The sequence below is a fragment of the Chanodichthys erythropterus genome, chromosome 10 (assembly GCF_024489055.1).
Source record: "Chanodichthys erythropterus isolate Z2021 chromosome 10, ASM2448905v1, whole genome shotgun sequence".
NCBI classification, from domain to species: Eukaryota; Metazoa; Chordata; class Actinopteri; order Cypriniformes; family Xenocyprididae; genus Chanodichthys; species Chanodichthys erythropterus.
In genome coordinates, this window is record NC_090230.1 from 47,142,496 (window position 1) to 47,430,853 (window position 288,358).

The following is a 288,358-nucleotide window of genomic DNA, read 5'->3' on the forward strand; positions in this document are numbered from 1 at the left end:
CGTCTCGACCGACTTTGACATCTTTCATAAAAGGTTTATTTATTGAAATCTTAGTTACTTTTCCTATAACTATTCTGTCACTACCAGATGTGGTGCTCAAGGAGGATATTCATAAATGTATTATTTATTTTCGTCTCGCCTCCTTTATTTTTCATTGAAGGATTGATTATCTTACTTCCCCTTTTATAACTATAATCGTGAGGATAAAGATGCATTTATCCAGATATTAGCAATAATACCTCCTTTCACAAAACCTTCCAATCAGCATAGCCTACATGATGTGAGATAGTGACTTTAGGAGTACATAGTCCACCCCCTCTAAGAATGTCGCGTCATTAGGACTTTAATACAAATATACTCTAACTTCCATTTGCTCCTAAATTTTATTGATATGGAACCGGTTAAGGAAGATGAAATGGGTTGCGTAAGGATTTTTAAATCAGTCTTTTCTTAGTAATGTGATGTGTGTATGGATGTATGTGCGTTTGAAGTTCTCAGTGTTTCTTGTTTTCGCGTGAGGGACATCCAACATGTAACTAAAATGGAGGTTTACACCCTTGTGTTTCTTTCAGCCAATGCTCAGGACCCATGATGTGCAGTAAGATCGTCACACCTAAATTCACTCTGACAGAGTTAAATTACTCCCATAGAATTATAACAAATTCTTAGGAAGTGAATGCAGGTAAACATCTTTAAAGTCTTAATAATACAACCACCGATGCACCAGAACTGTGTTGGTCCTGAGTCTAATCAAAGTGATGTATGGATGTATGTATTGAATTGTATATAGTATATAAATAAATGTAGATGAACACATAAATATATATAAATATAAACTATATAAATATAGTTCAGACTATCCTGCCAGGCTATCAGCACATCCTTCCATCAACCCAACCAACCAGAGTAATTATATCTAGCGGTTTAGTAATGGCTGGGTGTTATCTGTGGGTGAAGTTACTGTTTTCTGGTGTGACTTTATCTAATCTATCTTCTGAGATACATTTGAACAAAGTGTGGCGTTTTACGGTGGTTTAGGGAATTAAAAACTATTTTTAACAGATCCTTCAGATAACTCCGCCCATCACTTTCGCTGGCTCCACCCCTCGTTGCTCCACTTTGGCAGGATGGTGTCTAAATATGTTTTCATTCATTGATTGTTGTTGTATTTTTGCTGTGAGCTGTAGAAATCTCTCAAAATCTTTCAAATTCCTTTCAATGCTTACACTGTGAACGAAGCCACGTTTATGACCTTTGTGCTTGAGAAAAGGCCCTTTCGGGGGGTTTTGGACTTGGTTGCCATTCTTCTCTCAAAAGACTCGATTGAAACTTGATCAGTCCAAGTTGGTGTTTGAATGACAGGTGGCTTATAAAAGGGAACTATCCACATGAACTGATCATCAACAGTTTGTTACCATTATGTGAGGCAGATTGTGGTAAACAGGACTTTCTCATAGATATGTTGTTGTTAGATTTCACAATTTGTTGTCGAAATTAAAACCCAATGAATCTAGAAATACAAAAAACAAAATGTTTTATTATGAATTTGTTTTCTTTTACCTCACCCTGTCATGCCATCTGTTTTTTTTATTATTATTATTATTATTATTATTTCTTTTACTGTGAATTTGTGCCTTTTGTCATTTTATCTTCCAATAAAACTACATTGGAGATGTGAAAAAAATAAATAAACTTTTAAAAAGAAGTGTTTTGCTGGTTTACATGTATTTCAGTTTTAAAAATATTCTCAGATAATGGGTTCTCTGTAGATTTGTACGGCAATTATTTTTTTTCCAGCTGTTACCCTGCTTAGTGCACATGTTCTGAGCTGTGGTGCTCAGGTAGTTGGCATGAGTTTGAGTCTGGCTCGCAACATTTTCCAGTCTTTCCCCCTTTATTTATTGTTCTCTATACATTATGCAAATAAAACCAATTCATAATTTCCCCAGTAAACATGTCTAATTATTGTAACCTAACCTATTCAGTGACCTCACTCAGGACAAACACATACATAAACAAGCACAAATCATTAAGAATTAAGAAAGAAAGGACGGGGGTCACTGCAAACCCTCCCTTCATTCAGTGAAACTTCATTCAGCCTAATCAGGATTTGAACAGATGAAGCCAGATTAAACTAACCCCTGCTTATGAGGCCTTCAGAAAGAGGAATGTGTTTGATTCAGATATTTGGATTGCATTTCCACAGTTATGTGCCATGTTTAATTTTTTATTATGCACTGATTAAGTACTTGATACTGGTAAAAAACAACAAGGTAAATTGATTCGTTCAGCTCCAAGATCTTCAAAGAAAGCAATCTCTGGTCCCTATAAGGAGTCCTCATTAGATCAGCTGACTCAAAGGCTGTTTATGACAAAGAAATCTTTATAGTAAAGATTATTCTTTCTTTACCCTGGCTACAGACAAATAGAGGGTATAAAACTTACGTATCCCTTACTATAGTCATTGTGGCTGTATAAACCATTATTTTATAACGTCCAAAAGCAAGTTCATGGATTTTAAATGGTATAATTTTGTGTTAATATTGTTGTATCTCTTTCTGTGAAGTTTAACAGCTCATAAGTCAAATTTCGTGTTGTTTATAAAATGTAGGCCTATAGCCTACAGAAAGGGCAAAGATTTTACATTAATGTTTCATTAATTGTCAACACAGAACCCTCTGTTTTCACCTAATCAAAAGGATTGCGATATACAACGCATAGTTTAGACACAGTCGAGTCTTTCATAACTCAGCTAAACCTTTTAGGCTTTTATATGATGAAACAATAAGTAGGCTACTGTGGCTTTAAGAGGTTTCTTTGAATTGGTAGGGCTGTTGGGAAGTGAAGGGGTGTAAACACAACCTCAAACTCTCACACTGTATCCTATAGCACCTTTTAAGCACGGAATAGATCATTCAAGACACCTGCTGAATCTGCACAAGACCGAGGCTGAAAGGTATGTTTTTGTTTTTTTCTTCTGTGCGCGAGGATGACTGCGATTTGCTTTGGCTTATTCTTTAGAGATAGCCTACTTAGTGATGACTTTGATTAGAGAAGTCTTTAATTCTGGAGTGAGTTTAATTTTGCTTTCGTTACGGCATAGCCTAGAGGAGCTTAGTTTAGTTTTCGTATTCGTAATATTTTAATATGAATATCCCTAAATATTTGAAGTTTATTCGATGGCCGTTTGAATCCTACTAGCCCACTTTTTCATTGTGACAAACTGTATGACAAACATTCGTTGTTACAAAGAATAGATAAATGTGATCAAATAAACAAAAGGGAAAAATTAAATTAGTCTTTAAGAATGACCCTGTTACGCTTGACTTTTTTTTTTTTGTTGTTGTTGAAAAACGACGTTTATGCCATTTACAACACCCATTCAAGTATTATTAATAATATTAATAATATTAGCCTAATAAAATCCTTTCATTTATATTATGCGCATTTCACGACACTGAAGGACACCGTAGCATGAAGAGACAACTCAATAAAGTACAAAGCAAAATATTGAACGCGAGTCAAACATCTTTGCGCTATAACACTTCAGTAATCTTAAAAGTTATATTAGCCTACAGCTAGTTAGGCTAAGTTACTGGCTATGATAAATCGTGAACACAAGTTACTTTCGCCTGAGGTAACCATAGCAACTGTACGGCGCTCAGATCATGCGTTTTCCGTTTATGATCAGGCTGTACATTGACAAAACATAGCTGTCATTATTTATCGCTTTATCATTGGTTTTCATATCACAAATATATTTTCAACATTTTTGTTTGTTTGAAAAGTGGTTAAGTGCTGGGAACAAGATTTTCAGCCTTTTAAGATAGGCCTACCTGGAGATTTATTTATTTTTACTTTAAAGGATTAGTTCACTTTCAAATTAATATTTCCTGATAATTTACTCACCCCCATGTCATCCAAGATGTTCATGTCTTTCTTTCTTCAGTCAAAAAGAAATTAAGGTTTTTGATGAAAACATTCCAGGATTTTTCTCCAGATAGTGGACTTCAATTGGCCCCAAACGTTCTACACGATCCCAGACGAAGAATAAGGGTCTTATCTAGAGAAACCATCGCTCATTTTCTAAAAAATATATATATATATATATATATATATATATATATATATATATATTGAACTAGCTCTCTTCTTCTTCTCTATTTGAATTCCAGCAGTGTAGACACTACTAAGTGTAGTACTGCCCTCCACAGGTCAAAGTTTGAACTAATTGTTATATACTTGCACTAGAATATTGTATATGACAATTTAGTTTTAACTTTGACCTGTGGAGGGCAGTAATACACTTAGTAGTGTCTACACTGCCAGAATTCAAAAAGAGAAGAAGAAGAGAGCTAGTTCAAGATGAGGATTTATGGTTAAAACATATAAAAAAAAATAAATAAAAAAAAATTAGAAAATGAGCAATGGTTTCTCTAGATAAGACCCTTATTTCTCGTCTGGGATCGCTGTAAACTGCAATTTTGACCTTCAACCGTTTGGGCTCCATTGAAGTCCACTATATGGAGAAAAATCCTGGAATGTTTTCATCAAAAACCTTAATTTCTTTTTGACCTTAGAAAGAAAGACATAAACATCTTGGATGACAAATTATCAGGAAATTTTAATCTGAAGGTGAACTAATCTTTTAAGAGCCCACAAAAACAACAAAATGGGTTATTTCATTTCATTTATAAAAACATAGTCATCATAGAAAAGGTGTATTTAAGTTATTTCGTATGAACTGCATTTGTTTTTAATGGGTAAGATGAGCATCACATCACTGATCCATATAGTAATCAGTTAACCTCCAGATTTTTATTTCATCATTTTAAAAAGCTTTTCAGCTTGAATGAGACAGGATTAACTCTTTTAGATTAGACTAATGGTTGAATTTCTATGCATGTGTGTTTATATGGTTTTTGTGTGTACAGATCTGAGTATGAGCGCTCAAAATGTTGGAACCAGAGGTGGACATCAGGCTTTCAGGTAATACCATCGTTGATCAATGAAATGAACCCCTCTTCAAAGTTTCACGATTGGTCACAAGACCAGTTCCTTTGTCCTTATGTGCCTGCTCTCTTTATACTGCTGAATGCTTCCTTGCCCCTAAGACTTTGCATGTGACTGTACTGCAACAAGGTGGTTAGCCTGAATTTGAGAATTATATTGTTGCTTTATACTAATTTGGTGCTTAGATGAGCACAATTTGGCAAAGATATTTAATAAATTTTTATTCATATTTAATTTCTAATATTAACCAAGAGCACCAATACTATGAATCAGAAATAGTTTGCTTTTGGTATTACAGAGATAACCACATTTTAAAAGCAGTGGACTGTGTTTATCAGATAATATGGAATGCAATCTCTCAGGTGATTTGTTAAAAAGAGGCAAGAAGGTTCATTCAACTCCAACAGAGTTAAAATAATACTGAGGAAGTCAAATGTAACTCTTCCAGAGTTAAAATTACAAATTTGACCATAAGCTTTATGTTCTCACATTTTTAACCCTTGCCCCATATCTTTAGGAAAATTAGTTATCTTAGTTTTTTTCTGGTAGGGTCCAAGAAATATTCACAGCGTTGAGGCCAGTGCTTAAAAAAACAGGATTAGCATCTGTCGACATTCACTTGCGTCGCTCAAGACTTGCAACAATACACACAGTGATTTGGAGATCAGGCCTGCTAGTCATTTATGCATTTCGTATTTCTGGCCTCATTCACGTGGCTCTCCACTGCTCCAGATTACAGTTCCTAATCCCAAACACTCTCCAAAACGCATGCTTTCACTCACACTCGTCCATTCAGGCAAAGGGATGCAATGAGAACATTTAGCAAAAAGGGTTGCACTTACTGCAATCGCTAACTACTTGGTTTCTAAAGGATTTCTGAGGGAAAAGAAGAATGATGAACTGTTTCTGAGAAGATATGAGAAATTTAAGTCTTGGAACTACAGTACGTGGACTCTGCATCTGCTGAACCTAAACCAGCTCTTGGGCACCTGGAGTTTCTTGGACATCTGAAGCAAAGAAAAAGCAACTAATAGGATAGAGAATCAAAGGATAAATCACCTCACTTCAGATGAACTTTTGGTTTGCATAGAGCAGGCCTCAGACTATCAGTTGTATTGGAAGAACAGCAAAAAGATGTCGGACACGTCTGACGTCCCACGTGTGCGCTCTGACAGTACGTCCTTCATGACATCTCAGTCTACTTCAGCACGGCTGATGCTTCGCCAGCGGCTCGCTCAGTTGCTCACCTGCTTGGAGGATCTCAGCTCAGATGATGAGGCAAATGAGGAAGTGTCCCGTACGCTGGACGAAGCCTTTCACCTATGTGGAAGATACACCAACAGAGAGTCTTTCAGGTGTACTGAGTCATTGACTTATAGAGTCAGAGTTGTAGATAGACTTCTGCTGGAGGGATAGAAGGTGGATTTTGTAATTGTTTGTTTGTTGTTTGCTAGCAAGTTCTCTGCATTTTTATCTTATTTATTTGACCCTTTTTGTCTTAGATATGCACTTCAGAGTTGATTTGAACTTGATTCATTCATTGATTCATTCCTAGGCTGTGTTCAGTTCCACTTTTAGACATACACACGCAAAATTTCCTTAACATTTAGAATCCCTGCCGCCATTTTGAAGAGCGTTCAACTTCGTCAAGTGGGTGAGGGAAGTTTACTTGACCCCTTGATTTTGATCAAGGGAGCGCATCTACTCAGTATGTACACTTCAGGCAGATCCATACACCACAATGAAACAAGATTGTGACGTCACAGCAGATTGCACTTAATTTACCCCCACCCCACACAACTCTAGTGTATGATATCAGAGTTATTTTGACATTTAACTGCATAATACTGTCTTGTAGCTGCCTTAATCTGACTGTTACAGTTCGTTGTATTGTTATCATTTTTGTTTGTGTATTTTATATATTTTTTTATATTTCTTCTAACAGCCCAAGAATACATACAGGCCTATAGAATGGCACATAAATATTAAATCAGCTCTATTGTGTGGCTTAGGGCATTCAATTTAAACCCATTGCAGGGGATCCGCCAGCACTTGTGCTACATAAGCAAAGACGTACATCCGAGGAAAGGATATAAAAAAAATTGGGCTGCGTTTTATTCCACTTTTAGACATACACTTGCAAACTTACTTAAGCACTTCCCCTTAGAGGAATCCCTACTGCTATTCTGAAGTACGTTCAACTTCATCAAGTGGGTGAGGAAAGTTTATTTAGACAGACCCTTGGCCCCTCCGATTTTGACTGAGGGAGCGAGTCTACTCAATATTTACACTTCAGGCAGATCCATAGACCACAATGCAACAAGATTGTAACGTCACAGCAGATTGCGCTTAATTTACCCCCACCCCACACAACTCTAGTGTATGATACTGGAGTTATTTTGACATTTAACTGCATTTAATACTTGTAGCTGCCTTAATCTGTCTTTTTTTTTTTTTTTTTTTTACACAGTTATAGTGTATGGTATTGTTAACATTTTCATTGTGTGTGTTTTTTTTTTAATATCTTATTGATAACATATATTAATATTTAATTTTTGTTTATATTTAATATTATTACAGGCCTATAGAATGGTGCATAAACAAATTTATAATGACAAAAATATATAAATAATCAATCAGCTCCATATTGGATTCCAAGTGATCTAGGGATTATTTAAACACATTGCAAGGGTTCCGCCAGTGGTGGGCACTCATGTAACGTAATCAGTGATGTACATCTGAGTGAACAAGACAGAGGAAAGTTATCAAGGGAAGGGCATAAAAAATTGGACTTAAACAGCCCAGCACTTAAACACAGACCTTTTCTGTTTCTGTCTTCTTCTCTTGTTCAGGCTGCACATGGTCACATGGAATGTTAGCACAGCAGAGCCACCAGCTGATGTGAGGTCATTACTGCAGCTTGACTCACAGCCGGCCACTGACCTCTATGTGATTGGGTGAGTTAATGTTAACTTACTCATATATATATATAAACTACCATTCAAAAAAAAAAAAAAAAAAAAAAAAAAAAAAAAAAATATATATATATATATATATATATATATATATATATATATATATATATATATATATATATATATATATATATATATATATATATATAAGCATAATAACATAGGCAATTGTGTTTGTGTTTCAGTTTACAGGAAGTCAATGCCACTCCAGTGCGGTATATCTCTGATCTCATTGCTGAGGATTCATGGAGCCACCTCTTCATGGATACTCTGGCACCAATGGGCTATATCAAGGTACAGCATAAATAAATAACTGTGTGTGTGTGTCTTAGCATTGCAAGCTCAGTTTAGAGAGTGTGGAAGACCGAGAGGTGTTTGAGTGTCCTTACATATGTTTTTATGCAGTCGCAACTGTTACAATAGAACAGAGAGACAGAATCAGGATGAGCCGTCTCCTCATTAAGCTTGTTAAGCTCCATTGTTCTCTGCAGACCATGAAAACACTAGAGGCATTGTTTCACACCAGCACATATTTGTGTAATATAACCAAAGATTTGATGTGAGCCCGCCCCGTTCTGCCTTCCATGCCTAATTAGCTGTGATTTTGAAAACTGAATTCCACTTCACCAAAAACATCCCAGGAATTTCCAGTACCAATCTCCTTATTTTCTTTATGCAATTCATCAAGGACTTCATTCACTCCATCATAAGCTTAAATACACGTTTTGTGGAGGTCGAAGCAGCGTGTGACGTTTGCGTTGAGAAATGCTCTGACATATGAAAAAAGCTGTTTTTTTTTTTGCTGTCCTCAGGTGACGTCAATGAGAATGCAGGGTTTGCTGCTGATATTGTTTGCAAAGCAGGTCCACCTGCCTTTCATCAGAGACATCCAAAGTACATATACCCGCACTGGCCTTTTTGGATACTGGGTATGGTACAGCCTTTACATCCTGACATTTCACAAACACTTTCTGTTATACACTGATTTCCTATTGATTCCTATGATTTTTCTTTAAAACTGACATATCAAATTTTTTGAGATTTGTAAGATTTATTTTTTTTGTGTGTTTTGAAAGAAGCTCTAATGCTCAGTATAAAAACATTAATATTATAAAATATTATTACAATTTTCAAATAATGGTTTTAACTATTTTAATATATTTATTCCTGTGATGCAAAGCTGAATTTTCAGCATAATTTCTCCAGTCTTTAGTGTCACATGATCTTTCAGAAATCATTCTAATATGCTGATTTGCTGCTCATGTATTATTACCAGTGTTAAAAACAGCTTAATATTTTTGTGGAAACCATTTTTTCCAGGATTCTTTGATGAATAGAATGTTTAACCAGCATTTATTAGAAACAAAAATCTTTTGTAACATTATAAATTACTGTCACTTTGGATCAATTTAATGCTGAATAAAAGTATTAATAAAAAAAAAAATAAAAAAAATAAAAATTACTGATCCCGAACTGTTAAAAGGAAGTATATAAATGTGATCTGTAATCTTTTGTGTAAAATTTGGGGGGGAAAAAAACAAACAAAAAAAACCCCAAATCAAAACACCTAAACCTATATCCTTTTAACGGTAACGGATATGCGAAAGTATAACAATGTGTAGCTGGACTAATGTAGTATTATTGATTCTTGCAGGGAAATAAGGGTGGTGTTTCTGTGCGTTTCTCATTTTATGGTCACATGCTGTGTTTTCTGAACTGTCATCTGGCGGCTCATATGAACTACGCCCTGCAACGCATGGATGAGTTTGAATATATACTGGACACGCAAGATTTCGATATGTACAACACACCGAATGTGCTTGACCACAAGTCAGTGCTAACTTTTAAAAGTTGTTCACGTTCATGTATCAGAAGATACAACATGGTTCTTATATTGCTGTTTTTCCTTCTCCAAGGGTGGTCTTCTGGTTTGGTGATCTGAACTTCCGTATCGCTGACCATGGGATGCACTTTCTTCGCTCTTCGATCAACAATGGCCGTTTTAACCTGCTGTGGGACAAAGATCAGGTCAGGCAAACACACAAACAAACAGATAAATACACGTAAATACACAGTTCATGGCTCTCTAACAAAACCCAGTGAGCTGCCTACATAGCATTTTAAGGCTCCATAGACTCACTAGATGAGTCCTAAACAGTTGGCCCAAGTTTAACACAATTTGCTTTTAGCATTTCATATCACTTTTTTTTTTTTATGTAAACATGCACTATATAGGCGTGTTTGACTGTTGCATTTGCATCGCATCATGTCTTGTGCATGACAGTGTCGACACTCAAGTTAAAAGGAGTTTGCATCTATAGACCTTTGCATGTTTTCACTGCCCTCCGTCTCACATGTTTAACCCTCTGGTCCTCTTCATTTAGGGGTCACACTTGCCTCCTTCACAGTCAAAAGTGACCTAAGCCTTTGTTCAATAATTTTTTTGATTATTATTTAAAATTTTGAGGGTATTTTATGATGCTATGCAATATTTATGCTATTTTTATTAGCTATTTTTCCCCATTGAAAATAATAAACAATTTCTTTTCTAACACTGTATATTTAGCAGTATTCCATGTTAAAATAGAGACAATTAGAAACCTCCAATTTTTTGAAGGTAGATTAGTGCCATCTGGTTGGAGTAAAAAAGAAACTTATGTAATGCCATTGTGTAACCACTAGATTCCTATATAGTTCTATATAAAGTGGCTTATAAATTCTCTAGTGGTTTTTAGACATAAATACTTATTTTTATTAAGTTGTGGATTTGGATTTGTACTTAAACATTCTTAAACAAGACTACTTTTTGTCAAGGTTTAGATTTTTCTTTTTGAAATGTTGATTTGAAATGTCATTTTTTGCATTAATTTTGCTACAGTCAAACCTGATCACAGAAGAGGACATTTTGTTACACATAACATCAAAATTCAATAAAAATGAGCCATTGCGTTTTATCACAGCCTAATAAATCTGGGTCTGATCTGATTTCAATCTCTTATTTGAGTGTTTTGGCTAATTTTTTTGTTACAGCCACACCAGTTCATTTGTGTGTGATGTGTGTGTCTTTGTGTGTGTTTGAGTGGGTGTGTCTGATTTGTACTATTGTGTAACCACTCCTTGTTGTTTGTTACTGCTTTGTGCCTGATTTGTTGATTTTTTTAATTTCACACATTTTCAAAAACTTGCTGTGTTATAGTCGTGCTACTTCATATATATATATGTGATATGTGTGTGCGTGTGTGTGTGTGGGGGGGTCATTTTAGTGTCACCCCTTCATTACTGTGCACTTTTTTCTGCATAATGGCTGAATTGTAGTTTGTACCACCAAAAGATTCTCAGAGTATTTCCCATTCATTTCCTTTGTCGTTGTGACTATTTTTTTCCCCGACCCTTTAACATATCATGTCCATGATTTTTTTTGTGTTTGTGTTTACATAGCTAATGCGACAAAAATCACCAAGTGTCATCCAATTCTGATGAAGCAAAAAATGTCAAATTTCAAAATGTCAAATTTTTTGCACAGAGGAGCAGAACAAAGTGGTGTTCTGTGTGAATCACATGCATAGAAAATGCAATTACAGAACCCACGGCTTTGAATTTGGCAGACAAAGTCAAGGGAAATGCTGATTTTAAATATATTTTTTCGAAAATATATTTGCTTCGCAACTTGCAACTTAAAACTCATTGTATTGAATAGAGACAGACAAGTATTAAAAACTGTTAATTTAATATGCATTTTTTTCTATTCTATTGACTTCTATTTCTTAGTTGACCATGATGAAGAAGAAAGAACCTATTCTTCAGGAGTTTGAAGAGGGACCGTTGCGCTTTAAACCCACATATAAATTTGACCGTTTCTCTGAGACTTACGATACAAGGTAACACTTGCACACTACACATTATTAACACAATACAAACACACTAGTTTCAGTGCTTAAAAGTATAAACCGTATCAGATCTCCATTTCCTGAGAGTCTAACATCTTTTCTTGGAAGAAAATCATGATCGTTCTTTCTCCACACAGAGCACCGAAGACATGGTTTGGCTTTACGTAAGATTTGATAAGCAAAATGTGTGTTTGTTGCATGGCCTCTATGTCTACCTTAACCTCTATAACCCAGAATTCCTCTCACAGAGGACTCACCATCACATCCGTGTAAAACACTGCACTCCTCTTACTCAACATTCACTCCTCACATACTCTCCCCTCAGATGCTTCAGTAAGCATTTCATGTCTGTGTAATGTGTTTTATGGTGTTTTTCTGTCCCAACTGCCACTAGCCAGCTTTGAAAACATATGTATGTTGTAGTATGTCAAGTTCGAAGATGAGATGGATATGTAGGATGTTGTAAGAAGGGAATTTGTATTTCCCATCAAACATAAATGGCTGTGTTTAGGAGGTCTTCCGCACCATAGAGCATTTGAACAGGTAGTGAATCTGTGTGTACATACAAAAGTGCCCTTTCAGCACAGATATTTCTCATTTCCCTGTCATCTGTTTGCTAAAATGTTATATGGATAGTGAAATATGTTTGGGAAATTGTTTTGCTTTGTCTGTAATGGTAGCAGAGGTCTCCAATGGGAGGTAGTGAATCTCCAACGGGAAGAAAGGTCAGCTCGACCTTTGAATTTTTTTCAAGATTACTAGTCAAGGTGAAAGAAGTGAAATGTAGGAAATCATATACACCTGACTCTATCCATCCATCCATCCATCCATCCATCCATCCATCCATCCATCCATCCATCCATCCATCCATCCATCCATCCATCCATCCATCCATCCATCCAGCCAGCCCTTCCCTTAGACTCAGCTCATTTAACACATGACCACATATCCATGTCAATATGTCATTGGGCTTCCAAAAGCTGTCTTGGAGAACTGTTTTGCACTTGTCATATAAGCACCTCAATCACTGTGCGTAGAATGCATGTTTCACTCTGATATGCTGGTGTTTGATGCATTTGCATGTTTCATATTGTAGAATTAGATCACAACATATCAGTCAATGTCTGTGCATGGAAATAGAATTTCACATTAAATTCTCAGGACACAACTGCAGCACACTGCAGGGACACACTATATCTCACTCACAACCAGTGTTGAGGAAAGTTACTTTTAAAAGTAATGCGTTACTCCCTTAAAAATGACTAATTGTGTTACTTAGTTACTTTTTATAGAAAGTAATGCATTATGTTACTTTATTTTTCTCACTTGGGCTAGGCTTGCTTGTTTGTTTTTTAATTAAAAAAAAAACTAAAGTTCTACTTTTGGTAAATGTAAAGGCCCTTTTACACACTAAAGTGAAATGAATAAGCCTTGGGCTGGACCGAAATGCAAATTCACTCCTGTACAGTAGAGGGTGCAGCTCAAACAAACATTTTAGCCTGTGCTGCCATTCTGGATTGCAGAAGAAGAAAGTTTAACACTCTTACTTCGGTAATAAAAAAAAAAAAAGAAAAAAAAGAAACACAAATGTGATGTTTATCTATAGTCATTTTTGCTGTATGGTTGAATTGGGTCATGGGTCATGATCGAATGTTAGCAAAGACATTGGTTAATAAAGGGAGATTAATATGTAGATTAAAATGTATACTTATTAAAATAACATTTACTTATTGAAGGTCTAATATGTAATATTCTGAGTTAACATTTCACTATTTTATTCATTTTGAGGGTTAGTGAATCTGTTTTTGTGCAAGTGAGGAGTAAATGCATGTTCACATTTACTCTACAACTACAGTAAATATCACATTTACACAGCACACAGTGCATTTAAGGCTGATTTATACTTCTGCATCAGACCTATGCCTCTGCGCAGTCGCTCTTCATTTATACTTCTGCATCATTGTCTGCATCGACGTGCGATTAAAAATGCAGGGACAGGTTCTAGTACACCAATCGCAGCGCTTGTGGTATGCATAAAATTGACGCATGGAGAGGTGCCGTAAGCTACACATGCTACAGTTTCGACGCAGCTCTTGATTTCTTTCAACTTGGGAACATAGGTGTCCGTCAGTAAATAGGAAAACAAAGTAACTTGAGTTACTTTTTTGAAAAAGTAACTCTGATATTTTGTTGTAAATTTAAAAGTAATCTGATTACCTAACTCATGTTAATTGTAGTGCGTTACCCCAACACTTCTCACAACTATCTTTACTTTGACTCTATATATGACTCAAAATTGAATTAAAAATGAAAAACAACTAAGTAACACTTTGAAAAGTTTGTGGTTGGTACATTATTTAAAAGAAATAATTACTTTTATCCAGCAAGAATGCACTTAATTGGTCAAAAGTAAAGCCATTTATATTGTGACAAGATTTATATTTCAAATAAGTGCTGTTCTTTTGAACTTTCTATTCATCAAAGACTGAAAATTGTATCAATCAATCATAATATTAATTGTTAGAGAATCATAATTTCTTGAGCACAAAATCAGCATATTAGAATCTTTTCTGAAGGATAATGTGACACTTATGATTGGAGTAATGGCTGCTGAAAATTCCGCTTTGCATCACAGGAATAAAATATTGTATATAAAATATACATTTTTAAATATAAACCGGTATTTTAAATTCCAATAATATTTCAAAATATTACCTTATAATGTATTTTTTATCAAAATATAATATAATAAAGTTAAGTTCTCCAAGACTACAACCTCACTCTGCATTTACACTCTGCATTTTTTTTTTTTAAATAATAGTAGTGTTTACATTCCCTCTCTTTTTTCTTTTGCATGTGTCAATGATTAGTGGTAAAAAGCGGAAGCCTGCCTGGACGGATCGTATCTTGTGGAGGATAAAACCCAAAGCTATAGAGACTGAGGATGAGAATAGTTCCACAACATCATCAGTTGACGATGATGAGTATCCTGTTAAGGTGATGCAGGAAATGTACACCTGTGATGTCTCATACGGGGTCAGTGACCACAAACCCGTCATCGGGACCTTTAATCTGGAGGTATGAATTATGTATTCCATGAATATTTAATAAAAATGTGCTTATAGTAATCAATAATATCTATCTAACTTTCAGTGCATATGACATTTAGTGCAAAAATATAATCTATCTCTCTTGGATTGCTTCATTCAGATGAGAAAAAAGGTGGAGACGCCTCTAGTCACACTGACAGTGGAGGAACACTGGAGTGCAGATGAAAATGCCACATTCACCTACACCATCCTGGAAAACTTTGAGTCCTCAACTTGGGACTGGATCGGACTGTACAAGGTGAGAGGGAGAGAGAGAAAAAAAATAGGTTGATGGATGAACAAAAACAAAGAAAGAGACAAAAAGGAGATCTGTATCACAAAGCGGGTCACTAACTAGAGGTGATTTATATCTCTGCGTGCAGATTGGCTTCAAAAGTGCCTCTGATTACTCCACCTTCGCCTGGGTCAAAGATGATGAAGTGGCTGCCATTGGCGAAGTTGTGACGGTATGGCAGAATAAAAGTTCTTTGTGTTGAGAACAGGTCTTGGATTTGGAAAATGGATTTTTAATTACTTTTACAGTCGCATTTAAAATGTATATTTTGAAACTACATTAAAACTGCATGATGGGACTAACTTGTGTGTTGCACTTCCTGTTTAAGGTCCAGATTAAAAATGAGCTCCCCCTGCTGGCAGGGGATTATGTTCTGGGCTATTACAGCACCAACATGCAAACCCTCGTTGCCTTTAGTCCAACTTTCCAGGTGAGTTTCCGCAAACACACACACACACACGTTTGATTCAATGCTATCTCATGACCGTATTCGTACGTATTTTACGAGGTGGCTAATTTATACGAATTTGTACGGCCTCATTCAAAACATACTAATTCATACGAGTGAGATCGTACTAATTCATACAAATTAGTCACCTCATAAAATACGTACGAATTGTCGTGAGATTGGGTTGGTTTGATTTGCTATCTTAAGCCCCGTTCACACCGCCAGCGACTTTTTCGCTGCATGTCGCTAGTCTCCTACTGTGAAGTCGCTTGTGGGGCGTTCCTAGTGCTGTCGCTCTAATGTCATTGGTAGACTGCACATCTGATCATATCTATAGAAAATGCAGTCACAAATGATATATAAAACTAAGAAATCATTCTAATTGGACAAGGAATTAGGTTTAAAATAATTAAAAGTAACATTCTGCTGTTGTAGAGTGTTGTGACTGCAGAGCTCGGTGCATTAAATAATTAACTAGATTAACGATCGGTCTATCAACAAATTAAACTCACTCATACTGTCAAAAATACTACAATGTCATTCGAATTTGACAAATAATCAATTTTCTTGTCCCTAATAATAAACACAGTGCAGGGGAAACTGTAATATGAACAGCAGTGCTAAATTGCTCACAGCATCATGTGTGAGCAATTTAGCACACAATTAATAACAACACAAAATATATGAATCAAACTCACAAGACTGTCGACCGTTTCTTTTCCACGCATCATTTTATTATATCCATGTATGTACAGTTAAATCATATAAAACAGTGAAATCGCTCTGGAACTATTCATGTCTGTCTTGCCTGCACTCGAGACGGTGGCGTGAGCTCCAGAGAGCTTCATTCCTATTGGCTGTCGCTCGCGAAATTCGCTCCTGATTTGCATAAAGTTGAAATATCTGAACTTTTGTCGCTTGTCTCTCGTCGCTTGCCACGCCTACATTCCGTCGCCAACGGTCACTGTCGCTCTTGTCGCCGGAAGTCGCCAGCGCTCCATTGAAATGAATGGGATCCTGTCGCTTTGTCGCTGCTTGTCGGTGGCGGTGTGAACGGGGCGGACATTGCATAGACTTCCATTGATTTTGTATCAGGTCAATAATATTTTCTATCACCTAACCCAACCCGTACTCCTAAACCTACCTATCACAGAAACATGTGCAAAACACTAGATTTAAATAAAAACATCATTTGGCTGATTTATAACAAAGACTATAGAATAACACAAGACGTGTCACTCGTATTGTTTTGAATGGGAGAAAGTGTAACGCGCAATATGGCGGAATAAGTCCCGTCTTCAAAATAAGCGTCGCGTCACTTCAGAATCACCAGTTTCTATAGAAACAGTCAGACGCGCGCCTCCGAAGAGACGAGCATTTAGGTCTGCGCATGTGCATTATCTTGATCCAGCCTGAAAAATACAGTTTTTTGTCATGACTCAAGCGTTTAGAAACTAAATTTATGAGCCGGTTGTTGTTAGATTTCATTGGTGATTTCAAATATGAAATTTAATCGTAAGGTTGGCGAACAGTTTTGGAGAATTTGATGTTTCCCCATTCAAAGAGATTGCATGATGCCCAGGATGCCCGAGAGGCGTTTCAAAGATGGCCGCCGAGTGAAATGACTTGTCTTAAAGGGACTTTGTTTATAAGCCCTTTTAACTGAGGACCAGTCAAATGTCCTCAATAGTGGGTTGTCAAAGTATTTCACAATATAAGTGAAGACATTTGGTGCTCACAAGTATAGCCAAAACTAGTATGCACGCACACCTTTGTGTTAACTTTAGGCTATACCTCTTTACTCACCTGCTTTGTGTCTGGGTTCAGATTCTAGAGTCTAAACGAGCTGTAATGGAGGGTCTGGTTCCTGAGAACATCAACGGACATGAGAAATAACTGGATTATCTTCTAATATGTGGGCCATATGTACAAATTACAGCAGGAAATCTGATTTTGGATGAGCTTTCTCCTTTTGTAAACAGACTTTGTTCATATTGGTTTTTAAAAGGTAGAACAGATTCTGAAACAATCTGATATGAGTGTGGTTTAAACTGAAGGCTTTAAAATTTCCCAAACACCAGTTTAGGCACTGAACACACTGCTCTTTTCCTTCCTGTGTTTACCTATGGCTCTCCTTCAATTTGCTGAATCTGTCATAAGATCTTGCAAACACGCACACATATTGTGCACTTAGTTTTATAGTACATGTACCTGCCACTAGAGGTCAATAAAGTCAATTACAGAGGCGATCATGGAATCCGTGCCTGCAAACTCATTAAAAAGCTCTCGATCTCTGCAGAATTGGACCACGCAAAGGTTTACACATATGACATTTCCCAGACCTTGTATGTTTTTATTATACCTTTTTTCTTTCTCTCTTTTTGCTAATTTGAAACTAATAAAATTTTAGAACTAGTAAGAGTTTAGAACTCTCAGAATTTCCCACAGCCTATATTTCATGCCAAAATCAGCAGATAAATTATGAAAAAGTCCTTAGTATTATTTTACAGTAATTAAGTTCTACAAAATATGAATTTACTATTATATCATACATTAAATGCATGATGTTGCATTAATTTCGCCCAAATCTGAAAGTGATTTCAGTACATTAGTTTTACTGTACATTGGTGAAGTGTGCAGCTCTTTATACAGTGTTTCATTGATTGTCTTATATGTCTCAATGTCAGTGCCTGTATATGTTAGTGTGTGGATTTTCAGTACCGATATAACAACAATTCACCATCTGACTTTTAAAATGCCTTCATGTTTAAGCTCTGTCCCTCTTATGACTCTTATTAGAGCTAAATTTGTCTGTATGTGTCTTTTATGTGAGCAAGAGGCAGTTTAACTTCTTGTCTACATTTTTCCATGATATGCCTGACCTATCTTTTACTTTAAATAGGCTGTATCATTTTGTCCTCTATCTTAGTTCAGTTAGTGTAACTGACTGTATTTATGGAAGTGGAACGAGTTGATTGGACCTTTTATGATTTGTTAAAAATGCTATGTTTTTATAATCAAGCAGTTGAACACAGCTGTGTTATTGGGATTGTAAGCAATTTCATTAAAATGTGAATGTCTGATTATCTGCTTGTCTCTAAGACTAACTCTGTAAATGCATGTCTAACTGTGAGATGAGTCGACGTAATATTTTGAGGTAACTTGTAATTAACCTGGAATATTTCTTTAAGGTCTGCAACACATCTTTGAGCCTTAATTACATAGCTGACATTAATCAGCGTGATTTTGTGTCAGCCAACAAAGAGTGACAAGTGACAATCATCTACCTCACCATCAGTATTATTTCCATCCCCTGGCTAATGTAAAATTGTTGATTATGATTGATTCAATATAATAAAAAAAAAATAAAGTATTATTTCCCCTTTGTGATGTAGATTTTTGTAGTTCACTCCAGGGGGCGCTGTTTACTTACGGTGTTTTTTTTTATAACTCACTGCATTTGTGAAATTCACGCATGCATGCATATGCCATGCAGTATATGCGCACACTCACTCACAGAATATTACATCACCCAGTTAGGCACAGTACTCAGAACTGGAAATAATGTGTGGTGTTACCTCCAGGAGCATTTTCGTGGATAATTACAGCTATAAATCTGCCTGAGGCAACTGCACAGCTCTTCGAGGAAGAGGTCGTCAGCACGTCAGAGAGAGAACAAAGAAGTCGCTAAAAACACGCTGTGAGTCAGCCTGTGATCATGAGCAAAGAGACAATGGCACTGAACAATTCTTTCCTGTGCAGACAGTAAATCTATATTTGGAATAGTAAACCCAAAAAAAAAAAACATCTGGCTTTTTTTAAAGACACAACTAAGGTGACCAGATTTCTGTTAGCCTACTCTTGTTCCGTTGTAGGGATAGTTTGTTTCAGAAGTATCCAGTGTATATCTGCCCTATTGATGAGGATTGATTATGATTCTAAAGATAATGTACGGAGAAAGTGTAAAACTTGCAGTGCAAAACGTTTATGCTACGTCCAATGCCTTCCTTATTCAACTTACAGAAAAAGTGTAAATGACGCGACGCCAGTTTACACTTTCTTCGTAAGTTGAATAGGGAAGGCGGTCTGGCAGAAGCTTGATATTTTACTTAATAACTTGTTAAATATGGATATTTTTTACACAAACACATGCTTCGCTTCAGAAGGCCTTTATTACCCCCTGGAGCCATGTGAAGTACGTTATGATGGATGGATGTGGATGGAGGCACTTTCTTCAGGTCATACTTGTGAACCTGTTCACTGCCATTATAAAGCTCAGATGCGTCAGAATATTTATTAATTTTTCTCAGATTGTGTTTATCATCAAAGAAGAAAGTCATATACATCTAGGATGGCTTGAGAGTGAGTAAAGCTTGGGGTAATTTTCATTTAAAAGTGAACTAATCCTTTAACTCTAAGTTTCATACTCCAGGTTGACTGAACTTACTCCAGACCTACATACCTTGAACAAGCAAGGTTTGAGAGTTCAGGGTAGGCTATATGTGATGGCAAGTTAAACTTTCTTCTTTCTGGAATACACCCAGGCTTTTTTTTTTTTTTCAGTGTGCTTGCAGGTTGTTTTGAACGTTATGTAAAACAAAGACATTTCCGGGGACAGCTGCAGTCCAGGACATGACACCAAAACTGGGACTGTCTCCAGAAAACATTACACACAAAGAAGGAACGTATCAATTCCAAGTACTGATATACATTTATGTAGCCTATATTATGTGATAATAAACAAGAAGTTAATATTATGTAACCTTTCAGACAATGTTACCTTGTTTATTTCCAAGCCACCAAAGAAGCAAAAAAGACAGCAAATTAAACTGTTGTGTGTCTCTTAGGAACACACAATAGATGCCTTCTGAAACAGTGTTGTGAACGAATCAACTGAGTGAATGATTTAATGACTTGTTCAATAAAGAGTCACTTGATTCATTTCTAAATTAATTAATGTTAGAATCAGCTCAGTTAATGAATCAAATGACTCACTCATAAAGGCAATTACTTGTGTCGTTCCAAACTGTTTTTGCAATGTTTTTAGAATGAAAGATGGCTGACGTACATAAAAATGGACTTTAATCAAATTTTGTTTTATTTTTGAAGGAAAAACAGGAGATATACATAAAATGAAACCTAGTAAACCTTCATAGCATACAATATGACCCCCACACAACTTAGTGTACATGCACTCACACAGTTGTTTTAATGTTTATTTGACCACCCTGGCTGCTGTTTGTGGAAGCAATCCACTATACTATAACTCCACTATAAGGACAAGAATGTCTTAAATATTGATATACCGTCTTATTAGTGTTTAAAAGCTTGGGCTGAGAGCTCTGGCAAAATTAAAGTGCTGCAATAGATTAAACCGAAGCAATTTAATTAAATGCATTAAGGGAAAAAAAGTGTTAATTAGAGTAATTACTAGGTGGGAATTTTGTCTCCTGTTGTGTCAGAACAGCTGCTGAGACCTCACACCCAAGGGATCTGTTACAAGGGAATTCTTCTTCCCTGGAGAGGACACTAGATTCTCCGCGAGGCCCAGGAGATTCATATTCGCTAACACATCCGACTGGCCCATGATGTCAGCTGGTGCTGTAAAACTTTTTAATGGCCCACTAAATCAGAATCATGGATTGGAGGCATTTAAGGCTAAGTGAAGACAGGATAAGGTTATGGGGAGAAAGAGGGAAAGCAGGATGAATAGAGACATGGAGAGAAAGAGAGCAAGCTGACCTTGCTGATGTCATAACACAAGCAATATCCATTCAGAATGCATCTAGAATGAATGTTCACAACAGCACATTAAAATCTCAGTGTTTTCGTAGTGCATTAAAGAGTGGTGTCCAATCCTGTTTCTGAAGGGACACTGCAGAGTTTAGCTAACACACCTGAACAGCTAATCAAGGGCTGCGTCTGAAATAACATACTTCCCTACTATTTAGTAGATGGAAAACAGTATATGACAAAGGAAATATGTCCGAATTCACAGTATTTATAAAAGAGTAGGCCAAAAGTATCCGGATGACCTACTTCTTCTGGTGAGATTCTGAAGTAAGCATATCATCACTTTACTATCCCATGAGGCCATGGGAGAGGATTTCTGATGAGACACAACTGATCCTGGTAGGTCACATGATAATGACAGCATAGCAAATGTACAGTAGTACGTCCAAATTACATTCATATTAACACACATGAATACTATAAAGAACATACTTTTTTAGTGGTCATGAAGTAAATACTTATTCAAAATAAGTAACTACTCAAGAGAAGTATGCAATTTCAGACACACCCAAGGATCTACTAGGCATACTATCATCCAGGCATGGTGTGTTGAGGAAAGATGGAGCTAATCTCTGCAGGACAGTGGTCCTCCAGAACCGAGTTTGGTATGGCATGGAGTAGAGCAGCTTGGACATTTTATTAGTCATCTTCTTTTGTGCACACAGAGCAAAATACCGGACCTATAAACTATGGGACAATAACAATTTTCGCTTTATGAACATATGCAGATGTAGGGTTGCACAGCATTCTGGGATATGATGCAAGTTCCAGCTCCATTCATTCGCATACTCCTCATTGTCTGAAATCAATGTCCTCCTTTGCCAGAATCAGAGCAGTTCTGCAAGGAATGTAGATCTAGAAAGAAAAATGTACATGTACATTTTAGCACAATGGTAGCATACATAAACTATTTTCCAATGTGGTTGATTGTAACAAGATATTTTGGATTTCAGGTTTCAGGCCGTATATGAAACAGTCTATATTAAGTCTAAGAGTAACGCATCTCAATGTGTAGAAGATAATGACTGCACTGATAAAGTTATATATATATATATATATATATATATATATATATATATATATATATATATATGAACAATTCACATGACTGTATACCAACCAAGCTGAAAAAAGGCAAAAGAATACTTTTCTTGGGAGAAAAGCTTGAAAGCAAGTTATTGCACTGTTAAAAGGAGCTCTAATCGCAGTGTGAAAACAATTCTTTATGTAACCTGGGAGCAGCTCGCAATACAGTTTTTATTAGTGAAATCACTGTTCTTTGACCTCACTTTATACAGCAGGACATGAGACTACAGGTCTGGAATCAGTCCAGCGGGATCTGAGAAGTGATTGGGTCTGGGCGTCAACATACCAAAAAGAAAGACTTGTTTCTCTCAGAGGAAAAAAGGAAAGCAGAGAATATATCTAGCAAAAGTTCTCATGAATAAAACATTGTGTGTAGGGAGAGGAAACAGAGTCATTCTTGTAGGTCAGGTTCTGGTTGATTTCCACAGGGAGCAGACATGCAGTTTATTAACTGGGCCTGCACTCACCTGCTGGAACTGGACCTGAGCTCCCAGCATGAGCGCCAAGAAAATACAAACAGAAAATCACTGTTTTAACACCAGAAGCTTTATATGTTCCTATTGAAGCCTATGGAAATTAGATGTCAGAGTCTGTGTGTGGTCTCGCAAGAGTGGTTTGTCTATTGGGAGAGTTTTCAGTGGGTTCAGTTTATCATTTAAGGAATAATAAGACTAAAGGGTTAGTTCACCCAAAAATGAAAATTCTGTCATTTATTACTTACCCTCATGCCGTTCCACACTCGTAAGACCTTCGTTAATCTTCAGAACTCAAATTAAGATATTTTTGTTTAAATCTGATGGCTCCGTGAGGCACATGGATTTATAGGGAGCAATGACATTTCCTCTCAAGATCCATAAAGGTACTAAAAACATATTTAAATCAGTTCATGCGAGTACGGTGGTTCAATATTAATATTATAAAGCGACGAGAATATTTTTGGTGCGCCAAAAAAAACCCAAAATATCGACTTATTTAGTGATGGCCGATTTCAAAACACTGATTCATTAGTGCTCCAAATCTTCCTGAAGCAGTGTATTAAATCACGATTCAGATCGCGTGTCAAACTGCCAACGGCTGAAATCACGCGACTTTGGCACTCCGAACAGCAGATTCGATACACTGATTCATTTGTGCTCCGATGATTCCTGAAGAAGTGTTTTGAAATCGTCCGTCACTAAATAAGTCATTATTTTGTTTTTTTTGGTGCTCCAAAAATATTCTCGTCGCTTTATAATATTAATATTGAACCACTGTACTCAATTTAAATATGTTTTTAGTACCTTTATGGATCTTGAGAGAGGAAGTGTCATTGCTCCCTATGGAGGTCTCAATGAGCCATCAGATTTCAACTAAAATATCTTAGTTTGTGTTCCGAAGATTAACGAAGGTCTTACGGGTGTGGAACGGCATGAGGATGAGTAATAAATGACAGAATTTTCATTTTTGGGTGAACTAACCCTTTAAGCTTGTTGAGCATCACTGACAGCACCTAGCTCATAAACTTTGTTTATACTTAGAACTTAATTTATACCAGAAGTTTTCAACCTTTACTGACCATGGGACCTCAGCCCAGGTACCTTTCTCTATATAATTTAATGTCTCCTAAAAATACAATATTTAATAAAGCCTGCAACATTAAAAAAATATATAAATGATAAAATATCATTAGTTAAATAATAAACGTTGGGTTCAACCAATAACAAATACAAACCCGATTCCAAAAAAGTTGTGAATAAAAATTGTGAATAAAAACCGAATGCAGTGATGTGGAAGTTTCAAATTTCAATATTTTATTCAGAATACAACATAGATGACATATAAAATGTTTAAACTGAGAAAATGTATCATTTTAAGGGAAAAAATAAGTTGATTTTAAATTTAATGACATCAACACATCTCAAAAAAGTTGTGTGGCATCCCCTCTTCTTTTTATAATAGCCTGCAAACGTCTGGGGACTGAGGAGACAAGTTGCTCAAGTTTAGGAATAGGAATGTTGTCCCATTCTTGTCTAATACAGGCTTCTAGTTGCTCAACTGTCTTAGGTCTTCTTCGTCGCATCTTCCTCTTTATGATGCGCCAAATGTTTTCTATGGGTGAAAGATCTGGACTGCAGGCTGGCCATTTCAGTATCCATGGTCTGGCATTGTCATGTTGGAAAATGCAAGGTCTTCCCTGAAAGAGACGACGTCTGGATGGGAGCATATGTTGTTCTAGAACTTGGATATACCTTTCAGCATTGATGGTGCCTTTCCAGATGTGTAAGCTGCCCATGCCACACGCACTCATGCAACCGCATACCATCAGAGATGCAGGCTTCTGAACTGAGCGCTGATAACAACTTTGGTTGTCCTTGTACTCTTTAGTCCGGATGACATGGCGTCCCAGTTTTCCAAAAAGAAGTTCAAATTTTGATTTGTCTGACCACAGAACAGTTTTCCACTTTGCCACAGTCAATTTTAAATGAGCCTTGGTCCAGAGAAAACGCCTGCACTTCTGGATCATGTTTAGATATGGCTTCTTTTTTGAACTACAGAGATTTAGCCGGCAACGGCGAATGGCATGGTGGATTGTGTTCACCGACACTGTTTTCTGGAAGTATTGCTGAGCCCATGTTGTGATTTCCATTACAGGAAATTTTTCCGGCCTCTTATTGCTACCTGTCCCAACTTTTTTGGAATGTGTAGCTCTCATGAAATCCAAAATGAGCCAATATTTGGCATGACATTACAAAATGTCTCACTTTCAACATTTGATATGTTATCTATATTCTATTGTGAATAAAATGTAAGTTTATGAGATTTGTAAATTATTGCATTCCTTTTTTATTCACAATTTGTACAGTGTCCCAACTTTTTTGGAATCAGGTTTGTAAATAAATAAATATTAACTTCAACAAATACAATAATAACAAATAAAATTCGGCAATAAAACAAGAATATAAATATAAAATAAATAATTAAACAACAAAAGTTAAGTTCAACCAATAATAAAATAAATTTCAGCCAAAAATAAAATTAACAATAACAAATAAGAATGTAATAATAAAAGTTAGGTTCAACCAATAACAATAAAAATCAATAATAATAAATAATAATTCACATCAACAAATTGTTATTATAGGTCAAACTTAACTTCAGTGACTCATGAATCAATAGTTACTGCTGTGTCTTTTTCATAATGAAATCTGATGTAATTCTCATAAGATTTTAGATGCCTCTTAATATAATCCATTACAGCAGGCTTTTACAGTAATATAAATCTAGGGTTTTTAACCCCTGGGGGTCCCATTATGGTGCTGAAGGGGGTCAGTAAAGATTTTATTTTTTTCAGAATTTTCTAACTATTTGAATGAGCACAGTAATAAATAATGTAGTAATGTTATATACTAAAGCAGCAGTCTTCAACCTTGATGGATGGAGAAATGGAGCAGGGACCCCCTATTGTTGAGTTTTATGCTGCCTTCATGTGCTCTCGAAATTATTGTAAATACGAGTTTCTCGGGTAAAAATTGCACATGAATGCCCTCCCATTTCAAAACTTGAATGCGATGAGCTCATAATCATGACTTCAGAAGAGGGAATTATCACATTTCCGACAGCACATGAAGACAGATTTAATCTCAGAGCGCAAGCCCTGTACATGTGCAGTTCTCCACCTGACCACTAGATGTCACTGCTGCAGTTTGGAAACAGGAAACAATATCTCAAAGGAATGGAATCTGCAGGTACTGTAGCTTGAGCTGTTGTTCTGATTAACACCAATCTCTTATATACAGATTTTTGAATAACGTTTACTATAATGTGATGGGGAAAAACATTAAATCATTATCTAATGTAAGTTGCAAGATGATCTGACTAAGGAAGTTTCAGTATATGTGAGTGTGGGAAGGAGAATGAGTAAAAAAGAATCTAATATCATTTCTTTTTATATTCAGAGTTGATGTTAGCAGAACACCTACCTCAATACAGACACTGCAGATCTACTCCAAGAGGAGAACTGAACTAAGATTTCACCCTTTAGAAAGCTTTAGACATGAGAGAGAAGAAGAGAAAGAGATAAAATCTCACTTTCTGGCCAGAGTCACGGACAAACCAGCAGGGTTGACTGCTTTTGAATTAATGTTTTTTTTTCAGAGCACTGTCTGAGGTACACCGCCGTTAATATCTTGCTCAATTAAAATGCCTGCTGCGATTAGCCGGATCTCTTAAAAGGCACTTTGAGCCAAAACAGTATTAACAGGCTCATTGATTCCTGGCATAACCATCTTTCAGTCGGCTCATCAGCACCAGTAATCACGCAACTCAGGCCATTACAAACTACATGGCCGCCAGTGACCCCTGACCAGCTAGGTAATCCATCTCTGACATTTAAAACAAAAATGCTATATTCAGGTACAGCGGTCCAGGAAGAAGCAGGGCAAGAAGTGACTGGCCCGGCTCCAGCAACATGAAGACAAAGAGAAATCTAAGCAGATAACAAGAACCATAACTGCTCATTCTGGTGTGTTTTGTTGTCCTCAAAGTTTCACCCAAAAATTACAATTCTGTCATTATTACTCCCCCTCATGTCATTCTAAACCTGTATGAGGGTCAATGACATGGTGTGCATATTTTTGTGTCAAAGTGCATTATTTTCTTTTAAAATAATTTGATAAATTCATGACATATATCACTTTATTCTATAAAGCCTATTTAGTTTGAATTCATTTTTAGTACATTTAAATAATACATATTATTTTGTTTTCTTATCCTAAACCCCCAAAATGTCAGGTGGTGCAACTGTCCAAACAAATGAACAGGCGAGAAAACTATTTAAATTGGTGTCTTAATAATAAAAAGTTAAAAACTAAAGACTATGGCATCATTTAAGGTTTGAAACCTTTCATATAAACAAATTGTATAAATATAAGTAGTTTTAAAGTTGTTGAGATAATTGAAAAATATTTGTCCAGCAATTTGAATGTCAGGGTGGTACAACTGCGAACATGGCTCTTTTATTATGAATTGACAAAGTAATAACAGTAAATATGATAATGCATCATAGAAGACCTTGTGGCAGAGTGAAAAGGTTTGTAGATCTCTCTCAAATACTGGTAAAAATAGATAATTTCAAGTATGTGTAGGTTGGTACACTTCCCATGTCAGGTGGTACAACTACAGTATATTCATTATATGGAATGACATAAGCATGAGTAAATGTTGACAGCATCTTTATTTTAGCCTTTTTATGTTCCTTTCTTCTCCCTATAAGTAATGTTAACCTAATTCATTGATTATAATTTGTGTAGAAAAGGCAGGAATTCTGCTTTATTTAATGGCTAATCTGATTAATAATTACTTTTTTACATTTAAGAGCAAAATAATGTTTATAATTTTTTTTATTCACTTCCTACATCTAAAGCATTTTTTAAATACTAGATCAATGTATGTTTTATTCAAATCTTGGTTTGTGCCTGAGGCTAGAATGCAGAGCGAGCCAACGTTAACACTGGAAATGTAAAAGCAGTGATGTGATTCATTGAAGTCTATCTATCTATCTATCTATCTATCTATCTATCTATCTATCTATCTATCTATCTATCTATCTATCTATCTATCTATCTATCTATCTATCTATCTATCTATCTATCTATCTATCTATCTATCTATCTATCTATCTCAGTTTAAAATACATTTTGGCAGAAATATTTTAATTAGCACAATAATATCATGCTGTTAGACAATGAGCACATGAAACCGCTCTCAGGTAAAAGTACAACCTTAAAAAAAAAGAAACGTTTTCTTACCCACCTTAAAACCAATCAGTTGGCCAGTCATTCAGGTAACTCAAAAATATATTCTTAGTCTTAGTGCTAGTATGCTAAATGTAAGAAGTAAAGTTTTTCAAGAGGAATGATCAAGACTTAACAGGCTTAACAGCCTGGTGAGGACAAAACAGTGGCTTGATTGAAGCCACCTCTCTGAGAACGAGACTGTGTAGATGTAGCAGCAGGAACTTTGGGCTCAGTAGGAAAGGATGAACTCCCTGCCACTAACATGCACAGTCTCGACTTCACAGAAATTAGTGCTCTACACTAGACCGTGCTTAATGGTAATTGCAAGCAGACAAGAGTTGCGGGAGTTTTAATGTGTTACTTTAAGCTTCATTGTTGATCCATGTTTAAAAGATGGTGCTCACATTTAGCCATTAGCCATCAGACTAATTTACAATCTACTTAAAATTTAACATTTTTGCTTATTTTGATTAAAACCACCTCTTCAGCTGATAGTAACTCACTTCAGTGGCAAGACTGTTAGCCTACTATTTCTCATGCTAATGGTTGTTACTGTTATGACAATGGCAAGTCTACTATTTCTCATGATAAGGGCTAGCCTACAGTTTTTCAGCCTACTATTTCTCATCCCAAAGGGTAGCCTAATATTACTCATTTGGGGTTAGTCAACTTTTCCCTCATGCTAACATTTAGCTTAAACAGCAAACACTAGTCTTGAACAGGATTACTTTGTCCTGTACTGTTAAGTGTTACTGACATGAAAGAGGTATGCTATAACATTAAGTGTTTTTTGTCTGGTGGACTACTTAGAGCACCTGAGCAATGTCACTGCATAGACCTGGAAGCCGCCTGCAATAGCGTAACACTGAGACAGCAAGTTTTGAGGTGTGAGGCATGCTAGGGTCCTAGCAATGCCCTAGAAACCATTTTGAATAACATAATTACTGCATAGTAATTAGGGCTGCCCCCAGCCTAACAGTCGACTAAATGTTAGTTGTTATCTGCGGCACGTGTCCCAGACCTAAAATATGGCTTATCATTTAAAAACATAAGTAGTAGCAACTTTATTTGGCCGCTCACGTTAACCTAGATAAATTTGCACTATTATTAGGCACATATCCAAGTGTTTGTGAGGAGTGTGAAAAGTATTAGCATGCTTACTGCATGACATGGAGGCGCCAGTGCAAATGGAAAGTTAATGAGAGAGACTGGACTGAGGGCTCGTGCTGTGGCTGCCTGTTTGAGCTTGCGCGAGTTTTGTTTCTGTTTCATTTTTGTAAATAATAAAAAGAATGAGCCTCGGTAAGCCGACTCTGCCTTCTTCCTTCCTCACTTTGAACTTGATAACGCTGGTGCCGAAACTCATGAAGGAAAAAGCCGCCACCACCATTCAAACCCAGCCTAGTTCGCCATTTGCAGATGTCATCCAATCATTCGCGAGACTCGACCAAGAACATCATCAGGCGCTGATGGACATGAGGGATGATCATAAATGCCAGTTCCAAGGCCTTGTTGACACGCAACAGGAGGACAGCGAGCTGTTCTGGAGCTGGATGGACCAGGAGGTTCAGGCTGCGGGGACTTCTGCCCCTGCCACATCCACTCATGTGCCATTATCAAAGATGGGACCTCAGGGCAATCCTGAGGCCTTCATCGATCTCTTCGAAAAGACTGTGGAGGTATGTGAGTGGCCACAATGGCTGGTGCGCCTAATCCCACTGTTCTCGGGAGAGGCACAAGTGGCAGCTCAGGAGCTGGCCGTCCAGAACCTCCTAGTCTATGAAGACCTGAAAAGAGTCATCCTGCAGCAGGTCGGCCTCAGCCCAGAAAAACAGCGGCAGAGTTTCCGATAGCTAGACCTGAGCTAGATTGGCCGGCCCTTCGTGATGGATCTGCAGCTCTGGGACACGTGCCGCAGATAACTGTTGACTGGGGAAGGCACTGTCAAGCAGATCAGACAGAGTGGTACTGGAGCAATTCATTTGTGTCTCCCAAAGAAGACAGCGCAGGGTCAAGTGTCACCACTGGATGTCACTGGACCTGGCCATTCAACTGGCAAAGGACCAGATGGTGGCGTGCCCTGAGGTTGGCGAATGCTTGCCATATGTCTCTCTCACCCCTCCCCTGTGATTTCCTTCTCTCTTCCTTCCTCTCGACCTGTCTCTTTCCCTAGGTCCCGTTTGAATGTCCTTTCTTCAGGTTAGGCTCCTGAACCTCCCACTGAACAGAAAGTACCACCCAGGGGGCAGGGTTGGCCAGTGCTAGCGCAGTGCCAGCTGCCGTTCCTCCACTCTCCACGTCAATTCCTTGTCCTACTTCCTGCCACTAAGGTGGTAGGGAGGTGTGGACCGGCCTGTTGGTGTTGCAGAGACCTGGGACATTTTATTGACAGGTGTCCAGTAATGGAGGTGGGGACACTGATTCAGGTTCTGGATGCACCACAGGCTGCCCCTGATCATGCTGGATTGTACCTAATACTGGGTTGTACAATTAAGGGGGGTACTTATTGTGCTTTGATGGATTCAGGATGATTTAACCTGACGCATTAGATAAGAGCAGCATGGTTCAGCTGTGGTGTGTTCACAGGGATGTTGTAAAATATCCAATAATGTATGCTGTTATTCAATTTAAGGGTCACAGTTAACCTCCCTGCTGAAAAATCCAGCGGTCAGGCTGGTTTTCGCTGGTCTCCCAGCCTGGTCATAGCTGGTTTTAGAGGGGTTTTGGTTAGCTAGGAGACTGGGAAGCTGGGAGACCAGCTTAAACCAGCTGAACACCAGCTAACCCAGGCTGGGAGACCAGCTTGACCAGCTAAACCAGGCTGGGAGACCAGCTAAAACAAGCTACTTCCAGCTTGAACCAGCTTAGGCTGGTTTTAGCTGGATTTTTCAGCTCGCCCTAGCCAGGTTGCCAGCAGAATTTACAGATGTGCTCTCGCCCCTGCTTTGTCGAAGGAACCTCATTCAGCACCATACTGAGACTGAGCTGGGCGATATGGTACGCAGATGGTCATATCGTAGACATAGAAGTGATAGAAGAGTGCCTAAAACCATCAGCTCTGTACGATTCTGTGTGGATTATCGCAAGGTGAATGCGTTGTTGAAATATGACGGACATCCAATGCCGCTGGTTGATGAATTGCTTGATCGGCTTGGTACAGCTCGTTTTTATTCAGCACTGGGTTTAACTGAATGATGTTTTATTAACAAAGTTCGGGAGGAACAGGTGCAGATAATTAACATAATCAGCTCAGGTGGAGAGCATTCAGTTAATCAATGCAAAGCAATGACAAGAGGTATAAATACAACAGACTTACCTCTGTTCATCTGACAGTTCATCAGCATCCCTCCTCCACCCCATCTCCTCACTTCAGTTCTATCTACTTTTACCAAAACTGGGTACTTTGGGTTCGGGCCAAAATTTCCAAGCTCTGAGCCCCCCGGACAGCATGCCAAATACGCATAACTATTACTGTATTTAATTATATGTAAATGTGAACGCGTGAAAGGGTATTGACAGATTTATTGCCTATATCCAAAGAAAAAAACAGCCTTCACAACGACGTTTGGATTGCACCAATTTGTTATGCTTCCTTTCGGGTTGTTTCAGGGCACTGACCACTTTCCAGTGTCTCATGGACAGAATTCTCTGGCCGCATGCTGCATATGCTGCTGCCTATCTAGATGACATCATCATCTACAATAATGACTGGCAGCATTATATGGAGCACCTGTGTGCTGTTGTGAGAACGCTGAGAGTGTGCGGTTGGGCGCGTGGAGGTCAAGTATGTCGGCTTTCACTTGGGTCACGGGCAGGTGCGAGACCCAAGACCAAAAGTGAGGTGAGGCAGTTCCTGGGGCTGGCGGGATGCTGGCTACATAAGGTTTGGTCCAGTGGACAGAGCTGTGTCAGCAGGTTTTCACCCAAGTAAAGGCTGCTCTGTGTGGCAGACTGCTATTACACTCTCCTTACATGTTGGACAGGGGGCTTGGAGTGGTCCTGTCGCAGGAGATAGAGGAAGAGGAGCGGCCGGTGCTGTACATCAGTCGCAAGCTATCACCATCAAAAAAGAATGTTTAGCTATTAGATGGGTTGTTCTCACCTCGGCCTCCGCTATCATCTCCTGGGATGGGAATTCACACTCTGTTCGGACTACGCACCCCTGCAGTGGCTCCACCACATGAAGGATACCAATGCGCAAATCACCTGTTGGTATCTGGCATTACAGCCCTTTAAATTCAAGGTGGTCCACAGGCCAGGGGCACAGATGGCTGTGGCTGACTTCCTCTCCAGGAATATTTAAGTAATTAAATTAACATAAATGTGCAATTAGTTGACTTACCGTATGGCTTAAATGACAGACCACTAGTAGACTAGAAAAATCTTTAGTCGGAGGCAGCCCGTAATGCTCAGAAAGTACTCAGAATGCTTTCGCAACCACACAGCATAGAACTGGAAATCGCCCACAACAACCTGACACTGAGGCAGCAGGTTTTGAGCTGTGAGGTATGCTAAGGGTTTTAACAACAACCTAGAAACTATTTAGAACACCACTACTCAATGCCCTTACAACCATCCACAACACCTCAGCACTGAAGCAGTATGTTTTGTACAGACACCCCTGAAACTTTAACTTGTTTTTACAATGCCCTGATCTGGAGTGTTGGTGGTTTGAAACTTAGGTAAGACCCCAAGGGATGCGGACACAATGCTGGAGGGCTGCAGGTTTAAAGGTCCCTAGACTTCTTTTGATTACGACAGTGCCTTACTTACCCCACAATGCTCCGGGGTAGCCTGCAGTGACCTACTGTGGCTGTGTGCAAATATGAACTTGCTCTTAATGCAAAACCAGAACTACAGAGATTCTTGCAGTGAGAAAAACTTTTTCAATTCATGCTCTTGCAAAGTAGAGGAACAAAGCTGTCAAATGACTGCAAACCATCAGGCATTCCATTCACGTTCAACACTCGCATCACCCACAGTGAAGGTTTGTGGCTTGCTGTGTCTCTCTTTCAAAAGGTGAGCAATGCCTTTGGGTAGATTATATATTTAAACACTCTGATCAACATTTTATAAGGGTACAAAGCAGACAGAAGGGGGAGCTCTGTCTTTCCCCTTGAGTATCCCAGTCTCCTCCAAGAATCCTGAGCAGTTTTTCCTCTTTCTCTTCACCTTGTTCTGCTCACCGCTCGATATATATCTTACCCCAAAGTCGGTCCTCCTGCTAATGAAGGCCATTTTCTCATGTGGAATGAGAGGTTACTAAGTCAGCGGACCCATAAAACTGTGATGATCTGTAGAGTGATGTCCAATAGCAAGGTGTCCTTCCAAAGGCTGTCACTCACTCAACCTGTTCACTGGGACCCAATGAATGTGGGTCAGGGGAAAGGTTACAAATTAGTGTGATAACTCCCACTGTTTTTCCCAACCTCCATCACAGTCTGCTTCCTTATTATCCATACAGTGTGGCTGAACATGGAGGATTCATATTGCTTGAGATAGAGAGTGAAATGAAAGGGAGCTTTTTTGTTCCTTTGATCACAGAGCTTCACTCTTCTGTATCCTTCCTCTGTTCTTTTCTTCAGGAATCATCAGAAGAGCTGCGTGGCCCATCATGAGCTGCAAGGATCTCATCAAGAAAACATCTAAGGGCTGTAATTATTCAATCCTGCTTCTCATTAAGAAACCTTCTATTGCGCATTCTTCAGAGATAGAGAGACAAAAGACGAAGAGAGAGAGAGAGAAAGAAGGAAAGAGGAATAACTGTTGCCCTGTGCTTTTCACATGAACTCATGAAAAATGACAAAAATTTAGGACTGAAACTTTCAAGCCTCTGTTTGCTCTGCAAACAAACAATGCAAATAAGATGGAAGTAAAGTAGTTCATAATTAAGCAACACGTCCAGTTGTGTTTGCCAAATTAGAGGCATAAAATTCTTAAAAGATATTTTGAATTTTGAGTCACAAACTAGACATCTACAAGCGATATTTGCTATATAAAACAATATATTATTCTTTATTTCTTTTTTTTTTTTTTAGTAGTACAGTAATTATTTATTCTGGATGGATAGACATTTTGATCACAATCGATTTGTCTATGAAAATTCTTTTATACAAATTTGTTCTTGGTTTTTAGTAATAAAATGTAATCTTTTAGAAATTTTGTAATCACACGATTTTTTACGATTTTTATTTTTATAATATTTATTATTTTAGTTTGGGGTCAATTTGGGTAAGTTTAAAAAAATACTTTATTCAGCAAGGATACATTAAATGGATCAAAAGTAACAGTAAAGACATTTATTTACATGAATTAATTAACATTTATAATGCTCCAAAAGATCTGTATTTAAAAAACATAATATTCTGAATATATATATATATATATATATAAATAAGAACTTCAAAACTTCAAAGAATCCTAAAAACTTTCTATCAGATTTTACAAAATTATAAGCAGCACAACTGTTTTCAACATTGATAATAAGAAATGTTTCGTAAACACCAAATCAGCATATTAGAATGATTTCTAAAATAGAAAACAATTATTTTGAATTGCAATATTAATATTACTGTTTTTGCTGTGTAAAATAAATGTAGCCTTGGTTAGCATAAAAGTCTTACAGTATACTTACAATAAACAACAAATGAAATGTCTTCTGTTTCATCACAGATCTTCCATTAGAAGGAATTGCATATAAAAGTTTATCAAATTTTACACATACAATAGAGGGTTAAATCTGAAAACAAGAATAACAGAGGAGATATGCACATTATGAGTGGAACACTAACAAAATGCCTGATTCAGCACTGAATGTGTCCTAAAATTGTGAGAAACTGTTTTGAAATAAAACAAGCTCACCTGCTATCAAGCCCAAATTGGAGCGGAGCAAAAACCTTTTTCCTGATCTGTCAAATTGGAGCTTTTTGGAACAAGCACTGCTGTGTATAAAGTAGCACTTCTTGTCCTAAAATGAAAGCTGCTAGGGATAAAGTGAGTAATTCATGCAGAACGCCTGTGGAAGGGCTGTTCAGGGTAACGGGTGATGCTTCCAACAAGCGGGCCTGATCGAAGCCAGCATGATGTTTATTTATGTCCGAATGCTGAGGGTAACTTGTGAAAGCTGCAATATCGAACAAACACCTTAGCCATCCAGCATGGCTCATCTTTTTAAACTGCGATAGCTCTGAGGACAGAAGTGCAAATTCAGAGTGCAAACAATAGCTCGTTTCTGAGAAAGAGAATAGAATGAGTGAGAGAGCAACAGAACAAGAGCGAGATAAGGCAGAGAGAAGGGGGAAATGGTGATTGAGATGATGGGTCCTGTTAAAGAGAAATGGCGAGAAAAGACAAACTTTAAACTGACTTTGAAGCAACAGTCCTTTAAATAAATCATGTTGTGAGTCTCCCAAAATGGAGGCTGTATCCGGCACCTGAGTCTCGTTTTAATAATTCATTTCCTGTCACAATCAGACATTCCTCTAAAGTGTGTGTGAGAGGGAAGGAGTGTTTATCTTTTTTATCAGGTCTTTAAAACCCAAACATTAAATAACAGAGAGAAAAAGACTAATGCTTGCAAGATTCGCCTAGGACAGATAGCTTGCAGAAACACTGAAGAGTTTGGATTCTGTCATTTAAAGTAATAAAAGAGGAATTAAGAACTGGGAACATATTTAATTTCATTGGTTTAAAAAATACCAAGGTTTCTTAGCAACAGAAATTTATCACAAGTATAAAGGTCAGTCTCTACAGGGGAGACCAGGGCCAATTGTAACACCAAAATTATTTTAAAAGCTGCCAAATAAGATAGACTGATTACATTTATTCTGTACGCACTCAGTAGAGTTCTCTCTGTCTGTCTGAGCAAATAATCATGATTATTCCACTTTGTGAAAAATTTGACAAAAACTTGATTTAATTTTTTTTTTTTTTTTGGATCCCAAGTATTTTTCTTCTGTTGTTAAAAGTTATGATGCCTTTGAAATTAAACCTGTATCTGTTTTATCTCGGATCTAAGGTCATGGGCAACTCAACCTTTGTTAAGCTCCGTCCCCCTTGTTTACAGATGCTCACTCATACAAGCTTTACATAACATCCCATAGCAATGAATGTGAGATTACACTGCATAGTACAAATTTCAGTAATTTTTTTAAAAAAGTGATTAGGTATTCTTTCAAGGTATTTTATATTCCATTCTCATTTAAATTCTTTTACACTTGCTGCAGCTCTGATAATGTTGCAGACAGCAACAGATGTTAAACTTTCCCTATTAAGCCATGTTAAAGGGTTCTAATCTCCTACAACAGTTTTACATGCATCCAAGGTCAAAAACACTTTCATTTTCTCATAATATGTATTTAATATCACTTAATTTCTCAAAGATTCTCAAATGATTCGTTCGAAACAGTTTGAAGAATCAGTCTCTCTCCTTTCTGTTAGTCTACTATGCTCTGATTTGTCTGTTGTGCTGAAAAGATGCTGAATCATTAGTGCATGCCTTTATTACATCACGCCTCAACTACTGTAATGCTCTCTTTGCCGGATTACCATCGCACTCTATTTCTCGTTTACAATACATTCAAAACTCTGCTGCACAAATATTAACCCACACTAAACGTTCTGCTCATATTACCCTTATCTTATTTAAACTTCATTGGCTCCCTGTGTCCTCTCGCATTACTTACAAAATCCTTCTACTTACCTTTAAATCAATCAATGGCCTTGCTCCTCCTTATCTCTCTGATCTACTGTCTCCCTACATTCCGCCTCGATCCCTTCGATCTTCAGGGTGCGCACTTCTTACATTACCTAGATTCTGTCTATCTTCAATGGGCGGCAGGTCATTTTTTTGTCATTGTTCCAAAACTATGGAACTCGATACCACAAGCACTCAGGACAATAACCTCATTCTCTGTATTTAAATCACAACTCAAAACCTACTTGTTCACCCAATATTTCCAGTCATTACATGATCTTTAGCCACTCTCCTCTTCTGTACAACCAGCTGTAATTCTCTGTGAGTATTTTTGTCTGTGTATTTATGAATCTATTATTCTTTGTTTTTCATTTATTACCACAATCCTTTTCTGCTGTCACTTTTACTATGTCACGTATCTCTGTTTTATGTATGGAATTGTACAATGATCTGCAACTGCGTTCATCTCTATCCTAGGACTGGACAACTGTCTACTGTCCACTTGATTGTAATATGATTGTTTTGTTAATGTGAATCAACTGTCTCTGTAAAGCGCCCTTGAGCTTGGGAAAGGCGCTATATAAATTAAACATATTATTATTAAACAAATGGTTAATTGTAACAGTAGTTATGAAATAAAATGCAGTTGTTTGTGGAGAAAACTGTTCAGTAATAATAATAAATATTAACATAATGCTTTCTAATGGAATTAAATTAATTATAATCAAATCAGTTTTTTAACATTATCTAATGCTTAACAATGAACAGTATATTTTTGGCAGCATTTAACTTTTGTTATTGTGTAAAAAAAAAAAAAAAAAAATGCTCATTGTTGTAATGGTCTTGTTTTGTTTAGGTTTCGTTTTTGTTCCTGGTTCTACTTTGCATGAGTTCTGTTTGATAGTTAATTTCTATGGTTTCTGATTGGATTACTGTAACGCAGTTCCTAAATACGGGAAGAAGGAGGCGGGAACCGGCGAACATTCAACAAAACTTTAATACCAAAATAAACAAAGAACAAAATGAAAGTAATGCCACACAAACATAATAAAACTAAATAATATCCTGGCCTGGTCCTCTCTAGTCCTTCACTGTCGTCGCTCCTCCTTTTATGCTCCCGGAGCTCCTCCATAAGAGACTCAAGGCCGGTGCGCCTCCGAGGTGAAGCTCATTAACACTCGCGCCACCGGCCTCGCGCCATTCCCTCACGGCTCTCACCCACCCTGGTCGCCACATACCCCCATTGCCCCTCGCAGGCCGGGGGGACTCCCGCGACTGTGCTTACTCCCCCTCCCCGGGAGCCTGTCTTGGTGGCCGCAGCAGGACCCACGAGACGAGAGAAAGGAGACGGAAGCAAGGGGAGCAACAAGACGAGAGAAGGGAGAGAGGAAAAATATAAAAAAAATAAAAAATTCTGGGTCTGGTTCCCAGACACACTGTCGCTCGGTCCTCAGCCTGCCGGGAGGCTCTTCCTCGCCGTGCCATGCGATGCCACTGGACGCTCGGTGGATGACCCGATCCTCGACCGCCTCCTGGCAGCCAGCGATGGCTCCTCCTTTTATGCTCCTGGAGCTCCTCCGTGAGAGACTCAAGGCCGGTGCGCCTCCCAGGTGAAGCTCATTAACACTTGCGCTACCGGCTTTGCTCCGTTCCCTCACGGCTCTCGCCCACCCTGCTCATCACAATTACGTTCACCTGTTTTACATGTAGTTACCTTGTTAACTCTGGGTATTTAAGCCTTTAGTTTCCTCAGTTCATCATACAGTCTTGTTTATGTGGTCATGTTATATTAGTTTGATTCCCATATTCTCCTGCATGTTTCCAAGTAAAGACGTTGTTATTGAATTTCCTGCATCGTGCAATTATTACAGCCACCAGCAACTTGTAACAGAAGACTGAACCCGGAAAGGATTATTACGACAATTAAATATGGACTTACCTGCTGTCCAGTTGCTCTATCTAGAACAAGAAGAGCTAAACCTTAAGGACCACATAAGGAAATTTTTAGACCTGGTGTGCCTTACCAACTTCCCCAAAAGCTCACTGTGTGTTTTTTTTTCACCAGCCTGAATGAGCAGTCCAAGGCACGCCTGCCCGTGGATGGTCCTTGGGGGAATTTCACAGCTTTCGTGGAGTGGGTGCTGGTGAACAATTGATTGTCATTCACAAAGACATCACCAGCCCCACTCTGGATCCAGAGCCCAGCCAGCCGCCTCCCATACACTGAAAGGAGCAAACGCCAGAGCCCACCACAGATAGAGAGCCAGAGCCTGCTGTCATGCAAGAGCCAGAGATAAAAACTGAGCCCACCGTTGTCCCAGAGCCCGAGCCCAAGGAAGAGTATGACCAGGTGTGTGAGCTGGCAACAGTGTGTTCTAGTGGGCATGCCAGTGGAGTTTGAGGGCATGGAGTAGAGCCATGCCCACACTCCCACCACAGAAAGGTGTGTTGCTGCTAGCCTCTGCAGAATACGATGAGGAGTTGGAAGAGGATATTTCCATATTTCTGTCAGGACCACTGTCATCAAAGATGACTGACATTTAGCATTCAGTTTGGATTGGTGGTGTGGTTCATCTTTCAGACCCTTTGACTCCGGCAGTTATCTTCAGCGTGGAAAAGCAACACCAATGTTAATTCTGGTTTTAGCTCTTTTCTGATCCACACTTTTTTTCTTTCTTTTTTTTTATATTTATGGGCTTTTTTGTGCCTTTATTCAGATAGGACAGTAGAGAGCAGACAGGAAGGCATTGGGCAGAGAGAGGGGGGCAGGATCGGCAAGAGACCTCGAGACGGGAATCGAACTCGGGTCGCCGTGAACACATTTACGCCATATGTTGGCGCACTAACAACTAGGCTATCGGCGCCGACTTTCATCTTAGCCTTTTCTAAGACTGTCTTTCTTTTCGTAGATCCTTTGCCAGTGACACTTGTTGTCGGTTCAGAAGGAAAGTTAGGTCATTCTCGCTCTGTCTGCACAGCGTACAAGAAACGCGCTGATGACATATGCTGTCTGAGTGAACAGGCTGCGCAGTGGTATGCAAACACACATTGACCGACTGGAACACATGCTATCATTTCATTCTGACTGAATGCAATGAGTAAATGTTTTATTGTCCTACACCTTCCACAAGCGATATATTTATAAAAAATACATTAGACCGCTTAACATAGTGATTGCTACCAGGATATAAGGAGACTTTCAACCAGCTTAACAAAAATATTTCTGTAGAGAATCACCTATTGCACCTTTAACTAATGTAGTTAACTAATGTTAACAAATGAAACCTTACTGTAAAGGTAAAATTATTTTATATACATATAAATGTTTTATACCAAAGATTAGCAGTTATATCTGTAGCATTTTGAAAGTTATGATAAAAATTTGAAGTATTTGCAGGTTACAATTGCTCGCGGTCTCTCCTACATTGGATGAACCATGTTTAATTCACTCTTCCATCTATACTTGGTATAGATAGGAGTTTTATCAGGATCTAATATGGCTAAGAATGTGTGATTACACTGAAAATGTTTGTTTTACCATCCAACCATTCATCCATCTTTTTTATTCATCTGTATACCCTTAATAAGCTGCCTAGCCAGCCGACCATGAAAAGGAAGGGGAGGTAGACCATAAAGGATAAATATGAGGAAGACTTTGAGAAACTAATAGGCTGAGTTTCCTTTCTACAGCAAAGAAAACAAATGATACATTTATCAGTCTATAAATAAGGGGCAGCCAAAGATCAATAGCAATATTAAACCAAGGGGGTGTGTTTATAGACCTGCCCCAAGAGAGAGTGAGAGAGAAGGAGAGCTAAACAGAAAGCTTATTCCACAAACAGAAAGTTACCCAGGCTTTCACAGGCTAACTGATTGGAGACGGCTCTTCAACTGTTCGTTACAGGCCTACCTTATTCTCTGGCCCCAGCGCTCCATCAGAAAACAGCCTGGGGAAATGACTGAATGGGCAGTTACTGGCAATGGAGAAAAGGTAGAGAAAGAGGGAAAGATAGAGACAGATTGAGAACTCTGAAAATAAATCAGGTATGGGGAACATATTGAAGTTCAGCCTAAAACCTCCCCCAGGGTTCATTTCCTTCTCCAGAGTTGTGTTTGGAGTCATCTGCTGTATCCAGGCATGCGCTGCACGCTCAAATATACACACCTTTGGATCATTAAATCAGCAAAAATGGAAATACACTACGCATGTAATACATTTACATTGTTTAAAAAAGCTTTACACTGTATGAACAACCTTTATACTACTTTAGGACAGTTTTAAAAAGTACGAAAATCTACACTGCTTAAGGAAACCTCCCACAGCATAAAGATACATTGAAATGCACAAAGAAACTTCACACTGTATAAATAAACTTTTACACTTTTACACACCATGACACACCTTCTAACTGCACAAAGAGCATTCATATGAGTACTCCAAGATCATTTACACTAAGAGAAAACTTAATGAACTCTGAAAAGAAACTTTACACTGCACAAAGAATTCAAACTCTCCAAGAACCTTTGCATAAGACGAAGAATCTTCACACTGCATAAAGATACACTGGATGGAAAACCTTTACAGAAAGAACCATTACACTGTCCAATAAACTTAATGAACTCTGCAAAGAAACTACACTGCACAAAAAATTCAAACTCTCAAAAAAACCTTAACACACCAAAAACCTTTACATTGTATGAACAACATTTATAATACTTTAGGACAGATTTAAAAAGCACAAAAACTACACTGCATAAGAAAACCTCACACTGCATAAAGATCCACTAGATGCAGAACCTTTACACTCCACAAAGAACCTTTGAACCTTCAGACTGCACTAAGAACATGTATACACTGAACGCGACAAAGCGATCATTGCAAATCCGTTTGTTCTTCATGTGAGAAACAGCGCGAGCACTCGAAGTACGTCAGAAATACAACAGGGCATTAGTTTACTGTCAGGAATTTGTTGTGTCACGTTGAACCGTGCCGCATCCAGTGTAGACAGCATTACTGATTACTGATGATGGATTCTACTTGCTTTTGTTGGTGTTACACTGCACAATAAACTTGTAGAACTCTGCAAATAAACTTTACTCTGCCCTCAATACTAAACAAAAACAACACATAAAAAAAAAAAAAAACAACAACAAAAAACTAGTAACACAAAGAACCTTCACACTGCATAAAGATTCTGTTCACTGTATGCAGAAACTTTACACTCCACAAAGGAACTTTGACAATTATACTTTACACTGGACTTGTACTTTATACGGAATGAAGAATTCTTTACACTGCTTTACATTAAGAGAAATCTTTTTAGCTTGTGTAGAACCTTTACACTACACGATAGACAAACAGTGCAATCTTTACATGCACATTTTGTTAAACATTTACACAGAAGAAAAAACACACTGGATGCAAAAATCTTTACACTACACAAAGAAACTTTACATTACACAACACACTTTGGAACTCAGCAAAGAAAACTTTACATTGCATAAAGGAAGTATACATAGAAGGAACTTTGCATGGCATGGAGACAAAATATTACACAGCATGACATACAGTTACACTGCACAAAGAACTCAAACTCTCCAAAACAACCTTAAATGGATAGTTCACCCAAAAATGAAAATTATCCCATAATTTACTCATCCTCAAGCCATCCTATGTGTATGACTTTCTTCTTTCAGCCGAACACAATCGGGGTTGTATTCAAAAATATCCTGGCTCTTCCCAGCTATGTAATGGGATTGAATGGTGCCCGAGTTTTTGAAGTTCCAAAAAGCGCATCCATTCATCATAAACGTAATCCTCCCGACTCCAGTGGGTTAATAAATGCCTTCTGAAGTGAAGCGATGGGTTTTTGTAAGAAAAATATCCATATTTCAAACGTATGCAAGTCGAGTTACGGCGTAAGAGTGACCACTGAACCGACGTATGATGTATGATGAAGGAGTAGTGTAAGCTTAGGTGAGAGTGGACACTTCTTACGGTTCAAACAAATAGGGCTGTGCAACAAACTCAAGCTACTCTTCTCTTATGTCGAAATCCTCCAACATTTCTCTTTAAAAAATTGTCATTTTAGACTTCTAATTCATGACCGGTGTTTTGTTTTGCTCTATCCTCTGTGCCTCTGTGTTCGTCAATCTGTCACGCGTCAGGTCAGAGATCACTCTTCTGCTGGAACTAGACTCACATACGGCCAGTGCCAGAAGCCAGTGATTATAGTTTATTAAGTTTTAAATATGGATATTTTTCTGACAAAAACCCATCACTTCACTTTAAAAGGCATTTAATAATCTACTGGATTACGTTTATGATGGATTGATGCACTTTTTGGAACTTTAAAAATGTGTACACCATTCAATTCCATTACAAAGCTGGGAAGAGCCAGGGTATTTTTAATAAATCTTCAATTGTATTTGGCCGAAAGAAGAAAGTTATACACACCTAGGATGGCTTGAGTAAATTATGGGGAAATTTTTGGATGAACCAACCCTTTAACATAGCAAGAATAACATTTGCATAACATGAAGAACCTTCTGCATACAGAGCCTATATACCTCAAACCAGCATCAGTTTGGGCTGCTCTACAAAAAATCACCAGCTGATTTATGGGGAGGGCAGCAGAGCTCACCTTCAGAGTTCACACTTCATAGACAATATAAAGTGGATTGTCATAAAATTCAACTAGCTGTAATGAGGCCGAAATGAGATCATGATTTATTCAATCTCTTGCTCTTACCTTAAAGCTGTATTTTTCAATAAATGCCATACTCTCTGAAGATTGCTATTGCGTAATGAACTACCACTAGTGTACTCACCTCTTTTGAACCACTGCTGTTTTGAGCTAGTTTTTATACAGTAAACTGTAGCATTTCACTAGGGTCTGAACATAGACTCTGTTTACAACACATCCAGTGTGTGCTTTAATTCAGAGCTATAGACACAAGAGACAACAAGGATCCATTTTTAAACAGCAAGTATATAAAAAACAAGACTTTTATGGCTCATTGCTCATTCCAGCACATGAGGAGAAGATAAAATGGATACTGTAAAAGCCTAAATCTTTCACACAACTGCTCAAAAAAGCCAGTGTTCCTTAAAAAAAAAGTTCATGAGAACAGTGTATTAAGTTGACAAACATCTTCATAACAGGGTGATTTAAGGTAGCAATCCATCTTGTTGACCAATTCAAATGCATGGATATTTAATTTGTATAACTTAATTTATACATCTGCCACTATTTGCTTTGGGCTTTTGTGGCTTAGAGGATAAATGCATCGATCCACAACTGCACATTTAATTATTTGTCCAGTAAATCTTTGCTTTGAGTTCTGGGTTTAGAATGGAAACATTTGTTTGCATTTTGTTTTGTGGTTTAACAAGACTGTGGGTCTGACATAAATTCCAGTGTCAGATCGCCACTCATAATAACACAAACAAAATGACTCCTCCTTGACCAATGGAGATGCTTCATCTGTATTAGATACATCTCTGACACAAGTAATTTCATAAAGTGGTGGGGACAAAATAGGCCAAGGAAAAATATAGTCAATGACATCTATGGATTGAGTTCTTTGGACAAACTTGATGACATGTACCTGCCCAGATTGTTATTCACTACATTACACAACATTTTTGTCAATGGTTTAAGAGTGGAAAGGTGTAGTTGAGATGAAACTCACCAGAAATGATTGGGCTCTGCCATTGAAAGGCGTGGGCTCTGTGAAGAACTCTGTGTCCTGCACAAGCCTCCCGTGACCCCCATATTGCAGCTCGTCCGAGTTCAGTTTGATCTTATATCTGATACGAAACATGATCAAGGAACTGTAAGGAGACTCTAGTGAAACGCTCTTTGGTCTTGTGACATTTATCTCTCTCTTATTCTTTCCCTCTCTCTTGTCAAGAGTAGCCCAGGGACAGATGGTTGGTTGGATAATAATAAACGCATGAAATGTGATGGATGTCTGTGCTGTTGAGTAACAGCTCAAAACGAGAGGGAAGCCACTAGACAAACGACACACAAGACATGGATCTCTATCTGCATCTCTGAGGTTAGACACATGCATATTTGCAGTCACGAGAGACCTCTAATCAATGAGGAAATGCATAGATAAAATTATGCATTTTTACTAGTGTAGTCAAGACCGCCTAATCCGAGACCAAGACGGATGTATGTTGAGACCAAGACAAGACCAAGACTTTGAGGGGTTGAGACCAAGTGAAGACAACCTAATCTGAGACCAAGACCAATGTATGTTGAGACCAAGACAAGACCAAGACTTTGAGGGGTTGAGACCAAGTCAAGACAACCTAATCCGAGACCAAGACCAATGTATGTTGAGACCAAGACAAGACCAAGAGTTTGAGGGTATATGTTACACTGAAGACTAAAGTAATGGCTGCTGAAAATTCACAGGAATAAATTACTTTTTTAAAATATATTCAAATAGAAAAAAGTCATATTTTACAGTATTACTTTTTACTGTATTTTTGCTATCAATCATAAGATAAAACAACTTGCCATTTATTGTTGCCTTTTTTTGATTTATGATGAATAAAATGAATGCTAAATAAATAATACCAGAAGTATATTAGTCATGGAGTGTTTTGCAGCAGTTTTGATGATAAATCCCAGCTAAGTTTTAATTTGTGACCTTGAAATCCTGTTACAAATAATTGAATCATCAGTGGCCCAATGTTTAGTGGCTCAAGGCCCTTGCTAGTGCCTGAATTCATGTATACCACATACTGATTCATGTCACAGGGAATTGGCAGGGAGCATTGAAGCGATGATTGTCAGCAAGTATGTTACGTGTCACAAGGACATTAATTATTATGGCTAATCTTTAGTCAAGAGTTTGTGTCTAAGGAACATATCTCACCCTTCTCTTCCCATGGAGACCCTCAGGCAATCCTCCAAGCCTCCCGCTAGCTAACGTAATCATTAGATACAGCATAATTTACCCCCTATCGAAGCTGTGTTGGTGTGCATGTGTGTGTGTTCACAGTCAGACAGTGTGTGAACAGGCTCCACACGAAGCAAGTGAGACCACTCTCTCTAAAATATTGCATTATGGGAAGGGGAAATCTAATTAAAATACTACAGGTTAGTGCATTCTTATTATCAAATGTCCCAAATGTAAAAGTCACATAAAGTGCAGTTAAAATACGGCATTGTGCAAATGAAATAACACTTCAGCTTAGTAAGTGTGAACTGTTACCTTTTTTGGTGTGAACAAATTATATTTAATCGTGTTGAAAATGAATGCGTAGATCTGAATTGAAAAGTCCTGAAGGGCAAAGTAGAAAAAAGTGCCTTTTCTTATATTAATAATATATATTTTATGCTGGGTCAAACATTATAATAAAACTGAAAAAAATAAATAAATAAAAAAATTCTGCATAATTTCTGCATATATCTTCAATGCCTGAAAGGGCAACACATATTTAAAACATATTATTACAGCTGTTTAGCATACTTTGTCAACTTTTTCTTTTCTTTTGGTCAAAAGAAGCCCTGAAGGTCAGTGTCAAAATAATTAAATAATTTAAAAAAATAAATAAATAAAAATAAAATTGGCAGAAGCTAACTGTCTAACAATTAGCATGAATAAATTAATCAGAATCAATACTTCCAATTTGTGAGTCATTTCACCGCTTCCTGTTAAATGCTACAACTGAAAAATTATTTCTGATATTTGACCGCTGCTGAAGAGGTGAAACATTTTAAACAATGGAAAATAACTTGTAAAGAATGCAATAAAGGATGTTTTACGATGACTAGATGAATATATTCTGTGCCTTCACAGGCTTACAACACAATACATTTTAAATCAGCGGTTCTCGACTGGTGAGTTTTATGGCGATGCTCGTAAAAGCTGCCAGCTGCTGTAGAGATTAGACGAAGTCAAACACGTTTTTTTAATTGTGAGCTGGATAAGAAGGGCAGGTGGCAAACTTATTCTCATTAAACCAGGAAATCTGTACTTCAAAAAATTATGGATCTGATTCAGATCCGACTTCCTTACTCCCAAGAGGTGAATCCCACTCCTCCTCCAACCAACAAACAAACAAAAATCTCACGGAGGAGGGAAAAAAGCATCAGGTCCAGGAATTGGCAAGCACATCATTTTGGAGAGAGATTATATCCACCGACTTGCCATGATAGTTTTAAAATCGGCAATAAAAACGCAACGGCTCTGTGTAAAATTGGGGATTTGAGAGGGATTGTAGTTGAATCCAGTAAACAGACCACAATGCCATGTGCGTGAGCAGAACCGCACCTTCCCAAGCAACCCCGCGGCTTGATTTTCAGAGAATTTTTGGCTCTTAGGGGAGGTTGGTGGGAAAGCAATCTCTTTACTTTCTTGATTTTAGTTTTTTTTTTCTTGCATGCTGGCATGCATTTCCAAATCTTCTCCTGCTCGTTCTGTTTTTTCCTCTTTCCTACTCTTCCCCCAGTTGTTTGGAAGGGAGCTGATTTCTCTCTACAACCCACTAGCTCCAAACGGAGGATGATAGTTTCCACCAGGCTCCACCACTGTCCACGGGAAGGATTGAGAGATTTTTGGTGAAGGTATCGGGGCTTCGCACCACAGGAAGCACTCTGGGAATCAACACAGCCGTGGGCCATTCACCTAAATTCCTTGAACTGTAGAAAATCTAATATTCTAAATCTAAAATCTATACCCACATAACCTTCTCTCACTCTCTCCCTCTTTATCTGTTTGAAAGTTTTCTCCACCACGCCGACTCTCTCATTTCAAACACAGCTTATCGTTTCACTCTCTAGCCAATTTGCCCTTTTTTTTTTTTTTGCTTCTAAAGGCTTTTTTCCAATACTTTAATTCTGCCCTTAAATCGTCTCTGTTGAAATGTTGGAAAATGTCCAGACTATAACTTTAACAGCCCTGGAAGCTCTTGTTTCATAAGATTCATGTCTGCTTTCATCTCAGTGTAGATAAACAATTTAGTTACTTTCATTCTATGGCTATGCAAATGTCAATGTGCCAACTCTGGGTTCACTGTGTGAATGAGAGTAATGTTTGAGTCTTATGATAGCATCTACAGCTTTAATTAATCATCATTAAATCAACATTAGACAATCCAATCAATCGCTCTCATCTGTTTTGTGTCCAATTGTTTTTTTGTTTGTTTTTTAAAGGCTATGTTTAGAATGGAATACTAGCATACTGCTACACTCAGTGTACTGATTACTATTTGTTATAATTGTGAATGTGAATGATGTACGTTTCAAACTGCCATATATTACAGAGCTCCTAAGGGGCATGGTGATGGAGAAAAAAAAAAAAAAAAAAATGAAATGAAATGGGAGGAAAAATTATATTTCAATGCTTTTGCATTCACTCACAAACTTTTGCATTCTCTCGCAAAAGTATTGCGTTCCCCCAAGATAATAATAATGATAGTTTTTTTTAAACTATAATTTCACTTTAGGGGCTCTGTAGTACATTGCTGTCACATGACCATTTTAAAAATGTTTTAAAAAATAAATAAATGGTTCCTTTGCAGTTTTAGCTGTTGCAATACTTTTAAGCAGGAGCCTCCAAACTCAATCCTGGGGGGCCACTGTCCTGCAGAGTTTAGCTCCGACCACAATTAAACACACTTGAACCAGCTAATCAAGGTCAAACACTAGAAACTTCTAGGAAGGTGTGTTGAGGCAAGTTGGAGCTAAACTCTGCAGGACAGTGACACTCCAGGACCCAGTTTGGAGACCCCTGCTTTTAAGCAATTTTTGACCAAATATGGGCATAAAAGCAGTACACACTCTAAAACAGGGGTCTCCAAAGTCCTGGAGGGCCACTGTCCTGCAGAGTTTAGCTTCAACTTGCCTCAACACACCTGCCTGAAGTTTCTAGTATGCCTAATTAGACCTTGATTAGCTGGTTGTGGTGTGTTTAATTGGGGTTGGAGCTCAAATCTGCAAGGCAGTGGCCCCCCAGGACAGCATTTGGAGACCCCTGCCTTAAAATGTCTCATAGCAACAAGTTTAATGGAAAATATTGATATACATATTTATATTCATATATTTATTTGAATCTCCCAGCATGCCAGAGTCAAGCAACATGGGCACTGCCTACTGACACTATTATTAACTATTTTGAATAAAATCTTCCAAATACTGTAACTATGTATTCCACATACATATTTTACAGTTCTCAACATTTTAAGGGATAGAAAATTAATTTCAGCAACATACATAAACTTCTGTAAATATGATAAATTTTTCTGAATGTTGCATAAATGCAAAAGTGGGTGTTGGTGGTCAAGTATGTTTAAAGGCCCACTGAAGAGGGTCGGCACGCGCAGCATTATTTAATGTGTTGATTTAATTTAAACTGAAACAGGAAGACAGGGCGATATATCGAAGAGCCCCGGCCATTTTTTTAAAATAGCCAATAGCGTTTCATTTACGTTATAGCTCGGCCAGAGCCGTTAGACTCTGTAAAACATCAGTCTCCTTCTAATCTCTACCCGTTTCTCCTCGTAATGTCCTTTATATCATTTATATACAGCAATTCAAATGGGTCCGATACCTTTTGTGGTCTGCACCGACTCGCGCATATGATCTGCTCTAGAGAGCATTTGATTGGATAGAAGATTTGACAAGGAACTGAAGTGTGATGTGATGTCATGAAAATCCGTGATCCATTTTAACGGAAGTGAGAGACTATAAGTTGTGAATGCTTATATCTCTTAAATGTGAATTTTGTCATTGTTTTGAAAACACCAGCTTATTCATAACCTTAAAGGGTTAATTCTGTCATTTATTACTAACCCTCATGTCGTTCCACACCCGTAAGACCTTCATTGATCTTCGGAACACAAATTAAGATATTTTAGTTGAAATCCGATGAATCAGTGAGGCCTTCATAGGGAGTAATGACATTTCCTCTCTCAAGATCCATTAATGTACAAAAAACATATTTAAATCAGTTCATGTGAGTACAGTGGTTCAATAATATTATAAAGTGACGAGAATATTTTTGGTGCACCAAAAAAACAAAATAATGACTTATTAGTGATGGCCGATTTCAAAACACTGCTTCATGAAACATCGGAGCATAAATGAATCAGTGTATCGAATCATGATTCAGATCGCGTGTCAAACTGCCAACGGCTGAAATCACGTGACTTTGGTGCTCCGAACAGAAGATTCAATACACTGATTCATTTATGATCCGATGCTTCATGAAGCAGTGTTTTGAAATCGGCCATCACTAAATAAGTTGTTATTTTGTTTTTTTTGGCGCACCAAAACCATTCTCTTTGCTAAATAATATTAATATTGAACCCCTGTACTCACATGAACTGATTTAAATGTTTTTAGTACCTTTATGGATCTTGAGAGAGGAAGTGTCATTGCTCTCTATGAAGGCCTCACGGAGCCATGGCATTTCAACTAAAATATCTTAATTTGTGTTCCGAAGATCAATGAAGGTTAACTAACGAAGATTAACGTCTTAAGGGTGTGGAAGGGCATGAGGGTAAGTAATAAATTACAGAATTTTCATTTTTGGGTGTACTAACCCTTTAAAATGTATCAGTTGGGGGGGGAGGACAATGCAAATGCTTGGCTCTCACAGCCAGGGTTCATGTGTAAATATATCTATATAACTAAATATAAATATAACTTTATAATAATGAGTCAAAAATGAGATACAAGAGTAGCGGTGGTATATGATTTCAAACACAGCCAGAGAATGAGACTGAGCCCAAGGCACTAAAAAGCAGAGATTACAGCATGTATTTGTCAAAGTAATTAATGGCATTGTTTCAGCTTACTGCCTGTAAACTGGTTTGAGTGGCAGTCATTGAAAATCCCTCATGCGTGCCCCTACGAATATGTAACATTATACAATCTGTAGCCTTTAACCTCAACTTGGTGCATTAGTCTTCATGAATAATGCAGAGAAAAGTTTTCCAAGTGTGAACTAAGTCCTGCCATCCTGTATACAGCTCTCTGAAACTGAATGGAAGATGGTCCTTTGTCTCAGTATCCCAATCGATCTGTAGATAACTTGCCCCCGGACACGTTTTAACTGGGGAACCCTTAAGTCTGCTGTAGACCTGACTGCACTCTACACTTCTCTCTATAGGGACAGAGTCTGGAGGACTTATTTCCTTTTATGCTTCTCTGCAGAGTGTGGTTACACTTGGTAAATGCGACTTACAAAATCAAACAAAGTTTACTGAGAAATCAAGAACAAAGTGTGTATGGAAACCCAATAAAAGAAACACTGTAAAAAGGTATTATTAATAATCTTAAAATCAAATAATAAAAATATATTATTATCTTCATTATCAGTCATTTTACTTAATTAACCATATTTTTTCTTAGAGTCCTGTATATAACAAAATAAAATAACTAAAAACTAACTAAATAAAAACAAAACAATCAAACAAAAAAATAAATATTGAAGAGAAGCCATTTCATTTAGTTATAGTTTTAGGGTTTTATTCATAAACAAAATCTATATACCTATTTATCCACCCAGCCAACTAAATAATAATTTTTTTTTTTTTTACAATTATGCTTAAAATAATAATAAAAAAATAATTAGCTAATGGGATTAAAAAAAAAAAAAAAAACGCAGTTATATAGCACATGAGCTCATCCAAAAAAAAAAAAAAAAAAAAAACTTATTATCTATTAAAACAATTTATGGATTATCTGTCAAAACAATGGAGGGCACTCTCTGCTTTTGGAAACAAACATCATTTTTGCAGTTCTTTTTGGTGTCACCAGTGGAGCAAAACTATGAACATGCTTTTTTTTTTTTAGGTCTTTCTACAAGGCTTTGTTGATTTTAGGCAATTCATTCAATATGTCCTATGGGAAAATCACCATTCTGTACAAACCCTGTTTTGTGACTGTCCCTACCCATCCAGCAGAAAGCATGGCTGTGATCACCTATCAGAAGCCGGCTTGAGCCAGCCACGTTCTTATTGACCTGTTCGATTGGCTGAACGTCCCCTCCGCACTTCATGGCCCTGGAGACCGGAAGGATCGATATTCTCCCACGAGGTGAAATGATTGATCGTCCTCCAAGACCTCATCCCTGCTTTCCCCAAAACAAAACACTCCAGCAGAGGAGAAATCTGGCATAATGATCAGGTTTAAGCGATTAGTAACGGCTCCAGTCGGTCAGCAGCACAGCAATGGGAACGAGGGACAGCAGATAGGAAACATTACTAGACCTCCATATCAGGGGTGTGTGTCACTGTATTACGCAAGAGATATAATGAGGATGTGACTCAAAGCATTTCAAAGACAGATCAAGCTGACATCCTGGTGGGATTCACACTTCAACATCTACAGTATCAGTGCTGAGAGTCAGAGACACAGGACAGACCGTCGAGAGAATCTACTGGCAGGTCAAAAAAAGCATAACGCCACTTGAATATCAATTTCATTTCAAACTCTACATTTAGGTTTATAGCTTCAGGGTGGAAATGGAGGAATTTTTTTTTTTTTTTTTTCACAAAGCCCACATGGACTCTGGTTAAAGGCAAGGTTTTAATGAGAAGAATACACTGGCAAACACAAAACGATTAGGAGTTCAGGGAGGTGCACATGGGCCATATTTACTGTTCTTTCCACCGGTCGTGCACTTCTAACACCCTCGTCTCTCATCTTCAAAGCTCAACGGCTGGTGGCATAGAAAGAGGGCTCCCCCCTCATGCGCAAGACACAGAAAGGGCAGCGGCAGGGGCTGGAGGAAGCCTAAGTGGCCCTGGCTAAAGGGTGTCTTTATTCCCCGCCAAGCGGGCTCGCTGCCTGGGCCATGATTAAATAGAGGCCCTGGTGGGAGGCCTTCAGCTGGTGGAGCTCATCTCCGGCAGCTCCCCGCAGCCCTTGTTCTCTGAAGAGGAGACCAGGGGGTATGAATGGAGCTGCTGGGTGGGAGAGGGCCTCTGCTCTGGGTTTGCAATAATGAAGGGTTGCTTGCTCGAGTCTGGAACTGCTGGAGAGTGCATTAGCAACACGGTTCAAACTAGCCATTCAGCACGAGTAGCTCTGTGCCTTGCAGAGGTGTTTATTACTTGACAGTGGGGGCATTTATAATTGAGCTTGAAAATTGTATGTAAGGTTAGGGCAAGGCTGAGTTTCCAGAGATGACAAAGCTTGTACTGCAAAAAAAGAAAGAAAGAATTTTTTTTTCTCAATTTCTCATGTTTTTTTTTTTTTTTAAGAAGTCTCAGTCACCAAGGCTGCATTCATTTGATAAAAAAAAACATTATCACAACTTAAAAGTTTTCAATTTTAATATATTTAAAATAGGGCTGTCAAACGATTAATCGTGATTAATCGCATACAAAATAAAGGTTTGAGTTTGCATAATATATGTGTGAGTAATGTGTGTAAATGATATGTATATATAAATACACACAAATTAATGTATATATTTAAGAGAAATGTTATTTATGTACAAAAAAAGATGTATTTATATATAATATAAATTACATAAAAATATAAATAAATACATATACTTGTAAATATTTCTCAAATATATACATGGATGTGTTTGTATTTATATATACATAATTACACACAGTACACCCACATATATTAGGCAAACTCAAACTTTTATTTTGTATGCGACTAATCGTGATTAATCGTTTGACAGCCCTAATTTTAAAATGTAATTTATTCCTGTGATAGCAAAACAGCATTGTATCATGCGCTATTGTTCTATTATACCAGTGCCTCATTTCCTGTGAGTTTAAGTTGCTCTGTTCCTGTTATCCATCAATCAATCATAACTTTATGGAATTTATCTATAACCATTCATCAAATTCTAACATAACGGAGTGATTCTGAAAAGAAAGAAATTATGTTAAATATTGAAACCGCCAGTAGGTGGCAGCAATTCAACGTTTTAAGGAGTGAGCTACTTAAATCGTTCATTCAAGCCAATTCGTTTAAAATTCAGATTAATTAAGGAAGAAAACAAACACTGATGTGAATACTTTTGTCATTGATAACTATTGAAAAATGAAGTAACAAAACAGACGGCTGTTTTGGTAACTGCATACAGTTACACTGATAGTTATGGCTAAATTGCAATGGATTAGATAGCTAAAATATATGTGGAGTGTTACAGCAAACTATGCCCCTGCATGTCTGTGTTCAACTGCGGTGTGCGTGAACTCGCTGTCGGAGAGAAGAGAGAGAAAGTGCTGCCGGTGTATGGATACCTATGATGAATACTGTAGAAAAGCAATATTAAACTGTTTAACATATTTTAATAGAGAGATACTTTTAGAAAAATTCTATTTTGGGAGCACTGTTAAGAAACCTCAAACCTGAAAGATTCAGGGCTTTTGGGAAAACATTCGGGGCTCCAGCCCCCTTAGCCCACCCCTAGCGCCGCCCCTGGTGTTTGTTATGTTGAGACCAGCCTCACCAGTCTTTTGGTAAATCGCTCTTGTGATTTTCTTTGGATCTGACTTTTGCATTTTGTTGTCCTTTGGAAGTTTTTGGTAGTTTTACCTTTTTGGGAAACATCATTTACCCTTTGATGTTTCTAGACCCTCTTTTGGATTTTTTGTATTGACTCCTTGGAACAATTTTTGGAGATTCTGTTTGAAATTACTTTATCATTTTTTGCATCGACTTTTTAGAACTATTTGGACTTCTGTTTTGGAATTACTTTCTGGACTAATTAAAGAGACATTAAGTTTATTCCCTGACTGAGTTCTCATTTCTGCAACTGGGTTCTCAACCTTCTCCTACATTCAGCCCTCACAGCCTTGTTCTAACCTTGGTCTTTACATACAGTCTAGAGTGTCAAATGATCCTTCAAAAAACGTTATAATATGCTTGGCTACAACTTGGCAACTACCAATGTTAAAAACTGCTTAATGGTTTTTAAAGGGTTGTGTGTGTGTATGTGTAATATATATGTTTACAAAGAAAAAACAAAGACAAAAATATTGATAGTTGAAGTGAAAAAGTCTTTCCCAAACATAACCACAACACGTACAGTGAACCTGGAGAGAAACAACTTTGTATCAACTGATACAATTCCAAACTTTTCCATTTTGTAAGAAAAAGTCTAGTATTTCATGATGTATAAAACAAAAATAATATTGTCTTTTTCAAATGATCTCACTTGGCATCAAGCAACAATATTCTCTTAGTATCAGCTGCGACCTTGCAATGTACACGTACAAGGTTGTCTTTTTACTTATTTATCAAAACGTTACCTGGCAAAATATGCCTCTTAAGCAATCGTTGACTATCACAGAGTAGTATCCCTGTCCACTTCCCTTGACTGTGAAAGAGGCAAACTAAGAGCAAAAACACATTGAATGAAACATAAAAGTGGAAAGAGGTGCAGGGAAAGCTCTGGATATACCCCTACAATGCATTATCGATCATGTTCACTTTTCCTGAAGCATCAAGACTGCAGAAAACCCCTTGCAGGAAGTCAAGCCTCCCCCAACACAGAGCTCTGTTCTTGGGGGCAAAATAAACAGATATATATATATATATAAAACTACACTGATTACATGAGCCACAGTGATAGTTACCTTCTCAAATTGATGTTAATGTAGTTTGTGTTGTTACAGGTTGAGGAGTCAAGACTGATCTCACTAGATAGTCTCTCAAATTACATTCATGTTTAAACAACGTGAGAGGGGGATCCTGGACAAGTTCAAGTCTTTCATCAGATTGAAAAAATATGCCAGTGTTGGTTAATTATCTTTTTGATTTTTTTTCTCTGCATGTTTAGTATATTTAGTAATCAAAATAACAATCTTTTTTTTTTTTTTTTTTTTACTTTTTTTTAAATAAATCTAAACGAGACTGATCATCAATTTTTTTGTTCTGCAAATTGTTATATTTGTTTATAAAAAGTTATTATTATTATTATTTTTTTTAAATCAATAAGATTCTTACTAAAATCATCTGGTCTACTACACATTCTTTTTAACCAACACTTTTGGTTGTAAGGAAGACTGTTCTTTAAGGGATAAGAGTCAGCTCCTCAAAGCGTATTGTGAGTGGTAGATTTCTTAAAATCCAAGAAACTAATTTTGTCAATGGCGTGCATGGTGTGTACCACAAGATATTTATTTCAGCCTTTGTTCAGTATCTCGGATGCTTTTCTGCCTTAAAGGTGCAGTAAGTGTTTTTTTTTTGTAAAATGCTGTTGATATTTGAAATCACCAAAACAAACAAGTCCCTACCCAATAGGATCACACCCCTATCTTGATGTCTCCACCCTCACAATCACGTAGACTCTATGCAACACTGGCAATGTCTATGACAGAATCTGCTGTGCTTGCCGCAGATGGTGTGATGTCTCTTTATCATAGCTGAAGTGAAGAAAATAAATGGAAATTAACAGACAAGGGAAGATGACATGCAAGTTTATTCAAGCAAAAGACAGCATATCTTAGTTCTGTGAAACACAGCAAAAACAATGTTACTCATTTATAAAGAAGAAATAAAGTAACCTCAGCATCTGTTTTCAGGCCTTCCCACTCCTTAAAGGGGTAGTTCACCCAAAAACGAATTTCTTCTGCTGATATTTTAAAGAATGTTGGTAATCAAACAGTTAGCGGTAGCCATTGACTTCCATAGTTGGAAAAAAAAAATACAACGGATGTCAATGGCTACTGTCAATATTCTGATTTCCAACATATTTTATAATATCCTCTTTTGTGTTCAGCAGAAGAAAGAAACTCATACAGGTTTTAAACTTGAGGGTGATTAAGTGATGACAAAATTTTCATTTTTGGGTGAACTATCTCTTTAACATCTCTCAAACTCTGGGAAGCTTCTCCGATATTAATGCAGGTCGTACCTGATTGAAACCTTTTTAAAGTTATTTTCCCCTGGCCTTTTCCTCTTTTGTATTTTCTCTGCAATCTCTCTCTTATTATAGTCGTTCTTCTAATGGCTGTCTTGTGCACTGAGCTCTCTCTCCTCCCCCATCATGAGTGTATACACCCCTTACTGCCGACTGGCTACAAGTGTGTCATGGTGCTCGGTCCGATACACTTTTCAACAGCGTTTTTCAAAAATCGCTTACTGCACCTTTAAGTGATGTCTCAGAGGATGTTTATGTTACCTACCTGAGGATTCTTATTATGGTCTGTTATTTACCTTGTGCCTAAGCTGTTACCAGAGACTAAAAGACTCTACGAGGGAAGTGTTTACCTGTAAAACTTACTTCTTGCTACTTGCCTGGATAGTGATGTCACTAACCCGGAAGAAGCTTTTTGTAGTCCCTACCAGACATTTGTTGTAGTCCTTAAAGTGTCATGAAACCCCAAAACACTTTTTTTGAGATGTAAACAGATATGTATAGGCTGCACATCATTGAAAACACTAAAGGTACTCATTAATGTTATTCATATGTGAAAAATAGTTATTTTTGCATTTTTTCAGAGCGATTTCTGTCTTCCGGTTTGAAAAGCTGAGTCGGAGCAACGTCACAAAATCTGACGTAATCATGTACGTTCGGACCAAGTATGGGCAAGGTCAAACATGCTGACGTAGACCGTTTCGAGCGATTCTCAACATATATTCATGACATAAAGCTCATTTAATCAAAATAACTGAGCTGTAGTATGCATAAGAATATAATTGCGGTATTATGCATGAGGAAGTATCACTTCTCTCACCTCTGTCTCTTGTCATTCAGAGACGTATCGTTGCTGTTCGTTTCCTCAGTGCTTCAACACAATGTGTTTTCCTGAGACGTGACCAGAGCAGAGGTTTGTGTGCATGTGGATTGTTTTGCTGTAATCTACCAGCAAAAATGGAAAGTATGTTTGCGTGAGATCGCATTACAGCAGAGAATTCAAATGTCACAAAAGTGCGGCTCATTCAGCTCTGCCTGCTCTAGCTGCGTTCACACATTCTCCTGCACCAAACATTAACCAGCACGGTGTAGTTATGCACACATATTTCATCAAGTCTTCTTCAAATGAATTAAATGAATATGAATTATATAAAATGAATTATACTTTATTAAATAATAAACTGGACACTGATACATCAGCCTGTCTGAACACGACGACACGATTATTCTAATAGACAAATTAGCCCTATTCAATATTCTTTCACATTTCTCCCTTGTGCTTGGGAGTTTGTTGTCATATTTTCCATGCTCATATATTAATATTCATTATTCTGTATAATGAGTGTGTTCTATGTCTGTGCTTCATTGGTTGTTCTCTCCCCTCTTCTCCCCCTCTACACTCCCACTTTTCCAGAGCTTTACACGCCCATTTTAACAGACTTTTCTGAACTTTGAGGTGTGAATGACCAGGGTAAAACAGGGGGGTTTCATGACCCTTTAAACAGAGAATTCTCTAAAAGAAAATATCTCCCTTTGCATTGAACTTGTTTGAGCATCATAACTTTGCAAACATTGTTTATACTCTAACAGCAACATTACACACTACAGTTAAAAAGTGAAATCATAATCAACCACCCCTTTAATAATAATAATAATAATAATAATAATAGTAATATAATAATAATAATAATAATACAAACATGTGTTTTACATTTTTAAAAATCCTTCACTTTAAATTTAGATTAAGTTTAAATTACATTTTGAATCTCAGATTTTCAGTGTGCTCTCAGACTTTTAGACCCAACTGTACGTTCAATTAATTACACATGAAACATTTTCTGGAGTTCTTTGGAAGTTTTAACAAACACTGTGCCTTTAATTGCCCCGATTTCTGGCTTAAAGTAATTTTGTTTTCTGCTACATGCTAAAAGCCCTTTCTAGCAAAAACAACAATGATATTGGTTTCATCTTTGTGGATTTTAACCAGGCTAAGGCCTTCTCTTCGGCGCGTGTTGATGAGTGAGGGTATTTGTGTGAGCAAATACGTGCGAGTGGGAGATGTTTGATGAGCCATAGTTTCTCTCGTTGTAGGGTGTCTCGTTTTCTCATACTAATTGGATTCTCCGTACAAACACAAACTCCCATTGGTGCAACCTGAATGCCCCAAAACAGCATCACATGTGCACACCCACGCACATACAAAGCCATGAACAGCTCATTTTGTGTGATGAAAGTAACCTATAGCATCTCTGCAGCCAATTAAATGTGTTTTCAAGACTTGTCAGATTGTTCTCCCCTCCCCTTCCTCCCTAGCGTACAAGCTCATCTTTAAGCATCAATGGGAATGTGTCACAACCAATGGCAGGCCAGCCTCTAAAGAGCCATGAAGGGTTGAAAGACACACACACACACACACACACACACACACACACGCGCGCACACGCACACACACGCACGCACACACGCACACACACACACACACACACACACACACACACACACACACACACACACACACACACACACACACACACACACACACGCACACACACACACACACACACACAGAGGTCTTACATTGTAAAACATTGAAAACACACACTCTCAGTCTCATCATGCATATACTATATGTGGCTAATGAATTTCTAATAAGTGCCTTAACCTCTCTCCCACATGCTTCCTATATATTTCACAGCTCATATGCACACACATATAATCTCACTCCCACACGCATATAAACACACTCCATTACTAAGATGTGCTAGTCTTCTGGAGCTCCCTTGTGAAAGGATACTTCCCAGCATGCTCCACTGCCACCCTGTAGTTAATGTAGCTGTTGCAGGGATGGAAGTTGAAAATAAACAGCAGGTTTGCGCGTTCAAATACGATCACCTTATCAGCTTGATTCAAAGTCGTGACTGCCGCCTGATAGAAACAAAAACAAGATGCAAATGATGTAAATGACTGTCAAACACAATGCAAAATTATCATGAAATAATCTCAGGGGAAGATTTTATTGCTCAGATGTTGTTCCTAGATCATAAGTTCTCAGATGTTTCTTCTAAAAACCCTTAGGAGAAATAACAATTTAAACAAATTAGACAATTGCTGATGTGAGTACAGAGGTACTCTGCTGAAAAACAATCTGCTCTTAGCTGATTTGTTGGTTTTCGAGGGTTTGGGGCACTTGTCTGATAGTCAAGCTAGGAAATCCGCACCTCTTTTTCTTTTTTTTTTTTAAGGACAATATGAGTCTCTGATTGCATTGATGCATACATTGGATACAAACTGTGAACCCCTGTGGATAGAAAGGGTTTTATACAGTTTTATACAGTGGAAATCTTATTTCTGCTGTCTTCAGTACAAGGTGTGTGTGTGAAATGGGCTTCCCGCTATGGAGAGTCATGCCTGGTTGGCTGTATTATGCAATTTCATTATCATATGGGCCATGCATCTCATATCTCATTTAATATGGCAGATAAATAGCTCCCCACAGTTTAACAGATGGCAAGGACAGATCCAGCAAGGAGATTTACACTGGGTTTCTTCTGTAGGTTAAAACCAGTGTGAGACGTGCACATTTAGCAATGTGTGTATGTGCATCTCACCTGACCGGCAGCCAGCCAGCCGTATTTGTCTTCTGTAAGATTCATGTCACGGTCGAAAGCGTATAGTTGTCGGTATCGCAGATGCTCAATATCCACAAGGTTGAACTGGCGACGGGCATAATAGTAGCTCTCGTTGTTTCCTTTCCTAGGAAAGTCAAGCCATTCCGGATGGCCGAACTCGTTACCTGGAGAAAGAAAAGTTTGAAAAATGAAGATGGTAAAAGTTGGTGAAAGCTTTTATCACAAACAAGACAACATGCCCCAGAGCATTTTAAGGTAATTTAGCATGTTATAAAAATATTAAAACTTACATACACTACAAGCCCATGTCACATGAGATTTTCTTACACTGCACAATGTTTTTTACTAAATAAGATTTATTTATTTATCTATTTATATTTTACCAGCAATTTTTAACAGCATTATTATGAATGCTTGGCCATGAACAGGTAGAATCAGTCTTTTTGAAAGATCTTTAAGGAAAATGTAATATTTTAATCTTGTTTGTTGTCTAGGATTTTTAGTTTTGACACAACTTTGATATAAGTGACAGGAACAAGTCTTGTTGAAGTTTTATTTAACAATACGTGAATTTATATGAAGGAACATGTAATAAAAATAAATACATTACTACTAAAACAATATATAATATTTAATAACATTATTTGAAATAAATCATAGTATTTAATACTTAAATGGTTTAAATTACACTTTCTAAATATAATAAGAACAATAATTCTATATTATACACCAATTTATAATATTATATTAATATAAATAAAATATTAAAATAAATAAATGAATCAGTAAAATTGTATCAAAACTAACTACAGAATTAGGGATGTCCCGATCACGTTTTTTTGCCCTCGAGTCTGAGTCCGAGTCATTTGATTTTGAGTATCTGCCGATACCGAGTCCCGATCCGATACTTAATAGCCTACATAAAAAAGAATAAAGAAGAGCGAAAAAACAGATCCAGGAACAGTGCTTTTCAGGTTTTTCAGGTATTCAGTTTTCAAATAGTTATCAAATATAAAATATCACTGCATATTATCTTTACTGTATAAAATAAATAAAGATTAATCATTATTGAAGTTACAAAAACTATTCAGTCAAGAGCAGTGAGTAATTTCTTTGTTTTTTGTTGTTTGATTTAACATTAAATACAGGCAGCAGGAATAGTTGATTTCCCTTTAAGACATGCACGATCCAGTACATATACTGTTCCACATGCGCTGTCTTTCTCGACTAATATACGTTCACTTAAGACATAACCGACTATGTTTGCTAGGATACTCGCTAGGACGGGCATGTTGACATAATTTTTGTATGAATGTGGCCGCCGAAGCGCAAGACTTGAAAGAGAACTCAGTATTTGCGCGCTGACTGGAATAAGCGTGTGCGCGCTTCGGATGAGCGCACACAAATCTTCTCACAGCGCGTGCGAGTTCTCTTTCGCGTCTTGTTCTTGAAGGTTTAAATCAGCAAGGCTTAAATGGGTTTAGTTTAAATACAGACAGCAACGTGTGCTGTTCAGGTCTCACCTGCGCTCGCACGCTATCAACACCCGGGTGATGGCGGCGTAAATGACTGGACATTACAGCAGACGGCACTCGCAGTTAACAGTTTACAAAGAGTGACTGTTTTGTCCACGCTTTCTGATTATCGTTGTTGTAACGTTTTGTGCATCCATCGACTGAAACATACATTATCTGAACTCTGTCTGTTTTCCACGTTGCTATTTTAAACAAACCATATTAACCAATAGATGCGTCGTCTTTCGAAATGGACCGCAGTGCAAGTGCGGTCCGTAAGTGGAGAACCGTATGGTTCGATTTTTTACCGAGAACCGTTGCACCCCTAATACATATATATCCGAGTCCTGATCGGGAGGTAATGTCCGATTCCGATCGAGTCTGAAACCACATGATCGGGCCCGATTTCCGATCATGTGATCGGATCTGGACATCCCTATACAGAATAGTACTTTATATTACGTAAAAATAAAAACAACATTATAAATACTAAGAATATATATTATAAATAAAATGACAATAAATTAATAAACTACTTATAGTATATAATACTTTAAATTATGTAAATACTACTACTAACAATAACATTAGTTTGAAATAAAATTAAAATTATTTAAATTATGCTACTACATATTATTATTATTATTATTATAAAAACAATAACATTATACATAATTATCATATAATATTAATCTGAATAAACATTAAAAATAAATACATAAATAAATAAAGAAATGTAATTTTATCTAACTACTGTATAGAATAGTACTTTATATTATGTGAAAATAACAACATTATAAATACTAATAATATAGTAATAATAATATTATAAATAAAATTATAATGAATGAATGAAAATAGAATGAATGAATGAGAAATAGATGGGTTAATGCGATTTGAGGATCTTTCTTTTCTTCCCAATTCAAACTTACTTTCTCAATTAAACCATCAAGGTAACTTTAAAGTTGAAACGAATGAGTCCTTAAACACATTCACTGATAAATAGGAAAAAAAAGCAGCAGCAAAAAAGGACATTGAGACATTGAAGGATCCATGGCAGGAAGAAGAAATAAAAAGGGGGGAAAGAAAGAGAGAGAGTATATCAGAGCGATCAAATCCCTCAGCTTCCACTTGAACTTTACTTAATGTGCACGGGGACCTTCTGCGGCAAATAATTCTGATAGAGTCATATCATGTGTCAACCGGAGAGAGAGACAGAGCATAGGCTAGCAGTGCAAAAAGTGGCAAACGCTCGCACAAAGAACCATGACAGCTCAGACTCCATAATTAAACGAAGAGAGTGAAGATGACAAGACACTTTGTCTCTCTCACGGCCCCTGTCACCTCCGTCATGCGCCTTATCCTACCGCCCCATGCGCTGAATACAGACACAACGATAAGGGACGTCCACTGCTCTCCACCTGCACATATATTAAGATAATCTTAAATTATTCACTCCTCGCACTGACGCTGTAGCCCTGAAAGTTATGGGAGAGCTTTGAAAAGAGCATTTTGAGCAAACACAACTGCTGATGGTAGGTGGAATGGATCTCCTGAGTGAAAGTTTAGCCTGAATGAAATAAGCCCAATGTGAAGGTTCTATAGATTCACTGCCTATGTTGTGCATAATTCTGCAGTTGTCTTTTTGAGAGATATATGAAGCTCACTTCAACCCACCAGTTGACTGACAGGTAAAAGGAGTCGAACTGTATGTTTTCCGAAGGTTAGATCAATATGGGAGCTACGTATAACTTGGCAACATACAAGGGAGATGGATTTCATCAAGGCCAGAAGGACAGCTGCTGTCCAGGTGCAGGTTAACAGCTACCGCCCAGCTAGGAGCAAAAGCTACAACCTAGAGACTGAAAAAGTTATAGAAGCACAAGAAGAATTTTAAATTTTCTGAAGAAAATGCCCACACAAAACTCACCCATGCAACAGCCAGGATATTGATACTGTATGTGGCTGCTAAGATGTTCTTCTGAGTAGTTTTGCTAAGTGTGTTGCTTGCTGTCAAGTAGTTTTAATAATTGAACTGAAAATTCCTTTTAAATTTTAAGTGAACAGCGTAAGCCAGAGGGCCAATCCACACACGTCACTCACAAGGAACGTCACGGCAGTGATTGACAAGCCGATCATCGCGTAAACGATTGGCTGATGTTTTTAAGGCCCTACCTCGTGCACAGATGATGTATATTAATATTATTCCTTTCAGTGCACCTAATAAATAGTATTTTATCAGTTAGTAAAGACAGTTTCAAGTAATATTGCAAAAATGTATAAAACAAAACATCCTCTTTAGCACCTTTAATGCATCCTTGCTGATTAAGAGCATTCATTAAAAAAAAAAATTAAAAAAATCTTACTGACTTTACTGATATCTTACCGAACTTTTAACCGTCTAATGTTTACTTCTTATGTCTCTTTTTTGATTGTTTGATTGAAAATTGTTAAGTATGACCATTGAGTAAAGAAATGACATACTGTACTTCTTACAAAATTCACACAATTTCAGGCATCATTCATGTCTATTGCACAAATGGTGCAAAAAGTCAAAATCCTGTAAGAATGAGAAGCAAAAATAGTGTTTGCCTTAGCAAGCACCACTAAATATGCTAATTTTGCCACTTTACAAAATACTGATACATACAAAACGTCACATTTTCACATTTCACAAGAGTGCATTAAGACAACAAAACACCACGATCAAAAACATCAGGCCACGACCATGCGGTTTCCCCACCGAAACCTTCTGAATAGGACAGAGTCAGATTTGTCAATTAGCGTAAGCATACCATTTTCATTTTTGATTAGGCAGTCTGGCCTCAAATAACCACACAAAAAGTGTGCATATACACACACACACTTCCCTTTTAAGATTCCACTAAGCCCATAATCTGATCTGACGTGTAGTGATGTTTGAAGTCAAGTTTCTCTTTGGTTACTATAGAGTGAGGCCAAAGATCCTGGTGAGCTGCAATGGGATTTAAACAGTTTGCATGAAAAGCCCTCCAAATGAACCCATAAATAAGAAATGGACTTCTTCTTAGCTCTCCATCTCTTTCATGTGTAACAAGCTGCAAGGTGGAGATTAGATGGTCTTTGAGTTCGGTGTCAATTTGAAGTCAAAGAAAGAAGCTCTTGCCTTCACTGTTAAAGATAATGTGACTTGTATGCAGCCCCTGCAGAGGTGGGACTAAAAGATGAGGCTCAATATGGATTTTGGTCTGAGAATTAAAGGAAAAAAAAAACAAAAAAAAAAAACAGACATGTAGAACTCAAACAGTACAATGTGTGTTCTTTGAATGACAGTCATTTTTCAATGCATGTTAGATGAGGAATATTTAAAGTATGTTATGATAAATGAAGTGTGACTTCATTTTCAACCAGCTTTAATTAACCTAATTCAAAGCTACCTGTTATATTTGAATTACCTCTCTAAACAACTCTCCACATATCTAATTGGCTCTGTAGGATACTATGATCAGTCAAGTGTATCTGGAAACCAAATTCAGTTGAATATAAAAACCATTTAAATTTTATTTATTCCAAAAAAAAAAAAAAAAAAAAAAAAGTGTGAGTCACACCAATTTCTAACTCTGAGTTGATTTTTTTTTTTTTTTAAATGCTAATGTCTTAGAGGGGTTGTTTACAAGTGGAAAATGAATACAGATTTTCTTTCATTGCATCATCAAGAAAAAAAAAAAAAAAAAAGATTATGTCACATCATACTACAAAAGAGTTCACCCGGGATCTCTTCTTCTGGTTTTTATGAGATTTTTATGGCAATTTTATCATCCACCAGGCGAAAATCTTAAGTCCAGTTGCTTATAAATGCCATAGCACGCACACTTATGTCTGTAGCACTCACTTAAATCTGTAAGAATAAGGAATAATAATAGCGTTTGGCTTGGCAAGTGCCTCTGAATATGCTAATTTTATACCTTTATACAAAAATGCTTATACATACAAAAAGTTACTTTTTGCATTATGTTTGTGAAAGTTACAAGAGGGGCATTCAGACAACAAAACAGCAAGATCAAGACTCTTTTGCATCACAAAGGCGACGACCTTGTGGTTTCCCTGTTAAGAATGCTTGGTAAGACCTCTGCCAAAATAACACTCCAAACTTCTGTCTTAATAACCCGGAGACAACTTTAGCTGGATGCTTTTAAATATATAGTCTGTGTGTCTGGCTGCTTTTGTTTAGAATGCAATTTTGCTAGCCGTCTGCCTCTTCCTGTCTTAATTAGGAGGGTAGGAGTCTGTCTAATAGGTGGAATAACTTCCTCTCTATTCCAGTAGGAGCAGACATACTGTATGCCTTTACTTCACCACAAATCTAATAACACTCATACACTGGCCCTAAAATGTATTTGGATACTTAAGCCACCCTTAAAATGCACAAATGCCATTGCAGTAAATAACAAAATATCACAAAAGGTGCCATTTATTTTAAGGAAAGACTGCAAAGCACACTTTTCAAGCCAAATATTTCTCAAAAGCAGGTTTGTTTGAACAGTTTATTGTCAATAATTAATGTCCAGTTCAGGATCAGCTTCAAGTTCATGAATAATGCAAATTGTTTTCAAGTGTAGTCACATTTACTTCAATGATACACAGAAATAAAAGCCCCGTAAACTGGTCTTTTATCAAATCAAACCTGTCTTTTATACTCTTCCCACGATCAATAAAAGATTAATTGATCCTCCAGGTCTACCAATTGTGGCAGACTAATTCCCTTTTATCTCCTTTTTCTCAGTATGTTGACTTTTTTATTAAACCATTTGTACATTCATTACCATCTAACATTAGGGATTCTACTGATTTCATTAATAAGATTTCTGAGTTACATGATTTACCTGATATGTCTTTATTATTAACTTTGGATATAACGAGTCTATATACTAACATCTCACATGAGAGAGGGCTTAATGCCTTAGACATTACCTCTCTGCACGGGGCGATATCATACCACCTTCAGAGTTTCTGATTGAGATGGCTTCATATGTTTTGAAATATAATTATTTCAGTTTTGATAAAGATTTTTTTCCCCCTTCAGATTAGTGGTATGGCAATGGGTTCAATTTTTGCCCCTAATTATGCCAATTTATTTTTTTATTTTTTTATTATTATTTTTTTTTAGCATTGTTATGTATTTATTTCTGAAAAAAAATCCTTTCTGTTCACGCATTATTAAATGGTATAGGTACATTAATGATATATTCTGTATTTTTTTTTTTAGGAGATTACAATGAGGATCGGGAATTTGTGTCCATCTGACCTTTCTAAAAAAGGCTCTGCCAAAGAGGATTTGTTATTCTGACTCAGATTTTATTTAAAGTTATAAATGATAAATTTTTACAAAGAGGCTATCCTTCTGAATGGATTGACAAAGCATTCAGCACAACTTTTCAAAAGACATGTTCTGAACTGTTAAAAAAGACGACAAAAAAAGTTAAAAAAGATTGATTTTAATAAGATCAATTTTTAAAAAAATACTGGTATTTGTTGTCCTCTGATCCTGAGTTGAGTACAATTTTCCAGCATCCTCCGCTGATTGTGTATAAATGGGCCAAGAACTTAAAAGACAATTTAGTACATGCCCGTTTTCAGAGTTGCATTCCTAGTCCATCTCAGAGATTAATCAGCCCATGTCATTGTGGTAATTGTGCTCAGTGCAATAATACAACTAAAACATCCTTTTTTTGTCATCCAAGAACTGGGAAAAAATTTAGCATTAATTCTGTGATCACTTGTGTCTCTACAGATGTTGTATATTCTACCCGATGTCCTTGTGGTTTGGGTTATGTTGGAAAAACTTAATGTCAACTAAAACAAAGAATTAGTGAGCATAAGAGTTCTATCAGAAGAAAAGATGTTAATTATCCTGTCGCTGCACATTTTCGCGGCCGATGTTTCCTCCTTACGATTTTGCGGCATTGAAAAAGTTAGTGTGCCACCTAGAGGAGGCGATATTGAATTGTTCTTACAGAGACGTGAGTTGTTTGATTCACTGTGATTGGTCATGTTGTTATTTTAAATGCAATTGAGTTTGAATAGTATGTTGATGCCTGATGAAGGTTATGTGACTGAAACATTGCTGATGAAATATTTTTGACACGGTTTTGCAAGTATTGTTAGTGTGCGGGATTGTTTTTGTTTTCTATCAAATCAAACTACAAAAGTTCTTGCATGCGAACCAGCAGGGACAGGGCATAATGTTCTGTTCAAACTAATGAGATATTCGAAACAAACAGAAGAGGGGAAAAGCAAGTTTTGTTCCCCGTTTCTGAGTTCTCAACCTATCCTATTCCATCTGAAAATACTGAAGAGGTACTTAAAACAGAGAGTAAATAAATAAATGCAGGCCAACGCTTCCCGCCCACAAATGAAACTCTTTCGCTGTGCGAAGAAAATGGCACCCCTTTCAAATTCAATTAAAGCCTCTTCAGGCACATTGCCTTCCTGTGTGCTTCTCAGGCCTTGTCTGGCAGCCTCCGCGCTGTCAGGCTAATGCTTCTCTGATCTCCTGCTGAAATTTCTATTAATCAGGACTGGTGTTTTCCTGCTTTCACTTCCACATACACCAGCGACAGGATGATTTGTTCTTGTTTTTATTTAACCTCCTTTTAACTTGAAACTTTCATTCTTTTTCATCTTATTTCTCCCACGCTAACCCTGAATCCTTGGATGTGCGCAGATAGCAGGTTTAAATTGGTGGATTATTTGCTCTGCTGGCATGTTGGGAAAAGAAATGAGCCATTTAAAAGAGAAAATATTGTAGTGTTGTATGCTTCTGAAAACATACTTTATATTTGATATGTAATGATAAACATTAGCTGTCAACAAGCTAATATAAACCTAAATATCTAAAAATGACTGTTTAAAACTATGTTTATTATGCTACTGTATCCATCCATACATCCATGTATGTACATGCACATCCTAAATAACAGTGATAGTTGTAATAACAAACAGCAGAGGCAGACAGGCGTAACGATTTCTGATCAGTTCTCTAGTTCCTAGGAGAGGAGCCAAAGTCAATGAGAGAGAACTACTAATCAGAGGAGGAACACTGCTAACATCAATGTCCAATAGCACAATGATCCGGAGAGAAAGAGGGCAGGGAGGAATGGACGTGCACCACAACCATCTCATGAACCAACGGATGTTAATCTGCCAAGCCTGAAGCAGCTCTCACAGTTCAAACAGCGACCTCAAAAAACGGGCTGGAATATTTACAGAGCTGTACTAGCGTGTCGGCTGGTGCAGGAGATGATGTAGCCGCAGCATGCTAATTAACAGTGTAAGCGGGGAGAGAGATCGATGTGTTTGTGTGGATGGATCTGAGCAAAACTGAGCATTGATTTGAGAAGGAGTGCAGTACAGTCTTTCACCTGCACCGCCAGGACAAACTCGCTCTGTTCCACCAAGTGCTTCTTTACGTAGTTTTCACTAGTTCATAATTCAGTTACTAAAAAAGCTAGTGAAAAAAAGAACGGACTATGTTCTGCTTTAAAATCTACTCAATACAACTGAGGGAAATCAGTTTGGGAGTCACATTTTATTGGGGCAAGTTGTCCTATATGTTTTAAATGTTATAAATATACAAATTACTTTGAGCATTTTTTGTTTCATAATTGTTTTACGGTCTTAAATTTTTCTGAAAAGCATATAATAGACTGTTTAAGGCTTATTGTGACAACTTACCCCATATAGTTTGACAGCATGCCCACAAAAGGGTGACCTGTGTTCAGTGAATCCTTTTTTCCTGGGAAATATAGATCTGTTGAATAGCTTTTTTGAAGCCAAATCTCTCAGGTTTGTTCCTTTTCTCTTGAAATGCAGGTATGTCCTCTTCCATGTTCACCAAATGTTTCTTCTTTATTTTGTTCTGGCCTTTCTCTCACTTTGAGTTAAGAGGAATTTTCGAGGATGATGAGCTTTAGCTTGACATGTCAGATTGATTCTTTTGCTTGAACAATTTGTTCTCGCTCAACACGGGCTAAACGACTGCCTCGCCATCGATCTGATGGCGCTGCTGTTTGCTGTCTGGCCTTGACTGTTTCAAGTGTCAGGCATATTTTCCTTTTTTTCCTTTTTGAATGTGCTCTGCCACTCGCCTTTGTATGCAATTATACTGAAGTGCCTTTACTTACTATTTGCAGATGGAGAGATACAAAGATGGTGACCTTTGGACATATTACTGTTTTTAGTACTGTCGCACAGACATGGATGAGCAGACAAAGTGAAATGCTTTTATGTGTTTGATAGAAGAGGAGTGCGCTTGTAATGAAAGACATCTTTACTCATCTAGACAGCAATCTTTTACTGCCTCAAGCCCATGAGTGTAGTTTCTTTTCCTGCGTTGTGATGTGTGTACACACTTACTTAGCTTTCTTTTTGGCCACTAGTCTGATAGCAACACTGACATGGTTTGCAGATGGGTTCTGTGCCTGTCACAATTTTTTTTTCAACCGTTCAACGCATTTCCACTGCATCTGGGCCAAAACAATCAGTTCAACTCCAGTCCTAAATATTTGCTTGTCTTGAACAGAGCCGGGGGGTGGATAAATGATCACACTGTCTATGGTGGTCCTCTGTATGTCTAAATATTAAAATCACTCTCGGTACTGTGAAATTACAATATGCCAGTTCCTCATACCTAGACAAACACTGAGATACTGAGATACGTAATGTTAGTTTTTAGTCAGGTAAACAACACGTAGCAGCATTACGTCACTGTTCTGTGGAAGTCTGTGGAAACACGCAGCCAGTCTGCGACAGGCTCAGAACGGTCTCTGGCTCCAGAATGAGACACATTATGGTGGAAAAGAGGTATGGATCATCATAAGGATCATCTCATTTTATAAACTGATATCACAAAATGTATAAATATCTGTTTTTTAATTGTAATGCCAATTGCAACCACACCAATATCTGGAACTAACCATTTGAAATCTATTCCGTAAAATTCTTAGAACAAACCCTTAGACTAACTCAATATGCCTAACCACTACAAAACTTGTTTATGTTTGCCAAAAACACTAACAAACCCACTTCCTCTTCCTCGGTGGAGGCACATTACAGCAAAGCACCAAGTATCTAGCAAAAGTGGTTTCCAAGGAGACTCACCCATGAAGTTGAGGTAGCCCTCCCCTCCCAGACTGTGAGTGAGGAGACGAATGAGTTTATGCAGCTGGATGCCACGGTCTATAACAGGCGTCATAGCAATGAGAGCACTCATGTTGGTGTACATCTCTTTGTCCATCAGCCAAAATGCCAGTGACTTGTCCCCAACCAACGCCTAGCAACAAGCGAGATTTAAGTGTGTAAAACCTTGTATAATGCAAAGGAAACATCAAGTTACACTAAAGTGTTTGTGCAGCTGGTCGAGAAAGGAAGGTTCTACTAAATCTTTTATTAAATTTACAAATTACTAACCTGGTCATGGCTCTCAGCATAAGTGACAGATGCCTCCCCTCTCCTTCTGTTGGTCAGTGTGTAAACAATGTTCCCCAAATCCCAGTCCTCATCCCGAATTTCCTTCAGGACCTTTTATGAAGAATTAAGCAAACAAAAAGACACAAAACATACTATTCAGTTATTATTTTCTACAACATTAACAATATTTGGATGAAAAGACCAAAATTAGAATCTACAGAATTAGAATGCAGTATTATGTGAGTAGTCCTAAGCTGAATTTGAACCCACACAGTTTGATCACAGCACTTGCGTGCTAAATCCTCTGCACTTGCATGAAAGGATGTAAACTGAATCAGTTGGGGTAGGATACATGAGTTTTTGAATAGGAAATGACAGGCAGACCCCTTAGGTGGCTCGTTTTTTTGTTGCAGTGTCATGTTGAGGTCAGAGCTGCATCTGAGTGTCAACTCGGGACAAAACTCAATGTACCAAGCTCAATAGCCTGAGAGTCCTCTACAGACCAGGTGTGGGATCCTTCATGTGTGAAATCCCAAACTGGCAACCTGCATTCAGATGCCCATCCCCTGGCCTCTGTCTTTCCCATATCCCTTGTTTTGGAACAGCCATCTTGAAGCAGAATCTGTATTTAGTGGAAGACTGGCTCATTGACCACATTAATGGTCAGAGCTGGTGAATCCCATTGACTTTGCCAATACCGACTGTAGTTCTGGGTCGGTGATTTGGTGTGCTTTGCGGGAGTGGATCGATGGCTATGTTTGGACTCAGTGGAGCAGTGTTCAGGTCATTGACTGGATCAGTGCTGCATGTTGTCCTCCAATGACTTATTTGAGAATGAGCTCAAAATTCGAAAAAGTCGAACCGAAGGATGAAAGTTCTGTTCTCTAAAGGTGACCTACCAAACTGTTTCTAGCTTGCAAGTGCTCTGTGTTGATCGGACACGATTTGAGTGGCCAAGGGTCAATGAGCACAGCTGGATAGTAGAGTGAGTCTGGCACCCTGTGTCAGAACACAGGATAAAAGTCTTTGTACTGCTCGAACTCTCTCTAACGAACACAAACACCTGCTTGCGGCGAGACACCTGTTTCTGATTATGAGTATTTACCTCGGGATGTTTTTTCCCCAGATGAGCATATTCATTTGGCACATCATTTTATTTTATAAACATTTCAGAGCATACTGATATCAAGTCGGGAGGCTGATGTTTGTTTGGAAGTATAAGGTGAGGGGGTGAGGACAAACCAAATTTCTTGGATTAACCTTGTGGGGGAAAAAAACCCTGCTATAAACCAGCCTAAAGAGGTTAGCTGGTCTCCTAGCTTCGCCAAACTTGTTAGGCTGGTATGTTTTGTCAGTTTTAAGGGAAGTTTTGACCATTTGTCTGCTGGTCACCCACTGGTCTCTTGGAGACCAGTTAGACCATATGAAGACCAGCTTCCCTGCAAGGCCAAACTGGCTAGGCTGGTCTGATATGCCAGTTTTAAAGGGGTTTTGGCCATTTGTCTGCTGGTCAGCCATTGGTCTCTTGGAAACTAGCGTTGTAGTCAAGACCACCTAAACCGAGACCAAGTCAAGGCAAAGACCAGTGTGTGTCGACTCGAGGCCAAGACTAGACCAAGGCCAAGGCAAGTCGAGACAGAGTCAAGACCAAGACCGGACTAACACTCTTCAAATTCATCTGAAAGATCCAAATTTACTGCCTGAGAAATGTCTTATTTTTAATCAATAATTACAATTAGAATAATAAAAGACACTATATAGAGCTGTTGAAACAACAATTAAAACAACAAAATTCATCTTTATGCTGCAGAGGTGGAACAGAAGTTGCATCTGAATTGGTACAATTACAAATGCATAAATAATGTTGAAATTAATGTTTGTTTTTTTTTAAATAAAATTTAGTGAACATTTGTAAAAAAAAAAAAAAAAAAATCACGTTTGCCTCTTACTTGTGATATTGCTTAGTTATATCATATGTTATAATATAAATATCAAGATCACAAGTACTTTTTTGCAATCATATCTTGAATTTTGTAGGCATTTGTACTAATTTTGGGGACATTTTTTACAAAATCCCTTGTTGATTTCTGACCCGGCACAACAGTAAGAAAATAAATGAAATTAGAAATAAGTCAATGATTGCACTTAAAGCAGTAAGTTTTACATCTAATCAAACTAATGATGTTAACAAAAAAATCAGACAATGCAATGGCAATTTAGCGATATCTCGCAGTTGTGGTCTTGAAATAAAATCCAGAGTCCTTTTAAGGTGTACTCACACTAGGCGCTCTGAACCATGCCCGAGTGCGTTTGACCCCCAAAGCCTGGGTTCGTTTGACAAGTGTGAATGCTCTGTTCCGTGCCCAGGCGTGGTTTGTTTAGCCGTCCCTGGCCTGCTTGGAAGAGGTGGCTGTCTTTGTAATAATTTTCTGATACGTGCAAGTTAAAATCGCTGCACGGCATAAATTATAAATATATTAGGCAGTATCTTAGCGAAAGTGCTTTTCTTCCTGTTTTCTTCCATTCAAAAAGTTGCATTGTATATGATGTAAGCGTGCTCCGGCCTGGAACGTTAGTGCAATATGAGTGCGGACCAGAGGCAGGGGGGGAGGGGGGACAATTATGCTCAGGCCCGGTTCAAGGCTACCGTGCCTAGTTTGAGTACACCATTAGTCTGAAGCCAAGACAAGATCAAGACCAAATGCGGCTGAGACCAAGACAAGATGAAGACTTTCAAAAAATGGTCTTAAGACCATTCCATAGCAAACAGGCTGAACTAATAAACCAGGTGAAAAGTTTGCCATGTCAGTCACAAGACTGGTTTATCCAAGCCCTGGTTTAAATGTTCTGCACATACAGCATGTTTTAGTGCTTTCCTCATCCATTGATGGAATGTTGTCCCGGTGGCCCTTTAAGACAGTTGTTCCCAAACTTTTTTCCAAGAGACCCCTATTTTAAGATTTAAAATCCTTAAAGCAGAACTAAGTAACTTTTTTTACCTTCATAAATAGTTTTCTAAGTCCTTACGATGGTTAATTGACTTGTAATGGTATGCCAGAAAACAGCACTTGCAAGTTGAGCTGCACAGACCCGAAACAAACTCGCCTCATGTTCACGCGAGAGTGACAAAATGCTTTACGGTAATTCAAAAACAATGTGTATATATATATATATATATATATATATATATATATATATATATATATATATATATATATATATATATATATATATAAAATTACCACCCCTCCATCGAGATTTCTTGTACTGTATTTGCAAAACTACTGCGCTGGTGAGCGTTGTAGTCGTAGTCCAGGGCTGCGTTTCCCAAAAGCATCGTAAGTTGACACTTAAGTTGATCGTAGCTCCATTGAAACCAATGGAGCTACGATCAACTTAGGCTTATGATGCTTTTGGGAAACGCAGCCCTGAGCTGCACTTGGAGTACTTACGACAGTGTGCTTCACTGAAGGAACCTGTAGGGGGAGCTTCGCAAATCTTACTGAGTTCCGCTTTAACAAACCCACATTCTAGATACCTTATTATATGAATTAGAATCAGAATTGTTGTAGAATGCACATTAGCTTATTTTCCATTAACTTTACTTAACTTCTAAATTTACAACAGCGCATAAAAATGTGGTCTGAGTTTCACAAACAAAAAACGCAAACAGGCTGAATGAAAATGTAAATCCATTCTCTGTCAGTAGGTGGTGCTTTTGTAACAGCAGAAATAGAGCTGTAACCCCAAAAACAAAGCAGAGCTGCGCTTATAAACACTACGCCTTACAAAGAGGGATGATGAAAAGAAAATTCCATTAAAACTTTTCTCAAAGCAGTCAGTTCCCTTCAGAGATACATTCATATAATCCATTCATACTTTAATTCATATAATTTCCCTCAGAACTCTGTTGTAAAACCTCACTTCTTTCGCCATTTTTTTTTTTCAAATGAAACCTACACTTCCTGCTTTATCTGTGAGAGTGCTTACTTTGCTTAATACTGGACAATCAAATACAGTTTTAATGATGATTAAAATATTAAACTGTAATACTAACAGGTGGAAATTGCATTGTGGAACTGCAAAGATGTACGACCCCTCGTAAATCTTTCCTTTTTTTTCAGTATTGCATATTTCATAATAAAGATCTAAAGCACCACAAATACAATTAGGATCATAAGTAATTATCTAATGGCACATACAGTATGTAACATCAGTAGGATGTTAGCACAGCTGTGGAGGGAATTACCGCAGGGAGTAAAGAGACAGGAAGGAAGTGACTCTGACAGACCCATCTCTCACCGCTCCTCCTCTCCTGCTCACCATCATTAGAGCAGAAGGGTGACGGACAGATAAAGGAAACCTTTTAATAACACTGCAACCTTTTAAGAGGGGGCACAATCGACAGAGCCCATGGGCGAGCTGGAGCCAATCAATGCGGCTGTGCCCTGCCATCTACTCTTTCTCTCAGCCTCCCACTCTCTATCTGTTCTATCTCTCTCTCACTTTCTCATTCTGTCAGTGGAAGAAGAGACATCTTCCACCTACATTTTCACAACTGCTCCTCTGAAACTTCTCGGTTTAAATAGTACTTTTCCTTCTTAATAGGACCGTTCCTTGCTCTCCCTGATGGGACTGACTTTCTCTCTGTCATTAGCAGCAACGCGTGTTACAGATAGAGGATGAGGCCTGTGATGAGATAGGGTTCCTTTGAGGAAAGATGCATTGATGCCATGGTGACATTTTAACAGTTGGTTGTTTTTGCTTGTCTTTTTTTTTTTTTCACATTCACATGTTTTTTAAGTTCTCACTGAAATTAGAATAGTCTCCCACATCGTCTCTCACTTGGGGCTTTGCTGTTGAGTAAACTGTCCTATGCTTTCTTTCTTCTTTTTTTTTAAATCTTTTTATTTTCCTTCCTGTTGCTCTTGCATTTTCCGTTTATGATGGCTTGTTTGCTTTGCTGTTTGTAGCAGCTATTATTAAAGCCCAAACCCGGCCATGTTACCATTTAAAGTCAACATGAATTTAAAATTGACTCCATTTGAATCTATCAACACAAGTCCCTGTTTTTATTGTCCTTGATTCATCAGTGCATATCATTCCAAAGCAAAAATGTCTCTGTAATCTTTCATAAAATGCGTTTTCCTCTGCCTCTGAAATGACTTTTTTTTTGCATGGGCTATTTGTTAATATTAACTAAAAGCCAAATACAGTAGCTTGGGAATTGTCTGACTACATTCTAGTATGAAATGCACTTTTTTTTTAAATCAAATCAAATTCATTCAAGTCCTATCTTTAATTTGAATCGCATTGAATAACCTGTTTAACCTGAAATGGGTCATATTATGCCTTTAAAGTGCCCCTATTATGGATTTTTGAAAATTACCTTTTATGCATTGTGTAATGTAGCTGTATGTGAATGTAAACAGTCTGCAAAGCTGTAAAGTTGAAAGTGCATCATAAATAAAGGTAGTCTTTCAAAAGAAAAAGTCGACTGAGCCGCTTAAACGAGTCGTTAGTAATTCAAATCACATTTTCACGAAGTTCACACATCACAAGTCAATACATTTGCATAATGCCCGCCTAAGTTATGCGTAGACATCCCATGAAAATTTTAACCCCTCTCAAAGGTTGTAGCTTGTTCGTCTGGATAAAAACTGATTAAACTGAGTAGAGTATCAATGAGAAACTGTTGCTCAAGTTGTCCTTGTGATTGAGGTTTGGGTTGAATAACTAGTTATTCCAATATTTCATCATCGGACTAGTGCTCGGATTGATGAGGTAAAATCGACGGCATCGTTATGGTCTTTACAGTGTGTACAAACGCTGAGCTTTAGGAAGCTCCGGAGCTGTAAGCGGTAGACCAATCACAACAGACAGGGTTATCTGGCCAAATAGCATAATAGGGGCACTTTAAATGATGTATACTGAATCACTTTTCAGAAATTACACAGATTCAGCTTTCAAGATGATTTTACAGTATCTTTTTTATGTGTGTGCATCATGGATAATTAGTACTGTGACATAACTATTGCTATTAGGAAGCCTAATTAAAGACTTATCTTAGTCCGAGACTACAAAACTGCACATTCTACATTCTTTGTACCACATTAACACTTTTTAGCACCTACACGGACACCTTAGCTCGACCAATCAGTACTTGATAATGAGCTGTAAATCCTTACCACTGATCTTGATGTTCAAGAACGTCTACTCAAAAAAAAAAAAAGTCATATAAAACTAAAAAACAGCATTAATCACAAGCTGGAGGGGGACAGCGCACTCATTAATGGTTTTACTGCCTCGTTGCCCTTGTCCTTATATCATAAAGGAGGGGAGACCATGCATGGAAACAAAACAAAAATGACTGATACGCACATAAAGTCACTTTCAAACTGATTTACGCAATTGCAGAAAGTTGTTCATACATTTAATTACAATGTTTGTTATGAGGTTATGGTATATGATTTGCTATTTTAACAAGCACAATAATTAATGTATGTATATGTGATACAGAAGAGGACAGAGGGTAGTCCCACATAATAAAATGTTAAATAATATACACACACATTTGTGGAACATGTTCATAAATATAACTGAAAATAAATATATAATGATGCAAGCAATTTGTCTGCATTATTAATCTATACTTTAAATTTATAGTTCACTCAAATATAAAAATTATTTATCATATAATGTGCACCCATTTGACTTTATTTATGCCACGGAACAAATAGGGTCAAAAGTTCAAGCTGAAATTTTCCACACTCTTAAAAATAAAGAGGGATTACATAAGGTTGATTTTTAAGGAGCCCCTAAAGGGACATGGGGTGCAATCTCAAAATTGATTGCATTCACCCGAGAAACTTTGCATTTGCTCACAAAACCTTTTGAGTTCTTTGCAAGCGAACGGAAAAGTTTTTGCGAGGGAATGCAAAATATTTGCGAGAGAATGCAATAGCATTGATAAATGTTTTTCCTTCACTGTGTCCCTTTAGGACAGGACTCTGGAAAATTAAAAGCCTTATATAAGCCTTATATGAAGGCAACACAGGCTGTAAGTGTATATTAGCTATATTAGCCTACTATCAAAATGACTACAAATATATTATGAGGTATTCCCGAGATATATATTTAAAAACTGCTGAAAGCTACAGAAAAAAAGAAGCAAATGGATCAGTGCAATTCACAGAAACAGCTGGAGAAACATGGATTTGCATTTATCATTTTGTGTCAAATTGTTGGATTTTGAGGTAAAATCATTCCATATCTATTGTATTGTTATATATTATGTTGACAAATCATCAATTAAATATTTTCCATCTTATATTCTGCATAATTGTGTGTTTTAAAATAAACACTGACAAAAACTATAACGTTACTATAAAACTGTTAACATTATATGTTTTAGGGCTGGACATTATGACGATATAACATTGATATAAGTGATTACTCGGATTTAAACCTACCGATATTGTAGTTAGGCTACATAAAATATTCACACAGCCAGATTTGCTTTTATGTATTTCCCCGGCGTCAAATCAGGCACATATACATGTCAGGAAACACGACTCCAGGCTACATGTCAATATCCATGGATTAGGTTTATATGACAAGCTGTAAGAAACACTTTCGAGTCCAACCTTTAGTGTAATTTGTTTGTTTTACTCACGTTTTCGCAGTTTCCCCTATTAAATCTAGTCACGCAGCAGGTTCTTTTGCCACTCAATCCAGCTGAGGGAGCGCGCTTTCGGCGGGAAAGTGACGTCGATGCATACCCTCGCGCCACGCTGAAACGTGTGTCGCAGGCTATGACGCAAACTTCGTTGACAGAAATGTTGAAATTTAATATTTATTATACACATTTTTACAGCATTGGAAAACGTTAAGAATGTTTGTGTCATGTTTGTGCTCCTACAGAAACCATATGAAACCATACCCATCTTTTTCCATTTTCATACATTTTTGAAAAAGCTCCAGGGAGCCACTAGGGAAGCGCTAAAGAGCCGCGGGTTGCCGACCTCCGCTTTAGGGGCTCTGTAAATTTCACAGTGCCTTTTGGGTTCCTAATGGATATTAAATGTTTTTCCTTGAATCATAAATGGCAATAAAGAACCTTTATTTTTAAGAGTACATACGATGAACGTGAATGGGGATTGTGGCCATTAAGCTGTTAAAATGACAAAAAAGCACAATAAAAGTGGTCCAAGACTTCTGAAGCCAAACGATAGATCTCTCTAAGGAACAGAGTAAAATTAAAGCCATTCAATTAAAATCTTGCTTGATGCCGTCCCCATTCACTTTCATTGTAAATGAGCAGCTTGGACATTTCACTAAATAGCTTCATGTGTGTTCCACGAAAGACAAAGTCTACTAAACGAAACTAAATGAGAGTGAATAAATGATGACAGAATTGTAATTTACAGTTGAACAAGAGTCAAAGAGTTTGGCACAGAAATGTTTTCTTCCCTAGACAAAAGTTTGAATCACATGCATTCAAAGTCAAAGCCAGAAGCCGTGTTTATTTTCCTTCTTTTAAAAAAGAGCAAATCAAAAGACGGAACGGTTTCCTGTGGAGGGAGTGGATCAGGCCAGCGTGTTACATGCCCTGCCAGCACACTTACACTGCTTTACAAAGGCAATCTGTGAAGATCTTTCCGGTTGAAATATTCTGCAGTCTGCCTGTCTTTGTTGTGTTGTTCTGTATAATTCATTACAGTTCACTGAATGTGACAAGAACTTTAGCTCATATTTCCTCTTAATATAAGCTACACAAAGAAAAATTAAGAAGTGGAGGTAAAAACTGACAGGGTTTTGAATATTTATATATATTTATATAAAACTCGTCCAGCAAGCGAACGTGTGGTAAAGTAAAAAAAAAAAACTGGAAGACACCGATAAGCAACAAGAAACGCAGAGACATAAACAACAGAGAAACAGGAATAGAGAGGGACTCCAAATATACTGCGAAACAACAAAAGAAAAAGAGCAGCAGCAACTGAAATCTCAAAGCAAAGTGGTTTTCCTTTCTGAAACCATTCCTCCTTTTTGACACTTTTATGTGATAAAAAGCAAGGTTTTTTTTCCATATTTGAGGCAGGGTTAATATGCTAATACAAGGGATGTAGAGGAGATGGAGGCAGAAACCAAAAACTGCTTTTGGAAATTCAAAGTTTTTCTCTCTCGCAGGCCCTCAGAACACGAATACAGTCTTCAAATAAATATGCTACGCTGAACAGCAATGAGAGATGCGCAAAGTCAGTGCCTCTGAGCCACGGGGATGTAAGGATAGGATTAGAAACAAGAGTCCCGGTAGGATGGCTTTAACACAGAGATTCTTAGAAGATGTAGAGACGGCAGGAGTCTGAGAAGAGCCTTTTGTGAAGCAAGGATGAGATCCGACTGTAATCTGTCTTTACAATAGCTTTCTGCTCTCATTTAGCAGTTCATTTGCTCTTTCAAAAGAAGACGTCATCTTTTCTCATAACGTATGAACTACCCTGCACACAGCACATTAGTTTGAAATTGTGGTATTATGCTAAAGTATATTATGGATTTGCATTTATGCCTTTGGACGATGCTTCTATTCAAGAGTGCGTTCAAAGCATGCATTCTTATCAGTATGCGTTTTTTTTTGGGAACTGACCCCTTGACCTTGCTGTTGCTAATATATATAATGCGTATATAAGCAAACGTTACCATTAGCAAATCATAAATGCATTTTAAATTTAATTTTGTTATGGCAGATTGAAATGCAGGAGTGGTTGTGTCTGTGTTTATGAGGAGAAGAAGAGCATAAATAGACAAATCAATAGACGATAAGCTGCTGTGTCATCTCAACAGGACCGGCCACCTCCCGGAGGTCAAAAAGGTCATCGCACACACAGACTATATAAGTCTTTAAACACCTCTGAATTCAATCAATATTCTGAGTTTCTGACTTTCTTGAGGATTTTTAAGCAAACTTTTCTAGTTTAGAAAATCTTGATGTGCATGTGCAGGTTTTATTTAGCTATTTACGTAGTTGTGCCCAGAAGTGTGTTATATCTGATAAAACCTTCCTTGGGGACAGTGAGTGACAACATCAATTAGAAACTTCAATTGAGAGGCCAAATTTAATTGAAAATGATTCATAAATAAGTAAATATTTAATTAAATGTATTAAAGACCCTTTTCTGGTTAAAATCAAGTTTTTAAAGGTGCCGAAGAACATGTTTTCAAAAGATGTAATATAAGTCTTAAGTGTCCCCTGAATGTGTCTGTGAAGTTTCAGCTCAAAATACCCCATAGTTTTTTTTTTTTATTAGTTTTTTTAACTGCCTATCATGATAAATGCACCGATTCAGGGTACGTGACCCCTTTAAATCTCGTGCTCCACGCCCCAAAAGCTCGCGCTTGCCTTAAACACCATAAACAAAGTTCACACAGCTAATATAACCCTCAAAATGGATCTTTACAAAGTGTTCATCATGCAGCATGTCTAATTGCGTAAGTACAGTGTTTATTTGGATGTTTACATTTGATTCTGAATGAGTTTGAGGCTATGCTCCGTGGCTAAAGCTAACATTACACACTGTTGGATAGATTTATAAAGAATGAAGTTGTGTTTATGCATTATACAGACTGCAAGAGTTTAAAAAATGAAAATAGCGACGGCTCTTGTCTCCGTGAATACAGTAAGAAACGATGGTAACTTTAACCACATTTAACAGTATATTAGCAACATGCTAACAAAACATTTAGAAAGACAATTTACAAATATCACTAAAAACACTGCAAAAAAACGTTGTTCTTACTTAGAGTTTTTGTCTTGTTTCTAGTCAAAATATCTTAAATTTCTTAAATCATGAAGCATTTTCTTGACAAGTAAAAATATTTTTTTTTTTGTTTTTAGGAAAAATAAGTCAAAATTAAGTGAGTTTTTCCTTAAAACAAGCAAAATAATCTGCCAGTGGGGTAAGCAAAATAATCTTATATCAAACCAGAAATAAGATATATAATGTTGTTTTCAGTTTGGATTAAGATTATTTTTCTTACCCCACTGGTGTCACAGACACGCCAGGCTCCACCTCACCACAGTACCCACGCACCCAATCACCAGCATACTAATCACCGCCACCTGCATCTCATTCACTCTGCAATCACCAGCACTTCAAAACCACCACACTCACACACACTCACTGTCCGGTCTCGTTTGCAATACCTTGTGTTAATGCTTACCTTAAGGACTCCCCTTCATCAGACTTACCTGCTCCAGCGATCTCCTTCATCTCCTTCGTCTCCTGGTCCCTTCATGTGTTTACCCTTCTGTGTGTGTGAGTGTCTCCAACGTCTCTCTTCATCTCATCTCAGCTCCTGGATAAACAAACCATACAAGGACAGTATTACTCTCAATTCATCTCTCAAGTACCTGATAACAGTCATAACCTCTCTGTGTTCTCATATTATTCAAATAAACTCACCTGGATTGCTTTTATCTCTGCCTCCGTGTCTATATCATAACAGAAGACCGGACCATAACAACTAACGGCATGAGTACTAACGATCCATTCCAGGAACTCGTGGACGTGCTGCGTCGAGCACTCACACCACAGCCCTCAACATCGTCCTCCCTCAACACGGCTGTCTCCGCACCCACCAGCACCACTCCTTCACCTGCATTCACCGCCAGTCCCATGGCCAAACCGGCGCCCTACTCTGGATCGGCGGAGGAATGCAGCGGATTCCTTCTCCAATGTGAGCTGGTCCTGGAGATGCAGCCGCACCTCTACACCACAGACACGGCTAAAATAGCGTTCATTATTTCACAACTGCAAGGGAAGGCTCTGCAATGGGCAGATTCGTTATGGACCCAGAAAGGCCCAGTCGTCCAATCCTATTCGGCGTTCGTCTCCCACTTCCGGGAAGTATTCGGGAAACCTCTGACTGATTCCTCGACTGGTGAGAAACTTTATAATCTAAAGCAAAGAAACCTATCTGTTAACGAATATGCCTTGCAGTTTCGAACGCTAGCCGCCACCAGCGGATGGAACGAGCAAGCCCTCATCACCACGTTCCGTCAGGGGCTGGAACCCTCCGTGCGGCTGCATCTCGCTGCATACGAGGACTCCATGGGATTAGAACGCTTCATCCAACTCGCCATCCGCGTGGGGTCCCGTATGCAGTCGTGCATTCAAGAACACCAGGGCCAGTCATCCACCACCAACCTCCTCCGTCGGTCCGAACCCGTCAGCTCCCCAGAACCAGCCAACGAGCCCATGCAAATAGATCATTCTCGTCTCACCCCAAACGAAAGACAAAGAAGGCTGGCCCTGAATCTCTGTCTCTATTGCGGAACAATGGGGCATAATCTCTCCACATGCCCAATCCGTCCTCCTCGACCCGTGGTGAGTGCAATATTTCCCTCCATTCAGAAAATTAAACCACTCACTACAACTGTAACCCTTACTGCTGCTAACATCTCTGTTCCAGTGGTGGCGCTCCTTGATTCAGGGTCAGCTGGAAACTTCATCTCAGGCACCCTCTGTAGACAACTCAACCTTAAGATCTCTCCTTCACCGACGAGCTATCAAATCCACTCCATCACGGGCAAACCCCTAAGCCGCAGACACATCCGTCACTGCGTGGGTCCACTTCAACTCAGCATCGGTATCCTGCACACTGAACACATCCATTTGCTGGTTTTGGAGGAATCCACCGCTGACGTGGTTCTAGGGCGCCCGTGGCTGGAACAACACAACCCCAACATCTCCTGGCGCACGGGCGAAGTCCTGAAGTGGGGCGATCACTGCTTCCCAGACTGCTTCCCAGCGCTTCCTGTTCCAAAACCTCCACTCTCCAAGTCTCTTCTCGTGAATGCCACGTCCATCGAGAGCCCTGTTGAGAAGCGCTCCGTGGATGTTCCCCCTGACTACGCCCCCTTCAGCGACGTTTTCTGCCCGCAACGCGCCTCCAAGCTTCCTCCACACCGGCCATGGGACTGCGCCATCGATCTGCTGCCGGGTGAACCAGTGCCCAGGGGACGCATATACCCCCTGTCCATACCGGAGGAGAAGGCCATGGAGGAATACATCAAAGAGGCACTCGAACAAGGTTACATCCGCCCGTCTACTTCCCCTGCTGCTTCAAGCTTCTTCTTCGTGGCAAAGAAGGACGGAGGCTTGAGGCCCTGCATCGATTACCGTGCACTCAACAAGATCACCATAAAGTTCCGCTATCCACTTCCCCTCGTCCCAGCGGCCCTGGAACATCTCCGCGGTGCCACTGTGTTCACCAAATTGGTCCTCCGCAGCGCGCATAACCTCATCCGGATACGTGAGGGGGACGAGTGGAAGACCGCCTTTGTCACGCCCACAGGACACTACGAATACCTCGTGATGCCGTATGGCCTGGTCAACGCCCCCTCCGTATTCCAGGATTTCATCCACGAGGTGCTCCGGGAGTTTCTCCATAAGTCCGTTCTGGTTTATATAGATGACATCCTCATCTACTCCCGGAGCTTGGCCGAACATCGCCACCACATTGCGGAGGTCCTCCAGCGCTTACGGCAGTTCCATCTCTTCCTCAAGGCTGAAAAATGCTCATTCCACCAACCCTCCGTCCAGTTCCTGGGGTACGTGATTGATCACAGTGGCATCCGGATGGACGAGGGGAAGGTCTCCGCCATACAGTCCTGGCCCACTCCTACCACTATCAAAGAACTCCAAAGATTCCTAGGCTTCTCCAATTTCTATCGCCGGTTCATCAAGAATTACAGCACTATCGTCAGTCCACTCACCAACCTACTCCGTCACCAGCCCAAGTCTCTGTCCTGGTCTCCACTAGCCACCAACGCCTTTGAGACCCTGAAGAAAGCCTTCACCACCGCTCCCCTCCTCGTCCACCCTAACCCGGACCTCCCGTTCATAGTAGAGGTGGACGCATCTACCACCGGAGTGGGAGCGGTCCTTTCACAGCAGCAGGGGACACCAAGTAGACTCCATCCATGCGCCTTCTTCTCCCGCAAGCTCAACCCGGCGGAGGTCAACTACGACATCGGTGACCGCGAACTCCTGGCCGTCAAGCTTGCCCTTGAGGAGTGGAGGCATTGGTTGGAGGGAGCTACTCACCCATTTCAAGTTCTCACTGATCACAAGAACCTCGAATATCTGAAGGCCGCTAAGAGACTCAACCCTCGCCAAGCTCGCTGGGCTATGTTCTTCTCTAGATTCAACTTCTCCATCTCCTACCGTCCTGGTTCTAAGAATACGAAGGCTGATGCCTTATCTCGCCTCTATGCTCCTGAGGAAAAGCCCGAAAAACCTGATACTATTCTGCCGGAGTCCATCTTCGTGAGCCCTATCCAGTGGTCCGAAGAAACCATTCCCTCCGCCAATGCCTCCACACGCACTCCGCCGGGTTGCCCACCGGGCTTGCAGTACATCACACGGGCACGTCGCACTCCACTCCTGCACAACGTTCACTCTTCACTTGGCACTGGTCACCCGGGGGTCAAGGAGACCCTCTCGTTGCTCAAACAACGCTTCTGGTGGCCCAACATGGCCAACGACGTCAGGATGTACGTGCAGGGCTGCAGGGAGTGCGCCATCTCCAAGAGCCCACGCCATCTTCCCACCGGCAAGCTCTTTCCTCTGCCCGTTCCTGAGAGACCCTGGTCACACCTGGGAGTGGACTTCGTCACCGACCTCCCCGAGTCTGACGGTCACACGTGCATCCTGGTGGTAGTAGACCGCTTCTCAAAGTCCTGCCGATTAATACCCCTGGAGGGTCTACCTACCGCCATGGCCACCGCAGAACTAATGTTTAATCATGTCTTTCGCTATTATGGATTACCTGAAGACATCGTCTCCGACAGAGGACCCCAGTTTATCTCCCACGTCTGGAAAGCCTTCTTCTCCCTCCTGGGTGTGACCGTCAGCCTATCGTCTGGATACCATCCTCAGTCGAACGGGCAGACGGAACGGAAGATCCAGGAGATCGGCCGCTTCCTGCGTACCTTCTGTCACGGCCACCAGAACTCCTGGAACCAGTACCTGGGTTGGGCCGAGTACGCACAGAACTCCCTCCGCCAAGCCTCAACTGGACTAACACCCTTCCAGTGCGTACTCGGCTACCAACCCCCGATGTTCCCCTGGGACGGGGAACCCTCCGACGTTCCGGCAGTCGACTACTGGTTCCGGGAGAGCGAGAGGGTGTGGGACTCAGCTCACCACCAGCTGCAGAGAGCCCTGCGCAGACGCAAGATGGCAGCCGACCTTCGTCGCTCCGAGGCTCCTGACTACCAGCCGGGGCAGAAGGTCTGGCTGTCCACCCGGGACATCAGGATGCGTCTGCCCTGCAAGAAGCTGAGTCCCCGCTTCATTGGCCCATTCACCATCCTTCGGCAGATCAACCCCGTCACCTATCGTCTCCAACTCCCGGCACAGTATAGCAGAATTCACCCTACATTTCACGTGTCCCTACTCAAACCTTACCACCCTTCTGTTGTTCCCTCCACAGAGCCTGACGTGGCAGCCGCCGAGCCCCCCCTTCCACTTCTCCTAGAAGACGGCACAGCCTACGTGGTCCACGAGATCCTGGATTCCCGGCGCCGTGGTGGTAAACTCGAATACCTCGTGGACTGGGAGGACTATGGTCCCGAGGAACGCTCATGGATTCCCAGGAACGATATCCTTGATCCTCTTCTGTTACAGAACTTCCATACCAACCATCCAGACAGACCTGCCCCACGACCCAGGGGAAGACCACCACGACGTCGGGGTCCACGGCCCTCAGGAGCGGGCCGTGGGAGGGGGGGTACTGTCACAGACACGCCAGGCTCCACCTCACCACAGTACCCACGCACCCAATCACCAGCATACTAATCACCGCCACCTGCATCTCATTCACTCTGCAATCACCAGCACTTCAAAACCACCACACTCACACACACTCACTGTCCGGTCTCGTTTGCAATACCTTGTGTTAATGCTTACCTTAAGGACTCCCCTTCATCAGACTTACCTGCTCCAGCGATCTCCTTCATCTCCTTCGTCTCCTGGTCCCTTCATGTGTTTACCCTTCTGTGTGTGTGAGTGTCTCCAACGTCTCTCTTCATCTCATCTCAGCTCCTGGATAAACAAACCATACAAGGACAGTATTACTCTCAATTCATCTCTCAAGTACCTGATAACAGTCATAACCTCTCTGTGTTCTCATATTATTCAAATAAACTCACCTGGATTGCTTTTATCTCTGCCTCCGTGTCTATATCATAACAACTGGCAGATTATTTTGCTTGTTTTAAGGAAAAACTTAAAACTTATTTTTCCTAAAAACAAGAAAATAGTTTTTACTTGTCAAGAAATTGCTTTTTGATCTAAGATTTTTTAGATATTTGGACTGGAAACAATACAAAAATTCTAAGTTAGAACAGCATTTTTTGCAGTGAATATCATGGATCATGTCAGTTATTATTGCAGTTATTATTTTTCGCTATTGTCCTTGCTTGCTTACCTAGTCTGATGATTCAGCTGTGCACAGATCCAGACGTTAATACTGCCTGCCCTTGTGTAATGCATTGAACATGGGCTGGCATATGCAAATATTGGGGGCGTGCATATTAATGATCCCGACTGTTACGTAACAGTCGGTGTTGTGTTGAGATTCACCTGTTCCTCGAAGGTCGTTTAAACAAATGAGATTTATATAAAAAGGAGGAAACAATGGAGTTTGAGACTCACTGCATGTCATTTCCATGTACTGAACTCTTGTTATTTAACTATGCTGAGGTAAGTTCAATGTTTTAATCTAGGGCACCTTTAATTCATCATTCAACACCACTGCTGAGTATTTTCTCCCTAAAGGGGACCTAATATGCAAAATTCACTTTGAACATAAATGTGTGTTTGCAGTGTGTGTACACAACCACCCAATAATGATAAAAATCCACCGACTCACCCCTCAACAGTCTCACAGAACAAGCCATTTTCATTTTCTGAACAATGTGACGTCACATTGCCCACAACTGCTGACAGAGTCTGCCGTATTAGCATAGTTTCCGCCCTGAGCGAGTTGTAAACTGTCTGCCATTGTCTCTATGCCTGAGCAGTTGTAGCATCAAGAATGTCTGGTAAACAATTGAAATGTTTTGTTGTTGAATGTAAGAGTGAACATAACAGTCTTCATTTACTCCCGACATCTGATCCCCTGGCGATGCTGAGAATTCATTTAATTTAAGGGAATGTGCCAGATCCAATAAACACATGCAATTTCTGTCCCTGCTGATTACATTCACAGACATATCCGAGTGTTTATGTGAACTTTGTGTGTTTTTGACCTGTGTATATTTGACAGTTTAAGCATGATAAAATGTGAAAGAGAAGTTAGTTTAATAATCTTGAGACATGCCGTCAGACAGCCAGCCTTCTGTGTGTGTGCTCAGAAAATGATAAATTAGAAGTTTAAACTGATATATCTTTAAAACACATGGAAATAATAAACTTTAATGATGAAGAACTGCACTGTCCGTGAGCGTGATCACGATTTAGATGATAATCAAAAACAAGCAGATGTTTTGTTAGTATTTGGCACAGTATCTGATGCAGACAGGAGCTGTGATCATGGAAAGGGGGCGGGGAGCAGCAGCTCATTTGCATTTAAAGGCACATGCATGAAAACAGCATGTTATTTTATCTTATATAGTCTGTGCTTGCAATGACCTTTTTGACCTCTGGCCAGTCCTATTGAGGTGACACAGCAGCTTATTGTCTATTGATTTGTCTATTTATGTCTATTGATTTGTATATTTGTCTATTTATATTCTTCTCCTCATAAACACAGACACAACCACTCCTGCATTTCAGTCTGCCATTACAATATTACATTTTAAATGCATTTATGATTTGCTGATGGTAATAAATGATTTGTAAGGTATTTTAAGCTGAAACTATTTTTCTGTTGATATGAAAAAAATTGGGTAAATTCAGCAATATAGCGGGTGAATTATGTATGTGATGTGTATTACAATGTTATGATGAATTATATGCCTTTCTCCACTGACGTTCTAAGTTGTTCAAAGTGTTTCTAATACTTATTTTTTAGAAAGCAGACTGAGATGGTGAAAGACCGCGAACATGGTTTGTGCAACACATTATTAGCTGTATTTCCACTTTCCATTGTGCAGTGCTTACTACGGTAAAGTTTACAGAGTGGATCAGGTATTCCGAGCTTGTGTGATTGAGTGGAGGGGGGGCTAATTTGCATATTCATGGTTCCGCATATACTAAATGAAGCAAAGGTGTAGAGTTACACTAAAGCTATTTAAGGCATGAAGACATTTTTTCACAGGAAAAAATGTTTAAATATGTCATTTTGGTAATCAAAGATTAGTTCTAAGGGATAAAACCATTGACTACAGTGGGACTTAATATACTTTTTTATTGTTTTATTTTTTTCCCATTTTACTTATTTTATAATAATAATAATTACATGAGAAATAAGGTGTTTTATTCTAAAATGCATATTTTTGCAGACTGTTTTCTGTTAGTCTAGTGCTGTAAATATAATTAGATTTCTGTAAAGAATACAGTGTATAAGACAAGGCATCACGGTGATGAACAATGGAAACTAAATATGAAGGAAGGAAGGAAGCATACATACATACATACATACATACTGGCTGGACTCAATCATGTGTCCCAGACTCCAGTGAGTCTGGGACACATGCATTAAATCTTTGACGCATTATACCCCTCCCCCCTCCCCCAAAAAAGCTGTGCCATGTATCCGACAACACTAAATATGACCATGACATTAAAACCTATGAAATGAAATGTAACTACAGAAGAGACAGTGAAGATAAGTGAAAGGGAGAGAGAAGAGAAAACCAAATGAGTTAAGCACAAGCAAAGTGCTGACTGTCCATCCTTGCTGCCATGTGCAGCTGTAATTCCTCAATTGTCCAGTAGAGGGAGGAATGAGTGCATACACTTCAGACAAAGCTTTAGGACAACTGTGAGGACTTCTCCAAAAATTATGTATATATTTAAGAACTGAGTATGAGCAAAGATGGCAGAATTAAAATCTTGGGATCCTACAGCCACCAAAAAAGTGCCATTGAGATGAATGGGAATGTTAACAGGTAGTTTCTCTCAGGACTAATCTCATCACTAGTCGACTAAATGGTACTGCTGCTGCTAGTCTGCAATGGAAATAATAGTTGTTTTCATTTTTTGGGGACATTTTTGTTTTGTTTTATACTTTTACAAAGCTATGTTCAAATTGCTGTCATGTTATTGTACATTTTAAAAATAATACATTATTTTATTATATATCTGGAGTGGAAAACAAAATCATTTCATTTTACCTCAGACTTGTCATGCGTTTGTGTTCTCAGTGTCACTCAAGGTAGGCAAAAGATAACTTGGGAGATGAGCAAGGTATTTTGAAAACAGAAAAGTTTTTGAAAAGTCAAACTGGCAAATACTGGCTTCCATACCAGTTATTTGGGATAATACTAGCATGACATTTTATATAGGTTTAAAGGGGAAACATTATGAAATAAGTTTACTTGACAACAACAAATCCTCTATCAATGGCCCTATTTACACCTGGTATTAAGATGCGTTTTGGTTGATTGGATCACAAGTAGACAAGGGAGACACATACCGGTTTACACCTGGTATTTTAAGCCTTCTCTTTTGTCCACCTTCACCCATTTCTGTTATGATTTCTTCGAGGGGAGGTTCTATGGGTGGGTAAATGTATGTTTGTTTGTTTTTTTAATTAAAATCTTTCAATCTACATGACAAAATAAGCTCTCGCAATTTACATATGAAAGTGCTCGGAGACAAAAAAAAAAAAAAAAACACACAGAGAGCAGCAGCTTTTGTTTCTGCTCTAACAGCCACAAGACCGGGCCGAATGTGGTGAGTGCATGTTAAAAATCAGAAATGGTTAGAGAATATTGTGCTTGGTACGTTTTTTGTCTTTAAACCAAACTTGCTTTTTAGCCATCAAAGTTTAAATCCCATCTGAGTAGCGCGCTTCCCATAATGTTAAAGTATTAGGTCAGTAGGTGGAAAGTAGGCAGTCTTTTGTGGCTGTTTGAAAGCATTCACCCATGAGTGTTTACACTATGAAAGCAATTAGGTCTAATTTGTTTTCGACTCTTGAAGTGGTCAAAAGTGGACAAGCTCAAAAGGTTTTAGACCCCGTTTACACCTTAGCGTCGTCCAATTGTGATCCGATCAACCAAAACGCATCTTAATACCAGGTGTAAACAAGGCCAATATTCTAACTAATAGAACGTGCTGACTTATTTGAGGAATTCCATTTATAATATTGAGTCTGTACTTATTGGTCCTGCATTGCCTATTTATTCAGTTGATTTTAATAAATATATCTATATTGACTAATGCTGATTAAGGGAATGCTCGATCATAATGCAAGGCTAGCACAGCATATGACCTATTTTTCAGCAACATTTAGTTTGGGACTTGAATTTTTCATTTATAGATTACAAAGCCTATTTCAAATGGATACATTTTTTTTGACTGACTAACTTACTTGGACTTTCCTAGACCCTTCACAGTAACACTTTATTTCAATGGTCCACTTTAGATATTTTAATAATTATAAGTATCTATGCAACTAAATGTCAACTACCAGTAATTAGAGTATTAGTAGACTATTTGCTCAATATCTTTATTTTAATGGTCCCCCAACAGATGTTCTACTGACTATAAGCAATAACACAAGACGTGTCACTCGTATTGTTTTGAATGGGAGAAAGTGTAAGGCGCAATATGGCGGAATATGTCCCGCCTTCTAAAGCCAAGAGCCAATCGGCGACTGGTAAAGTCATTGCGTCACTTCAGCAGCCGTTTCTATAGAAACAGTCAGACGCCTCCGAAGAGACGCGCATTTAGGTCTGCGCATGCGCATTAGCTTGATCCAGCCTGAAAAATACAGTTTTTTTTTTGTCATGATTCGAGCGTTTAGAAACTAAATTTATGAGTCGGTTGTTGTTAGATTTCATCTGTGATTTCAAATATGAAATTTAATCATAAGGTTGGCGAACAGTTTTGGAGAATCTGATGTTTCCCCATTCAAAGAGATAGAAGCTGCATGATGCCCAGGATGCCCGTGAGCTGTTTCAAAGATGGCCGCCGAGTGAAAGGACTTGTCTTAAAGGGACTTTGCTATAAGTAACTTTGAAAGTACATGTCAAATTTGAACCCAAACACCTAACCCTAACCTAACAGTCTACTAATACTCTAATGACTGGTAGTTAACATATAGTTGCAAACTCACTTATAGTCTTAAGTGGACCATCAAAATAAAGTGTAACCCTAGTCACTTTCAAAGTTTCCATTTAAACGTTATAGAAATTGTGGCACACATTGTGGTGCACATTCCTAGCTTTCACCTCTTGTAGCTTGATAAAAATGCTGCTTTAGTGGATACATCCCCTTTTCTCCATCTTTATCTTCCTCTCAAATTTCTCCTCCTCAGACCACAGGAAAAAAAAAAATATATTGATACATAATTCATCCACCGGAAGCTAAACTAAAACTCTAATACACACTAATGAGGAAGCCAAAATCAGAACAACTTCCCATCAAAATTATGCATTATGAGCTTTAATTGTTCCTCTTGAGAGCAGATGAGCACGAGGGTGGGGTGTTGACGTGAGGGTGGGGGTAATGGAAAAGTATTAGATAATTCGAGTTAATTTGCTTAAGCAAATTAATCAAATCAACAGCCACACGGAGCTCACCACCAGGATATGAATTAAACAAATAAGGGTTGTGGAGTGCTTTTAGCCAGAGAGGCCAGAAGGATATTAATCTGTTTTCTAGTGGCACTGCTGGTAATTACACACGATGGCTTTGTTTGCCATCATGACCTCTTTCTCCCAGAGAACACAAGAGATTGCTCGTACATACACGTAGACTCGCACTCATGCGTAAATAAACACTCACAACTACACACAGATAAAATAAAAGATCAAGCTCATAACAGATTAAAACCTTCTCACAAAGACCCATATTAAGTGCTCATATAGTTAAAAATATGCATAATACATACCATGCAATAAGGTCTGAGAGTTTGTATTGTGAATATAACCATATTAGCCATGACGAGCAGTGGTCGGCCTTACTCCTTGGTTACTTCACATAAAAATAAACACTTTTTCCTTTTAAACATAAGAATAAGATTATACAATAAAACTATGTTAATATATATATATATATAGTGTTAGAAACAAGACCTAGTGGTGCACATTCTCTGTGACACAGTGTGTTAGTGTTTATGTGGACACGCAAGTCTGAATCCGACAAAACACAACACAAACCAGGGCTCCAGACTAAGTAACGCAGTTCCACTTTGGTTTCGTTTGCCATTTTATGCTTCTCATATGCATTATGAGCAACAGAAATGGCAGCTCTCATCAGCTGGGTAACGTGGTGGTCGCACCAGTGCGACCGCTAACAAAATTTAGTCACACCAGCAGGAAAAAAGGTCGCAAAAGCCCTGCAAATGAAACAAAACTTCAACTCAACCCAACACAAACAGAAAACAAAACCGCAAAACGCAATATGAACAAAACATGTCATGAACAATACAAAAACTCAACTCAAATCAAAAAACAAACAAAACAATTAAACAACAACAAAATGCAACATAAACAAAACATCACGAACAAAACAAAACCTCCATTCAAAACAAAACTAAAAACAAAACCTCAACTTAAAACAACAAAACATGACATGAATAAAAAACAAAACCTCAACGCAACACAACAAAATTGCAACATAAACAAAAGATCACAAACTAAACAAAATCTCAACTCAAAACAAAAACAACAAAACCAACTTAACACAACAAAACAACACGAACAAAACAAAACCTCAATTCAACACAACAAAATGCAACATGAACAGAACAAAACAAAACCTCAACTTAAAACAACAAAACCTCTACATAACACAACAAAATGCAACTTGAACAAAACAAAACATCAACTCAAAACAAAAAAAACAAAACATAACTTGTTAGTTCAGTAAATTAAAAATAAAACGAAATATTAAAGTCTTCCCTCTATTCCACTTTCATACCCAATAGACAAGATTAAAATAAAACTTTAAAAAACTTATAAAACACAAAACAAAATCTCAATACAACATGAACAAGACAAAAGAAAAAAAATAATCACAAAACTTGCTTATGCAATTAATTAAAAATATGAAGCGTTAAAGTGAAATATTTAGTATAATTTTAAGCAAAATGATAAAATAAAATATAAGAAGAAAACAAAAATAAAACATGCCATGATGCTTATATGGGAATGTGAGTTTAAATGGTAATGTACACACAAACACTCATATGATATGTGTCAGTTAAAGCTGACATCTCCACCCACAGTGAGCAGCAGACATTATAACTGCCTCCCGCCACAGGCCACCAGAAACTCACTCACATTGTGATCTAATCTGCTCTTCAGTTAAAACTTCATTTCCATTTCTCTTCTTCAGGAAGTATGACTGAACTCTCGCTCTCCTCTCCGCCCCATGAATCAAACTGCATCATTAATAAACCTATTGATTCCACATATTAATGTATTCATCAGTGAATACAGTGTGTGAGATAGAACAGCTGCTCTCTTTATGGAAATCTCTAAAGATTTCATTAGGTTTTGGGGAGGTTTCATTACGGACTGTGGCCCTCTTCTCCTCCTGTTTCCCTCCACTCTGTTCATCATCTGCATTATCGATTTGAAGCAGAGGACATTTTAATTTCACAAGCGAGCCACGCTTAGCCGACCTCCGTCACAGCGCAGCGCGCAGCTGAGAAGCCCTAGCTCTGTTTGTGACATAGAGGAGGGGAGGAAGAGAGAGACAGAAAGCGAGAAAGAGGTGGAATTCAGTACTAAATCAGGAAGGAGTTTGCCCTTTTGAACACCTCATTGTGAAAAAGAGAGTAATGGCACAGAGGGGTGAAGTGTGGACATGGTTTTCTTTGTCTGAGAGGGTCACAGACGCAGGGTTACTGCAGTTACTCAGTCAAGGGATTAAAAGAAAAGTTCATCCAAAAATGAAAATTCATTTACTCACCCCCATGTTGTTCTAAACCCATATGACTTTCATCAAAAACTAACATAAAAGTACCATACAACAGGTCCTTATGGTTTTAAGTTTACTGAAGCCACATGCTAGTTTCCTATGCTCACCAAGACTACATTTATTTGATCAGAAATAGAGTAAAAAGAATAATATTGTTACATATTATTAAAATCAAAATTACTGTAGTTTATTTGAATATACTTTAAATGTAATTGATTCCTGTGATGCAAAGCTGAATATTGAGCATCCATTACTAGAGTCTTCAGTGTCGCATGATCATTCAGAAATCAATCATTAAAGACATGCAAAACCTAGTGCCATTGCCATTGACACAAATTTTGGGGCAAAATGTTTTGACTTGAATATACACAGGCATAAGATGAAACTTGAAATCAATGGTGACATTAATGATGACAAATTTCAGTCTGTTCTCAAATGGCATCAGAAGACCTGGTATATAATGCATATGGTCACTGTATGCTTTTGTTGTTTGGAAAAGAGCAGCATGAACATACCTCAAACTTCAGAAAGGCACATGGGTTTAAAACCACATGAGGGTGAGTAAATAATGAAAGGATTGTCAGTTTGGGTTTCACTGTTCCTTTAAGATTGTAAACAGGGATACACTTGATATTCTGTGCTCAGCTAAAATGCAATATAATTTGCAAGTCTCTTTTTTTTTGTATGATTGAATACGATTTGTTTCACTTGTTTTCAATTATTTTTCGGGGTTGCGTTCTGGTTTGGTGCCAAGCGTGAAAATTTTGACTTTCCTATGCAAGACTTGTAAGTGATTAGAGTTTTGGAAGTCATGTTGAATAAGCCTGAAGAACGGGAAGAATTTGTGCGCATGTGTATGTGCAAGAAAGGGAACCAGAACAAGCGCAAAATCACACAAATGCCAAGGCATGTTATAATTGAGAGACAGAGACTGGGATATCAATACACAAACCTTTTAATGGCATTCAAAACTCTGCCAAAAGATGAATGAAAGATGGACAAAGTGGGACTGAAATAGAAGCCTGACAGAAAAAAGGGGGCTGCTATCTGAACAGGCTGTGCCAGATCTCAGATTACACCCTGAACTCACAAAGTAAACTCAATCAATACTCTTCCTTTTGTCATTTTAAAAAGGCACGGCCATGCGAAAACCTGGCTCAAATTAAAGCGGAAATGCCCACGCTGATACATGCGCAGATAGAGTAGAGCCAGTGGGGGATTTGGATGCGAGACAGCCGCTGCGGAAAGACTACAAACACAGCTTCATAAAGAGAGATGACCCTAAAACGGTGAACTGCAAACATCAAACAACATCATTTGCACAGAACCAAACACAAAGGAGCAACATCTGTGTGGAAAGAGAGAGAGAGAGAGAAATCACAGGAGATGGGAGCTCACCTGGATCCATTTGTCTGGCACGGCCATGGTCAGACGATAATCAAAGCCCAGTCCTCCCTCTTCAATGGACCTGCACAGACCTGGCATCCCTGATACATCCTACACAAAAATCCATGAGGAAATGATGAGCGAGAAAGTGTGAGAAAGTGTGCAATCCCTGCTGGAAAAACACAGATTAAGCTGTCTCTTGGAACATGATACCTAGTTTCTATCTGGTCCAAGCTGGTCATTAGTCAGTGCAATCTAACAATAGTAAGTCCAAACTTCCAAACTTTCTTTATTCTGGGGAAAATATATATATTTTTTTTCTGAGACTGTAAAGCTCCAAAATGGAAACAAGAACTGTAAAAGCATAATAAAACAGGTCCATACCATTTGTGTAATTGTCCTGAAGTTTTGTGTGAAGTACAGACTACATTTTAAGTTATTACATACTGAAAATCTTCTGCTAACTGGAGGATTAAATTAGTGAATTGAACTCAAGAACCATATCAACCATATCATATGAATGAATCATAAAGACCGGTTTTGTGAACTGGATCCACCCAATTCATTAAAAAGATTTGACCCAAAGGAACATTTCATTTACAAATTGGAAATTGCTACTTCTCTAAAGAATGTGGCATGGGCAGCTAGGGCTGATTATGATTTTGATGATTTTCAGTGGATACACACTTAAATTCACACAATGCTATCCTTATAACTCATCTTAGACCAGTTTAGACTACTGTAAAATGTCTAGCAAATTTCTAGCAAAGATGAAGCCAAAGTGCATTAAAAATAATTAAGGAAAAAAATATATAGAAAATTCTGGATCAAGACAGTATGATCCACTCAAATCTGACCATGCCTATGTCTAATTTTCAGCTTTATCTGGCACATTTGGAACTTTTAGGGTTAAGAAAATGGCAATTCAGAACATACTTTAATGCAATGGAGTCCAACCCTGGTCCTGGAGGGCTACCACAGCTCCAAACTGAATTAAACACTCCTGAATCAGGGTGTTCAGGGCTGCTTGATAATTACAGACAGGTGTGTTGGAGCAGGGTTGGAACTGAAATCTGCAGGACGGTAGCCCTCCAGGAGCAGGGTTGGACACCCCTGCTTTAATGCATTGGTTGGACCATGAGTAATGTTCATTTTGAAAAGCATTTTTTTTTTTTTTTTTTGCAGTGAGAAGTTTTGGGATTGAGTAAATCTATGGAAAGTATGTTGCCTGGTTTGCAGCAACCATTGAGATAGAGATTCTGTCCTTCTTCAAGTTGTACTCTTCTACTTCCCCATTCACTCTGTACTTTTGATTAATCACATTGGCAGATGGGCAAATTAAAGCAATTTGAAAAACGCCTGCTTCTATTACAACCTGCCTGTGGGTCATATGAGATCGTTGAAGAGAGCAAAAGAGACTATGGCACAGATCCATATAGTGCCAGCCTTTCTTGTTCTTTTCTTCAATCTTTTGGCCTTAATCACCAAATTATCAGCCTGATCCATCAGCCAAAGCGTTCAGCTCCCACCTTTAGCTCAGCTTTAAATAAACGCACCAGCACAGAGCAGGTGAATAGAAAAGAATGAAATGAAATTTCCACTCTGGAGCGAGAAAAAAGGTAATGGGAGCTGTAATTGGTGGGAAGGAGGTATGAGCAGGAAAAATTATACCTTTTGTGAAAAAAAAATGTACTGTGGTGCAGGTAGGCTCTCACCTCTGCTAGAGTGATGCATTGTGGGTAGAGCGTGTGCAAAATGTGATTGGCCAGCATCAGATAGACAACCGCGCTTTCATCCACATGCATTCCGAAGTACTCGCCGTAGTTCCCAGAAAATGATGTGCCTGGACAAAACCGGAGCACTTGAAAATTTCCAGTGGAATATGGATTAATGAGTGAAATCATTTCACTATAATATGTACAGAGTGGCCAATGTCTCTTATAATTTATGCTAATAGTCTAAGAGGGCCTTTCAAATCTTTTCATGCAATTTGTACCAGTTTTAGTGATTTATTAATACAACAAATTACAAAGCTGGCATGCCTCTGCCAAACTCTACATAAATCTGCATCAAAGCATCCAGGGCATGCAAGGCGATCATTTGTTATATAAAGCATATACATTTACATTTTTTTTTTTTTTTTTCAAAAATGACCGTTCATTTCGCTAGATAAGACCCTTTTTCCTCATCTGGTATCGTTTAAAGCCCTTTGAAGCTGCACTGAAACTGTAATTTTGACCTTCAGCCGTTTGGAGGCCATTGAAGTCCACTATAAGGAGAATAATCCTGGAATGTTTTCATCAAAAACCTTAATTTCTTTTCAACCGAAGAAAGAAAGACATGAACATCTTGGATGACATGGGGATGAGTAAATTATCAGGAATTGTTTTTTGAAAGTGAACTAATCCTTTAAGAGCTGGTTCTTTTTACTGAATCAAAAACATACAGGGCAATCAGTGTAGTCATGCATGTGCAGAATAACTGACCGATGCCATGGTGGTGGTACAGCATTGAGGTCACGCCATCAAACCTAAAGCCGTCAAAGTGATACTCCTCCATCCACCAGCGCAAGTTGGAGAGGAGGAACCGCACTACCTCCCAGCTATGGGAAAGAGAGAAAGACATTTTTTTCCACAGCATAAAATCGACCCCTCTCTGATGAAATAAGAATCCAAAAATCAATCAACTAGAACACACTCTGATGCATATAAATTCAAAGAAAAAAAAAAAAAAAATCAGATTAACTTGTTGTCCTTTACACTTTTTTTTTTTTTTGTAATGTCTATTTAATGATTCACTATTCTGACATTCTAATGTTTTCAAATGATCTTCATTTGAGGGCTTTTCTTATAAAATATTTATATGTGCAATTAATTGTAATATTTGTGAATGTTGTTTAACTTGATTGAGTAATTGCCATTTCATGTAATAATTTCACTTAATTTTTTAATTGATTGACAGCACTAAAACACACATTTGAGTAATGGATTCATTCTCTGATTAAACAGTAGCTGTAGCACAAGGTTGGTTGATTCAGCCCAGAAAGACAGATGGAGAGAGAAAGAGGGAAACATGCAACAGGAGCAGCAGGTTGGATGGCTGGTGGTGGTGTGATTCCCTGAGGAGAACGATGAACAGTGTGTGAATGAGGAAGAGATGAAACTAACTCAAGACTGAAACCATCCTTTCATGAGAAATAGCACTCTGAGAACAACTTCCTGCTTTTCCAGTCTTTAGGAAGTGAATTCTGTAAGTAAGTTTACAGAATTTAAAATAAATAAATATTTGTTAACTTTGACAGCCTTAAAGGGCATTTTGTAAAATGTGTTTTCTCACAGTTTTCCTTCTGAACCCCCATCACTCTCTTGCTGACCCCTAGGGGTCCCCAAAGCCCAATTTGAAAAGCTCCTGCCCAAGAAAAAAACCCCTAACTGTGTAGAATCACATAAAAAAAAAGCACTTCGAAATTTTTCACATAGAAGCATTACTCACATTTTCTTCAGAAAATATAAAATTCAAGTTTTAGTACATGGAAACCCACTCAGAGATAAAGTAAACTGAATGTATCCCCCCTGATGCACACTGTGAAACCATCACAGTGTAAACAAGCCCTGATATCCCACTAACTTTTTGGATGAGGCCCCCACACGGTCTCTCATCCTCTCTCAATCCTTTATTCCTGCAATTAAACCGAGTACTGAGTTTTCAACAGTGGGCCTATGAAGCCATCCCAAAGTAAATCTAACTTTCTCAACGTCCCCCGTCTCGTGTGCATTCAAACATGTGATTAGGTAGAACAGCAGGGATTCAATTCTAACAACGTTATGCTTTTAATTCTTTGAACAGTGTCGTGAAAGCATTCAGACTCACCGCAGGAGCGTTCAATTCATTAAAAAGCAGTAAGAACCTCAAGCATACCATGGTGTTACAAAAGTACTCAACAACTCAGTCACTAAATTTTTAAAAATGCTGACCACATTCACATCATTTCCACAAATAATATCTACAACCAGTACAGTGGGTGGCTGTAATGTAAGTGCATGATGAAAAAAGATGCTCAAATATAATTTTAATCCAAGACTCAAAACAGGAGAATAACTCGGAGGAAGCACAAACACGTTGACCATAAACAATACGGGACAAGGAAAAGACTGAAAGGGAGGGCTTAAATACATGAGGGCAAACAAAATAGCTGAGGGGTTAATTATTGAGGGACAGGTGAATTAGATGAACCAATAAAACACATGGGAAAACTGAGCAAACAAAAAGTGAACACAAAAACAGAACTTAACCCTGACAGCTATATTTCCAGGCATGCACTGATGTATTCAGTCTATTCTTATAGAGATGTGCTTGAAGTCATAATCGTGTGCTTGCATGCTTGTATGAATACATATGAGAGCGCCCACTTCAGAATATGATTGCAGGCCTTGGCATGAGAGTCATCAGGGGTGGTTAAAACAAATTTTGCATTGGCTTTGTGGAAATCTTGGAGGTGTTCTGACTATACCTGTAAAATTCAGATGTATAACATATGCATTGACCCAAGAGTCCACAGCTATGGGCCTAAGAACTATAGCTCCTACAGAAGTCAAATAATCCAACAAATAAACAGTATCATCAATATAAGATGAGGAATCTGCAGAGGCCTTATCAAGGATGCTGCCTAGAGTTAAGCTTCAGCAACGTTTTGTAAAAACAAACATATTTACACTGCACAGACATCTTGTCTTATTTCTATAGAGTAGTCGCAGAAGTGCAACAATATTTTTCTGAAATACTTAATAAATACTATAGAGGGTATGCACGTGACGCCACCGTCGACCGTTATGACTGCGGTCACGGCCGCTAAGTGGCAAAAGACTGAGCAGCAGCATTGGTTTTCAGCGTGAATGCCGCGAAAAACACAAACACATCCAAAACTGAAAAGAGCTTTGTGATTGACTGTACAAATAGCTTTGACACACAACCTGAGGTATATATTTAAAGACTGCCGAAAGCTACAGAAAAAAAAGAAGCAAATGGATCAATGAAATTCACAGAAACAACTCGACTCCAGCAGAGAAACATGGATTTGCAGTTATCTTTTTGTGTCAAACTGTTGGATTTCATACCGTATATATTGTATTGTTATATATTATGTTGACAAATTAATTAAATATTTTCCATCTTATATTCTGCATAATTGTGTCTTTTTAAATAAACACTGACAAAAACTATACTATAAAACTATATATGTTTTAGGGCTGGACAATATGACGATATATATATAACATTGATATAAGTGATTTCGCGGATTTAAACCTACCTATACTGTAGTTATATAAAATGTTCACAGGCAGATTTGCTTTATATATTTCCTAAATCAGGCACATATGAATGTCAGGAAAAACGACTCCTGGCTGCATGTCAATATCCATGGATTAGGTTCCTTGACATGTCATAAGGAACACTTTCGAGTAGTGTAATCGTTTGTTTTACTCGCGTTTTCAGAGTTTCCCCTATTAAATCCAGTCATGCAGCAGGTTCTTTTGCCACTCAGTCCAGCTGAGGGAGCGCTTTCCGGCGGGAAAGTGACATCGATGCATTCCCTCTATACTATATTATAGTATTATAATGTATTATATCATATAAGTAAGCAATAAGGTATGAGAGGCTGTGCTGTATCGTTGTTAGCCGTTATTCACGATACAGCACTAGCCTTGAGTACCTTATTGCTTTTATAAAACGGTTACCACTCAATACAAATATTAAAGCCAAAAATATGTATCAATGCAACTTTCATGAAGTAAACTTTCACTAAAGCCTTCCTTCCGCCGGAAAAAAATAGTCCCTGACCTTAAACAGCAAAAGAAGTTACATTATTACGCCATTAGATGGCAGCAAAGACTCTATGAGTGTGTCAGTCAGTAGTGAAGATGTTTGCATTGAAAAGACAGTTGTGAACACGGAACAAAACGCAACTGACAAATGCTTTGATTAGCACTGTCAGTCACGGAAAAACCCCTTAACTGTTAAAAGGAAGACAGGATAATACATAGGACTTTTAAACATATTTTTAATTATGAACATAGGACTGACCTGAAGGAAAATGAAGGTAATAAATTCACTCTCTCGATCTCTTTCTCACAATACTGTTCTACATAATACAGTCAGCTTCAATGAACAATATCAATTGAGAACATACAGTTTACGTTGCTAAGAGTGGTTGCTAAGGGTGTTGTGTAGTGATACACAGAACCGTTGGGTGAAGCAGTTTTATTGTGAATAAAACACAGCTATTGACCAATCAGAATCAAAGAAAGGAACTAACCATTTTATAAAATTAAATATGAATGAACAAACCAACGAATCAACCAACAAATCACGAACCAACGAATCCCCAACAAATCAACCAACCAACCAACCAACTAATAGCAGATCTCTAATTCACATAAAACTCACATGCATATAAACCTACAAAAATGCACCAACCTCCTAAAAATATCTATTGCTGTGCATCTTTGAATACATGACTGGCCATTATAACAATTCAATCTCAGCAAATGCACCTTCTGTTGCCACATCCTTCCCTTTCACACGCACACTCTTTCAGTGCAGAGATAGAGTCTTGCCGCACACTGATAAAAAGCCATGCATATTATCCCGATATGAAGCTTTCATAAACAGAGGAAGATTGCATTTGTGCATCTGTGGAATCTAACGGGAAGCTGCTCTGATACGATAAGGTTACAGAACCCACAGGCCTGCCTCCACCCTCGCCATAAACAGATTAGGACCATCACCTCAAACTGACAAGAACGAGAGAGAAAAAAGGTGGGAAGCACAATAAGATTCCCACAGAGGCCAAATGGAGATGAGTGATGAATGGTTGCGATAGTTGAAACCCCCACAATCCTTCAACTTCAGACTATTTTCAAACAAATCAGCCCTTTCAACCTCAAGCACTTCAGTAAAGTAGGGCAATGCTGATGTGTCATGACATCAAACCATTTAATAAGATTTTCTTATTGAAATCTTTAATGCATGTGTGTATTTGTGCTGTAGGACAGAGGTGAGAGTGCAAGGGCATACGCTGGAAGCCCATGAGGGTTAATCTTTCAAGAGGGCAGTTGTAGTGGTCAGACGGGCCAGTGACCATGACTTGGACTAGCAGACCAGACAAACATCAATTGCTTTGCATGTTCACAATAGACATGTAATACACTTCACTCTGACAGTGAAACTATGAGAGCAGCCTCATTCTGCTCATATGAATTTCACACACTTTGTAAGAGGATGTTTTACCACCGAAACGCCCCTCACAATGAATAATTTTGTGGAAAAACTGACACCTCTCTAAAGAAATGTTATGTAAGCATATGAGAACAAATCAATGTTGCATTAAATACGCCCCTGACTGGACTTGTCTGTAATTGCTAATACATAATGATTATAATGCCATTTACATTATACAACAGTGGTCGAATACTGAAGCTTGAGATCTTTCAAATAATATACAGTTGTGCTAAAAATTATTCATACCCTTAGTAAATATGACCAAAGAAGGCTGTGAAAATAAATCTGCATCGTTAATCATTTTGATCTTTTATTTTAAAAATCTACAAAAATCCAACCTTTCATTGGAGAATAATCATTTTAAATGGGGGGAAAATGTCATTATGAAATAAATGTTTTTTCTCTAATACACACTGATCACAATTAATCAACCTTTTATTGGATACTATTTGCAACTTCCTTTTGCCAAAATAACAGCACTGAGTCTTCTTCTATAATGCCTGATGAGTTTGGAGAACACCTGACAAGAGATCAGAGACCATTCCTTCATGCAGAATCTCTCCAGTTCCTTCAGATTCCCAGCTCCATGTTGGTGCTTCTTCTCTTCAGTTCACTCCACTCATTTTCTTTAGGGTTCAGGTCAGGGGACTGGGATGGCCATGGCAAAAGCTTGGTTTTGTGTTCAGTGACCCATTTTTGTGTTGGTTTTGGACCATTTTCCTGTTGGAAGATCCAACCACAGCCCATTATATGACTTCTAACAGGGACAGTCAGGTTTTGATTTTTTATCTGTTGGTATTTGATAGAATCCATTATTCCATGTATCTGATCAAGATGTCCAGGACCTCTGGCATAAAGATAGGCTCACAACATTAAAGATACAGCCGTACATTTCATTGTACACATGGGGTACTTTTTACCCCTGTGTGCACCAAACCCATCTTGCAGATTTATTTTCACAGCCTTCTTTTGTCATATTTACTAAGGGTATGAATAATTTTTAAGCACAAGTGTATATTCTGCCAAAATTAGTATTTTAAAATGGGTCATTCCTTTTATGCAGTGCATTTTCAAAAACGTATTAAAAGTGACAGTACACATTTACACTGTTACAAAAAATTCTAAGTTAAAATTAATGCTGTTCTTTTGAACTTTTTCTATTCATCAAAGAACCCTGAGAAAACATTTCACGTTTACACAAAAATATTAAGTAGCACACCTGTTTTCAGCACTGAAGGGGTGGATTCTGGAATCCACTGCCGCTTCAATATATATCTTTTAAGTTATAAATCAACATTTATATTTTTGTTAAATTATTTGAATGACTTCTTCAATGTATGTTAAAGGATCTATTTTCCTCTGTACATCTCACTGAGAGAAAAGAACATGTTATCAGTATGTTTTGGGGAAAGTTTCCTGCTCAGAGCAGAGCTCAGATCAACTTCAGCCTTGAAGAAGCTGTGAATCATGTGTGTGTATGTGCGCTAAGAGTTTTGTGCAGATCCCTTTGTACTGGACAACTGGCATTCTGCTCGAGACCAGCAGACGCCACATCACGACCCCAAAAGGACATCCGGTACCTAAATCCAGAGTCCCCCTCGTCATCACCGTGACGAAGGGAGATATGCTTCTTACTATCTGTCCACGTGTGGAAAATTTCTAATCTTGTCTATTTTCCTTAGCCAATCAGAATCATCCAACCTGAAGTAATGACGTAGTTAGTGGACTCTGTTAGAGTATAATTGCTGTGGAAATATGAATGTACGCAGAGCGGCCTACGAACTCCTTGTGAGACCTGAAGCTGACTTCTGCTGATGAAACTGCAAACTATTCTTCATTAAATTTTTCTTCAATTTATTATTTTTTTAAACTTTGACTCCGGGTCTTTTTTCAACATATCTGGTTTCAAGGGTCCTAAACTGTTTATCCCCAACAACACTGATAATAATAAAAGTGTCTTGAGCATCAAATCAGCACATCTGAATGATCACGTAACTGCAGTAATGATGCTGAAAATATTCACAGGAATAAATTACATTTGAAAAAAATATTAAAATAGTTATTAAATCGCAATAATATTTCACAGTATCACATTTTTTTACTGTATTTTTTGATCAAATGCAGCCTTGGTCAGCACTATTAAAAATCTTACCAAACTCAAACATTGTTTTAACTTATTCAATATGCACATGTACAAAATGTACAATATTGCACATTTAAAATGTAAAAAAATATAAAACATAGCTTTTTTTAATCACAATATTACAATTCAGTAAACATAAGGTCTAACTGAAATAATTTCAATTTATTTTGAGTAGATGTACCATTTTGCCAAGATACAAAAAAGGAAAAACTATAAATACATAAATTTTCTAGGCATTTCTTCATAATTCTTATATTTAATAATTTTAATTATTTAATTAATATTCATATCTTGTGTCCTCAATTTCATTTTCACTCTTTGTTTTACTTCGACATTAAATCATTGGTAAAATTATAGACAACATTATTATTAAAAAAGGCTGACTGTCACAGGAGATGAGAGGTGGATCCAAATGCAGCAAAAATAGATAATACACAGAAAACTGAGGGCTTAAAGGGACAGATCACCCAAAAATGTAAATTCTGTCATCAATTACTCATGTCATTCCAAACCCATAAAACTTTCGTTCATCTTCAGAACACAAATATGAAATCTGAGAGCTTTCTGTCCCTGCATAGACAGCTACGCAACTAAAACTTCTATTAAAAGTCCATAAAGAGATTGTAAAACTAATCCATTTGAATTGAGCAGTTAAGTCCAAATTTTCAGAAGAGACTTGATCGCTTTATACAATTCAATTTAGGCTTTTGCATATATCACAATTGTTTGGATCTGATTTGTATGTCCCATGACGCTCTTTTGTTTTCAAGAATATCTGCATTGGTTTCTATGGCAATGACGTTGTATTGGTAAGTATATGCCACAATTAACAACAGCAACAACAACTACAGCATGGAGGGGTTTGCGATACAGATGTTTGGACTGACAGTCTGAACGTGGCTAAAGTAAACAGGAAAAGAACACAGGAATACAAGGTGAAACAAACTCCATCAAAACAGAACATAACCTTGACACTGACATTCTTAAGCAAGTTAACGCTCAGTTCCGCAGATGAATGGTTTACTTTAGCTCTTTATTTCCATCGATTTTCCTTCCATTTTGTATACAATCAAGTTATTAATAAAGTTTAAGTGACTGAGCTTGACTTAAACATAGAAAGTCCATAAATTACAACAAAAGCATATTTATATTTTAAAAATGGTAGCGTTCGGAAAAAAAAAAAAAGTACAATACTGCATAACAGGAATGACACAATTAAACTTTCAGACATCTGAACAAACCAAACAAGCATTTACAACAAATGGTCCCCTCAATGTCACTGAGCAATAGGTTTTGAAGTGAAACAGAAAGAGCACTTGTGCCACAAGAGGGTTGATGGGTTACTATAACAATAAGTTGATGAGTAAAAATGATCTCATCATATTCAGATCCACAATATTTGTAGCCTCAGAAGTTTCTTTCAGCTCTCTGTGTATATTCTTTGAGCACTACCCTGTTCTTTCAGTCTTTCAGTCGACTCCCAAGGTTAAACACTGGCAGGTTTGCTGAACTCTCATCTGCAGATAAGCCATAATTGTGTTCTTTTGTATGGAGTCCAAATGAATAGTGCAGCTCAACATGTTTATGGATTCTGTTCCTGAAGGTCATGATTAATTAATGTTGCGTTTTCTTGTTTCTTAGTTTTCTTAGTTAATTTGTTTTCAAACTTGCAAAGTTCTAAACATTTGCCTGTGAGTTATATATGCAGTTATAGAACTGTACAACGTAAACAAAACAAAACAAAAAAACATCACACAGTAAAACAACAACACTACAGATACAGAAAATAAAGAAAACATCAAAATGAGCCTAAGAGTAAAATATTCAAACCCAGTCTCTCTATAAACCCTATCAATCAAACCCCCCCAAAATGAATGATGTGGCATGGAGAAAGATGTTCATGTGGAGGACAGTCTGGGAATTTCATGTGTAGTGAAAATTTTTAAAGATCTGCTCCTTTTCTTTCAAGTTCACAGTGTACAGTGTAAGTGATGCTCATTTATCAGGCAACAAAGGTAAGATTTTATCAATGCAGCACTAAGAAAGTTTAAGTAAGAACAACATTTTTTTTTTTTGCCCCTTTCCTTCTCACTCAATCAACCCCTCTTTTCACTTCAAGAACTGTGTGTAATAAACTACATAATTAAGTATGACATTGACATAATATGACATAATATGATGGTATGAAGGTGACAATCTAAATTACAACATATTAATCTAATTATTAATTTATAAAATGCATACATATAAAAATGATATACAGTTGCAATTAAAATTATTCAACCCCCCTAACCTGCAAGACATTTTGCTACTGAGAACAAAACGTATTAATACAGTTTATTAAATAAACATGTAAATGTGATTCTGAGAATGTAAATTTGATGAAAAAAAAAAAAAAAAAATCAAACTGGCTCTAAATATACGTGTACAATATTATTCAACCCCCAAAAGTCAAATTTTGTGCAGAATCTTTTATTCTTTATAACCTCCAATAAACACTGCCTGTAAGTGCTTAGAAGCTTCTGTCACCTCTCTACTGCAATCTTGGCCTATTCCTCGCTTGAAAAAGCTTCCAGATCACTGATAATCTTTGGTTTCCATGTTACCACTGCTTTCTACAAATTCCACTAAATATTTTCAATGAGATTTCAATCTGAAGACTGTACAGGCCACTCAAGAACATTCACGACTGATCCTTGAACCAAGCTTAAGCAGATTTGGATGTATACTTTGTGACGGCTGTCCTGCAGGAAAGTCCACTGATCATCAAGCTTCAGTCTCGGCACCAAATGCAGCACCATCTTTGCGTAAATGGCTTGATAATTCAAAGAATTCCTGATGTCCTAGGAGATGGTGTTTTTCTGGAGATGGTGTTCTTCTGCTCATAAGCTTTGCACCTTTGCCAAAGGCCACTCTTGATCAAGAAGAACATAAAAGGCTGACTTGAATATGCTTAAATTCATTTGGATATACCTGTGGAGTTGTGGAAGAATATTTTATGGAGGGATGTGACCAAATTATAACTTTTTGGACCCATGGATCAGCAGTACGTCTGGTGCAAAAAAGGCAATGCTAATGAGCAGAAAGTAGAAATCTTGACTGTATGAAGGACATCATGAATTCTTTGAAGTATCAAGTAGGGGTGTGACGAGATCTCGCCGCCGCTCCATATTTACAGAGTATGTGCGATCGTGAAAGTGAAAGTAAATGCAAGGGCGCATTCAAACGCGAATGCAAATATCTCTCAATATGAAAGCTATTTTAGGCTGGGCAGTGTAGTTGTAACCATCTCTTAGCTCTGTATCAAAGAAAAATTTGGTCTCATTTGCACTTTGAATATTGAGAGTGCGATTATTGTTGCACTTAATGTAAAGTGTTACCATGAAAACGAATAACAGTTTTCTCTTAATCTTATTAAGCACAAACAATAAGGTTTCATTTGTTAGTTAATGCACTGTGAACTATCATGAACTAACAATGAATGACTATTTTTATTAAGTAACATAAACAAAGATTAATAAATACTGTAGCAAATACAGTATATTGCTCATTAATGTTGGTTAATAGAGACCTTATTGTAAAGTGTTAACCATTTTTATTTATACTGTTTTTATTTCTATAATCAGTTTGTGTAAAGGAGTTCAGTTAGGAGGTCAAAAGTTGTAGAAGCTCATAAATCATGTACAGTAAGGTCTGAAGAGACTGAAATCAAACAGAAGAGAAGTCAGTCAGTTGAGTTAGTAGCAAAACCTTTTACAGGACTTGAGTATTGTTGTCTTTTACTGCATATGATAATTCATACTCAGAAAGTAGAACTGAAATGACATTCATTACAAGATGATTAGTTAAAACATTTCAAATACACCTGCAGAATATTTTTTCTAGTCATGTATTTCGCCACTGAGGATTTCTTAAAAATAATGTGTAAAAATCTTGTCTCGTCTCGTTCCCGTGAACTCAATCTCGAGTCTCACCTCGTCTCGTGAGATACCCGTCTCGTCACACCCTTAGTATCAAGACATTTTGGCAAAGATTAATGCAAAGTTAATAAACTTTGTATAATAGTTTACTGATGCCTTTGATGAATTGTTTTCATAAAATTTTGTTCTCAGCAGCAAAATGTCTTTCAGGTTAAGGGGGTTGAATAATTTTAATTGCGACTGTATATAAAAATCACACACACTAATATATATATATATATATATATATATATATATATATATATATATATTCTATTTCATAGCTTTTCCAGTAATAAGCTGGTTGATGTATATAAATATTTTGTTAAATACTATGGTTTATATCTATTGTATGTTTTATAAATCAGTGTTTTTTTGTTTAATTATCTGTTTTTGTTGTAAATTAACTTTCAAGTTTAATACTGTTCCGCTAATTGAGATCCTCATTATTCTGGTACCAGACTGTTAAATATTAGCCTAAAAACTTCAATGTAGTTAGAAACATTTAGTAATTATCTTGTTGTGTATCTGACAGTTTTTTAAAGCTTGATAGTTGAACTACTATAAATAATGAGTAGCTTGGCTTAGTACAAATTAGCTTCCCCAACACTGCTGTCTTGCGCCTTGAGTTAAATTGCGGACTGCACAACAAACACTTGCTATGTAAACCAAGAAAATCCTTTGTCAACAACATACACAAAATGCTTCAATCCAATTCCTTGGAAATAAAATGCCTGTCCTCAACTATTAGAGCAGGCAAACTTGTTATAAGCTGGTCAAAAGATGTGCGGCTCAGAAAAGAGTGTGAGGAAACTGTTTTTGCTGTATGTGCAGTGACTAATGACCAGACTGATTTCAGAGAGAGAGAAACACACACTGGCAGCCCGTCTCCTCACCGCCTTTCTGCCAAACACTAAATGTAGGAAAGACTGAAGGCTGAATATGGGCTCATTATGTTTCGGTTTCAAAAAAAGATTCTTCTGCGCACAAACAACCCGACTTCTCTGCCATCTGTTGCTGTGGGAGACTGGAAGAGTCGCTCTCTCTCCCAGCAGAGTGAATGAAAGTTGCAAAACAGGCCACTGATTAAAAACGGGACAATCTAACTATCTGCGCTAACGTGGACAATCAATAGCAGAAAGACCAGTCAAGGTCAAAAAGGTCCTCATTTACAGATAGTGAATGGAGCAAGACGGTCACAGTGAAAGAGAATGTTTAGCGGATTTCTGTGCAGAAACAATCTCAGTGAAATTAGTCAAAAATGTAGGCTGGTGAAGGAAAGATTTTTTTTAAAGGGCACCTATTATGCAAAATCCACTTTTACATGGTGTTTGGACATAAATGATTGTTGGCAGTGTGTGAACACAACCACCATACAATGATTAAAAATCCACCCACTCCTTTAAAAAAAAAAAAAAAAAAAAAAATCCCTATTAAACCAAAGCAGTCTCATTAGACATGCCGTTTTGCCCATGCACATGATTTATAAATCGAGGGAACAAAATAGTAAACCCTGCGTATGTTTTAGTAAATTGAGGGAATGAAATAGTAAATTGTGTGCACGTTTAAATCGAGGGAACGAATTAGTAAATCATGTGCACGATTTAGCCTACTATTTTTTTCCTGCATATGTCCGGGGCGCCGTAGAAATTAGTTCATAAAACTCAAAACAATGAAACCATTCAGACTCAAAGCTTCATACTTGAGTTTTCAGCATCATTATAGTCTTCAGTGCCACATGATCCTTCAGAAATCATCCTAATATGCTGATTTGATGCTCAAGAAACATTTATTATCAATTTTGAAAACAATCATGCTTACCGCACTGCTTAATATTTATCTGGATACTTTTTTTCAGGATTCTTTGATGAAAAGAAACCTCTAATGTAGTTTATAAATATATACAGTCAAACTAAAATTTATTCAGATACCTTGAACATTTCATTCATTGATACAGTTCATTCACTATAGTCTAAAAAAATTGTAATAAAAAATGACAAGATCTCATAGTTAAACTGTCAGAAAAAAAAAAAATATCTTAAAGGGTTAGTTCACCCAAAAATGAAAATTATGTCATTAATGACTCACCCTCATGTCGTTCCAAACCCGTAAGACCTTCGTTCATTTTCGGAACACAGTTTAAGATATTTTAGATTTAGTCCGAGAGCTTTCTGTCCCTCCATTGAAAATGTTTGTATGGTAGACTGTCCATGTCCAGAAAGGTAATAAAAACATCAAAGTAGTCCATTTGACATCAGTGGGTTAGTTAGAAGTTTTTGAAGCATCGAAAATACATTTTGGTCCAAAAATAACAAAAACTATGACGTTATTCAGCATTGTCTTCTCTTCCGGAATCCTTTGAATTGATTCCATTGAATTGATTCATCTGTCGGCGTTGGTAATGCTCTTTTACGTTGTTGTTTTTGGCGATTAGGACATCCGCGACATGCACACTTACGCACCATTTAAAAAAAAAAAAATATAGCAATACCAAAATACAAACAAAGTAGAACAGCTTGAATACAGCGTGCGTCTCCCTCAGACTGTAAACGAAGCTCGGGCGCACCAGATAACACGTCAGCAGCGTCACTGCAGAGTCGTGAACCCGGATTGACAACAGACCCAGAAGAGAATCCAATGCTGAATAAAGTCATAGTTTTTGTTATTTTTGGACCAATGCTTCAAAAACTTCTAACTAACCCACTGATGTCACATGGACTACTTTGATGATGTTTTTATTACCTTTCTGGACATGAACAATCTACCGTACACACATTTTCAATGGAGGGACAGAAAGCTCTCGGACTAAGTCTAAAATATCTTAAACTGTGTTCTGAAGATGAACTGAGGTCTTACGGGTTTGGAACGACATGAGGGTGAGTCATTAATGACAATTTTCATTTTTGGGTGACCCTTTCAATATGTCAGATAACACTTAAGCAAAACATGGTCAGGTTAAAGTGTCTGAATTTTTGGTTCCAAATGTTTATCAATTTTACTGGTAGTCCACTGTATTAAGAATTTTTGGGTATAATATCTCACATTTTATTTTGCTATCCTCACTTACATAAATGAACTATAGTGTCCTGCACTCACTAGCAAAAATATATAAAAAATATCAAAAATGTCTGAATAATTTTTGGTTTGACTGTGTATAAATGGTTTATATAAACAACAAAAATCCCTGTTTCTGTTGGCAAATCTCAAAGATAACCTAGCATAAAAAAAAAAAAAAAAAATTGTATATAAAAACAAAAGTGATAGAGAGTCATGGGTGGTGAGCCTTGCACCCATTACATTAGATTACTGACCAGGGCATGAAGGTGGCACAATAATTCAGCACTTTTCTATGGGTCACACACAAAAGCCCTGGGTAAGACCTGAAGGCTTAAAATAGCACCTCAACTTTAATTGCAAATTGCAAATGAGGGGCTGGGGTGAAAGGTCTAGAAACAGCTTTAATACACTGCTCTGATTGTCTGAAATGCAGCACAAGGGCACATGGGAATACAAGGAGAAGTATAGATCTCTCACGCTTCTGAGCTGTTTTTTCCCTTTTTCCTATTCATCCATCCATTTTCAAGCTCTTTGTTTTCTTCACTGAGATATGTGGGGGGGGGGGGGGGGGGGGGGGGATGGTGGTTTTTAGATCGTGAATGGATTACACAGAAAATAATCTTTTTTTTTTTTTTTTATCTTTACACTTTTTATTTTTAACTTGATTGACTCGAACTACATGATACGGATAAGCTGATTATGTTGTTCATGTTATTGCCAATAACTGATAAATGGTAGATATAAAAGTTCTAAATAAATGTAAAATAAATCACTAAAAACAAAAATTGTTTAAATGCAATAAGAGAATTGTCACAGAACACAGTTCATTATCCAACAGGGTAAAGTTAAGCAAGTTAAGCAAAATCACAACAATCAGAGTGGATGAGGATAGAAACAGTCCAGACAGGCAATGGCACCACACACACCTTGATGATTGCTGATGAGGTCTCCATTATTGTCTGCTCAACAGGAGTTGAGCAGACAATAATGGAGAAGAGGAGAATCCTCTGGAGAGGGGAATCCAGAGAAGCAGGAACAGATGAATGGAGCACCAGGAGAGAATACAGGTGAGATGATCCAGGTGAGTAGTGAGCAACAATACACATAACCCAAGTTAGTAAGGACAAGACCAAAGCCTGTGTGTGGTGCTGGCTTTTATGGAGAGTTGATGAGGATGATGGCAGACAGGTGTGTAATTGGGAAGTGTGAGCAGGTGATTATCAGGGAGGATTGTGGGAAATGTAGTGCACAAGAGGAAACAGGCATGGTGACAGGTGATCCTGGAGCCTAGACAGGAGTGGCAGTGCAGGCAGGAATGAGGCAGTGCCGGCAACTAAGGGATCCATGTTTTACTTATTGGTAAAATTATTTTATTAATTATTAGGCTTAAATTAAAATATCACAGTGAGACTTGGTAAGCACAGGTAAAACCATACATAGCTTCTCACTTCCACTGTCAAATGATATATTATGATTTGTTAAAGAGGTCTATAAAAACAACTAAACAGGTAAAAACCTACCCACCTAATAAACATATTGCAATATAAATGGCTATAACATAGTTTTCAATATTAATATTCCACATTTCCACAAACCATGGTATTTACTACAGTTTATTCATGGCAAAACTTTGTGTTAGTGTGGTGATCTTGGGATTTAAAAAAAGTCTTATCTTCATTCTTGGCATGTTCCTCCTGTTTTCCCTCATCAGTCTTGTTGGGAATGTTGAGGCCATTTCACCCGATTTAAAACTAGTTTAATCAGAGGCATTTGTAGTTTGTAAGCGAGAAGTGCGTGTCAAATTGAAACTTCTCACTAGATGTCACAACACTGTTTAATAATGGTGACCAGGAATAAAAGTAGCTCCAATTTCATTATCCACTGGGCCGTGCTGCGAAATTCAAAGTAAACTAGTGAAATGCCCGAAAACAGCACCATTTGTTCTGTATTTGCCGTTACTGAGAAATCACCTCAGATGATTCAGTGACAGAGCGGTCCGAAAGGATCCAAATCTTTTTAGATTATGCAAGAGCGTTTGGCCAATTCACGGAAAAGAATCGAGACAAGAGAATTAATTCACGAATGGCTGATATCACTGGTTCCGTTGACAGAAACTCAGGACACATAATAACTGCTGAAAAAAAAAAAAAAAAAAAAAAAAAGTAAAAAAAGTCGCACGGAAAACGTTTCTCAGGTCAGTTGGAGGAGCGTGCATGGTACGAACAGTGTGTGTATAGCCGTACAGCTGCATGCGCCACAATATCTAACCAAATTTAGTTGCACCACCAGGAAAAGAGGGAGATTGGGGTGCTGCGGGACAGATGAATACGATTGACGGGCCGGATTTGGCCCATGGGCCGCCAGTTGACGAGTCCTGCCCTCGGGGCACATGTGTGGCTGCCATCTTGGGATAAGGTTGTGGAAGAGCAGCCAAGGATGGATGAGACAGAGGATGTGGAAACCTGAGAGGGGAAGATTTCTTCAGGGCCTTCCTGATGGAAATAACTGCAGGATCTGCCACTTTCGCTCCCAGGTCAGCACTGTTGGATACAATCTTACAGGCTCTAGGGAAGACTGGAGACTTAGGAGAATTTTAGGGTTAGGATTGGACTTTGGGAATGGAGTAGGCTTGATGGAATAAACCGCTTTTACAAGGAAGGCTGGAGTGGGTTGGGGTGGCAGCAACAGTTGTGCTTGTGTCTTCAACGTCGCCAACAGTGAAAGAATGAACCACTCAACCACAGCACATGATCTATGTATTGTGCCAGAGTACCTGGGATAACACATGCTGGTACATGGGAGAAGCAGCTGGTCATCCAGACCACTCCAAAAGACTGTTTTCATCGTTTCATCATTCCAAGGTACCTGGTGGGTGAGCTGAAGGAACTCCTCAACAGAACTCGATCAGGTGGCCATATTGGGTCATGGAGAGAAGGAGAGTGGCATGATCAAATGAAATGGAGCTCATGGTTGTGCACTGTTTGGGTCTGGTCTTCAGTCACAGAACACAGACTCAGGAGAATGGCGAGTACAAAGATGAAAGTTTATTATCCAACAGGGTGAAGTTATAAAGCAAGTTAAGAAAAATCACAACAACCAGAGTGGATGAGGATAGAAACACACACCTTGATTGCTGATGATGTCTCTTATCTTTGCAGGAGTTGTGCAGACAATAATGGAGGAGAGGGGAATCCAGAGAAGCAGGAACAGATGATTGCACTGGGAGAAACTACAGGTCACTCCAGGTAAGTAGCAAGCAATAGTATACATAGTCCAAGTTAGCAAGAACAAGACCAGACAAAGCCTGTGTGTGTGTGTGGTGCTGGCTTTTATGGAGAGTTGATGAGGATGATGGCAGACAGGTGTGTGATTGGGAAGTGCGTGCAGGTGATTATCAGGGAGGATTGTGGGAAGTGTAGTGCAAAAGAGGAAACAGGCATGGTGACTGGTGATCCAGACAAGAATTTAGGCATTACATTTTTTTTTGTCATATACAGTATGAAAAATGTTCATTTTGAGATTTTTTGAGATTGATTTGCTAAATATTACATCTATCAGTGTTGTTATAGATTAACTTTTAGTGCAAGTTATATGAGAGTAAAGGCAATCTAAATGTAGAAATGTGAGAAATTCCAATTAGTTTCACTTTTGGAAAAAAGTACATTAAACATTAGTGCTGATGTTATTTAAATTGATAATTGTTCCTTTTTGAATGGTTTATTACTGTCATTAATGTCAAAAAGCTTTTTTAGAACCGGAAACTCAATTATTCCAATAAAGCACCTTTGAATTCCCCTTAATTGAAGTGAATCAAATTAAGCTGAACGGAACCCAATCAAATTAATTATAAAGTGCTAGTCATAAGAGAAGAAAGCAAACCTTCCTCAGGAATCATAAAAAACAAATCCTCATGAGTGTTACTCTGAGCTTTGATATCCCACATGCTGTGTTATGATGACCTGTGGAGCATTAGGCAGCTCTCTAAGAGTAAACCATACAATCCCTTTAATTAGTTGTGGATCTCAGGCTGGGCTGCGAGCCGTCGTTGATTGTTTTGGTGTCAATGTTGGCTGTGAGATTTGATAGGACTCAGTGGAGAGGCTCAATTAATCCAACTGTCAGCTCAGAGAGCAGCCAATCAGCAACCAGACAACAATGTAACACTTCAACAGGCCACTAACAAAGGAAAAAAGAAGACAGTTGATAAAGGAAAGGGATTAAAGACACAAACACATGTCCACACACTTGAAACTTGTCAGCCATCTTACACCAGGAGAAAGAATGAGTGGAAGAACATATTTCTGTTATAAAATGACCATTTATAAATGTAAACCAATGTTTTGTGCAACAAAAAGTTTAGTTTTTCATGACTATTTGCCACTCGATCATAACCTTAAATTAATCAGGGGTGCATTTCTTGTGCAATGACATAACCCACTGCTTAACCACTGTATAATGCATCATTAAATTACCTATTTAGTCATGACTGGTTTCTGAAACCATAGTAACATGGTGGCACCTCCATCGTTTCAACCTCATTGGTTCAAAAATATAGGACTGCTGTTAATGACGTTATGCACAGGTGGTGGAGTAATAAATTCTGCTAATTAATAGCAATTCATGTCAGATTATTATAACACCCGTATAACATACAGTATTTAATTGGCATACACTTTTCTCCTGTATAAATGTGGTTCATTCAGTATGCAGCCTTCTCCATAACATAATTTTCCAAGATGCTGCTGGAACGAACATGGCATTTGTGGACTATTTCAATATTTATTGTTACCTGTTGTTTTGATTTAATTTGATGTTTGATTCATTACAGGTCCCCTCTTATGTCATACTCCAGGGTTCCATTCCTCATTTATGCATGTGTGCACTCTTCATAAATGGCGCTCTTTGTTGACATGCTAATTAAATCTGTGTATATTTAAATGGAATTAAAATTATAGAATTGTAATTGAAAACCCATTGAAACATCAAACAACGTCACTATGTTGCCAACGATGGAACTTGCGACTGTAGATGGCTAACAATACTTTTGGGAAACACTCCCTAGGCTGTTTGTGCTACTGTACCTTTAAAGCTGGTGTAAATTATATGTAAATTACTTGGTTAACTTGTTTGAATGTGAAACATGTAAGTATTACCTTTGATCTGTTTTAACTGGTGGACTTTGAAGTGAATCTTTAGGCACCTCATCATCTGATCAAATTCTGGGAATCATGATTAGATTTCAAAACTATTCTTGATCAACAATATAATATAATATTATATTATAAATATTCAAAACCATACAAGCAATTATAAAGTAATAAACAGGAACAAAGAAACAAATTACAAACAATAAACAAAAAGTGCTTTCAGCATCTCAGAGTGCTTTAAAGGATTAGTTCACCCAAAAATGAAATCAACGGATCGAAGTCATGTGATTTCATCAGTTTGGCAGTATGACACATGATCCGAACCGCTGATTCAAAACAAAAGATTCAAAGCAGTGTTTTGAAATCGCCCATCACTAATTATTGTCAAAGAGTCGTTATTTTTTTTGGCACATATATGTATTCTCGTCACTTTATTATATTAAGGTAGAACCACTGTACTCACATGAGCTGTTTTAAATATGTCTTTAGTATCTTTCTGGGCACTGAAAGTGTAAATTAACTTGCTGGCAATGGAGGCCTCAATGAGCCATCGGATTTCATCAAAAATATCTTAATTTGTGTTCCGAAGATGAACGAAGGACTTCCGGGTGTAGAACGACATGAGGGTGAGAAATAAATGACATTATTTTCATTATTGGGTGAACTAACCCTTTAAGTATCTGAACCTTTTTCCTGACAAAATTGGGAGCTAGCAGAATACATTATTACACACAAGTGCCATTGTGCATATGCAGAAAAATCAGATTTCAGAATCGATTCTGAATCATTGGAGAGAGAAAAGCTTAAAATGCATCCCTAAATTTTATGTGTGAGTCTGCATGTGTGTAAAGAATGAGGAAAGAATGAAAGAGGTAGAAAGGAAGCAGAAGAGGTGAATCCCTTCTCAGCTTGTGTGTAAATCTCAGGCATCATGGTGGCCCCCTGTTCTACATCTCTCTCTCCTCCTTAAAAAGTTCAATTTTCAGCCTGACTGGAAACACAAGCCCTGTCAGACAAGGCAATCTGTTCACCTGTTAGAGTACAAAGTACCTCCCAAATACAGCTTTATTTCTCACATCAATAATTGATTAAAGACAAAACCCTGGCACGCCGCCCTTGATGAGAGATAAGGTCTGTCTCCTAAGTGGAGGTTTGCAGCACAAGTGCGGAGAGTGAGTGGGTGACAGAGCCGGTGCTTCCCTCCTGTGAGGCACCCTGGGTGTTGACGACATTGAGTAAAAGCCCTCAGTGTGATAAGTGAAGCCCCTGTGGGGCAGAGCAGAGTCGATGAGCTCCTACGGAGTCTTAGCTCACAGCCGGGACTGCTCTGTCATACTGCTAACACCTTCTGCCATCTCAAAGAATCAATAAGCTCCAGAGAAGAGTGACTCAGGGGCTCAGTTCCAACCCTTAGAGAGCTGCCTACCTCTAATGCTGCATTTAATACAACTTACATTTACTTTTAAGAAAATAAAAATGCATGAATGAGGTAAAGTTTCCACATTTCATGATTATTAAATCTGTTTGCAGAGTGTAAAATATAATAAATGCTAAAATTGGTTAGCACTGTTTTATTTACACACCATTTTTGAGCCTCAGATAAAGTATATAGTTCGAAGCCAGAGATAAAAAAAAAAGCTCACATCCGACAAAACATAAACCTGCACTGCATGCATCCTTAAAGTAGACTGGGTAAACCCAGCCTGATCTGCCGGCGATTTGATTTCCCCCGGCAACTCAGTCTGGAAACTCGTACATTCATTTCTACTGCTTCTGTTACACTTTTGCGGGAACCAATCACAGACTGGCTTATCCACCTTTCTCGCTATTGGCGGGTATAACACGATGATGATAGAGAAGTGACGGCAAGCACGACCGTCGATCCAATTCCTTTTAACCTCTCGACAATGCCTTTAAAACTATCTGTAGTTTTCGCGTCGCTCTGCAAAGTACGTCACCCGGATCGTTGATCTGATTGGTTGAAGGACTATCCGATTGTGTGTATAATGCTCGTTGATCACGCCTCTTGTGCAGCAGAAAATACATACAGGCTCCCCAGACCAATGTTCAATTTTAAATTGAGCTTGGTCTGGTGATAGCCAGACAATCCTTAAAGGGATAGTTCACCCAAAAATTCGGTCATCATTTACTTACCCTCAAGTTGTTCCAAACCTGTATACATTTCTTTGTTCTGCTGTACACAAAGATATTTAGAAGAATGTTTGTAACCAAGAAGATCTTGCCCCCCATTGACTACCATAGTATTTTTTCCCCCACTATGGTAGTCAATGGGGGGCGAGATCTGCTTAGTCTTTCAAGAGTAGCATTTGTTAACATAAGTTAATTCACTGTGAACTAACATGAACAAACAATGAACTGCTGTATTTTTAGTAACTAATGTTAACAAAGATTAACAAAAACAGTTACAAATGTATTGCTCAAGTTTAGTTCATGTTAGTTAATACATTAACTAATGTTAACAAATGAACCGGTAACACTTTACAATACGGTTCATTTGTTAAACATTAGTTAATGGATTAACTAACATGAACTAACAATGAGCAATACATTTGTTACTGTATTTACTAATCTTCGTTAGTGTTAGTTAATGAGAATACAGTTGTTCATTCTTTGTTCATGTTAGTTCACAGTGCATTAACTAATGTTAACAAGCTTTTAATAATGTATTAGTAAATGTTGAAATTAACATTAACAAAGATTAATAAATGCTGTATAAGTGCAGTTCATTATTAGTTCATGTTAACTAATGTAGTTAACTAATGTTAACTAATGAACCGTATTGTAAAGTGTTACCAATGAACCTTATTGTAAAGTGTTACCCATTCGGCTGTACGCAAATGCTAAGTTTTCATTTCAAAACTGAAGTATACTTTGGGCTTTCGATGGATTAGACCAGGTGACTGCTGAGCTAAATCTGCTAAATGCCTTTGCCCGGTTTAAACCAGCTAAGACCAGCAAGGTTTGTGTGTGATTGTATGCTTTGCACTTGTTACACTGTCAAGTCGTTTAGCAACATGCTAATATCACTTAATATGTACGTGATTGACCATTAACACAGTTGGTTTTTGCATTGCCCACAAAAAGAACTTTAACTAAACAACACAACACAAATATGCCAACAAATATTTCACCTGCAGATGCCTGCATTTATATTAAGCTAGTTAACATATTTATTATGCATTATTTGCTGGATCCGGTTCCAGACGCAAGTCCTAGCATAAAAAGCTTTCACAGCGCACTTCACTGAAGTACTTGACTGAATCAGAACGCTAGCGTACCAGCAGTTCTCCGTGCTCTTGTTCTCAGTAGAAAGTTCACATCTTGCAGTGGATCTCAGCTTTATTAAAAGCTTCTTTGATGGGCAGTGTGTTAGCAGACAACAGACCAGAAAAAAAGCCCACACTGCGTGATTCTGACGGATCTTATGAGCTGTCTCTTCCAAACTTCCCCTAACCCCCCACCAGTCTCCCTGGCCCCAAAACAACACTTCACAGGCAGAGACGGACCCTTTGGGATTCAATTATAACCGGTTAAGTGAGATGTGCTGGACTGCAACAGCATGTCTAATGGTTTGAACTCTACAACATCAAAATATCTTCCAATTAGATTTCATAAATAAGCACAAATGCAATGGAGCAAATTAGAGACAGCACAAAAATGCAAATACACAAATACACAAACACACAAACACACAGAGACACTCAAACACAGTGCAAACTTGAGGTACTTAAGCCACAGCTGGAAAACATATTTATGAGACAGCACTTTTGGATTCAAACCAACACTCCTTAACATCTCATAAACATTAACACTTGAAAGTAAAAATATCCACATAAGCGTCTAAAATTCGGTTTGGTCTGCAGAGTGAGGGTGTAAATGCAGTAAGGCCTGGGGAAGATTTAAACCAAGATTAAAGCTGAGAATCAATCCTCCCACCCTTGTGTTTACTCAGCTGAGAGATGAATGATTACAAGCCATCTAGTTCATCTCACAGGGGCTGAACAGCACTTTTGGTGCAATGTAATAATAGATGGACTCAGCAGTGGTATAACTTACTGGTTAAAGAGCTGGGCTAGAAACCGAAAGGTTGCAGGTTCAAACCTCGCAAGGGATCATTCATATATGATTTCCATTTACAATAAACAATATCAAATTTCATCATTATTGTTTATGTAATATACATTTATTATTATTATTACAAATATATCATTATTAAAGTACAGGTAAATGCGCACAGTGCATATGTGTACAATTGGGCAATACAAAATGAGTCGTTACATTTATCTTCATTTAATTGCTTTGAACTTGGCTCATCCAATCAGAAATTATTGGCTAAAATATAGGCCTGAAATATAAATCTCTCTTGTTCCGCTGTCCACCTGTGATCAAATAACCCAAGACATTAAAAATTATGCCAGGCGTAAATGGTGCCTGATGAAGTATCTGCTAAATGTCACATTTGTAATTAAATAGATCATCCCATGCAAATAAGCTTAAACTGTTTAGCAGTTTTAAGGATAAAATGTATGTTCTGGTCCCAGTCCGACAATTTTTTGAGCCACCCCACATTGTAAGTGTACCATAAATCCACTGCCAAGTACACTTGTTTGAACTAATGTGCTTTTGTTAGCTAACACTCCTGCAGAGTCCCGGCCCCCAGGGGCCCATGTGAACCACTATAAGTCTGTTCTGTTTCTTGAGTTGAGTAAGCTTGCTAAGTTCTGTCAGCTGTTTCTGACTGTGTAGCTAAACTTGTAATGGGGCTGGTGAGTGTATATGTTTTGATTTACCTCCGCTGCTTATCTTCCTTTCACAATCAATAGGATATTGACCTCTCACTGTCTTTCTTTGGAATCGAAAAGTCCATCTTTTGGGCTGTCAATAAAGTTCATCAAACCTAAGGAATGATGGGGCTGAGCCCAAAGTATACTGTACTCCGGACGCCCACGTTCTGTGACAGTCCGCACAATGTAATATTCATCATCAGGAGGGTCTGCAGATATCTGTGCAGTACAACATCGCATGCGCAAGGTGAATGTTGAGACAGAAGAGTCCAATAGGTGGTAATGCACAGCTGTGATGTATTGTACAGTAGTCGAAGAAGACTGCAGGAAGAGCTTTACAAAACAACATGCTGTTGCATGAACAGTAAACAAATTAGCATATCATTCTCCATCGTTTTTGTTTTGGTTCTCCTTCTAAACTTGCAATGCAATGGTGGATTCTCTGCTTTTCTTCTTGTAACCTTCTGAGGAATGTCCTGTAAATGACATGACTCAGTGCTGCCCACTGAAGACTCGTAGGTAGTACACAAAAGCAAATGAAGAGTTCAGATGCAAAAGCCTCTAAGTGCCATCTGAAATTTTCTTCTAAAATTAGCATTTTTATCAAGCTTGTATGTTTATGTTCAGTTAATTCACTTTAATGGTGTAGGGTCTGCACAGTCTCAAGGATGAGCAGGTCCCACCATAAACTGTGTTTAAGCCTCAATTCACGGAACTTTGGTTTGTAAATCTTACATCGATTCCGGCCCGGCAGACACTAATGGATCACGAGACCTTCTTTTTATGACTATTTCGATAAGTCCCAAACCTCTCCTCTGTGACTTCAAAGGAGATGCGAACGCCACGGATCGGGTTTCGAAAGACAGGCCCGAATTCCAAACGGTCATAAAAAGAGAAAATACACGCACGCACCCACAGACACACACTCACATACAAAGACTGTATACACAAATATTATACCTGCAAATATGAATGTACCTGCCATTGTAGTGCTCGCTGCATGTATGTGTTACTAGTATAGAATCGTAGAATTGACTGTAGTAGGTTAGTTTTCATGTTAAACGATAGTAATAGAGTGTAAAGTTCTTTGTATGACGAGCGACACCTGTCGAGTTTGATCTCTCCGTAAAGCTGTGAATCCGAGCTATTCACTCATGTACGTTACATTTCTGCCAAATGCATCGTTCAATGTTTAATAATACTATGAAGGAAATGCACTGATTCAACATACCATAAATTTATTCGGGAGACAGGACAAAGGAATGTGGAAACCCGCCAAATTGCAACGCTATCATTGGAGGACGTTATCAGTAAGGCGTTCTGGTTTGTTGTCTTTAAAACACCATGACACGCGTCTTTTGGTGGCACAAGTTTTCTGCACGAGTTCCTGCCGTCAAGACGGACTCTCTTCTTTATTTTCCGGTCATATTACAACAGTTAAACCTTCGTTTGAAACTTCGCCGAAACAACCTCCGGAAGAAGAAGCAACTATCAAACCGAGCGCTCCAAAACTCCAAGCACCCTGACTAACCTATGCAAGTATAACGTTTTTACGATCTTAAATACTGAGTTTCCTTGCTGGCTCTTAAAGGTGAACTGTTGCAATTTGACCTGCTTTGATCATCTCTTTCGTTTCTGCCTTTCCCTCTACTTTGTATGTATTTGTATTTACTTGTGTCCATTTAGCCGTATAACCTGTGTATTACCCGTTTCGTATATTAAACTCATTTTATCCATGCTTTTTGTTCACTTGCTCATTTTAGCAACAACCGAGTCACTTTAACGTTCTGATTCTAATATCCTTGCTCTATATTTGAAGGCTATGATAGAAAGTTAGTCTCCCGGCCCGAGAATAACATTTCTGTCATGATAATCTGTGGATAATTGTCCGTTTCGGTGGACGAACTGATAGTTTTCCACATAATTATTCAACCAGAACTAATCATATATGTGATTGATTATAATTCGTTGTAGTTAATTCACCATATATGTTTAATTCCCCGTTGGGTCGATATATGAACGTCATAAAGCTTTCTGAATTATGATATTCATATTTCATCCATAAATTGATTAATAACTGTACATCGCTACATTTATTTGGTGGAGAATGCGGGCATCGTTTTAAACTTGGTTGTTGAAAAAAAAGCAAGGTAGAATAATTGGTGTGTGATTTATGTTCATGCGCGCTTTATTCAGTGAGAAGACGCACGAGTCCTCACACTACTCACCGTTAACAAGCTGCTTTTGTGTCTAAAAACACGGTAGTAAATTGTTGAACGTGAAATACACTGCAGTCCATTAATATGTCAAGCTCTTATCTGTGAAGGACGACAATCTTTGCAGTAAGTTACAGTTTTGAATATTAATTTCCGCTTGAATGAAACGAATTGATCGTCATTAAGCGTGTTCTGAAACGAGATTTTGTAGCGAGTTTCCTATTTAATCTCTGCAAAAGGCCTTATCTGCCGCTATTTTAATTGAATTATTTGTGTCGTCCAATTATTCAAAAATAGCGTCTCGCTCCCTTGGTAACTAATTGGACTAGCTACCCAAAAGACGTTACCAAATACAAGTCTAATCAGAAAACAGTTTACCTGCTTTATCCGATTTGACTTGTAAAGTTGGAGCCAGTCGAAAAAACGCCCTGATCCAGCGTGACTAATAACAGCAGTGAATTATCCTGCAGTTACATATTTGTGCACTAAAATTTGTGCAAAAACGGGGTCACTAAACCCCGAGGTTCCAAAGTTTTATACTTAGGATAAAAGGTTGCACCAGTCCAGTGAACTGGCACAGAAGAATCCGCCGAGATTCTAAAAAGAGTTTGTATGTGATATGTGCAGTTAGATCAGCTGAAACGCTAATTTAAAAATATCACAGAGGTGGATGCAGTAACGCTGACCAGACGCCAGAGGGCAGTCTGTCCAGGTGGGGCACCCCTCCCTACTTCATTGTTGTGTGGACTCAGTAACGCCACCGTGTGGACGTTCTGAGTTAAAGCTGCTCTCCATACTTTGAACTGAATTGTCTCCAAATTCGCCCGTGACTACTTCAACGTTGCTGTTATAACTGTTTGTTGATGGTTATGCTTTCCAATCGTTTTTGGAAGGTGGTTTACTTATTTAAATTTGGTTTAAACACGTTTTAAATTTTTAATTTAGATTAAGTTGCCCTTCCAACCAGAGAATTCACTTCCTGGAAGTGCTCCCCCGTGTGGACGGATCCGGAAGTCAATTCCCTGCCATCTGTGTGTCCTTTCCTCTCCTTGGTTCCTTTGGTCACAGACTTATTCTATTCTATTCTATTCTATTTTTATTTTATGTTACTCCATTCTACTCCTTTGGTTTAACTCAGTTTTGTTGGTTCTTCTCCCTCTCTTTCTCTTGAGTTATTATTTTATTTTATTTTATTTTATGTTATTTTATTAGTAATTGTTTTTTTGTTTGTTTGTTTATTTATTTTGCGTTATTTACTTCGGAAATTCTTTCCCTTGTATTACTTAATGCTGTATTCCATTCACTCTTAGTCCGGTGTCCTGTATGTTATTGGCTGGCAATAACATACACACACACACCCAAGCCTCCCTTATTTCATACACTTATTTTTAAATTTAATTGAACAACATTCAATTGTAATTTAAGATTAAGTAGTGTCAATCAGTTGGCATTCTGCTTACCAAGAAGCACTCCTCTTTAGGGAATTCACAAATAGGGAAGGCTTTCTCCTCTCTTTGCCCCACGCTGTTCTTCTGTGCATTTATTTCAATTTAATTGAGCAAGAGTTCAATTCAAGTTTGAATCAAGTGCCTCTGAATTGTGTTTTTCTTTTCTCTCTCCTTTCCCATTCTATTTCTATGCACTGGTTTAAATTTAATTGAACAGGCTTTAATTCAAATTTGAATCAAATGCATCTGAATTGTTTTGTTTTATTTTGCCTTTTGTCCGGCTTCCAGCTCAGTTAAGACCCCTATCCTGTTATCCTACACACTTGATTATTTAAATTTAGTTTAAACAAGATTTAAATTGAGATTTGAATGTACTATTAAGTTGTGTTTACTTGACTGTTTGTGTACTTGCAGACAAGGCCCTCTAGCACCCGGTGGTGAGTTGACGGTTGTTCCAGTGGGTTCCAGTGAAGTGGAGTTGCCTGGCCTGGCGAATCTGACACGTGCCTGTGTGTGAATCGCAGGACGTTTCTGGCCTCACACCACGGGCAGCACGCAGAGACATTAGCAGGTTGGGTGCGTCAGGTGCAGGGAGGCGACGAGTCCAGTTGGAACCCAAGGCAATTTTGTTTAATTTCCCTGTTTCTGCTCGACAGAACCGCCCTTTGAGTAACTGCCTGCGGGGTCAGACTCAGGGGTTGGGAAAAATTCAATTTTGACCTGCCAATCTGGCCGTCGGCGTTAATACCTCGCCTGAAAACGCAATTGTGCTGAAGGTCACTGTTTGAGAGGCTGCGTCGTGGTGCCAGGAGGACAGGACGTCCGCGGACACCGCAGTCGGGTGTGGGAACGTCTAGGAGAGGCTGCCCCGTCACTGAGTTCTCATCTGGGCACTCGCAATTCACCCCAGGCCTAGAGTAACAACGTACAGTCCCTTCCCTTAGTGAAAACTACAAGATATTACATATCTTTCATTCCTTTAGGTTCTGGCCAACGCTGTTACTTTTAAGCCATACCCTCCCTCTCAGTTTTATGACTCAACGGCGCCCTCGCCTGGCCCCGTCATAATCCCAGAGGCGATAGGAAGTTTAAGCTCAATTTCTCCCCTTTAGCCCTTCACATTTTGTTTTATTGCTATTCTACGTCTATTCCTTTCTATTTTGTTTACTGCTCTATTTCTCATTTAATTGCATCCACTCTGTTCTGTTTTCTTTTCTGCTGTGTTTGTTTCTTTCAGTTCACGTAGAAGCAGAACCTGTGAGAGCCACCACGGAAAACTGAGTAATAGATAGACGACCGAGCAGCGAGAGTCGCCAAAGGACTCTTAGAACTACCGCCTGTCAAAATCTATAGTTAAATCCGGCACTCACTCACACAAATTGACCTACGTGGTCCTTCTTGGTTTGACAATTAAGTGTCAAACCTACCTTCCACTAACTGTCTGCACCAGTTAACTGGAACCACACAAAAGAATTATCTAATTACGTATTACGTAACCGCTAATCCCTGCACAAGCTTGCATTGGTTCTTGTCTTTGTTGTGCTGTTTTTCTCTCGTCAACAGTAGAAGCCACTATGTCACGAGCATCCAGCCCTGACACCCACTGGGACCATCTCGAGACCTGGCTGGGCGTCATGACCAACCCGTTCCTGCCCAATGCCGCCGGCGACCTCCAGCATCTGAGCCGCGAGCAGCTGGACGGGGACTTGAATCGACTGATGGCCCACGATCCGATGCAGAGCTACAGTCACAAAGAATGGGCAAGACTCATCGGAGGCCTCGCCCACAACCTCATCGCCCAGGCAAGGCTCAATGAAAGGAGCAACGCACTTCTGGAGCAGGAAGTCGCGGCGCTCAAAGAGCTGGACAAGCTAGCAAAGAATATCCCCACTTTCACTCCAAACCCAGCAGGGGGTGTCGACGTGCACGCGTATTTGCAAGACATTGACTTCCTGTTGCAAAATGTGGCCAACGTGAGTGCATGGGACAAGTTGTATCTACTCCGCATCACGTCCAGCCGTGACGTGCGCAGCTTCCTGGATCGGCAGCCAGAAGCTGTCAAAGCAGACTACCAGCTGCTGCGACAGGCTCTGATCAAAGAGTTTTCTGACCCTGAATCGGACCAAGGGCTCCTCGCGGCCATGGATCTTAAACAGGGCCGACTGGAAACTCCACAAGCATATTACAACCGTATACGAAAGGCCTACTTCGGAGCACGCAACGAACCAGGAATGGAGGAAGATTTCAACTTTAAGACTTTGTTTCTTAGAAACCTGCACACTGCAGTAAGTCATCATCTGGGAGTCCTGGCCTGCCCACGAAGTATGTCTATTCAACAGCTGCGAGATTTAGCCTACAAAGCTTATTCCAAGCAAAGGGCCATATCTGAAAAGACTGTTAAAAATCCAACCATCTACCCGGTCTCTGATCACTGCCCAGAACTGGCCCTAGAGGGCGCACACACACACCACAGTGACAGACCGTTCAACCGAGAGGCAAGACAGTTCCCAGCCAGCAGAGGGCAGCCTCACCACGAGGGCGCCCGTCCCAAGCACCAGAGCGGACACTCTGAAAGATTCTGGGACAGGCCACATCCAGCCAGCAACCAAAGGGGCGGGGCCGCATGGGAGACCAGCCGGCGACCCAGAAATGGCAGGCCTTCATCGGATAGAGCCTCAAGCCCCAATCGCCAAAGACAGAAGGCCTCGCGACGTGCATCAAACAAGTCCAAGTCCGAGCCCTCACAGGAGTCGAGCAACGCAGTTATGTCTGAGTCTGCGGAGATTCTGAAAGTCCTGAAAGAGCTGATCCAGAAAAAGCCCAAAAAGAAGGACAAGTCAGACTCCTTATGACTAGAAGCAAGGTCTGCCCCTAACGTCTGCCCTGACAGCCCTTTAACACAACCTCACACCCAACTCACAGTTGACCAGAGACTTACCACACAGTCAGTTAGTACATCACAGAGTGACCTCATCACACAGTCACCTCAGCCAACAACCGCACACTCCGAGCAAACCAGCTCACATCAACCCACCGACGACCAGGACGCCACGGTACCAGAAAGTGCCGTTTTGGTTGTCTGCCTCCCAAACGAATCACATAACACCAGCCCCACTTGCTTATCGGTCAGCACCCAAGCCCCGGTACCAAGACTCCTGGGAAACCTTATCGAAAAGGGGTGGCCCGAAAGCTGTACATAGCCATCACTGTGGAAAATGATGTGAGGATTGAGGCCCTTGTAGACACGGGAGCAGACCTAACTTTGATGTCAACTAACCTTTTTGAAAGACTCAGACATGAAGCAAAGAAACAAAATCGAACTCTTAAATCACAAAAATGTGAGCTAAATGTGCAGTCATACAGCCAAACTGAGATCCAACTTGAACAAATAGCTCCCATTCATCTAACCATCGGTCCAATGAGTTTGGTACACCCCGTATACATCTCACCGATGGACACGTTTCCCCTGCTCATTGGCAAAGATTTGCTAGATCGCTTTGAGCCCCTATTGGACTTCAGACAGCTGAAAATTTGGGCTCAAGTACGAGAACCGCGGCCTTTCCAGTCACCCAGGTCATCTGAGCCAGACTGTCAGGTCACAGAGGTCACGGGAAACCCCACAGCTAGCTGCGGGAACCCCGTCTCAGCACCAGGGCAAAGTTCAAGTTCGCTCCTCTGCACCTTTCAGCTCACCACAGACTCTGACTCCTTCTGCCCCAAGGTCACACCAGACCTGCAGCTGAACGGCTTAACAACCACAGACATTATTCCCACACTGTGGGCAGACAACTCAGCCTTCAGCCACACGCTGTTAAGTGCTCTCAGTGAAGGAACACCGGACCTCCCATTTGTCAACAAGCAAACACACTTTCCACTAGACTTTCGTCTGCCAACCATGATGACTGTCAAGGACATCTGCGTTTTGAACTGCAAATGGAACAACCGGCATTTAACCCATCCCTTCCTGGTCCTTCCAGACCTCCTGATGCACTCTAATGCTCACACGGACAGTGCAAATGAGTTGTTGTGGGCCCCAATGACTGTACAGCTTCCTGTTGTCCCTGTCAACACTGCCAACTTCCTGTCAGGCCAGACCACCCAAGAGGTCTGCATCCTGATCCACATACAGGAAACTGTAGTACCACCTTACACCAAAGGGGGTGCTGTTTGGCTCCACACACAGGAAACTGTAGTACCACCTTACACCAAAGGGGGTGCTGTTTGGCTCCACACACAGGAAACGGTAGTACCACCTTACACCAAAGGGGGTGCTGTTTGGCTCCACACACAGGAAACTGTAGTACCACCTTACACCAAAGGGGGTGCTGTTTGGCTCAACAGGCAATGTGGTCAAACCTTAAGCCACATGCTGGGCTCCTTCACACTTTCACCTGAAGGCGTGGAACTTAGACTCACTCTAAAAGCCACACCCTTAACTGAAGTGTCATCTTATGTAGTCCACAGTTGGCTCAACGAATGCATGGTCACAGACATCAGCATTCCCAAAGCCTATCATCTAGAATGGATAATGGACCACAGCCCCTATGACTTTGAACTCAGGTTAACAGTCATTAACTTAATACCAGCTGCCATGGCCCCAGAAGGAAGCTTAAGCAACACAAGTTTCACAGCATCCTTCAAGAGCATCTCCATCACCCCCATCAAACTGGTACCCACAGAACAGGTGCACAGAACGGAGCTGATGGAGGACAAACACCTTGCAGTACCCACAGTCTCTGACCAGCCTGCCTGCGAAACTCAAAAAGGCGCTGCACCACTGACAGCCAACCTGACAACTAACCCCACAACAGAGGAGCCATTCCCAAGGTTTGAGCCTAAAGGCCAACAGATCCAGAAAAATGCAAATGTCCCAAAGAATGATGCAGACTGTCAAAAACTTCAACAGTTCCTGAACAAATCCAGAGTGTCATTTGCCAAATACTCTTTAGACTGTGGCCTCACTAACTTTCATACAATGGGTGTTTCCACACACCCAAACACTCCTCCCACCTGCATCAAACAGTACAATGGTCCTATTGCCTCACATGAACCAGTGCAGGAAACTAGTCGTTTCATGGAAGAAAAAGGTGTCACCTGCCCATGCAACAGCACCTATTCAGTCCCTACCTGGTCCATTGTCAAACCAGACAGCAAGTGGCGACCCACCAGCGACTTCAGGAAGCTGAACCAGCAAGTGCCACTGCCACGACGTGCCAGAAAGCACAAGTCTGCACGGAGCGGAGATTCAGCTGCCTGCCAAAACGGCTATAACAGCACACCAGCATTGACACTTGAGATAATGGTACCCCAACAACAGCAACCAACCTGTCACAGGTACCTCAAAGAGAATGCGTGCCAAGGAATGCCCACGGCCTACGTCGATGGACGTTCCTACAGCCATGAGGGCATCCTACAGGCAAGTGCAGGGGTACGATGGTTAAACAACCAACCCTGCCAACCACAGAACGGCAGGTGGGGTCCCCAGTCACGTCAGTATGGTGAAGCAGCAGCTACCCTCATAACCCTTCAAGTCTCCTCTGTCCATAACATCAGAGGACTCATGTGCACAGACGCACACTATGCTAGATCTTGTTTCACATACCATCTTCTGGGCTGGAAACAAACTGGTTTCAAGACTAAATGCAACAAGCAGGTGAAACGTCAACACATGTTCCAAACACGTGATGACATCACCCAAACACACGACACGATCACTTACGGGGAAAAGGTGAAAAGATGCTTAAAGCAACCAGGGCGTGACAAAGGCTTGAACGACCAAACTAATGCCCTTGCCAAGGCTGGCACACTGCATAACAAGCTATGGTCACACCCACCCCATTCACCCACCCTCAGTGTGGCAACAACAACCCGCAGCCAGCGGACTGTTCCTGCAACATTTCCCGCCTTACTGCCACTGCCACTGACAACCAAACTTGCCAACACTTCCATGCGAAATGTTTTGCGCCACCACTCAGACCCCTCCAACCTCCCGTTCACGGCATATGGTCCCACGACGGCCCCTGGCCACAAACGACTACATGAGTCCAACCACATGCTGCGTGTGGGAGTGAACTTTCTAAAATATGTCCCTGATGTCCTCACTGCGCCAAAGCTTGTACTGCCACAGGGCCAAAAGGGGGTGAACTGATGTACGCCCACAACAAACCATGTGCCAAACACCATGGCACCAGAATCACTCATGAGACATTAAAACAAGTGGCGTACTGGCCCAGCATGCAGCAAGATGTGGCAGAGCACGCCAGAGGATGTCAAGTTTGCCGTCACGTCCAGACTGCAAACGCAAAGCACCGAGCTCCACTGCAAAACCGAGGAGTCACGTTTCCACGGTCAGTCGACCAGAAAGACTGGACTGTAAAACCTCCTCTGATGCTCATGGCCATCACAGACACCATACAGGAGTCAACTCAGGTGTTCCCCACGGAACTACTGATGGCACGGCAGGTGCCACTGCCGTTGCACCTGTACCAACCGGGAGACTTGAGTCTCATCACAGCCTGCTCCCCTCATCAGCATCGCAACAAGCTCCGCCTACCACTGAGAAAACAACTCGCAACACAGAGCCAAACACTACGAACCACCTGCAAATCCCGGAAAGGTATTGTGGTGGTTCTCTATACTCACAGTTTCCTGCTGATCCAAACGGTGAACTCAAGGAAGCAACTGTTTACTGTCTTCCAAAATGACTTCGCCCAAACTCAGCTCGTCACTGCTCTAATGACGGACATGCTGCGGGAAGTGAGCTCCTCCATGGACAACCTGGCCATGGGAAGGATTCCCCCATACCTCGTACCCCTGAGCCTCGTACAAACTGTGCTGGCCTCTGCTGCCGTCAGACCCACGGACCCTATCCAAACCCACCTTGCCTACTCCCTGGGTAGTGCCATCCTACTGCATGTCGACCCCGAACAAAGGGAGTTGGCCTTCCTCCTAAACCTACCTATCATCGAACCAGATAACATCTACCGACTCAAAGACATTGTCAATGTCGGGTTTTGGAAGGGTAACACCCACATCAAGATACACACTCCAGCTGTGGTAGCATACCACGACAGCAACCCCCAACTGTACCTGGCTCCCAATTTACGCATGTGTGTTTTGACCAAAGACATTCATTACCTCTGCCCTAGCAAACCTTTCCTCAGAGACAATACTGAAGGAATCTGCGGGTTACAGCCCATGATCAGCGACACACGCTGCCCTGCCGAGGCCAAGCCTCGCACCCAAATCGTCGGAACACAAGCTGAGATTGTGGGCAATCGATGGCTTGTTAACACTCCCACTCGCACCGCCACCCTGACTTACGATCAGCACGACACTGCCACTCGGGTCAGCCTGCCCAGTCAAAGCATGTGGATCCAGGTACCCCTGGGTGCCATCCTCCACCTCGATGACCTGGCCTTGTACCACATCTCAAGTGAGGAGTACCAGTCAGAACTGGAGATCCCACCCTTTTTCATGAACCACAACCTCACTTTGGCCCCCGAGCTGGAACTGAGGATTGAGAAAGGGGGGTCCCAGTTAATTGACATTGCTCCTGTCGACGCCGCCCTCCAAGCACTCTCCCGACTGCCCATTCTGACCAGCTCACCTATAGCCCAAGCTTGGACTGCCGCCGACACAGCCCTTTGCCTCTCCATGGCAATCGGATACATACTGACCCTAGGCCTAGCCTTCATCCTTTTCAAGAGGATGAAGGGGATGCAAGCGTCCATGGACAAGTGCCTGCCTGCCCTTCCCCGGGGTTTCAAGAGGAAACCAAGGAGAGGAGGCACCAACATGGAGAACGTACCAAATCTCATCGAAATGGACTCTCCCTTCGACGACCCAAAGACCGAGGACCAGTAGGGACCACCTGCTGTCCGACATCTGTGCCATCCGACCTCGCTACCGTCCAACGAGATCCGCACGGGGACCTCACTGGCCGAAAGGGGGAAACTGTAGGGTCTGCACAGTCTCAAGGATGAGCAGGTCCCACCATAAACTGTGTTTAAGCCTCAATTCACGGAACTTTGGTTTGTAAATCTTACATCGATTCCGGCCCGGCAGACACTAATGGATCACGAGACCTTCTTTTTATGACTATTTCGATAAGTCCCAAACCTCTCCTCTGTGACTTCAAAGGAGATGCGAACGCCACGGATCGGGTTTCGAAAGACAGGCCCGAATTCCAAACGGTCATAAAAAGAGAAAATACACGCACGCACCCACAGACACACACTCACATACAAAGACTGTATACACAAATATTATACCTGCAAATATGAATGTACCTGCCATTGTAGTGCTCGCTGCATGTATGTGTTACTAGTATAGAATCGTAGAATTGACTGTAGTAGGTTAGTTTTCATGTTAAACGATAGTAATAGAGTGTAAAGTTCTTTGTATGACGAGCGACACCTGTCGAGTTTGATCTCTCCGTAAAGCTGTGAATCCGAGCTATTCACTCATGTACGTTACATTTCTGCCAAATGCATCGTTCAATGTTTAATAATACTATGAAGGAAATGCACTGATTCAACATACCATAAATTTATTCGGGAGACAGGACAAAGGAATGTGGAAACCCGCCAAATTGCAACGCTATCATTGGAGGACGTTATCAGTAAGGCGTTCTGGTTTGTTGTCTTTAAAACACCATGACACGCGTCTTTTGGTGGCACAAGTTTTCTGCACGAGTTCCTGCCGTCAAGACGGACTCTCTTCTTTATTTTCCGGTCATATTACAACAGTTAAACCTTCGTTTGAAACTTCGCCGAAACAACCTCCGGAAGAAGAAGCAACTATCAAACCGAGCGCTCCAAAACTCCAAGCACCCTGACTAACCTATGCAAGTATAACGTTTTTACGATCTTAAATACTGAGTTTCCTTGCTGGCTCTTAAAGGTGAACTGTTGCAATTTGACCTGCTTTGATCATCTCTTTCGTTTCTGCCTTTCCCTCTACTTTGTATGTATTTGTATTTACTTGTGTCCATTTAGCCGTATAACCTGTGTATTACCCGTTTCGTATATTAAACTCATTTTATCCATGCTTTTTGTTCACTTGCTCATTTTAGCAACAACCGAGTCACTTTAACGTTCTGATTCTAATATCCTTGCTCTATATTTGAAGGCTATGATAGAAAGTTAGTCTCCCGGCCCGAGAATAACATTTCTGTCATGATAATCTGTGGATAATTGTCCGTTTCGGTGGACGAACTGATAGTTTTCCACATAATTATTCAACCAGAACTAATCATATATGTGATTGATTATAATTCGTTGTAGTTAATTCACCATATATGTTTAATTCCCCGTTGGGTCGATATATGAACGTCATAAAGCTTTCTGAATTATGATATTCATATTTCATCCATAAATTGATTAATAACTGTACATCGCTACATGGCAATGACCTATTGACCTAAAATGACCTATTAATTGGCATTAACCCTCCGCACAGTGTTGCCATATGGCAACATACTCTTTGTGTTCCTTTCCTTGCCACCGTCTCTTTAAGAGAACATTCTAGTTTTTTTTGTTGGTAAGAGAAGACCTTAGTTTAGCCAATGATGTGCTTTGGTTAAGTCACATGACATGCTTTTTTTTTTTTTTTCTCGGTGACGCGATATCTGACAGACTGCCATCTCTTGTCGGTAGTTGCTGAAAGCAAACTAAAACGTCAGTAACAAACAAGGACCTGCCCATGTCACATTCACAAAAAAAATGTTAACATCATCTCAGGTAAGGTATGATGACATATTAACCACTCAAAAGTTATGAAATTAGTTTTTGGTAAATCGAAAAAATGTCTGTGTTGCCATATGGCAACACTGCGCAATAATGGAATGACATTATTATAATAGGTTAGATAGTTAGCAAAGGCCAGCTGCAGTCTGTTAAGCTATAAGAAAAAAAAAAAATAAAAAATAATGCTAGTGATATAATGTTGATTAGTCGTATGTTAAGGACTGCCATGGCATTTGTATTATAGATTAAATCGACATCAGAGATCTGCCACCACAGCCAGTACTACTGGCCCAGACCTACCACTGTCCTACCATTGTGTCTCAAAAAGACAGGTGCAGGTGGCTGTAAGTGTACTGTTAGGGTGAAGAGCACCAAATGTGATGTGTACACGTGTCTCACCTCTGAAAAAAAAAAATGCTTTTTAAAGTTTCGTACAGAAAAAAGGTGAAGTTTCAAGGATTATGGGGGTTCATGTTCATAACCTTCCTCTCATAAGATTGCGTAATGTTGAATTTTCATGAACTGCAATGTTTTTGGTTTTATGTCAATGTTTTATGATACATGATGAACAGTATTAGATTTGTTTTTAACTGTCTATATTTGCAATTTAAATAATATTCATGAAAAACATAATGAAACTCAAAGAATATACAGCATTATTCAGCAAAAGAGAATGGAAAAGCATAAGATGTTGGAAAATAAGTATAAGGTATTGTTTATAATTACTGCTAAAGCTTATAATATCTCCAATTCAATACAAACAACATTTCTGAGGAAAAAAAATAAATATATACACTTACTGTCAGGGTTCTGTCACTTCTGTCTAGTTTATTTCTTGTTTTGTGACAGAGCTCTGACACTCCCATTCTTGTCGTGTTTTTGTGTGAGCGTACAGTCTCGAGTGTTCTCGGGGCTGTGCGCTCTGTCTGCGTGCCTTGTTTCATTTTGGGAGTGTGGTGTTCGGATCCCGGCACTCGTGTCTAGTTTGGTTTCGGTTTCGTGTCGGGATTCAGACACTCGCGCTCCCAGTCCTGTCTTCATTGTAAGCGCACGGTTTGTGTGTTCTTTCACTTGCCGTGCGCCCTTGTCTCATGTTTTGTGTAGCACGCGGTTATTCCACCTGCCGCGTGCTTTCATGTGTTTTTGTCTTGTGTTGTGTTAGCACGCAGTCTGTGTTTCACGGGCTGCGTGCTCTCATGGGCTAAGTTCACACTGCAGGCTGAAACGACCCAATTCCGATTTTTTTGCCCCTTTGCGACCTGTATCTGATCTTTTCATGACAGTCTGAACGACACAGATCCGATCTTTTCAAATGTGACCCAGGCCACTTCGGTATGTGGTCCTGAATCCGATACGTATCCGATCTTTTGAAATGCGACCTCCGTCTGAACGGCCAGACCACATGTATCCGACCCATACGTCATTGATACGCTACAAATGTCATAATTGTGCGTTGAAGTAGGCGGGAACGAGAAGATAAACAACAACCATGGCGGACGATGCTGCTGAGACCAGTCAATGGAAGGGAAGCGAGGTCACAGATTTAATTAATATTTGGGGTGACAGCTCTATTCAGGCCAAACTCGAGGGCTCTTATCGGAACCGGGCGGTTTACGAAAACATTTCCAGCAAAATGGCCGAGCGTGGTTACAGACGATCCTGGCTCCAATGCCAGCGAAAAATAAAAAGCCTCCGAGCCAAATACAAGGAGGTTAAAGCCTGGAACAAACGAGGTGGCCGTCTACTTCCGCAAACAACGAGTGACGTCGTTGACCGTTGCGTACTCTTCTGCGCATGCGGGTCACTTTTGGGTCATTTCACGTTCACACAGGAGATCACAAAAGGTCGCATTTAATTGAAAATGTGAACGGCCTTGCAAAAAAATCAATTTTTTTCAAAAAATCGGAATTGAGCATTAAGCCCTGCAGTGTGAACGTAGCCATGTTGTCTTGTTTTGTGTGAACACGTGGCTTATGAGTTTCCATAGTCACGTGTTCATGTCTCGTCTTGTGTAAGCACATGGCTTGTGATTTTTCTTCATTGGCCATGTGCTTGTGTCTTTGTTTTGTTTGGTGTGAGCACATGGCTTGTCACGTGTTTCTTGTGCCATATGCTCTCATGTCTATTGTCTTGACCCTGCCCACCTTGTTACCTCATTATTGGTTGATTTGCCCCACCTGTCCTCCCTCATTACCTGCCTTGTTTGCTCTCCTACTTATTCTCCTTGTGTTTGCAGTCCTGTGCTGGTTCGTCGTTGTATCTTCCCTTGTGTTTCCTTTTGTCGAGTCGAGTCGAGTCGAGTCAAGTCAAGTCTGTTTTCCCCCAAACCTGTTGTTTTTGTTTTTATTTTTATTGATTAATAAATGCCCTTCTAACCTGCATTTGAGTCCTCGTCCTTCCATACCTGACACTTACACTTATTCTAAGTTATTTCCACTATTGTACGTTGTTGCCATATGGCAACATATCAAAGTACCTTAAAGGTACAATTTGTGATATTTTTTTTCCGCTAGAGGTCGCTAGAAGCCTATTCAAAACAAAGGCATAGTTTGATGACGCTAAGTTTTAGAGCGGAAACTTGGGACATGTGGTCTCCATCTCAACGGACGGTGCAAAAGAATAGGGATTGGAGTCTGGAAGAACTCATGTTCGTGGATGCGATTATTAACGTTACTTTAGTCTGAAGCAGAGCAGGACCGAGTGTTGCAGGAGCTGAACGAGGAGCTGGAGCGATTGATCAACACACGTCTCACGAGCAGCGGGACTTTTATTATGACACGGTCGCCGGCGCCGCTTCCGCTTTTCCGGTCATGAGTTTACGGGAGCTGTCCTTGTCGACAGAACCAGCGGTAGATGGTAAACAGTAATTATGTTCCATAAATAAGTAACACAATCCACCATAAAACGCGCAAGAAGTAAATAAGGAACTGCTTGAAGCAAGCTAGTGGTTTGCTGGACGCTAGACACTACTTCCGCATTTGTCCACGGCACTGTTGTCATGTGGTTTCTACGTCAGTAAAGGCGGTAACAAAGGGTAACTGACGTCATTGACAGGCGACTGCACTGCCCCGTGTCACTGTTTAGAATGGGAATTTTTCTCATGATTTACAAGTAGTTGAAAACATAAGAGATATTGTTAGTAATCAGCTGGACAAAATGTGTCAATTATTTTTTTTTTTTTTATAGATTTATCATAATGCGTGCGGTATAGGGTTAAAGTGAAATTACTGAACCTAAACATACAAGCTTGATTAAAATGCTTATTTCAGAAGAAAATTTCAGATGGCACTTAGAGACTTTTGCATCTGAACTCTTCAAATGTACTCTGCATGAGTCGAACTCATCCATTCGCGCTCATCTGCGGTTGACTATACTGTGAAAGCTGTGCTTGACAGAGCGGAACAGTGATAAAATGAAGTATACCCGGGCCTTTGGTCCAGATTGTACACTTTATTAAATTTTAAACCAGGGGTCTCAAGCTCAATACTGTATACCTGGGGGCCACTAGCCAGGAGCCAGTTTAACAGTTATATCAGGAGTGCCCTATCTCATTCCTGGAGATGTACCTACCTGCAGAGTTCAGATCCAACACTGATCCAACACACCTATCTGTAATTATCATGTGCTCCTGAAGATCGTAATTAGCTGGTTCAGTTGAGTTTGCTCAGGTTTGGAGCTGAAGTTTGCAGCAAGGTAGATCTCCGGAATTGGGCACCCCTGGTTTATATACTTATAAAGAGCAGTTTGAATACTATAGTAGAAAAAGTTTAAGCCACCATGAATTTGAACTACTGTATACATAGTAGTTAAAGAAGCATGGACATAGTTTAATCTCAAGTCACAAAGTAGACATATCTAAAACTTTAATGAGCATGCAGACTTGTTTGTTGTTGTCCCCTATTTGTGGCTTGTAGTGTGCACAGCGATGAAGCAAGGAGAATTCAGAGAATATGAAGTCTTTATTAAACTAAACAAAACGTCTCGTTTACAAGGGTAACCCTCGTTCCCTAAAGGAGGGAACAGAGATGTACGCTGGACAGACTGACGAATAGGAATCCTATTCGTTGGTCTGACCGATGTACGCCGAATGTGACCAACTGAATGGGAACATGCAGGAGATAACAAGAGCAAACATTAGTAACGTAAACCACACTTACACTGTGTCTACACCAGACATGGCCATTGTCTGGTGTAGACCGTTGTTAGTGTCAAAAAGAACCGACAAGGAGTAACTGAAACACAGGGCTTAAATACACAGGGCAAACAAAGGAAACTTAATGAGAGACAGGTGGCAATAATGAGTAACTAAAGCAACAAAAGAGCACATAATGAGTAACCAAAGAGAAAGAAAGAGAAAACAAGAAATAAACAACATAATCCTGACATAGTGAAAAACAAGTGTACCCTAATTTCAGTTTAATTTGGTTGAAGTTGAAATTGAAATTCGATGCCCTCACAAATCAGTGTTTTTCATGTTGTAATTTTTAGCATTTAGTAGAGTTTTGATTGAATTTATTTATTTATGAGATCATCTATACCTTATATTAAAAAGAAATTTACATTTTTAATTTCCTTCCAAAACTAGCTGTTCAAGTGCCTACTCCAAGATGTGAATGGGTGCTTCATTAGATTAAGGCAATTAAAATTTCATCAATACAAGACTTTTTGCCTGTGTGCCCTGCGGCATTCTTTCTGATCTTAAAAATTAAATTAAAAAATAAATGCAACAGACAATCCTTTTGTATATCAAACCTAATGAGGTCTATTTCCATTTGAGCCTTTGCGCGCACACACACAAACAATGCAAAATGGCCATGTGCGAGCTGTCTTTGGCACTTAGATATTAGCTGCGGTGCCATACATTGTTTTGTTTTGCTCTGTTAGCTTTGTCTCTAGTTGTTTGATTTTTTAGTTCTTTGTACTTTTGTTTCAAATTCAGAAAGGCGTCACTTGCACCTACCTAATGATGCCTGCAGCCTACGCATGAAAGGATCGAAAAGGTTTATCCCTTTTTAATTTTCATGGGATGAAACACATTTTCGAGCAAAACTCAAAGGGTACGACTAATTCACTTTGATAAAAAACAATTCCTTCAGTCACTGTTCCGCGCGGTCTGACTTGAGGCTGTTTTGACTGACTGCAAAAGACACAGATACCATCTTTACGGCCATCGCGAAGAGTGTCAATGGATGAAAAACAGAGCTCATCAAACATGTAATTAGACTGCAAACAACTCCAGACACAGTGTTAATTACAGAGTGAAGTCTTCTGCAGGACAGCTGCTAATACACGCTGACGGCCAGCCAGTACTAACAAAGCTGTCATCTGAGATGAAATAAACAAGTGCGTATTACAGCATCTGTTGCAGTAGGTTTACTCTTTCAGTCTCCAGGCTTTGTTTTTAAACGTCTTTTCATGTCTTTTATAGGGATACAATGGTGCTGTTTCGAGAGTTGAAGTGAGAACATTGTACTTGATGATATGAAGTAAACATTTTAATTTGTGAGGTACTTGGTAAAAAGTTGGCTTTGAATCACGTTGCCAGATATTTCAAAGTTCTGCAAGTATTATTATCAGTGTTATTATTGTCAAATAAACAATTAAACATTGTTTTCTTTAATTAAAATAAAGCTGAAATAAAATAAAATATAAAGATTAGATGAAAAACTAACTTAAACTAAAACAAAAATGTTGCCTTGGAAACTAACTGAAATAAAATAAGTTAAGATGAAGTGCTAAAATTACTAAAACTGAAATAAAAACTAAATAAAAACTAATCACAATGACAAAAGCTATAAAGAAATTACTAAAAGTTAAACTGAAAATACAAAAATAAAACCAAATTCAAAATATGAATATAGACTAAAATAGTAAATAATACTAAATGTCATGATATTTTTTATATTATCATTTCTCCTGAGAAAGATGCATTATACTTGTTAAATATTTGTTTGTCAAGTCTAAAGCTCACTGGAATTTGTTCTAGATCTTTAGACGTGACATTATGGTGCTTTGGAAGCCTATATGAAACCTTTCTTTAAACCTTCATACAGAACATTCTGTGTTTGGTTTCGAACACAGAGTGTATCAGATCAGGGGACGTCACGGACGTTTACGGACCCACGGAAGTGAGGCATGCCTCTTCTGATTGGATTTTAATGGAAATGAGGGTGACGGGGTCATCCTTCGGGCTATTTCCGACGGGCCGTGTCAAATCAATAAGAATAGTTGAAGGAGATGGAGGCGACACAGTTATCATTTACAATCACCTTCAAAAGACGTAAACACCCAGGGAGAACAATGCTCATCACAAAACAACTTTTACAGAAGCATTAGACACTTCATTCTCAAGCACTCTGAATTTATGCATGATGAAGAGATGCAAAGGAAATAGAGAGAGGAGATTGTTAGAGAGAATTGACAGAGGTAAGGGGTGGATGAGACAGGCTCATTTACACCACAGAGACGCCAACAACTGCAGCAGGCCACAGATGAAAGACTTTAAAGAAGAATCAATATATTACTGCCACTCTACCAATCCCTCATCAGTATCAAAAATAATTGGGTCTGAACAAACATTGAAAGAAAAAAAAAAACAACAACATCAAAGCCTTCAAACAACAGTCCACAAAATAACAGATTAACAAATAAAACAGAATTAATAAATAAATTATTCACAATATCAAGCTTTGAAACTGTACGTCTATTGTTCTTTTATTCCATCACTAAATAAACACACACACTCAGATCAAGTTGCAAGGTGAGCTAAGAAAACAAGTCAAATATCATCAAATTAAATACATATTAAACTATCAGAACCACATCCAAAAACACTATGCCTTTTCAACAGAATAATTAAACTCAAAAATCAAAGACAGATAAATGAAGAAAGTCAAAACAATGCATTGGAATAAATTGGCATCTCTCAATTAGCTACAATGCAAGTTAATTAAAAGCAAGATTAGAATAGACAGGCTGTTGTTTTTGAGTTTCTTTCAAGAAATGCCAAGCAACCATTGATTAGTTTGTCTGAATAAACAATCTGAAACTTAATAAGTATATATAATAACAGTGTGCAGAGTATAATGCCATTAGATTATTTGAAAACCATCTGTGTTATTTCAATATTAATTCTACAGGACTGTGAGAATGAGAGATGAGGAGTTTTAATGCTCTTGTTCTTTCATTATATGTGTTTTTTATGCTTTGTGGCATGCAGTTTCCAAGGTTTCATGATATTTTCTCTCCCTGAGCACAAGACAAAATCTCGGGCTCAACATTTGATGGCTGAGAGTACTAGCAGGAAATTACACAAGAAAAATGATGAAAAAAAAAAAGAAAAGAAAGTAAGATTACATACATAAAAATGTTCAGGAAATCATCACAACAAAGCAGTCAGTCTAAACAGTAGCTCAGCCATTTAAGTCAGTGTTGTTGTTAACTAAAACAAAAATTACAAATATTAAAAACATAAAAGTAAAATATCTAGCTTCCACCATTGCGTCAGTTACGCTTTTTTGTAAGTTAAATACGGAAGGAGTAGGATGTACCACAAGTGTTTTGATCTACGAGAGTTTTACACTTCGTAAGTTGAATATGGAAGGCAGTCTTGTGGAAGCTAGATATTTTACTTTATAACTTGTTAAATATGGATATTTTTCTCATACAAATGCATTGCTTCTCTTCAGAACGTTTGATGGATGGATGCACTTTCTTGAGTTTCATACTCGTTGGTCCCGTTCACTGCCATTATAAAGCTTAGATGCATCAGGATATTTATTAAAGGGTTAGTTCACCCAAAAATGAAAATTCTGTAATCTATTACTTACCCTCATGCCGTTCCACACCCGTAAGACCTTCGTTAATCTTTGGAACACAAATTAAGATATTTTAGTTGAAATCCGATGGCTCTGTGAGGCGTCCATAGGGAGCAAAGACATTTCCTCTCTCAAGATCCATTAATGTACTAAAAACATATTTAAATCAGTTCATGTGAGTACAGTGGTTCAATATTAATATTATAAAGTGACAAGAATATTTTTGGTTCAGATGCATCGGAGCATAAATGAATAAGTGTATCGAATCTGCTATTCAGAGCGCCAAAGTCACGTGATTTCAGCCATTGACAGTTTGACACATGATCTGAATCATGATTCGATACACTGATTCATTTGTGCTCAGAATCTTCCTGAAGCAGTGTTTTGAAATCGGCAGTCACTAAATAAGTCGTTATTTTTTTTTATTTTTTTGGCGCACCAAAAATATTCTTGCCACTTTATTATATTAATATTGAACCACTGTACTCACATGAACTGATTTAAATATGTTTTTAGTACCTTTATGGATCTTGAGAGAGGAAGTGTCATTGCTCCCTATGGAGGCCTCAAGGAGCCATCGGATTTCAACTAAAATATCTTAATTTGTGTTCTGAAGATTAACGAAGGTCTTACGGGTGTGGAACGGCATGAGGATGAGTAATAAATGACAGAATTTTCATTTTTGGGTGAACTAACCCTTTAATATAACTCTGTGTTCATCAGAAAGAAGAAAGACATATACACCTAGGATGGCTTGAGGGTGAGTAAATCTGGGGTTAATTTTCATTTTAAAGTGAACTAATCCTTTAAAAAAATATTAAATGATAATGTGTCTCAAATGTCATTAAACATTCTATCAATTGTGAAAGACCAATGTAATCAACTTGAACAATGACCAGTATTCTGGTAGAGCTGATATTCTATCCCATCTCTAAGCTATGTAAAAACATTAAATATCGCCAGCGGCAAAGAACAGAGAAGCAGAGGGAACAAAAGCAATACAGCCAGAATCAATAACAAAGATATGACCAAAAATCAATGTTCATTCGCAGAGGTAACCGCCAGACAGGACTATCATTTTGGTGGGTGAGGCATGACTCTTCAGATTCAAACAACAATGATGTGAAATCCCATTACAGAAGAGGGCAACGGAGGGCAGCACTGAGACCTCTAATGGAACAGCGCTGTGAGGTGGCGTAAAGAGAGCCTGTCATCTCAGAGATGAGGAAGGGGGAGAAGAAATTTTTTAAGGTTCTTATTGTGAGTAAGGTGACAAGGATTGAAGAATTACCAAAAAGAGCTTGTCTACAAGCAGCGAAGTACCACATGTGGCATGCCACACTTGCCCAGTAATAAACAGGTATCATAGATGAACAGCTGTGATGGTTCAAGGAAACACTAGAGTACCTCTTATACATCTTAAGATGCCATTAAGATCCATTAGTTTTCCATTACATGTTAATGCTTCTGGAAAACTCAAGGGCTGTTTGACATTCACAAATGAGAACTAATTGAACAGAACAAGAGTTGGGAATGTGAGCAGAATGTATTCAGCATGCATATTTCTTAGAATTGGTTCACCTGGAGTAATTGAAGAGTCGACTGCCCCAGTGTGAGTGGTTCCCTCTGGAGCCTCCGTGAAAGAAGCAGGAGTCGGTCCCGTCAAAGTAATTCAGCCCATCTTCTGTGTTGCTGGAGGCGTGACTGTGGACCACATCCAGCAGAACCGTGATGCCCATGGAGTGTGCGGTATCAACCAGATGCTTCAGATCATCAGGAATGCCAAAGCGGCTGAGGGAAAAGTGAATGCATGGTTTGTACAGTGAATTGGTTAGATGTTGGATAGGTTGATGGTTATTAGATGATAAATCTTAAGTAGTAAGCAAAAGGTTAAAAGCTTGAATCAGAATTATCAAAAGGGTCGAATCAGAATTTTCAAAACCATGTCCTTGAGCAAAGCACGTAACCCTACTTTACTTCACAGGACTGTCCATGCAACTGTACATTGCCTAAAATAAAAAGGTCATTTATTATGAATACATAATAAGCAGCTAATTATAAAATGATACTATCCACATTCACCTTTGATGGCAAATCTCAGAAATAGGAGACATATTTCAGCAATAAGGACTGGGGCAAGCGTGAAAGACACTCGGGACATTTGACGCAATTGCAGCGCCGCCATTCTCCAGTTCTCCATTCTCCAGTGTTTTTATGTCTTGCCAATTTAAAACATTCAAATGTTTTTCTCAAGATGCAAAAGAGAATTAAATTTGCTACTTGTGTGCTGTCTGAGATGGATTTCTGTGCGCACATACCTGAGTGTGAACAACTAATCGAGTTCTCTTTCTTTTTTTATATACTGCAGTGGGATTTATTGTTACCCCCAGAAAGTTCTTCAACCAATCAGATTCAAGTATTCAACAGCCCCGTAGGTAGATACAGTGCAGAACCTTAAATATTTGTTTGTTTTCAGGTTTAAATTAGACTTTGAAGAACAGATTTACAATGGGCCTATTTACACCTGTTCATTCATGCAATTTTACGTATTGGATATAGCTATCTGTATAGTTAAAACTGTTCCCTTTCGATACTTCACTCGTACTGCGTATGGGGAAAGGTCTCCCTTTTTCCCCGCTGCTGAAGCCTTTTTCAATAACGCAGTGTAACTGCACCGTCATTGGTTCACTCATAGACAAGTTGTTGAACCAATGGCGGCGCGGCATAGCTGCGCGGCCTATGGCGACAAAGCGCGCGAATATTCCCGCCGAAATGGGCGGGGTATAGGGCTATATAAGCAGGCGTTTCGCCATAGGATTTCAGTGTTTTCTCCTTCAGCGACGACATCTACTTCTCTTCGCTGATCTCCGCCTGAAGCCGAAGAAGCTCGCCGCCTTCTGCTCTCGCCGCCGTCTGAAGAGGCTCCCGCAGCGGACTCGCCTGGACTCGCCGGTGGAAGAAAGCGCCGGCGCCCTCGCGGACTGCAGCTTCTAGCGCCGTCGCCGAGCCGCCGCCTCCCGCTTCCCGCTTCCGGCCGCTTCCTGTGCGTCCCCTGCCGCCATCCGGCGCGCCGCCTGAGAGCTTCATCCGCGGCTTAAACGCCGCTCTAAAAGAGCGATTTCCAGCGGTTTTCACCGCTTTAAGAGCTTCCGTGGCCCTCGCCGCTCTAAAAGAGCCACCCAATTGCCGTTTTCACGGCAGCGGCGTCTCACGATGCCCCGCCACTCATGTGGTACTTGCAGGGCCCCCTGCACGACGACGATGGACACAGCGAGTGTGTCGCTTGCCTGGGCAAGCCCCACGCAGACGGCGCGCTCGCTGGAGACTCATGCCCGCACTGCGAGTGTATGAGTCTCGCTTCCCTGCGCTCGCGGGTCGCCTTCTTCACTGAGGGCGATCTCGCCGCTCGCGCCCTCCCGTCTCCTTCCTCCCGCGGTCCGGCGAGGAAAAGACAGCGGGGTAGAGCGACTCAGCGCCAGGAGTTGAGCGAGCTCACGCCGGCCCAGCCCCCGCGTGCCTCGCCCTCTCCTCCCAGGGAACTCTCTCCAGTTCTGTTCTCTCGCCCTGAGCAGCGTCCCTCCGCAGAAGCGAGTGACCTCGTCTCATTCGGGGGAACAGACGACGAACAAGACGACTCCATGTCTCTTGCGGCTTCCGAAGAGGAAGGATGGGCTGGCGAGCCGGAAGACCCCGCTCCACCGCCTCCCTTGGAACCCATCGAGCATGGCCAGGGCATGGATGCCGAGCTCTTCCGCATCCTGTCTAGAGCCGTTGAAGAGCTGGACCTCGAGTGGGCCCCTCCAGAGGAGCCGTCTCGCAGCCGCCTGGACGAATGGTTTCTGCCAGGCCGCCGCCAAGCACCTCGCCAGCGTTCAGCGCCCTTCTTTCCTGAGGTCCACGAAGAGCTGACGAAGTCATGGCGCGCTCCTTACTCTGCCCGCCTCCACACTACGCACCGCTCCGCCCTCACCGCCGTCGACGGCGCCGAGGAGAAGGGATACGAGCGCTTGCCACCCCTAGATGAAGCGGTGGCTGCTCACCTCTGTCCTCCCGCGGCTGTGGGTTGGAAGACGAAGAGGGCCCTTCCTTCCAAGCCCTGTCGGACCACCTCTACTCTGGCTGGACGGGCTTACACCTCGGCGGGCCAAGCTGCCTCTGCGCTCCACACCATGGCCATATTTCAAGCATTCCAGGCCAAACTCCTCCGCTCTCTGGATGAGTCTGGAATCGACGCGCCAGCCTTCAAAGATCTCCGCAGCGCCACGGATCTTGCCCTGCGAGCTACGAAGGCTACGGCCCAGGCCATCGGTCGTTCCATGGCCAGCCTGGTCGTGTTGGAGCGCCACCTGTGGCTCAACCTAACGGAGATCAAAGACCTAGACAAGACGGCCTTCTTAGACGCCCCGGTCTCGCCTTCTGGTCTCTTCGGGCCTGCAGTGGATGGCTTCACTGAGCGCTTTACTGCCGCGCAGAAATCGTCTCAGGCTATGAGGCATTTCTTGCCTAAGCGCTCCAGCTCCGCTTCTGCGTCTAGCCGCCCCAGGACTGCGCCGGCTCAGCAGAACAAACCAGCCCCACCTGCAACACAGGCAGCGCCGCCCCAGGAGCATCGCCAGCGCTCGCGCCCTGCGAAGCGCCCTCCCTTCCCGAGGCGCCAGGGACCCCGGCCCAGGATTGTGCTGGACCCGGTGCCTCCGAAGTCGTCCTGATTCGTCGGACAGGAAGAGGATGGGGGACCGTCCCGTTACGACCGGACCACCCCAAAAGCTCCCACGGGTAATTTCCCCTCCGCCTCGTTTATTTCCGGGCGTGGGAAACATACTCCAAGTGACAGCTGGGCCCACACCTGTTGCGCCCACTCCAAACGCCGTTTTCACGGCGGACAAATTTTTACCTCATCACAAAAAGAGCAAATTTCCTCTTCCACCCCTCGCGGTGTACGACCCTCTCAACGGCGGTCTGTCACCCAACATTATTCAACCCCTAGCCACTCGGGCCGAGGCCTGGCAGGCCATCCCCGATGTGTCAGAATGGGTCATGGGGATCGTAAACCAGGGCTACTCGCTCCAGTTTGCACGACGGCCCCCCGCTTCGCCGGGGTGCTTCAAACATCGGTCAATCCGGACGACGCTCATGTCCTCCGGGCCGAAGTCATGTCGTTGCTGGAAAAAGGAGCTGTGGAAATGGTTCCTCCGTCAGAGAGCGAGACAGGCTTTTACAGCCGCTACTTTCTGGTCCCCAAAAAGGATGGCGGTCTCAGACCCATCCTAGACCTCAGGCTTTTGAATCACTCCCTCATGAGACGGAAGTTCAAAATGCTGACGCTGAAGCAGATCCTCGCGCACATTTGCCCCGAGGACTGGTTCTGCTCGCTGGACCTGAAGGATGCGTATTTTCACATCCAGATAGCCCCCGTCACAGACGATTCTTGAGATTCGCATACGAAGGGGTGGCATACCAATATACGGTCCTGCCCTTCGGGCTGTCTCTGGCTCCCCGCACTTTCACCAAGTGCATGGACGCGGCGCTTTCCCCTCTGAGACAGATGGGAATCCGGGTTCTGAATTATCTCGACGACTGGCTCATCTTAGCCCGTTCGCGAGACGAGCTGGAACGCCACAGATCCGTGCTCCTCAGCCATCTACAATGCCTGGGTCTCAGGGTCAACTTAGCCAAGAGCTCGCTATGCCCCACTCAACGAATCTCGTTTCTGGGAGCAGTTTTCGACTCGGTCCATATGACGGCAGTAGTCTCGCCAGAGCGCGCCCTGGCAATTCAGCAGCTCACGGCATCTGTCACGAACAAAGCCTATCTCCCTCTGAAGTTTTTCCAGAGGCTGCTAGGGCTGATGGCTTCCGCCTCCCCGGTGCTGCAGCTAGGCCTTCTTCGGATGCGGCCTCTTCAGTACTGGTTGAAGTTCCGGGTTCCTCCCAGCACATGGCGGCACGGCCGCCTATGTCTCAAGGTCAATCGGGCCTGTCTTCTAGCCCTGAAACCTTGGATGGATCCAGTATGGTTCCAACGCGGAGTCCCTTTACAGGCGGTCTCACGGAGGACGGTGCTCTCAACAGACGCCTCCAACTTGGGCTGGGGCGCTGTGTGCGAGGGCAGACCGGCCTTCGGCTCGTGGAGCCACGAGGAAAGCCATCTACACATCAACTGTCTAGAGATGCTAGCAGTGATGAAAGCCCTTCAGTTCTTTCAGGCTTACTTGACGGGACGTCATGTTCTAGTTCGGTCAGACAGTATGACGGTGGTGTCATACCTGAACCACCAAGGCGGTCTTTCGTCCAGCCGCTTATGCGCTCTGGCGAAACGTCTGCTGGAATGGGCTCTTCCGAGGCTTCAGTCGCTCAGAGCGACTCATGTTCCTGGCAGGAACAATCTGGGTGCGGACATGTTGTCACGGAGCAACATCCCCTCCGACGAGTGGATGCTCCACCCCCAAGTGGTCCTCACGATCTGGGAGTTCTTCGGGAAGGCAGAGGTAGACCTCTTCGCCTCAGAAGACAACTTTGTACCGTGAACTTTTCAATGCGCAGCGCAACTGCGCTCTCTGACTCGATATTGCTTCAAGCACATCATTCTGCACCTGGGTTGTGCATTACCGTTTTTTTGCTGCTGTTTTTAAGCATTTCATATTATCATGGTTTTGCACACTGAAAGATTAACAAACAGATGCATTTTGTCCAGTTGCCTCTGGAATGTGAAAAAATGCCCACTCTTACTGATCAGAGTCAGTCAGTCACTTGTGTGCACTTGATGCCCAGTAGTCGTGCTAATTGTTTATCAGACCTGCGCGCTTTCATTGACTTAATTCTCACACTTTAATAGTATTTATAACTCCTAACTTAATAAAACAAGCTATGTTACTATGAGGAATGATTACCTTAAAATGTAGAACTGAATGCAGGTGTGAGGTACTTTATCTGAATGACATACACTCTCTCGCTTTTGCTCACATCTCAGCAATTACCCCTCTGCATACGTACCATACGTTGCCATTAAGAGGAATCGAATCAAAACCAAAATCATTATATTTACATTTCCAAAAATTAAGGCCAGGTAACACCAGAAGAGAGTCCTCCATTAGTGTTCCCATTCGGTTCCCATTCTGTTAGTACACAACCTGGATCTTGCTTCATGGGTACTTAATTGCAGAAACATTTAAGCCTTAGCCATAAATGCCTGTACTGCTAACAAGATGCAGGGAAAACAACTTCTAATGGCATTTTTGTGTTTTATATTTTGCTTGCTGCAAAACTATTTAATCAGAATATACATAGGATCTTAAATGGCCATCGATGGAAAAACATCTTCTACCAGGAGCTAACTGCTAAAGCTAGCAAAACCACAAGTAAATAAAGCACCATCTACAAGATATAAAGCGAGTGGTTTTCGATCCAAGGGTAAAGTCACAAAACAAATACTCACTTTAAACTTCCAGCATGCCCAGCCAGCTCTATATCTACTTTGTGGGGTTAAAAGATATCAGGACAAAGAACAAGTAAAGTGAGAAGAGAGCTAATGATATTCCAAGTCACCTCCCTCGCTTGCTCCCTCCACCCAGCAGAAAGAGGAATAGGTCTTAAATGTGCATGAGTGATCAATCATGAGTGAAATTACTCTGTATACATTGCACTTTATCTGGACTGGTCCACCAGTGCTGGCCGCCTCAGCCAGCCAAAGCCAAATAAAGATTCCCAATGACTCTGTCATATCTTATTAGGTTGAGGGAGTTGCTCACTCCCCACATTCAAAGATGCAATTTTCTTTCATGAGAGTTTATTTATTTTGGAGACCCAATTCTGTTTTTTACTATTGTTATTTATCAGGGCTTTCTTCTATTTGGGGATTAGCGGCAAATGTGTTTACAGTAAGATTACTGCCCTTGACAGAGGACCTCATCCTGATTTAAAGACTGGAATTACTGCTGCACAGGCTGAGAGACAACCCCACCAAACCCTGAGCTCTAAAGGAAAATGAAAAGCGTTTAGATACCGTCACACGCTCAGTCTCCCAGGCCTTGTAGATATAACGTTAATAAATAAAATGTGACCAGGGCAGAGCATGCTAATGCGTTTTGGTGAAGGAGAAGTGCATGTTCTTGCCACATCCGGAACAACTAGATGTGAAGTCCCGAGGTGAAAATAATTTCCTTCGGGACGTAGGTGTTAACCTTCATTCTTAAAAATACAATCCATAACTGCCCTAGTGACTTTAAGGCTGTTAGTCACCCGACAGCTTCAAGAGGGAAATGTAAACATATCCTGTACAGAAGCGGCTGTTTTTTTATTCTACATTGCATAGTTTTGATAATATTTTAAGGATACTGGTGCCCAAATTCCACCGGTGTTTGACTGGATGCACGACCATTGGTGTCAACGACAAACAATATGGGAATATTTCTCCTCCTCTTAAAGAGTTGACAAGCCTATTTACATTGTTATACATGTAAACCTACCTTGAAGCTGCAAAGAAGTTAGTAACCTGATAGCCAAAGCTTGCATAGTAGGCATGTTCCATGATTGCCATGAGCTGGACACAGTTATATCCTGAGATGGAAAAAAAAAAGCATTTTAATTCAATTTAAGAATCAAAAGACCTTCAAGAAGATCTTCAAAGTGAAACACATCAAGGCGTAATCTTTGTATAAGTTGTTATCTTAACAAAATTAATTAATTTTAAGTGCTGGAACATCCACACTGGAGAATGTAAATGAATGAAAACAATTAAAAATGAGTGAAACCAAAGCATAGGTTTAAATGTCAACTGCAGCATGATCCGAATCGTCAATGACGAAACGACAGCATGATAAATTACAATTAAGCTGATATTTTTCATTAAGAGAATATGTGAACAGAATAAACACTTTCTGTGAATAATAAGCTTGTGATACAAATTATATTGCTAGGTTTTGATAAAGAACTTCAAAGAAGTTTTAAAACGTCCAGTGGTTTCAGGTGGAGTTCTCCTTAACGATCTGCTTCTGCTTTCTCCATCCAATAGTCTTGGAGCTCAGAATCTCTGCTGAGAAGCTCCTGTAAACTACATCCTGTAACAACCAAACCTGTGGAAAACTCAGTGGAAAACTCAACACACTCTCACTCAACAGAACCTGACAGAGAACTGAGAGAGGACTGAATTTCTGCTACTGACAACAGCTCAACACTCAACACACATCCTCTGATATTAAATAAATGGAGAGGTTTTGAGAGTAAATTTAAGAAATTGCTATTGATATATATTTTTAGATATTTAAATGTTGTTTTAATAGAACTAATGAGTTGTTCTATCTGAATTGTTTCATTCTTTATAAATGATTGTTGACTATAGTGCAATTAGTCGTGGACAGAGAACTAAAGACAATATAGGTTATAACAAGGTTCTTTTGACATTTTTACGAGTTGTTTTTATGAAAACAATACCGCAAGGGCAATTTCCAGGATCCAATAACATCAAATCAAACTGCTGTGATTCCAGGCAAACTTAAACTTGTTAGAAGGGGTAATAAGTATGGCTAAAGCATTCGTCATAGCTGAGAATCATGTAAATACATTTAAATCCTATGCAGGTGCATGCTTTGAGCGCTGTCTGTGATCTTCTAACTGAACATTTACATAGTGTTTGATACTTGAGTGTATCACCAAAATATAATATATTATTTTATATTAATATTTCATGATGTATGCTCATCATCCCTAAGAAAAAGATACCAGTAGTGCCATAAAACTTTAACACAAATTTCAAATACTGTACCTTTCAAAACTTTGAGGTCGGTACATTTTGTTTTTTTAAGAAATTAATACTTTTATTCTGCAAGGACACATCAAATTGGTTGTATCATTACAGAAGTCTTTACACTTTATCAAAAGATTTCTATTTCAAATAAATTCTTTTGAATTTTCTGTTCATCAAAGAACCCTATTATATATTACAATTTCCACGAAAATATTAAGCGGCACAACTGTTTTCAACATTGATAATAATGAAAAAGGTTCTTGAGCACTAAATCAACATATTATAATGATTTCTGAAGAATCACTGAAGACTGGAGTAATGATGCTGAAAATTCAGCTTTGCATCACAGGAACAAATTAAATTTTAGAATATATTAAAATAGAAGACAGACATTATAAATTGTAATCATATTTTATAATATTAGTGTTTTTATTGTATTTATGATAAAATACATGTAGCCTTGGTGAGCATGAGAGACATTTGAAAAACCTTACCAACCCCAGACTTTTGAACTGTACTAATATAGTTACAGCTAAGAAGTCTCACCCTGCTCTCATTTGATATGTGTAATGTGTATCTAAGTAGGTTACGCACATACAGCAAGTGCATTTAGCCCAGCACAAAGCATTGTTTTTTGGATGTTCTAGTTCAGTCGCAAAATATATGTCATAAAAGTGTTTTTTTTTTTTTTTTTTTTTGTATCTTTAGGTTCAGTTTTAAGAGTGTCAGTGTGAACGCTAAGTGAACCAGGGCTAATTGTATTATTTTCTTTTTCGATCCAGACCAAAATAACCAAGAGAACTGAACTACAAGTGTGAACACACCATAAGTCATACAGAAAGTTTGCAACAATAATGATTAATAAATAATGACAGAATTTCATTCTAGTGTGATTATTAGTTTTAAAATACAAGTGATCATCTTGAACACCCTTTTTGGACAGAGATGTGTTATCAATTGTGTATCTTGCAGTGGTTATGACTGTACCTCAGTCATCTGAGAGACTAACCATTGTTTTCTCTCTCCCAGCATAGTGGTACATAAGTTAGACTTGCTGGCTTCTGCATCTGTGATATTTGTGTTTAGCTCCTTTTGTTTGTCAATCAACTTTTTCGCAGCACTTTTTCATGTGAATGTTGATTAAAACTGCAGAACAAAGGATGCTTTTGTGCCCTGCTTGTCTGACTCAGTCCTCCTCCGTCACAAAATCTGTTATCAATGGATTTAAACTTCAGACCTGTCAAGCAACATTTTATCATTCAGTACACAACAAAAAAATCCTGATATCTCAAGGGCAGGCCATACTTAATCTATAATAATATAATAACTTTTTTTTTTTTCAAATAGAAATGTTCCTTTGAATGCATTTCTTTGGAGATTCACTGCCATTTTAGTAAATTCTCAAATTCAGACTTCAAAGGACTTTGATTATTGTATTGTGCTCGTGACATTAAACTTTTTATATTAGAAGTCCATTTCAAAATGTATTCCTGTGCAACTAGAATAATTCCTTCAATGGATTAATTTTGAAGGGGAAAATAAGACATGAAAGATTTTAAGGGTAAAATAAGGGCACCACCATTTCTAAAACTAGTGCCAAAAGCTCTTCCATTAGGAGCCAAAGTGCAGCTTTGCTTTTGTTGCCTTTTGGAGAGTTGCGGAGCACATTAACCGAGGCACAGAACCCCGGGGAGAGCACCGATCATGAGAGAGAGCAGTCAAAGGCTGCACAATGACTCACTATTTTAACATCCATTTAAGGGGTGAAAAATAATTTTACGCTAACTAACTCTCTGCTTACAAACAGATTTGCTCCAGGCGAAGGTTAACGCTTCAGCCCTCGAGAAAACAAACAACAGAAGGTTATGTTTTATGGATCAGACCAATGCAATGAACACTAATGTTTAAGGTACCTTCTGTAATCCCCACAGCTCAAAAAAACTTATTTGGAACCTTCTGACAAAGTAATTGTGGGCTGACTGCCTCTCAGGCTTCCATGTCAAAAGCTCTGTAAGGGAACAATCATGGGAAACGGCTCTCTGTGCAGTAATGGAATCACTCGAGGCGGCAGCTGTTCTCACATCTGCTAACTAAACTTAACAGTTCCGCTTGCGACAGTTAGCATGATATTCCACGTGGAACTCCTTGTCGCCTACACTCGTTTGCATCATTTGTGTCGCTATATACTGTATGCATGGTCTTTTTTTTTGGTTGCTTCATGAGGTTTTTTCTTAGCTTTTTCTTACACTCTATAGGCTTTCTTAAAGGATGCACAAAGGCAGAGAATTCGGAAAACAAAATGATGATGAATAATTTGACAAAATATGAGTTAAAATGGTGTGTAAATTACTCATGGGTCAATGACATAAGAGTGTCCATGATGATTTTTTTTTATTTAAAAGTTTAAAAATTATGTGCCAAGAAATGTACTCTCTGTATTCAAGTTGGTTTCGAGTGACTTTAAAAGCATTTATGCCATTTACAATAAAAGATCAAATTGAATGATGGCTTTACCGCATGACATTTTAGAGTCAAGAAGAAAATTAAGTAGAAAAGTAGAAAATTAAATCAAATAGAACTGTAGAAAAGTATTTTTCTTATACATCCAGACAACAAGTGCGTGCACAACTTATTACTTCATAAATACATTTTATGTATTTACATCGTAATAATATAATATAATATAATATAATATAATATAATATAATATAATATAATCAGAACGTGTATCACCTTGAAATTTTGACTTTTTGCACATAAATTCAAATATACTGTGTATATATAACTTTTAATTTTAATTCAAAAAACATTAAAAACATGCTCATAAGAGGTGTATTCAAGTCTTTGTACGCATGAATTGCGTTTTCAAAAAGTTCAATGGTTAGTTCACCCAAAAATGAAAATTCTGTCATTTATTACTCACCCTCATGCCGTTCCACACTCGTAATACCTTCGTTAATCTTTGGAACACAACATAAGATATTTTAGTTGAAATCCGATGGCTCCGTGAGGCCTCCATAGGGAGCAATGACATTTCCTCTCTCAAGATCCATAAAGGTACTAAAAACATATTTAAATCGGTTCATGTGAGTACAGTGGTTCAATATTATTATTATAAAGCGACGAGAATATTTTTGGAGTGCCAAAAAAAACCCACCTAAATAACGACTTATTTAGTGATGGCCGATTTCAAAAAACTGCTTCAGGAAGCTTCGGAGCACAAATGAATCAGTGTATTGAATCTGCTGTTCGGAGCACCAAAGTCACGTGATTTCAGCCGTTGGCAGTTTGACACGTGATCTGAATCATGATTCGATACACTTATTCATTTGTGCTCCGAATCTTCCTGAAGCAGTGTTTTGAAATTGGCCATCACTAAATAAGTCATTATTTTGTTTTTTTTTGCGCACCAAAAATATTCTTGTCGCTTTATAATAATAATATTGAACCACCGTACTCACATGAACCGATTTAAATATGTTTTTAGTACCTTTATGGATCTCGAGAGAGGAAGTGTCATTGCTCCCTATGGAGGCCTCACGGAGCCATCGGATTTCAATATATCTTGATTTGTGTTCCAAAGATTAACGAAGGTTTTACGGGTGTGGAACAGCATGAGGGTGAGTAATAAATGACAGAATTTTCATTTTTGGGTGAACTAACCCTTTAATAGAAGGACATGCCACTGACCCTCGTGTTTCTGAAATAACACTGTTCAACAGCTTTTAGTTATATTCCTTTGCTGCCTGTTAGCATAGTGATAAATAAAGAATAAGATAAACACAACCATGCTATAACAGAATCAAAACATGCTCAATCTGTCATAGTTAACTGTACTTCTTTCAAATCTGTTGTTGCAAAATCACCTCGCTCATATGGATTCTTTGATCAACAGTAAGTTTTTTTTCATAAAGACCAAAAGATCAGTTTCTTCTGGCCCGGGAGCTCAGGGTTAGCGATTGGCCCTCAGAGAGGGGTGTGATCCACTCTGCTCAGTTTGTATTATTTTGACATGTGTTTTGGCAGTGTTTCTGTAGATTTCATCACTCACCAAGATCCTTAATGCGAGGAAGCACATCTCGGGTGAAGTTTTTGTACGAGGCAATCTTTTCCTCAGGCGAACCAATGCCCACATGGGCCTCGTAGATACGAAGACTGCTGGGCCGTGGGGGTCTGGGGTGCTGGAACTGGGAGTGAGAAAGAAGAAAGGTTAGAATTGGAGAAAGGGCCCAGATATCAATCCACCATTCTTTAGTGGGCTTTGATGAGAGATTTTGCTAGAAGGTTCTGCTGAGCATCAGGGTTACCTCAAAGATCCTGATGCAACACAACACAACACAAATATTTGACTTCATTGAACGCTTGCAACAATACAATGGAGACTAAGTTCTCAGTCTAAGCCTAAAGTTTGGAGCTTGAAAATGTAAAAAAAGTGCAACCCAGAGCAAATTATTTCCATAATGTCTATTCAATGTTTTGACTTCCACAACAATATAATATAATATAATATAATATAATATAATATAATATAATATAATATAATATAATATAATATAATATAATATAATATAATATAATATAATATAATATAATATAATTAATATAATATAATATAATATAATATAATATAATATGTAACGAAATGTAGCGGTTATTAATCAATTTATGGATGAAATATGAATATAATAATTCATAAGGTTATGAATAAATTATGATTCATATATCGACCCAATGGGGAATTAAACATATATTGTGAATCAATTACAACGAATTATAATCAATTACATATATGATTAGTTCTGGTTTAATAATTATTTAGAGAAACTGCTCGTTTGTCCAGCAAACTAAGTCCCTCACAGAATATTATAAACGGAGTTATTCTCTGGCCATGAAAATAACTAAAGCATAAAGCGATCGAAAAAACGTTAAAGTGACTTGGGTTTTCCGCTGAAAGAACAAACAGAACAATCGAGCATGAATAACGTTTTAATATATGCAAACTACGAATACAGAGGTTATACATCTAAATATATATACAAGAAAATACACACCTATGTACAAGAATAGAATTAGATAAGGAAAGAGAGAGAAGGCAAGTAGCAAACTCACAACCAGTCCTAAGCCAGCACGGAAATCAGTTTCATCATCTAAGATTGAGAAACTGCAGTATACTTGCATTGGTTGCGTGTGTCGAATTTCAGGTTAGCGCTGGTGCAGTTCGTTGGCTTCCTCCGTTCAGCGGGAAGGTTTGAACTGAGGACGAGAGTGAGTTTCGCTGGAAGATGGCGATCCCGAAGCTGAGCGCGGTGGCAGCGCGTGGTCACCGGAGGGGTCCGGGAAAAACGTGCATGAGATGCTCGTGAGACAATCGGGAGAGAACACACAAGAAATTGTGCGTCTTTGCTTTTATGACAGATAAGCCGACACACCTCCTTGAGGTGGGGTAGCCAATAACATGGGTGCAAAGTTGGCGGGAAAGCTTTTCCTTTGTTTGGCCTCACGACTTAATCTGCATGATTTATGACTCTCAGATCAGATCTCCAAATGGAGTGCGTTCTTCACAGTATCATTAAACACATAGAAAAATGCATTTATCAGCGGTGTGACATATCTCAGTGAATAGCTCGTGTCCGGAGCTTTACGGAGAGACCAAACTCGATAGGTCAGAAAGGCATAGGAGAGAAGTTATGGTTTACAGACAAAATTATATCGTTAAAATGCACACTAGCACAAATACACTCATTTAAACACTAGGAAACATGCATAGGCCCTAAAAATATATGAAATATATATTTCAGCATAGTGGTAGTTTACAAATACAGTTGAAAATGTATGATTGTGTGTTTCTGTGTCTGTCTGTGTGTGTGTTTTTGTGTGTCCCTGTGTGTGTGGGGTGTTGGAATGTGGATCTGGTCAGTCTCTGGGGGGGTTTTACAACCCAGTCCAGCATGCTAAAAGCGTTCTGAACATTCCAAAGTTTATTGATTATCCTGATACGTGTGCATACGCTACAGATCCCCCCTTTCGGCCAACGAAGTTCCTGTGCGGACTTCGTTGGACGGTAACCAAGTTCGATGGCACATGGATCCGGATGGCCACGCAGCAGGTGGTTCCTACTAGTCCTTGAGGGAGGGCAGATAAGCCCTTGTTCATGGACTCTTGCATCCCTTTGATCCCTTGGGATAGGATGAAGGCCAGGCCCAGGGCGAGTGCGTACTTGATTGCCATGGAGAGGCAACGGATTGTGTTGGCAGCAGTCCAAGCTCGGGCTCTAGGTGAGCTGGTCAGGACAGGCAGTCGTGAGAGTGCTTGGAAGGCTGCATCAATGGGAGTACTGTCACTTAGCTGGGACCCCCCTTTGTCAATCCTCAGTTCCATTCCTGGATCTAAGGTGTGATGGTGATCCCTGGGGGAAGATGGGATTTCCAGTTCTGACTGGTCCTCTTTGCTTGAGAGACGATGAAGGATTGAACCCAGGGGTACCTGGATCCACTTACTTGGATTGGGCAGGTTGACATGAGTGGCGGTGCTGTGCTGATTGTAGGTTAGGGTGGCAGCATGAGTGGGGGTGTGGATGAGCAGTGGATCACCCACAATCTCGGCTTGTGTTCCGATGACTGGGGTGCGAGGCTTGGCCGGGCAGCGTGTGTCGCTGGTCATGGGCTGCAACCGGCCCATTCCTTCAGTGTGGTTTCTGAGGAAGAGCTGGTTTGGGCAGAAGTACTGAAAGTCTTTGGTGAAACTACACCTGCGAAAGTGGGGAGCCGGGCACAGCCGTGGGTTGCTGTTGTGGTAGGCTACCGCAACTGAGGTGTGTTTCTTGGCATGGGTGTTACGTTGCTGCCACCTGACATTGACCGTGTCTTTGGGTCTGCCAGTAGCAAATTCCAGCACAGTTTGTGTAGGATACTGAGGAATCCTATTCATAGCCACTCTGTCCACAGAGAAGCTAATTTCTCGCAGCAGGTCTGTCAACAGAGCTATAACCAGCTGATTTTGGGCAAAGTCATTCTGGAGGACTGTAAACAGTTGCTTCCTTGAGTTTGCAGTTTGCATCAGCAGGAAACTGTGAGTGCGGAGAACCAACGCAATACCTTTCCAGGATTTGCAGGTGGTTTGCAGGGTTTGGCTCTGTGTTGCGAGTTGCTTTCTCAGTTGTAGGAGCTTGTTGTGATGCTGATGAGGGGAGCAGGCTGTGATGAGACTCAAGTCTCCTGGTTGGTACAGATGCAACGGCAGTGGCACCTGCCGTGCCATCAGTAGTTCTGTGGGGAACACCTGAGTTGACTCCTGTATGGTGTCTGTGATGGCCATGAGCCTCAGATGAGGTTTTACAGTCCAGTCTTTCTGGTCGACTGACCGTGGAAACGTGACTCCTCTGCGTTGCAGTGGAGCTCTGTAGTTTGGGTTTACAGTTTGGACTTGACAGCAAACCTGACATTCTCTGACATACTCTGCCACATCTTTCTGCATGCTGGGCCAGTACGCCACTTGTTCCAAAGTCTCATAAATAGTTCTGGTGCCATGGTGTTTGGCACATGGTGTGTCGTGGGTGTATATCAGTTCACCCCCCTTTTGGCCCTGTGGCAGTACAAGCTTTGGCGCTGTGAAGACATCAGGGACATATTTTAGAACACGCAGCATGTGGTCGGTCTCGTGCAGTCGTTTGTTGCTAGGGGCCGCCGTGGGACCAGATGCCGGGAACGGGAGGTTGGAGGGGTCTGAGTGGTGGTACAAAACATTTTGAATGGAAATATTGGAAAGTTTGGTTGTCAGTGGCAGTGGCAGTAAGGTGGGAAATGTTGCAGGAACAGTCCGCTGGCTGCGGGTTGTTGTTGCCACACTAAGGGTGGGTGAATGGGGTGGGTGTGACCATAGCTTGTTATGCAGTGTGCCAGTCTTGGCAAGGGCATTAGTTTGGTTGTTCACACCTTTGTCACGCCCTGGTTGCTTTAAGCATCTTTTCACCTTTTCCCAGTAAACGATCATGTCATTTGCTTGGGTGAGGTGATCACGTGTCTGGAACATGTGTTGATGTTTCACCTGCTTGTTGCATTCAGTCTTGAAACCAGTTTGTTTCCAGCCCAGAAGATGGCATGTGAAACAAGGTCTGGCAAAGTGTGAGTCTGTGCACATGAGTTCCCTGATGTTATGAGCTGAGGAGACTTGAAGAGTTATGAGGGTAGCTGCTGCTTCACCATACTGACATGACTGGGGACCCCACCTGCTGTTCTGTGGTTGGCAGGGTTGGTTTCTTAACCATCGTACCCCTGCATTTGCCTGTGGGATGCCCTCATGGTTGTAGGAACGTCCATCGACGTAGGCCGTGGGCATTCCTTGGCACGCATTCTCTTTGAGGTATCTGTGACAGGCTGGTCGCTGTTGTTGGGGTACCAGTATCTCAAGTGTCAACGCTGGTGTGCTGTTATAGCAGTTTTGATAGGCAGCTGAATCTCCGCTCCGTGCAGACTTGTGCTTTCTGGCACGTTGTGGCAGTGGCACCTGCTGGTTCAGCCTCCTGAAGTCGCTGGTGGGTCGCCACTTGCTGTCTGGTTTGACAATGGACCAGGTAGGGACTGAATAGGTGCTGTTGCATGGGCAGATAACACCTTTTCCTTCTGTTGAATGAACAACCTCCTGTACTGGTTCATGTGGGGCGATCTGACCTTCGTACTGCCTGATTAAGGTGGGAGGAGCATTTGGGTGTGTTGCACTATGCACTGTGTGAAGTTTAGTGGTACCACCGCATAAAAGGTCTTTGTCAAATGTCACTTTGAATTTGTGCAAGACGTTTCTGAGTCTTCGACAGTCTGCATCATTCTTTAGCGCACTTGCATCTTTCTGGATCTGTTGGCCTTTAGGCTCAAACCTTGGGAAGGGCTCCTCTGTTGTGGTATTAGCTGTCAGGTTGGCTGTCCGAGGTGCAGCGCTTTCCTGAGTTTCACAGGCAGGCTGGTTAGCGACTGTGGGTACTGCAAGGTGTTTGTCCTCCATCAGCTCCGTTCTGTGCACCTGTTCTGTGGGGAACAGTTTGATGGAAGTGATGGAGATGCTCTTGAAGGATGCTGTGAAACTTGTGTTGCTTAAGCTTCCTTCTGGGACCATGGCAGCTGGTATTAAGTTAATGACTGTTAACTTGCGTTCAAAGTCATAGGGGCCGTGGTCCATTATCCATTCTAGATGGTGGGCTTTGGGAATGCTGATGTCTGTGACCATGCATTCGTTGAGCCAGCTGTGAACTACGTAGGGTGACACTTCAGTTAGCGGTGTGGCTTTTAGAGCAAGTCCAAGTTCCACGCCTTCAGGTGACAGTGTGAAGGAGCCCAGCATGTGGCTTAGGGTTTGACCACATTGCCTGTTGAGCCAAACAGCACCCCCTTTGGTGTAAGGTGGTACTACAATTTCCTGTATGTTGATCCAAACAGCACCCCCTTTGGTGTAAGGTGGTACTACAGTTTCCTGTATGTGGATCAGGAGGCAGACCTCTTGGGTGGTCTGGCCTGACAGGAAGTTGGCAGTGTTGACAGGAACAACAGGAAGCTGTACAGTCATTGGGGCCCACAACAACTCATTTGCACTGTCCGTATGAGCATTAGAGTGCATCAGGAGGTCTGGAAGGACCAGGAAGTGATGGGTTAAATGCCGGTTGTTCCATTTGAAGTTCACAACGCAGATGTCCTTGACGGTCATCATGGTTGACAGACGAAAGTCCAATGGGAAGCGTATTTGCATGTTGACAAATGGGAGGTCCGGTGTTCCTTCACTGAGAGCATTTAACAGCGTGTGGCTGAAGGCTGAGTTGTCTGCCCACAGTGTGAGAATAATGTCTGTTGTAGTTACATCATTCAGCTGTGAGTCTGTCGTGACCTTGGAGCAGAGAGAGTTACAGTCTATGGTGAGTTGAAGTATGCCGGGTGGCGACCTTGAACTGTGTTCTGAGCCGGGGTTCCCGCGGTTAGCTGGGAGATTTCCCGCGACCTCTGTGACCTGACCGTCTGGCTCAGGTGGTCTGGGTGACTGGGAAGGCAGAAGTTCACACACTTGAGCCCAGATTTTCAGCGGTCTGGCGTTCAATAAGGGCTCAAAACAGTCTAGCGGGTCTTTGTGGGTGAAACAGAGAAACGTGTCCATTTGCGCTACGCACACAGGAGGTACCAGGCTCACTCGACCAATGGTGTGGTGCATGGGAGCTGTGTGTTCAAGGTGGACCTCATTTGGACTGTGAGACTGCACATTCAGCTCACATCTTTGTGACTTGAGAGTCTGGCTTTGTCTTTCAGCTTCATTTCTCAGTCTTTCAAAAAGGTGAGGACAGGTTTCTGGGCAGTGATCGGAGTCTGGGTAACTGGTTGGAATTTCTACAGTCTTTTTAGACGCAGTTCTCTGCTTGGCTTGAGCTTCGTCGACCAAGTCTCGCGGCTGCTGAATAGACATGCTGCTTGAGCAGGCCAAGGCTGCCAGATGATCACTCACCGCAGGGTGCAGCTCTCGGAGAAGCAGAGGGTTGAAGATGAAATCTTCCTCCGTTGCTGGCTGGTTACGTGCTCCGTAGTACCCTCTTTGCATTCGGCTGTAGAAAGTGTATGGGTTATTCAGTCTGCCCCGTTTTAGGTCCATGGCAGCAGGGAGCCCTTGATCTGATGCAGGGTCAGAAAGCTTTTGGATCAGAACCTGTCGCAGGTGCTGGCAGTTGGATGTGACAGCTGCTGGCGAAGGTTCTTGGCCGTTGGACGTTTTGGGCAGTGGACTTTTAACCCCATTTGGAATTAGGGCTTCTTGACTGGTTAGGGGAAACTCTGTGATGTGTGTTTCCCCTCCCATGCCACTTTTCAGTACTCTGTAACCAGTGTCAAGTTCATTCACATAGTCTCTTTGTTGTTTCGGAGCCATAACTCCTTTCTGGGCCTGTTTGAGATGATTTTCACAGGTCAGGGCTTTAGTGTGTCTGTCTTTCAGTGTAGTCTCTGCTTTGGCTAGGGGAGCTTCGCTGTGTTGGAGTTTTCCAGTCAGTTTTCTACGCTCCACCTCCAGGTGGAGCTCTGCAAGGGCTTTTGAAGTCTTTGCAGCTCCTCCTGCAGCTCGGGTTTGGATTCGTCCGCTGTCCAACGCTGGTCCTGGGTCTCGACGAGTCGCTGATCGTGGTGACGATGAATCTGGGCCTGATTCCTCCGGGCGTCCTCCGCCTGGAGCTTGAGGTTGTGGGCGATGGCTCGGATGACTCTCGCCCACTCTTTGTAGCTCGGCATTGGATCGTGGGCCATTAGTCGATTCAGGTTGTCGTCCAGCTGCTCGTTGCTTAGGTGCTGGGGATCCACAGCGTCGTTGGGCAGGATTGTGCTGGTCAGGGAGCCCAACCCGGTCTTGAGTCCGTCCCCATGGGTGCTGGGGCTGGCTGCTCTGAACACGTTAGCTTGCTGTTGGCGAGAGAAAGACAGCACAAACAGAACCAATGCAAGCACGCGCAGGGCTAACGACTTATAATAATGCATGATTATATAATTCTTTGGTTTGGTTCCAGTTAACTGGTGCAGACAGTTAGTGGAATGTAGGCTAGACACTTAATTGTCGATAGCCAAAAGGACCACGCGGGTCAATTTGTGTGGGTGAGTGCCGGATTTGAATAAAGATTTTGACAGGCGGTAGCCCTAAGAGTCCTTTGATGACTCTCGCTGCTCGGTCGTCTATCTATTACTCAGTTTTCCGTGATGGCTCTCACAGGCTCTGCTTTTACATGAACTGAAAGAAACAAACACAGTAGAGAAGCAAAACAGAACAGGGTGGATGCAATTAAATGAGAAATAGAGCAGTAAACAAATAGAAAGGAATAAAAATAGAATCGCAATAAACTAAAACAGAAGGGCTAGAGGGGAGAAGTGAAACTTAAACTTCCTATTCCAGCTGGGTTTATGACGGTGTCAGGCGAGTGCACGGTTGCGTCATAAAACCTAGAGGGATGGTATGGATCGAGAGCCTAAGGGTTGGCCCGCACCTGAGTAATTGAAGAATATGTAATATTCTGTGGCTTTCAATTAGGTGAAGTGACTGTATGTCACTAATTTAGGCCTGGGTGAATCGTGGGTGCTCAGATAAGAACTCAATGGCAGGCCACCTTTCCTCGACGATCAAACACTCTACTGCGGTGTCCGTGGCACCTGTCCCCTTTGTACCACGGTGCAACCTCTCAAACAGGGAACACCAGCACAATTGCGCACTTTGGCAAGGTATTTGCGCCAACGGCCCGAGTGACCAGTCAAGATTGAGTTTTCCCTGAACTCAGAGTCTGTCCCCTTTACGGGCAGTTACTCCAAACGGGCGGTTCTGTCATGCAGAAGCCTGAGCAAGGAAATTAAACAAAATTGCCGCTTGTTGTCACCCCGGGTCTCGTTGCCTCCCTGTACCTGATACACAACTCGCTGATGTCCTTGCGTGTTGCCCGTGATACGGGGTCAGAATGTCCACGATTCACACACGGTTAGTGTAAGAAGCGCCAGGCCAGGTAGCTCCACTCACTGGAACTCACTGGAGCAACCGTCAGCTCACCCCAGGGCGCTAAAGGGCCTTATCTGCAAGTGCACAAACAATCAGGTAAACACGACTTAATTGTAAATTTAAAACTCAATTTAAATCTTGTTTAAATAGAATTTAACTAATTAAGTGTGTAGGATAAAAGAGTAGGGGTCTAAAATGAACTAGCTAGAAGCAGAACAAAAGTAAAAATAACAGAAAACAAAAACAAATCAGATGCACTTGATTCAAATTTGAATTAAACTCTGTTCAATTCAATTTAAATGAGTGCATAGAATAACAGGATGGGAAAAAGCGAAAAGAGGATAATTCAGAGGCACTTGATTCAAATTTGAATTAAACTTGTTCAATTAAATTTAAATGAGTGCATAGAATAACAGAATGGGAGAAAGAAAAGAGAAAGCCTTCCCTATCTGCAGATTTTTCCTAAAGAGAATTGCTTGTTGATAGCAAAATGCCAACTGATTGACACTACTTAATTTTAAAATTGAATTAAATGTTATTTAATTAAATTCAAAAATAAGTGTATGAAATAAGGGAGGCTTGGGTGTGCGTGAATATTATTGCCAGCCAATAACACACAGGACCCAGAACTAAGAGTGAATAAAATAAAACATTAAGTAATAAAGGGAATGAATTTCCAAAGTAAACTAAAGAAATAACTTGAGAGAGAGAAAAGACAAAAAGGGAATGGATGAAATAACACAAAGTGGAATAAAAATAAAATAAATAAACTGAAATAAAATAAAATAAAGTAGATCTGTGAATACAGGAAAAAGAATACAAGGGAAAAGAGAATTGACTTATCTGACAGTGTCCACCAGGGGGCGCACTCTCAGAAAGTGAATTCCCTTGTTGGAAGGGAAACAATTTAAATTAAAAATTTAAACGTGTTTAAATTAAATTTAAATCAGTAAACCACATTCCAACAATGATTGGAAAGCATAACCACCAAAAGCAAATTACTTTTACAACTCCCCGCAGTATAGAGAAGCAAAAGATAACTTGGAGATAATTTCAGTTCAAAGTATGGAGCGGCTTTAACTCAGAACGTCCACGCGGTGGCGTCACTGAGTCCACACAACCAATAAGTAGGGAGGGGTGGCACACCTGAGCAGACTGCCCTCTGGCGTCTGGTCAGAGTTACTGCATCCCCTTTCTTTAATTCGTGATACAAAAACGAGCGCGCTTGTGGGTTTCTGACCCTTACGCTGTTTTAACTGCACGGTCACGATTACAACTATAGAACCTCAGCGGATTCTTTCATAAAAATATGTGTACCGTTTTACTCACGGGTACACAACTCTGGGAATCAGTCCCTTTGGTGCAAACTTTAATGCACGCGAATATGTAACTTTTGCGGGATTGCTTCGCCGCTGTTACTAATCAACATTGGATCAGAATGCTGATACGAGCTCCAAATTATTACACATCAATCGATAAACCAGACGGACTGCTTTTCCGATTAGATCTGTAACGGGGATCACGTGGTTTTGGGTAGCTAGTCCAAACGACGTAACCCAGGAGCAAACCGGCTATTGTGAATTTTTGGACGACACAAGAAATTCAGATTCAATAGCGGGTAAATATAATGAGGCCTCGAAAGAGTGGTCGCAGGAATCTCGCCACGACCCTCTAAACTCGCTGAACACGATTCAATTCGTTTATTCAAGCGGAAATTAATATTCAAAACTGTAACTTACTGCAAAGATTGTCGTCCTTCACAGATACGAGCTTGAGATATCAATGGACTGCAGTGTATTTCACGGTCAACCAAGGCTATGCCTGCAGTGTTTCTAGACACAAACAGCAGCTTGTTAACGGTGCGTAGTGAGGACCCGTGCGTCTTCTCACTGAATAAAGCGCGCATGTAAGTTAAATCATACAAAATTATTCTACATTGCTCTTTTACCGAAAACCAAGTTTAAAACGTTGCTCGCGAATCCTCCACCAAATAATATATGTAACGAAATGTAGCGGTTATTAATCAATTTATGGATGAAATATGAATATAATAATTCATAAGGTTATGAATAAATTATGATTCATATATCGACCCAATGGGGAATTAAACATATATTGTGAATCAATTACAACGAATTATAATCAATTACATATATGATTAGTTCTGGTTTAATAATTATTTAGAGAAACTGCTCGTTTGTCCAGCAAACTAAGTCCCTCACAGAATATTATAAACGGAGTTATTCTCTGGCCATGAAAATAACTAAAGCATAAAGCGATCGAAAAAACGTTAAAGTGACTTGGGTTTTCCGCTGAAAGAACAAACAGAACAATCGAGCATGAATAACGTTTTAATATATGCAAACTACGAATACAGAGGTTATACATCTAAATATATATACAAGAAAATACACACCTATGTACAAGAATAGAATTAGATAAGGAAAGAGAGAGAAGGCAAGTAGCAAACTCACAACCAGTCCTAAGCCAGCACGGAAATCAGTTTCATCATCTAAGATTGAGAAACGGCAGTATACTTGCATTGGTTGCGTGTGTCGAATTTCAGGTTAGCGCTGGTGCAGTTCGTTGGCTTCCTCCGTTCAGCGGGAAGGTTTGAACTGAGGACGAGAGTGAGTTTCGCTGGAAGATGGCGATCCCGAAGCTGAGCGCGGTGGCAGCGCGTGGTCACCGGAGGGGTCCGGGAAAAACGTGCATGAGATGCTCGTGAGACAATCGGGAGAGAACACACAAGAAATTGTGCGTCTTTGCTTTTATGACAGATAAGCCGACACACCTCCTTGAGGTGGGGTAGCCAATAACATGGGTGCAAAGTTGGCGGGAAAGCTTTTCCTTTGTTTGGCCTCACGACTTAATCTGCATGATTTATGACTCTCAGATCAGATCTCCAAATGGAGTGCGTTCTTCACAGTATCATTAAACACATAGAAAAATGCATTTATCAGCGGTGTGACATATCTCAGTGAATAGCTCGTGTCCGGAGCTTTACGGAGAGACCAAACTCGATAGGTCAGAAAGGCATAGGAGAGAAGTTATGGTTTACAGACAAAATTATATCGTTAAAATGCACACTAGCACAAATACACTCATTTAAACACTAGGAAACATGCATAGGCCCTAAAAATATATGAAATATATATTTCAGCATAGTGGTAGTTTACAAATACAGTTGAAAATGTATGATTGTGTGTTTCTGTGTCTGTCTGTGTGTGTGTTTTTGTGTGTCCCTGTGTGTGTGGGGTGTTGGAATGTGGATCTGGTCAGTCTCTGGGGGGGGTTTTACAACCCAGTCCAGCATGCTAAAAGCGTTCTGAACATTCCAAAGTTTATTGATTATCCTGATACGTGTGCATACGCTACAAATATAATAATACTTTTGATTCCCATATATTATATTCTATGAATAATCTTAATTTGGATGGATTTTCTCAGCAAATATTGATATATGTGATTAATCTGATTAATTTATTAACAAAGTTTATATAAAAAAGGATATCTGGTAGATTCTGGCCCTGTCCCAAATGGCACACTCCGGATTTGTGGACTTCCTCAGAGTCCACACTTTGGTGACGTCATGTAGTGCAGACCTATAGGGCCCTTGGCGCAAGTCCACGAGGGCGCATTGAGAGGTATTTTTGGGACAGACTCGATCGTCATGCCGGAAATAACGGTCTGGTTGTTTTTTGACAGGAGCTGCAGGTTCGGGGATAATATTTAGCATCAAGAACAGGTTTCTTTTCTTTTGCAAAATATTATCTCCATGTCAACTACACAGCCTGCTTTTGCTTATGCCACCTGGGCATTAGACAATATATGCATGCTTATTTAAATAATGTATACAGTTGTAATAATACATAATGTTCAATTTGAACTAAGATTACAATTTTAACACATAATAAACATGTGCATGAGTTTCAGATGAATTTACAGGTTTAAATATAAATACTAGGTTTACATATAACTATAAAGCCCTGACATTCGGTTCTATTTATTTAATGAATCATAATGCGATCGTATTATTCAACACGCCATTATTATGTTTGAGATATCAAACACTGGTCGATGACCATAATGTTTGTATAAACTGTAGGTAACAACTGGTAAAATGTACACCTAGGTCATAAAAACCGTAATGATACCTACACTTAAATATTTTCTTCTCAGCCATGTCATCTTTTGTTCTTGAGCGAAATTTCCTCCCATCCATTGTCTGATTGGCATTTCGCAAGGATTCCTGGGTAGTTAAAGTGTGCAGAGCCTGCATCTATGCGGGCTTCGCGGAAGACTGCTTCAAGGGTACAAAGCGGGCGCTGCTGAGCACACTTCAGAGCATTAAAATGCTGAATGGGACGGCCTACGGACTCGTAGACTCGGCGAGCACGTGCAATTTAAGTCCACGAGACCGAAAGTCCACATGAAGTGCGCCATTTGGGACAGGGCCTAAGAAAGCAATACAATTTTAAATATAATAGTGTGTTTTTCTATAGCGATCTTTCGGTTTTATTGCCAGACATATCAGAGACAATTACATACAAAGACACATAGAAGTTAAATGCAAAAAAGAAAGCTAAACCAATTGTATCTCACTGAAAATGGTGCCATTTCCAGAAAGCAAAAAGCAATATTTCCTGCCTTTAATCATGCAGCAACCGCTATAACTGTCAGACGACATTGTGTCACCAATTCATCTCCTCTAAAAAACTTGATTATGTGCATGATGGCATTGACCACAGTCGCTGTATGAATGTCTGATGCCATGAATAGATATCAAAGGAAAGTCTGTCTCATTGTCATTGTGGAAGAACCGCCCCATATCAAAGCTGTTTGCAAATGGTTCTTCAGTGAAATGAAGACATCAAGAGGGAGAAAGCAATTGTTGAATCGCCTCCGATTAAATTGGCTGTTTAATGTGGCGGGCCACTTAAGAGGAGGCGGTTTTGAGTGTCATTACTAACACGGAAGAGGGGTCTGCATAAGAGCAGGGTGCTTCAGAGATGCTAATGGCTACCGATGATAAATGGTCGAGAGCCACAGGAAGGGCACATGCTCGCCTGAACAACATCACGGTCCTGCAAACATTCCCTCCTCCTGCTTTGACTTTTATCATAATCTACCTCCACCCTAAAAACAAATAGTGGTTTTTGACAAAGATAATTATAAATGGGTGTTTCTTCAACCATGGGCTCTTTTGGCCCAGTGGTCTTTCAGAAAAAACATTACTTGATTGTATTTGTCCACTATGAAAAGTATAAAAAAGTAATCTTTTAACAAAATAGAAAGACATATTCTTTCTTAGAGAGAAAGAAGCATGTGTGGTTAAACCAGGAACTCTTGGTTCTTGGAAGCAGCTATCAGTCAATGATGACTGGTGTGATGTACGATTCTCCACGGACCCTCTGCAGAGCAAAACCTGACTCTAATAGGTTAAACCTTGCCAGAGTCCATAACTCAAAACTCTCCTCCCTGACAGCCTAAAGCATCTGCTCAAACCTGTAACACCTGAAACCTCTGAGAGTGTGTGCTTGTGTGCGAGAAAAAAAACAATTGTACATAAAAAAAAAAAAACTTAGTTTAAAGGTGCTACAGAGGATCTTTTTATTGACTGAGAAACCAAAGACTGTTAGTGAGTTTTTGAAATGAGTGCATGTGTAAGAACAACCCCCCTCCTTCACAGCTCATTTCGAGGGAACACCTCCCAAAACTCGTGCACGAGTATTGGAAAACGAGTGTTTACCACCGGCATTCGCTGTGTCGTGTTAGTGGATTCATTATGTCAGACTCACCGCAGGTAACTCATAATCTGCAGTTGTTACTCCAGTCTCCGGACAAAAACATTGCATGCGGCGCCTGTAGAGTGTGGAAAGTTACTGGAGAGCGCAGCCGCGCACGTCTCTCACAAGGAACGTCATGGCAGTGATTGACAAGCCAGAGGGCCAATCGTTTACGCGATTGGCTGATGTTTTTAAGGCCCTACCTCGTGCACAGATGATGTATATTAATATTATTACTTTTAGTGCACCTAATACATAGTCTTTTATCAGTTAGTAAAGACAGTTTCAAGTAATATTGCAAAAATGTATAAAACAAAACATCCTCTGTAGCACCTTTAAGTATTTATTGTTATTTATACCTTTTTGTTATGTCTTGGTTTATCACACTTCTTTTCAGTGCTGAAACAGTCTAGTAAATGGGTTCCAAAAAACTAACAACCAAAAATACCCTTCCACAGATTTTTTATTTATTTATTTATTTATTTATTTTGACTTTGAAACTCAAATAGAAGAAGAAACAGTGAATCTTCAACTTCAAGTAAACTTTGAGTCTAAATTTCATAAATTCTCTTGGATTTGATATTTTGGTGTTTGACAATCTACAATAAAGTTTTTCTGTTTTGTACCTGATTATTTGCTGTTTTACTAAGTGCTATTTTTTTGAGGAAATTACATGGAAACGAATGGGGTTCAATTGGTGAAAGTGATTTCACCAGGTACAACATGTTCCTGGATCAACATCTTTATTGATCCTGGAACAACACTCAGATTTGAGGGACAAGTTTACAGTTTATGTCAAATTTAGGTTTACAGCCAGGTTTAGGTGCTTCTACATCAGTGTTATTCACCTGTCATTTCCCTCTGATCTGATTTAAGGGATAACTTATGGGTAGGGTTGGGTTTAGGAGTAGGACTACATTTTCAGAGAGGAATGTTGGCAAAATCATGGTGACTGGGCCAACCATAATTTATATAACCAAAATTTGTACAACCTTTCCAAAACACATCTATGTTTCGAAACTTTGCATGCACATCCATGACACTAAATGAGAAAAATAACCAATGTTTTAAGTTTGAAAAGCCAGTGTGGGCCAAATTTACCCTCAACACAATAGGAGGTCCTTGTCTTGAAAAATTGCTCAGAATAATTATAATTGTATATATTCTACTGTATTTTTTACATAAAATCTAGGGTGTTCACTCACCTGGTATGGTTGTGGGGGGTCCCAGTGGGTCCAGTCATAGGTGACAGAATCCAGCGTTTTTGTGACATATTTGGCCCAAGGAGAGATCCGAAACAGATATTCACCTGTTCTGGTCAGGACCACAAGCTACAGAGAGAAATGACAAATTTGACATCTCGAATTATATTTTAATATTCAAGATTAATTTACGATGCTAAATAGAAGCATATATACATACAAATAAAAGAGATATTTTTATTACACAACTATTAAAAAGTTTAGGTTCAGTACAATGTTTTATTTGGAAAAGAAATGATTACTTTTATTCAGCAAGGATGCATTAAATTTTACCAAAAGTGACTGTAAAGAGTATAAAGACACTTATAATAATAATAATAATAATAATAATAATAATAATAATAAATTCTATTTCAAATAAATGCTGCTCTTTTGAACTTTCTATTCATCAAATTACAAACAAAAATGTGGTTTAAAATATTAAGCAACACAACTGTTTCCCCTGTATCACTGATAATATTAATAATAATTAAAAAAAAAAAATGTTTTTGACCACTGAATCAGCATATTAGAATGATTTCTGAAGGATCTTGTGACACTGAAGGCTGGAGTAATGATGCTGAAAATTCAGCTGTACCATCACAGGAATAAATTACATTTTAACATATATTAAACTCCTACCAACGGTAGTAGAACGGTAATGTATGTATACACACACAAAATATTTAAATGCTGTATATTATGCAAAACACATTTTCCAGGCAATTCAATTTGGTGTTTCTGTTTGCTGCTTCCTGCCATGGTTTAAAAGCACCATTTATTACAAAGAAAATATTGAAGGCTTTTCATCTATATACTAAAAACAGCTCTTTGTCATAATGTGCATATTAATAACATTGCAAAATAAAGATTCCCAACCCACCTCTTTTCATAATCCTTCCAGACTCAGTTAGAAACTCTCTCTCCCTCTCTCTCTCACACATACACACACACACACACCAGGTGGACAGGTGTTTGGTGATGAGAGCTGACAGAGAGGAGAAGAAGAGCAGAAGAAAACAAAGTACTTTAAGAAGGTCCATCATTGCTTTCAATCTCTTGGGAGGCAGCTTGGGGATTGTCACAGATCGATAGCCGTTCTGGAGAGACATTGGGGCGGGGCGGGGCAGGACGAAACATCCTTAAACCGCTCTGGTCGGCTTTGCACAGACTATTACCAAGCTAAGAACATACCATCGCTTTACTGACAGCAGAAATAACACTGTGACTTTGAGAAAGAATGACAGAGAAAGACAAAGAGAGACAACTTGGAGTGATTTAGTGATTTAATAGAGCTCAGTAAAGTTCCAGAAAAAAATGTCTAAAAATGGATTGCAATTTGCCTATATATCCAATACTGAACAATACCACAAAACCAGAAAAAAAAAAATGAATAAAAAAAATTCTGACCAATAATTTTTAGCCGATTTAAAAATGTATTAGATTTTTTTTTTTTTTTTTTTTTTTTTTTTACGTTAGTACACAACAAGTAAAACAATATTGACAAATGAGAAAATCCAGTGTAACCATGGAAACATGACGTTCAGATTTCTCACGGTTCGGTTTGTATTGTGGTTTCGGTACGGTTCGGTATGTGCTTTGTTCAGTCAAAAAAATAGGACAATTGTCAAATAAAGATAAAGAAAATAAAAACAAATAACCAAACTAAAAGAAACAGCACAAATAAATACATGAGAGCTAAGATACAAATAAACAATGCTTTACAGGTAAAACAATGTTTTTCAGGAATCTAAGCTTTCAGGTACAGAAATTGAATGAAGTCAAATATAAAATAACACTTCATGTAAACTTCTTTGATGAAACATTATTGAAGTTACAAAAGCTTAACATTAACATTAAACATTAAAACATAGAACGCAGGAATATTAGATTGCTGTGCCTTTAAGACATAATTCAAAGATCCAGTATACTTTTACTGATGCGCTCTGTCTCGTTTTTCTCTTAAGACATAACCTACTATGTTTGTTAGGATACTCGCTAAGATGGGCATGTTGACATAATTTTTGTGTGAATTTGTCCGTTACGGTGCAAGGCTAGAAAGAGAATTTGCGCGAGATTATTTGCGCGCGCGAGTTCTCTTTCACGTCTTGTTTAAATTGGCAAGGTTTAAATGAGTTTAGTTTAAACACGGATAGCAACGTGAACACCTGCGCTCGCGCGCCATCAACACACTCATAGTGGACATTTATTTACAAAAGAGTGACTGTTTTGTCCATGTCCTTTTGATCATCGCTGTTGTAATGTATTGGTGAACCAGAATGTATACATATCCATTGACTGAAACATACATTAGCCGAATCCGCATGTCTGTTTTACACGTTGTTTTCAACAAACCATATAGCTGTGTCAGATTTGGGATGAACCGTGGAGAACCAAACGGTTCGTTTTTTACAGTGAACCGTTCCACCCCTATTCTCCACTACAAAGACTAACTAGGCCAGTTATTACTATCTGTCTACATTCTAGAATAAGTTAATTTGGGATGTTGTATCTTGTAGTGTAAATTAGTAGTATTTTTAGCATTAAAATAGGTTACATTAAAAAAAAAAAAAAAAAAAAAATCTCCAAAATGTTTATGTTGAAGAGTAGTTCAATAATTTCCTCTTGAGTACACACCATTCTGAAAAGAAAACAGCATAAACCATCTAAAAGTGGTAAACTGGTCTCCCAGCATGGCAAAGCTAAAACTTAGGCTAGGCTAGAATAGAATAGCTTGTCAAATTTGCCACTATTTGGGTTTGAGCAAAAACACACAGTTTTTGTGTGTGTCCCGTTAAATGCAAATGAGCCGCTCTTTCCAGAAGAGGGCGGAGCTTTAACAGCTCATGCTTCGGTTGCTAAAAAACAAAGCTGGAGAATCTCACGCAGCCAAAATGACGATTGCCAAAATGACGAGAGACTCAGGAAGAAGTTACAACTTATAGAATACATCTGGACGTTTCTGAATGGTTAGTAGATAAATTTATGTAGTTGCTGTGGAGTTGATTCAGCTCATCGACTAGAATGCGCCATCATGTCAATCTTTTATGAAAATTCAGCATTGAATTGATCCTCATTTGTGAAGCAGTCTGGTGTAAAATGACGGCATGGTATTTTTTTAAGATGGAAGAATGCACTTTTACAGATGCCAGAAATGTGTTTTTCAAATTAAAGATTGGTAACAACACTCTACTACAACAACTCTTCCTCTTCTCTAAAGCAGCCTAACATGGCCTCACCCCCTTTGTAAATTTTGGGATTTGTGATGTCACCAACCCGGAAAGAAGCTTGTTGTAGTCTTTAACCCTTAAATGCATACCTCGGGTCTTTAGTGACCCGGGACGTCATTCATTACCCTCCTCCTCGTTCATTTTTTAAAGTTAGACATCATCCTTCTTGGTATTCCTCAATTAATTCATTATAAAGAATATAACAAGAAAAAAATTATAAAATTATAAAAGAATGCCTATTTTTGTATTCATTTTTTGTAAAAAATTGTATAGGGTTGCAAACGACCCGAGGTGTGTATGAGTGTACGTATATTTTTTCTGCACAACAATAATTCAATCTTAGATGACGGAATAAGTGCAATTCACCTTTATTCCACAAGATGGCAATATCTGATACACAATGCTGAAGTGACGACTCTGATGAAGCTGTTAGCGATCGAAATATTGATTTTGAAGATGTTGAAAATTATATTGTTTTGAGAATACGTTTGAGATCGCGAATGGGCTCATATTCGTGACCTCAAACATAAAACTAGCCCATTATTTGCTGAATTTACTAGGAAATGAGCTCTGGCGAGGACAGTGGTGATGGCGTAAAACATCTGCTCAAACTGAACCCTTTCAAGCTCCAAAAGGTAACAAAATACGATTTATTTTATTCTTCTGTAATTGTTACTTTAATATCAGAGGAGTTTTCTATTATCGCGACAGGTAGAGATCCTTCCGTGTTAGATATAGATCCGGGTCGATAAAGACCCAAATATGTAAGAATGATTGGCGAAACAGTCATGCATTTAAGGGTTAAAAAGCAATTTCTGTAAAAGAGAATATCTCCTTTTGCACTCAACTTTGAGCATCATAATTTTGCAGATGTTGTTTATGCTCTAACAGCAACATTACACACTAACTAAAGTTAAAAAAAGTGAAATCAACAAGGACCCTTTTAAGGCTGGTTTATTTATTTCTTTTTGCTTCAAATCTAATTACACAAATCAAATGGAGCCGGTTTAGTTTTGAACACAATATTCTAAAAAATAATAATAATAAATAAATAAATAAAATTATGTTACCGTTGAGTTTTATACAGAGTGAATGTATTTGTGTTGGCACCATGTAATTAAAGAAGCTGTGTCTGGCAGGTACATTTCTTAGCTGTATAGAGCAGGCCAGACAGGACCATTTATGGATTAGCATGAGTTTAATTTAGAGTGAATGAACAATCTCGTCTGCATTTAGCACAAGAGTAAAGTTCACCTATGCACTTTTCATTTTCAACACAGCATCAAACCTTTAATTATATTTCATTCCTATCAAAGCATCCCCCACTGATCTGTCATAACACCTTCCATCTGAGTCCAGCCTCACATGACAGTCAATAAGTAAAGGACCTGAAGTGTTAATAGGGCTCCTAGGTAAACATCTGGAAATTTTTCTGTGTAGACAGAGAGATATGGAGGTTTAGGTTGCTTAGGTTTCTTCCACTTCACGCGCACACACATATAACTCTTCCCACACACTTTCAGCAAGAAGAAACCCCTAGAAAACTCTCCTTTCTCCTCACTTCCTTCAGACTCCAGTTAGCAGTGTTTTGATTTCCCTCGAGACGACGACTATACCCCTGAACCAGCTGTCTGGAGTCACTGAGGTATCTCTCAACAAACAGAAGCACAACAAAAAGAATGTACCCACATAGAGAATTAAACATGGTCTTGCAGGAGAGCTTGCTTAGAGATCTCAGAGCCACCCGGGGATCCGTATTGATCACCTTCAGCTGCTAAAAGTCTTTGAGCATCTAGTTTTCCCAGTGTTTTTAAAATGCAATATCACTACACATGGCACTGAAATATTTATGTTTGAATAAATGAGGTTCGGGCTTGTTGGTCCTGGTGATAAAAAGAAAAAAGAAAAAGCTGAGTTGATTTTAACTAACGCTTACAGCAGGTTTCAAATTCATTTGGCACGCAGCAGAAGGCCATGTGTGGGAAATGCAATAGGCAACATTGATTAAGGGGACGATGAAAGGGAATCTCATGAAACATTGGGAGTGCGCTTGAATCTGTGAATGTGCGCATGTGTGTAAAATAGCACTGGAAAACGTTGGCTTCTCTTTTAACACATGCTTAGAGTTTTACACTAAATCAGGTCTGCTGATAATGCACCCATGCACTGATTGTCATTGAGATGCTAAAACGAATTAATGAGTAATCAAAGTATTTTTTTTCCCCAATCTGCATTCTATAAATGAGGTTGAAGGCTAAAGCTGCGTTCCATTCGACAGGGTGCCTACGCAGTGTTCACTGCTCCCTACTCCCTGAGCACAGTATATCCATTGAAGTGGACTTCACTGACAATAATAATAAACTTCAAAGAAAGTCAACGACTGTGTCGCGCTAGACTGGGTAAACCCAGCCTGATCTGCCGGCGATTTGATTTCCCCCGGCAACTCAGTCTGGAAACCCGTACATTCATTTCTACTGCTTCTGTTACACTTTTGCGGGAACCAATCACAGACTGGCTTATCCACCTTTCTCACTATTGGTGGGTATAACACGATGACGATAGAGAAGCGACGGCAAGCACGACCGTCAATCCAATTCCTTTTAACCTCTCGACGATGCTGAATGACTTCTTTAGTTTAGCAAACAATCACTCGTGTGGGTGTAAAAACCACTCACTTTCATGTTTTTTTTTGCACAACCTGCAAAAATCGCTCGATGCCATTGCTGCTTCGGCAAACTGCTGATCAATGCTACAAACCAATACAAACTAAACCTCTCTGGAGTTTTCGCGTCGCTCTGCAAAGTACGTCACCCGGATCGTTGATCTGATTGGTTGAAGGACTATCCAATTGCGTGTATAATGCTCGTTGATCACGCTTCTTGTGCAGTAGAAAATACATACAGACTCCCCAGACCAATGTTCAATTTTAAATTGAGCTTGGTCTGGTGATAGCCAGACAAGTGTCACGCAGATTATGATATAACATAAATAAATAGATATTATAATTTACTTTCGAATTTAAAATTGACTCTTAACAGATTTGAAGCTGTAACTGTCATGCCATATGAAAATAAATGATCATTTGGTTAACTGTATAAATGTAACTTAATTCATGCTCTGGGTCTCATCTCGTGCACTTTCTTTTCCATGCGCAGCCGCACAGTAAACACTTCTGAGGTAAATAAAGTAAAATAAAAAATCTCAGCTGCTTTTCATCACTTTTACTTTGTCATGCCTATACAATAAAATATGCAAATGTAAACACTCATCGCCATAACCATTCATACTTTCGTTCGTATAAGAATAACAATATGTATGAATACTCAAACTGATCTCTAACTGAGAGACTTACTGATAGTGTAGCTATGATAACAACTGTCTTCAAAACACACCGAAGTACAAAAGGCCAGAAGTGAAAAATGAACTGTAGTTGATCTGAGCTCAGCTGAAGCAGCACTAATGTGATCCGATCAACCTCCGGTGTCCGGCAGAGTCAGGGTGCTTCAAAACCCATATCGTGGCACTGTGGCAAACTGTGCTGGACATGCGTTCCCCTGCCAACTTTGGCAAGTGGGAACTTGTTGGGCACTCAATGTCCCCATCTGCTACCTTTTCCCATCAACCCCAGATTAACCCTGAGAGCCAAGTCAAGCAGCTTTGCCCCACAAATGCCACCCAAACCTGCCAATGACCATCGGTCTACTAGGACAGAAAGAGCCAAGAGCCCGTTCTGCTTTAGCAGAGCGGCTAACAGCTCCTAATCAGGCTGAAGAGACACACAACCTTTCACTAATCCAAATGTTACCTCACAAGATGTGAAGACAAAAACTGCAGCCCACGAAATATATTTCAAATTCTCAATTTTAGTATCTAGTATCTGACCAACACAAAGAGCTACATCTTTTCAAATCACAATTCAAATGTTCATGTTGAAATAAATTGTTTCATATAATACAAACATAACAATATAACATGATGACGTGATGTGTTTTGTACCTTGAGTTTGGTCAGGTGCTTGATGACAGGAGATTTGTCCAATTCTGGAGAGAGGAATAGTTCCCATTTCCCAAACTCTGTCTGCGTGAAAGGGTGAGACTGTTTTTCCCAGGAATCTGAAGGAAAACATATTTATTTCTTTATTGTAATGTGGCATTATGTCTTTGAAATAAGAGGCATAAAAACTGGAGCTGTATGAAAGCTAATATAATATAATATAATATAATATAATATAATATAATATAATATAATATAATATAATATAATATAATATAATATAATATAATATAATATAATATAATATAATATAATATAATATAATATAATATAATATAATTTGTCCTTAACTGAAAACAAACAAACAAACTGGGATGAAAGCATTATTAGCCAACTATGGTCGTAAGTCCCATTGAACTCTATTGGTAATGATGGAACTTATGACCATAGTTCGCTTTGGGAAACGCACCCCTGTACAGTAGATGGCTGTTTATATATCACTGAGGTACATTCAATTTGTCCTCAGACGTGGGAAATTCCTATGCCCCATTAGGAACTTTTAACTAGAATGCCCCCTCAAGTAGGATTTGTGACTGGTACAGCACCGACTTCAGAATTCAATATGGCTGCTTGCTTAATGCATCAACCATAGAACAACATACATACAACCATACAACATTAAAACATTTATTTCCATCGAGAGGTGCATCATTTTTTGGCCAAGGTCTTGTATTGACAATGCAAGAGGTGAGCAATCTGTAAAGTCTCCTCCAGCACATCCCAAAAACTTACACTGAGGTTAAGGTCAGTGCCAATTCATGAGTGAAAATGATTCTTCATGCTCCTTCCTAACAATTCTTTCACAATTTGAGCCTGATGAATCTTGACATTGTCATCCTGGAATATGGCCAACGATACATCTTATATATATATATATATATATATATATATATATATATATATATATATATATATATATATATATATATATATATATATATATATATATATACTGTAGAATTGCACAAATATTGTAGATAAAGTAATTTGGATGGAATAGCCTTCCCTTTGTTTCGTTAAGGCCCGGTTTCACAGACAGGGTTTAGATTAAGCCAGGATTAGGCCTTAGCTCAATCAGGGCATTTAAGTAGGTTTTATAAATGTTCACTAGAAAAATAAAAAACATTACTAGTGTGCATCTTGAGACAAAACAATGGCACTAACATATTTTAAGGCATGTCAGTGCAAGTTACTTTCTGTTAAAACAGCTCAAACATGCATTTATTCTGGGACTAACTTAAGCCTTATCTGTGAAACCGTGGACAAATGTTTAAGCTGTGTAGGTAAACTTGCAGACAGATTTTTTTTTTTCAGGCAGAAGAGTGTTGTTCCGCTCAATGTTCATGGCTTCAAACAGTTAATGAGTTATTGAAAAATGTCTATCAGTTTGTTTGAGTTTAATGTGAGACCAAATATTCACTGTAGGGTTCAAATCTGGTCTTTGAGCAGGCCAAAACAAGAGCCTGATGGACTTGTTCTCAAGCCACTACTTGGTCATTTTTGGGCAAGAGCATTTATCTTTTTGAAAAACAACTTCTGATCATTCCTCTTTAGATAAATTTTCAACAGTGGGAAGCAAGCCAATCTGCAGTATTCTCCTGTACTCCAAAGCATTAAATGACTTTTCACAGTCAAGTAGCCAATAGTCTCCCCACACAAAGATACACCTTCCTCCATGCTTCATTGTGGTAGAGATGCATTTATTATTACAGTATATTTCTCAGCAGCAGATTTTTGAAGAGCATCACCATGCAACTCTGGAGCATCACCATGCAACTCATGTTTCATTGTTCATCTACACTAGGCATGTGACGGTATCAAATTTTCATGTTGCGATTAATTGATGAAGCTTTTATCACGGAATACGGTATTATCACGATATTAAAATAAGTTGCAAAACAATTTTTGTCATAGTTTAACAGGTTTAAGAACTCTTTTTGTAATAAAACAAAAACAACTCTGACTGAAATTTTCAAACAGATTAAAATACAAAAGAATTAGGCTATAAACAACAGATAACACTTTACTCTATTTAATGCATTAACTAAGATTGAGCAATAGCTACATTTGTTACAGAAAGTGTTATTTTTTGTTAATGTTAGTTTAGAAACACAACTGATCATTGTTAGTTTTATCTCAGGTCCATTAAATAAGTTATTTTGATTTTAGTAATGTTATTAAACAGTAACTAAGAAATTAACATTAATTAATAATAATTAATACTTTATAAGTATTTTATTGTCAGTTTAGTGATAATGTATTAACATGTTAACTAATGAAGCTGTATGTTTTCAAAGATTTACTGAACAATAACAAATAATCAGAACATTTCTAATCATTAGGGCATGTTGTAGTCCAGATTAAAATATAAAAATGTTTAGGTTTGAAAATAAATATCCTTTTAAGTCTTTTTTAAATATTCAGTATTTGGTGCTGTGATGAACAACACTGAGATTACAAAAAAATGGATGGCTGTTTGAAGCAATTTAAAAACTTCACTAGCGCAGTTACTTTGTTTGCACGGTTTCCTCGGTAACCGCTGCACGCTGCTGTTCCATCAGCGCCCTCTGCTGTCGGTGCAGACGGTGCGTTCCAAACGGGATATATCGCCCTCCGAAGGGCACTTCGGAGTGAAAATAATCATGGCCGCCATATTGAAGGGTCGTTCCAAACCGAAGTGCTCAAAACTGGCCACTTCAAAGGGCCCTTCGGAATGAAGAATTTCGAAGGGTACAACTGATGGACACTTCGGGCCCCCTTGATCCTTTGCACAAGGAAGCTGTTTGACGTCACAGAATGGGTACAGGAGGTTAGGAGTTCGATTTTACCTATAAATGTATGTATAGTATTTTTCTATACTGGTGTAATATTTATACGATTACATTTGCTACATTATTATGGTCAAAACGACATTGTACTTTAACAAAAATACTTTACAGCTCTCTTTATTAGTCCATTCAAATGTTTAAAATACATAGACACAATATAAATGGTGCGATAAACCTAAAATAAATAAATAAACTGACGTTAAACAAAGGGTGCAGCCCTTCCGAATGGAACCCAGGGAGAAAGTGAACGCACACTTTCATTCAGCGCGTCTCCTTCACTCGCTCCGCCATGTGCCACATGCACGTTGGGATTGTTTACATCTGAGCGAGTGTCCTTTTGACACACAATACAGCGGTGTTGTGCATTTTATACGTTTGTTGGGTAAAGTATTCTTAATTGCCTTATAAAAAATTAATAATTGGTAATAAATTATTATTTACGGTATTCTGAAGTGCCGACGATTACAATATCGTGCATATTCATTATCGCGATTTATCGCATTACCAAATATCGGCACAAGTCTAATCTACACACAACTTCCCATATTCTGCCAAAAACTTTATTCTGTCTGATGTTTTTCTGACACAGCTTTTTAAGTAGTGCTTAAAGTTAGCTGATTTTCTGATCAATAATTTGTGGTTAAGACAATTAAAAGCTTAGTGTTTAGCCATTTTTGGCCTGGCCTTTTTTTTTTTTCTTTTTTTTTGCCCAGGAGTGTGTGTGTGTTTCAAAGTTAGCAAATGCTAGTCCAAACTGAATACATAAGTTAATAGCCTATTTCACAATTAAAGGGTTAGTTCACCCAAAAATGAAAATTCTGTCATTTATTACTCACCCTCATGCCGTTTCACACCCGTAAAACTTTCGTTCATCTTCGGAACACTAATTAAGATATTTTTGATGAAATCCAATGGTTCAGTGAGGCCTCCATTGTCAGTAAAATAATTAACACTTTCAGATGCCCAGAAAGCTACTAAAGACATATTTAAAACAGTTCATGTGACTACAGTGGTTCAACCTTAATGTTATGAAGTGACGAGAAAACTTTTTGTGCACCAACAAAAAAAAAACAACAACAAAAAAAAAAAACAACTTTATTCAACAAAACACTGCTTCATAAAGCTTTGAAGCTTTACAAATCTTTTGTTTCAAATCAGTGGTTAGGAGCGTGTATCCAACTGCCAAAGTCATGTGATTCGTTCAAAGTGTTTTGAAATTTCAATGGTTCACTACTGGGGGGCATGACTTTGGCAGTTTGATACATGCTCTGAATCACTGATTTGAAACAAAAGTTTCATAAAGCTTCGAAGCTTCATAAAGCAGTGTTTTGAAATCTCCCATCACTATATAATGTTGAATAAAGTCGTTATTTTGTTTTTTGGTGCACAAAAAGTATTCTCGTCGCTTCATAACATTAAGGTTGAACCACTGTAGTCACATGAACTGTTTTAAATATGTCTTTAGTAGCTTTCTGGGCATCTGAAAGTGTTAATTATTTTACTGACAATGGAGGCCTCACTGAACCATTGGATTTCATCAAAAATATCTTAATTAGTGTTCCGAAGATGAACGAAGGTCTTACAGGTGCGTAACGACTTGAGGGTGAGTAATTAATGACAGAATTTTCATTTTTGAGTCTTTAAGGTAAGAATAACATTTCAGTGCTTAAACTGATTATTCCATTTCAATGCAGGATTACAGATTCATTGAAAACTGGCTAAGAATCTGGAGGCACAGTATATTTGCATGCCCCTTTAAAAGCAACTCCATTCATCCATGGCTTCAACAGCTGAATAAATGCGGAGGCAGAGACTAGTGAAAATGCAGAGCACTGTACAGCAGCTGACTTTACCAACTCCCTCAGACTGTTCATTCAGTTTCTGGGAAAAAAGCCACGCAAGACTCTGTGACCCCTCTCAAAGCACAGAAAAGAGACACTGATTTGTTGTGGATAATTTCTGTCGTTCTGCCCTGTACTCCTCAGTGTATCTCTTTTCACATTACATACTCTAATGGAGAGCAGAAAGAGAATATAAATAAATAAGTCAATAAAGGACCAGCGCCAGTGCAATATGCCTACCCACCTGCAGCCCCCGATGCAGATTGAGACCAGCTCCCCCAGACCCAAATTTCTCTCTCCCTCTTTCAAACCCCGTACTCTCACTGTGAAATTGAAACCATATAATATGAGCCATGTCAAAATGCAATCTCACGCCAAATTGGAAGTTGGGATTTCCTATGACACCGCCTCTGGGTCTCAGAGAGAGATAATTACAAAAGGCAGAGGGATAAATAGAAAAGGGAAGGATGTGATATAGGTGGGGGATGGTCAGGGAGGAGAGGGGCCGCTGGTCATACGGATATAAGTAGTGTCACAGCGAGAGGGGACACAACATTTTGCTGCGATCTAGAGTACTAGGAAACAGCAACTTTCCCTAGAGGGAACGATGTGCCCTTTTCACCTGACTGTATGGATTCACTAACTCAAAAAAAGGTGTGCATGTATGTATCGATAGCAGACACAGACACGCACACTCTCACTGATGGAGTATATCTGAGCTATGCGTGTGTTTTAAAGTAGTTCTCTCAGTTTACATATGTATTCACTGTGCAAAAAGCACCATAGTAATATTATGGTACTTTTTGTCATTGTACTATTATCATGTTTTTTTGTACCATAACCGTAATACTATACCGTGGTTTTATTTGACATACTTCTAAGTATCATATAAATACCATGGTAAGGCAATTGTTCAATGCCATAATACATAATATACGGTCCCTACACAGACCTTTTTTTTTTTTTTTTAAGGGAATGAATGTGTAAATATGTGAATATCAATAGAGAGACAGGGATTGTGACAAAGTCATGAAAGTATGTTTCTGCCTCAGAGTAAGAAATAAAATATGTAATTGTGAGGCAAATTTTAAATTAAGAAATAAAGTATGATGAAAACATTATAAGATATTGTAATTTACAATTATGAGAAATAAAGCTGCAACTGTGAGAAATGGTGGAGGAAAAAATACAGAGAAATAAAGTTGCATGATCTACAACCCGAATTCTGGGAATTGTTTGGACGTTTCTAAAATTTGGATAAAATGACAACAAAAAGGCTTTCAAAAATGAGCTCATTTCAAATTTGATGCCTACTACAGGTCTCAAAATAGTTGGGACGGGGGCATGTTTACCATGGTGTAGCATCTTCTCTTCTTTTTAAAACAGTTTGAAGATGTCTGGGCATCAAGGTTATGAGTATCTGGAGTTTTGGTGTTGGAATTTGGTCCCATTCTTGCCTGATATACTGTAGGTTTCCAGCTGCTGAAGAGTTTGTGGTCATCTTTGACTCTTCTACGACGAAGCCATGCTGTTGTAGTAACTGCAGTATGTGGTTTTGCATTGTCCTGCTGAAATATACAGGGCCTTCCCTGAAATAGATGTCATCTGGAGGGGAGCATGTTGCTGTAAAACCTTTATAAGGTATACCTTATGTGCCCCATAGCATCAGAGATGCTGGCTTTTGAACTGAACGCTGATAACACGTTGGAAGGTCTCTCTCCTCTTTAGCCCGGAGGACATGGTGTCTGTGATTTCCAACAAGAATGTCAAATTAGGACTCGTCTGTCCATAGAACACTTTTCCACTTTGAAACAGTGCATTTTAAATGAGCCTTGACCCACAGGACATGATGGCACTTCTGGACCATGTTCACATATGGCTTCCTTTTGCATGATAGAGCTTTAGTTGGCATCTGCAGATGGCACGGTGGATTGTGTTAACCGACAGTGGTTTCTGGAAGTATTCCTGGGCCCATTTTGTAATGACATTGACACAATCATGCCGAAGAGTGATGCATTGTCGTCTGAGGACCCGAAGACCACGGGCATCCAATAAAGGTCTTCAGCCTTGTCTCTTACGAACAGAGATTTCTCCAGTTTCTCTGAATCTTTTGATGATGTTATGCACCGTAGATGACATTTGCAAAGCCTTTGCAATTTGACTTTTTTTTTTTCTTTTTCAGCCATCTGTTGCCCCCATGCCAACTTTTGTGGGACCTGTAGCAGGCATCAAATTTGAAATGAGCTTATTTCATGGATGAAAGTGTAACATTTCTTCCTTTAAACATTTGTTATGTTATCTATGTTCTATTGTGAATAAAATGTTGGCTCATGTGATTTGAAAGTCTTTTAGTTTTAATTTATTCAAATTTAAAAAGTCCCAACATTTCCAAAATTTGTTGTAATATGAGCTGTAAAGTCACAATTATGACAAATAAAATCAATTAGGACAGATAAAGTCGCAGTTGCGAGGAAACAAGTTGTAATTGTGTGATTTAAAGCTGCATATTTGAGAAAAAATATTCACAATTAAAAGAAAAAAAATAATTATGGGAATAAAGTGGAATTTTGAGATCAATTAGAAAAATTCACAATAATGAGAAATAAAATCTTATTAGTAAGATATAAAGTCAGAATTAGGTCACACTTTTTTCGAGTCCACTTTAGACATTCTGCTAACAATAAGTAACTTTGCAACTACATGTCAACTAACTATAATTAATTTGCAACTACATGTCAACTCTCATTAATGTATTACTAAACTGTAAGGTATGGTAAGGGTTAGTAGAATAAGCTGACATGTACTTGCAAAGTTGGGGGAACACCAAAATAAAATATAGTAAGCAGATAGTTACTTATAGTAGAATGTCTAAAGTGGACTATCAAAAAATAAAATATTACCCAGAATTATCTGTTTTATTTGTTTTGTTTCAGTGATGGAATCCAGCATTCATGCACAGCTCACTGCTTCACTGCAACTAAATATCACAACCAAAAGTAGGTGAAACATAACCACACAGTCAGTACTCATTTACCATACACAGTCCTTTCTAAACAAAAAAAAGCTAAATATCTTACTCACTAAGTACTTGTCTGACCAAAAGAACTGCCAAACTATCAGGTGCTGGAATGACTCAATAACACAAGCTTAATGAGGAAGCTGCTAAGATACAAAGATAGCACTATGAAAAGAACCATGAACTAGCTAATCATTCACTCCTTATCATCAATTATCATTTTAAAAGGTGCTTCAGGCTTTGAGATCAATATTCTCTTCAAGGCATGCGAGCAGTGTATTAAGAAAAGGCTTTGAGGGAGGATCTGCGTCAATATGCATCATGTCTTCCAGCTATAATCGATAATTGCTGAAACGCTATAAGTGGAGCTCCAGGAATAAGCTTCATGTTTGTGAACACATACACATGAAGTATAGATATGTATAGGAACAAGAAGCAAAGTCGACCAGAATGTGGGAGTTTTTACATGTCATACTCTCAGGACCCCGTTTCCTCACACAGCCTGCGGATCACAACACAACTCTCAATTAAAAGGAGTCTGAAGCTGGCCAGAGGTGGTTTGACTGCTTTGCACTGAGACATCTGCTGCATTTTTCTAGTTGAGCTCTCCTTCCCTGAGGACTTCTGATTAAGCATCAAGGATGTGAGATGAGCAGTTTTGGGAGAGGAGTGAAAAGAGTGCATTGGGATGTGGCCCACTGGTGTTTGGACTACTGAGAGTCAGATCAAACACTGATAGTTAGTAGTATAGTTAGCAATTACTGAGCATATAGACACTATTTTAACCCTTGCGTTGTGTTGAAAATCCTTTACCTAATTTGGTGTTCCCAATCAAAAATGATTGGCCTTTTAAATGGCTAGTAAATCTCTCATTATGCTATATTATTACCAAATATTGGATTCAATCTTTTTGTTAACTTTCAGTTAACAAAGGTTTTGCATTTCTTTTTGGAAATGATTGATCATAGGCCTTATTGATCTGAGCTTATGCACCTCAGTGTTTGAGTAAAAAAAAAAATAAATAAATAAAAAAAATTAGGTGTCATAAACTCAGATCAATGAGGCCTATGATCAATCCTTTCCAAAAAGAAATACAAGACTTGTCGTAATTTAAAGAAAACAAGTTAATGAAAAGATTGAATCCAATATTTGGACATAACATAGCAAGAGATTTATAAGCATTTTTTATAGCTGGGTGTAACAAGGTGTAATAAGTAATTTTTGATTTTCACTAGGCCTCAAATGATTATTGATTTTCACTAGGCCTATCTTTTTCATATGTTTTAAAGGAGCAGTTCACCCAAAAATTATCATGATAACCAGCTGGATCCTTTTTAAGCCTGGTCAATTCAGTCATTCTTTGCTAAGTATGTTATGTACTGCATTTCTGAACCGTTGTATCCTGTTTTCCTTTGTCTTGGTTTATTCTGCCCATGCGTTGCCAACTTAACGATTCCTTTTGAGACTTTTTTTCAAAAGTTTAGGGACAAATCCTATCTAGATTCTTATTGTGCCTACTTGTCTATATTCATATTTATATAGATCAATGAATTTGCCATAATGATGCCATCTAGTGACATTTAGCTACCAGTTTTTAGCTACATTCAATTGAAAGCAATTAGCAACACTGATTCTGCTTGGTGCTCTGGATTACTTTTTGGCTGAATCCTAAATGGGACTGTGACGAGCAGGGCGGGCGAGAGCCGTGAGGGAACGGCGCGAGGCCGGTGACGCCTCGAGTCTCTCACGGAGGAGCTCCGGAGGCATAAAAGGAGGAGTGACATCAGTGAAGGTCGAGAGAGGACCAGGCCTGGACTTTATGTTATGGTTTTGTTATGTTTGGGTGGCCGGCAGACGTCCGCGAGGGTCTGCCGGCATTACTTTCGTTTTGTTTGTTTATTTTGAGATTAAACTTTTGTTGAATGTTCGCCGGTTCCCGCCTCCTTCTTCCCACATCTACTGACCGTGTTACATTGGTGCCGAAACCCGGGAGGAAGAGCCCTCGCTGCTGAGGGGGATCGCGGTGCTGCGGAGTTCGGGCAGCGCGGGAGTGGAAGACCGCGAGAGGCTGCCCGAGGCGGTGGTGCTGGAGCCTAGTGAAAGGTGGGACGGAGAGACTCGAGGCGTCACCGGCCTCGCGCCGTTCCCTCACGGCTCTCGCCCGCCCTGCTCGTCACAGGGACCCTCATGGTCTTCCTCTGCGTCCACACTTTCGTGACGTAATGCCTCTTTGACTGCCAGGTAAAGTCCTCTGCGTAGCTCACAGACTTGTGGGCTCAGCTGAAGTGTGTATTGTGGGTGCCTAATGGCCACAAAGTGGGCATTCGTGAGCACCCTTCTGAAACCTAAAATGATGAATGGGACACCCTACAGTTTTGTGGATTTAACGGACATGTGCACGCGGCAGCCATTGTAAGTCCACAAGACCGAAAGTGCAAAGTGCATAGAAGTGTGCCATTTGGGATTCAGCCATAGTCTGTGTTTCTTGGACTCTGTTATTGTTTGGACTGTTTTGCTGGTATATGACCTTTGCCTGTATTTGAATTACGATTATGGATTACCCTTCTAATAAATACTGCGTTTGGATCCTCAGCCTTCGAGTGTCTGAGCAGTTTCATAACAAAATCAAAGATTGCTGGTCACTCTTTTCCATGAAATTACAATGAATGTGTGTAGAGGACTCAAAAGCAACATAAGTATTATATAAATATTCAAAGTCACAAGAGAGCTTCGAATCAGTCTAATTTGGAAACAGACTGAAATTTAAGCCATTATTCTTTCCAAAAGTTAAGCTAGAGAAACAGATCATGTCATTCTTTTTTTTTTTTTTGTGAATGAATAATTCAGATTTTAAGTCATTCTAATCTACTGTATCAGTGAGTTGAACTTGGGAGTTGAATCAGTCCAATTAATGAATGAGTCCTTTAGACTCGTTTTGTGATTTACATGTGGCAAACAGCCATTATTAAATTAAATTATTATTAAATTTAAGCCATTATTCTCTGTGAGTTAAACTTGAGAATTGAGAGTCATTCAGACCATTTTGTTAACCAGAACAACCAATTCAATGATTGACTCAAAAGAATAATTCATTCACAAAATCGATCATCGCTACTTACCTCATCAACGTGCATGCTTTTTCTGATTTTCAATGGGTTTGGAACAACATGAGAGCTAATAAATACAATATAAATATGTGTCCTTCTGTTTTATGTGTGAGCAAAAGCAATGAAAGCTTTCTCTTTTTTTGGAAGACACTGTCACATCGTCAGCCAAAGGTGAGAAGGTTGGAGGGAAGGACCAGACAGGAGAGCAGACACAGAACAGCTTTCAAACAGGAACCTTTAAGATATCTTCCTGACAACATGAACTGACACAAAGTGGTCCCTTTCCTATTGGCCGACTCTTCGCAGGGACTACAGGCTGACTCCACTGACAGAATATGTGATCCGTGAGCTCAGAACAGGTATCAGATGTTCCCACTCCTGCATTTGACAGCTAAGAGCTTCACTCTGATACAAGGACAGCAATGGGTCAAAACAGACGTAGGCTTAGAAGAAAAGAAAAAAAGAATAAAAAAACAACAACTTCAACTCAAAGTTTCCAACAACTACTCTCTCAGAGGAAAAAACTGAGCTCTGAGGCAGAGCGCGAAGGATTCGTTGATATGCTTCACTTGTGAGAAACAGAGGCACAAGTGCAAGGTGAAGGAAACACAAACGGTAAAAGAAGACGCTCTTAGCAAAAGAAGGAGAATAAAATATTAAATAGTGAAAAGCGAGAATCCCACCAAAATGCTAGCAGTGCTCCCTCAGAGTAAGGTTTATGTTGTGTGTTTGCAGAAGCTGAATCAAATAGGAGTTATTACCGAACACTAAAACGAACACTAAAAAACATTTCATTTATAAAAAGGTACTTTCATAAACTTAATAAAAAAAAAATAAAACCAACTAAACTATGAACAATAGTAAAAAAAAAAACAGACTGAAATAATGAACTACTACAACAAATTTTTCTATAATCAGAAAGAATCTGAAAAAATTAACAGACTTTTAAAAAAGCACACAAAAGACTAAAAAGAAAATCAACTAAAACTGGGTGAAAAACTGATGTAAAATAATAATAGAAGAATCCTAATCATTAAGTTAATCACATGACATGACCCATGTCCAGAAAAATAGGATTATATTTGTACATTTGAAAAAAAAAAAAAAAAAAAAATTATATATATATATATATATATACTGTATATCTTTTCTTTTTGTCTTTCCCTTTTCCTACACATTCTGCCTTTTCTTCTCTTTGACAGCTATTCAAGTAGTTCTGACGCAGAAAGCTTTGAACATCATACATCAAAGTTTCCTCATGCATGGTTCATGCCTAATGCACTTATGTGACCATCCATCTGGACATGAGAAAGACACTAAGAGGAAAATTCACTAAAATAATTGTGCCCACTGATAGCATTGTTTATGTCAGTGCTTTTCAATCCTGGTCCAGTAGACCAACCACCCTGCACATTTTTTATGTCTCTCTTATGTGACACTGTTCAGTTCATAGAGCTCTCTATGAGCTGATGATCTAATGCCTGCTACAGCAACCCTATAAGATCATTACAAATTATACTTTACAACATGGATCTTATAAACTTGGGTACGACATGTATGTAGACTGTACGATGATGACACTTATTGAATCGTAGGCTACGACTACAACTTGGCATGCACATTTTTGCAAATGGAGATTGAGGTTAGCAGTTTTAAGTTTTAGCGCCATGTCGCGTTGATCCATATACAATTTCATGTTGCATTTTTATTGACTAGTCAGTAGATGTAGGTCATAGCAGAAAAAACACACTGTGAGACACTGTCAGAAAAGTATCGCAGACTTTGGTCGCAAGACCATGACAACGGCTGTCTTTAAACCTCTCTCACTGTATGATGTAGGACCACCGTTTAGGAGCCACGACAACTGAAATCACCACGATTGGTCATCTTTCGTCTGGGACAGCCCAAAATCATGCAATGTGTACCAGGCATAAATCAGGTGTGTTAAATAAGGGAGACATACAAAATGTCCAGAGTGGTGAGTCCCTGGGACCAGAAGTGAAAACCACTAGTTAATGTACACGGTGTCTGCTTAATTATACAATACTGAGCGCCATTTAGGTGTTAGCTCTGAAAAAAATGACAGTGATGTCTAAGGATGCACAATATATCATCATAATGTTTACGGGCCAATATTCAAGATTTTTTGTTGGTCAAATACACTGTACCATTCAAAAGTTTGAGGTCAGTAAGAATTTTTTTTTTAAAGAAATTAATTATTTTATTCAGCAAGGATGCATTAAATTGATCAAAAGTGACAATAAAGATATTTCTAGTGTTACAAAAGGTTTATATTTCAAAGAATCCAGAAAAAAAGTAGCATAACTGTTTTCAACTTTGATAATAAGAAATGTTTCTTGAGCAGCAAATCAGCATATCAGAATGATTTCTGAAGGATCATGTGACACTGAAGACTGGAGTAACGATGCTGAAAATTCAGCTTTGCCATCACAGTAATAAATTACACGTTAAAAATTACACATTTCAAAATATTTCTGTTTTTACTGTATCTTTGATCAGAGAAATACAGCATTGATGAGCATAAGGGACTTCCTTCATTTTTTTTTTTAATAAAAAAAAAATAATAATAAATAAAATAATAATAAAAAACAAAGATATGACGTATGTAAGGTAGTACAACTAGATCTCTTTCATTGAATCCAAAATGTTTTCATTATAATCTGCACATATAAATATATTTTAAAGATTATTTATAATGTCATTTAAAATTATTGAATTTCAAGAGTTAGGTTTTTAATTTATTTAGACAAAATAGTGTCATTTTCATATTGGCCATTTATCAGTTAGGCAATAATATGAAAACAATTATACATGTTTAAAAAATTCACATCCGAGTGCCCTCGTGAAACATTAATTATTAGCAAAGTTAACAAAGAATTATGCATAGTTTGTATATAACAGAGGACTTTCTTTTCTTTGTGTAAATGAAGCTTGGATGAAGTTTGTCAAATTGGCCAATCAATTGATCTCCATCACACTTTTCCCACCAGGGCATCAGTTCAGTTTTCAGACACAATGGTGAAGTTTGGCAGTCGAGACATCGCAAACTGCAGTATGTGTTCCTGTTACTTCAAGATTAGAGGGAAATTTAGCCTTATCTTGAACCCTGCTTCTAACAGACTCCAAATCGGCTTTTAATGGAGTAAAACTTAACAACAGAACATCAGTCCAACTCCCTCTTCCTCTCTGTCTCTTGACGTCTCTAAAGAACAATACTGTCAGACTACATGTAAACAATCCAGACAAGCACACAATTGGCAACGCACATCATTACGGCTTAATAAATCACTCAATGCAAACCCCACAGATTTCTCACCCTGCAAACGCTAAGAGCATTTTAAGCATTAGCGGCCTAAAATTAAAGCCTGTTTCCTTGGCAACAATAAACCGCTTGTACTTTGCTTTGTAGATCTGTCCATTAAGAAGGGTTTGTGCCTGAATGTGACAGGCAGGGATCTCCGTATTACAGGATTGTGGTGATGCTTACTGAAATCCCCAGTCAGGAAGACGGCCTCCGCTCCCGGGGCCCATTCCCTAAGGACCAGAGTGTTGTCGGATCGCCGCTGAATTCCGAAGGACTGGTAGCTCAGTGTGAAGCGATCAAAGGTCCCTTCCGCCTCCTCCAGCTGTGCCAGGCGCTCTGCAAACTGCTTGTATCTGAAGACATGACAGAGAGGGAGATAAAGATAGAAATATACAGAGAGAACAGACATAATAAAGACATTATAGTCTCGAGCTCCATTTCTCACCCTTCCATGAACCAGTGTTCTGCAACTTTAGACAGTTGTTCTTAGTTCACACAAAAATATCACTCAAATTCAGCTTTCTCTGTCAGCTTTGCATCACAGAGAAAACTTTTATTTTCAAGTTATTTTGTGCAGAAGATCTGGCTAATGAGTCACAGGTGCAGAGATACACACGTGGCTTTTTTCAAGAAAAGTTTGTCGTACACACAAGCGTTAACACACAGTGATTAAAAGAAGAGTCTGTAGCCTTTAGAAAGAGATTTCAAAGGAGTTTCTTGCTCTTCTACTCCTTCAAGCTTGCCTCTTTCACTGAAAATATGTGATAGGCCTAAATTCAGATCAACTAAAACACAGATTTAATTTTGTAAGACTGGGTAGGCCTACTGATACAAATTTTATGATTCTGGGTTAGGAGAATGTATTAGAACATTTAAAAAAAAAAAACATACTAGGGATGGGAGAAAAAAAAATCGATCCATCACGATTCTCACTCCAACGATTCTGGATCGATCCTGAGAATTTCAGAATCGATTCTGAGCTTAGTTTTAATTCAGGTGCGCAATGACGCTGAGTGTGCTTTAGCTTTAGAAACACATGGATTCTGCTTGCTTCAAATTCCTCACAAACATACAGTACTCGAACCTTCCGTAAAATAATAATTAATAAAATTCGGAAAGACTGAAGCGAATTACAACATTCGCGGGCTTGCAGTGAGAGACGCGAGCTTTGTTTGATGTTGCTGTGCGCGGTCTCGCCCGTCGATATTTTCCTTACAAATGCTGTACGTACGAAAGCAGCATTTATGTCGTTAGGAATGCAGTGGACTTATATATTTAAAATATGAAACTCACTTACAGAAGGCTGCTTTCAATTTCAAATGTTGACGCTTTGTTTGTGAAGAGTGCGGCTGTGCGCGGCTCCGTGTAATGTAGCCTACTTGCATCTCAAAATGGTTTTATGACGCAGCCAGTTTTGTCTTAGGGGATTAAATGGACATGACAAACCACATTACTTATTATAGCCTATTTCAAAAGAGTTTCGTGCGTGAATGCAACTTATTAGATCTCACTGTCTATAGGCCTATAACAATCAAACGATAGTAAACATGAGAAAAAAAAAACGTTCAGAGAATCTTAAATACTGAAAGCACTCTTTGTTTATTGTTTGCAATGTTTCGTTGCTCCTCTTTATTATTTGCTACTTGCTTGTATGTTTTGAAGTTATAAGTTTAAAATTCTTAACATACAATTGTTTTAATTACATTTTTTCAATTTGTAATTATTTTAGTAGAAGTAAAAGTAGGCCTACTTATAATTACTTATGTAAGGATATGTAAATGTAAGGACTTTAAGGTTATTAAGTAGGTAAACTAATTAATTAATAAAAAAAAGTAGATCAAGTATAGTTTTGGAATTGGAATCAGAATCGAATCGCGAGATGACTAAAGATTCCCACCCCAATACATACTTTACCATAAAGAGTGCCAAAATAGCATTTATATATATATATATATATATATATATATATATTATATATATATATATATATATTTTTTTTTTTTTTTTTATTTTTTTTTTTTTTATTTCATAATAAATTTGAAAAAATTTAATAACAAAACACAAAACTTATTGAGATTTATTGGATTGCAGGCACACTACAAATAATGTTTGGTGAACATTTGTTCACTCATCACCTGAAAATCCAGTAAAAGGTGGTAAAAAGTAGGCTACATGGTCTATCTGTTAGGGAGAGCTGTAAGGGCACAACGTCATCATTAATTCGCACCTGTAATAATTCAATGTTTAAATATTTTAAAGCATTGAATTACTCTCGAATCATGATACATTAGATTTTAGCATTTTAAATTAATTGACGAAACAAACGATTCAAATATCAATCACTGTGTCCGAAATCGCCCCTATACCCTCATTCACTATTCCCTACATTAGTCCACTAATATAGTTCACTTGAGGGAGTGAATGAAAACGAGTGAGCTAATTCAGACACTGAGTGCGCCGGAAGGGCTGCCACTTTTGCATAGTTTGTGTTTGCTGTTTAAAAATTATTTGGACCAGTGGTTTGGGAAATGGATGGATGGATGATTCAGCTGCAGGTGCCATCTTCTGGTCAGATGCGGGTATTCATTTGGTCCACGACTCTCATAGTAAATTATATATTCTCTATCTGTTGAGCATACAACAGTTGTACACTTGTAATTATGGTGTATTGTGGGATTGTATGAGTGCACTCGATAACAGGATTGAATGAGTGCTCTCGATACCTTCCACTATGGTTTCGGAAACCACTACAAATGGCTGTCCTCCCAAATATTGAGATATTTCTAACTGCGGAACCACACGTCACAGCAGTCTGAGGACAACAGCGCCAGTGTCAGACCGAAGTTAGGGTGGTGCTGACGATACTGTATCCCCAAAACCCCACCCAACCCAACCCAACCAATAAACCTATACCTTGATGACGCTTATAAGCTCCACCCCAGCACCAAAATCCCACTTCAGACATGTAATTTGGGATATTCCCAGGTCCAACTTCACATGGAATACTGCATCAGACCGGTGCTGGGGTGGAGCTTATAAGCATCATCAAGGTATAGGTTTATTGGTTGGGTGGGTTGGGCATTCGTTAAGGCAGAGCTTATAGTTATAGTAAAGGGAAGGGTGGGGATACAGTATCGTCAGCACCACCCTAACTTCGGTCTGACGCTGATGCTGCCATTCTCAGACTGCTGGTTTATTCCTCGATTCAATTCAAATAGGTTTATTCCTCAATTCAATTCGAGTACTCAATTTTTAAAAAATCCTTGATTGCAATTTGCCTGTGCATTAGCCGGCAAAATACCAGAAGTGGTGCATTCCATGAATGAGAATCCACAAACCGCATTATTTGACCGTTTTCTAAGGCTGCGTGATGTATTTAAACCATTTAAAATGATAATATAACATATATTGTGAATTCACAATGGCTGCAATTCCATTAAATAAATAGTGAATAGATAAATAGGGTGAAGCACAACGCTTTATTTACATGGTTACGAGTTTCTTCCTTCTCAGAGCGTCTCCGTTCATAGACGCTATGCATGACCTCGGTCTCTGCACGTGCTGTTTGTTTGTCTGGAACAAACAGCATGAGACTGCTATTTGTTCCAGCAAGTCTGGAACGCAGCATGAGACTGCTGCCCTGTTGCTGCTGTCCCCAGACGGCTGTGACGTATGGCTGGGTGGCTCTGCATTTGGTGCCTTATTTAAGGATATAGGGGGCCATGGGCTGTATCCGAAAACTGAAAAATTCTGCCTTCAGAGGATGCATTCCAAGGTAGGAAGGCATCAAGGCACAGTTGAATCCAATGTTAGGTCCGAAAACTGAAAAATGCTGCCTTCGGAGGATGCATTGTAAGGTAGGAAGGCATCTAAGTTTGAATCTAATGTTAGCTTCTCTTCCTGTCTTTTGAGATACCTCATCTGATCGATTTTTGAAAGCAGCATAGATGCATCCTACGCTGCCTGTGATATCCCACCATCCAGTGATTTCCATTCTGTGACAGTTGAGCTAAAAATAAATAAAAGATGGCCAACGTTTTCCACTTTTGATATCATTTCTAGCGATTAATTACTATGCTGCCTGCAAAGTCTTTGCCTGATAGGGCAGCCAGCAACAAGTTAGCTGCTTAATTTTTCGGCCGCAGATGTTTCAAGATCAATGCTATGCATCATCGGGATTTGTAAGCAGTGCATTGAAAAAATGTGTGAATCGTTAGACCCTTACAGAATAGATTAAAATCGACAAATCTATATTTTCAACATAGTCCTATTATGTCGGGATGACAGACCACAAAGTGTGGACGTGTTCTCAATGGTGAATAAATGAAACCCCAATGAATCAAATCTCTGACTGATTTGTTAAAATGTATTTTAATGTCTGTTTGAATAGTGTGAAATACTGAGGAAAAAGAAAAACAAAACATCTTATTTGTGGCTTGACATTTTCAAGTATTTTGCCAGTTTTTTAGCACAACACTGCTCGTATCTGCTCACTCAACTGAAAAAATGAGCAGAGATCTGTGTCCTCCTCCGTACTGTTAATTGACGTTTCTACCTGATAGACTCTAATTGTGCTAATGCTTAATGGCACCTCGGTCTCTGGTTAAGTGGCTTAATGCACATTCTTACTTTGAACAATTAGAACAATATTTTTTTTGTGTGTGAATTTCCCACTTCATAAATTCAGAATTTAATCTCAAAAGATGAAATGTGAAGTTAACTGATTTAGAAAAGAATTGTTTTAGGAAAGTCAAAAGGGCAATACCCATAGCAATTGCTGACCCAAACAGTCCACATCTGTTACTAAGCATCAAAATTGTGTGATACTTAAAGTACTACATTGCAATCAATTACATATTTTTTTTTCTCAAAAATGCTATAAACATCTTTGTCTCCAAACACTTAAATCATGATCAGACAATTAGGTATAGTGACGACAAAAAAAAAAAAAAAGGATAATTATTCTACATATTTCCCTTGTTTGCCATTTTCCATGCTTGTCCATTCATTTTAAATGGTGTGTAACTAAGGTAAAAGATTGAGACCTCTGGGCTTGAGCTGGTGTTTGAATGTAAAGAGTGTTGGGTCCAGCTGGGACTTCTGTGTGCATATTCATGGCAGTGTTAGGAATAATTACCGATGGGAACCGCTCATTTGGGTTCCTCTGGGAGTTTAAAGTGCTCATTAAAACTTGAGGAACAACAGGGTGATGGGTGCCGTCAAGTGGCCTCTCAAACACTGCTCTAATCACATAGATAGAGAGCGAGAGAGATGGGGAAAAAGAAAACAGACAGACAGACAAAAGGAAAAACAGGCAGAATCTCTTCCTGATGATTCCCAGATAAACATAAATGACCAAACCACTCGACCGATTACCGGTTTGACAGTTAACAGCCACAGTCACAGATGTACAGTCACAACCTGTCAGGTGAATGAGCAAATGTACTCGCCTAGCTTTCCTGGACTGTGACGATCGAAAAACCTGATGTTTATGGAATGCTTTTATGGAATAGCTGACAAAAGAAGCAGAATTAATATTCCACAAAGCTGCAGAAAAGAAGATAAAAAAAAAAAAAAACAAGCAAGCTTTAAAAGTGGTTATTTCACGGCCTTAAGACCGTACTTCTGATGGGCCACACACTGAGATCCACCAGGCTTTTTTTAGACGTCTGCCAATCCGGCTGGATACAAAAGGGAAAATATGACCCCCATAGAGCAGAAGGAGCAACTTAATCGCCCCCTGAACAAATCCTTTCAGCAGGCCATTACTTACTCAGTCCGGTGGTCAAACGGACTCAAGCTCCGAAAGAATCGGCGCTCAGCTCGACCCTGCTGGAGGTGCAGAGGAGAGGGAGGGGACGTGGGAAACGTTGCAGCCTGCCATTGCGGATATAATAACAAGCTTTCTGCCGTTCTGTAATAACAATGATTCAAGGCAGCCAGGAGCAGCCACAAAGTGGTGCATGCTGCTCCGGTCAGTTTTTAAAGAGGCTACACTTGACCATTCGATCCTATGCTCTTGAAAGCACGTTTTAGAGAACGGCCACGCTCGTTGAACGGGGACGCCTCAGAGGGTGAGCGTGGGGAGCTCGAGAGAGATTGTTAGAAGAGCGAGGGCGCTCACGCACGTCTCATCTTCTTCGCTAACAGCCCCGGGGTGAGCTGACTCATCATGACACAGCGCTTTTCGCACAGATAGCTCACTTACACGCGGATGAAAACACATGGCAGCAAATACCTCTCATTTCTGCCCCTGGCGTCCCTGCATGACCATAAAAGAATCACAGAGGGTCTTTCAAAGCTTTAGAGGCTCTCTTGTGTACACCCAGAGGCGTCAAAACCAAAACTCAAAAGCATAGTTTAGCTTTGGAGTGGAATGAGGTAAACAAGGACTCAAGAGAAACGGGAAGTGCTGATGGTTTAATATCTGCAGTGTAAGATGGTAAGCTAAGAGGTATAAGTCGTCATTTTTGTTAAATATTGGTTGTTTCTTTAACCCAGGGCACTTTGTTAAACTTTGTTTACTTGTTACTTTGCTTTGAAAACTTTTTAGCATGCTTTGCTAATCATTTACACTTTTGCAAAGATTTCTTAAAGGGTTAGTTCACCCCAAAATGTGTCATTAATCAATCACACTCATGTCGTTCCAAATCAGTAAGACCTTCGTTCATCTTCAGAACACAAATTAAGATAGTTTTGATAAAATCCAAGAGTTTTTTTTATCTCCAATAGAAAGCAACGTAATTACCACATTCAAGGTCCAGAAAAGCAGTAAAGACACTGTTAAAATATTCAACGTGACTACAGTGGTTCAACCTTAATGTTATGAAGCAACGAAAATATTTTTGTGTGCAAAAACAAAACAAAAATAATGACTTTATTCAACAATTTCATCTCTTCCTATCAGTCTCATACACTGTTTATGTTGTACAGACAGTGCAGCACTTCCACGTTCTATGTCAGAACGCCGACTCAGTATTGGCTGACGCTGTTCATGTGAGCAACACGACACATGCATGTGATGCTGACGCAGGAGCCGGCGTTCTGACGTAGAACACGGAAGCCTGCGTTGTCTATACAATGTAAATAGCGTAGGAGACTGATAAGGGAGAGACAAAATTGTTGAATACAGTTGTTATTTTTGTTTTGTTTTTGAACCACTGTAGTCACGTTAACTGTTTTAACAATGTTTTTATACTTTTCTCGACCTTGAATGTGGTAATTACATTGCTTTCTATGGGAAAAAAAAAAAATTGGATTTAATCAAAATTATCTTAATTTGTGCTCTGAAGATGAACAAAGGTCTTACGAGTTTGGAACGACATGAGGGTGAGTAATTAATGACATTTTTAGGTGAACTAACCCTTTAATGTTGTAAGTCTCTTATTCTCACCAATGCTGCATGTATTTGATCAAAAATACAGTAAAAAAAAAAACATTAATATCAAATATTTCAAATAAGTTTTCTATTTGGATATTTTCAAATGTAATTTGTTCCTGTGATGCAAAGCTGAATTTTCAGCATCATTACTCCAGTCTTCAGTATCACATGATCCATCAGAAATCATTCTAATAAGCTGATTTGGAGCTCCGAAAACTATTATTAATGTTGACAGCTGTAATGGTAGCACTTTATTTTACAGTCCCGTTTCACATGAACATTAACTATTACTGTAGTAATGTAGTAATGACACTAACTGGGTAATAACTAGGTACTAACCCTGAATCTACTCCTAAACCTGAATTTAGCCCATGTAGTTACCTTACACTACTCAGTACTATTGTGGGTATTACACTGCAAGTACATTATAAAGTGTTCAGGATCATCAGGATTCTTTGATGAATAGAAAATTCACAAGAACAGCATTTATTTGAAATACTCAGTTTTAATCAATTTAATTCATCCTTGCTAAATAAAAAATATTAATTTCTTTAAAAGAAGAAAATTTTCTTTAAAAGAAAATCTAATGATGCCAAACTTTTGAACGGTGTATTTTTTTGCTACTTTTCAAATTTTTAAATGTAAAGATTTTATTGTTTTACAATTTGGCCTAGACCTGCAATCAAAATATAAAACTGCATCATAAATAAATTAATCATTAGGTTTGAAAAAAAATCTAAACAAAGACTAAAACAAGCATCAACCATTTAATATCATTTTTAAATAAATTTTTTTAGATTAGAGATTAAAGAAGGTTTATTGTCTTTCCAGTCATATTGTGGTATGCAGTGGAATGAAATGTCGTTTCACTACGTATGGAGCGCAGTTAAAACAAAAGTAGGGTAGACCAGGTACAGTTCGTACAGGGGTACAGTTGAAACACCTTAAATAACTTGCGTACGCAACAAGTCTGATCTGTGATATTTGCTTCGCACATGCGTATTAGCGCTCTTTTTGATCATGGGAAATTTGAAGTACATGCGCTTCTCCAGTCCGAAGATATCAGCGAAAGTTTTTTTTCTAAGGTCATTTTTTCACTTCACTATTTTCGTAAACCTTAATCTGTGCTCTAAACACTGACATATTGCATGACTTTGTGTCATCGTAAAATCAAGAGAAATGTTTGAGGTGGTCAGCGGGATACAGGTGAGACACAATGTTCCAAATGTACCCGCACTATAGAATATTGCGGCACATGCAGTTTAGTTGCAGGATGTAAGATCACAAGTTAATAGATTTCATCTGTTTTATTATTGCTGTTTGCAATTGTTCAATGTTTTTTACTGTTACTCATCTTTTCAACTGTTAAAATGATGAACTGAAATTAAATATTGTATCGCTGTTTGCCATTACTGTTCAATGTTTTAATAATTATTAATATTTTAGTAGACAAGTAAAGGAAATGTCATATGAAAAATCACTTCTTTTCAGTCCCTAGTTTTGGTGTGGTAACGGAAAAAGCAAAAAGTATACCAACTGTACCCAGTCTACCCTACAATAACATTATTGTCACGTTTCATCCTGTGTTTGGACTTTTAGTTTGTATTTTGATTTGTTCCTGTTAGATTAGTTGTTTCAGCTGTTCGTCATTAATCATCTTGTTTCTGTCTATGATTTACCTTCGCTATACCAAAGAGTATAGAACCCAAGAGGCGACACTTATATAATTTTTGGGTAACAGCCACTAGATGGCGCTCCGGTAGCACGGCCGCCATTATGGGGTGAAAATACTAACTGGACCATAGAATCCTTCACATCTTGCATTTCACTGCCAATCAAAGCGCGATAGAACAGTTTTTTTTTAAATTAAGTCACCTGTAAATTGTATGGCTCCTACAGTAAATGATGTATTGTCTTATATATTTTTTATTTTACCAGTTGTGGAATCCAACCATTCAACCATCTAAGGTAACATAATTAGCCTACTTTATTGAGTATTTCCATTTTATGCAACTTTAAACATTTATTAAACATGCCCTAAAATTGAAAATTGAATTTACCTCAGCATAATTAAATAATTAGAGTTCTGTACATGGAAATGACATACAGTGAGTCTCAAACACCATTGTTTCCTCCTTCTTATGTAAATTTGATTTGTGCAAAAGACAGGTCAATCTAAACTTAACACCAACTGTGACACAACAGTCAGGATCATTAATATGTGCGCCCCCAATATCTGCATATGCCAGCCCATGTTCAAGACATTAGACAAGGCAGTATTAATGTCTGGATCTGTGCACAGCTGAATCATCAGACTAGGTAAGTAAGCAAGGACAATAGCGAAAAATGGCAGATGGAGCAATAATAACTGACATGATCCATGATATCATGATATTTTTAGTGATATTTGTAAATTGTCTTTCTAAATGTTTCGTTAGCATGTTGCTAATGTACTGTTAAATGTGGTTAAAGTTACCATTGTTTCTTACTGTATTCACGGAGACAAGAGCCGTCGCTATTTTCATTTTTAAACACTTGCAGTCTGTATAATTCATAAACACAACTTCATTCTTTATAAATCTCTCAAACAGTGTGTAATGTTAGCTTTAGCCACGGAGCACAGCCTCTAACTCATTCAGAATCACATGTAAACATCCAAATAAATACTGTACTTACATGATCTGATGCATGCATGCAGCATGCATGACTAACATTTTGTGAAGCTCCATTTTGAGGGTTGTATTAGCTGTGTGTACTTTGTTTATGCAATGTATTAGAGTCGCGAGCTCGGGGCGGGGAGCGCGAGGATTTAAAGGGGAAGCAGCCTGAATCGCCGCATATTTAATGATGCCCCAAAATAGGCAGTTACAAAAATTAATTTAAAAAAAAATCTACGGGGTATTTTGAGCTGAAACTTCACAGACACATTCAGTGGACACCTTAGACTTGTATTACATCTTGTGAAAAAGCATTCTAGGGCACCTTTAATAGTAAATTAAGAATTAATAAATTTAAGATCATCATGTTTACAGCGAACAATATATTTCAGACCTAATGGAGTAATAATAATAATAATAGTATCACTAGGTCTGAATTGAAATATAGGCCTATATATTGTACATTTTAATGGATCACTGTCCATTATCGCATAATTCCCACTTTTGGACACTTTTGCTTTAACAGACATTCTGCTATATTAAGCTATATTCATATATATTGTCCAACATTCCCAAATTTTCTGATGCATGTCCTTAATTTAATTTCATATGTTGGTATTAATTCAGTGTTTATAATGCTAATACTAGATCTTTTAAAGAATTTTAACCCAAACTGAGAGAGCAAAGGTTTTGTGAAAAAAGTGGAAGACTTAAACACAAAGTCTGTAAAATAAACAGTTAAAAAGATTTGATGATCACTAGTGATAGTATTTTATTGTGTGTTGTCATCATTCAGGTTGGATTTTGGCTTTGATGTACATTTTTTTTAACAAAGCAGCTGATATTGCCATAGAAACTAGTGGACTGCCGACTTGCTTTCACCACAAAATGGCGGAAAAGCAGGGCTGCTGCTGGGCGCCGGTGTTGCAATGCAACATTCTATTGACTGTCGCTTCTTGTTAGTGTATATTCTTTGGCTATACCCTGCACTCTTTGTCCAGTCTCTTTTGTCTATAAATGTGCAGTGTTGCCAATTTAGGGATTTTGTCACTATTAGCGAGTTCCCCACTACTTTTGAGACTTTTTTCAAAAGTTTAGCGACAAATCTAGCAAGTTCTTGGACAAACCTTATCTAGATTCTTATTTTGCCCACTGATCTCAATTCATATTTATATAGATCAATGAATTTGGCATTATGATGTCATCTAGTGACATTTAGCTACCAGTTTTAGCTACTTTCAATTGAAAGCAGTTGGCAACACTGGAGATGTGTTTGCACTGTCCGTTTGCCTTTGAGTTGAATTAAAGTCTCTGAATTTTTGATAACCTGATTCTGCCTTCTTTGGTTCTCCTGCATACATTGTTACAATTTTAAGGACACACAACATATTATAAGGGCATACAATTACTTCACTATAAGTAACTTATAAACTATATAATTAGAAGACCAAAATAATAATAATAATAATAATAATAATAATATTTTATTTATAATATTTAGATTTAGTCAAAATATGCAAAAATATTATTTTTATTATATTTATGATATATAAAATGCTAGCTATGAAATTAGGCCAAGACAATTTTATCACTAAAAATATTCAATATGTAATTTCCACCACATAATGAAACAAACAAGATACTAAAAGTTGAAGCAGCACCCTATTATGAATTAGAAAGCCAGAGACAGAGAGGCAGAGAAACAACACAAACCACATCTTAACCATTTATTTAACCAATTAAAGAAGAAGGATGAGGACACAAAGCCTGTTTTTGTCTCCTGGATTTGCCATCAGGGACTAAGCCTTTGCCTGACTCAGCCAGTCTAGGATATTGACTGTGTTTATATATATATATATATGATACGAGGACACACCTTGGAACTAAAACTCTTACTGAAGCTGTGGTTTAGTGGTTAGTACAAAGGCTCCAAGCACATCGATCAAGGATGTTCATGTGGGAGATGCAGATTAATTTCTTTTTGTAAATAAAAGAGCTAAACAAAGGGTAGAAAGCTATAAAATTAGCATTACAAATAATTAAGATGGAGCAAAACTCATTTGGATTTTTTCTTTATTATGGGCCGGTTTGTGCTAAAAACGAAACTAAACTGAAATAATGCAATGCAATAAAGGACCAAGTATCTTCATGCAGTGTCTTCTATGACTTTAGCAGAAGCAAAAAAACAATCAGCCCTTGAAATGTCCAAGAGGGAATAAACAGCCTCCAATCAGGATGTAACCGCAGGAAGCTGATGATACAAATCCATACGCCAAGTTATTATCTGACCAAATGCTATTTTCTTCAGCACAGGGTGGAATGGTCCAGGTGAATCTTTACCTGGGGCTTCTTAAAGGCAAAAGCAAAGACAAAGGGAAAACAAGCTCATGAATAATAATGGTGTGGTGCAGTGTGCGAGAGCTCAACATCCATGACTTGATTATTGGTGCGAAGCAGCATAGTGGCAAATGCCGGCGTAGCACTGGAGGGCTGCTGGCTCCCTATAGTGTCTATCCCTGACCAGTGTTGTGTGCCCTTAAGCAAGAAACTCAAGTCCAAAAATTGCTCTGGGTTCGTGCAATAATATCAAATGCCTCTGTCTTCCTTCACCCTTCAGTCCATCACAGTGGCTTTGCAAAAGCACTGAGACTGATCAACTCAACTGCATGTTAAAAAAAAAAGTTTAGTTGCAAAGAAAAAAAAAAACAAAAAAACATCTCATGTCCTTCTAAACCTGTATGAATTTGTTCTTTCTTATTCTTCTTTGGAATACAAAAAAATATATATACATTTTGAATAATGTACCACTCTTTCCATGCAATTGCAATAAATGGGACTGATTTTGCACTACAGCTAATGTTCCCACTGTAGAAAGAGATTAATAATAAGTCTTAGACACTCCGCAACAGCAGGTATTCATGTAATAATCTTGCAGACAAGGCGGCCTCATAAATTCATAAGCTCAATAGTTCCCTAGTATCACTCCAGCACCACAAGACTCCAACTTTCACCTGTAGCAAAACAGCATTAATCAAATGATAAAAAAAAAAAAAAAAAAAATCTTTACGAAGTACAGTAATTGGATATGTTATGTTATGTACAAAGAACTACAGCAATGATTTCTGTGTTCCTTGACATTTGTAATATATTGCAAATGTAACTTTTTCTTATATTAGGACTTTTTTTCTTATATTAGGACTTCTCACATTGTGACTTTATCTTGCAAACTTTTTACTAACAATTGTTTGTTAGTATTTTTTATTTCCCTCATAATTGTCTTTTAAATCTCACTTTTTTTTGTTTCTTGTAATTACAACTTTTTTTAGGCCCATTCAAACCAAGAACGATGACTATAAAGATAACTATAATGATAACTATATTTGCGTCCACACCAACGAACGATAACGTTCTGTTTATTCATGTTATTCAGGTTTTTGCTGCTCTTGTTGCATTTACACTGCTTTAACCAGCAGATGTCCTCAGCATGCTATGTTTTGAGTGAATAGCTAAGCGTAATCAATCTAATCTAACAGTGAATTTAGCGGACAAAGTCAATATAGTGGAATAAAAACAACACCTAGTCATTTTCCCTGCAACTTCAAAGTAAAAATGTTGTCGAAACTAGCGCTGGATACCTGAGGTAATTGTATTGTACACTGTTTGATAGCCTGGCATATATCGTTAATACTTCTCACCATTTATTCCGAGGGTATGGCCGTATGTTTTTCACATAATGTTATCTATTTTCTTTAAAGTAGCCTTGAAAAGTGGGGTTGACTTGGCTTTTTCTGGACCTCGGCAATTAACTACTCCACAATGTCGTCTGCCATTTTAAATGTCCAAGCCTTAAATTAGAACAGATTCTGATTGGCTGTCAGTGTTTTATCATTCAACAGCTGGAAAAAAAATTATTCTGAAAGTCATCCCATCGATATTGTTTCTCTATATCGTTATTGTTATTGCTGTGGTGTGGACAGTGCTATTCTTTAATATTTAGAACCATGTCTAGAAATATCATTATCTTTATAGTTATCATTTTCGGTGTGAACGGGCCTTTAAATCTCACAATGTGACATTGTTTCAATATTTAAATCATGATGCAACCTGACTTTATATCTCATAAGTGCAACTTTGTTCATCACAATGTGACTTTGTCACAACGTATTGTTAAAGTTCATAAATGTTACAATTTGACTATTCAAAAATGTTCTCACAATTTTCTTTTTTTTTTCTTGATAAATTGTCACTTTTGTGTGTGCAACCCTATTTTGTCATTTTCAAATCCCATCCTTATTATATATTACAGAACTGAATAAAACTCAGTACCATCATTAACTAATATCACACAAAGCAAGGTTTGTGGGAAACATTATTTATGCAAAAACACATAATTATTTATACCCTACAGTAATCCGTGTGGGCTCCCCTAGACCTGTGAGCCCTAGAATCACCCCTACGGCCCTCCCAGTAAAAATGTAACATGATTAACATACAAACCCAACCTCTTGTTTTAATCAATCTTTCAGAACATTTAAAATATAGAGGCTGTAAAATGGCAAAGAAAAAGCTCACAGATAAACAACCACCACCTGCATTTCACAATGTGTTTCGCCAGAGGGAAAAACGTGTGTGTGGCTTGACAGTGCTTGACATGCTGCTACCTGTGCCAACTAACCAAACGCTGCTCATAAATATCACAGACAGAGACCACCTCATAACCAATTCTGAGTCCCCGTGTGAACGCCTGACTGCACGTTTTGAAGTTTAATGAAAAAAGTTTTACATGCGTACAGGAGTTCAGGAAGAAACCCATTTATGCATTCCTCACGAGTGCCACCAGCAGCAGAATGGGCTTAATTGGTGTATGCCATCTTATTCAAATCTTATACTCTAAATAACATTACTTTTGCTTTTTGTTTCCCACCCCATTTATGCTTTGCACTTATCCAGTCCCCTGGGTGCACCATTCTGAATAGAAATGAACCTTTTCAAAAACATGGTCAGAGGAAGGGAATATTAAGAAGGCAAGAATAAATGAGGCAGCAAAAAATTAGTGGTTCTCTGTTGGCAGAAGGCAAAGGTGGTATGACATGTTTACTTATGAGAGGAAGAGGAAAAAAACAACAATTACCAGGTTGGCCCCTAAAAAATGAAATTCTGGGCCAATTTTGTACAAAGGTCAGGGGTGGATTTAGACCTGGCTAACTCATGAACAAAATGTAAACTGTGATGTACACGTAAGGACGCCACATATCAGAGGCCACCACATCATCTTTTAACTCTCTCTACTTTATGTACAGTGAACATAATGACTGACAGGCTCTTTAAAAGTGCCAACAGCATCATCTCTGGCCCCCAAGAGAAAAGAGGCCATTATCAGTGATGAAGGCAATCAATCAAACTGATTCATTTCTAAAGCAATAAATACAACATTGCATGCAGGGCTGAAATAGAGATATATCAGGATGTAATGACTCTCACTAGGGTAGAGGTGTCTCTGCCACACCTGGTCCTCAGAAGTAACAAAAAACTGAAAAAACTCTCTTAACCTTAAAAGCTTCCATCTTAGAAGGGAAGTATCTACGAGGTAAAGTAAGTAAAGTCTATAAGTGCTCTCAGTCTATCAGATAGTAAGTGGGGAAAGTTACTTTTAAAAGTAATTCATTACAAGATTGCATTACTCCCTAAAAAGTAACTAATTGTGTTACTTTCTATGGAAAATAAAGTCTTGCGTAACTTTTGCGTTACTTTTTCTCACCTGGGCTGTTTGTTTTTAAATTTTTGCACCAAAAGTGAAATGAATAAGCCTCAAGGCCCTTTCACACTGAACACGACATGAAAAAGCGAGGCGAATTGCGGAAGAATGGACCTTTCACACCGAACGAGAAACGCCTGATCATCTTCTGCTAATTCACGCCTGCACGCTAAGTGGTGTTAGGGCTGCACGATATATCGCATGAGATTGTCACGCGCATTTCGCGACATTTAATAGACAGAGCCGTAGATCACTGACAAGCCACGCAATATCGCGTTCATTATCGAAGGCGATTCATCTGCGTTATGAAAGCGATATTGCGTGGTTTGTCAGTGATCTACGGCTCTGTCTATTAAATGCCGCTCCATTTGAAAGCAGGTGATGGCGATTTAGCGGCAATCAGGGAACTGGCTTTACTGACGAAATGCACGTGACAATCTCATGCGATATATCGTGCAGCCCTAAGTGGTGTCAATCAAAAATGCATTTGTCCTCATGTACATGTCTCATATATGACTTTAACATCGTCCGCTGCATAATATAAAGCATTAAATTAAGATGTATAAAGTTACTACTGTACATTAGAAACACAAACTATCTATAATGCTTACAAGAATACATTATAAAATATAATTAGAGGTACAATTACCATCAAGCTACATTTCAAAATTTAGATGATTATTAATGTCTTTACTCAAAACGCACTTTAATCCATCGTCGAGTTATTGTAATAACTTCTGATATGATCTGAAGTAGGGTTTGATTTGATAATGGGCAGACGTGCATTCTTTGTATGTTTTATAATGGACTGAACGCTAAATCTGCTTATCATTTGTTTTCGGAATGGCGCCACCACTCTTCCTCAGTCACACTTGCTCTACTGTGCAACAGCAGCTGCTCCAGGCATGTGACCTAAAGCTCAAATATAATTGGACAACCCGTTTCATCGCGGAGCGACGGGGGAAAAAAATCCACACACAGGTCAAGAAAAAAAGAAAACTTGCTTTTTCGTGCTGTGTGTGTTCGCAACAAGTGTGAAAGGCTCCATATAGAATAATTGTTTTGATTTAAGAGCATCATCGTGCCGAACATTCATGATGAATTTTCGCGTTCAGTATGAAAGGGCCTTCAGGCTGAAGGAAATGCAAATTCATGCTTGTACAGAGGGCACAGCTCAAACAAAACTTTCAGCTGTGCTGCCATTCTGAATTGAACAATAATGGCACACAGGATAAGAATGTTCAATACTTACTTCAGCAATAAAAACAAATAAAATTGAAACATAAATGTGATGTTTATCTAAAGTAATTTTTGCTTATTTGAATGGTTGAATTGGATCATTAAAGGTCAGAAGCAAAAGACATTGGTTAATAAAGTGAGATTAAATACATAAAGTCTATTTGTGTAATTTAACATTTAATTATTACAGGTTTGAGTGATATTCTGAATTTGCATTTCAATGTTTTATTCATTTTGAGGGATAGTGAATCTTTTTTTGTGCAAGTGAGATGAGTAAATGCATGCTCACATAACCATCATGTTTACACAGCACACACAACTCCTCTGCACTTACTTCCCTCAACATGGGTTCAGGAGACGTGTTAATCTTTAAATGGAAAAACAAAATAACTTGTGTTACTTATTTGAAAAAGTAACTCAGATATTTTGTTGTAAATTTAAAAGTAATGTGTTACTGTACTAGTTACTAAGGGAAAGTAATCTGATTACATAACTTGTGTTACTTGTAATGCATTACTAACACTAAGTCAGGAAAAAATGTTGAGGCTTACATTGGGTTTTATGCTTTTATTTAATTGATTAGTGCCTATAATTTAATAGAATATATGGTATGTATTATTTTCTAATAATAATAATTAATTATTTATATTATATTTTTTCTTGATATTTCCGTTGCACATAGTCAGGATCCATAACAGTCAGTGCTGCATAACAGGCTCAGAGCCTTTTCATTCAAACAAGTGCAGGTGTATGTGATATAATGAGAGGCGATGTCACACTGGAATTTGAAGTTTTTAATGTGTTGCTGTGTGTTTGCTGTGGTTGTCATCCATGGCAAATCCTGTTATAGAGCAGCAATGTTTTCTCCTGCACAGCTCTCATCCACAGTTCACTCTCCATTCCAGTACTTAGTTTATTTATCATAAAATAAAATGCATACAAAAACATCCCTGCAACTATACATTCACCAGGGCTTCTTGCACTCAAAGTAAAAATTTACTTCCTAACTACCAAGAAATCATTATTTTTATATTATATTTAAGTATGTGTATTTATACTGTATGTATTAAAATAAACTATTTTGCTATTTTTTGTAAACTATTTTTAAAACTTTATGACATTTCTTCTCACATTGACTTCAGTTGACTTTAATAGCTAATCTGATGGCAAGTGGATATAAACAACTGAAAAACATGCACATATAATGATCACCATTGAAATAAATGCACACAAGTACCGTGATCAATTGACAATCAGTCAATAACCCTGATTTAAATATATTACGTTTTGTCCACAAAACCTTTCCTATAGGCATAAAGCTGTAAGAAAAATGTGAAATTTTAAATGGGGATAAGGATACTTCGAACAGCAAAGTGCATTTGCATATACTTCACACAAGCATTTTTTCTAGGAAAGTTTACTGTCAAACCCTCGTCATGAACTGAAACCCCCTGCGACAATATTCTGCTGACAATGCCTGACTTAATTTTCACTTTCTGTCTCCCAGCCTCACAAAAACCATCCCATGGAAGTCTCAGGTGCGTGCACGAGTGTGTGTGCGTATGTGTCTGTCTGAGATGCTCTAGACATTAAAGTGAATTTTAACAAGGTATGACGACTGGCTGGTGGTATGGGGGAAACCTGCCAAGCTCAGATGCTGTCTCTCTGTGTGCCATCTCACCCTGTTTTCACAAGCTCTGGCCAATTAGCTGCTTTCTCTGTCTACTGGACTAGCTGACAGTCCCATATTTTCACTATGAGCTCTATATGAACATTAATAATAAAAAAAAGTCTGGAATCCATGACTGTCACAGTAAAGTGACTCACACTTACTGTATATGGCAAATGCTAGTACATCAATCCCAAATTATTACGGAAGTGAGCAGAGACACTGAGGGTTATAGTCTGGTCAACGAGAACCAAAGATAGACAACATTTAGGCTTTTATAAGCATTAAAATGGAATGGTTCACATTCAATTAAAATTAAGCAATATTTCAGCAAAATATGACAGTGTGGGTTTGGAATGACATGGAAGTGAGTAAATTATGACAAAATTTACATTTTGAATGAATTAACAACCTCATTGATTGTAATATTTTAACATCTAGAATGACTAGTCAGCGTATATAGATGAATACAGCATAGAACAGGAGTAATCATTTGTCTTTTCTTCCCTATTTTGATGTATTGTATATCCAAGTGCAACGGCTTTTCAAACATGAAAAATGTAGGCAGGGACTTGATTTTGTCCATCGGGAATTGATTGCATCATTGTGGTTTGCTATTGCTGCGATTTCATGTGACAGGTTGTCCTGCCCTCGCCCCAATAAAAACGTAATAAGAAAACAGATGAGATGTTACTGCCAGTTATTTTTGGGGAAGTTATTTTGATAAAAGATTATGAGAACACATGAATTTATAAAAAAAAAAAAAAAAAAAAAAAAATTATATATATATATATATATATATATATATATATATATATATATATATATATAATTTTTTTTTTTATGCAAGGAAAATTCTTTCATAATAAATACTGCAATTTTCGATATAAAATAACTGTCAATTTTTTATTTAATTGTGACTAACTCTTTCTCCATCCTTTATGAGACAGTGAGAAACATGGTGGAATACAACAACATTTATAGGTAGGCTATTTAGCAGTGACATAAGCTAATTCACTGCACAAAATATAATAGCATTGTAATATAACAATATAATCTGTAACAAAGTTTACAGTGGCTTCAGAAATTAATATTTTTATGTAGGCCTAGTTAAGAGAATGTACACTGCCATCTTGCTCCAACGAAAGTGACTGCGTTTAAGTCCAATTTTTTAAAAAAAAAAAACAGAGATGTTTACGAGTCTTTTATCTGGAGTCCAAGTCAAGTCTGAAGTCTTTATCACTCGAGTCTAAGTCAAGTCTGGAGTCTTTTGTCACGAGTCCGAGTCGAGTCTTGAGTTATACAAAATAATATGATCTTTTTATCACCTGTTTCATTTGAAATTAAGGTCCTATGATGTAAGGGATAATGTACATCCAGCTTGTGACTTTATAATCCATTACAATGTACAAAACAGTCGTCCTGGCAACGTAAGTAGTCATTTTCAATACAGTCGCTAAGTGGACGACTTTCCAAAACATAAATACGAACTTCCCAGGACGACTTGAACGCACCATTAATAGTGTGGGTAATGCGTGCATGAACGTGCAGCACGTGAAAGAGACACAGCTTTCTGATTGGAGTTCCACGAACTCCACCTGAGCGACGAGAAGAGCAACACGCACGGCCGGGTATGAATTAGGTATCTAAATGCATCATTTTGATGGAAAATTCTATCAAATGGAGTAAATAAATGCATAAAACGAGCAATAAAACTAAGTAACTAGGTAGGTCGCATTTTAGTTATGCTTACCTTTTGCGCAGCTCTCCCTCATAGTGTCGTATATACGGATCTGCCTGTAGAAACGCTTTGAGGTTTGGTAAAGTCTCATCAGTTATTAAATCCGACATTGCTGTGGCTCTCAGCGTTTTAATAGAAGCGGTATACTGGCATCTCTTGCTCAAGACTTAAGGGAGGTGGGGAGCGTCTCTGTAGGCTTCGCAAACTCACGACCAATCCACCTTGGCCTGATGCCCAATCCAGTCAGCGCTCGGAGCAGAACAGGCCCTCTTTCATATAAAACACATTTCTTCACTGGCAACAAACGTGGCCTTTTCTTTCAGTGTTTGTGCAGTTTTTTAGAATTTAAAGTTGACAGTTACAGTTTTGGCTTGGCTTTTCTGTATATCAAGTAGTAGTAGTTCTGTATGTCTGTATGTATGTGTAGCATTGTAACTGTCCAGAGATTGGAAGATTGGAAGGGAAAAACATTATTAAAAGGTTAAAATGTTAAAATAATAATAAAAGGTTAGCTTAAGTAGTTTGGCATGAAGTTTCATTATTATTTATATAAAAAAAAAGTCTTATAAATGAATTAAAATCATATAATTTTTTTTTTAAAAGATGCGGTAAGCCATTTTGTTGTCATGTTACAAGATTTGGAGACTTTTATTTAATTAAGACAATAAGGCCTTCATGACTGAAAATAATGATCAGGTTGTGCTGTTATTTTTATATTATTTATTTTTAATTTTAGTCCTTTTTTCTTCATGGCTAGACTACTTGATTTTTAGAATGAATATATGTATTTGTGTGTGTAATGTCTGATAAGCTCTGTTAAATTCAGTGATTTTCTGCAATTGAAAGAATACTGTACAGTATGTATGACATTTAAAATTGCTTTATAATTATGCAGTTTTATGACATTGTATTAATTAAGAAAAAATTAGATCACAAATGAACTAAAGAACCTCAAATATACACTTTCATATCACAAATTTTGTATACATTGTAGAAAATCTTAAAAAATAAAGTTAATGGTTACTTTTATATTATTATTATTATTATACAAAATTTTACAATCATACACCTTCACATACTCAAACAAGATACAAATACAAAGAAAATATTATATGGCTGTTGACTTTCTGTCTTTGTCACACACTAGACATTCTTAGGTGAGATAAGACTTGAGTCCACTGAAGTGTAATGCTTGAAATAAATGCACACAGGTGTATGGCCAGCTCGACTACAAACTGGATTTGAGCTTATGAGATCATAAAGCCTGGGGTCATAGGTCATCCCACTGTTTATTCAGCCCACATTGGGAACGATGGCAGCATCTGGATGAAAACCGCTTCAGGAACATAAAGAGTATTGTAGACATTTTCTCCACATACTCTCAGCAGCACAGAATGGGGTTCGGCTCCATTATGCATCAAAAAGAAAATTCTTTCAGTTAAATGGAAAGGCACATGTCTTTTGACAGAGGGATTATCTGAGTAATCTTCAGAATGTATAATCAATGAATAAAGCAGTCCTTTAGTCCTCAACCAGGTAAGCCCTATTCATACTGCATGAATACCATAAATTAGTACATATGTCTTATTTTAAATTTGGATAGGGTTGCTGTTGAAAAGAGAATCATAAATAAATCGGATGTGCTATACAATGATATGCCCATATGGCTTAAGACAAGTATTACACCACATGTCCATAGGGTGTTTTTTTCTAGTTTCAGTTGTTTTCTCATGCCGTTTTGTATCTGAGGTGGCTCCTTCGATCTCTTTGGCTCTTAAATGAGCAAAAAAGGAGGTGCTGTGATTTGTCTATCCCTGGCTCCTTGGATCTACATTCTTACCTTTATTGTGTGCAATAACTTCGCCTGGAGGAGCCGAGGTATTTCCTGACTGTTTTTCTGAGACTGGGAAAGAAGAGTGACTTATGATGTTATGAAGAATATGCACACAAAGCATCTCTCTTTGCCATTTCTTGCTTTTTCTCTCGGCGGTATAGTTTTCCCTTGTGAAATGCAGCGAGAGGACAAGACGGTAGCGCAAATTCCCAGGGTAGGGTTGCCGAGGCTACATAAAAGAGCCTTAGATCTGGTAGCGGGGTTATTATGGGCTGTGAATCGGAATCAAAAGGCCATTTTAGAGCTGTCACATGACCCCCGGGGCCATGTTGCCACATCGCGTTGAAGACATTTCCTTCCAGTATCTTCCCTAGAGACTAGTCAAACAAGACCTCACCCAGACATACTCACTCAGACAGACCCTTAGACATGGAGGACGAGAGATACAGCTTAGTTCGTCTGTAAAAGATAGTTTAGTTAAAACTAAAAGAACTCTTAAAATGACTTACTCTTGAAGTCTTTTGATGTGGGGACTAATAATGGAGTACTTTTCAGATCTCATGTCATTCTGTTGCTGTAATGGACCCTATTTTTGTAATCACTACATTAAGTAGCTCAATGATGCATTTACATGTCAGGATTTGCATACACATGGTTGGATTTACATATTTAACCGTGGATAAGTGGTCGAGGGTTACTTATTCCTCACATCAGGTTCTGACAAGGTCTTTAAACCAATGTGTCCACCTTGAAAGTGACATGTAGATTTCCATAGCAATGTTATTGTAGACTTGTGTTTGATTATTGAAATGCACAGTAAGGGAATGGCGCTTTCCAATAAACACTGAGCATATAGTGTTTCTTTTGCTGTCGGTAACAGATATGCATGTTTTCTAAATTAAATTCTGGTCCCGTGACACAGAAAATAAACCACTGAGCCACTTAACATAATTTGCATAATGGAGTGCAGAATACATTTATAATATAATATATTTTTTTTAACAAATATATGAAATGATGTTATTTTGTCATTTAACCTAATATATTTAATCAATTTTAAAATTACAGCCTATTATAGTGTATAGATTTCAGTCAAGCAACAACTTTTTTATTTTTTGTTTTTTTTAAATAAAATATTATTTATCCTTCAGATTGTATGGATATCAAGTATTGTATGTATGTGATCTGGATATCATTTTATAAATATGGATTTCAGCTCTTCCGTAGAACGTGCCACTGTTGCTTCAGCGCTGTTGTTCACTCCTTTGTGATGAATTCAATATCAGTAGAAGCTCAGGCTGAAGGCTGTCAAATCCCTCCCGATCCACAAGCACACATAATAATCACTTGTTGGTTTATCCACCAGGGGGAGTATTCCATTCATTTTCATTCTCAACCTAACATTTCACCACCTTTACTGCATTATTTGTTTGTTTACCTTTATGTTTTTTTATAGTAATCAGAAAATATGATCAAACTTGTTTGTATTTATTTCTAGCCTGAAGCTGTCTTTGCCATGATACAGTGCTACCACAGCAGAGCATCAAACAAGATAGATAGATAGATAGATAGATAGATAGATAGATAGATAGATAGATAGATAGATAGATAGATAGATAGATAGATAGATAGATAGATAGATAGATAGATAGATAGATAGATAGATAGATATTGCCAATTTATATACTTAACGTTTAAATAATGTGAATTTCAGTATGATTAATTTGCTGTCTCGCATCTTTCCATGTGTTTTAAGCATGTGGAAGCAGAAGGCATATGGGATAACATGCTTTGATAGCTCTAACTGTAATAAATGACAGGAGATTATTGTTTATCTATTGAGGTGCGTATGTATTTTGTCCTCACTGTTTTCTCTCGGTCACAGCCTGCTAGAGTTATGCGTATTTGCGGTTGTAAATATTAAATGGAATAGATTTATAGATGGATACAAAAGGCAGAAAGGAATCGAGAGAGAGATAAAGATTAAGCAGGATTTTGTGTGGCTTTGAATCAGCCATGTGACATAATTCATCCAAAGATTCAACACCTTTTTTGTGTTAAACATTTTTCTTTTTCTGAGATTTAATATGTCTTCTGTTTATACAATCACTTTCAGGGGAATTCAACTTTTGGGGAGAATTTTCAAATGATACTTTATGGGGGCTGCTTGTGTTGCATGCTTTCTTTGCGCTTTCATGTAAAGTAACTTGCATATATTTGTTTGAACGTGATTTGGATCATCATCTTTGTTTATCCTGGAACAACATTCCGATCAAGCAATCAGATTTGAGGGACAAATTTACAGTTTATGTTAAGTTCAGGCTTACAATGATGGTTAGGGTCTTCTGCACCATTCTTATTCACATATCATTTCCCTCTGATTTTAGTGGTAAGTTATGGGTAGGGTTAGCACTAAATGTTCAAACAAGAATGTTGTGCAGGATCAACAAAATATGTTGATCCAGGAACATGTCTTGGCAAAATCACGTTGACCGACAGGCAGAGTTACAACATTGTAGTAAATGCAATAGAAAGTCAGTACTTCCATTCTGTTTCTTTGCATTGCGATTGCAATGATGGTTGCCTCGTGCATCCTTGACTGTTTCAGTGAGTAATCTGGACATGTTTGTCAGGTTTCTTGTCCAACATGAGACTTGGAATGAAACAGACAGGATGTGGATAATCAGGGCATATTGATTGATTTAGACCTTGCTCATGACACCTCCCACCCAACGTACTTCAGTCACAGTCTTGAGCACTCTGAGTCACAGATCTGATGCTTTTCAGAAGATAGACAGCACGGTCGATCGTCATTTTTGAGAGTGTGTGTTCTCAAACCATGAGCTTGTGATTGAATCTCTACTCTACATAACACAATAAGCTTCAATGAAGCGACTCAACGTTTCTTCATTACTAGTTCTAAAGTGACGTTTTAGAATTATTTATGGATCTGGAGGCATGGACTCAACTAAAGCAATAAGCCCCAAGAAGCCGTGGTTTACAGCAAATTTATAACGGCTAAGGGGCGTTGTAAAACCACCGTAGCTGTTATAAATTCACTGTGAACAACGGCTTCACGGGGCTTATTGCTTTTTATAACAGTTACCACACAATAAAAATTTTAAAGCCAAAAAATATGTATCAATGCAACTTTCATGAAGTAAAATCATTAAAAGGCTTCCTTCCACTGGAAAAAATTGTCCCTGACTACATTATTATGCCATTGTATGGCAGCAAAGATTGTCTTTGTGAGCGAGTCACTCAATAGCAAAGACTTTTATATTGAAATTATATTGTGACCACAGAAAAAGACGCAACTGACAAATGCTTTGACTAGTGCTTTCAGTGTCAGCAGGGCATGGGAAAACCAATTAAATGTTAAAAGGACAAGATCGCAGCAGACATTCAAACAGATTTTTTTATTATGAACATAGGACTGACCTGGAGGAAAATGCTAAATCTGAATGCAGGTAATACACTTGGTCACCAGATATCTCTCACACAATACTCTTCTACATACTGAAGCTTCAATGAACAAAATCAATAGAGAACATTATGTTTAAGAGTGGTTTCTAGCAACATACACATTCAGTGGCGCAACAATACTTATGTAATGCGGTCAGCTGTTTGGGAATTTTACAATGGCTTCGAACACGACTCAACCAATCCGAATCAAGGGCCGGAACTATACGGCTGTAGGTAATCACAGCGTGCTGATATACAGCCATATCGCATGGCTACGAGCGTAATATTGCATTTATACAACAGTTCAACGGCACAAGTGTGTAAATAAATAAGAGTGTCTTTAAAAAAAATCTCTTTTGTGCAGAACTACTTCCTTCCACCATGGATTCAAATCTCAGGATGACATGTAACATCATAAAACGGATAGTTCCGGCCCTTGATTCTGATAGGCTGAGCCGCATTCAAATACATATATATATATATACAAAAAATACATTTTATATATATATATATATATATATATATATATATATATATATATATATATATATATATAATGTATTTTAGAAAGGTAGAAATTGATTTACATATTTATTTTATTTTTTATTTTTTTGTTTTCTCTACCTTTACCATGCTGCTCCCTCTCTTTTTCCATATGCACACACATGCTCACGTACGCACACTTCTGCTTCTCAAGGCAGCAGTGTTCCTGCACAGCGGTAGGAGGAGTGCTTGGTGGTTTGAGACTCAGGCAACATGTTCTTGTAAACAGGACATGAATGTTGGACTGTGATGAGAGTATAGCCCTACGTTATTGGCATGACTCCTGGGTCCCTAGCATCTTTTTGCATGCTGGTTTAATGGGCTTGGGTTGAGCAGACTCAAGTGGAGATGTACATTAGAGCAAAAGAATGCAGACAAAGTGCATTTATTTGTGAATAAATATGCAAGGAAAAAAAAGAAAAAGGAAAATAAGAGTGAATTCACATGCAATTATTGGATAATTGGTTATGAGTCATGTACAGAATGGCAATGCATGTCCAATATATGCATTTATTTTCATTGGTTCATTTCTGGTTTAAAAGAAGCCAAATAACATTTCCCAGTAACTGCTAATGCTAATCCTTGTTGAAAGGTCAAAATATGCAGGTGTTCAAATCTCAAAGTAGGTAGTTTAATTAATATCTGAAAGAATTTCCTCTGTTCAAGCTTGAAATTTGTACAAAACACTTAAAAGGAACCAAAAACCCTTTTAATTGGTACAAGAAACCTCTACAGCTTGTTGTGTTCATAGAGCTATTTTTCAGTATTCTTTTATTGTTCTCTTTTTATTATATAGAAGCGTACTGAGAACAGACAAAGCCTCGCAGCTTTCAGCTATAGACATGCATTAGTATTGAGTCATCAGGCGAAGTGGAGCTGTGACACGGATGAGATGAGCAATGCGTACTGGAAAATGTTTTTAAAACATTTCCCCCACCGGGCAGAAGTCTGAAGGCCTTTGCATTTCATCTATTCCTTCTAACAAAAATGCAAAGCAAGAAGATCAGATAGATGCAGGCAGGTAATAAGTTTAAATTAATAGAAATACCAAAGAAAAAAAACACTGACCAATGTGAATGGATGATACTCAAGCCTCAAATCATGCAGCTTATTAAGGAGCAGTACTTTTCAATTGATCTTGGATGTTTTTTTCATGGCAGATGTTTGTAAAATGTACATTGAAAAAGGGGTCCATCTAGCAATATTAATAGCACACAGTTCAACTTTAAATATATACGGTGCAATGTTGTTAATAATCTTAAAATGTGTCAAAATAAAACAAGTGTGGTCTCATTCACCTTATACACCTTCATAAAATCTAATAGGAGCATGCAGAATTATGATGCCCTCTTTGAATGACTGTACGTGTTCAGTCACTAGACTGATGGGCAGTTATATAAATATTGAAATATTTCTTTCACGCTCTCTAGCACTCTAAAATTGTTGTATGTTTTGCATTAGAAAAGGATGTTTAGCTGACAATCATGAGTTTTCTGCTGTGGTACATTTTGAAGACATATGTTATTAGCTCTCTATGTGACCCTTGAATCAAAGAGGATTTAAATCAAAAGTAAAAAAAAACAAAAAAACTAGTCTTATCAGTTTAAAGACCTTGAGGGGGAAAGAAGGGTAAAGGGTTCTTTCCTCAAAAGAGTTTGAATTAACTTTCAACTTAAGATGAGTTGTCTATTTATCTATGCAATTTTGTTTTGAATAACTTACATTTATGCATTTGGCAAAGCTACTTAAAGTAAATTGCTATGCACTACTAAGCTACCTGTTATCAGTATACATTCACTGGTAATCAAATCCATGACCTTGGCTTGCCAGCACTGAAGATTTAAAATTCTCCACACCAGTTTAGGCCACTTTTTTTTTTCATTTTTTTTTTCATTTTGAATGTCTTTTTGAATGTAATTTTTGATTCACCACAGGTTTTGACATGTGACCTCAGAAGCACAAGCATTCATCAACTGACTAAGATGCAATTTTCACAGCCTCCATGTGAACTTAATTTATGAGGTATTTAATGTTAATGGATGTTTCCGATGGTTTGGATTACATAGATTGAAGCTACATTATAGTGAGGACAGATAAGCAGAGAGATGGTTTTAATGCATTTACATTAAAGCATTTAAGGCACAATATGTAGGAATTTTGCAGTAAAATATCCAAAAACCACTGGGCCAGTGTTATTTTGTTCACTTGAGTACTTACAACATTCCACATGTTTGCAACTATTTGTAAATCGTGAGAAAATTGCTATTTTAACCAAGGCTCCGGGACGTGTGAGGAGTCGCCTGTTAATTGCGTCATACCCGCGTTTGGTTTCAGGTTTTATTTTGTAGGAACCATGGAAACACCAAAGACGCTTTAATATATTGCATGTTTTAATAGACAAGGGAACAACTGTTTTGATATATTTATAGACAGAAAAACTAATTGTTGTTATAGCTCATCATAGTCTTATTGTTTAAATCAAATTTTCTTGATTTTTTTGTGAGTACCATGCTTTACCATGCCTCAGAGAATAACACTATTTTGTCAAGTAGCTAACAAAGCATAATCAGATGCAGCTTTATTTTTAGTAACAGCCTACAGCAATTTCTCCATCATACAATACATTTTAAAATTAATTACATGCCACTTGTCAACACAAGCCATCCTACATTTAATATGATATTCTAAAATAGATCTAGCTTACTGCATTGTGTCTCAAACAAGTGTCTCACAGCAGCCGAGCGAACGCACAGAGTAACGTTAACATCATTTTCAACACAGTCAAATGTATTTATGATAAATGCGGAAGCGGCGCCGGTGACTGTGTCATAATAAAAGTCCCGCTGCTCATGAGGCGTGTGTTGCGCAATCGCTTCAGCAGCCTTGTTCAGCTCCCACAACACTCAGTCCTGCTCTGCCTCATACAACAGTAACGTTAATAATCGAATCCATGAACATGATTTCTTCCCAAATCCTATCCCAATTATTTGGTGAGGTAAAGACGGGCGGAACATTTTACATATTGTACCTTTAATAGCCTCATTAAAACAGAAAATGTCTAGTAATGTAAATAGTTAAAGGATTAGATCACTTTAAGATGAAAATTACCACAAGATTTACTCACCCTCAAGCTATCAGGTGTATATGACTTTCTTCTTTCAGATGAACACAATCGGAGATATATTAATAAATATCCTGACAAAGCTTTAAAATGGTGAACGGGTATGAGTATGAAGGTCATAAACGTACTCCACACCGCTCCGGGGGGTTAATAAAGGCCTTCTGAAGCAAACCGATGCAAAAAATATCCATATTTAACAAGTTGTAAAGTAAAACATCTAGCTTCCATCAGACCGCCTTCCGTATTCAACTTACAACAAAAGAGACATCAGTTACGCTTTTTTCGTAAATTGAATACTGAAGGCATAGGACGTAGCATAAGCATTTTGAACTGCGAGAGGTGTTACACTTTCTTTGTAAGTTGAATACAGAAGGCGATTTTGCAACTTTTTACTTTGTAACTTGTTAAATATGGATATTTTTCTCACACAAATGCATCGCTTCGCTTCAGAAGGCCTTTATTAACCCCCGGGAGCCACGTGGAGTACGTTTATGATGGTTGGATGCACTTTCTTGAGCTTCATACTATTCCTGTTCAGTGCCATTATAAAGCTTTGATGCATCAGGATATTTATTAATACAACTCCGATTGTGTTCATCAGAAAGAAGAAAGTCAAATACACCTAGAATGGCTTGAGGGTGAGTAAATCTTGGGGTAATTTTCATTTTAAAGTGAACTAATCCTTTAAGTTCATATTATCTGTTCTGTGTAATCCTACTGTATATATTGGAATCATATTTAACTATGCAGAGACTTAATATATTTTTAGTTTCTGAAGTTCAGCTTAATCAGAAGGTCAGCTTACTAAATTGCTTCACAGATGCAGCTCTGCATGTTTTACAAATTATAATTGCTTTGAGTAATTCTTTAATGTAAACATTGAAGGTGGTTGGCTTATACAGTAAACTATATACTAATGTTTATGTAGTAGTAGTATATATTAATTCAGTATGTAGAATTTTGTGTGTTTATCCATGTGTTCTGTTTATATCCTTACTAACATGAATAAACATTAATTACTGATCTGGGAGTCACATCCACCATGCATGTAAATCCAAGTACATATTACAGAAAAACAAGTATCAGCATTAACAGATCGGTAAACGTAAGATGTCATTAGTCACACAAACTCTTATAATCTACTCCATTATAAAGACTTCTGACCATTTATTTTAATTGACGTCGTCATGTGCTTATTTAGAACAAAAGAACCTTGTTCAAGAGCTCTATACAGATGAAATTCTGTGTTGTTTGCCATTAGTCACTCAGTCTCTCTAGTGTGTATTCTCACTTCATTTTCACAAAATCACTTCAGTTTTAAACGAGGTGGTGGAGTGGCCTTTAGCTTACAAATAATTAGCTCGCCACCTATAATAATGGTGTCTTGCGGAAGTGAGGGTGTACTGACAGAAACACCACACATCCGGAGAAAAAGCTTCAAGAAAAGCAATTAAGAGTCTTTTATTATGCTTGAGCTTTCACAGAGCAGAACTATAGACTATTGACCTTTATCAAAGTGTATGGTGTATATTTTACATTACATGGTTTTAACTTCATTTTCAGGCAGTTATCATACAGTTCCACTACGAAGTGAAATTACAAAGGGTGCTGAAATTATGCTGCTTGCGTGTCACAGACAAGCAAAGTTCTTAGATGAATGTGAGATTACCTCAGATTCTTTCAAGTGTTCCAGGCACACAGAAAAAATTATGTTTTAGACTACCCTTGAAACAGACACATTCTAAGAAGGAGGTCTTTGGGACCTGGATCGATCTTGTTTTTATGTCTTTAGAGTTTACTTCCTAAGTAGGCTCTCTGGATCATTCTTACTGCCAGAATAGTTGATGCTGAAGAACTATAGTAGCATAGCTCTGGTGTATCAGTAGGTGTTGTTGAAGTAAAGCTTTGTGATTATTCCTAGTTGTCTTCACTTATATATACAGTAGATGTTTCATGAGTACACTCAGTCAAAGTCCGTTCAAGGCAAGTCAGTTCAATTTGTGGTCATTTTAGTAATGCCTCTGGGCAGCTATTTTCTATGCAGGCAACAATCTTACAAGTACAGCTCTTATCCTAAATGGAGATGAATTACATCTTGATTTTTCTCAATATGTAGTTCAAGTCAGCAATAAATTCAGATTACAATTGGTATCATAAATGGAGATTCTTAACTTGTTCAAATCACAGCAAAAATGTGTTTTTTTTTTTAGACTTGTTGGCATTCAAGTGAGCGAATCAAAAACTCATTCTTACACATGTTTCATAACTTTCCTTTTGAAATTAATTCAACTTAAATAAACTTGGACTTCCCAGTCATGGTGAAGTAATAAGGAAAAAGTATCAATGTTCTTATAACAGCAATAATACGTGTGAAAGTTTACCAGAGCTGCTTTTAATGTTTTTGTGTAGCACCTACACTCTACATATCCTTCCAAAGGATCCCAAATTAGTGGTTGACATTTATTTTTAACAAACTTCTTAATATATATTATTTAAGGCATTTCACCGTAAATTGCTGTGTGATGCTGTCATGTAATACAAGCTGTGCAGACTTTGATTGAGGAATGGGAGAGATATTTATATTATATCTGACAGCTAGCCATGTGAGAGGGGCTCCAGTACCCCATTTTACATGCAGTCTCATAAAGGAACTGCAGAAAAGCTGTTTAATTCTAAGGCTCAAGGAGAGGGTCAAGAAATATATTCACTACAAAAATACTAAAAACATAAGTCTTTAGTAGTTTTCTTTCAATGCATGCTTTTCTTTTTGATACTACAACAAATGACCATTGATTTTGTTGGGAATAAACAGTTTAGGACCCTTGAAACCAGATATGTTGAATAAAGACCCGGAATCAACGTTTTTTTTTTTTTTTTTTTTTTTTTTTAAATAATAATAAATTGAAGAAAAATGTACGTGAAGAATTTTATGAAGAATAGTTTGCAGTTTCACCAGCAGAAGCCAGCTTCAGGTCTCACAAGGAGTTCGTAGGCCGCTCTGCGTACATTCACATTTCCACAACAGTTATACTCTAACAGAGTCAACTAACTACATCATTACTTCAGGTTGAATGAATCTGATTTGCTAAGAAAAATAGACAAGATTAGAAATTTTCCACATATGGACAGATAGTAAGACGCATATCTCCCTTCGTCAACGGTGATGACGAGGGGGACTCTGGATTTAGGTACCGGATGTCCTTTTGGGGTCATGATGTGGCGTCTGCTGGTCTCGAGCAGAATGCCAGTTGTCCAGTACAAAAGAACCTGCACAAAACACTTAGCGCACATACACGATTCGCAGCTTCTTCAAGGCTGAAGTTGATCTGAGCTCTGCTCTGAGCAGGAAACTTTCCCAAAACATACCGATAACATGTTCTTTTCTCTTAGTGAGAGGTACAGAGGAAAATAGATGCTTTAACATACATTGAAGAAGTCATTCAAATAATTTAACAGAAATATAAATGTTGATTAATAACTTAAAAGATATATATTGAAGCAGCAGTGGATTCCAGAATCCATGCTTTCAATTTATTTTGACATCAGAAACCACACACAATGTGGGTACCATAGTCCTTTACTTTTCCAAAAATATATTCTCTTTCAGATGTAATACTGTTGCAGTGACCTCTTCCACAGACTGACAGGAGACCAAGTTCCCTTCTTCAGTTCAGAAATAGATAAAGGGACTTTCAGTCTGACAAGGCAAAGTTCTTCTCCAGAAGCTTAGATCTGAGAGGTGAAAGACAAAGCCAACACTCCAATTCAAAGATCCTAAAGATCATCTTAAATATGTATTAACCCCTTTTGGCTTCCTGACATTTATATGGACATCAAAGAAGTCAGTCTCCAAGCACAAAAAGTGGAATAGGATCACCGTTGATCTATCAGTGAATTTCCCTCAGGTCAGTCTGTCTGACTGATGAAATGAACTGAATTTTTCAATGGCCACAGTGGTTGTCACTCTTTGTAGGGTTTGTGCTGTTCTTGTAGACAACATAGGATAAAACTTGCCATTTCAGATCTGCAGATCTCTTGAAACAGGTGTTCTTTGTCAGTTCTGATCAATGGAAGGATGAAAATAGGGTAGTGATATACAGTACACCAGGAATGTAGCTGAAAGCGTACCATTGGAGATGCAAAGGTCTCTTTAGATGACCTAGTGTACGTTTTCTTTTTGACAAGATGCAATCAATTTCACCAGAACTGTGGTTTGCAGACAGTACTTCTATGAAGTTCACTATGGAGGGAACAATATCTTTTCTCAGTGACACTGGCGCTGCTAGATGAAAAGGTTTTGTGAACTTTTCAGGAGCAAATAACCTCAAACTCATTGCAAAAACCTTGAAAATTTTTCAAAAGGACAAAAAGACTTTTAGATATAGCCAGAGAGCAGGGTTACATCTACCTCTCAATTTCCTATGAAGTACCAGGTTCCATCCAACAAATGATGAACTGGAAGAGTCATTTTCATTACATGACTGGAGATGTATTGATTTCTTTATCTGTTGCTTGTTCACAAAGATTCATGTTGTGTTGTCTTCTGCCTTGTATGTCCTTGCCTTTCCAAACCTTGTCCTCTATCCTTCTCAGTCCTTACCCTATGTGAACTGATGTGAAGTTTACAACTTCTCTACAGCGCCCTCTTTTGTCAAGTCGAAGGAGACTCTAAATTTAGTTTAAAGTGACTTGTATGATGATGACGGTGTTAATTAAAAAAGCTCTGAGATCTCAAAATGTTCAAAACAGATTTGAGAGCTCAAATTCACCTTGCGAAGGCTCGAGAGTTACCAAGCACTAAATTTAATAAATATCTTATTCATTCCAAAGTTAAACTTGTTGAACTTTTTTTTCCCCCAGCTGAAAGCCCTTCTTCTCAGCAGGAGGTGGCTGTAATGTCTGCTGCCCACAGAGCTATGCTGAGAGGGCCGTTCTGCCCAGAGCGCTTCGTATTCATAGGTCAAAGGTTGCCATCATTAAAAGTGCCATCACAGAGTTTTGATCTCCTGCGGTCCCCTTTGCCTCAGCTTCTTAATTGAGATTTTTGTCCTCGTTATCCACCCAAGCTGGGCCCTAATGTCTATACGTACATGTCTCTCAGAGTCTACGAACTATCGCTAATGAATGCATACTGCGAAAATGGATACATTTAGTCAAATTTTGTGGTCACTTTCTTTTGACACCCCAAAAGCTTTGGCTCAAAAGACAAAGTTTGGATGAAGAAAGTTCTAGAAACATCAGAGCTGTAGAAGGCTAGGGCTGTCTACTTCACAACATAACTACAGTAGTCATTGAGGGGGGACTTGTTCTCACCAATATTCAAAGTAATGATAATCAATATGGGTTTTCAATGTTAAAGGGATTGTTCATTCAAAAGTTAACGTTTTATCATCATTTACTCACCGTCATGTCATTTCGAACCTGTATGGATTTCTGTTTGTGGAACAAGATGGAGTTTTTCTGTCCATACAATGAAAGCCAAGGGGGTATAATGTTATTTTGGACTGCATTTTACTTGCATTGTACATGAAAAAAAAGTTTTACGTTTTACAGAATATCATATTTTGTCTTGCACAGAATCCTTAAAAAAACAAACAAACAAAAACATGTTTTAGAACAACATTAGGGTAAGTACATGATGAATGTGTTTTTAATTTCTTACATTTGGTCCTTGCAATCCTGAATATGTGATTATATTCACGAGTTTTATACAGGTAACAAATAAATGGTTATAATTATAATTAAATAAGTATTATTATTATTATTATTATCTTACATTCCATCCAAAAATTATCCAAAAATTATTATCCAAAAATTTTCACTCTTGCCAAAATTACCCTATTCAGACTTAAATGCCACAATAATACAACATAATGGCTGTGCGTGTATAGATATTTGAATTATAGATTTGAGTTCATCCTTGAGAGTATCAATTATAAGGAGATGAAAAGAAACATTGTTGATGGACTTGGAACATTTCAGAACCCCATTTATTCACTGTAATATGGCTATATTGGGTAAAATAATGGATGTAATTATCCGAGAGCAATTGAAAATCATTTTTATCTTGAATTTATGTAAATGATTCATTAAGATTTAGCACTAGCAATTATTTGCTCTTCCAAATAGCATTTGCCTGTTCTGCATTAGTCTATCATTGTACTGACATTGACGAAACTCGTCTCGAAAGGGCTTTATGAGATTCACTCTAAAAGCTTTGTCCTGTGTTATTCAGTTACCTGGCCTTTTTTCTTTGAAAATCTTTTCTTGCATTTTTGTGTTCGTCTATAATCATCCTTAACCTTTTAAATGGTTACTCTGTAATTTTAAAGCATGGTGTTCTGTTTTCAACAGTCTATGCTCAGAATATATTTATAAAGGTGTTTTTCCTGCTCTGTTCTGGTTCAAAATTTGATATTTGGAAAGTGTGCGTAAAACACACACACACACACACACACACACACACACACGCAACTGTGTCTGGGCTGTGTCATGTCCATTTTCTATATCATTGTTCTACCAGACTGATATAAAGGACTGCATTTCTCTTGGGTTTTAATGAGTTTGCTTTGCATTTTGTGCAGCACACTGTCACTTCTCATTAAGACGAGTTAGATTTGAAAAGTTATCCTCATAGGGATTTACTGTAACTTTGGGCAGTAAAAAGTTGCTCTTGTTGCAGACCACCACACAATTATAAGGAAACATCCAACGCAAACTCATGAGAAAACTATTTTACAAGGTTGTGACTTTGTATGGATTTGTATGATGTGATTTGTAAGGAAACATACGTTTTTTAGAAAAAGACATAAGCATGAAGGTCCACTACTAAATCTAACCATCAGTGGCGACGATTGTGACAAGTGTGTTGGAAACATCACTCCAGCTACTTTCATCCTGCACTATTAAAACTCATTTTCAACTCGCTTCAGAGAATTCTATTAGTATTTATTTTCTGTTGTTCCAAACCTGTATGATTGACTTTCTTCTATGGAACAACAGAAGATTAGCAGAATATCCAAACTATTTTCTTTCATAAAAATAAAAGTAATTAAAGTATCTGATTTTTGCAAAGGCTTTTGACATTTTTCTGGTGCAGGATAAAAATTGCTCTAGCAACGTTTCCCTCATGAGACTGCAGTTTGTAGACAAGAGCATTAAGTAGTTTAGCTTCCACCAATAGCTGATGTCAATAAATTACACTTATTCTTGAAAAAGTCACCATGGGCTGAAAGTTGTTAAAGGAACACTCCACTTTTTTTGAAAATAGGCTCATTTTCCAACTCCCCTAGAGTTAAACAGTTGAGTTTTACCGTTTTCGAATCCATTCAGTCGACCTCCGGTTCTGGCGGTACCACTTTTAGCATAGCTTAGCATAGTTCATTGAATCTGATTAGACCGTTAGCATCGCGCTTAAAAATGACCAAAGAGTTTCTTGATTATTACGCTGGAATGAGAGTATAGTTCCTAGCCATATCAGCCTAGAAAATCACAACATTTCATTTTCTGTCGGTCTTAGTACACGATTTAACTACAGAAGAGTCAAGTTTTAAATAGGAAAAATATCAAAACTCTTTGGTCATTTTTAAGCGCGATGCTAACGGTCTAATCAGATTCAATGAACTATGCTAAGCTATGCTAAAAGTGGTACCGCCAGAACCGGAGATCGGCTGAATGGATTCGAAAACGTTAAAACCCAACTGTTTAACTCTAGGGGAGTTGGAAAATGAGCCTATTTTCAAAAAAAGTGGAGTGTTCCTTTAACTAGCAGCATACATCTTCAAGAGGAGGTAAAGCGAAAGCAAATATTGCTGTATATTAATAATGTGTTGAGTTGTTTGAAGGACCAATATTTTAAAATTGAGTCATTAGTTCACCTGGGGCCAGTTGCATATAGCCGTTAAGTTATGACCATGCAACTAGCAGTTAATTATGAGCAATCAGTCTTACTTTTCGGTATCAAATTAGACCCATCTATGTTTTTTTATGTAACTGGATTAAAACATTTTTGAACAGTCTTAAATGAAAAGAAATTGGATGACTAGCTTGTAAGACTAGTCTTTATGCATTTATTTTAGGCGATGAAGGCTTGTTTAAATCAGTAGCTCACATTCTGTTTTGAATGTAGGTTTCAAATCTTTTTTCAGTTCTCGGTTGTTTTAAAGAACTACACTGCTTCTTTTGAATATGTATGACTGACTAAACATTCTATATAATAAGACCACTGCTAATACATTTGAAATGCAAATTATCGTGAGAGAGAAATTTTATTGCCACTCACAACCTGTTCCTTTTTTTCTTAATTAAGGGTTTTTAATACATTTGTTATTTTAATGCACCAGTTTGCCATAACTCCAGGCTGATGTAACACGGGTTATTATTAGTACTGTTAACAACCACAACTGTGTGTGGTAATGTCAGTGCAGTAAAAGAGCTCATTAGCATGATATGTCTGATAGGGTCACTGACTGTAACCCTGATCAGAAGGAGAGACAGTCAGCCAATCAGAATTTATGTTTTTTCCTCCCACTTAAACTTTCAGGTTCAGTTGTTCATTAATAACCATTGTACTTTTTTAATTAAACAGCACTGGGTATTTTGCGCATTATGCAGAATTTTAAACCGCTAAAATTGCTAGACCACTAAAACATGATGTATTGGAATAAATAACTAGATTTTTAAAAATAAATAGTGTTTGAAAGAGAACAAAATGCATTGTCAAATGCAGTATCACTCTCCTAGACTGCAAAGTAAACACTGCCTGTCACAATCTTCAACTTTTTCAATTCCACCACTCAAACAAAGAGCAGCTTTATCATCATATGCTAAGCAAAGACCCTATTCGGAGAGTATCATTTGAAAAAAAACAAAAAAAAAAAACAGATATTCTTTTTCTTATTTTCTGTGAGAACATTGAAAACTTCCTGCAAACTCAACAATTTAAGCTTGAGAAGAAAACGATCAGGCATAACAAAAGGATATAAAACACACAAGAAAGAGGGTGTTATTTAAATGACAGGTACTGGCATACAATCTGTTTCGTTAAAGGGATAGTTCACCCCCAAATAAAAATTGTCATCCTTTGTTGTTGTATGCCTGTTCAAGTTATCCCAAACCTGTAAAAAAAAAAAAAAACCTTTGTGAGAAAGAAAGTCATATGAATTTGGAACAACATAAGGGTGAGTAATTGAGCATTTTCATTTTGTGGAGAAGTATGTCTTGAAAGCTGCTGCCTGTAACATTTTTTGATTAAAAATGATTCAGAATCAATTTTTGAGCAAGTACATAACCAGCCAGTGTTCAAAACTATCTCCTTACCTTAGCCCGATTCACAATGGTAGGCTTGTAACTGTTTTACAAGGTTGTGATTTCGCATGGATTTGTATGATGTGATTTGTAAGGAATGGTAAGGCTTGTAATATTGTTTTATAATTCGGATGGCACTGGTGGGTTTTCGTGGGAAATTCAAGCATGTCATCGTTTGTCTTTGCGTCATTGCGTCACATCTGTTTACATAAAGAACGAGTCCCAGCTAGTAGGCAATGTCGCATGTGAGGTGAATCATAGCCTTTTCTCTCAGCAGCTGCGATAATTAAATATCATGTGGATGGTGGATTGAATGATATGACAAATTAACGTTAGAGACTAGACTGTGTAGAACTTGAAATCTACAGGTAATGCTAATACACACTAAAATGCACAAAGCTGATGTTGTTAACATTAACAATTTGAGAACAAAGTACAACACTTATAATAATTTGCACGGTTTGACGTGATCCGAGCTAAGCGATTTATTCACCATTGGTAGCGCGGTTTATTGTAATGCTTTTTTTTCTCTCAGTTGGTCAGAACAAAAGTGTCAGACATGTTAGTTACTTGTTCAGATGACATTTTCCGGTAATAAAATCGTACTTTGGTCATACTTCAAGACTACAATCTGTGATTCTGAAGTACAGCATCCATACCGATGTGGTGACTGACAGCAAATATTAGACTTATTCACGCTGAGGAGCCATGCCAATGCACAACCCATGTAAAGATGATAATTCTGCAAACAACTGCAGTTGCAGGTTTTAAACAGAGATGGCAACAAAGAGGCAAAACTTACGGAATGCAGTTTTAAGATTGTGGTACAGTCATGTTACATCAGAGTTCCTCTCTCTGGATAAGCACAATGGCATTTGGCTTGAGCCATCTAGTGCAAATGTCAGAATTCTCCATCAAGAAGTCTCTAATTGATTTGTGTTTGCAGACCCCTTTGTGGCACCTATTGAAAAGGGCAGAGAATGGAAAGAAGAACTCGGTGGCCTTTAGCACACAGGGCAAGGGCAGCGTCTGCTCACAAATTCAGAAATACAGTGCAAATAGCTCAACTATCAGACAGCAATTGGCACTTTCCATGAGTACTATACACTTTGGTGTCCTGTTCCTTTTTTTTAAGCATTAGATGAACAAATCCCATGATTTTGGTTGTGAGATTAGATTGTGAGATTAGATAGAATTTTAGATGTATATCCTATACATCGACTATACTATTAATTACTAATACTCAATGTACTATTAAAATAGTACAATAATACTATTGTCAGGAGCAGTGTTGGGGAAAGTTCATTTTAAAAGTAATGCATTACAATATTGCGTTACTTAGTTACTTTTGTAACTATGTAACTAAAGTAACTAAAACTACTTTTGTAACTAAAGTAATGTACTTGCGTTACATTACTTTTGCTTTACTTTATTTCTCTCAGCATGGTGACAGAAGAGCTATCAGTCAATAAATGTGAAAAAGTAACTTAGATATTTTGTTGTAAATTGAAAAAGCAATGCGTTACTTTACTTGAAAAAGTAGTCTGATTTCGCAACTCGTTACTTGCGATGCATTACCCCAACACTTGTCAAGAATATGTTAGTTTCATTGTGTTTTGGAGGCCATTTACAAGACTCACACACTTTTAGTTTTTTCAACTAAAAACGGAAAACTTTTTTTGAGTTTTGTCCATTCATTTACACAACAACAGCATTTTGGGTGCCTGAAATGCAAACTTTTGAATACAGGTTTCAAGGTGCAAGTTTTTGAAAACAATACCATTATTGACTCATTATTGTCTAAACTACAAAAACGTAAATTTGTGAAAAAGGTCATGCGCATGTGTATTATGTGTTCAGTCAGGCACGTAGTTTATCTCCTGTGTACTCTTATCAATCTTCTGTGTTTATTATTAAAGAATATTTAAAGTATTCTTTCTTTGTGTGTGTGGCTTAAAACACTACGTGTGACAGCTATAATTTTTTATTTTTACAAAATCTACTGATTTTATATTAATTTTTTTTATTATCAATTTTAATTATCAATTACCAAATTTAATAATCAGTAATTACCAAAAACATATTTATCTGTGTTTGCATGCAACCCTTATGATTTGCAACTATATGATTTTGCCCCATTACAAAACGTGTAAACTTTCTTAAAATTATGACTTTTTTTTTTTGGTCTTTTTTTGGTCTTTTTAATTTAGATATGTTTAATGTGTTTAGACATGTTTCATGTTTTGGCATTGCAAATATAGGATTCTCATCAAAGCGTCAACTGAATTTTATTGTAGCCTATAGTTTATAAAATCCATTATTCATTCAAACTGTATGGAACAGGAAGAAATTCCAACCATTTGATTGTGTTTAAGAAATGATTATATTGCAGGTGTGCAATAAAGGGATGTAATTATCCAGTTTTATGTCATGATATTATGCTACTTTTCTAAGCAGATTAACACTAACTTTGAAAGACACTGCTAATAAGCGTTAAGTGTTCTGCACAAAGTTGAAAGTTAAACTGCCAACATATTTATAGCTATCTGAATTATAATCTGGTTTAATTGCACAGACATAGCATCTTTCAGTACTGGAATTTTACCACCAAAGTAACACATTTATATCTATAACAGTTTTAATGCATCGACCAAGCATGTTGTATTTGCATATGTTCCTGGCCTAAATGGGAAATTCTTACAGTGTTCACCAGACATGTCGATAGAAGTCTGGCTTGCAGGACAGTTTTAGAAATGTTTCATGTTTACAAAAAGAAGTTCATCCTCTAGAGTACCTCTGTGTAACAGTGCTATTTTTAACAGTTTTTCTACAAGTCAAAATCAAATATTTACTCTGTTAAACAAGCAAATATTTTTGCCAAAATTATGATTTTCATCACTGCCTTCATTTCATCATCCCTACCCAGTTTTTAATATTGCACAGCCAGTCATATTTAATGAGCCAAAATAACCAGTACTCTTCCTCTCTACCCTCAATGTTTATTTGTCTGGCTTTGTGAATTATTAATCACTCTATGGAGGTTCTGCTTTGAAGTTTGGTAACGTTTTCATAGTCATTAAATAAAGTGTTGCTCCCACTAGTCACAGAACTTTACAGAGCAAAAACAAACTCCAAGTAACAAAACAACAACCAATTTAATATTGAGAAACTGAGATTTGAGACAACAATCAATTAGTTAAACTCACTCTGCAGCCCTAATTAGTTATTATTTGGCTTCTGGAATATGGTTCTAATTGGGTGTCATTCACCAGCCAGAATTTACTGTCCATTTATTAAAATATATTTATATTATAAATTATAGATTTTTTTTATTTTATTGTATTTAAATTTTTTGTAGCATCTATACTACAACTGATGAAGACATTTTCAAATAGCAGACCCTATTATGTTTTTTACAAATCACTTTCATTTGGGAATGTTGCCAGCTAGCTGCATTGGGGCCTTTATTTGTTGAGCAGAGGCTGATATCAGTTGATATGAAAAGCTCTTATCTCTTTTTATTGTGTTATGACACTATGCTATTGCCTCTGGATGGAGAGGCTTATTGTGACCACAGACTATATGAAACCTCAACATGTACGCAGACATACAAGTGAGACCTGCTTTGCTTTCTCCAGGTGAACGCTTGAGTCTTTCCTTCTGTGTACGCTTTTGCCCAGTAATCAGTTTTACAAATTGCATTCACTGAGTACATGAGATTTGCAGCTTCTCCGTGAAGTCGAAACCTCAGAGCGGCAGAAATAATCCCTATTTCTGAGGGAGGGAATAAGCTCAGTTTTCTGAACACCTGCTGCAGCCTTTTGGTTTTAAACACTTCACAGGAGATGTGGGGAGAAGACAAATTATTTAGATGTCAATAAAAAGGCACCCCTAAACTTTCTAGTTAGATTACTTTGTATATCAGTACAAACACCAGGTGTGTCCCCTAGGGAGCCAAGGGAAATTGTGTCATTTTTCTTTGTAAAAATTGTGTTCTCCAAACCTTTTCCAGTACAACCTTAAAATGAAGGACAGGAGGGTTTTTCTCACCTAAGTCTAAAAATAAAATCTGCTCTATTGCCAACATCTCTTCTGTGAAATCTACAGTAGCCGTTACACTGCCGATCACATCACTAGCTGCCCACACATCACATCTGTTAGAGTGAACCTAGTGCAGTCCTCACTTGTAAAAAATATTGTAAGAGAAATATATTCTTCTTCAGCTCTTCCATCACAGTACTGTATGTCTTCCGTAAACCCACAGAGTGTGGAGGCGTTTCCTGCACTTTACTGAAAGACAGAGACCAGAAATTAGATGAGTTGAAATTAAGAGTATTGGAGTTCGCAAGCTGTTTTAAAGTGTAATCTCAGCAGATGAGGACACAGAGATGGATAAAACTTATGTCATAGCTCTCAGCGCTCTAATAGCAGCCTCACAGATGTGAGAGATGGTGTTAGTGGACTGTGAAATGTACTGAAATGCATCTAACTCACTGTCTTCTTTAGCATCAGTTCATATCATTTCAAATGAATTAAATGTCTCCTGAACATATCAGCAATTATAGTTTAAAGGCAAAGTGTCTATCTATCTATCTATCTATCTATCTATCTATCTATCTATCTATCTATCTATCTATCTATCTATCTATCTATCTATCTATCTATCTATCTATCTATCTATCTATCTATCTATCTATCTATCTATCTATCTATCTATCTATCTATCTATCTATCTATCTATCTGTCTGTCTGTCTGTCTGTCTGTCTGTCTGTCTGTCTGTCATCATCATCCATCTCAGTTTTACTGTATGAATTTCTTTGAACTTCTACTTTCTGTCTGTCTGTCATCCATCCATCCATCCATCCATCCAGTATGAATTTCTTTGAACTTCAATTTACGTTCAGAAATCCACAGAAAAACGTGCATAGCGTAGGATTATTGATCCTTGTGCCAGGGCCGGTGAGGAAAAGCTCCATAAGGTGGAAGGTGGCATCGAGGGCATGGAAAGGGCGAGAGAGAAAGAGAGAGCGGGGTGCCCTCACAGCCATATGGGCCCCGCCACCACCGGACCCGACCTGCGGCCGTCCTCGGGACGGATGGCCAGCCAAAGAGAGGAACCATCTGTGCTCAATGCCCTCCATGCCGGAGGGTCATCATCTCAAACTGAGTGTACGGAAACGCCAAGACTTTTTCCCTCTCTCATTCTCCCTCACTATCATTGCCTCTGTTTACCCTCCATTGTGGCAATGACAAAAACTTTCAGCCGAACTTACAGTCCTTGAAATGCTCTGAATGGGAAGTGGTGTCAGAATCAGATCACTGAATATGCTGATATTTCAACAATCCACATCCAATGGATGTGGATATCTTCCTCTATATACCCTCCCTTTGTGGGGAGTCCATGCTGATTCAGTTACAACAACATCAAAGTCACCAGTCACAAGTTCATTCTTACAAAACCGTGTGCCCTGTTCACTTTCACAGATGGTGTGATGCCGAGCCATCCCTTGGGCCTCTTATTGTGCATCTTTCAATGAGGTTCCGAACATGCGGTGTCCTACAAAGGTCTCAGACATGAAGCTGCTGAGTAGAGTCTGCAAAATCAAAAACTGTTTTACATGCTGAGTGCAAGTGGTCAGGTCTACAAAAGTGTCACAGAGGAAAGGACACACGGTGAAAGGAGATTAAAAAATATGACTCACCCGAAAGGCGTATAATGGCATAAACAGTTTGAATCATCTTTGAGATTAAATGTAGTCTTGTTGTTCAGAGAAACATTTGTGTAGCTACTAGTAATTTAAGGAAAACAAACACCGATTTGCAGGCACAGTTATGGCTGTTTTCACACTTGGTTTAATTGCATGGCTGATTCCGGTATTTTTGGTGTCTGAACCATGATACGATTGGGTCATCTTTGTGAGTATATTCTAATGCAGAAGTTCTAAAACTGAAGTCCGGGGCTACATGGGAGTCTGTGAAAAAGTTGTGTAAAACAACATTGCAATTAATTTTTTATTTAATTTAAGTGACCTCAAACTGAGTGCTTATTCAAAGTATGTTTTATTAACGTAGTTCGGGAGGAACAAGTCAAATAAGCTATCCAATAATTACGTCATCTCCACCAGCTGTCAACAATCTGTAAACAACATATCTACCCAATCGGCATGAGTTCAGGCCTATATATAATCACAGTCAAACTCACCCATGGATCCTCAACAGTTTCCAGAATCCCCTCCACCACCCTGTCTCCTCACACTCTCTGGGTTACTTCATATAACCTAAAACTCTGGTTATATGAATAATAATATATTATTATCATAATATAACTCTGTGTTCGGGCCGATTACCGAGCTCGGAGCCTTCTCCCCGGAAAGCATGGCAAATACAATTACCAATTAATTTACCTGACTTATTTGTAAGTGTGAACTCGTGAAAGATGGCTGAAATCTAAAAGAGAGGCTATGAGCAGAAGAGATCCCAGATCTGCTTGTATTCTTATTATGTCTGCCTATGGCAAGCACCCACAAAGAAGAATAGAAGCAAGTAAAGTCTTTTTGTCATCAGATACATCGCTAACTAATTGAGTCCCTGGCGGTCTTATAGTTGTCTGATAATGGCTGTCTTCTGGGCGAGACCCGCTGGTCGAATCTAAATATAACACAGACACACAAATCTATGTTTATCTCCTTTCGTCAATGTGCTAAGCAAATCATAAAAGACCTTCCCCAGCATCATGTCCCAATGAGAGTGTCTAAATTTGCTTTCTAGTCCAGCAGTAAGTGTATGAAGACTGTTAATCATATAGTACTACTGTGCATGAAAAGGTACAGAGCCCCTAATGGTGATGGAAAAAACTATTAGATGGGGAGTTGTTTCACTATATATATATATATATATATATATATATATATATATATATATATATATATATATATATATATATAATCCAGTTCAATATCTGAATTGCATTGTGTTTGTTTCATGTAGGAAAAGTGCATAATGGTTCATGATGATTGGTTGTTTGTTATATAGCGATTGAGTTGAAAAATATCCGCTACTTGTTTAATGTGTGACCTTGCCATTCATCAGTTCCCCAGTGTTTAAAGGATCAAGGCCCTTGCTAGTTCTTGAGTTCATGTTTACGTGATGATTCATGTCATTGGAAACTGAGAAGCGCAATGAGACACAGCCAGTGAACCCAACAGTGAACCTATTCTACGTAAATATCCTCTCCATTCTCTCTTGAACTTTTTGCCACTTCATAGGATTTGTATAAACACCAGCTGTTGTATGAACACCAGCACCAGTTCAAACTGAAATAATTTCAAGAAAGGAATAAATACTGTTATACAGGAGATGTATTTACATTTTACATTTCAGTGCTGTTTCCTACTCCATTTGCTTATGAATGTGGGTGTATTGTTTTCCACCACACCACCTTTATATGAGATTGAAAAGAGAAAGGAGAAAAAAGTAATATAAAGCTTGTGTTTGTTATTCAGGAGACCAAATTATTTTTTGATTATGGCTTTTTGCATAGACAAATCTGAGACAGTGTCTGGTGCACTAGCAGGATGAAGCATCCAAATGAGAGAATGAGATTAGATGCTAATAAATATGGAAATAATCCTGTCGCCTCAGTCTCTGTTGACTTTATCCAGGTGTGTAATTCTGTTTGATAATAATGCTGACTCGTGATAATGTCCAGCTCATTCTGAGAATGGACAGATAAGGCCAGTGGAGGGAGGCTTAAAGAGAGAGTTTGCACTTTTTAAAGTTATGTCTATTGCATTCAGCTTTATTTTTATAGCATGTTTTGAGTCAGTGACATTTCAAATATTATTTCTGAAACCTTCCTCTCATGGGTAAAAATGCAATGTACTTTTTAAAAAAAGTTCCTGTCAATATGATCTACTAGGATGTAAAAATAAATAAATAAATAAATAAATAAATAAAACCATATATCGCTACAACAAAGAGCCAGGAAGTAGCAAATATACCTTTCAATGCCAAGAAACTCCAATGTGCCAATATCAATATATTTAAAATAATGAAATGTAAACATTTTTGTAGCATTTTGTGTAGACATTTGTTGGACCTGCCCATTTTGTTTTAATATTAACACTCTTTTTAATATTAATATAGAGCCATGACCACCATAGTCATTAATAGGACCAATACATTTTTTCTTTTAAATACCATATCTACCATACACATTAGGGAAATAATATGATTATTATATAAATGTATTATATAAAATGTATTATATAATGTATTATTATATTTTTTAACAATGTAATGAAGGCAAATTTTGACTAAAAGTTGATCTATTGAAGACATCTATAATGTTTTTCAGAAATGTCAGGTCGGAGCACATTAACAGTGTTTTGTTTTATATTTGATTAATTTGTTTTAAATTGGATACATTTGAAATAACTCTAAAATTTGCTCTAAAAAGTTCCATTGTAACACTTATAGTATAACAACATGCCCCATGTAGTGAATTCCAGGGCCAGTTTACGGCCGGGCCCCTCTCTCTCTGTAACAGTGGACAAAGGTTTGCTACATTTTGATTGGATCTCGGTGGACTAACACAAACAAACTGTCCAACGCCATCAGATAAAGATGTAAGGACAACATCCAGACCTCTCTTAGAGGCTAAGAAGAAGACCTCTTGTACCAAGCCTGGGAAGGACAAGACTTCTCATTGGTCCACAGGCAGTTATTACCCTTCACCCATCTAAACACTACTTCCTAAAGTTGGCCAGAGACTGCCATAAAAATTCCTTGGGACCTTAGCAGAAATGGGTAAAACAAAGAAAGATCACAAAGATCCATCCAAATCCATTCAAAACTATGTTTGAAAACCTTAGAACTGATGCAAACTACACATCCATTTCACACTTATTCACAGAAAAAAGTATTCTCAGTGACAGCCATTTGTAGTGCAACATCTGATACAAATACAGCTGTTAATGTACAATTGAATGACAGTTCAATCTTTTTCCATCATGTTTAGTCTCTATTTGTTTAGAATATTGCCAAAGGTATTCTGGTGGTGGTTTGGAAAGTGAGAAATGCATTGGTAAACTTTAAAGACACTGTAAAGACTTCCAACTTTGTGCTTCATGCAAATGAGTTCCACAGGGGAGAGAAGGGTGGGCCACACTGTGTGTGTCCCCTCTGATGCCAGCAGCCAATCACAGCACTCGAATGGAGAAGCGCCAAAATGCAATCTCCTCCTCATCGGAAAGGGATAAAGGTACCCTTTCTACTGACACTCCTTGTTCTGAGTCTCCCATCGGGGAAGACGTAACAGATATAGCGTTCTGAGTCTGTCCGGCACGGGGACAGATATTAACAGATACAACACCGTTCTGAGCCTCTGAGGCAGCAACAGAGACGACCACGTTCTAAGCCTCCAGCTTTTGAGGAAAGAGACGTTAACCAACACTACGTTCAAAGTGTCCGTCCAGCGGGACAGTAACGACAACTGCAACAAGGTTAAGCTCAGGAGAGCAAACCTTCACTTCAAGGTACCTTCGTCTGCGTGTTCCAGATTGTTAAGGACCTTCTGCACCTACACCAGGGTCTCATCTGCGTGTTCCAGATTTTAGGACCCTTTGGTGCTCCAGGAGATCAGCATCCCACAGAGCTTCGTGTTCCAGACTGTTGAAACAGATTCTGGCTCCTCTCCCCACTGCATTGTCACCCAGCACAACCAGTGGAAGACGTCACCGTCATCGGAATCGACCAAGTGGAACGTAAATATCACTTAACCAAACCTCTTTCCAGAGACCTTGGCATTGTTGTATATTATCAGTATATAGTTTCCTAATTCCTATTAGATTCAATATAGCTGATGTTAGTCAATAACAAATAATCTCTCGTTTATTTGTTTGTTGCATAATAAGGTTCTCCACCTTATTATTTTCAGAGAAACAGTTTATCTTTCCCTAAGATAACGTAACTCTTCCATAGCCTCACTCAACTTAATCACTTGTATTCCATGTATCTTATGCACTTTATTCCTTTATCATTCATGGTATTCATTTAGTAGTTGTGTTAGTTATTCTTGTTTATCTTTTTTGTTAATAAAACTTATTTTATTACACTTGTGTCTTCCTTGTGCTGATAATACAGAAAAGGTTCTACAAGTTAGCAGTTTCACCAATCTTTCAGATAAATCAGCTGACCACTTTACATTAATTCTAAATGAATGAAGGCCCCTGTTGGGAGTGTTCTCATACGGCCAAGGTAACAGACCTTGACTGGTGCCCTAAACTAGGGAAAAAGGGGGAAGTGGTCATCTGATGTACTCATAACCACACCTTAAGAGACGTGTGTCCAAAAATCACAACGTCAGCGGTGGCTTGAGTACCAATCCCTATTTTACTTCGCGTCCTTGGATGGACAAAGTAAAAATCACTACACCCACTTTCAAAAATAAATGACTTTGAAAAATAAACCCACCATAAGAAATATTGTATGGAGTAAAACAAACAAACAAACAAACCAAAAAAAAAAAAAAAAACTGCCCCGGTCTCATATATACAAAAATTATTCAGACGTTTTTGATCATTTTGGTATATTTTTACTAGTGGGTGCAGGACACTATAGTTCATTTATGTTAGTGAGGATAGCAAAATAAAGTAAACTGTGACATATTATACCCAAAAATTCTTCATACAGTGGACTACCAGTAAAATTGATAAAAATTTGGAACCAAAAATTCAGACACTTTGAACTGACCATGTTTTCCTTAAGTGTTATCTGACAAAAAATTATATTAGTTTTTTCTGACACAGTTTAACTCTGAGATCTTGTCATATTTTATTACCATTTTTTTTTCTGAATAAACTGTATTAATGACTAAAATGTTCAAGGTGTCTGAATAAAAAAAAAAAAAAAAAAAATTATTTATATATATATATATATATATATATATATATATATATATATATATATATATATATATATATATATATATATATATATATATATATATATATATATTATTCAGACACCTTGAACATTTCATTCATATATATATATATATATATATATATATATATATATATATATATATATATATATATATATATATATATATATATATATATATATATATATATATATGAAAAATAAAAAAAAAAAGGATTTTGAGTCTAGTGTATTAGAGGTGACAGATCACGCAGTTCCTCACTGAGTTCAATAGTCAGGACAAACAAGGCGAACGGAGAGGTCAAATTTTTATCTGCCACACAGCTCAGCTGGCTCCAGAGGCTTAAACTGTGATATTTATCCTAGAGGTCTTGAGGGAAAGGGGGAAAGTATGTGTAATTTCACGGTGTCTTCAGGGAAAATTTGATCCCTGCTGGGTGACAGGCTGATAAATAGCAACGAAAAAAACAGTGCCCTCCCGAAACGGAAAATAAGTTCGGCTTTCTGTGTGTATGAATCCTGAGGAGGATGGGAAGTAACTGCAGTCACAAACCACTGACTCCATGAGTGCTGTCTATTTCTTTTGTCTTCTGCACCGGCGCTACGTAATACATGTATCCCCAATGCTATATAGACCTGATTTCTTGCATTGAAGCTCATTTTCTTGCTTCTATTTTAGATTTATGGGCCAAGGTGCCCTCTTGCTAGATATTTTTTTATTGTATTATTATATCATAGCCCCTGGCATGTTGGCTCTTTTTATGCAAACCTATATTATATGTATATGATAGTTTAAATTATTTTATAATCTTACCTGTGAGGCTGTATATTATCTTAATGGGGTCATATTATGTTTTTTTTTTTTTTTTTTTTTTTTACATTTTTAGTATTGTTGCTGTTTGAGCGTTAAAAAAGTCAAAGTTACAAAACACAAATTAAGTCACTCCAAAGGAAGTTATTCTCTATGTAAGTAAGCACTGTTTCAAAACTCCCTGAAATGCCTCTATTGTAGTCTTGAGTTTTCTTCCAGGAACACAATATGTGTCACAATATTCCTCATTTAAATAATTCACCACTTTGAGGCCTGGTTGAGTGGAGTTAGTAGTGTATTGAAACTAAACATGCCGCACAAGTTCTGAAAAGTGAAGCCAAAGCATCTAGATCACCCCCAGGTGGTTGGTCCCAGTATAGGTCATAAACCCCGCCCTCTCTATGTCAAGTAATGGGACGAGAGACAAACTAAACAATTAAATTACACTTTAAATCATTTTTTTCCAAAGATGGTTTCTTTCATTTGATGTAGTTTTTATCACGCTGTTTGTTTAAGTGTTCATTTTTTAAAATAAGTTTAGTTTTAGTTATTTGATGCTATAAAAACAGGGGTGTGACGTCATGATTGACAGCTGTGATTGACAGCTTTTCTGAGTGAAGCAGTCACTAAGGCACCAACTGAATTTTTTCGGGATTTTTGGGAGGAGACTACAGTTTTAAAGGGGTGGTTCAATTTTTTTTTCTAGGCTTGATTGTGTATTTGGGGCACAGTGTAACATGTCTTAATGCTTTGTTTTTTTGAAAACGCTGTATTTTTCGTATATTTAACCTTTATTCTACACCTCTGTTTCCACTGTCATTCGAACGGCTCGTTTGACTTCCTGCTTCTATGAAGCCACTCCCTCCGAAATACACAGTGTGCTCAGATTGGTTAGCAGGTTGGTAGCTGGCCCAGTGTATCCTGATTCGCTGAAGCGTCCGGAAAAGCCACGCCCCTTACCATTTGTTACCAGTTACGTGCGCTTCGGTTGTATTGTATGCTCAATTTGATTATATTGCTGTATCAAATTGAGCCCGAATCATACCCAGATGAACAGCAATCATGGCTTTTAAAGGACGTTTATGAATGGTATTTAATTTAGTATTTGTGTTTAGATATGCTGTCGCTGCTGTTTGTTAGCTTTCAATATATAGTTTTATTCTAATTAAAGCTTTACTGTAGCCGAATACTTGACTGAGTAGCAGCATTTTTGTAAAGGTAGCGTTTAATTTACAGCATGAACAAATGTTTGTCTATGAACATAGAAGTTTGTTGGTGTTTGTTGGAGAAGTATGCACTAGAACTGGCTAGTGAAGCAAAAATGCGTTGATCTTTGTTTACGTCCTTGATGCAACCAAAAAATAGCAACAGAACTATACGTTTAAAAGACACGTACAAACAATAAAACATACTTACAGTTTGGGGCGATAAACAGCAGCTTCTGCTTTTAAAGTGGGAACTGCTTCATCTTTCAGTAATAGCCTTTGTGCATTCAGTAATAGCCATCCAGCATTAAACTCGCATAGAGTCTGGAAGCTGTTTGGAAGCTGTGTTCCCGGGGGTGTGTTTTGCAGGGTTTATGATGTCACCAACCCGGGAAGAAGCTTGTTGTAGTTCAAACCTGTCCTTTTTGTAGGCATTAAACTGCCATAAATTTAAAAGACAATATCTCCGTTTGCATTGAAATTTCAGTGCTGTAACTTTGCAGATACTGTTTATGCTCAAGCAGCAACATTACACACTAACTAAAGTTAAAAAAGTGAAATCGCATTGAACCACCCCTTTAACTTCTACATTTCCATAACTGTCTATTTCACACTGATATAATGAGTTTTTCTGCAGTAAACTGTACAAAACTATTAAGCGGGAGTTTGGGTGGACCTTGATAGCGTGCAACTCCACTTCAGACTACTGTGTGGAATCGGTGAGTTCACTACTGTGGAGACTTAGGTCCCACATCAGCACAAGATGTCAGCGCCATATTGGGACATTGGCGGAAGAGAGTGCGTTGTCCATATTTTTTTTTACAGTCTATGGTAGAAACTCGCAGTTATGGTAAAGAGCGTGACATTTCCGAAACACATTCGAAACGGCTGACCAATCACAACACACTGTTCCAGCCGACCAATCAGAGCGCATTGTGCTTTTTTGAAGGAGGGGTTTCATAGACACAGGAACTAAGTCATTACTGACAGAGTGGGAAGAGAGGTACTGCAACAATGTAAAATATTAGATTTTTTTTTTTTTTACATCCAAGGATGAAAACATCTCAGGTTATGGGAGCTCCAACCCTCTTCCCACAGGAAGAGAGACAAATGAGAGTGGAGATTTCTCAGCGGGAAAAGCTCTCACAAAAACATGTAAAGAAGTTTCAAGTACTGAACATGCATGCTCTTAACAAAGGATGCATGCATCAAATATCCAAGGCACGGATGTACACACCGCTTAAAATGTCTGCTTAAAAAAGCCATTCTTACCTAGAACAGCGTTTGAACAGCGTTTAGACAAAACAGTCCCTGAAGATGAAAAGAGGTCAACTTGTTCTCTAGGTACCCCTTACGTGCGTTTGGGTCGCACTAATAGTGACGTCATAGGCTGTCGGCGGCCAATACGATTTGCGTAATTTGATAGTGTTTCAAACTCCGGTTCCCGCGGAGGCGTTCCCCATAGCGCTAGATGCAGTGCAAGTTCCCTTTCAAAAGGGAAACTATTTCAGCAGACACCAAAATCAAAACTTTGAAAAATGGTCAAATAAGTCCACTTTAAGGCCCTTGGTAAGAAAAATAGTCAATTAAAATGTTCAGGACAATCTGCCAAGCAGCAAGAAGAACACTGCAACTTATTGTACAGTAATATTAATTTCCTTCTAAACTTATGAGGTCATTTTCACTATTGTCGATAAATAATGTGCAAGATGGCGGCATTGGGTTTGTATGAGACTAGAGTATGTATGGAAGCTCAGAGGCCTCACAATTATGACTTTTTTCCCCTCAGAATTGTAAGTTGCAAGAAGACATGGAGCCTGCTATTCATGGCCAAACTTTAATGACCACTCAGCAAAATAAATAAATAAATAAATAAATCCAGTAATTTTAATATTTCACACAGAAGATATTTAATACTTTCTCTAAAAAGAAGCCTTACTTTACCAGCTAAATTATTTAAAATAAAACCCAGTCCCATTTAATCTGACAAAGACTTCAATGATTCAACACAATGTCCAAACAATTAGATTTTCCTGCCCATCACTTTCATTTTTAATGTGATTATTCACACAAAGAGTTGAATGAGCCTCTACAAGAATACAAGAATATCTTAACTTCTGTGTAAAAAAGGCAATTGTTGGCTTTCCTATTATAATGAATTAGCTGAGGGAATTTCATCTCTACAAAGTGAGGTGTAAATCTTTTATGCTCAAACTATGACAAAAAAAAAAAAAAAAACCTCAGCAGCCTTAACACAGTTGCTCTCTGTGAGTGCAATCAAGTGCTGTACTTTATGGAACAGTTAGACGTGTTCCTGGGTCAAAATATTTTGTTGATCTTGGAATAACTTTTCTGTCCAAAAATTTAGTCCTAACCATATCTCCATCCCTAAACCTAACCCTACCCATTAGTTATCCCTAAAATTAGAGGGAAATGATTAATAAAAGGTTAATAACATGGATGTAGAATCACCTAACCCTGATTGTAAGCCTAAACTGTGAACTAAATTTGATTGGTGAATGGAATATTGTTCCAGGAACATGTTGTACTTGGTGAAATCAGGTTCTGCTAGTTGGCACACCATTATACATTAAAGGTCATTGCACACTGAGTCCGAAATTCGCATGCGAAACTTTCGCACGTTAAAAAATAAATTCGACCTCACGTTATGTCAATCGCGTTTGCACACTGACTCCGAAACTTTCGTCCGTCAAAAAAATATTCGGATTAGGTTCGATTTTCTGCATTTTTCGCATCCGTGGCATGCATTTTGAGAGACGTTTTGACAATTCAGAGCCACCGTATGCGAACGCAAAAATCCAGAATGCCATCTGACAAGTTGATCCAGGTCGTCTACAGCATAAATCAGTAGCACTGAATGACAAACAACGTGAGGAATACAAAGAGACCGAATATAAAGGCATATTGTGCCAGTAGTAAAGCATCAAACAGAGCTACTGACATCCTGAAGTGACTAATCTTTGAAATGCTCGGATAATCCCGCAGCTCCTTGATGAGGTGAATTCTCCTTTCTCTCTATGCAATCTCGGGATTGGATGGACCCAATATTTCCTCTTTCTTTTTCTCTTTTTAAGAAAAGAGGAGACAACTAATTGTGCTCACTGCTGCTTGAAGACTTCATTTTATATTGTTTTGCGATTTGCTTTGCGATTTTTTTTTTTTTTTTTTTTTTTTTTTTTTTTGCAACGCATTCATTAATACGCATCGGACTCAGTGTGCAAGGTCTCTGTGCGTGACAAATTTTTAGGATTGCGAATATGAAAAAACGCATGCGAAAATTTCGGACAAAGGCCTTAACACTTCATTACGGTGAAGCCGAAGCTGCTATTTGATTCTATTTTAACACCTACTGTATTAGAAGGACAACATGAAACTGAAGTTTAAAATGTGACACCATGTGACATCCAACTAAATTAAACTTAGCACACTTTGCATGTCCAAAAACAGTTTTTATCCATTATTTTGTATTGTAACTAAATTAGAAATAATTTGTTACAATTTACAGTGTGAATATTTACTTTATATTAAATGTGTTTATTTACAATTATGTGTCAGGTCATCTCAGAAACTCTGTGCTTAGCGGCAAATCTCACTATTCTATGATGATGGTTGCCATTTCAGACTGCACAAAAGAGGCAATTTCCTGAATGTCTGTCTGGATCTTTCAGTTCCCTATATAACTGCTGCAGTGTCCGGATGCTAATAATAATGCAGATAAGCCAAAAAGCTGGAAATTTCTTTGTTGGTAAATCCTAACATAAAGTGTGATTTATCTAAATGTTCCTTATCCTTTTTTTTTTTTTTTTTTTTTTGATGAAGCTGCTGCCCATGGAGCACAAAAGAAGATGTTTTGAAAGAAGGCATATTTTAGATTTTTTGGTCATGAAAGTACAATGAAAGCCAATGTTATTTGGACCTGAATGTTCTTCAAAATATCATTTAATGTTCCGTTGTTTTGCCCTACAAAATCTAAATAAAACTACACATTTTGGCAAAGAATGGGTTTTGAGCAAAACCAGATCTTTCAGACTAGCCTTGTCCTGTGACAGATGGGTTTATTCCAGATTTAGAGACAATAGAGTCTGGAAACTATTATCAAATAAATACAAAATTCAATAATAATAATAATAATAATAATAATAGAGCAGATTTGTATATATTTAAATGAATCCACTTACAAATTTAGAAGGTTTCCATTGTTTCTTTTGTACTTGATCGCACGTTTCCTTATTCATAGGCTCTTATTCATAGTTTTCATGTAACGTCACACACTCAAAGCCCACCTGGAGGGCAAAACAAGACTTTCCTCCATTGCCCGCCAGTGATTTTTACCAGGTTTGTACTTAGTACTAATGAAGTAAGACAGTAATATTAAAATACCAAATTCAATATACATCATATTGATGATGCATACTATGTACAGGCAAGCAGATGAACCCAGAATATAAACAGAACACAGAGTTTCTTGTTGAGCGTTTTTCCCTAAAAAACCATTATAAAGAAAACACTTAATCATTTAACACATTGCGTTCATATTCTGGGCTTATCTCGCCTGTATATAGTATTCATCATCAATAAGGTGTATACTGAATTTGGTCTTTTAATATCACAATATTACATATCATTTCATTTAACATGTTTTTCATGTTAAGCGTTTTAGAACGTTTTTAGTCACTGAAATACTGCAGCAGGTGGGTGCTTGATATGGATCACAGGCTCCCAAAACATTTTATTCACATATTTTCGTTTTTCCTCTTTTGAGATGGAAAATTGACAAGCCTGTAATACAGTTCTATGGATGTTTTGCCTGCCCAGTCTCTGTGCCAGTCAAGTGACTGAAAACGTCTCGGGTTACTTGTGTAACCCTGGTTCCCTGAATAAGGGAATGAGACGCTACGTCATATGACGTTATGGGAACCCTCTGCGTAATTGCGTTGTGAAGCACCTCTGTATCTAACCAATGAAGAGACGTCACGGACGTCACAGACTATAAAGCATACCCAGAACAAAGAATGCTAGCTTCTGGATTATGGCTGAAGCAAGACGCTCACAGGTATGCCGGGGGTACGGCAACGTGACGTAGCGTCTCGTTCCCTTATTCAGGGAACCAGGTTTACACAAGTAACCCGAGACGCTGGAATGAAGAATGGTCTCCACAACCTCGGTTGGGAGACTGGAATATATGAGCCTGGCCCCCTCAGAGGCCAGACCCACAGTTTCCATAGCTCTGGGCGGGGATGGAGTATCGTGCCGCCCGCTTGAGACAGGAGGTCCTGCCTGAGAGGAAGCTCCATTGGAGAGCCATCTAATAGAGACACTAGGTCCGCAAACCATAACCTGGTCAGCCAGTATGGAGCCACCAGTATTAGGCTGACCCCTTCCGGGCATACTTTTTCCAGAACTCGATGAAATGCATACAGAAGTAGCCTCGGCCACGTCTGTAGCATAGCATTCAGACCCAGAGGTGCTGGGTGCATTAGGGAGTACCACAGTGGACACTGGGTTGACTCTCCCGAAGCAAATAGGTCGACTTCCGCTTGACCGAATTTTTTCCAGATGAGCTCCACCACCTCGGTGTGGAGTTTCCACTCCCCGGGCCTCGGCCCCTGCCTCGACAGGGCGTCTGTTCCCACATTTTGATGCCCTGGAATATAAGCTGCTCTCAGTGAAAGGAGCTTTCCCTGGGCCCACAGGAGGATCCGACAGGCCAAGTTGCAAAGTCTGCGAGACCACAGACAATGGTTGATATATATGACCACCGTTGTGTTGTCTGTGCGGACCAACACATGATGGCCCCTCAGGTCTGGGAGGAAATATTTCAATGCAAGGAATACCACCATCATCTCCAGCCAATTTATGTGCCAGGAGAGCTGCATCCATGCACGTGTGGGGTGATAGAGATAGGCTGAATTGCTTACCCTGTATTGGTAAGCTTCGCCCCCGAAAGCAAACCTCAGGAACTTCCTGTGATGAGGATGGATGGATACATGAAAGTATGCGTCTTTCAGGTCTATTGCCACAAAACAGTCCTCGGACCTGATCTGTGGGATAATCTGTTTGAGTGTAAGCATCTTGAACTTTAGCTTTCGTACAGACCGATTCAACACACGTAAATCTATGATGGGACGCAGCCCTCCATCCTTCTTTGGAACAATGAAGTAGCGGCTGTAAAAGTCTGACAGCTTGCTGGGAGGAGGAACCCTTTCTATAGCTCCTTTTTGCAAGAGCATCATAACCTCTTGTTCCATAACCAGAGACTGCTCTGGGGTCACCACTGTGGGAAGAACCCCGTTGAACCTGGGTGGCCGAGAGCCGAACTGTATTCTGTAACCCTGTTCTATGATGAGCAGCACCCATTTTGAAATATTCAGGAGAAGTTTCTATTCTGACATAAAATCTACTAAGGGAACCAGTCTCTCGAGACTGGCCTCTGGTGTTTTTTGAGCACTTGGCTCATTGGTCTGACACGGCGCACCGGCAGACAAACGAATCAAGTGACGACCCTCCTTGGAGGATCGGTGGAGACTGATGCGCCCTGATGCACACTGGGTGGCAGGGTTGGCAGAATGGCTCCTTGAGGGCACCAAAGAGGAACGGATAATACCTGGACCCCTCCGGAGGGGGCTGCCCTCATGGGTCCTGGATGGCTGGCGTCAGGACTTCTTTTTTGGAGCCTTCCGAGAGATAATGACAGTCCTCAGATCCACCTTACCCCTGGAAGGCTTTGCCTGTGTTGGCCGCCCCGTTCCCCAAGCTCTCTGCGGGGGAGCACAGGTGGCCATACTGGCTTTCTGCTGTGCTCTGTGCACCGAGGAGCTGGCTGTCGGCCAAGACTGTTCCCGCTCAGCAGCCTCGGGGGGATGAATGCGGCAGGGAAGAAATCTCTGGAAGGCCGCTGATTGTTTACGTGTCTCCTGGAACCTATCGACGACAGATGACACTGCGTTGCCGAGGGGGCTGTAAACACGATACTGCACAGGTCTATTCCACGACCTCAACACATCGGTGTGGAGGTTGGGAAAGAACGGCAGACCCTGACGCTGGGGTAGTGACCGTGCGGTGGGGGGAAGCGCTCATCAAGTTTACTTTTTGGCTTTGTGTCGCTCCTCTCCGCAGGCTAGTTTATTTTTAGCTTATCGACTGCCCTAGTCACTACCTCCAGCAGCTCCTCATAAGCTGGAGATGAGGATGGCGGTTCCTCATCAACAGCCTCGACGCTCTCCACATCAACCTCCTCGGAGGAAGATACATTGAGCACCAGTGCCTCTCTCCGGGGGAAAGAAACCGCGGCGCGTGCTTCCACCACCAAAGGAGAGACACTGGGTCTGGCAGGTAAGGGAACAGAGATAAGGCAGAGCCTGTCTCAACCCCCTGTACCAGATCAATTTGTGATCCCTACGAATGCAGCCTTCACTGTGCCTCTGCAGCAGTGGGACCAGATCCGCAGGGACCACCCGCGACGACACTTTCCTCGAAGAGTGCCCGCCCCGATCTCAGGACTCTGAGAGTGAGCCGCTCACATTGAACACAGACAGCTCCCTCGAGAGGTGCCTGTGCGTGCTCAACTCCCAGGCAGATTACACACATCTCATGTGTGTCCCCACCCGAGAAGTGCAGGGAGGCACACACTTGGTAAACTGCTGTTTATCCTACAACACCAAATAAGACACACAAGATACAGAGAGCGCTTGCTGAAGACAACAGAAGCTAGTGTTCTTTGTTCTGGGTATGCTTTATAGTTTCCTGGTCGGTGATGTCACCCGCTTCTGACGTCTCGTCTCTTCATTGGTTAGATACAGAGGTGCTTCACGATGCAATTACGCAGAGGGTTCCCATAACGTTATATGACGTAGCGTCGACAGTTCCCATGAAAGGGAACTATGAATATACTTCAAGCGAAATCGAAGGACGAACTGGTTTAATGTCATTTTAAACACAATCAGGCCAAAACAAAGTTCATTTGGAGTTTGTTTCTGGAGTTCGAAACGAACTTTCCATAAAAGTTCACTCCGGCTGGTAAACACCTTTGAATTATTGGTAAACAGCCATTATGTAAAGGTAGGTGTGGCTCTGCAGCTCCGCCCACTTTTACGTTGAAATCTTCTCCGGTTCATTTCAGATGTGAGAAACATGAGCACACTGGAGTGCTGCTTTACAGTAGAAAATGAAGTTTTCTTTTAACTAAAAGAAACTGACACTGTTTTGTTTTTGTTTTTTTCATGTTTCATACTGTAAAGCTGGTTGCTTTAAAGCAATCTATTGTATGAAGTGCTATATAAATAAATATGATGTGACTTTACCAGAGTCCTGAATTGCTAAATTGCTTTTATAAACCTTCCAATAGTTAAGTGACAACTGTTTTTTTGGGGTTTTTTTCCTGATAGTGTTGGAGAGATCCGATCTGGACAGTACAGCTTTCCGCTGGATGTAGTCCTGTCTTGCTTGCTTAGTTTGGCCAGTGTTTTTGAGTGGAGCGGGATGTGGTGGTGTCCAGTTCCTGGCACGAGGCCCGGCACGGATAGAGAAAAGCACTGGCTGGCATATGTGAGGTGTTTGGCACCGGGCCACACAGAATCGAGCATGTGAGTACTAGCACCTCGGCCGCTGACCCATTCAGAAGCAGACATGAAAGTGACGAGGCTGTGAAAGGCATGCGAGCAGGTGTCCTCTGATGGAGTGCTCCAGAGCAATGTCATTTGTTTCTACATGGCCTCCACAGTCAAAGAGACAAGGTGCCCCTCGTGTCCTTCACTAACTCTGTTTTAATTGCCTGGAAGTTGAATGTGGAGGATAAACACAGAAGCTTATCTGAGAGGACAGAACATAGGAAAGTCAGACAAGTCGGGCTTTCTTTTCGCCCCTGAAAGTATAAAATATTTCAAATGTCTTTGAGACAAAAAGCACAGGACAGTTACGTATAGCATTTTACAGTAATAGTTTATCTTCCTGTCTTCTCCTATTCTCCTCCATGACATTATGGGTGATAGATTTCCTGCGCTCTGGTTTCCGGGAGCATTATTAACCTAAAAATATGTTCTCTTCATCATGACTTATTAAATTCAATTTATTCTCTTTTGATGTGGGTTAAGCTTGTAATCAAGGCTTACCTCAGTCATCTTGTTTCCTTGATTAAATTTGTATGGTAGCATAAATTATGCAATCTCATGCATAATGCAGCATTTAAATGCATGTTTTTAAATTTTCTTTTGATCAGCCTTTAAAAAAAAAAAACAGTTTCTATCTTTGTATCCCAGCATTTGTTTCTTTATTTTGCGTATGTACACAAAGGGCTCCTTTCTGGGAAAAATGACAAAAAGTAATTTGCTTATTATGCATTTATCAGCTTTGAGGTCATCTACATACAGTCCTGCTTGAAAGTTTGTGAACCACTTGCAGAATCTGTGAAAATGTGAATAATTTTAACAAAATAAGAGGGTTCATACAAAATGCATGTCATTTTTTTTTATGTACTACTGTCCTGAATGAGATATTTTACATAAACAATGTTTACATATAGTCCACAAGACATATAGCTGAATTTATAAATATGACCCCATTCAAAACCCTTGCTTCTTAATACTGTGTGTTATTACCTGGATGATCCACAACTGTTTTTATGTTTTGTGATGGTTGTTCATGAGACCCTTGTTTGTCCTGAGCAGTTAAACTGCCCAATATTCTTCAAAAAAAAATTCCTCTGTCTGTTTTCCACCATCTTTTGTGTATTTGAACCATTTCCAGCTGTGACTGTATGATTTTGAGATCCATCTTTTCACACTGCAGACAACTGTGGGACTCAAACACAACTATTAAAAAAGGCTCAAACATTCACTGATGCTCCAGAAGGAAACACAATGCTTTAAGAGCCAGGGGTGAAAACATTTTGAATTTGAAGATCAAGGAATATTATACTTAATTTTTCTTTGGCAAACATTTAAGTGTCTTCTGTTGCTTCTGAAGGGCAGTACTAAATGAAAAAAAAAAAAAAAAAAAAAAAAAAACCTTTTCAAAAATACCTTTTATGTTCTTCTGAAGAAAGTTATACAGTTTTGGAATGCATGAGACCAGTGTTAATTTCGTTAATGAAAACTATGTCGAAAATTGTTCGTTGACGACCTTTTTTTCCCATGACGAGACGATAAGAGACGACACCAATTTCATTTAATCATAACGTGACTAAAACTACACGTGCAATATCGTTGACAAAAAAGACGAGACTGAAATATGGCTAAAAGACTAAACAATTGACCAAAATCACTCTTTTGAAATCACTTTTTGTTTACAGACTGTCTTTACGAGCGGCCACACTTACGGTTGCCAGATTTCCAAAAATTTAAACCTCTATCAGAGCTTTTCTGTTAAAAGAACACATTTTATTTGATCTTTGCTATCTGGCAACCCCGCACACGAGCCCTCTCTTCACTGAGGAAGAAGAGCGGATGATCTGAAAACACAGACAAGTAAGCTGGAGTTCATCGCTTTACTTTTGAGATTTCTACTTAAATTAAAGTGCTATTGCGCTGCTCGTTTACTGACTAAATCTGGGACCAAAGTGCAGGCTGATATCCTGACGCGAAAAGTGCCGTTCATTTTATTCTACTCCACCTTAAAATAACATGAAAACTGAACATGTATTTTTAGCAGGTAAAATGTCGTATACGACATTCAATCAAATTACCTCATCTTTTGCGGTCAAAACTACACCCACACAAGCTAGCATCGCGCTACATTAATGCTGTTCTCAAACGTTACCTTTGTGATTTAGCACTTACTAGCATGAAGAACAATATAGCTAGACATAGATTGCATTTAGATTTAAGATTAAAACTCTCTTCGATACAAAAACATACCCTTCTGCGAGTTACTGTTTTTAATGTTGATCATATTATACCAGCAAGATTGCCCATATAATATATAATATCCCGAATATTGATTTTATACAACAGTTCAACAAACAAAAGGGTGATGTTAAGTGATTAACAGTATTGTCAGTATTTTTGCTCTATTTTGCAACGAAAGCCACTGCAGCACACAAGCTGTGTTTCGTGAACGAATCTGTGGCTTTGAACAAATCGTCAATGATTCAATGATCCATTCATAAATACAACCGCCTACTGGTTTTTATCATTATTGTATTTAATCTTTTAAAAATGTTAAGGCATTATTTATTTTACAAAGGTATTTATAAAGGTAAAAAATATTGTCCCAATGGAAAAGGTGTAACTGCAGTAAGTGGAAAAGAGGGTTACGCAGAAGGATGTTAAATCCCTCAGGGGTTATGAAACTCTACAAAGTTTGAGAACCACTGAAAGAGGATATGTACAATATTTGTTTGCAATCACGTGGTTCTGGTGACGCGCGAAATTCCGGTGGAGGGCAAGCAGTGAAAATTAGAATGGAAGAATGGAATGGAAGAGATGGGGAAAAGTCCTTTCTTTGCTAGTTTAGAAAGGCATAAACAGAAAACACATATGTTGGACGCGATCCTTATGTTATGAAGATGAGCGACTTTTCCGCTGAATTAAAAGACTTTCCTGCCATCGAGGAGGCAGATAAAGAGGATGTGAAGCTGCTGTCACGCCCTGTTCAGTTCCCCTTATAGCACACGTACATCTCGGAGACGTCTATTTGATGTGCGTGTTTACATCTGGAAGACGTATTATTTAGGGTGTTTTCTCATCTGGAATACGTCTATAGGACGTATCCTGTCAGATGTCAAATAGACGTTTAGAAGACGTCTTTAAGATGTTTATGATTTAGAATGCATGTAAAACTGACATCTTAAAGACGTCTATTAGATGTTTGTAAACAGCAGATGCTTTCCAGATGAAGTGATCTTTAACAGACGTCTTGCAGACGTACGTGTGCTAGCTATATCGCGCTGCCTTTCTACTATTAGAGCAGTATTTTGATTTTCTGTCGTGATTGTAAAAAATGTCGCCATTGTAGGTAATTTATGCTGAATTTTCGCCTTGGTTGAGAAGGTGAGGGAAGACGACTAGCAAATGTAATAATGTCACTAAACCCACTGCCTTTCACTCAAAATAATCATACTTTGCTGAGTTTTGTATTTGGTTTTGTGTAATAATTAACATTATGTTTTAGAGTATGATCGGCTTGTGAATGACTATAACTTGCACACAGCCACTTCAAAACTGTTCACGAGCTTCTATGGGTTTGATTTTGGTTGTCATTTGTTGAAATAAATTAAATACAGCGTGTCTGTGTCCTGAACGTGACCCTCCGATTCTCCTCCATGGTCATATGGGAAAGTGAATATTTACAAAGACAACATTAAAACTAGTTACATTTACATGCTTCCAACAAATAAATGGATCGACTTCTGTCAGCTTGTTGAGCACATTTATTTTATTTGAGCATTTTCTACCATACGATGGCTGAAGCAGCAGCTCGTGACACTGTTCTCATGGTAACCAGATCAACATTGTGAACAGAATAGGCCTACTACAAAACTGAAGTAAAAATATCAAATTATAATTAAATAGGATAAAATATCTTATCCTCCCTGCAAACGATAGCATGAAGAATGTGAATATTTAACCAAGTCAAAAGGGTAAGCAGGTATCCATATTTATTTAAGTATCAGCAGAGGCAAAGCGCTATAAAAGGCGACAACTTTTAAAGTTAAAAAACTAAATAAGTTATAAAAAACGGTATGTTATGTAAAATTAAGTTATGTAAACGATATAAACACCTTCTGGCTTCTCGATTTTATCGATTTAAACAACCATAAACGACGTAAAACATGCAAATTTTTAGTTTTTGATAGGATTCCTATATAGAAACATCACTCCCTGCCCTCCAGACTCATTCGCGCTGCTGCTTTGACGTCATGTATATATATATAGTACAGTCCAAAAGTTTGGAACCACTAAGATTTTTAATGTTTTTAAAAGAAGTTTCGTCTGCTCACCAAGGCTACATTTATTTAATTAAAAATACAGTAAAAACAGTAATACTGTGAAATATTATTACAAATTAAAATAACTGTTTTCTATTTGAATATATTTCACAAAGTAATTTATTCCTGTGAAAGCTGAATTTTCAGCATCATTACTCCAGTCTTCAGTGTCACATGATCCTTCAGAAATCATTCTAATATGCTGATCTGCTGCTCAAGAAACATTTAATGTGTACAATTGTACAAAATATTTGTGTACAATATTTTTTTTCAGGATTATTTGATGAATAGAAAGTTCAAAAGAACAGTGTTTATCTGAAATCTAATCTTTTGTAACATTATAAATGTCTTTACTGCCACTTTTGATTGATTTAATGCATCCTTGCTGAATAAAAGTATTCATTTCTTTAATTTCTTTTCAACAAAATAAAAATAAAAATTCTTACTGACCCCAAACTTTTGAACGGTAGTGTATAATGCTACAGAAGCTTTGTATTTCAGATAAATGCTGTTCTTTTGAACTTTCTATTCATCAAGGAATCCTGAAAAAAAAGTACACAACTGTTTTCAACATTGAAAATAATCATAAATGTTTCTTGAGCAGCAAATCAGCATATTAGAATGATTTCTGAAGGATCATGTGACACTGAAGACTGAAGTAACGATGCTGAAAATTCAGATTTGCATCACAGGAATAAATTACTTTGTCAAATATATTTAAATAGTACACAGTTATTTTAAATTGTAATAATATTTCACAATATTACTGTTTTTACTGTATTTTTAATTAAATAAATGTAGCCTTGGTGAGCAGACGAAACTTCTTTTAAAAACATTAAAAATCTTATATATATAACAGGTGCTGGTCATATAATTAGAATATCATCAAAAAGTTGATTTATTTCACTAATTCCATTCAAAAAGTGAAACTTGTATATTATATTCATTCATTACACACAGACTGATATATTTCAAATGTTTATTTCTTTTAATTTTGATGATTATAACTGACAACTAAGGAAAATCCCAAATTCAGTATCTCAGAAAATTAGAATACTGTGAAAAGGTTCAATATTGAAGACATCTGGTGCCACACTCTAATCAGCTAATTAACTCAAAACACCTGCAAAGGCCTTTAAATGGTCTCTCAGTCTAGTTCTGTAGGCTACACAATCATGGGGAAGACTGTTGACTTGACAGTTGTCCAAAGGACTACCATTGACACCTTGCACAAGGAGGGCAAGACACAAAAGGTCATTGCAAAAGAGGCTGGCTGTTCACAGAGCTCTGTGTCCATGCACATTAATAGGGAAGGGAAGGAAAAGATGTGGTAGAAAAGAGTGTACAAGCAATAGGGATATCCGCACCCTGGAGAGGATTGTGAAACAAAACCCATTCAAAAATGTGGGGGAGATTCACAAAGAGTGGACTGCAGCTGGAGTCAGTGCTTCAAGAACCACTACGCACAGACGTATGCAAGACATGGGTTTCAGCTGTCGCATTCCTTGTGTCAAGCCACTCTTGAACAACAGACAGCGTCAGAAGCATCTAAAGACAAAAAGGACTGGACTGCTGCTGAGTGGTCCAAAGTTATGTTCTATGATGAAAGTAAATTTTGCATTTCCTTTGGAAATCAGGGTCCCAGAGTCTGGAGGAAGAGAGGAGAGGCACACAATCCACGTTGCTTGAGGTCCAGTGTAAAGTTTCCAGAGTCAGTGATGGTTTGGGGTGCCATGTCATCTGCTGGTGTTGGTCCACTGTGTTTTCTGAGGTCCAAGGTCAACGCAGCCGTATACCAGGAAGTTTTAGAGCACTTCCTGCTGCTGACCAACTTTATGGAGATGCAGATTTCATTTTCCAACAGGACTTGGCACCTGCACACAGTGCCAAAGCTACCAGTACCTGGTTTAAGGACAATGGTATCCCTGTTCTTAATTGGCCAGCAAACTCACCTGACCGTAACCCCATAGAAAATCTATGGGGTATTGTGAAGAGGAAGATGCGATATGCCAGACCCAACAATGCAGAAGAGCTGAAGGCCACTATCAGAGCAACCTGGGCTCTCATAACACCTGAGTAGTGCCACAGACTGATCAACTCCATGCCACGCCGCATTGCTGCAGTAATTCAGGCAAAAGGAGCCCCAACTAAGTATTGAGTGCTGTACATACTCATACTTTTCATGTTCATACTTTTCAGTTGGCCAAGATTTCTAAAAATCCTTTCTTTGTATTGGTCTTAAGTAAGATTCTAATTTTCTGAGATACTGAATTTGGGATTTTCCTTAGTTGTCAGTTATAATCATCAAAATTAAAAAAATAGACATTTGAAATATATCAATCTGTGAGTAATGAATGAATATAATATACAAGTTTCACTTTTTGAATGGAATTAGTGAAATAAATCAACTTTTTGATGATATTCTAATTATATGACCAGCACCTGTGTATATATATATATAACATATAAAACATTGAGTAAGCGATGTTCATAAAATTCATCAACTCAAATTTCCAGCATATTAATAAAAAATAGTGAAATCCCTCTTGCATTTTGTTTTTAAAATGAGATGAGATTCTTGGAGATGAATATTCTCAGCAGAATTTCATCTGAGGGGAACTGTAAGAGAACTTAACGAGACTGCATTATTCTAGATAACAATTAAACTTTCACACTATTTCTTTCATAATGCACAAACCCTGAAAGCAGCTTTAAGGTTTCTTTCCACACCTTTAAAGGTCAAACGCTTCATATAAGCCTTAGCACATCGTAACGAATCACAGATGTAATTTTACATTCAGCTTCTGAACTTTTATAAAACATTTTGGTTTCATCACACAATACCCAATTTCTCATGCCATTTGGGGAAAGCAAGCACGCTGGCGGGCACTGTGCTGGCCGACAGAGCTGTTTGTATGGATGATGTGTTAGAGCGGAGCAGAAACATGGACAGGCAGCTTGACATTTGTTGCTTGTGAGGAAGCAGTGGTGTGCTGGCCACTCTATGGGCCAGGCCTGGTGGGAGACCAAGCCCTCATGCTGCTCCGCTCACCCCCTGCTGGGCCTCCTCCACCAGCCCCTCCATCTGGAGGACCAGAGGGCCTCTGCTGGGGCTCTGCTGTCTCCTCCCAATGTGGACTCACGCTGGCCGCCGGTTGGGTGTTTCATTGGGGATTAATTAGGCACAGGGATGCTTACTGGAACCAGGCCATAAATAATCTGTTTGGTACAGTTTTATTTTGCGCAACTTCTCTGTTGCCACTGAGAAATTTGGCGGAGAAGTGTTGTGATGTTTGTTTTACAAAATTAGCTGAAATATGGTGTCATAAATCTGCTCAAATAGTGCAGATTAGTCAGAGTGACAGGGTTGATTTTGAGAATAAAAAAATGAGTTGGTGGTTCCAGAACTGTAAATTAAGCCAACGATTGGTGGGAAAATTGTTCCCAGCATCAGTAAATGGCCTTGTAATTTTCCAATGTTAAAATTTGTACTTTTGACTCCTCTCCAAAGGCCTCATTGGAGTAAAGTGTCCATTTGTTGCAAGCTTCAGAATCTTGTCAGGAGTAATAGGTCAACTGGGTATTTTTTTTAAATGAATATATATTTGAACATACTACTAATTTGACTAAGTTCAAACGTGCAGTTGTTTTTTTTTTTTTTTTAAAGAAGTCAATATAGTGAAATTCTCTAGTCTTTAATGTTACATGATCCTTTAGAAATCATTGTAATATACTAATTTGGTGCGCCAGAAACATCTCTTAATATAATATTATCAATCTCAACATTGAAAACAGTTGTGCTGCTTCCATTTTTTTTTTTTTTGATGAATAGAAAGTTCAAATGAACTCTTAAATAAAAGAACACTAAATGTTTTAAATCAAAAGAGATAAATCAGATGACACATGATAACGTGTTTGATGAAAATACATCTTGAGACATAAGGAAAGGAAATGCATTACCACGCAATCCTTAAAAAAAAAAAAAAAAAAAAAAGAAATCAGATGACAAGACAAATATTTAAGTGTTTGTGTGGGCGCATACCGTATGTACTGTTGATCTAAAAAGCAGTTGGCCACTTATGCCACACTTAAAAATATACAAATGTCATTGGATTATATAAAAACACAAGCACATTTCTGAAACAAAATATTTCACAATAGTTTGTCAGGCTGAAAACAATAAAACAATTGACATCTTGTTCAAAATGAAGACATATTTGGACGTATTCTTGTTGTCAAGAGTAAATTTAAGGAGAACTGACTTTATACATTCACTAAAATCACCAACAGGTTAAAATTAATTATAAAACTGACAAAAATGAGAAGTGAATTTAGAAAAAAAAAAAAAACATAATTTGCTTGCAGATACAATTTGTTTTGATATTCTGCTTTGAATTGAAATACAATTCAGCCATTTTTGAGTGTGGCTTAAGTGTCCAAATAGTTTTTGGGGTGGTTGTGTGGGTGTTTGTGTTGTCATAGATTTGCACACAGACAGTAGAGGAAGGCAGTCATTTTGGCAGATGGAGAAGAGCGACAGCCTTGTCTGGCAGAGGAGACGAGAGGATGGAGAAAAACGGCAGATGGCTTGATGTGTTAGGGGAACTCATCTGCAAGTGGTTCAGGGGAGGTCCAACAGAGGCACACATATACACACACTCATGGAGGGTGGTGGGTGGTCACAGAGGAAAGTAAAGTAAAAGAACTAGAGGCATAGAAAGACAAAGAACAAGGGAGAGTGAAAAGATGGCTTGGGAAGTGGACCAAGAAGAACTTGCCTCAGGATATTTCAGTTGGAACTGAATAACGAGGGTAACCACCAAGGGGCTGACAGGAAGAGAGAAAAAATGAAAAGGAAGGGCACATGGTGGGAGTGAGACACATCACAATATTTATTCATTTACCTACAGCTAGGCTATTTAAGACAAACGGAGTGGTCTTACAATGGGTCTCATCAGTGGTGTACTGCACACTTTGAACCATGTAGCAAGTCCCCGCCCACAATGGTGACATCATGCATGACCATTTTATATATATATATATATATATGGTTCTTATTAATGTTGAAAACCGTTTTTGCTGCTTAATATTTTTGTGGAAAGAAACGTTTCAGCATATTATCAGCATATTAGAATTGTTTTTGAAGGATCACGTGACACTGAAGACTGGAGTAATGATGCTGAAAATTCAGCTTTGCCATCACAGCAATAAATTGCCATCACAGGAATAAATCACAAGAATAAAAAATATATTAAAAGAGAAAAGTTATTTTAAATTCTAATAATATGTCACAATATTACTGTGTTTTTAATCAAATAAATGCAGCCTTGGTGAGCATAAGAGACTACTTTCAAAAACATTTTAAACATTTTAATTTTTTCAAACTGCTGGCAGTATATCTCAGAAACAAAAAAGACTGACACTCTATAGCTTTGCATCACAGAAATAAATTAGATTGAAAATGTATTAAAATAAACCGTTAAATAACAATTATATTTCACAATATTACTGTATATTATGTAATATTACTATATATTACTAACTTATTTATGAATCATGATTTCTGAGTGGAAATGCATGCAGGTTATGCGTACAAATAATACTAATACTTATAGTTCCAGTGTCACACATTTCCATATAGAATATGAATTTCAATTGGGGAAGTTGACAATACAGCAGCAGACATAATGGCAGTCCTTTGATCAGACATGTTTTACCTTGTTGCACACCGTTCTGTGAACTCATTCCATATGTGATAGATTTTATATGCAAATAACTGTATTATGTTAGATTGCCTGAGGTTCAATGCAAAAACACACATTAGTCTAATGAGACATCATGGTTACACAGCAGGTGGTAGTGATACAGACACTGGAGCTCAGATCAAAGAAGGACTGGGGAGGTCGGATAACTGAAGATGGAGAGAGAGAGAGATTCCTCTACTGGAATGGTGACGGCAGCATCCAAGGGTCAGGACTGAGGGATAATGATGCTACTTGTATGAAAAGTAAGAGTGTCTTAGAGTGTCAGTCTTTTTTGTTTCTGAGATATACTGCCATTCAAAGGGTTGGGGTAAGTAAGATTATTATCATTATTATTAATCAATAGTGCAGTAAAGACATTTAAAATTTTACAGATTTCTATTTTAAATAAATGCTAAATATTCAGCAGCACAGCTGTTTTTAACATTGATAATAATAATAAGAAATGTTTCTTGAGCAGCAAATCAGCATATTAGAAAGAATCATGTGACTGAAGACTGAAGTAATGATGCTGAAAATTTAGCTTTGCATCACAGAAATAAATTAGATTTAAAATTTATTAAAATAAACCGTTAAATAACAATTATATTTCACAATATTACTGTTTTACTGTATTTTTGATTAAATAAATTCAGTGTTGGTTACCATATGAGACTTTCAAAAAAATAAAAATATATATATAAAAAAAAAAATCTTACTTACTCAAACCTTTGATTACACGTGGAGGCATGTTTTCACTTTAGAGTAAAAAATAAAAAGGTAATTGATGTACCTTAAAAAAAACAAACATAATTATGACAATTTCTTATAAAATAGTAGTTAAAAATATTCTGAAAAAATAAACAAAAATATGAAAATATGCAACAATTATTTTAAAAATATTTAAAACTAAAATTTAGAAATATGAAAAAACATGAAAATTTCACATAATTTTGACTTTATATCTCACAATTGTGATGCACTTGCGCATGATTGTAATTTTTATATCTCACAATTGCAACCTTACAATATTTCTCAGAATTTTGACATTTCCACAAACACGTATATGAATATTTTCCCCCCTTTCTTTATTCCCTAGGTCAGCGGTAAAGATTTGAATCAATTACGCATTGCAAAATAGTTTTTACACAACTCTTCAAAGAACTGCATTAAAGTCTGTCCTATTTTGATGGCCATTTGACCAGCACATCTTATTATCTCATTTCATCAGTGAATTCAGTTGAGGTTTGTAGTCAGTTCCTACTCTGAATTGGATATTATAATCACTTCGTAAGTTGACTGAAGTAAAATATCAGTCTAACCCTCTCCCTACAGTACAGTCCAAAACAACTGTCAGAATGAATCACTCTTAGGGAAGGTCTGCCTTGTGTGCCGTTGCCGTCTTATTTAATTACTGGCTGAAACAACAGAAACAGGATGTGACAACACAAATTGGCTCGCTTGACTGGCCAGCCACCAGTGTTTCATCCAATCTCAAAGGAGGCTCCAATTTTAACTCTGAGAGCCCTAGTAATAAATATGTAATTTATATAATAACATTTATATTTCCAAATCAGTCCCATTACAACAACTGCACTTCCCAGATTATTTCAGTTTACATCGTTTATTGACTGTATTACCATGGCAAGTGAGTTTTTCTGCTCAGTAAGTGCCAATTTCAGTAGGTGTCATTTTGACCCTTACATAAACCATCTGAAAGACTTCATGGTTAAATAAATGCAGTAAACATGTTCAATCCATTTTATGTTCAGTAAATTCAGATTTTTGACTGAATTTTATAGGGCTGCCACTGCCCTCGACTAAAGATTTTTCTAGTCTACAAAAAAAAAAAAAAAAAAAAAATTTGCATGGAAAATGGTTAACGTTTCAGGGCTGAGAAAGAATATTATATTTGTAACATCGCATCAACATCAACATTTTTCTACATTACAGAGAAATACCAAACCGTAATATTGAGCCTTTAAAATATAAATAAGTGCTCAAGCACACACATAAAGCTTGCTGCAGAGCACCAGCAAAAGTAATGAATGTGTCGGGGAAAAAACTGTCAGAACATTTTAATAATTTACTAATATACTAGTGATTTCTGAGTCAGTTTTGGCTGCAAAGATGTTGTTGATGATGCTGACTTATCATCTCTGCAGTATGGACACACCTGTAGAGAGAAATGCACATTTCATACAGATTAAATAATCAGAGAATATTTGTTTTTGACTTAAATTAGTTCATTTACAAGTAGACATTTCAATATGCCTATAGACATATTTCTCATGTCTGTGAGGCAAGTATACACTGAGTTTCGGTTCATTTTTTTGTGACACGCTCCAGAACGCAGAGACCAAGATGGCAGAAAGAGCACCCTTGTTTGTTTTCTTTATTTTTATAAAAGCACAAAGATTTGTTGTTATTGTGAGTGTACATAAATAAAAATAGCCCCTTTACAGTTTTCAATGTGGTCTTACTCTTATCTGTGTGATCAAAAATTATGAATTATTTAAAGGTTCCCAGATTCAAAAATTGAATTTACCTCGGCATAGTAGTACATGGAAATGACATACAGTGAGTCTCAAACTCCATTGTTTCCTCCTTCTTATATAAATCTCATTTGTTTAAAAGACCTCCGAAGAACAGGCAAATCTCAACATAACACGACTGTTCTTACTGTATTCACGGAGACAAGAGCCGTCGTTATTTTCATTATTAAACACTTGCAGTCTGTATAATTCATAAACACAACTTCATTCTTTATAAATCTCTTCAACAGTGTAGCATTAGCCGTTAGCCACGGAGCATAGCCTATCCATTTTGCCTCTGAACTCATTCAGAATCAATGTAAATATCAAAATTAACACTGTACTTACGCGATTAGACATGCTGCATGATGAACACTTTGTAAAGATCCATTATATTAGCTGTTTGAACTTTTTTTATGTTGTTTAAGGCAAGTGCGACCTCTTGGGGCATGGAGCACCAGATTTAAAGGGCCACACACCCTGAATCGGCTCATTTCTAATGATGCCCCAAAATAGGGAGTTAAAAAAATGAATTAAAAGAAAAATCTATGGGGTATTTTGAACTGAAACTTCACAGACACATTCAGGGGACACCTTAGACTTATATTACATCTTTTTTTTAAAAATGCAAGTGATCACGCCGGCTCCTCCTGGTCCACACAAACCCTTGGATTTGCACCAATAATAGCGCATATTTAACCAGGTTAATGTTAGAGTGAGCGGCCATGTAAAGTGGCAAATGTTGCAACTACTTACATGTTTCAAATGATAAGTCATAGTTAGGTCGACGAATGATAGGTGAACATTTGGATTTCCTGTCCGACATACTGTAATTACCACACACACACACACACACACACACACACACACACATATATATAGATAGAGAGAGAGAGAGAGATGCCACATTTGACAGCATGCCATCTTGGAACGGTCAGCGTTTCGTCACTCATAGTAAGAATCAATGATGCCACAACATTGCAGAGTTTCTGATTGTGAAACCCACAAGATTAAAATTCCTGAAGAAATGGGATAAACTTTCACAGGTGAAAATGTGTTGCTTTGTGTTTTTATATGGATTAACTCAATATAACAGGTTACTACTATGGTAACACCTATGTCTTGTTGTATTGTGTTAGTTTAGCAAAATCATCTGGTGAAGTCCATTGCAGATATAGATAATTATACATGCATCTAACTACGGTTGCAGATGCGCTGTCAACTCACTCTTGAGAGTTCATGGATTGGCTTTGACCATTCCAATATGGCGGAAGATATGCGCATCACGGCCCATAGAAACAGCCACTAGTGAGGCATCTATGAATATATATCTATGGCAATTACTACATGGACAAGCCGTGCTACAATCTGTCAGTCATGGGCTGCATGACTTCCCCCCAGTTTTTTTTTTCTTTTTCTGCGATTAACCGTCTAATTAAGATTTGGTCAATTAAAGGATTAGTTCACTTTCAAATTAAATTTTCCTGATAATTTACTCACCCCCATGTCATCCAAGATGCCCATGTCCTTCTTTCTTCAGCTGAAAAGAAATTAAGGTTTTTGATGAAAACATTCTAGGATTATTCTCCTTTCCTTCTTCTGTGTTTTGAATACTATATATTCGCACATACTAATCTTTTGCTGTACTGTTTCTTCATACTATATAGTAGGGAAGTATTCGATTTTGGACCCAGCAATGGTCTATAAATTATAAATAGTGCTTTTCCATGTAAAACACACCACCAAGATGTTCTGGAGTTGCTAGTAGATGTCTCTATGTTATGGTGGTCCCTTTATGGCTCATGTTGCCCATTCAATGTAAGACTATGGTATTTTTTTTTGTTCGTCCATTGAAAATTGTACATAAGCCGGTTTATAAAGTATGAGTAATAATCATTGTGATGCTTGCCTAACAAAGTACCACTAATAAACAATCATTTTATAAAAGATACGGCTCTCAGCTTCTAGTAGAGAGGTCATTGAAAACAGTGAATTATGCAGTCCAATTTGAATATTGAAAATTCAGTGTTTTGTAATCCACTGTGCTGATTATGTAAGAGGGCTTGATCATTTATGAGCTTGACAGCTCTTGTTCTTAATGTACCCAGTCACTGTAAGGACATTTAAAAAAAAAATGCTGGATGTAAAATGACTACCTCAAGTCATCTGTGGTGTTAAGTGCAATTAGGCCATAAATAATTTGAGTCAACATGTCTAATCGTGTTTTACAGGTTGAGAGCATTTGAATGAGAACAAAGCTGTCGGCTCAGGCACACTGCGACCCAGGAGGAACCTTCAAAACAGGTGCAGTGTGTCCTCTGTTTTCCCCACCTGCACTGTCTGTAATAAAGAGCTGATGCGAGAGAGACAGCAACTGGAGGGAAATCTCTCAGGACTGCCCTTGGCATGCAATGCAATATAAAATGGCATAAAGTGCAAAAGTAATTTCTATAAATTATATTATACATTATATAATAATAATAATGTATATAATAATTGTATACATTATATAATAAATACAATTAATTAGTTCATCAAGATACTGTTTTTTTTTTTTTTTTTTTTTGACTGACAACAATTTTTATTTTTAGTTGGTTGTGTTATGGATAGACCTGCATAAAAAATCTTAAAAAATGTCTGCTGTTGTGTTCAAATCATGACTTTTAAACTTCTTTTAGGTTCTGACAAATACATGTTATACCTATGGTCTTAAATAAATAAATAAATAAATAAATGTTCTTTATCAGAAATAATTTCTATATAAATTATGAGAATTCTATAAATTATATAACAAATAAAATTAAATAGTTCTTCAAGACCCTGCGCTTTCATTGATTTTCGTAATGAGAGCAAGAAAAAGCTGGCAATTTAATTAATTATTGAAAGGAAAAAAACAACACAAACTAAGTAGGATCGTGAGAAAGAGAGGCCAGCATTGATTTTCCAAGTGCCTCAGTTTCCCTGTGGCGTGTATCATACTCCCAGAGCTTTAGGCACAGAAAATATGCACTCAGAGCCCAAAGGATGAAGGCGGGGAAGAGTTTCTCAGTCAGGCGTGGAACAAACTGCCGTGATGTGGAAACAGGGAAAAAGAAAAAGAGAAATGAGTGCTAGAAAGACAGTGAGCAAAATAGAACACCTGCTGGGCTCTGCCTTTTCAATTACTCCTTATAAGATTTAAATTTAATAAGGTTAATTAGCCACTATAATTAGTTAAAAAGCTTTTAGTGAAACTCACAGCTGCTAACTTGCAAAAACATCCACATTCAAGGTGCTTTTTTATTTAGTTGTTCTTAGTTGCTGCTGGGATTTTTTCCCCAATATTTCCCAGTTTTTCCCAGACAAAGATAAACAGTCTGCTGTGTTGTGGGAGGCCTTTTGCACCTTCATTAGAGGAAGTCACCATACGGTACGTACAAATGATTATACTTAATAATATAACAGTATTGGATGCAAGTAAATTACCGGTTGAATTTTCATTGAGTGGAAATGGGCCGGTACGCGCTGGTATGCAGTACCTTTTACCTTCAGCATATCAGCACTTCCGAGATGTTCGCACACTCCCTTCTTCAGGAACGCGTTTTGAACTGAGCAAAGTACCGGCACTTTTATTTTTATTTCAAGCACTGAGGTTAACTAACCTCACATGTACATGGTTACTAATGCTAGTGAGCTTGTTAGGCAGCTTACAGTCAGCATTGTTATCGTTAACTAAACTTACATGGAAAAATGTTTAAGTTAAAGTACTAAAATTACTAAAACTTAAATATCGGGTTTCACAGACAGGGCTTAGCCTAAGCCAGGATTAAGCCTTAGTTCAAATAGGATATTTAAGTGGCTTTAATAAAAATACACTAGAAAAAAAACATTACTGGTGTGCATTTGAGACAAAACAATGACTCTAACATATTTTAAGATATGTCAGTGCAAGTTACTTTCAGTTAAAACAGCTCAAACATGCATTTTAGTCTAGGACTAGCTAAGCCTTGTCTGTGAAACCGAGGGAAAGATAAATATAAAGATAAATTGAAATGTTTTAACAAAATCTAAAACTAATAAAAATGGCAAAAGCACATAACACAATTACTAAAATTTAACCTAAAATTAAAATTAAATAAAAAAATTAAAAGAAAATAAATGCTAATTCAAAGTATTAATAAATGCTATAATAGCATATAAATAATACTAAAACTGTATCATGGAACTACATAAGTGACTGATTTATTGCACCTTACAGCGACTAATTGTTTTACAACAGTAGTGTTCTGCATGGGAGACAACTTATTTAGATATTTATTTAGATAGAGTTTGATGTTAGCTTGTTGCTAAACTTACAGGATAATACACCAGATAACACTGTAAAACCCAATAAGTTCAGAATACTCAACACATTTGAGGAAACTTATTACCTCAAAACATTTAAGTAAACAAACTCATTTTTTTTTTTTAAAGTTGGTAGAACTTAACATTTTTGTGACAAGTGGGGGCGGGGCTGACAGCCATGGAAGCGGAGCAAGGCCAGTGTGGTGCACAGGTGTCTCTCACTAACAATCCCGTCATCAGCATCCCTTGCCCAACTCATCATAATGTTAATTACATACAGTTAATTTACATAAACATCACATTCAGATCTTGGTTAAATGTTACATAGCAAATAACACATGCTATTATAACTATCAGAGATACATTACATACTTGCATATATGTAATCAAACAGCATGTGGTCTTAAATGTTTTGCAGCTCATCCTCAACCTAACCACAGGCTTTACTCTTCACCACAGTGGTAACCCTACAAAACTAACATAACAGAACCCCCCTGAATCCCAACATAACACAACATTAAACATTAACTTATATCTCCATATGTTAATCTTGTGCAAAAACACACAAAATACCACTTAATTTCAACAGTTATTTATATGGTCTGACGCAAAGCATGCTGGGAATTAGAAATCTGCTGCAGCTCAACTCAATCATATTAAGTTCAGCTTACTACAATGAAATTTGAGTTCATGCAACTTTTTTTCTATTAAGTACAATGAACTTTCATTATTATTTGAGTGAAACAAACTCATTTAATTTAATTTCACTGTTCGGTTTTACAGTGAAGTAAAAAAAAAAAAAAAAATCAAATAGTAAAATAAAGAATGACATGTTTATTTACAATTACAATTACATTTCTCTTGTCCGCCAACAATGCAGTTTTGGATGCTGCCTTAGAATCTGGCTAAATGAGAAGTCTTAAAAGGTGGCATAATTATTTTTATTTTTTTTTGAACAGAGAAAGTGTGTAAACTTTGTTGAACTATGGACAGAAATCTATTGTATAAGAAAACATTTTTTTTTTTTAAGTTAAAATATCTACTTAAAAAAAGTCTGTCTAACAAATCTATGGGTCTGCTGAAATGTGCTGCCTCTATATTAGCTGACGCAAGCGCTTGTAAATACAAATTTACCTTAAGGGTCAAAACAGTGTATTTTTATGTGGCACTTCAAAATGAAAAACATTGTGTCGAGTTTTGATTTATTTGATTTCAGGGACTTCATTGTTTAAAAAAATAAAAAATAAATAAAATAAAAAAACCTTTGACCAGTACAGGGTCATGCTGTTTGCTATGCCTATGCTTTGAGCAAAATCACTTTGATTTTGTGACACTTTTTACAGCAGAAATAATTTCTATAGGCATTTATATAAACTTGTATTTTTCTGTTATATGACAAATTATTTTTGCATTCACTGTATGGGAAAGAACATAGTAAAGGAAACACATTTACTTAATAGCAAGTTATTTCAGTGGTAAGATTTTGTAGTTGTCGAACAGTTTTCATCTTACTGGGCATCTTACTGTTTCTCAGTTGGTAAGTTGCAAGCCAAAAACAGGTCTCTCATTTTCAAAAACCATGCAAATTATGCAGAGTAAAAGGCAATATGGGCCATTCTCTTGAAGTACATGGTTTGTGTCGACCTCAAAAAGTTTTGTGTTATGAATTATTGGCTTCCAAGAGCATGAAATCGTTGAATTTCAAGATATTTAGTAGCCAAACACTCAATTTTCCATATTGTTTGACCTATGCGGTAATATATTTCAGTGTCTGATTAACAAAAAAAAAACAACAACAAAAAAACAAAACACACACACAAAAAAAATAGTTTACTTTTATATGATAAACTCTTTTTTGTACTCTGGACATCAAATGGTGATCCAACAATGTAAAATCTGGGCTTTCTTTAATCAATCTGAAAACTGACAGATTTAGAAACATTAAACAACTGTAGCCCAAGGCATAACTTGGGACATTTTCTGAAATCATTTTCAATAATTCACACCACAGAGGGATATTTAATTAAGCATTCACATACAATATTAACATTGTCCACATGGTTCTAAATTTAATTGGGGCTTAATTGACACATTAGAAGTGAAATAGACTACAATCTCAAATACATAGCCAGCGGGAGTCAATACCAGCCAATGCAGCAACATAATAAAACACAAAGATATTTAAAGAAAAATGAAATTGACTCAGTTTTTGCTCAGGTGAGATTTGATTGCTTTTGAACTTAAACCATTATCCCTCTGTGACTGCCGAGGGGCCTTATATGATCACGGTACTGTGGGCTGTTTTTCATCTTATAGGATTACAGTGACAAATGTTAGCCTGCAGAGAAATGCAAGGTGGTCACAATACCTTTGTGCTATTCTAACATTCAACAAAAGGGCCGGCCACTCTGAGCAGTGCAAATCAATGTGGTTTTACCCCCCTCCCATCAAACCGTATTGAACTGAACAATTGGTGACTTCAAACCTCCTTCCAACTGTCTTCCCCCTCTTTTCCGTCTCAACAACGTTAGTTTCACCAATGTTAGCTTTCAGTCTTTTCTTTGTGGTGTCCTAATCCTCCCTTTGTGACCATTATCATGTTTGTATTTTTCAATATAATAGGAAGAAGCTCTGCTGTCTTGGGGGATTGACACTTCAATTGTTATCCCCAAGCCTTGTTTACAGCAAGACTGAATGTGTAAAAGAAATTCCTGTCAAAAACAGAGTAAGAGGAAAGAAAGAAGACAAATTCCAGGTATTGAATATGCTTAAGTTAGGGCTTTGTTGAGTTGTGTTTACCTTTGAGCCTAAATGAGAGGTTTCAGCGGCTCAAAAAACTCCAAACTTGATGGTATAATATAGCCTTTGTAAAGTGGTAAATACATTATAAATTCTCCTTTTGTAGGTAGCAAGTCAGCCACCTTTACATGGATACCTTTTGTTTCAATCTGAATAAATTCATTCCGAGAGATAAATCCGAAAGTAGTGTTTACATGAGCACTAAATAAAGTGATTGGGTTGATGTGCCCATTTATATGCTTTATATTATTTACAAGCTTTAAATCGTAATAGATTTTTTTGGCTTGCTCACAATGTAAAAATATACAGAGTTTCCCTGTTTGTGCATACAATTCTCCATTTTTTTTATTTTATTTTTATTTATTTTTTTAAATGAGCAGTCTTGATATTTATCCATTTCAGGCCCTAATTAGGAGACGATGAGCACATAAACCATTGTGCCATGCTGCTTATATTAATCAAGCAGTAAAAATGCCAATTCCCTTGCACAAAACAAGCCATCTGTGGATTAAAGTCTGAAACAAGGACTGGTGGGATGTTGTCCTGCTCCTCTTCACAGATGATGATTGGAAGGAAAATTTTTGAATGACATAATAGTTGACACTTCATTCATTCAACAACAACAACAGCTCGTTCCTCGCATCATACATCAAGTGCATTTCTACTTGATTGCAAAAAAATAAGGGCCAAATTCTGAAAATAAAATACTGTTTTCAATTAAAAACAGTAATATACAATAGAAAACAATGCATTCTGCATAATATTTGTCATTTTTGAGAAAGTTGTCTACAGCAATATAGCATGAATTAACAGCACTCAAAGTCAACTCTTAGAGGCTGTGTTCCAAATCACTCTGTATACCCTCTATTCACTATTCCCTACATTAGTTCACTAATATAGTCCACTTGACAGAATGAATGAAAACAAATGTGCAAATTGAGACACTGATGAACACCTGCTGTTAACAAGCAGAATCACTGAAGGAAAGAAGAGAACAGAAAAAGAAAAGAGATGAGCAGAAACACAAAAACTACAACTGACTTCCAGCCACAGCCTTAGATGAAATTAACTGAAGATGAAAAAGACATTAAATCTCTGAAGATCTCAGCAAGGGGAAGATTGAACAACTCCATAAACAACATTACTAGCTTCACTTCTTACTAACCAGTTTGACTTTATTTCTGTCAGATGTCTACAGAAGTTCTTATTGAGGATTAAAAAGGTTTAGATATTGATGTTTTATTGAAAATGTTTTGTTTGGTGACATCATTATGATGATCAGTGTTTGCATTAGTTGGGCTCTTGACTTTTTAACATTAGTTTCTCTATGGTTGCTGTAACTGTGTGTTTATAAGATATATGGCAAAAGAGCCAAGAGAAAATATATAATCCTCATCAAGTAGCCTGATTAACTGATCTCATCCAGTACCATTCCTTATGATATGTTAATAATTTCTTCTTCTTCTTCTTCTTCTTATTATTATTATTATTATTTTGATTATAGTAGGCCTGTTATTCTACAGCATGAGATCCAATTGTGGAAATCAGTTATGACGGATTTTAAAAACATATGCACAAAACATTTAGAACTACTGCATCATTAAGACACACAAACATCAAGAATCAGCATATGATTCTCAACAATGATGACAATCAACAAAGTTTCATGCAGTGCATGCTGGGTAGCAGCATAGCTCATCCATGACTCCCAGCATGCATTGCAGCATGAATAAATTATGCAGCTGATTTTTCTCTAATTCTTGATATTTTCCTTTATTTTTGCTGTTGCTTTTGTTTTGACTTTTTAGTGTTTTGTTATACTCGGAGTTGATCTGTTTATCTATTTCGTGAATTGTCACCGTTGTTGAGATTCATATGCTGATTCTTGATGTTTGTGTGTCTGAATGTCACCTTAGTTCAACCCTTTTTGTGAATGATGTGTTTGAAAATCCTTCATAATAGCTGTTTGCTCAAACACTGCTTGATCTTATTCTGTATTATCACAGTGGAGGTCATTTAAAATTAAACTGTATTACTGATTTAACACATTAAATAAGGGATTAGATTCTGGAAGATATCAGTGAATCAGGGCACTAATGATTATGTCTTCATCAATAACTAGCCAACATCACCTGATCATTTTTTTCCTCTTTTTTCTTTGCCATAGCAAATGAGTCTTTAAAACGAGTGATGCAAACGCCAAATTTTGAAATTCCCTTAATTCACAAAAAAGGTTTTACGCTCACTTGAGGTGGTTTTTGACTTATAATGGGAGAAATCTGACATTGTGAACATTAAACCCACTAATTGGCTGTTTCTGCTGATGGTGTTTTATTTACTGTTGGTTACTAGGTTACCAATGCCACTGTCATCCGCTTAAACAACTTGATGGAAACATACCTAATGCACATTTGTTTTTTGTTTGTTTGTTAGCACTTTTTTCACTTATTACTGGTTAGAAATAAGTGAAGCTGGTAATGCTGTTTGTGGAGTTGTTTAATCATCCTCTGCTGAGATATTAAGAGATTTAATGTCTTGTTTTATATTCAGAGATTTAATCTAAGACTGTGGCTGGGAGTCAGTTGTAGTTCTTATGTTTCTGCTCATCTCTTTTCTTTGTTGTTTCTCTTTCCTTCAGTGATTCTGCTTGTTAACAGCAGGTGTTCATCACTAATGCTCAATTAACTTAATTTAACTTAATTTTGCTCAATTAATTAACTTCAAAATTGATTCAGTGTTACTTTAACTCTCTGTAGTGTGGACACATATAAGTGTCAAGTATCTAAACAGGTAACTTAGCTTGATAGTAACAATGCCAAGGACTGAGGAGAATCCCGAGGCTGCCGAGTGGACGTAAAGGATGAAGGAGACATAGGGACACAGGAATGCAGGTAGGTAGTCAGGTGAGTCACTTGCCTGGGTGACGAGATCAGACAATGTCTGCTTGTGAGATAATGGTTTATATAGCAGTCCTTGATGAGTGACAACAGGTGGAGGTGATCAGAAGGATTGGAGGATCAGAGGATTGGGAACGAGTGGGAGGAGCTGAGGAGTCTAGCGTTGAGGTATTGAATGGATTTGTGACAGTAAGTGAGTTCCTGAATCATTCAGTCATTGAATCATTCTTTCAAAAACAATGATTAATTTCAGAACAAAATACCACTATATGGTCTCGTTTGGATCTTCTTTTTTTTTTTTTTTTCATTTGTGGAGCAAAAATAACTGGAAATATTGAGTTTAAAAATTAAAAAAAAAAAAAAAAAAAAAAAACAGTTAAACAGCATCCAACTTGCACTCGTGCTATCTTGCTTGTGTGATACACGCACAAACACACACAAGATTTTTTTGACAATGTTATGAACTTCTGTTGTTTTTAAATCAGGTTAATGATATTTTCTGTGAACCAAAATATAACCTGACCCTAACAAAACCCTCACAGAAACCTGTGCACATCATTAGACTGAAACATGAGGATTAGCGAGGACACATAAGATGTCCTTACAAATTGGCTATCAATATGACGTTTTACTATATTAATGAGGACATTTGGCCCTCACAAGTATAGTCAAACCTGTCTAACTTATACGTAAGAATGAATGAAAAACGTGAATGAATGAAAACGACATCAACAAGTTCTCAAAGGAAAAACGCACTGGACACAAAAGGACCTTTTTGGTGAATGAAGAACATCCAGTCAAGGTCATGGCATGAGGTGTGTGATAACTCTGCATGATTCTCATTCTCAAAGTCAGCAGAATAACGACATTAATGTTCTTCAGTGCCAAAGCTGGCATGAAGTAAATAAATAAAAATGTCCCTGAATTCCAAATGCCATCTCCCCTAATGCTCACAGGCACTGCTGTTAAATCCTTTTCCCTTGGTCAACATTGACTGACATTGAACATTGAACATTGGCTCATTAGTACGAATCAAGATCTTAGGGGATGGATTGCTTTTGAAGTTTTGGCAAGGATTGGTTTGCAGCTGACAGCTTCGCTTTGGGAAAGCAATGGACAAGCACTCTTTGGTCCTCTGTGAAATTCATGTAGTCACATTATCTGAATCAAACTCCTTTTGGAATGCAGCATTTATCATGTGACTGATGCATGTATGAGTGTGTGCTACATCACAAAGTGGTTTGAATATCTTTTGTGTGTGTCTGAGCTCAGCAGCTCAAAGGAACTGAAAGGACTGCATTTGTGTGCATGACATTTTGTGCCTCTCCCATGTGTGCATATTAATGACACGTGGTATTTCTGAAGCCCAATAAAATATGCCCCTTGATGGCGTTGTGCGGATGGTGTGGGACGTGGCGGGGGGTTCGGAGGGAGAAAGGGTTTCAAAGGCGACCTGCCTCTTGTTTGGTCTGGGAGAACAAGCACAGTGTGATGGGGTGTGTGCCTTGAATAGCAGCAGACATCAGTGTGGATTAAACTCACTGGATATACACAGCCTGTGAGAGTTTCAGCAGTTTTTTTTATTTTTTTTATTCAGAACAATAGTTTGAAACCACCTGGAGTTTTTCTTTATTTTCTTATTATTATTATTATTGTCACCTTTTGGGTTTGCAATCAGGATTTTCAGGTTCTTTGTAATTGAGCATACATTTTGTCTCAAAGTATCTGAGTTAGTAATTTGTTTATCAGAGGAATGTGTTATTAGATGTTCACTGATGTTTTGCAAGTATTTAGATTAATGTTTTGATTAAATTTGAGCAATATGACCTCATTTTCAAATAAATTGATATCTTAGAAGGGTTTGCACTCTTTGATGTTTTAAACATTTTCATAAAGTCATTTTATTGCTCCTTTCACTTAAACGGAACATAAAGAAACAGAAAAGGAGGGATGGAGAAAAAGAGAAATGTATGAATGGGTGCATGAATAGAATGGATGGATGGATGGATGGATGGATGGATTGATTGATTAATTGATTGATAAATGGATCGATGTATGATGGATGAATGGACAGATTAATGGATGGATGATAAAAAGATGAATAATTGATGGATGGACAGTTGGATTGATTGATTGATAGATAAATTAATGGATGGAGAGATAAATCGATGAATGATAAAAAGATGAATAATTGATGGATGGATTGATGGATGGATGGACAGATGGATTGATGGATGCATGCATGAAGGGAGGGATGAATGGGATGATGGAAGAATGAGAGGATAAATGGAGAGAGAGAGAGAGAGAGAGAGTTGTACCTCTGATCACTGGCACCTGTAAGTGAAAGAAACCTTACAGCAGCTGTTCTTGAAGGACTCACAGACACACACTCTCTCTCTCTCTTTCTCACACACACACACACACACACACACACACACACACACACACACACACACACACACACACACACACACACACACACACACACACACACACAATTTGATTTGTTAAATTCAGTTGTTTAATTTATTTGTTTAATTTGCTTAATTGTCTTTTGGTGTGTCTAGCATAGTTAGCTGACAATCAAATGTCTTAAAAATATTTAAAATTAAAAAAATGTATACTAATGATATGTAATTGTTTCATATAGTGATAATTAATGACTCATTGCTAACACTTTACAATAAGGTCCCATTAGTTCTGTCACAGTTCCCTCGTCTCCAGAACTCCATTTCCCATGATCCTCTTGTCGTCTCACCTGCACTCACTTCCTTCGTCAGCTCCTCAGCTTCACGGATCACCTGCACCTGTTCCTGATCGTCATCACTCCCTATATAATGGACTCACTCCCTTCACTCCTTGTCTGTCCTAAATGTTATCTTAAATGTTATATACCAGTGTTTGGATGTTGTCTCTTCATTGTGTTAATAAACCCATTTGATTGTGGATATCCGTATCAGCACACGTAGCAAGTTCTCATTAGTTAATGCATTAACCAAAATTAACTAACAATAAGCTAACAATAATCTAAAATACGACCTTTCTTTGTTAGTTTGTTAGTTCTTTGTCATTTTTTTTCAAAACTCTTAATTCACACAGTTTTCCTAACAAACTTTTATCTTGGCACAGCAGTTAATTTCACATTCAAAATGCACTAAAACTATCAAAACACTTCATATATGTCTCAAATCAACTCACTCTTCCAGAACACTAGCAAAGGTTTTCAACCAACAAAGTTGTTTTGTGCATTCTTGTGATCGTAAATAAATGAAAGCAGGTGCAACTAAATAGGTATGTGTTCTCTTTTTATGTGAATTAGATTCAGCATGATTGATGTGCACTCCTGACACAAATTAATAAATGAATAAACATTTTTATTGTAAAACATTGTTCAAATATTGATGTTGGAATCTTAAGTCTTTAATTAAAGGCCAAACGTTCGCAAGCTTGGATGGCTAAATCTTGAATGACTGTCAACTGTTGAATGAATGTGTATCATGTCCTGCTTGTCTACTTTGAACCTGAACACACTCTCACTTTTGATGCAAGGCCTCATGGGGCGTAGGAAACTTTTGGATAAAGATAACTTTATTAGCATCCACACCAACAGATGATGATGTTCTGTTTATTCACTTTAAATGCTTGAGCTCGTTAAAGCAGGAAGGATTCTGATTTGCTCTGATTTGAATAAATCATTCTTAAAGTGATTCCAAAATTATCCTTTCTCTGTGTGGTTTCCGTTATAGCTGTGGTGTGAACTCTGCTATTCTTTAATAGAACTTTATCTTTATCTTTATAGTTATTGTTCTTGGTGTGAACGGGCGTTTAGCCTGTGTTTGACTGAACATTCAAAACAGTGAATTTAACATAGTTAAATATGAAAATGGTAATATGAATTATTATTATTATTATTAATCAATATTATGAAATTATTACAGCCATCTAGGGCCAGCTATAACATAACATTTATTCTTTTAGTCAGCAATATAGTATTATAGTAAAAGGCATGTTTTTGCTCACCCCCAAATAGGGGCAAATTTGTGGGGTATTTTAAGCTGAAACTTGACCAGACGAGAGACTTATATTACGTCTTGTGAAAGAGGGCATAATAGTTGCCCTTTAACCCAACCTGCTGGGTTTGTCCATATTTAACCCAACTTGGGTTGTTTTTAACCCAACATTTTTTAGAGTGAGGGATCAAATTCAGGAGTGGATACCCTCTAAATTCCCTTAAAGCAAAGAAAACACATCAAAAGAAAAATACAATGTGCTTCTCTAACTCCATTAACCCAAAACATAGAACGAAAACAATATATACAAAAGAAAATGGGGTCACACTACCTACTTCCCTTAAACTGAGTATTTATGAATAATATTTTCACATGGCAAAAGTGATCAAAACAGCACACTAAGAATTGTAAATCAAATGAACAATATAAAGTTTTACCATGGGTGTTTCTCAAATGGAAGGCTGCATCCTACCAAGGCTGTGTCCTTCCTAGTTGAAGTTCAGTCTTTCAGAAGCTTGTGTGAGTGGTGATTTGTGCCACAATTACCTACTGTAGGAGACAGTCAAATGTTGAATCTAATCCACTTCATCTGTGATAAAGAACACACACAGCACGAGCGTCACTATGACAAGCAGAAAGTGTCCAACATCATGTCTCCGTTTTCAACTCCGCCTCAGATCAAAGTGACAAATCTCCCTGATCGGTTACATCCAGCTGAAGTCGAACAAACCTATTCAAAATGTGCAGTTGAGAGCATCCTTCAGGAACAAGGTTGAGAAACACTGCTTTAGATGATAACCAATTATTACAGAAGTTTTGTACTGTTAAATTTATGTCAACAAGATGTGTGATGCTCCTATGGCAGTAAGAGTTGTGAAATTCTCTTCTCACAGATCCATCAAGTTTTATTACATGCAGCATCATGCCATCTTAATAAAATTTACCAGTCTTTGGATAAGCACAGCCATAGTCACAGCACAGTCTTCATCTCTGCCCAAGTAACTACTGGGCTCTCCACACGCCCAGAACCTGCATCAACAGACCAGCATTAGATGTTTAGTACTGCTTTCTTTGTGATATGATACTGACTGTGAGAATCATTTATTAGATATTAATCAGTTTAGTTCAGTGATTTCTCACCCAGAGGTCATGTTGCTGCCATCAACCCATTTCCATCTGTTCTCCACATCACTGTGAGTCAGACCAATCCAGACGCCAGCAGCACCAGACATGTTCTTAACAAAATCCTGAACAGATGAAACAGTTGCACATTTATATCACAAACAGAGACAAAAGACACATTTCATCTGACCATCTCTTATTTAGCTGCTACAGACTATAAACGCACACACATACACCAGGGATGCAAACACGTAAGAGGGAAAAAAGGTGAGAAATTTGTGTGAAATGGGGGTATGCGCCACACAACCTTTTTTTTTTTTAAGATATTTGCTTTACATGCTCATTCATAATTACTTTAAGGGATTTTTTATTATTTATTTTTATTACCTTAGATGTCCAAAACTGTAATTTTTCATGAAAAACAAAAACAAAAAAAAAACATCTGTTATAAAAGTGCTATGCAGGCTATTTAAGACAATATTAGCTGATTAGATACAATGCTGAGCTAAACTGCAGACTGTTTGCCTTCTCTCTCTTCACTGTTCCCACATCTCAGACCTCAAATACATAAAATATAACCCTTTAAAGACATAGTTTTTAAAGTAAAGAGAAAACACTGTACAGTACTTATTGAAACAACCAGTTCTTTGTTTACCCTTGTAAATGTTTGAACTAATTGTTATATACTTGCACTAGCATATTGTATATGACAATTTAGTTCAAACTTTGACCTGTGGAGGGCAGTAATACACTTAGCAGCATCTACACTGCTAGAATTCTAACAGAGAAGAAGAAGAAGAAGAAGAAGAAGAAGAAGAAGAAGAAGAGAGCTAGTTCAAGATGAGCATCTATGGTTAAAATGGTTTTTATTTTTATTTTTTTTAGAAAATGACCAATCGTTTCACTAGATAAGACCCTTATTTCTCATCTGGTATCGTTTAAAGCCCTTTGAAGCTGCACTGAAACTGTAATTTTGACCTTTAACCGTTTGGGGCCAATTGAAGTCCACTATAAGGAGAATAATCCTGGAATGTTTTCATCAAAAACCTTAATTTCTTTTCGACTGAAGAAAGAAGAACATGGGCATCTTAGATGACATGGGGGTGAGTAAATTATCAGGAAATTTTTATTTGAAAGTGGACTAATCCTTTAAATCAGCCTTGAAAGCCTTTCTGAGGGCGTTTACACTTGGTCTTTTCATGATCGGATAGCTATCCGATCAGATAAAATTAATGAAGTGACCAGGTTTAAGAAAAGCACTTCTGGGCTGCATTTAAATCCAATTTTTATGCCCTTCCCTCACTAACTTCCCTCTTGTTCACTCGAATGTACAACATTGCTTTTGTTGCAAAAGTGCCCACTACTGCCGTAACGGCCTGAGACCTTGATCACATGGATCCGCTATGGAGCTGATTTATTATTTATTATGGAGCTGATTTAAATGTATAGTTTTTTTTTTCTTATAGATTTGTTTACACACCATTCTATGGGCCTGTATGTATGCTTAGGTCTTGTTTATACTAGTGTAGTGTTTCTCAAAGTGTGGGGCGCGCCCCTCTGGTGGGGAATAGAGACATGACAAGTGGGGCGCGACAAACGAGAGAAAATTTTGTCATTTTGGTGCCCATCTCTATTAACCTTTTGAGTCCCACATATGGGATTTTTATTTCTGTGACCCTGAGAATACGGTCCCAAATATGGGATTTAGAACGTTCAGTGACGTCACTTAACTGTCAGATTCAAACTGTGGTTTCGCGCTTTGGCTCAGGCTGGCGCACAGCCAGATATGGACCTTTTACAGTCTATACGGACGTGTTCCGCAGCGCTTGTCATTTGTCACAACTATGCAGTGTTTTCAACAACATAATGTTTATTTTAGGTTTCAGACATTTAAATATACATAAGTACTAAAACAATACATTTAGAGTTTGTAAAGTAGCCTACATACTGATGTTTATGGAAGCAGCAGTAACAATCAATTCAAATATAATTTGCCGACGTGTTTTATTCATATCAGACACACGTATAAGTAACTATAAAGTTTACACTATTTTTCTCCCAGATCACCTGCCACTTACTTACATGAATTTCGGGAGAAATTGAAATTGTAAAGTCGACTGACAGGGCTCGCTGAACAGCTGCGCAAACAAACATGGCGGCGCCCATCTCGCGTTATAGATCAAGATCATTTATTAACGTTTTAAACGACAAAACACACTTATACACTACATATTCGAGAATTTGTATACTATATAGTTGATGACATGGTAAGCAATTTTATGAATATTTTGAATAAAAGGAGAAACTAAATAAAAGCGTTACCTCTGTCATACAGTGGCTGCGGTGTGTGACGTGACAAGCATGACGCGTCGCCATGGAAACAATAAGGGGGAAATGTTCTAAAATAATGGTCACGGGATTTTTTTTTTTTTTTTTAATTTTTATAATTTATATATATTAAATTATAATGCAAAGTGATAATATAATTGCACTTTTGTTTTCTCTATTTGAAAGTTTGTAGTGCTGGTTTTTGATGTCATGTTTTTAAAATGTGATGTTAATAAAACAAATACATTTTAACATTTAAACTTAAAGTTTAGTTTATTAACATTTCGTTGGGGCGATTGGGGACAGGTGGGGCTCGGAACCCTTCCCTACCTCCAAAGGGGGGAATGGCAGAAAAAGTTTGAGAAACACTGCACTGCACTCGGTCAAAATCGAAGAGTCAAGAGTCTGTCCAAATAAACTTTCCTCATCCACTTCAAGCAGCTCTACTGTATATCCCACAATTCAACTTGACTGTGACATCACAGCAGACCACGCTTAACTGAAGTGTATGATCTATTGATTATTTTGAGAATTAATTAATAGTGTATATTATTTATGTTGAGATTTAATCGCATACTTGCAGCTACCTTATATTCACAGAGTTTATACTATTGATATTTTGTTTCATTTGTGTAATTTTATTTTTCTCTAACAGCTCATGTACCTATATGATTTTATATATTTTCTCCAATGACTTATAAGCATATAGAATGTTGCATAAAACAAATTCAAAAGTACAAAAGGGGTTTAAATAATAAATCAGCTCCATAGTGAATTCCAAGCGATCAAAGGCTTAGTGTGTTTCATTTAACATTTCACTTGTGTAAGCGATGACGCACATCTGAGTCCACAATGTCTTTTTTAAAAAATCACCTGTCACCTGCAGGTCTCGTGTCCTTGTGAAACCATAGTGAGCATGATGTGATTGCCCTTAACTAACATAAGCTTAAAGAATTAGTTCCCTTTCAAATTAAAATTTCCTTATAATTTGCTCACCCCCATGTCATCCAAGATGTTCATGTCTTTCTTTCTTCAGTCGAAAAGAAATAGGAAGGAAAAGAAAAAAGGTTTTTGATGAAAACATTCCAGGATTTTTCTCCATATAGTGGACTTCAATGGACTCCAAATGGTTGAAGGTCAAAATTACAGTTTCATTGCAGCTTATTTCAGCTTCAATGCAAACTAACACTCATTTTCTAAAAAAAACCTTTTAAATGTGTTTAAATACGTTTAAATGCTCAACTTGAACTAACTCTCCTTTTCTTCTTCTCTATTAGAATTCCATCAGTGTAGACACTGCTGTATTACTGGCTTCCACAAGTCAAAGTTTGAACTAATTATATACTTGCACTAGCATATTGTATATGACAATTTATTTCAAACTTTGACCTGTGGAGGGCAGTACACTTAGCAGTGTCTACACTGATGGAATTCTAATAGAGAAGAAGAAGAAGAAGAAGAAGAAGAAGAGAGCTAGTTCAAGATGAGCATGGTTAAAATGTATAAAATGTTTTTTGTTTTTTTTTTTAGAAAATGAGTGATAGTTTCTCTAGGTAAGACCCTTATTCCTCATCTGGGATTGTGTAGAACGCTTTGAAGCTGCAATGAAACTAATTTTGACCTTTAAACATTTGGAGGCCATTAAAGTCCACTATATGGAGAAAAATCCTGGAATGTTTTCATCAAAAACCTTAATTTCTTTTCGAATAAGGAGAGAAAAGGACATGGACATCTTGGATGACATGGGGGTAAGTAAATTATCAGGGAATTTTAATTTGAAAGTGAACTAATCCTTTAAGAACATAAAAATACTTCAAATCAACTGCAGCACGGTCTTTAACCAAAGTAACATTAGCCAGAAATATGTTAACAAGGCAGGCAATGCTGGTGGACCACACTAATACTCAAATATTAGCAGCTTTTTATCTTTTAAAAACAACATTGTTGTAAACCAATGCATTTATTCACATCAAATTACCAAAAATCATGGTTCTGTCTCTAACTATATCTATATGAATTGCCGCCGAAGCACTTCCTGGAACTATCTGAAGTCTACGCGAATCACGTGACGATCAAGCATTTTGAACTTCCATTGTCGCAACTTTCTCTCTCTCTATGGCTCTGCATCTCTCATTTAGCTGCTACACATTATAAACAAACACACACACACACACTAAACTAACACACAGCAGGCACACCACTTCTCCCTCTAACACTCCATTCATTGATGCCTTTGACACTCATCCCTCTGCTCTGCCATTTGTCTGAGATCACTTAGAATGAGCTTTCTTCAATGTATTAAAGGTACACACTTATCCCCCTCACTGTGAGGAGAAGCGGGAATCTGTCTCCAGAGGTACGCACACAAGAGGCCAAGATGCCCTTCGAGGTCTTACATTCTCTTTAAGCAGCTAATAGAGCTAATTTAGCTTTTATGAGGCTTTGCTGGAGGTGTTATCGAACGGCTCGGCTATATACTACTTAAACTTAGCAGGTTAACGAATCTGAAAGCGAGCCATCCCCAGAAGAGAGAGACAGAAAGAGCAGGGCACACGGAGGCTTAATATGTAGCAATTAGCACACCTGTTTTTTTAATCTTTCTCATTCTTTTTTTGTAGCCATGATACCTGAGCCACCAAATGGAGCTGATCTCCTCACATCTCTACTCTTAGATTCTTTTCTGGCACTCCCCTCAGATTCACCCGTACG

At 38.4% G+C, this 288,358-nt stretch overlaps 2 protein-coding genes across 2 annotated transcripts; one reads left to right on the plus strand and one right to left on the minus strand.

Moving 5' to 3' along the window:
• Nucleotides 1-2,880: 2,880 nt before the first annotated feature.
• Nucleotides 2,881-19,009, plus strand: inpp5kb (inositol polyphosphate-5-phosphatase Kb). The gene is made up of 13 exons (XM_067399340.1): nucleotides 2,881-2,956; nucleotides 4,935-4,989; nucleotides 7,866-7,970; nucleotides 8,174-8,282; nucleotides 8,801-8,917; nucleotides 9,643-9,818; nucleotides 9,905-10,016; nucleotides 11,757-11,866; nucleotides 14,746-14,953; nucleotides 15,086-15,223; nucleotides 15,348-15,425; nucleotides 15,588-15,689; nucleotides 17,535-19,009. Exons 2-13 carry the CDS (start codon nucleotides 4,943-4,945, stop codon nucleotides 17,601-17,603), a joined length of 1,371 nt encoding a protein of 456 aa, XP_067255441.1. The 5' UTR covers nucleotides 2,881-2,956; nucleotides 4,935-4,942; the 3' UTR covers nucleotides 17,604-19,009.
• A 3,283-nt stretch (nucleotides 19,010-22,292) lies between these two features.
• gbe1a (glucan (1,4-alpha-), branching enzyme 1a) lies at nucleotides 22,293-215,832 on the minus strand. Its single transcript, XM_067397121.1, has 16 exons — nucleotides 215,735-215,832; nucleotides 195,464-195,633; nucleotides 181,107-181,222; nucleotides 173,845-173,970; nucleotides 158,413-158,548; nucleotides 153,085-153,175; nucleotides 146,202-146,411; nucleotides 99,488-99,603; nucleotides 98,717-98,844; nucleotides 97,014-97,112; nucleotides 71,506-71,616; nucleotides 71,197-71,368; nucleotides 60,524-60,708; nucleotides 59,710-59,840; nucleotides 44,751-44,868; nucleotides 22,293-22,355 (listed from the first exon to the last, which is right to left on the minus strand). The coding sequence occupies exons 1-16, from the start codon at nucleotides 215,830-215,832 to the stop codon at nucleotides 22,293-22,295; spliced, it is 2,070 nt and encodes a 689-aa protein (XP_067253222.1).
• Between the last annotated feature and the right edge of the window lie 72,526 nt (nucleotides 215,833-288,358).

Coding starts and splice junctions, on each gene's coding strand:
- inpp5kb (XM_067399340.1), top strand. CDS start 4,943: ATGAGCGCTCAAAATGTTGGAACCAGAGGTGGACATCAGGCTTTCAG. Junction 10,017..11,756: donor TGCTGTGGGACAAAGATCAG/GTCAGGCAAACA, acceptor TCTATTTCTTAG/TTGACCATGATGAAGAAGAA. Junction 15,690..17,534: donor CCTTTAGTCCAACTTTCCAG/GTGAGTTTCCGC, acceptor GTCTGGGTTCAG/ATTCTAGAGTCTAAACGAGC.
- gbe1a (XM_067397121.1), bottom strand. CDS start 215,832: ATGTCGGATTTAATAACTGATGAGACTTTACCAAACCTCAAAGCGTTT. Junction 71,617..97,013: donor TGCCAGACAAATGGATCCAG/GTGAGCTCCCAT, acceptor TCTTCATAAAAG/GTCCTGAAGGAAATTCGGGA. Junction 44,869..59,709: donor GCAGTGGAGCATGCTGGGAA/GTATCCTTTCAC, acceptor GTTTCGTATCAG/ATATAAGATCAAACTGAACT.